The sequence below is a fragment of the Panthera tigris genome, chromosome B4, assembly GCF_018350195.1.
Source record: "Panthera tigris isolate Pti1 chromosome B4, P.tigris_Pti1_mat1.1, whole genome shotgun sequence".
NCBI lineage: Eukaryota > Metazoa > Chordata > Mammalia > Carnivora > Felidae > Panthera > Panthera tigris.
The window spans coordinates 34272392-34535317 of NC_056666.1; the positions used below are offsets into that span (position 1 = coordinate 34272392).

The window sequence follows — 262926 nt, forward strand, 5'->3', positions numbered from 1 at the left end:
GGCTTGGTCGGTACAGCGTGTGACTCCTGATCTTGGGGTTGTGAATTTGGGCCCATGTTGGGTGTAGAGATCATTTTTTAAAAAGTCTTAAAAAAAAAAGAAGAAAGTAAGTCTTAGGAAGAGCACACCTTTGGGAAGTGGAAGAAGGTCACTGGAAAGGCAGGCCGTGTCACAGCTGGGTGAGTGTGGGTCACAGCACCAGTGAGAACCAGGTCAAGAGGGGGTTGATCAAGCTGTCAGAGGCCACACAGGATGTTAAGTGCTGTGAAAGGGCTAAGGCTCTATGTAAGTCAGTAGTTGTAGAAAGGTAGGGAGGAAGCCAAATGTCAGGAAAAAAAAAGCCAGGTTCTATTAGTGAAGAGTTTGGATGAAGGTATGGGGCGCTTCGCTGGCTCAGTCAGAAGAGCATGTGACTCTTGATCTTGGGGTTGTGAGTTCCAACCCCATGTTGGGTGTAGAAATTACTAAAAAAAACCCAAAGAAAACTTAAAAAAAGCTTGCATGAAGATAAAGAGAGGTAAATATGTGATATTCAAATAGAGGGAACTGGAACAACCTTCATAGGGAGGGAAGAAAGGAGGAGAGGCTAACTGACGGCATTTGGCCAGGAGGTAGACAGGGGAGGCTGGAATGCAGCGCACAAGGGAAAGTCAGCTTTGATGAGGGGACATTACTGGCAGAAAAGAAAAAAGGTGAAGATTTGGAAAAGCACAAAGTTAGAGGACCACATGAGGGAGTCTCCCTCATTTTTTTAAATATTTATTTTTGAAGGAGAGAGAGAAACAGAGTGGAGAAGGGGCAGAGAGAGAGGGAGACAGAATCTGAAACAGGTTCCAGGCTCTGAGCTGTCAGCACAGCACCTGACATGGGGCTCAAACTCATGAACTTTGAGATCATGACCTGAGCTGAAGTCAGACACTTAACCGCCTGAGCCACCCCGGCGCCCTGGTCGTCTCCCTCTTTAAATAAAAAGGCAAGTCCAGCAGTGTTGGAAAGCATGGATGGGTTTGAGGTCGTTCTGCTCTCAAAATGCAGTGAGCAATGAGCTTGTTAAATGTGCAGAACCTCAGGACCCAGTCCAGGCCCAGTGAACCAGAATCTGATCTGAACAAGATTCTCCAGGTGATTCATGGGCTTATTCAAGTCTGCAAGCCACTGGTTTTGGAAAGTGGTTTATACAATGTTGACTGGGCAACAGAATTACCAGGAAAGCTTTGAAAAACCCTGTTGCCCAGGCTGCACCCCAGACCAATGAAAAACCCTGTGGGGTAGTGTTCAGGCACCTGATTTTTTAAGATTTTAATCTCTACATCCAACGTGGGGCTCGAACTTAACAATCCTGAGATCAAGAATCACATGCTTCACCAACTAAGCCACCCAGACTCCCCTGAAGCCCAGGTTTTTAAACCCCTAAATGGGCACTCTAGATTGGCCACCATTGGCTTACAGCATTGCAAAGCCACAGACATAAGCTCATTAAAATTTGTTAAATAAGTCACAACAGCAGACGTGGGAGATGTTGCCGGGAGTACACAGATCGTTGACCAGCAGGGAGGTCTTGACATTACTGGATGGCAAGACCCTGGACTGGCAATGGTTGGTTAGGTTTAGATCTCCCAAAACACCCAACACTGCAGATGAGACAGAGGATGTGGAAACTGGGAGTGAGACTTAAAATTTTTCTTAATGTTTATTTTTGAGAGAGAGACACAGAGGGTGAGCGGAGGCAGGGGAGGGGCAGAGAGAGAGGGAGACAGAATCCGAAGTAGGCTCCAGGCTCTGTGCTCTCAGCACAGAGCCTGATGTGGGGCTCAAACCCACGAATCATGAGATCATGACCTGAGCTGAAGTCGGACACTCAACCAACTGAGCCACCTAGGTGCCCCCAGAATTTGCATTTGTAACAAATTCCCAGGTAATGCTTTGGTCCAGAGACTACACTCAGAAGCATAATAGATGATGTGACCACAAGAAGACAGCAGACAATATGGAAGGCTGCAGTAGCGGGGCCATGCCATGGCCTCTACAAAAACACGCTTTTTTCCTCAGACCTATGTTGTTTCTAGGAAACGTCCTCCTAGTACCCCCTGGGGAGAATTACTGGTGTCAGAACCGTTTGCTCTGTCTTCATCACTACAGTGTAGCCTCACGGGAACAGAACCAGGATGAAAGGGAAGAGGAATTCAAGCTGCAGCAAGGACTCTGAGAAAACTAGGCAGAGACTGAACAGAACAAGGTGAGACAGCAGACCCAGACCGAGGAGATCCCGGCTCTGTGTTCTTCACCAGCACATCAAGTCAAATGGCTGTCCAAATCAAATGGCTAACAACACCCCACCCTCCTGCAATGATTACATTTCAGGGAGAGAATAAAAATCTTTCTACTACTTTATGCAGTGTGTTCTAACACTGTACTGTAGTCCAATTTCTTTGTATTGTTTTTCTCCCTTTACTGTGAACTCTGAGCAGAGGAAGCTATTCCCCCCCCCCCTCCCCTTTCCCACTGTTAGTAATTAGGCAAAGTAACTAGGCATACAGCTGGAATTTAATACTTACTGAGAACTTGACTGCGAGTTACTTCTTGGGGCACACACAGGCCAGGCTTCACTTGGATGTCTTTGCCTTCCTACTGTGGACTCAATTCCTCCCCAAAGCAAAAACCTTGAATCCAATCCGAGGAACTGACTCCACCTTGTTAAAAAATTCTATCTAGCTTTTCCAAACCTGAAGACTTCTCAAGGGGACCTGAATTTACATGCAGGTCATGGAAACAGAAGGGGGCTGGGATTTCAGCACACAATAGCCAAATCTGGGGATTTTCCAGCTGCCTCCTTGGCTGGTATTTCACAGTCCATCTTACACTGAAGGTTTTCGTGAAAATTGCCTAAGGAAACTAGAGTGAGCATTGGTAAGCAGAGAGGGGACTAAAACACACACACACACACACACACACACACACACACACACACACACACACACACACACACAGATGTTCTCCATTAAAAAATCCAAGGGAAAAACATGAGGCCAGGGAAACAGACCTGCATGGCCAATCTACAGAGAATCCCATGGGGGAGGGGACAGTGCAGGCTACAGCAGTCTGGACACTCAGAGCTCTGCCTCATTCCCAGTTGGTCTAGAATCCAGCCTTGGGGAGAAAAGGTCCAATGGCACTTCTTCCAAAGGCACCCCTTGCACAACAGTTTACTGACATAGGCCTTTCACCTCTAGTTAGGTTAAAGGGTGAAGGTTGACTTCCAAGAGTCCAACTGTGGGTTATTTTCTCCATTCTGTTAATACCACTCCCAGAGAGTGTAGATTATGACAAAACTGAACCCTATAGGGGCTACTTGTTTATATAATTAAGATACTTTCCTTCCCCAATGACAGGAATTGGTTTAGAGACATAAGACACTAACGTTTAACATGAGAAGCACTTTGGATGTTTCCAAATGTCAAAAAAGAAAGTTCCACAGAGTTTTGAGACTAATCCTCATGGACAATTTGTGACTTCCTTCCTTTTCCCTAAATCTTGCCCTGCCAGCTTTCTTTTCATGCTCCAATTTGAAGTAAGCAGCTCACTGATTATAACTGTTGTGTAAGTTATGTACACATAGGGTTTAATAAGCGTTAATGTCAAATCATAGTTCCAAAAATAGAACTGGATTAACACTGCCTACTGTATCAAATTTTGAAACACAGTTCACTTGTGGAAGACACTTTGTTTTGATTCCAAGGAGATAAATCTGGGAACACTCTAGGGGCACTAAGCTAACAGCTAAGTTCCTATTACAAAGTAAATTAAACCCGATCATTAGCTGAAACAAAGAATTTTACCCTTTGCTTGGTGAAGAATTCAGGTCACAGAAGTGGTTGCAGTTAGGAATCCAGAAGTCAGCAATTAGTTTTTTCATGCATCGTAAGGATGTGATACTAATACCAACTGGGAGTAGATGTAGACCATGTCAGTGTCACAGTTGCCACGACAACAAAGGAAGCCAGGCCAGAGCAGTGAGTGGCCCACCCACCCTGTCCCACCAGTGCAAAAGGAGACACTGCAAAACATCTAACCAGCATCATGTCAAATCTGGGGTTTACTAACGATTTTCACTTAAAGTTGGTGGTGTTTCTTTTTTTTTTTTGCTTCAAAAATCATATGGAAATCAGGGGCGCCTGGGTGGTTTAGTTGGTTAAGTTTCTGACTTCGGGTGAGGTCATGATCTCATGGTTTGTGAGTTTGAGCCCTGTGTCGGGCTGACAGCTCAGAACCTGAAGCCTGCTTTGGATTCTGTGTCTGTCTCTCTCAAAAATAAACATTAAAAAAAAATTATATGGCAATTCAACTAAACTAGAAAATGTGACTGATAGTTTTTAGGAAAAATATTTTTAAAGGTTTATTTATTTTTGAGAGCCAGAAAGACAAAGTGTGAGCAGGGGGGAGGGGCAGAGAGAGAGGGAGACACAGAATCCGAAGCAGGCTCCAGGCTCCGAGCCGTCAGCACAGAGCCCGACGCGGGGCTTGAACTCAAACTGAGAGATCATGACTGAGCCAAGGTCGGACGCTCAACCGACTGAACCACCCAGGCGCCCCTAGGAAAAATACTTTTTATGGAAGGTACAGTTTTAATTATTTTTTCTTTAATGTTTATTTATTTTTGAGACAGAGCATGAACGGGGGAGGGCCAGAGAGAGGGAGACACAGAATCTGAAACAGGCTCCAGGCTCTGAGCTGTCAGCACAGAGCCCGATGCGGGGCTCAAACTCATGGACCGTGAGATCATGACCTGAGCCAAAGTCGGCCGCTTAACCGACTGAGCCACCCAGGCGCCCCTGGAAAGTACAGTTTTAAAGCAGTTGACAGGATAGATAGAAGTCTCAAATATATGTTAGTCAATAATAATAGATCAACAGGGATAACTTAATACCACATAATCGGGAGGTCAAGAGAGATCTGTCACTGTCCTGGAAAGTGATAAAACTGGGTGAACAACAGAGTTGGAAACTGGTACTATTTGTGGTAGAATTTTTACTGAATGAGATTACTCACAAGGCCAAGTAAGGATAAAACAGTCCAGAAATTGTGGGGTTTTGTGATTACAGCTACTTCAAGATGGCTTCATTGTTCTTTTTTTTTCAAGCAATCTATAACCAACGTAGGGCTCAAACTCACGACCCTGAGAATGAGTCACATGTTCCATGACTGGGCCAGTCAGTTGTCCCAAGGTGGCCACTTTTTATCTATTCTCCCTCTTCCCCGTAACAAAAACCCTCCTAGGAACTGGAAATAAAACCTAAATGAACTGGGCAGGTAGAACAGGTAGAAGAGCCCCTGCTTACCTAGCCTTGCAGCTCCCACTTCTAACCACCTGTAATTCACACACAGCTGCCTGCCAGACCCCAGGCTGCCCTAGATCTTGGAAGGAGAGCAAAAGTAGTGTATACAAGTGTGTCAAAGGTACGTGTACCAAGGGCTGGGGGTCTGTGGGTGGTATTGGGAGTGGGCGCAACAAGGTGGGTGTTGATGGGGCTGGCTGGGGGGTACTGTATCCCAGACATCATGTGGAACTGCCAGTTTTCGTGCCGTTCTGAGGCTCTCCACAGAGCATGCACCGCCATCACCTGCCCAGGGCACACTCTGCTGTCTGCCCCAACACCGCCTGCCCGTCTTGATGAAGCCAGGGGAGATGGGTGGTGGCGTTGGGGCCTAGTTCAAACCTTCGTCCCGATGATAAAAGTGACACACGGACACACACAACTCACACATATCAGAGCCTTGCTATTTTAAGAATGTACTTTATACAAAATAACCAGTTCATATGGAAATAAAATCTACAGATCTCTGAGGATCAAAAAGCTTTTTAAAAAGTTCTTTTAAAAAATTATCCAACACACAATATCGAACTAACTATTGAGGTAAGTGTCGCTCTCAGTGAAACAGGGAATCAGCAGACCACGACAAAATATACACAATATAAAAATAAATAGCATTCCCCTTTCCAGTACTGGCCAGGAAAGTTCTCACGGCTTTTGCAGCAGGAGCAAAGAATCCCTGACACTGTGCCGCAGGCTGGTGGAGACTGGCCTGGGCTCCCAGGAGCTGTGTGCAAGGCAGGAGAGTGAGGTACCCAGGTCCCAGCTAGGGGAAAGGGGTCACACGGAGGACACTGAACGGGGTTCAGCACTTCAATAACTTATTATCCACGCCCCTGTTCCCAGCCCCATCCCACCCTTTTCAAAAACACATGCAGGACAATCAGCTGCTTCTCAGGTATTTCTACATAAAGGTTCAGTCAGTCCCCTGGTACACAGTGAGAGACCAAGACTAGCTGGGGAGACAGCCTCACTAATGTCTGTTTAGCAAAGGCCTTTTACAAAGCAGAGACAGATGAACATGCAACCTGGAGCTGAGGCTTGCGTCACAGCTTCATATGAGAGATGGGATGCAGAAATGTTCACTCAAGTTCCGTTTTCCCAATGGGAAAGCAGGGCAAGGCTGGGTGTCCTAAGGCTCCATGTTAGAGTCCGACCCACTAGAAAAGAAAAAGGGGTTTCTTCTCATGCAGCAAGCCTCAATCACATTCTTAGTTCCTAGACAGTGATGTGAGCCCCGGAATAAAAGCCTCTGCATGCTCAGCCAAGATTCCCAGTATCCTCACTGGAGTGTTGAACAGAGAGCTATCCACAGGGACCCTGCATCCCAGAACCCCCGACAGTGGCATAATCCTGACTCACGCACACGGAGCTGACTTCCTCAGTGGAGGCCCTTGCAGAATCTGGCAGGGGGCGAATGCACTGACACTCGGTCACAACACAGGGGGTAGCAATAATGCTAGAAAACTCTAAGCCTTTCAGTTCTTTGAAAACAGTTTCTTTGAAAGCATGACAGGATTCTGACACTATGTGACTGTCCTTGCCTTGGGACTGCTGGGTTAAGACTTCCTGTGAAATTCAGATTAGGTCTTAAGAGCAGTATATTATTTATAGATTTGAACTTCTGTTAAAAAGAAAAAAGGGAAAAATTTCAACCTAGTGGTATGGATTGAAAGCTTGTTTCTGACATCTGTGGTGACTGCAACACTGGGATTTTGCGTGTTTTGGACAGCGCTTTGTTTTGGAGTATGTGTTTTGGACATACTCTTGGACTCCATGGGAATTAGCAGGAAAAATTTCACAGTAGACAAACGCCACGGGATAACACCACCACATGCTTAGTCAAGAGAAGCATTTCCAAGGTTTGAGGGCTAAGCTACGGCACAATGACATTTCAAGCTGAGGTGTGAGTGAACTAAGGCACATACATACTACGGGTCTTGAGGTTTTCAATAAATGTAAAAATGAAGATGAGCATGAAAGAGTTTTGCCTTTGGAGTGCAGTTTGACTTGGGCTCACTGAGAAAAAAGAATCCTTAATAACAAGCTCATGTGCACTGCCAGAAGAACTAAACCAACGTGATTAAGGAGAGGTGGAGTGGCTTTAATTTTATTTTTAGAAAGTGGGATGGAAAGTTCTATGAACAAGGATCTGTGTATTTTGCCCTCATTTACTCTTCACATGCATCTACCATAATTTTAGCCAACAGCTACTTTTTAAATGAACAGACTCTGATGGAAAACAAAAACAAAAACAAACCCAAACAGAAACCTTCCAAAAGGCTTTACTTTTCTTTCTGGATCATTTATTTCTCTTGGGTCTTAGGGAAACAGATTCTAACTTATTAACAAGTCTAATAAAGGCTAGCCATGACTATCAAATCAAACAGGTGTGAGAGTATTCTCATTACCCGTGGACCCCAGCTATCCCCTTCTGCAGACTACTGAGAGCTGAGAGCCAGCACACTGACCCACCGTGTGAAAGTCCTTCTAGCCTGAGAGAGGTCATTTTTAGGACCTCCTCACACACTACTTTCTAGTTACAGCATATCACATGACCATCATCCCCATTATGGAGAAGATGGCAAATGCATCTGCATCTGCTTAAGACACTTGGGAAGAGAAGTGCCAAAGGAGAAAGACGAGGAAAGAGGTCCTGCGGATCAGTGGTTCACAGCAGCTCAACGGTCACATGTGTTCCTGCAATCTTTCAGCTCCTGACTGCTTTTAGTAGATCTGCACTTCAAAGACCAGTAAAAGCTCAGGATATACCAGACAAGGGCTGAAGTGCTGGGACCTGTAATGCATGACCCAATTCCCACATGGGATGCAACAAGGCTGACAAGTTTGCTGTTGCCCTTGTTCCCAGTGTTACGATATGAAACAGTAGTTCAATCCTTGATACTCTTCTTCCTTAATATCTTCTCACCTCTCTACATACTGAGAAGGGAGGTTAAGGATATAAGAATTTACGGATTTCTTCCTATATTGTTCACAGCTTCTAGCAACAGGGAACAGGGGGTGAGGGGCTGGGGGAGTGTGGAGAAAAGGTTAACTTGAGTGGGTGGAAGGAAAGGGAACAAATCAACCCAACTATTGCTTATGGTCCGCTCCTACCCACGCCCCAGGGTCATTCAGCACAAAGCAATGCCTCCAACTTTGGTGCCAGGGGAACAGACCCAGTGCTCACCGTGCTCCCAGTTATACAGCAGCCAGAGGCCTCTCACCCAAACCAGCTTTCATGCAAAAAGAGAAAGGCTGTCACCAGCACAAGGCTCTGGGCCTAGACCAGCTCTAAACAGACCCAAACCAGCTGTCAAGACCAGTTGGTCTTTCTCTCCTCCCTGCTTCTACACAAACACAAAAACAGAAGAGGTAATGCTTCGGCCATGCTAGCTTACGCTAGCTTAGGGGCTAACATGGAATCTGTTCTCCCTACAGGGATAAGGCTGACCTCTTCACTCCTCCAAACCAGATTATGTCAGTGATAGCTCTCTAACAAGAATTAGGATCAAATGAGAACACAGGCTCAAAACTCATTCCACATAAAAGCACATCAAATTTAAAACTGAAGTCTATTAGAGAAAAACTTGTATTTTTGTGCATTGTATCTTAAAGGCTCCCTGTGTTCCCTATGCAACTCTTAATCCTACCTGAGCTGTGAGCCACAACGCCAGGTCAAAAGCATTCCCTTATTTTTATGAGTCTCCATTACACTGGAGCTGGTATGTTGGGCTTCCATCGGTATAACATGGATTATTTCCAATTTGTTTCTCTTCCTGATAGCACACGCTTAGCAAACTTTAAACATGTTGGCTCCACGTTTCATCAATGATGCTGGAATTGGAGGGAAAGATTCTACTGGCCCCTCACAAGGCTGAATTTGTAAGAAACTAGGGCAGATTAATAATATATGGAAGCTTTTCTACTATCCCAAAGGCATGCTTAAAAATATGCTATTCTTTACAAAAACCTGTAATTTCAGGGCATTTTTCCTTAGTCTTATTTTTTTCTTTGTGGGATATTCAAAAGTTTAAAACATAGGAGTCCTAACTTTGGTGGCATCTCAGCTAAAATCAAATATAGAATGCTAACCAGGGACAATCCAGTGTAATTCACTTCTAAAACTGTAACAAAGTAATTTAATACTGTAAAATTGTTTCCTATCACAGGTATGACAAATGATTTCCAAGAACTTGTTCCTGAAAGCTATTTTAAATCACCATGACTTATCTTACTATGATTCACTTAAAATGAATAAAACCTATATATACCGAGATATTCCTAAATTCAACCTGTAAATCTATAGAATACATTTTTCCTATTCAAAACTGTGCAATTTCTTTATTGTACTAACATATACAAACCTGAGTAGTCACTTCCACAAAATGTGATTCGTGTCAGAAAGCTTTGTGTGATGCCTACCAGATCACAGTCCCAGCAGGTCTGTGACGAGGATGATTCATTTTATATTTTAATAAGCAAAACACTCTAGTGATCCCAATTCCTGATATTGGTTTACAACTATCTGGTAGGGCTGGTGGCAAATCAGGAAGGTGCGGCACTGCTCTCTGAAATCCAGGATTTAGGCCACTGGATGAGAGGGACGCCAGTCTTGTGGGCAGACGCTCCTGGTAGAACATGTGAGAGCACTCTGCCTTCCAATGGAGAAAGCCCACAACCAGGGTGTAGTGCAATGGTACCCTCTATGGCTGATCGGAAAGAAGGCCTTTAGCTAACAAAGGACTGCTAGCCACTGAGGAAATAGTGACATTTTACAAGAGTAAATTTACCCTACCCTCTTCTCCAGCTCCCGAAAGTATTCAGTGTGATATGATTGTAAACAAATGAGGATCACTCTAGTGCTGCGTGCCCACCATAGTTAGGACTTCCATTTCTTCCACACCCCCACCCACCCTTCCCACTTTATGTACAATACATTCACCACCAACAACAAAAATTATTTTTAAAAGGCAACATGAAAATTCTGTAAACTGGACCCAGCTCCAAACACATTAATACTACGAGTAGTCCCTTCCCCAAATATATACCTGAGTTTAGCTGCTCATGAAAGTTTACAAGCACCACTCCATTCATAAGTATGACCCCTCCCCAAGTTTAGGATGATCTTCCCTGAAAAAAGAGTCTCAGGACTTAGAAAAGCTGTCACTAATTTCAGTTCATCTGTTTTTAACTATCAGCCATGCAAAAGATCCCTGCCCAAGGACCGCTGCAAGCTGGTGTTAGTCTAGGACTCTGGGAATGGCTCCAGCTCTTGGATGGCACGAGTGATGCACTGTGAAGGGGTGTGGCGGGGGGACAGGAACAGAGATGAGCAGGGACCATTCCCCTAAATTCTCCATGTTCCAGTCTTCATGCGCAGCTTTCTGTTTCCTTGGGGTTTATTTCCTCCTTGGACTAGCTCTGAGAGAAGCAAATAAAGACAATTTAAACAAAATTGACAGCTGTATTGTTTAAAAAAATTAAGTAAGCTGAAGAGCTGTACACATTCCTCTCCACCTGAAAAATGGCTTGGTTTTGGTTTCAGCCATCACAGTTTACTTCTGGAGGGTGGGATCTAAAATTTTGGACCTCCTGATCCAGACCCCAACCTCGTCACTCAGGAGCTGTGGGATTTCTTGCACATTAGGGAATGGAACTGATGTCGGTGAAGATAATTAATTCATGGCAGTCAAGAAAGAGATTAAATGAGATGCTGCATGCAGAAACCCTTAGCACGGTGCCTGGCAGAAAAGCAGCACTTGAAGGTAGCTACAGTTCTTTTAAAACTGGACTAACCAGTCTCTCTCAGATGAAATTGGTAGAATAAAAAAATACAAAGCTATCTTATCAAAATAAATGCTAGTGGCCAGTTAGGAAACATGAGGCTTAAACAGCCCCAAATAGCTGGTTACCACAAGGACAGAAAAAAGGAACATACAGAGACAGCACAGGAGCTACTTCCGAGGTCATCTTCTCCTGGCTTTTCCCACCACTGAATCTACTTGGAGCACAGGGCCTGAGGGGCCCTTTTTACTTGGCTGCCAGTAGGACATGAAGCACTTCCCAGAACACCTTAAAAGATTTTTTCAGAATCACAACAAACTCACAATAAACTATTCCCTGCCACCTCGAAGAATAACAAAAATTCTAATTGCTGGTAATTTTTACCTGATCAAGAGGAAGTGTTGGGGGTTTATGTGGTGGCAGCTCTTCCTGTGACGTTGCTGGTGCTGGGGTCTTTGGGAACGAGGACTGTGACTGGACCGGATGCATTTGCATTCTGTAGCCACAAGAAAGCATAGTTAAGAATTAATGAAGACATATTAATTAAAAATGAAAAGAGACACTTTAATCACAAAAATCTGGCAGATACTGCCTTAATTATCTAGGTAATCAAACTTGAAATCAATACTGGGACAAAGTGCCATCGTGTGCCTCCAGATGAGATGCAATAAGAAGTATATGACACCGGGGCACCTGGGTGGCTCAGTCGGTTAAGCATCCCACCCTTGATCTCAGCTCAGATCTTGACCTCAGGGTTGAGTTCAAGCATGATGTTGGGCTCCATGCTGGGCGTGGAGCCAACTTAAAAAAGAAAGAAAGTACATGACACCACCTATGTAGTGTTCTTGACAAATGTTTAATTGGACTCCAAATATGAGGAAACAATGAGAAGAATCCAGAGATTGGGACAGTTTACATGAGAACTAGCCTGGAGTCTTTGAAAAACAAAAAAACCCAAAACAATGATAGCATAAATGTTTCAAACTAAGAGATTAAACAGACATAGCAACCAAACATATACATTAACCTTAAATGGATCCTGGATGGGAAAAAAAAAATAAAACAAAGAAATGTAGCTTCAATGTTTCATTTTTTGAGAATGACAGAGCGTGAGCAGGGGAGGGACAAAGAGAGAGAGAGAGAGAGAGAGAGAGAGAGAGAGAGAATGAATGAATGAATGAATGAATGAATCTGAAGCAGGCAGTAGGCTCCGAGCATCAGCACAGTGCCCGTTGTGGGGTTCGAACTCATGAACCTTGAGATCATGACCTGAGCTGAAGTAAGACACTTAACTAACTGAACAACTCAGGTGCCCCAAGAAATGTAGTTTTAAAAGATATTTTGAGGGGTGCCTAGGTGGCTCAGTCAGTTGAGCATCCAACTGCAGCTCAGGTCATGATCTCACGGTCTGTGGGTTTGAGCCCCGCACTGGGCTCTGACAGCTCAGAGCCTGGAGCCTGTTTCAGATTCTGTGTCTCCTCCTCTCTCTGCCCCTCCCCTGCTCATGCTCTGTCTCTCTCTCAATAATAAATAAACATTAAAAATTTTTTTTAAAAGATATTTTGAGGACAACTGGAGAAATTAAGTGAGAACTCTGTATTAAATACTGTTAGTGTTATTTTCCTTAGGTGTGAAAATAGTTTGAGATTGTGCTCCAGGAAAATGTCGTTATTCTTAGCAGATGCATGCTGACATATTTAGGAAGAAAGGGTCAGGATGTTTGCAATTTACTTCCCAATGGTTTAAAAGAAAAGACAAAGAAAAGAAACAATGTACTTAGTGAGGCATAAAACAAATATGGCACAACGTTAAATGGGGGAGAGGTTTTGGAGGTAAGGTCTTCTTAGGTTGGCACTGAAGAAAGGCACATTAGTTTTTAAGTTGGATGGTATTGGTTTTAAGATTAAGCTTCATAACTTCATTTTTTTTTTTAAGTTTAAGTATTTGAGAGAGAGCGAGAAAATAAGTGGGGTAGGGGCAGAGAGAGAGAGAGAATCCCAAGCAGGCTCCACCCTTCCACCCTCAGTGAGGAGCCTGACTCTGGGCTCAATCGCATGAACTGTGAAATCATGACTGACTGAAATCGAGTTGGATATTTAACCAACTGGGCCACCCAGGTGCCCCTAGGCTTTATAACTTTAATATAAACAACTTCATTTAACCACCTTTTATATATTATTAATTTGAAAATTTCATGGATCACAGGTCACCTCATCACTATTTGCAAGAACTCTAATGGGGATAGTATTTGACTTGTTTTAAGAAGAAATGACAGATAAGGGATAAAACCTGAGCATTACATGTGATCCCATAACCTCAGGATTTGAGAAAGACCCATTTTACCCTAGTCAGAGTATCTGAACTTGGCAGCATATTGACGCCTGTCTATAGCTCTCAACCGGAGCTATCAAGTTTCTAGGGTCAAAATCTGTCATTTAAATGTGAATTCACTTTCATGAGGGAAAAAAAGTGCCAAAGATGAAATCAGACTCTAAGGCTGATACACTTCCATTAAGTCTCCAATTATCAATGAGTCACATGTTTTTCTTGGACCTAGACTGCTAACATTTATCGTTATTCCTAAGATCATTTTGCTCTTCAAAACTATTTCTTTTTTCAGAAAAACAAAAAAACCCCAAAAAACAAAAAAACAACCCCAAAACCACCTAATGTAACCTTACCCTGATGATCTGTACATTTCTTGGAAAGGTCCCCTTATTCCACTTCCAGTGCCAATCTGTTCCATCATTACAGCTTGAAAGTGACCCAGGCCATCTTCCTGGCAGCGATAGATGGGGCCCTCCTGAGAGAGGCCGTTGGGCTGGGCAGCCACTGGATGGTGAGGTGGGTGAGCAGCCACAGGGGAGGAGTAAGCTCTGGGCTGGAAATGACTGGCTGGCCGCTGAGGTGTATAAGGAGGCCCTGTCTGTAGCATCACACCATGGGGTTGGAAAGTAGATGAACCAAATCCCATCCCTGAACTCAGAGGTGGAGGAGTTCCATAAAGATATTCGTTGGCTGACAATGAGCTCTGTCGCTTGGTAGCTGCATTATGGTTGTCCAGGTCTAAAAATTCTTTGGGGCTCTCTGGTCTCTCCATAGATTCATCCAGCTTTTCTTCCTCTGGAACAGGATTCTGCCCATCAGCTGAGACTACTTTAGCAGCCACTGCATCCATTTGGGTTGGGGAAGTTAAGGCAGCATTCAGTGTCTCACAGCCTTGCAGATTAGCCAAGGTGCTCTTATCTGAGAAGAGGGGCCTTGGTGGAGGAGGTGGATTAGGTGGGAGCCCACTTGGGCTTCCCGGGGGATGAAGATGTCTCTGCCAGTCAGAAAAGCCCTGTGGACACGGATAATAAGGAGTTCGCTGATAGTGATGGTAGGAAGGCTGAGGTGGTGACTGGTAGGAATACCTCATTCCTTGGTGGGGGCGATACCGGGGAAAGACTCCAGAATGAGGGTTGCTAGATTGAAAGCCCCTAGGGGGAAAATGCTGAGGATGGGATACTGAGGGTTTACTTCCCATCACAGGGCCCAAACCTTGCAGGCCTGGACTGATGTGGTAATGGGTAGCTGAATTTGGGTATTCCAGGCCGGGCATGTACAAGGGAGAAAACTGGCTTACAGTGCCTCCCATCAAACTGGGGTCTGTGTTGGGAGGTGTAGCTGGGTTCTGTCCTGCACATGGCATGGTTTCCTGTAGTGTTTTACCTCTGGGGCAGAGTGGCTTTTCTGAACCACTACCACTAAGGCCCTTCCCCTCTGATCCACAAGGGGATGCTTCAACAACTACTCCATTTTCAGGTAGAGCCCCTCTATCTGCCAGAGTGGAGAGGTCTCGCATACATCCTTGAGTGGCTGGGCTGGTATAGCCGCTCTCTGAGGGCCAGGTATTCTTGCTCTTTGTTGCTTTACAGTTGTCTCCAGAATCTGAGGAGTCGCTTTTGAGCTCTGGGCCCTCTGTTTCCCTTTCTTGTGGTGAGCTCTGCCTGGTACAGTCGGTCTGCAAGGGAGGTGTAGGGTGAGGTAGTTGTTTGAGGTACACGCCCTCTGAACCACCAATGTTTGGTGGTTTCTCCTCAAGCCCAGGCAAGGGATCTGCTGTAAGTGAAACACAGAACAAAATAGTAGTTCAGTAGCTGAAATGATGACACTGATGGAGTTAGTAGTAAAAAGAACATGAAACCTGTCAGATAAGGAGAGAGAGGGTTGGGGTAGATGTGTGGCCATTGAAGCTTCAGCTAGAAATTGAGTCCCTGGAAAGGATGATGATATTGAGGTCCTTGCAAACTCCCTCTTACAGACCAAGAGGTAAGACCTAGCACCTCTACAGCTACTCATAAAGTCTGCCAAAGAATGGAGATGTCCTTGTTTCCCTCTTCCTGTGTGGTCACAGATCACTAAGTGAGGGGGAGATAATTCATGGCTCATGGACTCCACAGAGATGCATGTCACATATGGAGATACAATAAGATACAACGAGAAGGACGAGGACATGATGGGTATGTATCAAGAGGGCTGGATCCCTGACTTGTGCCCCTTCAGAACACAAGTTCCACAGCAGCAGGGACTTTCTTTTGTTCCCTACCACTCTTAGTACTTGCACAAAACAGGGACTCAATTGATATTTGCTGAATGAATGAAAATATCTTGTCTGGATGTCTTGAGAACAAGATGTCCTACAGGATAAAACTCGAAAGGCATCTTTAACATATTACAGAAATTTAATAAACCCAAATAAATTAATTTACTAGACTCAAATGCTTAATTATAAATTCAGAACTCTTTACCTTGCTATTGTATCAAACCAAAAATATGGTCTTACTATTATAATCCTTTGAACAGGACAGGGTTGCTGCTCAGGTGGATCAGAATACAATTCTGGTAACAAATTTTAAAGACAAGATTAAGGATTCTTAACTTTTAAAGACCGACTAAAATCTCGGTCAACTAATGAACTAATAATGCTGTCTTCAAAAATCCAAGGCACGAGCTATACAATGAAAATTAAATCTACACTTATCATTATTTTATCAACATAAAACATGGCAACTAACAAATAGGCTTATCTAGTTTCACCAGAGGGACTCTACTTCTAAAGCTTCTTCCAGACTCCATGTGAAATCAGTATTAGACAGTTCTGTTAGAGCTGGTTTTCACAAAGCGGGCCCTATCTCAAAAGAAACACTTTTATTTATTTTTTTATTTTTGTTAATTCTTAAAATGTTTATTTATTTTTGGGACAGAAAAAGCACAAGCAGGGAGGGGTAGAAAGAGAGGGAGACACAGAATCTGAAGCGGGCTCCAGGCTCCAAGCTGTCAGCACAGAGCTTGATGAGGGACTTAAGCTTACGAACTATGAGATCATGACCTGAGCTAAAGTCAGATGCTCAAACGGACTGAACCACTGAGATGTTCCTCAAAAGAAACACTTTAAAATAAAAGTCTGACTTGGGGAAGATGGCAGAGTAGGAAGATTAGTATCAATAACCCAAAAAATGACTTAAAGACTGACAGAAAAGACTCTCCACAGCTAAATGTAGAGCAGGGGCCACATCAAAGAGGGTAGGAAGAACAAAGGTATTGGCAGGAATCAAATGGACTCTCGGGACTGTCCACAGGAGGGAAGGATACAGCAGATAGAAAGAGAGGAGAGAAGCAGTTCCCGAAGGCAGGCACCCCAGGCACAAGGAAATTACATGGGGAAGATGAATTCCCGTAACATTTGGCTTTGAAAACCAAAGAGGCCCAACAATCTGGGGCGGAGGGCGGGGGAGGATGACTTAAGACCTGAAACTAAAAATCAGTGGGCTTGGCTCTGGGAGAGATAGGAGGGCAGAGTCCCTGCCCTTAAAAGAGACAACACAACAAACATAAACAGCCCCACTGGGATAAAGCTTAGAAGCAGCAGTTTGAAGACCTGGTGTATATATATGGAAAGGAGATTTATTTACTAATCTTGAGTGCATGCTAGAGGGTAGGGATTTTTGGGACACCTCTCCAAGAACAAAAGAGTTGAAAGGCAACATTGTCCCCGCCCCAGGCTAGATAGATGGGCACCTGTAGGAATCAGAGCAGTGCCAATACTTGTTACCTGGGTTGCTAACAAAGAGCCCAGCCCCAGCATTCTCCTGCAGAAACACTCCATCCAAGCCCAGGTGAACTTTTCCTGGGCAGCTGCAGTTCCCTCCTGCATCGGACTGGCTTAGAGCTTCCTGGAACTGTATGGGCCCTACCCCCATTGCCCTATTGACCTGGCCCCTCCAATATGCCCTTGGCCAGAGCCCATCCAAACTGATGGCACAAGCCTGGCAAGGTGCAGGCAGCCCCAACAAGGCCAAACACTACTGCAAAGAGACTCCTCCTGCCCCAGAGAACGGGGAAGATAACTACACATACCAGTCTGACTATGGCCCTAGCAGTGGGCTGGGGGCAGACAGTTGTTTTGACTGAAGGCCAAGTCCACCACTGAAAGCTTCTCGGAGGACAATAGAGGGAAAGTGCCCAGCAGTTTCGTGCTACCGCATCTCTGGCAAATGCCTGGATTGATTCAGCTCAAGCCCAAGGCAGCCCCAGACTGGGCCACTAACAACACAGGGATCAAACCTTACCCAAGACAGACAAAGAGAGCCATTGCACACAACTGGAATGAAGGCAAATGTGGCTCAGCTACAATACCAGGGTGCACACAACACACATAGACACCCCTGAAGTGCTAGGTCGTGGTGAACAGGGGACACTGCACTGAAGGGCACTACAGGACCTCTTCTTCATAAGGCCACTATTTTCAAGAGCAGGAGACATAGCTGACTTTCCTAACACAGAGAAACAGAGTTAGACAAAACAAGGACACAGAGGACTATGTCCCAAAGAAAAGAACCAAGACATAATCACAGCAAGAGAGCTAAATGAAACAGGTAAGTAATATGCTCAATAGAGAATTTAAAGTAATGGTCATAAAGATACTCACTGAAGTTAGAAAGGAGTGGAACTCTTCAGTGAAACTCTCAACAAACAGAAAACAAAACAAATCAGAGATGAAGAACTCAATAACTGAAATTAAAAATACACTAGAGGGAATAAACAGACTAGATGAAGCAGAAGAAAGAATCAGTGACTGGGAGGACCAAGTAATGGAAAGCAATCAAGCTTCACAGGCAAAAAAAAAAAAAAAAGATTTAGGGAACTCAGTGACAACAAGTGTATGGATCTCAGAAGAGAGAGAAAAGGAGGCAGAAAATTTATTTGAAGAAATAATGGCTGAAAACTTCCTGAATCTGGGGAAGGAAGCAGAAATTTAGATCTAGGAAGCATAGCAAATCCTCAACAAAATCAACCCAAGGAGGTTCACACGAAGACACACACAGGAATTAAAATGACAAAAATGTAGTAATGAAGAGCAAGTTAAAAAAAATTTTTTTTTTAAAAATTTTAACGTTTATTTATTATTGAGAGACAGAGAATGAGTATGGGAGGGGCAGGGAGATGGGCAGACACAGAATCTGAAGCAGGCTCCAGGCTCTGAGCTGTCAGCACAGAGCCTGAAGCAGGGCTCGAACTCACAAATCGTGAGATCATGACCTGAACTGAAGTTGGATGCTTAAGCAACTGAGCCATCCAGGTGCCCCCTCCCCAAAATTTTTAGCATTTATTCATTTTTGAGAGACAGAGACAGTGTGAGTGGGGGAGGGGCAGAAAGAAAGGGAGACACAGAATCTGAATCCGGCTCTAGGCTCTGAACTGTCAGCACAGAGCCCCATGTGGGGCTTGAACTCATGGACCGTGAGATCATGACCTGAGCTCAGTCAGATGCTTAACTGACTGAGCCACCCAGGTGCCCCAAGAACAAATTTTAAAAGTAGCAAGAGAAAAGAAAACTGTTACATACAAGGGAAACCCTGTTTCAGCTCATTTTTTAGCAGAAATTTTGCAGGCCAGAGGGAGTGGTATAATGTATTCAAAGTTCTGAAAGAAAAAAAAAAACAACAAAAAACAGCAGCCAAGAATATTCAGCAAGGCTCTCATTCAGAATAGGAGAGTTTCCCAGATATATATATATATATATAAAGGGATTCATGACCACTACACCAGCCCTATGAGAAAAGTTTAAAAGGGACTGAGTGGAAAGGAAAGACCATAAGCAGGAATAAAAAAAGTAGGAAGCACAAAAGCAGTAAAATTAAGTATATCTATAAAAATCAGTCAAGTGATTTACAAATAAAAGGATAGAAAGTATGATACGATATACCTAAAACCTGGGAGTGGGATGGTGGGAGTTAAGAATAGGTTCAAATGTAAGTGACCATCAACTTACATATTATATGCAGAAGATGGCGAATGTATATGAATACACATACAAATATATATATATACATATACATACATACATAATGGTAATCACAGATCAAAAACTGGCAACTAATATGCAAAAAATAAAGAGAAAGGAATCCAACTATTATCACTACAGAAAGCCACTAAACCATGACAGAAGAGAGCAAGAGAAGGAACAGTGGAACAGGGATCTACAAAAACATTCATAAAACAAGTAACAAAATAGCAATATGTACATCTACATATTACCTTGAATGTAAATAGGCTAAACAGTCCAATCAAAAGACAGGGTGATGGAATGGATTAAAAAAACAAAAACAAAAACAAAAACAAAACCCATCGATATGCAGCCTACAAGAGACTCATTTCAGACTGAAAAACACCCACAGATTGAAAGTGAAGGGATGGAGAAGCCTTTATCATGCAAATGAATGCCAGAAGAAAGCCCAGGTAGCAATACTTGTATCAGACAAAACAGACTTTAAACAAAGACTATTAATAACAAGAGACAAAGGACACTACATAATCAGTAAGGGACAGATTCAACAAGAAACAGCAACTGTAAATATTTATGCACTTAACATGGCAGCACCCAAATACACAAAGCAACTAATAACAAACATAAGGAAGTAATCACTAGGAATAACAGGAGACTTTATTATTTTTAACATAAACTTTTTAAAGTTTATTTATTTTGAGAGAGAAGGCATGAGGAGGGGAGGGGCAGAAAGAGGGGAGAGAATCTGAAGCAGGTTCCATGCTGTCAGCGCAGAGCCCCATATGGGTCTCGAACTCATGAACCGTGAGATCATGACCCGAGCTGAAATCAAGAGTCGGACGCTTAACCAACTGAGCCACCCAGGCACCCCTACTCTATTTATTTTTAAAAGTTTATTTATTTAGGGGTACCTGGGTGGCTCAGTCAGTTGGGCAGCTGACTTTGGCTCAGGTCACGATCTCATGGCTCTTGAGTTTGAGCCCTGCGTCAGGCTCTGTGCTGACAGCTTGGAGCCTGGATTGGAGCCTGCTTCAGATTCTGTGTCTTCCTGTCTCCCTGTCCCTCCCCCGCTCACACTCTTTCAAAAATAAACATTAAAAAAAATTTATTTTGAGAGAGAGAGGGAGGGAGGGAAGTTAGGAGGGAGGGAAAGAGACAGAGCATGCACATGTGAGAGCAGGGGAAGGGCAGAGCAGGAGAAAGAGGATCCAAAGCAGGCTCTGCACTGTCAGCACAGAGCTGGATGTGGGACTTGGAACTCACGAACTGTGAGATCACGACCTGAGCTGAAACAGAGTCAGACTCTTAACTAAGTCACCCAAGTGCCCCAATAGTAGGAGACTTTAACACCACACTTACATGAACGGAAAGATCGAAACAGAAAATCAGCAAGGAAACAGTTGCTTTCTGAATGACATACTTGACCATATGGATCTACCAGATATAGTCTAAAGAATTCCATCCTAAAACGGCAGAATACACATTCTTTTCAAGTGCACATGGAACATTCTCCAGAACAGATCACATGACAGGCCACAAAACAAGTCTCAACAAATTTGAAAAGACTGAAGTTGTCCCATGCAACTTTTCTGACCATAATGGCATGAAAGTAGAAATCAACCACAAGAAATCTGGAAAGAACACATGAAAGTTAAATAACATATTACTAAAGAATGAATGGGTTAATCAAGAAATCAAAGAGGCAATCAAGAAACACATGGAGACAAACGAAAATACTACAGTCCAAAATCTTTTGGATACAGCAAAAACTATTCCAAAGAGGGATGTTTAGGGGCACACCTGGGTGGCTTAGTCGGTTAAGCATACAACTTTGGCTCAGGTCATGATCTCACAGTTTGTGAGATTGAGCCCAACACCAGGCCTCCACTCTCAGCACAGAGCCCGCTTCAGATCCTTGGTCTCCCTCTCTGGTCCTCTCCTGCTCATTTGCACATTTTCTCAAAAGTAAATAAACATTAAAAAAAAAAAAAAAAAAAAAAAAAAAGAGGGATGTTTATAGCAATGTAGGTCTACCTCAAAAAGAAAAATCTCAAATAAACAACTAGCCTCATACCTAAAGGAGCTAGAAAAAGAATAAAGCCCAAACCAGTAGAAGGAAGAAAATAATAAAGATTAAAGGAGAAACAAACAAAATAGAAACTAAAAAAACAATATAGTAGATGAAACCAGGAGCTGGTTCTTTGAAAAGATCAATGAAATTGACAAATCTTTAGCCAGACTCAAAGAGAGAGACAGAGAGAGAGAGAGAGAGAGAGAGAGAGAGAGAGAGAGAGAGAGAAATAACAACCAACACCACAGAAATACAAAGGATTATAAGAGATTATGAAAAATTATATGCCAACAAATTGAACAACCAAGAAGAAATGGATAAATTACTAGAAACATAACCTAACAAAACTGAATCAGAAAGAAATGGAAAATTTGAACAGGCCATTTCCAGCAAAGAAATAGAGTCAATAATCAAAAAACTTCCAACAAACAAAAGTCCAGGACCAGACAGCTTTACAGGTGAATTCTACCAAACATTTAAAGATGAGCTAATACCTATTATTCTCAAACTATTCTGGAAGATAGAAGACGAAGGATAGCTGCCAAATTCATTCTATAAGACCAACATTACCCTGATACCAAAACCAGATAAAGATACTACCAAAAACAAAAACAAAAACAAAAACAAAACAAACAAAAACAAGAGACTTATAGGCCAGTATCTGTGATGAACGAAGACACAAAAATGTTCAACAAACCAAACACAACAATACACTAAAAAAAATCATTCACCATGATCAAGTGGGATTTATTCCTAGGATGCAAGGGCAAATTAATCAACATGATACATCACTTCAACAAGAGAAAGGATTAAAAATATATGATCATTTCAATAGATGCAGAAAAAACATTCGACAAAGTACAAAACCCATTCATGATAAAAAACCTTCAACAAAGTAGGTTTAGAGGGAACATACCTCAATATAATAAAGGCCACATATTAAAAACTCATAGCTAACATCACACTCAATGATGAAAAATTGAGAGCTTTTTCCTAAGATAAGGAAGAAGAAAAGAATGTCCACTCTCAACAGTACCTTTATTCAACAGAGTACTGGAAGTTCTAGCCACAGCAATCAGACAACAAAAAGAAATAAAAGGCATCCAAACTGGTATGGAAAATGGAAAACTGGGGCGCCTGGGTGGCTCAGTCGGTTGAGCGGCCGACTTCGGCTTGGGTCATGATCTCACGGTCCGTGAGTTCGAGCCCCGCGTCGGGCTCTGTGCTGACAGCTCAGAGCCTGGAGCCTGTTTCAGATTCTGTGTCTCCCTCTCTGACCCTCCCCTGTTCATGCTCTGTCTCTCCCTGTCTCAAAAATAAATAAAATGTTAAAAAAAAAAATAAAAAAAAAAAAAAGGAAAACTTTTACTACTTCTAGATGACATGATACTACATATAGAAAACACTAAAGACTCCACCAAAACCTACTACAACCATAAATGACTTCAATAAAGTCACAAGATATAAAAATCAATATACAGAAATCTGTTCAATTTCTATACACTAATAGTAGAAAGAGAAAATAAGAAAAAAACTCCCATTTACAATTTCACCAAAAGTAATAAAATACCTAGGAAGAAACTTTAACCAAGGAGGTGAAAGGCCTAAACTCTGAAAACTATAAAACACTGATGAAAGAAACTGAAGATGACACAAATGGAAAGACATTCCATGCCAATGGATTAGAAGAACAGATATTGTTAAAATGTCCATGCCACCCAAAGCAATCTACACATTTAATGCAATCCCTATCAAAACACTAACAGCATTTTTCACAGAACTAGAAAAAATAATTCTAACATTTGTATGGAACCACAAAAGAACCCAAATAGCCAAAGCGATCTTGAAAAAGAAAAACAAAGCTGGAGGTGTCCCAATCCCAGGTATCAAGCTATACTACAAAGTTGTAATAATCAAAACAGAATGGTACTGGCACAAAAAAAGTCATGTAGATCGAGAACAAAACAGAGAGCCCAGAAATAAACCCACAATTATATGGCCAATTAATCTTTGACAAAGGAGGCAAGAATACACAATGGGAAAAAGTCTTGTCAACAAATGGTGTTGGGAAAACTGGACAACCACATGCAAAAGGATGAAAGTGGACCAATTTTCTCACACCTTACACAAAAAACCAACTCAAAATGGATTAAAGACCTAAATGTGAGACCAAAATCAAAACCCTGGAAGAGAGCACAAACAGTAATTTCTCTGACATTGGCCATAGCAACATTTTAAAAATAAGTCTCCTGAGGCAAGGGAAATGAAAGCAAAAATTAAGTATTGGGACTACATCAAAATAAAAAGCTTCTGCAGAGCAAAGGAAACAGTCAATAAAACTAAAAGACAACCTACGGAATGGGAGAAGATATTTGCAAATGACATGTCTGATAAAGAGTGAGTAGCCAAATATATTAAGAACTTAGCATCCAAAAAAATAAATAATCCGATTAAAAAATGGGCAGATGAAATGAACAGACAGTTCTCCAAAGAAGACATTCAGATCACTAACAGACACATGAACAGATGCTTAACATCACTTATTACCATGGAAATATAAATCAAAACAGAATGAGATATCACCTCACGTCTGTCAGAATGGCTAAAATAAGAAAAACAAGAAACAACAAATGTTGGTGAAGATGTGGAGAGAAAAAAGAACCCTCTTGCACTGTTGGTGGGAAAGCAAACTGGTACAGCCACTGTGGAAAACAGTATGAGGTTCCTCAAAAAATTAAAAATAGAATTACCACATGATCCATTAATTCCACTACTGGGTATTTACCCAAAGAATATGAAACACTAATTTGAAAAGGTGTATGCACACCTGTGTTTACTGCAGCATTATTTATAATAGCCAAGATATGGAAGCAACCCAAGTGACCATCAAGAGATGAATGGATAGGGGTGCCTGGGTGGCTCAGTTGGTTAAGCGACCGACTTCGATTCAGGTCATGATCTCACAGCTTGTGAGTTCGAGCCCCACATCAGGCTCTGTGCTGATGGCTCAGAGCCCGGATTCTGTGCTTCCCTCTCTCTCTGCCTTAACCCCCTCGCATTCTGTCTCTGTCTCTCTTCAAAAATAAATAAACATTAAAAAAAAAAAAGAGAGATGAATGGATAAAGAAGTGGTACATATGTACAATGGAGTATTACTCAGCCATCAAAAACAACAAAACATTGCCATATGCAATAACATGAAGGAATCTACAGGGTATTAATGCCAAGTGAAATATAAAAAACAAAACAAAGAAAAGAGAAACAAACTGAAAAACAAGAGAGACAAACTGAAAAACTACAGAGAACAAACTAATGGTTACCAGAGGGGAGGTGAGTGTGGGGACAGGTGAAACAGGCAAAGGAGACAAAGAGTACACTTATCATGAGCACTGTGTAATGTATAGAGCTGTTGAATCACTATATTGTATACCTGAAACTAATATAACACTATATGTTAACTATAGTGGAAGTTAAAAAAAAAAAAAGTTTCAGTAGATATCCTAGTAACTAAATACATTAATTAAAACAAAAAGTAATTGCCTAGTAATTGTTCTAGGCCTACCATCAATCTTATGTGGAATTTTCATATTTGATAAAAGTCTAGGTGTCTATTCTCCAGTCATGCATTAAGAAAATTATATACAATACGTGGTTAACCTCTATCCTAGAAAAAAGCACTAATTACACAAATTACTCTTTTAATTTTTCTTCTCAATTTTCAGGTTTACTCTCTTAAATGACATTTCTAAGACATTTCTTCAGGATTTGCTAGGTCTCACCGTTTTTCATTCTTAGTAGCTATAGCTATGTGTCCAAGGAATAGAAGGATGGAAATAATTAGGCTTTAAGTAAAGTACTAAAAAGTTATTTCATAATGATAAATTTTAAGACAGCCATTAATAATAATATTTTTTTAAAGTTTAATTATTCTGTGTGTGTGTGTGTGAGAGAGAGAGAGAGAGAGAGAGAGAGAGAGAGAGAGAGAAAGGGAGAGAGAATCCCAAGCAGGCCCTGCCTTAGAAGTGCGGAGCTCGACCTCACAAACCTTTGAGATCATGACTGAGCTGAAGTCAAGAGTCAGAGGCTTAACAGACTGAGCCACCCAGGCGCACCAAGACAGCCATTTTTAAAGGCAGTTTGATGATGCCATGGTTGAAAGCATGGGTGCTGGACTGAGTAGGTCTGGGTTCAAATGTCAGCTCCACCACTTACTAGTGAGATGAGGGCAACCAATCTAAACCTTTGTGCCTCAGATTTTCCACCTGTACAAACAAGGATCATTAAATAGTAGCTAGCTCAAAGTTTGTTTTGAGAATTGAATTACTATACATACAAGTCTCAAAAAGACTGCACATTATGGTAAGGACTACATTTGTGTAATGATCATTACCACCAGAAATCCTTTCAGATCTCTGGCCCAATCCTGAGTGAGTGGTTCAAGAAAAAGAGGCTGTAAATGAGTTTGATAGTCTTCATAAAAAAGATTCCTTATGAATTAATAGCTTAAATGTCAGAAGTCAGACAAAAGTGATGGTGTAAATTACCTCGGTCATTTTCAGGCTCTTGTGTTTCACTGTTATCCTGTGTCCTCCCAGGATTCCCCAAGGTAGGCTTGGGGGCTGACACACTTACTGATGCCGAGTGAGCTACCTGTGGAAAAGGGCCAGGTAAATGGGGAGGTGTAGGCTGTCGGGGGTGGTAAGGCACACCTGGTGGGCAAACTCGGGAAGAAAGCTGCTGCATGGCAATCATCTCTGGGCTGTCCATCATGGAGTCCCCTCCTTGCACCCCCCGCAGAGCCTGGGAGGGTGCTCCAAATAAAGAACTTGGCGTTGGGGCTGGAGGTGGCTGTAACCGAAGTCCACCAGATTTACAGGGTGGTCGCATATACCCTGAAGAAGCAACTCCATGAGGTAGAAAGCTTGATTGTTCAGTCCACTGGTTTGGGGGGAGAGGAGGTCTCATCACTCGGGAATCCATCATATGACCAAGAGTGCGAGGTTGGTGAGAGGGTCCTGGCCCCATGGGGGGCTTCTCATCTGTGCCCAAGGGTCCTGGGTTTGTAGCACCATGGTTCCCATTCCAGACAGCAGAGTGTACTCGATTCAGGTACTTGTATGATCGGTACATGTGGCTGGGAGGAATTTCTGAGCTTTCAGGAAAGTCTAGGGGTCGGGCTGGAGCCCCACCATGCCTGGGAGGAATAAATCCTGACTGGAATTGAGTTGGGGGATAAATATTTCCATCCTGACTGGGGCCACCCATCTGCCTAAGCTGCAAGGATCCAGGATGTGATCCCATGTTAGTAAGGTGTGTCAGTCCCCCACACACTTGCTTCTCTTCTGGTGTGCCTAGCCTGGGTCCTCGATGGTTGTTAATTCCAACTGGAGGCTGGCAACAAGAAAAGAGAAGAAAGCAATGTTCAACAGATGCATAGAATAAGTAATGTGCTTAATCTATAGTAACAGACCCTACAGAATAGGAGATAATGAATTAAATTTAACCTGGGAAGAGACTAGATTTCTGAAATTTATCTGTGAAATCCTGTGCATCTGCATATTCTGAGTATCAGGTTGCTTACCTGCATGGCAAAAGGCTGATGCTGCTGTACAGGCTCTCCAGGGTGTGGTTCTGGGACTCTAGAGGAGACATATAAATTGGCAGAATCTGATCCTCGAAGAGGGCCAAATGTTCCTGGTACTGCTGGCCTCTGGAGGGTGTTGAGTAAAGGCAAGTGGGGGAGAGGTTTAAAAAAAAAAAAAAAAAAAAAAAAAAGCACAGAAGACATTAAGTAGAAAACAAGGACGTTCCTGCATATGGATGTACTGCTAAAATAGCACAAAGACCTTGAACAACTCAGCATAGGGCCAAGAAAGGGAAGAACGTCAGCACATGGGCTCACCCAGATCAGGGCTAGTTCCTGGGCCGAAAGCAATCTCTCTCTGAAGGACAGACTGATGTTTCTTAATCTTTTTTTCATAACTGCTTCCTTCCCCAAGAGCCTCTTAAGCCAATTTTCCCCCAACTGCCCTGCAACATATAATTTTAATGCTACAGATATGCTGTGTATTTTAAGTACTGTATGTATTTCTGCGCTTCGTACACAAAGAGTTTTTTTAAAATCCCAATTTTGGCCCATACCGAGAGTATGTCAGATTAAGAGAGAGGAGATTTAAAATAAGAGGAAAAATGAAGAAAGAATGGACAGATGAGAGGCGAAGAAATCATCCACATACAGAAAAATTATTTTGGAAGAGGAACCGATTAAAAAGGCTTCACCTCTCTTTGAATTCACCAACTAGGAGCAATCACAACAGAATTTTAAGCTATTCCTTACCATCTGGTTTAAAAGGGGTGCCTGGTTGGGCATCCCCCCATAATGTAGGGGACGAGAAAAGCCTCGGCCGTTTGAGGTGCTCCCCTCCCGAGGGAGCTGTGTGGAACTACTGCTAGGATTATCTCCAGAGGAGGGAGCTCGGCGTGCAGGTGGCAAGGACTTTCCTCCATTCTCCACTGGTTGCTGTTTCTTGCTGGGCCCTTCGGAGTCCCTGGAGCGGGTCCAAACGTGGCTTCCGCCGCTTCTCCCAGCCCGGCTCCGTCTCTTCTCTCGCTTTTCATCCTCTCTGATCCAAAATTCTTCATCTGTGTCTCCATCTTCCCCAGGAAAATGCTTCATCATTGCCCGATGGAAACACCTCTCTAAATTATCAGACATCTTGGTATATTCTGTGGGAAGATACAAGGATTGACTTCCAGATACAGCTTTTACAGGACATAAAAAAAAAATCTCCTACCAATAAACAATAAAAGATGCTATTTGGGTAAACTCTTGAGCTTAATCTGGCTTGAGTGCATATTATGTTGTACAGCTATGGACACAAGAAGAAGGTACTGTTTTTGTCCTAAGAGGCTCTAGGCTGTATGGCTGGAATACGACTCTAGGACTATTACCTTAAATGAATACAAATAAAGGCTAAAATGCAGAATTATTAAATACAGTGACTGTATTTAGTTAGAAGCTGCTTAGTTTTTAAACTAAAGCATTTAAGCTACTAGAGCCTTTTATATTATTTATTATTGGAGATATACTCTATGGACTTCTCAAGATGACTTAAAAATCTAGGGTCAGTCTTGTCAGTGGTTAACTTGCTGAATGAAGGAAGCGCAGTACAAACTAAGCCCAGCCTGGTCTTTAAGATAATGAAAACTAACCTGAGCCCAGTTAGGCACCAGATATACTCTCTTGTCACACAGGATAGGAGTGGTTCTGGCACATATTGTGTAAGTGGTTAGAATGGCCGATCTTATGGCTTTTAATGTGCATTGTGTTCATAGCACCAAAGAAAGGTCTGATTCACTTCTGAAAGAGATGCACTTCTATTTTTGTGTATTTCTAAAAAAGAAGGCATTTTATTCTTGGTTGAAATGGTATAATAAGTGTATCCATAGCAGACTCCTTCCCCACTTACCACTACTTTCCCCATTGTATTTCCGACAATTCCTGAACATAGTCTTCATGTCATTTACAAATTCCTCCTTGGTACAGTATAAACCTCCATTCAGTTTCTTCTCCATGCTTGAGATATCCATGGGGACCTAAAATAGGACACATTAAATTATAACATGCTGGAGAAACCATCTTGTAGTCCCTGTGAGGCAAAGGAATCACGCTATTATGAGATGCTCAGGAGCATGGCATATATGCAGCAACTCTGATTCTCAAGAACAACAGGTGAACTTAAAAACAGTGACAAAAATCAAGAAAGAAACACACACCATAGAAGGTATAACTGTAAAGGCAGCCTCTACCTTAATAATCTGGTAATAGTTTGGGGCATACGATTCATCCACAGGTTCTAAAAAGGGCCAAGAATCCTTGTGAGCCTTTACCACATCGAGAACTGAAAGCCAAAGAAGAGAGCTGCATTAACTCAGTCACACAAGAGTATTTCTATCAGAAATAGTTAATAGTTGAGAATGGGAACTGACCTTTATACATGGCAGTGAAATCATCATCCAACTCAAAGCTGTGAATCACAAAATAAGAAATAGTAACTTTGACAACCTTCTCTCCTTAGCTCTCTTACTTTAATCAAAGACAGGCAGCTGATTGTACCAAGGTTTGGAAGAGTCCCAATAAACTGTTTTTAAGGTAAGTTTGTGACACTGATAATCTCCAGGAAAGAACTGTGGAGATGATGATTAGTAAACCTAAGCAAAAAAGGGAGTATCATTTTCCTCATCCATAAAATGCTGGGGTTGACTCAGATGATCCACAACTTACGATTCTATAATGTTAGTTATTTCATAGCACATTATTTCTTGGGCTATATTTTCCCTTAATGAATATTTTTGTAATCTAAATAACAGTAATACATAAAGGCATACAGAAGAATGAGAAGCTTATGAACACTGAATATTATCTACCACACAGGGTTGTTTTAAGAATTAAATGAGCAAAGTGCTTGGCACAATTCCTGAGTGCTTCCTAAATGTTACTGTTTGCTACTGTTAGTATCATTAAATACTCACAGGTCTTTAGTCTTTTTTTCTTCTCTCATGGGGGAGTTAGGGTCCAGATGGGAAAGTTCTGGGGGGAGCTCCTTCCCTTGGGCCAGCAGCCATGCCCTTTCTTCCCTGAGCTTTCTCCTCTTTGCTCGATCTACAATGAACACAGTGCATTAAGGTACAAGTGAGGTAAGTGCTTTTTAGAGGATTAGATTATATGTTAAGCATTTTGAGAAGAAACAAAGATTACCAAAACAGTATCATAAAATTATTTTTGCTTCTTCTGCCATCCTCTTTTGATAACTAGGATGATTCTATAGAAGGAATGCTTTATGAAAAATATAATCTTGTGGAACTCATTTCCTTTATGCATACTGAAATCAATGGTATGGCAGGCACTGGGATGGAGAGGGAGGAAAGAGCAAGGCTGAAGAAAAACAGAATTAGAAGAAAAAAAAAAGACTGAATGAAGATTATCCTTCTTTCAATACCTGAGGACTTTCCTACTTGTCTCAGAAAAGCAACATCCCCTTTTAAGGACCAGATTCTCAATCCAAAATATATACAAGATTTTATATGCACATGTAAGCACTCAAGGTTTTGCATTTGCAAAAATATCCTTGCACCCCAATTGTCTTTGCTCTTCAATCCACCCCCACCACTGGCAGCTGGACCCTACCAAGCCAGGGTAGTAATAAATTTGGCTGGGAAAAAGAGAAAGATGCCAGCTGGAATGGGCAAAGATCTGGAAGGCATGGATGATTTTTTTTCTGGCTCACAGCCACAGCCATGAGAAACACACTTGGCATTCCACTATTAGTCTGATGGGACACTCACTGCCAGCAGGGAACCGGAAGGTCAGGAGTAAAGAAAAGAGCCAGGAAGATAAAGAACACTGTCAGACAGAAAGACACAAAAATGGAAGGGAGAAGCCAGGACAGACCTTCTATTTTCTTACCCGAGAGACAGACTCCACATCTGCCCACTGCTATGAGTATGACATGACCCTGCTAATTTTGTTTTTGTTCTTACATTATTCCCTTATAAACTTAAATCTTTATCTGCTTTAATTAGTGAAAGGCACTTGGCTATCAATGACTTGTAATGTTACTTTTTAAAAAACGATTTCAAGATTAAAGAACAATGTAACCAAGTTAATGAATATCCATGAACCTAACAAACTGGCAGATTTTAAGATTTTTTGCTTTATTAACTTTAATACAGTACTCCACAGCTTAATAATCCACTTTCCAGTTGGTTGCAATATGTCTGCATCTTGTAAATGGTATTATAATGACAATTCTTTTGACATGTCTTCTCACGCATGCATGTGAGATTTTTAGGGTCTACAACTAGCAGCGGAACTGCCAGATAGTGAACTTCATCAGGACTGGTCAAGGTGATTCCCAAAAGGGTATAGCTATTCTCTCAACAGCAATTTGAGTGAACTCACACTCCCTTGGTAGGATAAAAGGCGCATTTTTGCCAAACTACTGAGTATTGATAAGGAATTTTGATTTTTTCATCTGCATTTTCCTGACTGGAGTGATTACTTTGCCCTATTTTCTTTGGGTTGCTACATTTCTGATTTAGAGAAATGATTTTAATAATCTGGATAATAAGACTTTGTTGTTGATTATGTGTTAAAATTATCTTCTTCCAGAGTGCCTGGTGGCTTAGTCAGTTAGGCATCTGACATCGGCTTAGGACATGATCTCACGGTTCAGGAGTCCCAGACCCACATCAGGTGAGCCCGGCTTCTCTCTTCCCCTTACTCACTTGCACCCTCTCTCTCTCTCTCAAAAAATCTTCCACTTTGACTCATCTTTTCACTTTGTTTATGTTTGTGTCATATGTAAGTTTTGAACAATTTTTGTAGCCAAACATCAATCTCGCTCCCTTTATAGCTTGTGTTTTTTGTACTTATAACATTCTTTTTTATTCTGACATCTTGAAGACATTCATCTATACTGTCTTCAATTTGGTTTGGGCCTTTAGTTCATCTGGAACATAAATGGGAAGCAGACATATAATTTCCTTCCTCTGATTAGTAAGCAATTGTACTGGCTATGTGGTACTGGAGAACCCACATTCCTTCCCAAGGCCTGTTTCTATGTAGTTTACTGGGTTCATCTCTATCTCTATGCCAATATCATTCTCTTTTTTTATGTTTTTATTTATTTTTGAGAGAGAGAGAAACAGCAGGGGAGGGGCAGAGAGAATGGGGGACAGAGGATCCAAAGCAGGCTCTGCGCTGACAGCAGCGAGCCCAGTGCAGGGCTAGAACTCACAAAACTGTGAGATCTTGACCTGTAGCTTAACTGACTGAGCCACCCAGGCACCCCAATATCATTCTTTTATTCACTGTTATTTTTATTTTGTTATCTGTAAAATAAGTGTCCCCACCATACTGTTTTTGGAAATTATCTTGGCTATTCTTAGCCCTTTGCTCTTCTGTATGAACTTTAGGAACGTAAAAGGATTTATTTAATATCAAATATTGAGTCAAGGTCAAACTTTCTCTCTAGTGCAATAATTTTTTTAAGTTGGTTTGTTCAAATCAAAACTAAAAAGGTCTATATACTGCATTTGTCTGTGTCTAAATTTAGCTGAATTTGTAATAGTGTTCCCTCCAATTTGTTGGAAAAATTGGGTCATTTTGTCTTTGTGTAATTTCCTGCGTTCTGGATTTAGCTGATGGCATCCTCACTGTGGTGTTAATGTGTTCCCATACCTCTTGGATTTCTGTAAATTGAATTATATCTAGAGACTTTGATCAGACAAACATGTTTGATTTTTTGGGCAATATTATTTCATAGATGGTGTTGTATATATCTTTTTTCATTACATCAGCAGATATAGTATCTACTTATCTGTCTTCTGTGATTTTGTATTATATCAGCGTTAACTTCATCTTTCCATTACTAAGTTCCTCATCAGTCTTTCAATTGATGATTAACTAGAGTTCCAAGATAGAATTAAGCTGCAGACAAAATTATTTGTATGATCATTTTCTCAGTAATTTCAAGGTATATACCTAGTAAAGATGCATAGGAGAAGTCAGTTCATTAAATACGATGGATGTATTAGGGCAGGGGTTTGCAAATGGCAAACTACAGAATGTAGGACGGTTAGCTGATTGTTTTTATAATGAAAGAAAGAAAAAGAAAGAAAGAAAGAAAGAAAGAAAGAAAGAAAGAAAGAAAGAAAGAAAGAAAGAAAGAAAGAAAGAAAGAAAAAGAAAGAAAAAGAAAAGAAAAAGAAAGGAAAAGAGGGAAAGAATGAAAGATTAATGTGAACACAGCCCTGTATTATCTCTAAGCTTAAAATATTTACTATCTGACCGTTTATAGAAAGTTAGCTGATTTCAGGGGTGCCTGGATGGCTCAGTCAGTGGAGCATATGACTCTGGATCTCTGGGTTGTGAGTTCAAGTTCCACACTGGGCATGGAGCCTACTTAAAATAATAAATAAATAAAAATAAAAAGCTTTATATTTTAAAACTTTAAAAAAAGTTAGCTGATCTCTACTTTAGGGTTTAATAGTCTCTTGGAAGCCTCGGTTGAGAAAAGCTCTGCCCAGGTCCATTTTTTTATTACTTGTTTTTCTATTATAATTGCCGTTATTTATTGACCAAATTATTTTCCTCATCAATTATTTGCATATTCTCAAATACAGTCTGTCAGACTTTCTATTTTACTAGGTCTGAAAATAACAAGTTGTCCCACTAAACTCCTAAGGTAATCATTGATTTTTATAAAATATCATTATGGGGGCACCTAGGTAAGTCAGTTGGTTAAGCGTCCGACCCCTGATATCAGCTCAGGTCAATGATCTCACAGTTGTTTTCTTTCTTTCTTTTTAAGTTCTTGCCACCAGTGTTATCATTCTTTTTTTTTTTTTTTTAATGTTTATTTATTTTGAGAGAGAGAGAGAGAGAGAGAGAGAGAGAATGAGCTGGGGAGGGGCAGGGAGAGGGAGACACAGAATCTGAAGCAGACTCTAGGCTCTGAGCTATCAGCACAGAGCCTGATATGGGGCTCAAACCTACAAACTGGGAGATCATGACCTGAGCCAAAGTTGGATGCTTAACCGACTGAGCCCTCCAGATCCCCTATGCATCTGGCTCCAAGCTGACAGCATGAAGGTTGCTTGGGATTCTCTCTTTCCCTCTCTATCTTGCCCTTGCCCACTCCATGGGTGCATACTCTCTCAAAAATAAACTAGATTTTAAACTTATTTCATGTTTTTTGTTCATTTTCTTTTTTTAGTGCTCAAAAATATCCAATGATTGGGTGCCTGGGTGGCTCAGTCAGTTCAGGTCTGACTTCAGCTCAGGTCATGGTCTCATGGTTCATGAGTTCGAGCCCCACATCGGGCTCTGTGCTGACAGCTCAGAGCCTGGAGCCTGCTTTGGATTCTGTGTCTCCCTCTTTTCTCTGCCCCTCTCCCACTCGCACTCTGTCTCTCTTGCTCTCAAAAATAAATAAAACAAACAAACAAACAAAAATCCAATGTTGGCCAGTGAGAATATATCTTTTGATAGAACTTTCAGGAGTCTTTGATGCTTCCTTGTTTTCTCTTATAAAATAATCTAGGCTCACACCTTATATTTTTTTTGCCCTAGTACTGAAATCAGTCATTTCTCCAAAGAATCTTGGTTCCTTCTGGAAGGAAATGATATTTAGAGGTCACTATCTGTGTAGTAAAAATTCCCATTGTTATTAAGTCATGTTTACAAATTATTCATATTAACACTTAAAATGAATCCAACTACTTGGCTTTATTCTTATTAGTTATGATAGTTTCTTGACATTTTATTGGAGTTTCAAATCATACATTCCTTAGACTATACATTTAATATGTATATAGTTCTATAATATAAATACACAAATATTCTTCCTTTGTAGAGAACACCCTGTGAAACAATACAATACAGAATAAAAGCAATGATAGAAAAAAATCTTTTCTTCTTGACTTTAAGAAGGAATACCTCTAACGTTTCCCATTAAAGTGGATATTGGTTAAGGAAGTTCCCTTCTATTCTAAGTCTATGGAGATTGCCATAATCTAGAATTCAGATTTCTAGCTTCCAGAACTATGGGAAAATTCAATTTCTGTTTTAAACTATCTAGTTATGGAGGCTTGGAAAATTAATATAAAATTCAATCCATTTTCTCCTGAATCCTATTATTACTCTTGAGAAGTCTATCACTGTTACAGAACATCCTTTAAGGTAATTTATCTTTTCCAAACTGATTACTATAAAAACATTTTCTTAACCTTTATTTTTTGAGAGACTGAGCATGAGTGGAAGAGGGGCAGAGAAAGAGGGAGTCACAGATTCTGAAGCACAGAGCCTGACATGGGGCTCAAACTCAAAACCACGAGATCATGACCTGAGCCGAAGTTGGATGCTCAACTGGCTGAGCCACCCAGGTGCCCCTCCAAACTGATTACTTCAAATATCTGTGGGTCATAGGTTCTATAATTCATTACCATGGGTCTACATGTAATTTATATCCAATTTACATTTCTTCTTCTAACTTTGAGGATTTGTGTTCTTCATCAAATCAAGAAAATTCTCAACCATTCTAAATATTTTCTCTGCCCCATTCTCTTGATTCTTTCATTTTAGAACTTACAGTAGGCACACACTGGATTTTTCATGTTAGATAACACCTAAGTTATTAAGCTATCAATATCAAGCTTGTAAGCTCTAAATCCATTATTTTTCCATTCTTTGCTAGTTTTATATTTTGCCAAAAGGGAGTACCAGAGGAAGAATGATAGGATGAGGGGAAGGGTTTTCTTTCTTCCTGTTTGTTATCGCTGTTCAACACCATGCTAGGAATGGTCCTTCATCTGGGACCAGATGAACCAATCCAGTTGGTTTTGATAAGCAGGTTCTTTTTGGTAGTCCCAGAACCAGGCTTGCTGCTTGCCTGTTCCAAATGGGCAGAGCCCCTCAACTTCTAGGTTCTGATAACCTAACTTCTCTTTGCTCTTCTTTGTGCTATCTCACAAGTCTCTTTTAACTTTTTTATTTTTCTAACTTCCATTTAACCAAAGACCCATTTGAAATTCTTTATGTTGAGGTGGTTCAGTCAATTAGCATCTGACTCTTGATTTTGGCTCAGGTCATGATCTCGTGGTTTGTGAGTCTGGAGCCCCATGCTGGGCTCTACGCTTACAGCGCAGAGCCTGCTTAGGATTCTCTCTCTCTCTCTCTCTCTCTCTCTCTCTCTCTCTCTCTCTGCCCCTCCCATGTGTGTGCAAGAGCTCTCTCTCTTTTACATTAAAAAAAAGTAAAATTCTTTGTGTTGAAATATCTAGCATAGGTTTTGTTTTCATGACTGGATACTGAAAGATTAACAAGTAACTTCTTTATCTTAGTGCTGCATTCCATGTAATATCCCAGACATACCTTCTAGTTGACTGATTCTCTTTTCACACATACCCAAAGCTGTTTAATATTCCAATAACCTATACCTTACATTTCTAGGAGTTCTATTTGTTTCCTTGAATCTACCTGTTATTTTCAACAAGGTTACTTTTTCCTTATGTTTCCAATATCTTCTTTTTTAAATATCTGATAGTACTGAGTCTATTTCTTTTTTGTCTGCTGTAACTACCAACAACTACTGCTCACAGTGGTGCTTATTTGCTTTGAAATTCTTATCACCTCTTCATCCTTGTCAGGAATTTACTGATGGTTGTCATTTCTGGGGTAGGGGTAGAGCTTCCCTAGACAGACCACTCCATACCCACAACTTATCCTGTTTTTAGTTACCATAAAAACAGTGCCTGATAACTTCCTTTACTTGGCTATCAGATATGCTTTTTTTTTTTTTTTTAAGCTTATTTATTTATTTTGAGAGAGACAGAGATAGCCTGTTGGAGGGGTGGGAGACAGAGAGAGAGGAAGACAGAGAGAATCCCAAGCAGGCTCTGTGTTGGCAGTGCAGAGCCTGACATGGGACTTGAACGCATGAAACCATGAGATCATGACCTGAGCTGAAACCAAGAGTTGGACACTTAAACAACTGAGCCACCCAAGCACCCTCAGATATGTTCTTTAAAAGGGTGTTTATACAATGTTAGACAAAATATTGTAACATATATATTAAAAATAGAATTTATATGTATTTGAGGGGCACCTGGATGGCTCAGTAGATTGAGCGTGTAACTTCAGCTCAGGTCATGATCTCATGGTTTGTGAGTCCGAACTCCACATTGAGATTGCTGCTGTCAATGTAGAGCCTGCTTCAGATCCTCTGTCCCCCTTTCTGTCCCTCCCCTGCTCATGCTTTCTCTTTCAAAAATAAGTAAACATTAAGGAAAATAAAGAATTTCTATGTATTTGAGGCAAGAAGAATTTTTACGTTACATATCAACCATACTGAGATGAGAAAGTCTCAATGATGTCCATTTCCATACTGATTTGTTCAACTTGGTATGAATATTTATGTCACAATCCAGTTTTACTTCCTATACAAGTATCATACTAATAAAAAGCAGTGCATTTATTTGGGCTTTTCTTTCTTTTGGTTTAAAAAAAAACCTTTTTTTTAACATTTATTCATTTTTGACAGAGACACAGTGCAAGCGAGGGTGGGGCAGAGAGAGAGGGAGACACAGAATCTGAGGCAGGCTCCAGGCTCTGAGCTGTCAGCGCAGGCCCAATGTGGGGTTTGAACCCACAAACCGGAGATTGTGACCAGAGCCGAAGTCAGATGCTTAAGTGACTGAGCCACCCAGGTGACCCGGCTTAAAAAACTTTTAAAAAAGAGTAAAATTTACCTTTTAAATCATTTTAAGTGTACAATTCAGTAATATTAAGTACACTCACAGTATTGTGCAACTGTTACCATTTCCAGAACTTTTACATCATCCTAAACAGAAACTCTGTACCTTTAGTAAGAACTCCCCATTTCCTTCCTCTTGGCTTACTTTATTTATTATAATATCTTCAAGGTTCATCCATGTTGTAGACTGTGTCAGAATTTCATTCCTTTTTAAGGATGAATAATAAACCATCATCGGTATAAACCTTACTTTGTTTATCCATTCATGCATTTCTGAACATTTTGGTTCTTTCCATCTTTTGGCTTCTACTTTTTCTTAATCCACTTCTCACTTTTCAAATTTCTTGAAACAAATGAAAGCTATGAGCCCTTTCTTTGGAAATATGTGTTCATGTCCTATCACATTAATTTTGCCAACAATTTCAGGGGATCCCTATTCTAGTGACTGCCTGTAAACACTGCTGGGATGACAGGGTAGAAAGAGAAGCATATAATAGACTAAAACTAACTGATAGGTTCTGTGCTCCCTTTACAGACTGATCTTAAACAGTGTAAAAATTTTTGTTTTACCATCACCACAGATAAATATTATTCGTTATGGTAAAAGGACCTACATAATGAAGTCCTCTTTGAATTTACTGTCACAAAAAGCTTGTTTCTCTGAATTAACTATTTTTTTTTTCCAACTTTTTTTTATTTTTTATTTTTGGGACAGAGAGAGACAGAGCATGAACGGGGGAGGGGCAGAGAGAGAGGGAGACACAGAATTGGAAACAGGCTCCAGGCTCTGAGCCATCAGCCCAGAGCCCGATGCGGGGCTCGAACTCACGGACCGCGAGATCGTGACCTGGCTGAAGTCGGACGCTTAACCGACTGCGCCACCCAGGCGCCCCTGAATTAACTATTTTAAACTTTAAAGTTATCAGTGAATAAATTCTCAATAAAAAAACCCATTATTCTCCCTGCCCTTTTCACTTAGCTTCTAAGAATTCAGGAAAAGTTTGTTGCTATTTTACAGCCTATAAAAACTCTCTACAGTTCCCCCATGATAACTATTACTTGTGAGCTTGTTGTGTGCTGGGGACTAACCATTTTTTAATTTAATCCTTCTAACAAGGTCTACAAAGCCATGGTCTGACCCCTGGTTACCTCTGTGAACTCATTTCCTGCCAATCTTCCCCCTGCTTTGTTCACTTTGATGTAGCCACAATGACCTTCTTCCCTGTATATTCCCTCCACAGTGCTTTTGCACTTGCTATTTCCTCTGCTTGCTATGCTCTTCTCCCATCAGATGTTCATATGGGACCTTCATTCACCTCATTACTGTATGTCACATATTCAGAAAGGGCTTTAAGTTTATTTATTTATTTTGAGAGAGAGAGAGAGCGAGCACGTGTGCAAGCAGAGGGAGAAAGAGAGGGAGGGAGGCAGTGCGAGGAGAGAGGGAGGGAGGGAGAGGAGGTGGGGGGAGAGAGGGGGAGAGAGGGGGAGAGAGGGGGAAAGAGGGAGAGAGAGGGAGAGAGAGGGAGAGAGAGGGAGAGAGAGGGAGAGAGAGGGAGAGAGAGGGAGAGAGGGAGAGAGAGGGAGAGAGGGGGAGAGACAGAGAGAGAGCACGTGTGCAAGCAGAGGGAGGGAGAGAGGGAGGGAGGCAGTGGGAGGAGAGAGGGAGGGAGTAAGAGGAGGCGGGGGGGGGGGGGGGGGGGAGGGAGAGGGAGAGGGAGAGGGAGAGGGAGAGGGAGAGGGAGAGAGAGAGAGAGAGAGAGAATGAATGAATCCCATACAGACTTGGCACTGTCAGTGCAGAGCCTGATACAGGGCTCGATCCTAAGATCATGACCTGAGTTGAAACCAAGAGTAGGGCACTTAATTGACCGATCCACATAGATGTCCACAGAGGGCTTTCTTGACAATCTTATTTAAATGCCACCTGCATCATGTCACTCTTTATCTCTAAACCTGTTTTCTTCTTTAGATCTTTCACTACTATTGATGATTCTACAATATTTGTTTCTTCCCACCACTGAAATGGAAACTCCATGAAAGGATTAATTTATTCTGTTTAATATCTATATTCCAAGAACAACACCTGGCATAGAATGGGTGATCTAAATATATTTGTTGATTTAAAGAACAATCTATAACATAGGCATTATTAATCATACAGGTATAGGCACTAAGCCATAAAAATAAATTTTAAGCCTGTTTGTATAAAAGTCAAATGACAATAGTGTAGCCAGTTAAGAGTCCCAGTGAAAATTACAGAATCCCCTTAAAAAATATAAAGGAATAAAAGCCATAGTTGCTGTCTCAAGGAATTTAAATCTAGCACTGGAAATAAAACCTATGAAACATTTTACAAGTAGGACATACTACATACTGTGACACAGGCTAAATTTGTAGATTAAATGCCCTAAGGGTTTTATAATGAAGAAATGATCAAAGTTGGAATGGGGTTAACCTATCAAGAAACAGAAGGCACCACTTCCTCTTAATGGGAGGAAGAAAAGCACTTAATAAGGCCAGAATCCACTAAATTTCACACCCAAAATTTATTTAAATTTTGCAATGAAACACTGCATTAAAGAGGAAAATACAGGCCATTAAATTTTTTTATTAAAAAATTTAAAATATTCAATACATTTACTTAAAAGAAAAGAAATACTGATCTATATTCAGCTAAGCCAAATGATCTGTTACCACATGATCAGCTTATAAATACAACTGCTATCTGACACATCTAGGGACAGTCATTATCCTTCGTATTAACTGCAAATGAAAGAAAAATCTCATTACACCAGACGAACACCTGGACGTAAGTCTGAGAAAACTATTCTGTCCTAATAAAATTAATGGTAATATTCTAAATTTGTATAGTGCCATACATGAAAAAAAATCTGTAAGACTTTTCTTTAGCACATTTCAATTGTGTTTAGTTATTTCTGTGAAACTTGTCATCAATACTTTAGTATTGTTTTCTATGAGGAATGTATATAGATGAGAGGAAGGAGCACGAGACTGAAAGGAAAACCAAGAATGACAAATACAAGTGCTGTAGAAGGAAAGCAAATGTAAGAAGACTGGATTCAAGACACAGCACAGTTAACAAGATATTTAATAGAAATTGCCAGAGGAGGGTTATTCCCATACCCCATGTACTGTGCAGAACCTACGTACCTTCCACTGCCTTGACCTTTTCCTCCAACTCTCGTTTCCTCTCTTCCTTTAACATCTGCTCCTGCTCCTTCTTCTGCACTGCTAGGAGAATCTGACGTTCTTCCTCCTCCTCTTTGCGCTTCTGTTTTTCTATTCTGGTAAGCACAGGGGTCTCCTGGAAAGAGCCAATAAAGTGTATAGATAGAGTCAATACACAATCATGTAAGATCAGTTCTCTGCTCTAAGATTCAAGTTTTACTGAATTCAATTTATTTAATAAATAATATTAGGTAGGGAGCTTATACCCACAAGTTGATCTTATCTATAGAATAAATATATGGATGAACATTAAAACACAATGGCAATTTAAACCAAGGTAAATGCGTTGGTGTCGACAATCTACATTTTAGGAGATAATGCTATGAATATGCTGGACCGGAGAAAAGAAACTGAGGCAGTTTGGAGACACCACTCTTACAGATTTACTATGTGAGAAAAGTGACATCTTAAAAAGTACTCTCATCTAAACAAACTTCAAAAAAGAAGAACATAGGGTCACGATTTCAGGGTGCATGACTTTAAAACCCTTAACTTTAATACTTTACAAACAAAACAATGAATAAAATTAAGAGTTTGGTAGAAGGAGCTACCATTTTGCCTTAAGATACCTAGAGGCAACTGTACAGAAATTCATAAAATCACTCAGATTGGCTATCATCTTCCCTTGTTTTTCATACAAACAATATAAACATTTCAGATGGTAACTGGGAAAGTGATTATCTACGAAATCTAACAAAAGATAAGGGAAAATAGGACCATTACCATCATAATGCATGAAAGTTTTACTCTGCATACTTTCCAATATAACTAGTTCCAAGCCATTCTGTAAACCAGAATAGTGAGGCTAGGGCTGAAATTGTTTATTTTCAATTCTTCCTTTGCCTTTTGTGATGTGAAAGCTAGAACTTTTAAGAAAAATTTTTATTGAAGAGTAACTGTTCCCTGTATATAGAATTGCAGAGACAGAAAAATGAATCCAGTATCAACAAAGGGAGAATTCACAATACCCTCATAGAAAAGATAACATTAACTATTCCATTTTAAGGAAACCTTAATCAGGAATGTGAAGCTTTTCATCACACATCTTTTTGGTAGTAAGAAGACCTAAGGAATCTGCTGTACTGGATGCATTTTCAAAAAGTTTTATACCATAGACCTTACACCAGTGCTCTTTTTAAAGAAGGGAGAAAAGAGACAAATGCATATTGACCTTTACAAGTCACTTATAAGTCTCCACTGAACACTGAAAGTGCTCTGATTAAAATTTTCTATTATTTTCTTTATGGTCTTTGAAACCAAGTTCAGATTCTCATTTGACTCAGAATTCAGAAGTGCTCTTGCCTAGATAGTAGACCTTCCCAAAGTCACTTGACCTTTCAAATTCTATGAGCCTAAGTTTGTTACCTACAAGGTAAAAATCTAAAATGAATGAGAAAGGAGAGATGGATATGGAAAAAAAAAAAAAAAGCCCAAAAAACAAACCCAAAACACCCAAACAAACCGAAAAACAAAATAACCATTATCACACCTAACATTGTAAAACTAAAGAAGTTTCCTAAAATCTTTATCCTATAACCAGAGCAGGTAGTTGAGATACACTAGATATTTTTTCTGAAATGGGGATGCTACTGACATTAAGGGACATTCTTCTGAAGAATGCTAATCTAGCCATTGTCTGCTAAATGCTAGTTAAGCACCTTCTCTCCATTACACAAGTAGCTGCCCCCCCCCCCCCAAGTCCTTAATTATTGCAACCCAGCTGAGAAGTTATAACGGAACAGATACCCCTAACAACTGATAGGATGGAAGAAGTGGAGGAGAGGAAAACTAAGCCTGGTCAAAGGAATTATTTCACTTGAATAAAACTGTAGTGGTTTCTATATAACGTATGTGTGTATTCTGCTTCTCCTTGCCAAAGGATAGCAGGTGAGAACATGTGAAATATTCTTCCTTCAACCAGCACAAGGGGATATTAATTAGGGTCAGCATTTTATTAGGGACTAAAGCAATTCAAGCTAATGACTTATGAATGGAAGCATTAAGTCACATAAGAATCATCTGTAAATAAACATGGGAGGTGTATCATGTTTGAAGACGATGGAAGGGGTGAAAAATAGTTAATTATTTAATTAACCAAAAGAATATCTATAAAATTCTTTTTGCAACAAATATGATTATTCTTAAAAAAAAATTTTTTTAATGTTTATTTATTTTTGAGAGAGAGAGAGAGAGACAGAGCACAAGCGAGGGAGGGGTAGAGAAAGACACAGAATCTGAAGCAGGCACCAGGCTCTGAGCTGTCAGCACAGAGCCCGACAAAGGGTTCTGAACTCACGAACTGTGAGATCATGACCTGAGCCGAAGTTGGACGCCTAACTGACTAAGCCACCCAGGTGATCGTATTATTGTTTTTTAAAAAAATATTTATTTAAATATTTTTCCTTAATGTTTATTTATTTTTGAGAGAGAGAGAGAGAGAGAGAGGGAGAGAGACAGAGAGAGTGCACAGTGGGAGGGAGGCAGACACAGAATCTGAAGCAGGCTCCAGGCTCTGAACTGTCAGCACAGAGCCTGATGCAGGGCTTGAACTCACCAACTACGAGATCGTGACCTTAACTGAAGTCAGACACCCAACCGATTGAGCCACCCAGACTCCTGTAATGTTTATTTATTTTTAAGAGAGGGGACGCACAGAGAGGGAAGCAGAGGATCCGAAGCAGACTAAGAGCTAAGAGCCTGATAGCTAAGAGCCTATGTGGGGCTAAGAGCCTGATGTGGGGCTTGAACACCTGAACAGGCAGATCATCACCTGAACTGAAGTCAGACAGACACTTAACCAACTGAGCTACCGAAGCACCCCAACAAAGTATTATTCTTACTATGTAAAGATACCTTACAAATCAATTAACAATAGCCCCCCACAAAACAAATGGAACATGAATATCAAATTCAGAAGAGATATATAAACCACATCCATGATCAAAAAGAAAAGTAAAACAGCCTTTTCTTTTTTTTTCATATTTTAATTAATTTCTTTCTCTAAATTTACATCCAAGTTAGTTAGCATATAGTACAACAATGATTTCAGAAGTAGATTCCTTAATGCCCCTTACCCATTTAGCCCACCCCCCCCCCCACACAACCCCTCCAGCAACCTGTTTGGTCTCCATAAATAAGAGTCTCTTACGTTTTGTCCCCCTCCCTGTTTTTATATTATTTTTGCTTCCCTTCACTTATGTTCATCTGTTTTGTCTCTTAAAGTCCTATGATATTTGTCCTTCTCTGACTAATTTCACTTAGCATAATACCCTCTTAGTTCCATCCACGTAGTTGTAAATGGCAAGATCTCATTATTTTTGATTGCCGAGTAATACTCCATTGTATATATATACCACATCTTCTTTATCCATTCATCCATCGATGGACATTTGGGCTCTTTCCATACTTTGGCTATTGTTGATAGTGCTGCTATAAACATCGGGGTGCATGTGCCCCTTCAAAACAGCATATCTGTATCCCTTGGATAAATACTGAGTAGTGCAATTGCTGGGCCATAGGGTAGTTCTATTTGTAATTATCTGAGGAACCTCCATACTGTCTTTCAGAGTGGCCGCACCAGTTTGCATTACCATCAGCAGGGCAGAATAGATACTTTTTCTCTGCATCCTTGCCAACATCTGTTGTTGCCTGAGTTGTTAATGTTAGCCATTCTGACAGGTGTGAGGTGGTATCTCACTCTGGTTTTGATTTGTATTTCCCTGATGATGAGTGATGTTGAGAATCTTTTCATGTGTTAGTTGGCCTTCTGGAAGTCTTCTTTGGAGAAGTGTCTATTCATGTCTTTTGCCCATTTCTTCACTGGGTTATTTATTTTCTGGGTGTTGAGTCTGATAAGTTCTTTATAGATTTTGGATGCTAAAATCCTTTATTTGATATGTTGTTTGCAAATATCTTCTCCTAAAATAGCATTTTCACTTACAAAATAGTGAAGGATGATAAAAGGTGATACATTTGTAAAAATGTGGTAAAGTGAATGCTCTCAACTTATTGGAGCACAGGTGGTTTGGAGGATAGTTTGGATATAAAAATCAAGAACGCTAGGGGTCCCTGGGTGGCTCAGTCGGTTAAGGGTGCAACTTCAGCTCAGGTCACGATGTTGCGGTTCATGAGTTTAAGTCCCTTGTTGGGCTTTGTCCTGACAGCTCAGAGCCTGGAGCCTGCTTCAGACTCTGTCTTCCTCTCTGTCTGCCCCTTCCCCACTTGAGTTCGGTTTCTCTCTCTCTCTCTCTCAAAATTAAACAAACATTAAAAAAAAAATGCCAGTTTTGTAATAAATGCCTAGAGAAAGGGCCTGAAGCAAATAGGTAAAAGTGTAGTACTGACGATTTGTGAATTGTTAGAGTACTATAGTCTTTTAATGTAGTCCCCCAAGTTTTCTAGAAGAGCAGGTAAATTCTTCTGGATTTAAAATAACTCCTTCCCAAGTAAACTGGGGGAATGAACTAGTATTACATATTCTGAAATGATCTAATTTTTATTGACTTTTTACTCCCTCTATATGATCCCTGTTAAAAGTCAAAAATTAAAATATGTTAAAGTACCCAAAGGTTAGAACATGTAGATTTTTTACTTAAGAAAAATTTTTTTTTAAATGTTTCTTTTGTAAATGAGAGCTGGTGCACAGGAGCAGGAGAGTGGTGGTGGTGGTGGGGGCGGGGGGAGATCTGAAGTGGGCTCTGCACTGACAGCAGCAAGCCAGATGTGGGGCTTGAACTCACAAAAGGCCAGATGATGACCTGAGCTGAAGTGAGATGCTTAATTGACAGAACTACACAGGTACCCCAGAACTTGTAGATTTTTTAAGATGAGGTACTAAAAATTGATTATAAATAGTTTAAGTTATTTTGGTAACAATGAAGCAGGATCCCAAAGTTTGGGATAATTACAGATGTAAAAAAATTTCTGCTAAATCAGAGGCCCTACATCATTTAAAAACTATGTAAAACTTACTCTCAATAAGTTTTTGTTAAAAATCAAAGTGAAATTCACATAAAATTAACAATTGTGAAGTGTATAACTCAGTGGTATTTAGTACATTCACTATGTTATGTAACCACTACCTACGTTAGGTTGCAAAATATTTTTAGTACCCCAAAAGAAAACACTGAACCCATCAGCCAGCCAGTCCTTACTCCCCAATCCTGCAGCACCTGGCAACCACTGATCTGCTCTGTCTCTGTGGATTTACTTGCTCTGAATATGTCATGATTGGAATTACACAGTATGTATCTCTTCAGTTGTGTTTTCAATGAATTAATATTTATGCTAAGCATGTAAGATGCAACAGTTGAGTAACTTAAATTTGTAGCATATTAAAAAAGCTTATTAGACAATTCAATAGCAAAAAAAACCCCAATCTTTTTCTTCTTAAAAAAAATGAGCAGAGGGGCGCCTGAGTGGCTCAGTCAGTTGAGCGCCTGACTTTGGCTCAGGTCATGATCTCATAGCTCTGTGGGTTCGAGCCCCACATCGGGCTCTGTGCTGACAGCTCAGAGCCTGGAGCCTGCTTCAGATTCTGTGTCTCCCTCTCTCTGCCCCTAACCCACTTGCATTCTGTCTCTGTCTCTCTCAAAAATAAATAAACATTAAAAAATTAAAAAAAAAAAAATGAGCAGAGAACCTGAACATTTTTCCAAAGAAAAGACACAGAAAGTCAACAGGTACATGAAACATTCCTAATCATCAGGGAAATGAAAATCAAAACCACAATGAGATGTTATTACTTCACGAAACCTGTTAGAATGGCTATCATTAAAAAGACAAGAAATAACAAGTGTTGGCAAGGATGCAGAGAAAAAGGAAACCCTCATGCACTGTTGGTGGGAATGTAAATTGGTGTGTGGCTTTGTTTCATCATGTGCTATAATTTCAGCAGTTCTTATCTGATATGAATTCTCAACAATTATTATTTTATACAAATTGCATCATACAAATCTGAAAAAAAAATCCATGCTATGTACCAAGAATCTGTTTTAAAACTTCTGTTCTTGGGGTGCCTGGGTGGCTCAGTTGGTTAAGTGTCTTGACTTCCGCTCAGGTCATGATCTTGCCGTTCCTGAATTTCGAGCCGGCATCAGGCACTGTGCTGACAGGTCAGAGCCTGGAGCCTGTTTTGGATTCTGTGTCTCCCTCTCTCTCTGCCCCTCCCCTGCTCACACTCCATGTCTCTCTCTCAAAAATAAATAAACATTAAAAAAATTAAAAATTTTTGTTCTCATTTCCAGCAGTACACTACCCCAAGCTAAAGCAAATATTAATGAAAATACCACTGAAGGATCGGACTCACTGCCTGGAGACACTTTTAGTAATGTTTTAATTTTTAATAGTTTAAACACTAAGAGTTTAAAGAGCAAGTACAACCAAAGGAACAAAAACAAAACAAAAAAAACCTGAACAGTTAAAAAAATTCTTATGCTGTTTGACACTGCATTAGTTTTTCCTTTGTAAGTGGTCAGTTGTATAAATGGGGGGTTATCTAAATTCTTTATTATTTTATTTTTTAAATGTTTTATAGATAAGAGACCTGCTAGAATCAAGGGGGGATTTTAATGAGAAGCTAATTAGAGACACCACTTTGAAATCCTCTAAAGTGGTATTATAAATAGAATCCGGTTGAAGCAGTGCCTAAACTCCCCTTCCGTGCTCCCCCCTCACCCAGGGCAGGTTATCAGATACCCTGGCACCCTTGCCACCTTTAGTAGCACACTTGAGACCATACCACCACAAAGAGGTCCCTAGTAAGAGTAATGTCCAGAGTGTCCTGACAAAAATAACCAATGCAGCCCTAATCTCAGAGTTTAGAAAGACTATCTCCCTTCGCTAATATTTTCCCCAGGAGTCACAATTAAAAGACTTTTTGAGGCAAAAAGATTGGACTCCTAGGTAACCAATATAGGTCAGACATGCTGCCTAAAAGGTTTTAATGGCCTGATGATTCTCTGCTGCTTAAACAAAAGCACAAAACTCATAACACATCTAACGTTTTCTCTAGGACATTGGGTACCGGAACAGATATTCAGGAGCTCTACAATTCCATGGTTAGTTACATCTAAAACTAAAGAAAACAGAAAAAAAAGAACACTACAAAAAATAACTAAAAGAAGAAATTTTAGTATCTGAAGCTAAGCTTTGCTTACAGCCATGAAAAACTTTTAGGTCTGTATTCAGATTACTATGTAATGTGAAATGTACATTAAGGCATTTAGGACTCAGTACAGGGACAATGAACAGAAAATAGGAAAGAGAACTTTCAAAGAGGTGTTAACTCTTAAGGTATTGAAGAAAGTGGAGAGGACACAACAAAACAAAAGGAGCTAGAAAACCATTTGAGAACTATGGCTGGATACCAATTACCAAAGGCCATTCCGAAACTAATGATGCTATAGGAAAGAAGAGACTGGGGAGACTGAAGTCAGTCATGACAGAATTGCCAATCATTAAAAGTTGGGCAGTTTATCAACTGGCAAGAACATGTCTATGAACTCAAAAACAGAAATAAAGGTTAAATGCAAATATATTTAAGTAAAAATTTATAAATTAATTTTTTCCTTTTTTTAGGCTCAAGGTAGAATGTATTTAGTGAATGATAAGATCTCTGTAAAACAAATTATGCTGTCACCTGAATTTAAGTCATGAAAACATTACTTTGAGGTAGTAAGAAGCTCCATACTTTCTAAGACCACTAAACTATGTGATATTCAACAAAACATAATGCTAAAAGGCATTAAAAAGTTAAAAAGTACAGAGACTGTAAGAACTGCCCAGCACAGAGTCTGGATTTGAGATTGAAATTAGCAACAAAGAAAAACCTCTGGTAAAAGAAGAGTGAGGAAATGGAGGTTTCAGAGGATTGAGGGCCGTGAGTACAAGGCACCTTCTATATAACCTTCACAGACTGGGAAGGGGGATCTAGGGAAATCACTTGCTGGGTGCTTTCATTATGACTGTCTCTCCCTGAATTCCTCTCTCCTATTGGACTTCCAGCATCAAATATATCATCACCTGCAATCAAGTTCCTTTGGCCTCACATTCCTTTACCACCTTGACAATTTTTAAATCTCAGTAAATGTAAGTATCAATTTTGTCCCTTCCTATACGTGTGCTGCTAAAGTCATTTAACTACCCTAAACTATGGTACAAAATGAAAATGCCCAAACATAGTCGGCTTCTGGATGTGGGGAAACCCTTTTTTTTTTTTTTAAATTATTTTTTTCAACGTTTTTTATTTATTTTTGGGACAGAGAGAGACAGAGCATGAACGGGGGAGGGGCAGAGAGAGAGGGAGACACAGAATCTGAAACAGGCTCCAGCTCCGAGCCATCAGCCCAGAGCCTGACGCGGGGCTCGAACTCACAGACCGCGAGATCGTGACCTGGCTGAAGTCGGACGCTTAACCGACTGCGCCACCCAGGCGCCCCGGAAACCCTTTTTTTAATACATTAGTTGTTGACCTAAATATTGTGTCTTCATTAGATCTCCACTCTCACCTTCAGAGGATAGATGAACATCCAATGTGAACTCCTAACGTTTTCCTGCCCCATCAAAGTTTGTGTTTTTAACTTAGGAGAAACGGGAGAAACTCCATGGCAAGGCCCTGCTTCGCAGGCACTTCACCTTACCAGAGTCAGTTACATGCAGTCTCTTTCTCATTCATGGACATCTTTCATGTCCATGCTACATCTCAATTTAAAAAAATGAAAACTCCACAAGCTCTCCTCAACCCTGCTTCCTCTTTATTTTTTCACAATTTGTTTTCTTTCACTGTCATATTTTTCAAAACAACAAATACCATGATACTAATGACCCTCATGCACTAATGACCCTCTCCTGCCACTCCCCGACCTCCACCATTTCCTCCATTTTATTTATTATTTTAAATGTTTATCTATTTTTGAGAGAAGAGAGAAGAGAGAGAAGGAGGGGCAGAGAGACAGGGAGACACAAAATCTGAAGCAGGCTCCAGGCTCTGAGCTGTCAGCACAAGCCCAACACAGGGCTCGAACTCACAAACTGTGAGATCACAACCTGAGCCGAAGTCAGACACTTAACCGACTGAGCCACCCAAGTACCCCTCATTTCCTCCATTTTAGACCTACATTTTCAACAGCAGGGATTCCACTATTCTTTCCTGCTGGAAGTATACTGCTAATGGATTTCTTACTTTCCAGTGTTTCCTTAAAAAATCATTTATCATGGTGTGACCAGAAAGGTAGCTTCCTAAAACAAAGCTCTAATGACATAACCTCACTAACTACTGCCTGTCTATTGAAAATATAAGCTTGAGAGTCCGGAGACTCAAAAATTTCATCGTTCTGGCATTTTCTTCCACTATATACAACAACACATCTTATATGCCAGACACATCCAAATATGTACTGTTCTTTTACCACATTTATATATCATCATGCCTCTGTGCTTTGTTTATATTACTCTTGTGTATTACTCTTCTGTCCTCACTATCCACCATCAAAATCTTAGTCATTCTCCAAGGTTCAGGTGAAGTATAGTTCTGCTTGCCTCAACTCCCCTTTCTTTGCCCACCACTAATTTTTTCCATTTTTGCAGTCATGAACTTCTACTACATAGATATCTATTATAGTGCTTATCATTCTCACCTATATTAGATACGGATATGTTTATCATCACTGGAAATTAACTGTTAAGATCCAAAAGAGTGCAATGTCATATCTTACTTTTTAATGTCTTCTTTTTCTAAAAGTGCATCTCATGTATAAGAATGCTCCATAAAAGTCTGAGATTTAGAAATTGAGGTAAAGGTAAATTAAAAAGTAGGAATAAAAGGAGTACCTGAAATAAAAATGGAACAATCTTTTTGAACACTTAAAACTCCTCTCTACTCTCATACACACTCACCTCTTGCTTGATGGATTTGACGGACAGGTGGTCAGACATCCACCTAGGTTGCAATTCTGCCTTTGTGCGCTGTGGACGCTTTCCCTATAGTTAGAAGTGAGGAAAAGAAAGGAAAAGACAGATTAGGGTGTTCTCAGCTACTGCTACTGCTGCTGCCAGGATTAGAGTGGCCTTTAAGGCACATGGGTTATGGCTTTACCTAAATAAGAGCCAAAGGTATCCTTTGGACAGTCAATAAAATGACTTTTCAATTCCATAAGGTACCAAGCCAGTTTATTTTCTTAAAAGAAAAAAAAAAGCAAAAAACTTACAGACACCAAGTGTCTCCTCTATCAATATTTATCACTGGCAAGAAACTCTTTTAACTATTTAAACACTAAAAAAATATTTTGTTGCAAATTATTAAGAGAAAGCCATGTTTAACCACTTTTCACTGAAGGGAATGGCTCTGAAAGGAGGCATTACGAGCAGATGGAGGCAGAACTCCCCTAAAAGGCAGCTCAGTGGCAGCAGTGAGAAGTGAGGGTGGCTGCCTCAGCTGAGAACCAAAGTAGCAAGACAGAAGTGGGGAAAAAGACTCAGGGACCAGAAATCAGAGAGCTTGCCTGAGAAGATTAGACTTGACAAAATTTAAAAGCTTGAAAGCAATCACTATAGGACATTTCAAGAAAGGAGTTTTGAAACTTAACTAACGCTAGGTATTTACCTAAGGTCAGCATAAGTTTTGGAATTTTTGTGGAGTGAGCCCCATAGCTTCACCAATGTAACCTATATTGAGGTGGTAAGCAAAGGCTTTGCAGTTAAGATGAGTAATTTTGTGGCTTCAGTATCAGTATCAGCATTACCCAGGTTTGGGTCCAGTACCACTTAATCCAAAGTCTTGAAACTTGAAGAATCAATGAGGTAAAGGCACAAAGGGTAGAAAAAAAGTCAGTGACAAAAAGGTGTGGTCTATACAATGCAAACATACTGCAAAGCAATTGTGGTAGATTTAAAAAGAAGCTTTAGAAAGCTTTCCTTAGGAGAATGACCAGTCCTCAGTACAAATGTAATCTAATCGTCAAAGTGTCATGACCTTCTTTTTCACAAAAGCTACCACAGCAGTTTCCTCAAATATGCCTATGAGCGACTCCTTTACGAGCTTAAAGACCCCAAGAGGAAGAGCTCTTCAATTTTAAGTAAATGTGAAAATTTACCATGGAATTCTCTTTCGAAGGGATTGTACGAGTTTACCATGCTAGTAGCAATAGCGGCTAATATCAACTTGACTCCAAACTTTGCCAAATCAGACAAAAGTTACTAATGTGGAAATGGTAGTCTTGATAAAGAAGATGAACTTGTTTTCCTACAACTTTACTCTTTTGTGTGAATTATCTATACTCTAAGTCTATTCATTTGTTAAAGACCTAATGTTTATAAGCTGTTTAAATATTACTGCCTGTAATATTAGTAACAAATACTTTTACTAGCTTAGATCTTTTATTTAAACCTTACCATAAAAGCTTAACTTTTATATGGTCAAAAAAAGCTTACTGATTCTTTTATTATTTCAACATTTAGAGAGCTATTTATTTAATCTGTTTTAACTTTCTTCACACTTGCATTTATTTTGGTAAGATTTAGTTTTCTAACAAGGTTTCTCACCAATTATCTACAACCATGAACAATGGATAGGACCAAGTACCTACTGGTAGCTGTGTACTATGCCAGGTACACTGATGTGGTTTCTTTTGCTTAATTCCCATAGAAACTTCTGTGAAGTTAGAGCTTTCATTTTACTAACAAAAAATAAAAATTTAGAGATATCAAGTAACTTATCCAAAGGGATAACTAGAAAAGGGAAGCACCATTATTCAATGAAGTTTGAAAGAAAAGCTCTTGACTCCTGCTATGCCATATTAACCCTCTGTCCACTGTCCTAGCTGTTTTGTGCTTTTACATACTGAGATGATGACCTGAGCTGAAATCAAGAGTTGGATGCTTAACCAACAGAGCTGTACCACCCAGGTGTTCCCAAACTGTATTTTATATATAATGGGTGTATCTGTGAGCACCACATTATGTTCTACTGATAATATGTTTCAAATGTCACATTTGAATCACTGGCATTTTTCATTATTACAAAAAAAAAAAAAAACTCTCTTGGCCAATATAATTAGGATGGGTAGTGGTAGGGTAACATAGTTAAAGCAAGGAATTTAAAAAATGTATATACTTCAAGCATGTATTTTACTTAATGTATAAATGTACTGCCATTCACCAATCATATGATGCAGTACCCCATTGAGAGGGTTTCCTATGAGTCAGTCATATAAATCAACCTCTTAAGCCATTATCTGCCCTACCAGTTCTGTTTAAGTGAAAGTGAGATGTTAAAGAGATTGGATTTGTAATCCAAATGCAGAAACCTTATCATTTTAATGATTTTTGTCCTATTCAATCTTTTACTGCTTTGCTCTAATTTGAGAATTAAGCTTTTTATTTTTTATTTTTAAAGTAAACTCTACACCCAACATGGGGCTTGAACTCACAGCCCCGAGATTAAGAGTCACATGCTCTCCTGATTGAGCCAGCTAGGTGCACTGCCTTGAGAGTCAACTTTTTAAAGAAATGTTTATTATTTGTTTTTTGAGAGAGAGAGAGTGAGCAGGGGAGGAGCAGAGAGAGAGAGATACAGAATCCAAAGCAGGCTTCAGGCTTTGAGCTGTCAGCACAGAGCCTGATGCGGGGCTCAAACCCACAAACTGGAGATCATGACCTGAGCTGAAGTCAGACCCTTAACTGACTGAGCCACCCAAGCACCCCTAGAGAGTCAAGTTTTTAAAGCAACTCATATTCAATGATTTTTTTTAATGGAAAATTTTCAAAGAAATTTTTATGCTCATATTTTATTGACTTCATAATATTTGTGTAATTACTGTAACAAGTACAATAAACACAAACACATTTGTAAAAATATTACACATGTTGATGAACATATGTCTTAAATGCTAAATGCCAAGGCACCTGAGTGGCTAGGTCTGTTGAGCATCCAACTTTGGCTCAGGTCATGATTTCACAGTTCATGAGTTCAAGTCCCACATAGGGCTTGCTGCTGTCAGCTCAGAGCCTGCCTCGGATCCTCTGTACCCCTCGCTCTGCCCCACCCCCATTCACTCTGTCTCTCACGCTCTCTTTCAAAACTAAATAAACGTTAAAAAAAAATTGCTAAATGCCAAGTTCAGCAAAGACCGTGAAGATTGGTACATTTGTACTGCTTTGAGTAAATCATTTATGATAAGCATGTCTGTTACATGAAGTCCCCTTCAGAATGCTTCCAATATGCTGATTTAAGTGATAATACATATGATTGTCATCTACCTCTTCTAACACTCCTATTTTACAATACTTTTTATCCACCTGTTATTTTGGAGAAAAAATTTTATTATCTTCGGATTTGGCTAAGGCTATAATAAATCTCAATTTATCTTGGTGAATACTGATATCTAAGCATCTTTCCATGGCGCCTGTGTGGCTGAGTTGGTTAAGTGTCCAACTCTCAGTTTTGGCTCAGGTCATGATCTCACGGTTTCGTGGATTCGAGCTCCATGTTGGGCTCCGTGCTGACAGTGCAGAGCCTGCATGGGATTCTCTCTCTGTCTCTTCCCCACTCGTGCTGTCTCTCTCAAAATAAATAAATAAACTTAAAAAAAAAAATCTTTCCTTCTAGGAACAGAGGTCTTAATATATTTACATGAGATTTAAAAAATATGTATCTACTAACAGTTCTGTAGCTTTTTCTTTCTTATCAACTATGTACAACTCAAGTTAGTTTCACAGCAAAATTTGTTTTGTTGCTACTGTAAATGGGATTTTTTTCAGCAATCTTTAAATATCAGTATGCCTAATAATCACCTGAGAGCTTCTACAACTGCATATTAACAGATAACACCTCTAACAATTCTGATAGGGGTTGGGAGTGGTATACTGGCAAGAATCTGAGCTTTTAATAAGTGTGCAAGGTGATTCTGATGCAGAAAGTCTAGTTACCCAGCACTATTACTAACTTCTAATTAACAGACTTCTAAGCAGATTCATCATATTCCTCCAGGCAAAATGTTTTGCCTCTGACTCTTGTTTGTATCATTATACTAGATAAAACTTCCAAGACAATGTTACCAATAATAGAACCTAGGGATTATTATTTTTTTTTTTTTCTGTGTGCCATTTATGTGTATACATTCATATAAGAATATTGTTAACATTGGATAAATGCAGAACCTAGGGATTATTAGGAACAAAAGAATTATTATTCTTTTGGTGAAGGATGGCTTTTATTTGTTAGTATTAAGGACTTGACATTTATATTACTGAATGAAGAGGGTGTGTTTATATGAAGAATAGGAATCTAAGATATCTGTATCTGAATGAACAAGGGTAGCTACCCATTTCTTTCTTCATTTTTGAAATGTTTAGAAGTTATCTTTTTTTAAGGGTTTAGAAAAATTTACCTGTGAATACATTCAAGTGATTCTGGAGTTTTTTTTGTTTTTAATTTTTAAAAATGTTTATTTACTATTGAGAAACAGAGACAGAGCACGAGCAGGGGACGGGGGCAGACAGAAGGGGAGACATAGAATCTGAAGCAGGCTCCAGGCTCTGAGCTGTCAGCACAGAGCCTGAAGCAGGGCTCGAACTCACAAACCACGAGATCATGATCTGAGCTGAAGTCGGATGCTTAACCAACTGTGCCACCCAGGCACCCCTGATTCTGGAGTTTTTGATGGGATCCCTTTGTGATTACTCTTTTCCCCTAATTACTGAACTGCTAAGATTTTTCTCTTCATTTTTAAAATTTTTAAATTTTTGAGAGAGATAAACACAGAGAGAGAGCAGGGAAGCAGGGAAGCGACAGAGAGAGAGGGAGACACAGAATCTGAAGCAGGCTCCAGGCTCTGAGCTATCAGCACAGAACCCGACATGCGGCTTGAACTCACGAACTGCAAGATCATGACCTGAGTTAAGTCGGACACTTAATAGACTGAGCCACCCAGGTGCCCCTTAGATTTTTCTACTGCACAATTTAGATTCTCTTGTTTTTGTAATTAATACCCTATTTTACTAAGGTTTGCTAATTTATAGCACTATACGCCTTTCAAAATACCAAATCTGTTGTTATTATTTGGCTTGTAATTTCATGTTTCTTGAGAATTATAATTCATGTTTATCTTATTTTAAAAATTTTTCTTCTCTTGCAAAGAATAACTTTTGAAATTTTTCCCATCAAAACCATCAGTTTTATGCTTGTAAGTTTTTTTTCTTAGTTCATCTATTCAAAAAAATCATAGGTTGAATACTGCAGTAAAAAAGCAGAAATTATAAGAGCACCTGGCTGGCTCAGTTGGTAGAACGTGTGACTGCTGATCTTGGGGTCAAGGGATTGAACACAATGGATGTAGAGATTACATTCACTTATTTTTGAAAGAGAGAGAGACAGAGCACAAGTGGGGGAAGGGCAGAGAGAGAATGAGACACAGAATCTGAAGCAGGCTCCAGACTCCAAGCTGTCAACACAGAGCCCGACGTGGGGCTCAAACTCACAAACCATGAGATCATGACCTGAGCCAAAGTCGGACGCTTAACCGACTGAGCCACCCAGGTGCCCCTAGAGATTACTTTAAAAAAAAAAAAAAAAAAAAAAAAAAAAAGGCAAAAATTACAAAAGAAGGATTAAGCAGAGTAGTCATATGCCTTATTGATGATTTAATGTGTCATCGTTATATATAAAGTCACGTAAAGTTATAAAACCATCTCCACATAATAGTTACTTTAAGAAAATTAGATTAAGGGTGCTTGGGTAGCTCAGTTGGTTAAGCTTCCCATTCTTGATTTTGGCTCAGGTCACGATTTCAAAATCGTGAGACTGAGCTCCGTGTTGGGCTCTACGCCGAGTGCAAAGCTTGCTTGGGATTCAATCTCTCTCTCTCTCTCTCTCTCTCTCTCTCTCTCTCTCTGCTCCTCGATCACTTGCTCTCACAAGTGCTCTCTCTCTCAAAAAAAAAAAAGAAACTTAAAAAAAAAAAAAAAGAAAATCAGATTATGTGTTTCAATTCCTGGAAAAATTGTCACAGTGGGTAGCAGGTCACAAACTTAAGTATAATTATAGTATATGGAATTAAGTACGGTGATGAGGAAATGGAGATTCTTCTTTTGCTCATCCATTAAAATGTAATTATTGAAGCACTCTATAAGATCTCTAATAAGAATGGTGACTTTCTACAATTTTCCTTTTAAAGCACCAACCTACTTAGAAAAGTTAGAAATACCACTGGATTCACAACAAATTAATATATTTCTCCTTCTGTTTTTCTCTGGAGGTGCTGCAGCAATTAATTTATTCTTTCTCTTCAGATTTCAGTGGCAGGTGGTCAAAATTTTCTGACTTTTATGAACATGTGCAACAGTCAGAAGTATTAGAATTACTGCAATGAAATAAGCAAAGTCAATGACTCTTGAGCATCCACCATGGAAAAGGCTTTACATTAGGTGTTATGGGGTTTAAAACAGTAAGATATGGTGCCTAATCTAAACAAAGCTTAAACAACTCAAAACAGAATTAAGTCATGACAAAATGTGTTAGGTAGGGGCGGCTGGGTGGTTCAGTCAGTTGAGCATATGACTTCAGCTCAGGTCATGATCTCATGATTTGTGGGTTCGAGCCCTGTGTCAGGCTTTGCGATGATAGCACAGAGCCTGCTTCGGATCCTCTGTCTCCCTCTCTCTCTGCCCCTCCCCCACCCCTGCTCGCTGTCTCTCAAAAATACATAAACATTAAAAGAAAAAAAAAAACATAAGGGAGAAAATCCTAAAATTGGGAGACACGGGAGATCTTACGGAGAGTAGTATTCAAATAGGCAGGGAAGGAGAAGGAGAAAGATGCTTGAGAAAAGACAGGGCACCTGGGTGGCTCAGTTGGTTGCGCGTCTTACTTTGGCTCAGGTCATGATCTCACAGTCCGTGGGTTCAAGCTCTGCATCAGGCTCTGTGCTGACAGCTCGGATCCTGGAGCCTGCTTCAGATTCTGTGTTTCCCCCTCTCTCTGCCCCTCCCCCACTCCAGTTCTGTCTCTCTTAAAAATAAACATTTAAAAAAAAGGCATACATGAGGGTGTATATGCATGGAAAATATAGAAAGTGTGATTTATGGAACTATAACATAAAACCGGAAAAAGCATCACACATGTGGAGCTGGCAGAGTGGCCCTGGAGCTACAAAGACAAATACCCTTCAGAACTTGCTGCTTACTGGAAGAGAGAGAGTTTCTGCCCAACACCCCCCCCCCCCCCCCACCAAAAAAGCAGCATATATATACAGAAGTATGCACAGGCTGATAGAAGATACACCTGGGGGCTTGGGGAACATTTTCTGAGGAATGTTACAGAAGGAAAGTTGGTTCTAAACTGTGAAAAGCCATCCTAAGTACTATGGAATGGGAGTCACTGAGGATTTTGTGGGGCTAAGGAGAATACTGGATGATCCACAGTGAAGGAGAGTGGGTGGCATGAGGTCCCTTTTTAACATTCCAGATCAAAGTGAAGGGCTTGTACCACTTCCAGGAGACACTAGAAATGTATTCAAAACTTAATGAATCATCCTTAAATAAAGCAGTTTTATAGCTACTAAAGAAGAGGAGGAACCACCGGTTTGCATACCTTTTGGGCAATCATGTTGCAGATCTCAGGCAAGAAGTCCTCGCTGAGGAGCTTATAGAGCTGCCGTTCTCGAAGAGAGGTTCTCTCCCGAAAACTCTCAGTGACCTGTCTCCATTCTTCTTCTGTTTGGCACAGGAGCCACCAGGTGCCTTGACCTGGCCCTTGGGACCCTAAAAAAGAAAGGATAGGTTCATTAGCTAGATACCACTAGGACCTTTTTTCTGTTTATTCTCAATTTCATTCTCCCCTGGGTATGAACAAAACCAGGAAATAAAAAACATTTAAAAAAAAAGGGTATTAATTTTAAAAAGTTGATAACGTATAATTTTGATTTTCATGTTACTATTTACACCTAAAAGTATTGTGACCGTCGTAATTACAGATTTTAATAGAAATGCTTAAATATACTTACTTTTCTATTCAAAAGGTTCTGATTTGATCCTCTGCAGTCTTCCTGTTTCATTTATGTTGACATACTGTATATAAATTGATATTCCTCTCCCACTCCCAGTTTTAGGCAATTTGGATTACGGAACTGAAATCTGGTTAGGAATCCAATATAATCCCTTACACAGCATTTTACATTAAAAAGATAGGTCTTTGACAAGTTGCTCATTTATCCAAATGTAATGTGCCCATTACACTGTGCCCAGGTTAGAAAGCACAAGTGAAGATCTGAAGTTATCCATCAGATGGAGAGATAGGCACAGGTAAGTGTGAGGAAGAGAGAACTGAAGAAGGGCAAAGAAACCAGTTAGAAGGCTGCTGCAATAAGCTTAATTGCTTTGCATGGCTCTGGAAAAAGAGTTGTCATCATAATATAAATCAATCATATTTACTTAATCCTTTCTAGTTATTTTTATATCTTAGCAAGAGAGCATGAGTGCGGGAGACAGGCATGCATGGGGTGGGGAGGGAAAGGGGGGGTATAGAGACAGAGACAGAGGCAGAGAGACAGAGAGAGAGACAGAGAGAGAGAGACAGAGAGAGACACTCCTAAGCAGGCTCTATGTTCAGTGTGGAGCCTGACATGGGGCTGGATCCCACAACCCTGGGATGGTGATCTGAGCTGAAATCAAGAGTCAGATGCTTAACCGAATGAGCTACCACTCAGGTGCCCCAATCTTTTCTAAACTCCAACAAAAGTCATTACCATTTCTTGTCTGTGGCTCGGATGCCAAGGAGTTTTCTTCCTGTTTTTCACTGAAACACAGGGAAAGGAGGCACCAATTAAATTGCACAATGATATGCACAGGAAAATATTAGGTTTTAAAACATTTTTTTGGAAGTCAAACAGAGGAGTTAAGTGTTACCGGTTAAATGCCTACCCATCTGCCCTGCCCTAAACAATAGGGATTCTAGTGTCTTCCTCCCTGATCAGGGCTATACTGAAGAAAAGCAAGGTAGAGATTAAGAACGCAGGCTCTAAAGTCAGACTGTCCCCATTCAAGGCTTGCCTCTTACCATGTGACCTCAGGAAAGTTAATTAACTTTCCTTAAAATAGGCTATAAATAATGCCTACATCACAGGGATGTTGGAGATTAAATTATTAAATACAGAAGCGTTCAGTGAAATAGTGTTAAGTATCATCATCATTTGTACCCCTGAATCATGTAGGTCACTCTCTGTGGCCTTCTGTTTGTTTTCAATTATCTATAGCAGTGCTGCTCTATAGAACTTTCTGTGAGGATGAAAATGTTCTGTCTTGTCACTGTCCAGTATGGTAGCCATGAGCCGTATGTGGCTACTGGGTACTTGAAATGTAGCTGGTATGACTGAGGAACTGAATTTTAAATTTTATTTAATTTAAAAATATACAAATACTATCCTGCATACAGAGCTCTAAAGAATAAAATCACCAGCAGAGGGTAGCACAAGTCCACATATGATGTTAAAATGATTCTAAAATCCTCATAGTAAGATACCTTAATTGTTGGTATTGAACAGGGAAATGGAGATAGGTATAACATAGCATCCTGAATCTATAAGAAAGTCTAGATTGCTAACAAAATTCTGAAATGGATGCCATGTGTATACAACATGATTATAAAACATCTCTCACAAAACCCATAGAGGAAAGCTATGCTTTGTAATCAAATTCCTGGAAAGTGGAACACTGATTCTTAAGTTAAAAAAAAAAAAAAAATCGAATTCTGACTGATTTATATTCATAATGATTCCTAGAAATAAATACTTCTTAGTAGTTAATAAGCAACAAAGAGAAATCTGGCCTACTTCAAGCATTTAGGTTATTTAGTAGTTCTATAATTTAGAGGAAAGAAGTGGTTTGTCCTCTGTTATTAGAATTTTTAAGAATATGACTTAACTTCCATAGGTATAGAATGATAGAGCTGATCCTTAAAGAAAGTATATTTATATAGTATAGGCCAGATTTTCAAAATTCTTACATTAAAATTCACATGGTAAAATTTCCTAAAAGATCACGATGTATAAAACAAAATTTCCCATATGTAACAGTCTGTTTCCTTGCTAAGATTAAGCTCTTACCTGTAGTTTACCATAGGAAATTGTATTCTAAACACAATAAAGCATATTTGCTACTAAAATCTCCTTATAGGGAAAGAATTAACTCTTAAACTTATATAGGATATATAAACCTATTAAATCCTGATTATTAGTCAACAGTTAACCAGAATTAACTTAGCTCTACACTCCTATGAAAAAAACGTGTGGCACAACCAATTTTCAAAGTTAATACATATTGAGCACTTTCTGTAGGTCATGCATGGTTTTCAGTCATTTATACTGTTACGTTCATTATCCTGTTCAATTTAATCCTTATTATTAGTAGTATACCTACTATCCAGTAAAAGAATAGGCTTAGAGAGGGTAGTTCATGCAGCTAGGGAAGCCCTAGTGTACACTTGGTAATTTTGTGAAGATTCTGACCCAAGCCTTCATAATCTAAGTCCTATATCCTTCCAGTGGCACGAAGGAAAATCAAGGATGAAAGAGCAAGTGAATTAAGGTCCCTTCTAGTGTGCGGGTTTATGACCCTCATAGACTAACACGAATGTCTTACCTCACTATAATCTCCTCCTGTACTTTCTTCCGTTTTGGGGGTCTTCCTCTTCTTTTTCCGGTTTTCCCAGGAACAGCTAAGACACTTTTTTGGCCTTCACTTTCCCTATGAAATAGCACATTAAATCAAAATGTTCTGTAATAGAATTGATACTCAGCTCAGTCATGATCTTGGGTTCCTGAGTTGAAGTCCTGCGTTGGGCTCTGTGCTGACAGCTTGGAGCCTGGAGCCCACTTCAGATTCTGTGTCTTCCTCTCTCTCTCTGCCCCTCCCCTGCTTTCACTCTCTCTCAAAAACAAACATTTAAAAAAATACAAAAGGGGCACCTGGGTGGCTCAATTGGTTGAGCGTCTGGCTTAGGCTCAGGTCATGATCTCACGGTTTGTGAGTTCGAGCCCCGCTCTGGGCTCTGTGCTGACAGCTCAGAGCCTGGAGCCTGTTTTGGATTCTGTGTCTCCCTCTCTCTCTCTGCCCCTCCCCTGCTCGTGCGCTCTCTCTCTCTCTCTCTCAAAAAATAAACATTAAAAAAGAATTTTTTTTTTTAATACAAAAAAAAAAGTAAGATGGTAGCATTATTTTGGGACACTATGGAAACAAGGTCCCTTCCTCATTTAGGAAGCATTTAGTAAGGCGTACATTTCAGGCATTCTTTAAGGTCTTTTCGGTCCTATGCTGATGAAGCAGATCGTTAATTCTAGTAGAAAAAAGGAGCTATCAAGAGTTGATTATGACAGGAAAACCACTGCAGTGATGTGGTGGTACTATGGGCAACCTGCTGTATAGAGCAGTCTATGTTAAGGCAGTGGGACTCCTTGGGAACCTTAAGTCCAAACAACAGTATCTTTCACCATTCTGATAGCAGAGGCTACATTATGAATTCGTTTTTATTTCTGCATGAAATAACTCTTTGCCAACTCTTTATACACATGCTGTTATATCTGACTCCTTCAGAAGAAAAAAATTTGTGCTGCAGAATTCCGATGTATTCAATTTTTATGACATTTCTGTATAGTAGCTATCCCAGCCCTGACCTCACAGATTATACCTGCTCAAAGAGAGTTCTCCATTGGATTTTCCTTGCACTGGGTCCTCCTTATACATTCGTGTTCCATAGAAATACCAATAGAGTGCCCCAGAATTGTCTTCACCCAATGGTTCCACACGGAGACTATCTGCATCCAGACCCTTGGTTGAAGAACAGAGAAAAGAGGTTTGGGGAAGTAGGAAACAAAACAAAACGGGAAAACTAAAATGAAGTTTCAAATTTATAGTCAGATAGACCTCATATTTTAAAATGCCTAAGCATCTTATGTAATGTTCAACCAGGACATCTGAAACACAGACAGAATGGGAAGATGGTACCTTCTTTGAAGAGCAGGATATGGAAATATTTCAAATGTTTCCCACCCCCATCACTGCCCCCATTTTACCAACAAAACAAAACAACAAAAAAGGAATTCTGATGAACATATATTTGGTTTGGCCTTACTGTTATTTATGTGTGTGTCCATAAAAGGAAAGACAATTATAACAGAGTAGAATCCAATGTTGTGAAAGCTTTGTCCCACGTGAGCTCTATTGCAGCTCCACCGTAACCTACAGTAACCTCTTATTCTAACTGAGATCCAGTAATACAGCTCCCAATTTACCCCAGGCTCTGACCTATTTTGGCCTCCCCACTGCTATTGAAAATCTTGAGTCCTCAGCTAAGACTGTACTTAAATTGCACAATGATTTTATACTGAGTCCATGAGCAGAGCTGAAATGAGAAGTCATCAACACATTTAATCATTTCTGACTGAACAGGATTAGAAACTGACCTCCTATGAGTGAAAAGCAATAGCTCACACTCTCCCTCTGAGATAGATTTCCAAAACAGGTAACAGTAGAATAAGGAGAAGGGAAGAGATATTATATCTTCCTTCTCCAATGCATTTTTTGTAACATGTATGAATGTATGTATATAGTAGGGATGAACCTCACTCACTTGAATATGTGGGTTATAGTCTTTGTAGTTTTCAATAAATATTTCTATTAAATAAAATCAAATTTTAAAACTTGGGAAACAAAATTCAGTAGCTAATTTAGTTGCAATTTTGGCTGATGACAGGGTGAATAAATAGGTGCCTGACTGTTCCTTTGTCAGCTGGAACTCAGCCACCTAAAGACAAAACCAAACTAGAAATTAAACCAAAATAACATACAGTCATCTAAATGTATGGCTTGGATTGCCTTGGCTACAGTGGTCATTGCATACATTGTTAGCATTAAGAGTCCCAAGACTAGGAACATAAGCCAAACTAGCTTTTCTTAACATCATCAGATTTTATATCCTGATTGCCTGCTTTTTTTGCTCTAGGAAAAGGGTTTGCCAGTTGAGCACCTTGAGAAGATCGAAGACATCATCTGCATCTAGCCGATAATCACAGAGGCGGTGTAGGATTTCCACACGAGTACGAAGGGGTAGGTCTTGGAAACTGGCTTCTCTCAGAGGGTTGGGCTTCCCTTCTTCAAGCTCCCAGCGGTAGTTGATGATGTCCTCTAGGTAGCTGTGGAATGTCTGAGGCCTAATCATATGGCCCCAAACACAAAAATACATTAGTATAAATTACAGAGGATGGGTAGGAAAGGGGGAGAGAACTGATGGTTTGATAGTTGACAAATGTTAAAAAGAAAGCAGGAAGTAAAAAGGGGTCTCAAAGCCCCTTACTGAAGTTTCATGTTATTATACCATCTACTTGGACCATATACTGTCAAATTCCAAAGAAGATAAATATGGTAAGAGGGTTTCTCACAGAATAAGTTGTTGTACTTCAAACCACAAATAGCATGTTCTGGTGAAAAGATAAAAGTTCTAATAATCAATGGTATAGATTGTGAAACAGGCAAGTCTTACCTTCACTCATGCAATTAAAAAGAGACTATACAGGGGCGCCTGGGTGGCGCAGTCGGTTAAGCGTCCGACTTCAGCCAGGTCACGATCTCGCGGTCCGTGAGTTTGAGCCCCGCGTCAGGCTCTGGGCTGATGGCTCGGAGCCTGGAGCCTGTTTCCGATTCTGTGTCTCCCTCTCTCTCTGCCCCTCCCCCGTTCATGCTCTGTCTCTCTCTGTCCCAAAAATAAATTAAAAAAAAAAATGTTGAAAAAAAAAAAAATTAAAAAAAAAAAAAGAGACTATACAGTTTGAATGGTAGCAGTCAAAATTAGATCTGTAACTGAGATGGCAAACAAAAAAAGAAATTCAGTGTTTGCCCAACCTAATTAATTCATATTTCAGGTTAAGAAATAAAGATGGAAAAAACTTCTCTAGAATACAAGCAGCTACTCCTATATGCAACTACAATTTTGTATTGTTACATAAACTTTAAAGCTTATCACAAAATACTATATTCTAAATTTTGAAGATTAATTTTTCTATAGGAAACATTTAAGACAGTTTGATGGCAACTTAAATTTTTCTTGATTAGAGTTTGGCAATTCTATAAACTGCATTTTGATTAGTACCTAAATGTGCCTTGTATTTAATATAAAATAAAGAGCTGTTTAGTTGTTGGATGGTTATTCTATCTCTCAACTATTAACAAATCTGGGCACAATTTCACCTATTGCTTGATTAAAATTTTTTTCTCACTAAGCAAGGAGCTCTAAAGAAGTTATATGTCAATGTAATTTTAAAAAGAGGCATGTACCATGTTGACTGACAATCTGTGGTAATTATGCTTGTAGAAAAAGTCAGAGGAAATATTCATGGGAAAAAAATCAAAGGGCCTTGTGCAAATAAGAAATTAAACATTTTGCTTTTTCAAAGAGAGAAGACACTACCTCCTTACTATTGATACATCAACTGGGGAAAATGTGAACAGAGTTAGCTTATTATGCAGCAAAATACTTCCACATATCAAGGCTCTTACAAATTTGATTTGACTGCAGCATTCACATTCAAAGCATAAGCACTGGCATATGAATACCTGGGCTTGAACCTTAGCGGTTATGGACTACTTCCTCTCTCTACTGCCTGTGAAGCTGGTACTGCCCCTTCAGGAGGGAGGAGCTAGACAAAGAATAGCTCAAACTGGTGGTAAAAAGCAGATACTGTGGCAATGGTGAATTAGAAAATAAAATGGGGTGTATTTTTAAAATTGTTTTTTGGTAGCAAAGTGTATGAAGATTACAATCTCTCTTTGGTACAATAGCCCTTTACTACATGCTTTCTAGAATAAAAAAAATTTTTGTTGTTTATTTTTGAGAGCACGTGAGAGAGACAGAGTGCAAGCAAGGGAGAGGCAGAGAGGGAGAGAGATACAGAATACGAAGCAGGCTCCAGGCTCTGGTTCTGAAATAGTACAGAGCCTGACGTGGGGCTTGAACCCAGGAGCCATGAGATTGTGACCTGAGCCGAAGTTGAATGCTTCACTGACTGAGCCACCCAGGCGCCCCTCTATAATTTCTAATGTACACATAGTACTCCAAGCAACAAGGCATGTTTTTCTTGCAGTAAAATAAAATATGGAATCTTTAATACTGAGATTATTTCACCAGAATGGCAGCTTCGCTGGAGGATGTGGCAGGAGTCAGGCTGGACCAGGCTAGGGAAACTTCTAATTCCAATGTGAGGCAAAGGAAGCACCAGCATACCAGTCCTGCAAACACTGAATGTGTATAAACAGTGTTGTTCTTTGTGCCTACAATCTGTCTGAAAGCCTCTACTTGTCTCAAAGAAGTGCATGTTTGAGATTCCTTTCCAATAGCCCTATTATCCTACTCAGTTTCAATTACATTGTTTTTGCTAAAGTTTTCTTAAGACATCTCCATACCTTACCAAGAGATACTTGAGGGCTTAGAATTCAAGCTAAACCTCCTCATATAAATCTATATCCCTTTCTTAAAACATCAGAAATTCAAAAGGGGGAAAAATGTTTCAAAGGCATTTAAAACAAAAAGCCTGCGGGAAGCCAAAAATCAGGCTAACACTTTCTATTTAGTGGTTCTTAATCTATAGGACATAAAACGCTTTAAGAATTTGATTAAGACCATATACTCTCTCCCCCTGAAAAAGAGCACGCCCACAATTTTGTGTGGATGATCAGATTTTGTTTCTTAAAGGAAGAAGACTATATGGGCACCATGCTGCTGAAAATTGCTGGAACATTCCTGACTTTTTCATCTATGTAGCTCAATGCAATTCTCTCTTAATGACTTAAACACCTCTCATCTTTCTGAAATATAATGAATTAAAATGAAATTCTGAATTATAATGAAATGTCTCAATAGAATATGGTTAACAGAAAAATCAAATTAACCAAAAGTTCTGAACACAACCAGTTTCACTTTTCTCTGGTCTGAAAAAGTTCCAAATGCTCTTAAACACCTCTCTTTTCTTTATTCCAAACTCGCAAAGTTAGCCATTTTTGAGAACCCCACCAATTAGCTTCAGACAGTATATGCTTCTGCGGGTGAGACCAATTTTGCAAGGATGGCATGACCAGAGTAAAGTATGTTAGCACAAATCTTGGCTGCTTGGAGCTGGCCTCTTGATGATGCAGGGCAACACATTTTAATATCTGCAATCTATATTAAATGATCACAGATGAAAAGAAGACTCTTGAGTTCTTTGAGGCATGTGTTAGTTCTCCGAGACACGAAAGGGTATCCCACAGTCTACTTGCAGAGGAACAATTAAGACATGTCATCATGGGTAGCATAATGGAGACCTAAATGAAAAAATTACATTCCTTTCATTGGCTACAAGTATTTCTGAAGCAAATGAAATACATGTGTGAATAGTTAAGCCACATTTAACACCAAGCACTGGATTAGGAGAAAGATTTTGGTTCCAAGTGAAGCAACAAGTAAAAGGCTAAGAACATCTGAGAAACTGTTTATTCTTTTTTTTTTTTTTTTAATAAACTGTTTATTAAAGATCATACAAAGACACAGAACAAAACAATTTAAATAACATATCTTTTCTAGGGCCATATAGTGGCTGCTGTACCCAAACATCCTAAAATCAACATGACAGCCAGGATAAGTTAAAAAATCATGGTAATTTTAAAGAATTTAATTAAATTAAAGAATTTAAATTTTAAATTAAAGAATTTAAATTAAAATATGAAATATATCTTTTAGCAGAGAAGCATACATATAATATAAATTTTACATGCCTTTATGATTATTTATGTTGGGTAACAAAAAAGTACTGAAAGTCAACTGGAAATCAATGTGTAATAATCTTTAAAAAGATAAAATACCTTTTTTGAATGGAAGCTGGATGGGACCTTAAATATTATTGGCATTGAGAAAACTGAAGCATCAGGTAATATGTGAAAAGGCACAATAAGAATTCTGAATATCTTCTTTTTTTAAATTGATCTATCTATCTATTGAGAGAGAGAGAGGAAGGGTCAGAAAGAGAGACTCCCAAGCAGGCTTCACATTTATAGCATGGAGCTCCAACCAGGGTTTGAACCCACTTAACTGACTGAGCCACCCGGGTACCCCTGAATAGCTTCTTATAATTTAAGGATGCATACTGCTAACTCTAGACCCACTAAAACACACAGATACTGGCACAGACACACACGCACACACACCCCCAACAGAGGAAATAAAGTAACATACTAACAAAAATAACCCAAAAAGAAAGCACTGAAGGGCCAACAGAGGAACAAAATATCAGAAAGAACAAGAAAAGATACTCAACATCATCAATCATTTGAAAATGCAAATCAAACCCACAATGAGACTAGCAGAGTGAAAATTAAAAGATGGATAATAACAAGTGCTGACTAGGATGTGGAGAAACTGGAACCCTCACATACTGTTGGTGAAATTGTAAAATGGTGCAGCCACTTTGGGAAAGTTTGGCATGGTGCTCTAAAAGTTAAACACAGGGGCACCTGGGTGGCTCAGTCAGTTGAGTGAACGACCAATTTTGTCTCAGGTCATGATCCTCACAGTTCGAGTCCCTTTGTCAGGCTCTGTGCTGACAGCTCAGAGCCTGGAGCCCGCTTTGAGTTCTGTGTCTCCCTCTCTTTCTGCTCCTCCCCCACTCATGTTCTGTCTCTCTCTCACAAAAATGAAAACACATTAAAAAAAAATTTTTTTAAGTTAAATAAAGAATTACCATATGACTCAGACCGTTCCACTCTTAGGTATACACACTCAATAGAAATGAAAACATACATCCATACAAAAACATGTACACACATGTGCATACATAGCAGCATAATTTACAATAGCCAAAAAGCTGAAGCAGTGCAAATGTCCATGAACTGAAGGATAGACAAAATGTGTATCAATACAACAGAATATGTTTCAGCCATAAAAAGGAATGAAGTACTTGATTCATGCTACAACACAGAGGAACCTTGAAAACATTGTGCTAAGTGAAAGAAGCCAAACACAAAAAGGCAAATATAATTATGCTAACCCTTATAACAAATACCTAAAACAGGAAAAAACACAGAGATAAGCAGTTTAGTGGTCGCCTGGGAATACAGATTGGAGGAAATGTGTTGTGGCTGCCAACAGGTATGAAGTGTCTTTTGGGAATGATATTACACAATTCTGTGAATTGTACACAGAATTGTACACTTGAAAAAACCAGAGGAATAAGTGGAAAACCAACCTTAACAACAATTGCATTAAATGTAAATGGAGTAAACATCCCAACTAAAAGGCAGAAATTGTCAGACGGAATGAAAAAAACCAAGACCAACTGTAGGATATCATCTATAAAACACAATTTAAATACAAAAATACAAACAGTAGAAGGATAGAAAATCATGTATCAGGCAGAATAGTTTGGAGAAAACAAAAAGCTAATGCACCAGGAATACATAACAAAGCTTTATGTATGTATCTAACAATAGAATGTCAAAATTCATGATATAAAAACTGACTGAACTAAAGGGAGAAACAGACAAATCCACAAATATAGCCAGGTATTTTTAACATTTTCCTCATTAATTGATATACTGAGAAGACAAAAGAATCACTAAGGACACAGATCTCAAAAATACAACACGATCTAATTGACATTTACAGAATACTATACACAAAAACCACAGTATTTTCTTCTCAAGTGCATATGAAATGTTCACTATGATATACCATATGCTGGGACATAAAAGAAGTCTCAATAATCTTAAAAGATTGAAATCACATAGAATATATTATCTGAACACATGGAAATTAGAAATCAACAAAACTAAGATATCCAGAAATTAAATAACACACTTGCAATTATTCACGGATCATAGAAGAAATAACAAAATAAAGTAGAACACATTTTTAATGATAGTGACTACAGTACACCAAAATTTGTGGAATGCAGCAAACTACTGGTTAGAAGGAAATTTATAGCTCTAAATACGTGTACTGAAAGGGCAAAAAATTTTAAAAACAGTACTGTGACTGAAGAAGAAAAAGAACAAGTTAAAGACAAAGTAAACAGAAGAAAATAATACAAATAAGAAATCAACAAAAACAGATGAAATCATTAAAATAGAAAAAGCAAACAGCAGGTAAAGTAAAAAGTTGGTTCCTTAATAAATATTTGAAAAGTTGATAAACCAGCAGAAAGACTAAAGAGGGAGAGGAACAACAAATTATATATCAAGGACAAAAAGTGAAGTTATCACTGTAAATCACACAGAAATTAAAAGGAGAAGAGAGTATTATTAACAGCAATATGGAAATAAATTTTAAAACTTAAAGGGGTGCTTGGGTGGCTCAGTTGGTTGAGCGTCTGACTTCAGCTCAGGACATGAACTTACATTTTGTGAGTTCAAGCCCCACGTGGGCTCGCTGCTGTCAGAGTAGAGCCCACTTTGGATGGATCCTCTGTACCCCCACCTCTCAGCCCCTCCCCTGCTCACACTCTCTCTTTCAAAAATAAATATTAAAAAAAAAAAAAACTTAGAGAAAATAGACAAATTCCTTGAAAAATGCCAAAACGACCTACCAAAAATGACTTAAGAAATAGAACATGTGGACAGCCTTAATCTATTAAAGAAAGGGAATCAATAATAATCAAATGCTTGCACAAAGAAAACTACAAACCCAAAGGTGGTCAATTCTTCCAAATACTCAAGGAAGTATAAAGAAATTATACCAACTCTTTCAGAAAAGAGAAGAGAATACTTTTTAATCCTTGTACCAAAATCGGACAAAGATAGAAAATAAAATTAGAACAATATTCCTCATGAACATACAGGTAAAATCCTCAACAGATTATCAGCAAATCAAATTCAGCAATATACAAAGGGGGCCAACACTTTATACTTAATGGTGAAAGACAGAATACTTTTCCCCTAGAATTAAAAGAATATATATTGAGTCGTCTTAGCCAGTAGAATAAGACAAGAGAGGAAGTACAAGGGACACACAGAATGGCATGGAGGAAGCAAAACTGTTTTTAATTGCAGACTAGATAAAAATCATCAGGAATCTACAACAAAACCAGTAAAACTAAAAAGTCAATTCAGGAAGACTATAAAAACATGGTCAATATATAGAAATCTATTGTTTTTTGTATATACTGGAAACAAATAACTAAAAAATAAAAATTTAAGGGGCTCCTGGATGGTTCAGTTGGTTAAGTGTCCGACTTCAGCTCAGGTCATGATCTCACAGTTCATGAGTTCGAGCCCCACGTCAGGCTCTGTGCTGACAGCTCAGAGCCTGGAGCCTACTTCAGATTCTGTGTCTCCCTCTCTCTCTGCCCCTCCCCACTCATGCTCTGTTTCTCTGTCTTAAGAAAAAATAAAAGTTTAAGTAATTCCATTTACAGTATCATCAAAAATGTAAAATACTTAAAAGCAAACAAAAAGATGTCCAATATTTTCACACTGAACACTACAAAATATTTCTGAAACTAAAGAAGAAAAACAAATGGAGAAACAAATACAGCTTTCAAGGACAGGGAAATTCAATGCTCCTCAAAATGTCTACTGCCTCTAGCAGGTTGCTGCCTTTTTATTTATTTATTTTTTTGAGAAATTAACAAGCTACTTAAAAATTTATATGGGAATGCAACAAACTTGGAACAGTCGAAACAGTGAAAAAAAAAATCCCCTCCCAATAAAATTGGAGAACTTACGCTCTGGATATTCAAGACAATCTGGTATATGTGCAAATATAAGATATATTGATTTATGGAATGAGGCAAAGTCCAGAAATGGACTGAATATATATATATATTCGTAAGTGGGAAAAAATGAAAGGGTGTCTAGGTGGCTCAGTCAGTTAAGCATCTGACTTTGGCTCAGGTCACAATCCCAGGGATCTCATGGTTTGTAAATCTGAGCCGGCATCAGGGTCTGCACGGATAGCGTAGAGCCTGTTTCGTATTCTCTGTCTCTCTCTTTCTCTGCCCTTCCCTGGCTCGTTCTCTCCTCTCTCTCTCAAAAATAAACATTAAGGGGGCACTTGGGTGGCTCAGTCAGTTAAACATCTGACTCCCGGTTTTAGCTCAGGTCATGATCTCATGGTTCATGAGTTCAAGCCCTGCATTGGGTTCCACGCTCTCAGCACGGAGCCTGCTTGGGACTCTCTCCTTCTCTCTTCACCTCCCCTGTTCATCCTCTCTTGCTCTTTCTCAAAATAAATAAATAAAATTTATATAGACAGATATAGATATATAACATTAACCTTCTACTTCACACCCAATACAAATACGAACTCAAAGTTCATCATATTCCAACTGCAAAAAGCTAAAACTAAAACTAGAAGAAAATCCTGATGTTGAGATAGGTCCTGATTTCTTTGACAGGAAAAAAAAAAATATGAAACATACTTAGAAAAAACTGATAAATTGGATTTCAACAAAATACTCTGCAAAACAAATGGAAAGGCAAGCTACATACCAGGAAAAAATATTCACAACCTATTATATATCTAGTCATCAGGGAAGTGCAAATTAAAACCACAATGAGTTATCATGTTATACCCTCTAGAATCAGTAAACTTAAAAACTGGGTAAAATTAAAAATGGCAAATGTTGGTAAAGATATGGAGCAGCTGGACTGTTTGTTATTGGTAGGAATATTCATGTTTCAACTACTTAGGAAATTGGCAGTTTCTTAACCATATTCTTTAAACATGATTCAGCAATTCCCAAGAAGAATGAAAACATATGACCACAGAAACATTTGTATGCAAATGTTTATAGTTGCTTTACTCATCATAGACCAGAAGGAACATACAAGTCCATCAACTAGTGAACAGATAAACAAATTGTGGTATTTCCTTTCACAATGGAATACAATTTAGACTCCCCCTCTTCAAAAAGGAGAAAATTACTGATAGAAACAGCAGTGTCAACAAATATCACACAGACATTATGCTGACTGAGAAATTAGACACGAGTATATACTGTATAGTCTCACTCATATAATATTCTAGAATAAGGTAAAACTTAATCTATAGTGATAAAAAATCAGATCACTGGTTGCCTGGGGTGCAACGTGGGGGAGGCGGACAGCGTAGATTTAGTGGCAAAGTGCACCTTCTGCAGAGATGGAAATGCCCTGTCATCTTGAGTAAGATGGTGAAAACATGGTGTATTCATTTGTCCACAAAAAACCTGTACACTTAAACTGTGTGAATTTTATTGTATCTAAATTATATATTAATAAAGAGGAGCTAAAATGACTCATTTCACAGAAGTATTGTAATTTCCAAAAAGATAAATAATATTTCTACAGAGGGCAGATAAGACCTCTAAATATTAAATGTTTAAGAGTCTTTAGAGAATCTATTACAGAACTTCCTTTTTCTGGCTGGAACCGTGGAGGGTGCAGAAGAGAAGAAAAAGAAGGTTCCTACTGTGCCAGAAACTCTTAAGAAAAAGCGAAGGAATTTCGCAGAGTTGAAGATCAAGCATCTGAGAAAGAAGTTTGCCCAAAAGATGCTTCAAATGGCAAGGAGGAAGGTTATTTATAAAAAAGCTAAGCATTAACCACAAGGAATACAGGCAGATATACAGAACTGAGATTCGAATGGCTAGAATGGCAAGAAAAACTGGCAACTTCTACGTACCTACGGAACCCAAATTGGCATTTGTCATTAGGATCAGAGGTATCAATGGTGTGAGCCCAAAGGTTCGAAAGGTGTTGCAGCTTCTTCGCCTTCACCAGATCTTCAATGGCACCTTTGTTAAACTCAACAAGGCTTCAGTTAACATGCTAAGGATTGTGGAACCATATATATAGCATGGGGGTACCCAAACCTGAAGTCAGTGAATGAACTGATCTACAAGTGTGGTTATGGCAAAATCAACAAGAAGCAAATTGTCCTGACAGATAACACATCGATCACTCGATCTCTTGGTAAATATGGCATCATCTGCATGGAGGATCTGATTCATGAGATCTATACCGTTGGAAAACATTTCAAAGAAGCAAACAACTTTTTTGGCCCTTCAAGTTATCTTCTCCACGAGGGGGAATGAAAAAGAAGACCACCCATTTTGTAGAAGGTGGAGATGCTGGCAACAGGGAAGATCAGATCAATAGATTATTAGAAGAATGAACTAAGGTATCTACCGTGATTATTTTTGTAATCTGGTCAGTTAATAAACGACTATTTTCAAATTAAAAAAGAGAATCTATTACATAAAATTAGGTACAGAATTAACCCCGAGAAGCAAAATGTGTAATTGTTATGAGTTTCCACTTTGAGTGGAAACCACAAGAAAGCGAAACAAAGACCACACTGAAACACAAATTAGTCTAGATTATCTAAAAAGCACTCTACTAGGGGCGCCTGGGTGGCTCAGTCGGTTAAGCGTCCGACTTCAGCCAGGTCACGATCTCGCGGTCCGGGAGTTCGAGCCCCGAGTCGGGCTCTGGGCTGATGGCTCAGAGCCTGGAGCTTGCTTCCGATTCTGTGTCTCCCTCTCTCTCTGCCCCTCCCCCGTTCATGCTGTGTCTCTGTCTCAAAAATAAATAAACGTTAAAAAAATAAATAAAAAAAATAAATAAAAAGCACTCTACTAAAGATGATAAAAGGAAAAAATCTTTTGGTGTCAAATATCATCACAATGAGCATTTGATGGGGAATATTTTTATAAAGCTTAAAGACATTGCTCAAGACACTGAAGCAATCTTATCTTCACTTTGACAGCTAGGAGCAAACCAGAAGTTCCTGATTTCCAATCCCTTGCTCAATTAGGGTAGGCTACTTCCCAATGAAGAAAAAGAACTGCTGCTTAGAGCAAGTAGTTGATGAATCACTTTAAATACCTACAGTTTTTATTGATACAGGCTCATAAAATCAACTGGCTAGAAATGCAATTCCAGGGAGACTAACAGGAGGAAAAGCACCTAGTGTTTCAAAAGCCATAACAAGTATGTTACCAACTCAAAGTATGTTACCCTGCTTTTAAGTTCATATACTGAAGGGGATAAATCGGTAGAGAAAGTGCAAAAACAAAACAAAATAAATAAGAACCCATGTGTCCACCATCAAGCTTGAGAAAAAGAAAATTAGCAGTTCCTTAGATCTGTGGCACTGCAAGGATGGTCCCGGACCAGCACGTTAGCATCATCTGGAACTTGTAAAGAATGCAAATTCTCAGCCAGATTCCAACCTACTGAATTAGGTAAAGAATGCAAATTCTCGGCCAGATTCCAACCTACTGAATTAGATAGCGGTGGGGCCAGCAATCTATCTTTTAACAAGCCCTCTAATTGATTCTGATGTTCCCTAAGGTTTAAGAATCACTACTTTAGATGTTATTAACCATTTATGCTTATCCCTAGCTACAGTATTCTCCCTTCCAACCAGGTAGAATCACTTTCCTGAATTGTGTTAATCATTCCCTTGATTTTCTTTATAAGTTTCCTACATATATTTATCCTCATTTAGTTTTTCTTGTTTGACATTTATAAAAACGTAATCACTGGTACATATGCTTCTGTGATTTATTTGCTCAACATTATTTTCTGGCCTGATTTATCCATGGTTATGTATAGAGCTGTGCTTTGGCTGCCCTTGGCTCCTAGAGGCCACTGCAGTTCTTAGTCATGTGAGCTTTCCCAACATGGTTGCTTACTTCATCAAAGCAATAAAGAGAGTCTCTAGAGCACCTGATAGCAAGATGGAGTCCTATATGGTATGAAATAATCAGGAAAGTGACATCCCATCAGTGTTGCCACATTTTATCGGTTAGGAGCAGATGCTACCCCACACTCAAAGGGAAGGAATCACACAAAGACACAGAATTTCTGAGGACCTACTCAGAGTCAAACTGCCACATCCACTACCCATTCAGATGCAGCAGTCCTGTCTTTGTGGTTTCACATTCCAGTTTCAGTAACCTGAGGTCCAAGCTGATGAAACTCCTTCTGACTTATCAACAGTAGTCTTAATGCTACATCAAAATGCCTACATCATTCACCTCATTTCATCTCATAGTTTAGGCATTTTATCACCTCACATCATCATGGTTAGTACAGAAGTATAATACACTGTAAGTACAGTACAGTGAGACACTTTGAGAGTGTGTGTGTGCATATTTATTTAACTTTTATCATAGTAGATTGTTAGAATTGTTCTATTTTATTTTTATTGTTGTCAATAAACTGTGCCTAATTTTTAGTTTTTAAGTATTTATCTAAATTTCAGTTTTTACTGTGCCTAATTTAGAAATTAAAGTTTATCATAAGTATGTATCGGAAAAAATATAGAATATTCAGGATTCAATACTAGCCAGTTTCAGGCATCCACTGGGGGTCCTGGAACGTACCCTCTGCAAATGAGGGACTACTACTTACTGTACCACTCTTCCTTGGCAACAAAGTGAACAAATTCCTTAAAAAAGTTTTGAACTGAGACTTTATTCTAAATGTCTCTCAGATACAACAAATTACTAAACACAGTTATAACTAACACAAAGCCAAACCAAAGATTTGCAAACGAATCCTGCTGTATGATGCAGAAAATATTGAGACATATATGAGAGCAAATATTACAATAGCGTACAATGGAACACATGTGAAAGTGACAGTCATGACTTGGGTACAGTTTTGCTGCTTACTTTAGTTTCCTCATGGATTAAAAAAAATTATGGGGCACCTGGGTGTCTCAGTCGGTTAAGTGTCCGACTTCGGCTCAGGTCATGACCTCACGGTTTGTGAGTTCGAGCCCCACATTGGGCTCTGTGCAGTCTGCTTCGGATTCTGTGTCTCCCTCTCTCTGTTCCTCCTCCACTCGCACTCTGTCTCTCTCTCTCTCTCAAAAATAAAGATTAAAAAAAAAAATTAAAAAAAAAAAACAAATTATACCAGATGATACGAGATTTGAAAAATCTCTTAAAGCAGAGGTCCCCAGAGACAATTCACATGGTCCATGAAGCTAAGAAAATATTTTTATTTTACTAGCCTATAACAGAAATTTTACATTCTGCTCAATTATAAATGTAGGCAAAAAATAGTAGCATGAGTATTTTTTGTCAAAAGAAATCAGGTATTTTTGTATCACATTACAGATACTGTAAATATCCCAAAATAAACATTTGTAATCATGAATACTTGGAAGATAGTAATCTTGAGAAATAAAGCCTGCTGCTAGATTATGTTAATGAGTTAACAAAAAAATACATTACTGTATCAAAAATTTGTTTCATTAAATTTTACTATCCATATTTCAGTATATTTGGATCCTATTGTAATTCTATTTATTTTATGATTTCAAATCATATTCTTAGATATAGACTTCATTAGAATGCCAAAGAAGTACATAGTTCAAAATAGTTAAAAATCCTGTTTTAGATGAAAACCTGTAATGTTTTTCTTTTAATTCCTTTATAGAATGGGGCTGTGGGTTAGAGCTGGAGGTCTGGGATCACACTAAGGGACAAATCTATCCTATATCAATTACCAGCTGTGTAACCTTGGACAAGTTATTTAACCTCTCTGTGCCTCAAACTCATCATCCTTAAGAGATGAGAAAGGAATTTATATTAGGCATCATAAGGATTCAATAAAGTTCCTGAAAAGCATTTGCAGCATTGGCTAGGACAGTAAGGATAAACAAACAAGCATTATTCTATCCTGTAAAGGCAAGAATCTCAGTTTGCAGAACGCAATGAAAAACAAATGTGGGTTCCGTATGCTAGTTTAAAGGTTAGAATGAGTTAGTAGAAACTAGAATAGTAATCATTTTTAGTTTTCTAAAAACAGGAGCTGGCAAACTATGGGTTGTGGGCCCAATCTGGCCTGCCTGTCTTTTTTGCTGCTGTTTTTTTTAAACAACCTGTAAGCTAAGAATGTAAAAAACCATCCTTTTGTAAATGCTTTGGGGGAAAAAAAAATCAAAACAGTACTATTTCATGGCATGTGAAAATGTTATAAAATTCAAATTTCAATGTGCATAAAGTTCTAAAAATGTCACAGCCCCAATCAGTCATTTAGGCACCGCTTCTGCACTACAGGGTGGAGTGGTTCCAACAGATCATGTGATATACACAAAGCCCAAAATATCTATTCTCTGGGCCTTTACAGAAAAAGTCTGCTGACCCCAGTTTCAAAACATGCAAACCATAATAGATAAGAGATGGAAAGCTGCTTGAACCAATGTCTGCTTTCTACTCAGCACGTGTAGAAACTCATGAAAATGTTTCTACATACATTGATACAATAAATTGATATTTATTAGTAGCTTGAGACTGTTTTAAGGCTTCTCATAAATTATTTCATTTAAGCCTCACAATAACTTTAGTACTGTTCTCATTCTGAGATGAGGCAAGTTATACATGAAGAGATTAAGTAGCTGTCTTACCTCCACATATCAGGTAAATCTCAGAACCAGAAAAGCCAAGACTTCATTTGTCAAACTTCCCTTCAGGATGAGATGAAAGTAAAACTTCAGAGAGCATGCATTCACTCTAATTGCTAGTGGATACCACTCGTGGGACAAAATGACCATCACTTTGGGCAATTCCTCTCAATGGAAAAAGTAAAACCCATTGTAGCATTTTTTAAAAATGTTTATTTATTTTTGAGACAGAAGAGTGTGAGCAGGGAAGGGACAGAGAGAGAAGGATACAGAGGATCAGAAGCAGGCTCTGCACTGTCAGCAGAGAACGCAATCAAGGCTTGAACTCAGGAACCGCGAGATCAGCACCTGAGGTGAAGTTGGACGCTTAACCAACTAAGCCATCCAGGTGCCCCCTAGTGTACGTTCTAGTGTGGGTGCTCATTATACAGGTGTGTTCTGTAAGTATTCACTTAACTGTAGAACTACAGAATACACATTTTTCTGTGTGTATATTATATATCAATAATAACAAGTATTTAAAAGGCTGAGGTCAGAGCCTCATTCCAGAACAATTAATTCAGAAGTCTCTGGGCTGCCAGTCCCCAAATTTATCTGGCCATCCAGAAATATTTTTATTTCATCTGTACTTAAACAGATAAAATTAACTGATTGTTTTCCACAATACTCTGACATCTTATAGGTGTGTTTAGCAGAATGTGGTTTGAAAAATGCTGGAAAACTGCTTGCCTCCCTGCCCCAGCACAGAACAGCAGGTTCTGCTTTGTCAGGAAGAACTCTTCATCACTACTGGTAAGGACCTGTGCTTCCCCCCCCCCCCCCCATACCAAAGGACAATGAATATTAAGAGGACTGAGAGCCCTGGGCTCTTTTTCCCTTCTGTCCATCTGAGACTCTCTTTCATATTTTCCTTCAGTAGCAGAAAAGTCAAAGAAGTAGCTGCTGGCAAAATGGGAGGGGAAAAACTCCTTTCTCTCTTACCCGTTACAAGTATTTGAAATTTTATGAAATCTGACTGAGGCCTTTTCTTTTTTTTTTTAAAGAAATTAATCCCTCATTTCAAAAGAAATCATTTAGGAGTAACTGATACACTGTTGTGATAAGGAGGAAAAGTACTTATAAAAGCTGCTATAATTCAGCACTGTGGAAGGGGAGCAGGCAATGCACTTTTCCCACTTCTGGCCTCTGTGCGGTCTTACAAAGGCATAAACTGTGGAGAGGACATATAAGAAACGATGACAGAATGAAACTGGGCATTTGCATGTGACTGGTGAGCCAACACAGTTTTGATGAGAAAAATACATTCTGAAATCTATAAATGCTATTTTTACCTCTAGGTATATATACTTATGTGACAAATAAAACCTAGTCTGTACAGCTCATCTTGTACCTACCCCATCTTCAGGAAGGGGATGGGGATGCCTACTCTATACTATGGTGATTTTTTTTTAATATTATATTTTTGAAATTTTATTGTTTTTTTAAAATTTGAATTCCAGTATAGTTAACATAGGGTGTCGTATTAGTTTTAGGTGTACAATATGGTGATTCAGTAATTCTAAACATTACTCAGTGCTCATCATGGTAAGTGTGCTCTTAATACTCATCACATTTTCACCCATCCCTCACTCACCTCCCATCCAGTAACCATCAGTTTGTTCTCTATAGTTAAGAGTCAGTTTGTCTCTTCTCTTTTTTTTCTTCCTTTGTTTCTTAAATTTCACATAGAAATCATAGGATATTTGTTTTCTGACTGACTTATTCCACTTAGCATTATACTCTCTAGATCCACTGAATTGTTGCAAATGGCAAGATTTCATTCTTTTTATGGCTGAATAATATTCCTGTGTGTGTGTGCGCGCGTGTGTGCACACACACACATATGTATATATATATATATACACATACTCTTCTTTATTCATTAATCAATTGATGGATTCTTTGGCTGCTTCCAATGCTGCAATTAACATAGGGGAGTATATATCCTTTCAAATTAGTGTTTTTGTATTCTGGGTAAATACCCAGTAGAGTGATTACTAGATCACAGGGTAGTTTTAATTTAATTTTTTGAGGAACCTCCATACTGTTTTCCACAATGCCTGCCCCAATTTGCATTCCCACCAATAGTTCCATTTTCTCCACATCCTCAACAACACTTGTTTCATGAAAAAAAAAAACATTTTTAATACTGCAAAAATGCATTAGTTTTATGTTAAGAAAAAATATGAAAGGGTCTGAGTTATAGGCCTAAAATTCAGATTCTAATATTCAAACTCTTGTTCTTTCAATTCTTTGTGGCAATTATTCACCTTCTAAAAAAAAATTTTTTTTTTAACATGTATTTATTTTTGAGTGAGAGATAGGCAGAACATGAGCAGGGGAGAGGCAGAGTGAGAGAGAAACACAGAATCTGAAGCAGGCTCCAGGGCTCTGAGCTGTCAGCACAGAGCCCGATGCGGGGTTCAAACTCACAGACTGTGAGATCATGACCTGAGCCAAAGTCAGATGCTTAACTGACTGGGCCACCCAGGTGCCCCGGGAATTATTCACCTTCTAAATAGCACATGACCTGATAAATAAACTGTCTGGATTATGTCTCCTTCCCTGTAAAATGGACCTTATTAATCTAGATGACTTCATACCATCTCTTCTTTACCTCACCAGAAGACTGAAAAAAATGAAATGAACCCAAGTGAAAATATAATGAATGATGAGAAAAGGTAGATTCTAAATTAAATACCATTATTTTATATATAACCATTATTTTCAAAGTAATTATGTTTATAGGAAAGTATTTACATACTTTTATCAAAGTAATTACATACTTTTCTATAATTTTTGGTGGAGACTTATGGTAAATACAGGAGGAATAAAATTAAATGAAGAACAAGTTGGTTACAGCCATTTATTTTACAAAGGGGCAAGTCAAAATCTCTCATTGATAATTCACATATATATGATTCTTATATGTTTATATATGATATGATTCATATGTATAATTCAAATGCACACACATATATATAGATCCATTAATACTAAATATGATTATGCAAAAATCAATTAATTGGTCTTGTCCACAAAAAATCCATCAAACTACCCACACAATTGATGAAATATTAATAACTAAGTAAATGTAATTAGATGCAAGCATACATACATCTTACCATTATTTTTTAAATTTTTTTTAATGTTTATTAATTTTTCAGAGAGAGAGAGAGAGAGAGAGAGAGAGCGAGCAATGGGCAGAGAGAGAGAGGGGGACACAGCATCTGAAGCAGGCTCCGGGCTCTGAGCTGGCAGCACAGAGCCTGATGCGGGGCTCGAACTCATGAACAGTGAGATCATGACCTGAGCTGAAGTCGTACACTTAACTGACTGAGTCACCCAGGTGCCCCCATCTTACCATTATTATTTAGTTTTGTTCTGGAAGATCTGGTCAATATGATAAAAACATGTATAGCAGGCAGCCTTTAAGAGGCCCAGAATGATTTCTGCCTCCTGGTATTCATCCCCTTGTACAATCCTTTCCCTTTAAGTGTAACAGACTGTCTATATCTTGCCTGTGATCGACAGAATATGGCAAAAGGATGTCACTTCCATGATTATATCAGATAAGACTCTCTCCTGACAGACAAGGGCTATTTTCCTGCTAGCCTTGAACACAAACAGCCATGAAGAGGCCACTTGGAAAAAAAACTGTGGGTGACCTATGGGAGCTGACAGCAGCTCCCAGTCAACAGCCAGCAAGAAAATGAGGACCTCAGTCCTATAACTGCAAGGAGAGGACTCTGCTGTCAACCTGACTGAACTCGGACTGCTCCCTAGGTAAGCCTCCAAATTAGAACACGGCCCGGCTGACACCCTGACTGTAGCCCTGTGAGAAACTGAGCAGACAGTCCGGGTGAGCCCCATGCAGACTTCTGACCTATAAAACTTTGAGATAATAAATGGATTTTTTAAGCTACTAAGTTTGGAGAAATTTGTTACGCAGCAACATAAAATAAATACATGGATCCTTGCTCCAGTCAAGCCTTGACAGGACTGTAGTCCTAGTCAAGGTCCTGGGTACCTGGATTGAAGTTTTGTAAGTGAGCTTATGTTAGACACACCCAGCTAAGCTGCAGCCAGATTCTTAACCCACAGAAACTGTGATATAATAATATTTTGTGGTTTTTAAGTTGGTAAATTTTAGGGTAATTTGTTACATCATAGTGGATAACTAGTACAACATAAAAGAGACAAGAAATAAAAACACCAAAAGGAAAGAGGGATGATAATCCTAGAATATCAGAAGAGAAGCAACTTAAAAAATAATCAGGATCAATAAACTGGGCAGATTCAAGATCTATTCAGAAGAATATATTTCCAAAGTACTTAACAGTGTGAATGGGATTCTACTCTCAATGGCAACAAAAATTAAGATAGCCAGGTATGTTACCTGACATAGATGAATCAGGCTATACAATTTTACTGGATAATAGAGTCTGAATAAAAAAGCAATCTCAATATTGTGAAGAGGTCAATTCTGCTTGAATTTACTCATAGGTTTATTTGACTCCAATCAATATAAGGGGATTTCTTATAGAACATGATGAGATAAAGTAATCATTTTCCAGAAGAATGAAGAAGCAAGATTAATAAAGATAAAATTTATTCTATTTTTTGTAAATAGATTTTTTAAAGTTTATTTATTTTGAGAAGAAGAGAAGAGAGAGAGAGAGAGAGAGAGAGAGAGAGAGAGAGAGAAACAAGTGGGGGAGGAGCAGAGAGAGAAGGAGAAAGAGAGGGAGAGAGAATCCCAAGCAGCCTCCACACTGTCAGCACAGAGCCCGATGTGAGGCCTGAACTCACAAACTGTGACATCATGACCTGAGTCAAAATCAAGAGTTGGACACTTAACCAACCAAGCCACCCACACGCCTCAAGACAATTTTTAAATAGAGGGATTAATTAGAGGGACTATCCTCATTGAACATTAAAATATAATATAAAGGAATAATCACTCATTGTTATTAGTTGTGTTCAGACGATATCCCTGTTTCATATACATAATGTTACTTCATCCTTAACAATAATCCAACAAGTAGATATTATCATTAAACACATTTTATTCATGAAAAAACTAAGGCAAAGCTCACAAAACTAGTGAAAATATTAGGGACACACAGTGTGGTATCAGAGCCAAAAGAGACTGACAGGTACAATTACAAAGAACCAAGAAAATTCTAACATGAGCAAAAACTTAGTAAAAGATCAAAGAGATATCACACCAACAGGGATGAGGAGATTTATTCCATAAATGATGAGATGACTTTAGCAATTTAAATGTTTAACCACAGACTGTCCCCTCTGCCTCCACTGTCACACATTGAAGACCATAGTCTCCACAAGAGATAGGACACTGTTTTATCCTACTAGCACCTAGGGGCTGGCATGTTATGGGCAATGTCCAGCACTAGCAAGGGTAAAGGAAGACTCTAGTGCAAGAGTGAAACAGAAGAGCCAAGAGGAGAAAAGCCTCACAATTTTTTTTTTAATTTATTGTTTATTATTTTTGAGAGAGAGAGAGACAGAGAGACAGCAAGCAGGGAAGGGGAAGAGAGAGAGGGAGACGCAGAATCGGAAGCGGGCTCCAGGCTCTGAGCGCTCAGGACAGAGCCTGATGCAGGGCTCGAACTCACAGACTGCGAGATCATGACCTGAGCTATCATCGACCGCCCAACCGACTGAGCCACCCAGGCCCCCCCAAGCCTCACAAATTTTAAGTGAGCATTTCTTTTGCCTGATCTTCAATCAACACACCAGTAAAATGACCCAAGCATACAACAAGAAGTTCAAGTATACAAGGATTTCAAATGTGCCAATAAACCTCAAGAAAAGATATTGAGCATGTGAAGACTGATCAATGAAATGCAAATTAAAACAACTTTATACCTATCGGACTGGTCAAGATTAGAGACATCAAGTCTAGTTAATTTTACCTTCATAACAGTCCCTCTGTCTACATCTCTCCTTTCTCCCCCGATTAATTGATTAGCCCCTAACTGGTCTTCCTGCTTACCCCCCTGCTTGCCCAGGATGCTTACCTGCTCTCCTTGCTTTTAGGATTATACCCCCAAATTCTTAACCCAGCCTACAAAGCCTAGTAGGCTCCAATTCCTGTTGTGCCATATTGGATTCCTTAAACCAAAATGTGTGCAGGGGACCGGGAGGTTTAAAAATCAATTAATCATTAAGATGAGGGGCACCTGGGTGGCTCAGTCGGTTAAATGTCTGACTTTGGCTCAGGTCATCTCACAGTCCATGAGTTCGAGCCCCATGTAGGGCTCTGTGCTGGCAGCTCAGAGCCTGGAGCCTGCTTCAGATTCTGTGTCTCCCTCTCTCTGTCCCTCCCCCACTCACAATCTTGTCTGTCTCAAAAATGAATAAATGTTAAAATAAATAAATAAAAGTAAATAAATATGGTGGGCCAAGTGAACATGACAGATGATGAGTGACAATCAGCCTCCTCAAGGGAGAGTAATCAGGAATGCTGAAGACTAAGGCAGACCAGACCCTGTTTGCCCTCTAGTTGATGGCTGTCTTCATGGTTAGCAGACCATTAGATGTTTTCTAAAAGCTATAAGCTGGAATTTGAAATGTGACATCTCATTTTAGATGTTGGCAACAAATTACAATTTAACACTGGGGGGCCAAGACTGTAAACAAATCACGCCTCTGAACCACATGAGACCTTCTAAGTCTATAATCTCTAGGCTCTGCTCTAAGGTTATCACTCCTTCTACTTGTAAATCTTTGGTCATTTCATTTGTTCATTCATTCATTTATTCATTTACTTATTTCTTGTGCTTTATAAGACATGGGCACTGGCCTAAGGAAGTCCAAATATAAAGGCTCAGTTCACATATCATTTTCTCATATGAGGTTACATGCTCTGTTAACAGTCTGTATTTTTATACTTTAGAACACTTATCACAGTGATAATATAACCATTACTGTAATTATTAGTGAACCCCTACCACCCCTGCATAATACTATAAATTCCATGAAGGCCCTGAGAGTGTCTGTCTGTTATACCAGTACATGCTGGCCAGCAAACAGTGGGCAATATCCAGATGGAGGTTTCAAGCGATCCGATGCCTTCATTCATTGAAGGTTCAAGGATAAAATGGAGCAATCCCTGTGGTGGGCAGCCTGGCAATTCATTTTAAAAATCTTAAAGGGACATTTCCTCTGAGTGGCCACAATTCCAGAAATTTATACTAAGAAGACAATTCACTAGATGAGCAAACTTTTATGTCCAAGGCTATGCATTATAGCCTGTTTACAACAGTTAAAAGCTAGACACAAATGTCCAGCTACCAAATTGAATCATTCGACAATCATGTTTAAAGGAAAGGTGGTTTAAGAAAATAAACTGTTACAATGAAAAAATTCAAGATATGAAAATGTAAAATTCTATCATGCTATGACCACAACTGTGCTTAAAAACCACATAAACTCCCAAATCTACATCCCAATAAAAGAATGGAAGAACTTAATTATCATGTTCAAGTAGTAAAACAATAGATGATTTCCCCCTTTCATCTATTCTTTGTCTAGCACAACCATCTGGGTATTCTCAGGGAAAAAAGTCATTATATTAACACAGTGAGTCCAGGAGCAATAACTCTCCCTTAAGGGATACAAACTTCTACCCTGAACAAAATGGCATTTCATCAATCTCTCACTCATCTTGTAATGACAAGTTTATTGCACCTTAATACTGGGCCTAGTTTCCCAGCCCAAGCAGACACCTAAGAGTAGATTTAATTGAACAGAAGTATTTGAGATACCATCTTTAACTGCATGAAAAATACAAACCATAACACTCCAAACCCCTGCCCTGCATGGCACCAGAGGGTAAAAACCGGGAAACCATTTTGTCTCAGCTTTTTAAGAGTTGGCTCTATACACTTCTGCTCTGTATAGAAATGTAGTAGTGAAGAAAACGTGTTATCAAGTTAGGGTCAAAACAAGGAATGAGGCCTTATCAAGAAGATCCTTTATTTATATACACAAATAAAATGTTGCTCCAAATTTCTACAAATCTCAAATGTATTGGAAAGCGGTTTACTTAGCAGTTATGGTGTGAGGGAGACTAGAAGCTCCATATTAAACATTATGTATGTTATGTAGTTATGGTTATAACTACTGGTTATATGAATAGAAGATACTCAAGTGGCAGAAATGTAAAATCTAGTTTTAATTTGTTAGGCTACCTTTTACCAGTACTGCAAGAGACTATAATTTCTATAAAACTCAGGAAGAAAGGCATATACTGACAGGAAGAAATTCTACACTTGATTATGTTAACTGGTGGATCCAAAAGTAAAGGATATAGATTTGTGAGAGTGAAATAAACTCAAGGATTATAATAAAATTAAAACTGAACTGCAAAATGAGCCAAACACAAGTCTGCGGAATCCATTTGTAAATGCCACAAACTAAGGATCAATTCTGGTTTGTTACAGGAGACCTGAAACATCATGGCACCTGGTTAATTAGTTCTTTATTCACAAAATACATAGTAAAATCAGGATTACTCACGTGATATCCCTTCGTTGATAGCAGCCCTGAAGCAGGCAGGCGATCAGGTCACTGATAAACTCTACATCATCTCTGTGAAGAGCTGCTTCTAACTCCTAAGAGGTAAGAGAGAGAAATTGAGAGATCAAACATAGAGATTCCTTAAAATCTACCTGTCCCTCCCCTCCTGCTACCCACACTATTGACATCACCCTCTAAGCCACTATACGGTCAGAGCAGCCAAACTGCTTGCCATGGATGAACTCTGCCTTTCTTCCCATAGTTACTGCTAGAAGAGCAATGAGTTCAACTTTTTGTTTTTCCATGGAATTTATTTCTCCCATTGCTCCACTACCAAGGTCCACTCCTTTTTTTCTGCATGTGAGAACACACATATCTCTTTTTATAAGTCCGTGCTAGCTAACATAATTTCAAAGACCTTAACTTCTACAAATATGCTGCAATGCCTTCTACTTTAATAAGAGGAGAATAAAGGGGCAAATACATAATTAAAAAGTATTAGTCATTCACTTAACAGTTTTAACAGGTACACCATCTGCAACTGCTTTAAAGAACCACTAATTTATTGAAAAGAAAAAGCACTGGTAATGAGCAATGTAGCGATTCTTATTTTGAGGACTGATGACAGGAGATTGCTAGAACTGAGATTAATCTTACATCATCTGGAGAGAAGTGAGGTAATGTCTATGTTAATGGTCTAATCCAAGGTGAGATATATTTTCCTTCCTTGGGATTCAAGCAGGTAATGCCAAATAGTTAGCTGGTCTTAGTACACTATTCTGACCAAAGATTGGTTGAGAGGAGCTATTTGGACAAAAAGTGACAGTGGGAAATTTTAGGAGATCCTATTTCTCTTTTCAATCTCCCATAATAAACCAGTATTTTCTAAGATGGTGGAATTTCCTCTAAGTCATCAACTCCTGGGACACAAAGTTTGCTAGCACTGTTTCAACCAGGATGATGTCTTCTGCATGCAGGCCATCTCCCAAGGGTCTGCCAAGCTTATGGTTTGACTGCTTATTGTATTGACCAGATCTATAACCACAGAAAAACCAAACTTTGAAGGCTCATATTAATGGCTGTGAAAGCCTGAGTTGTGCATAAGAAGCAATTTCTGGCCTTAACACCAATTACAGGGCAGTGCATACTTAACAGGGTAGTCTGCTTCTACTGTAAAAACAGTAAAGTTTTTGTGACAATTATAATTGTAATAAAATAATTTAAAAAAATGATTTTGTAAGTTAACTGCTCCATTTATTATTTTTTAAAATTCTCAAGTTGGTAATCACTTGTAAAACTTTCATAAAACAAAAAACTGCTAAGCATATTAACCGACACAAATAAGCAAAACAGAAACTACCCTGAGGTGGTTCACTTGAAAAGGTTCATCTGCCCTATACTGCGTTGAAAGCCTAGGTGAATGAGACTCAAAATTCAAAGACAAGGCTGAGGCTTGCAAACATTTTGCTTGCTTTAATTACAAACTTGGGAATTATAACACATCTACAGTAATGGTTCTTATTCTTATATTAGTTTATTAATTCCTGTTTGCAGAGTTCTTTTCTACATTCTAGAGATTATCCAGAAAAACATGAAACTTTACCAATCAGAGATAACAAAGATCTGAAATATAATTAGCCAGAATTCATTCACTCCACTAATATTTACTGGGCACCCACCCTATGTAAGATAATATAGTACTTCCTAAGCACTGGGGAGTTTAGTTTAGAGAGATAAGAATACAAAAAAGGTAGACATACCAACTAATTAGCACTATTAGGTACAGAAAAGGTGCTATAGGTGCTATGGGAATTGAGAAGAAAAGGATTACTTCTGGCTGCAGGAAGCCTGAGAGATTGCATCAAGACGGTGGCACCTGAGATGGGAAAACTGTGGCTGTGTGACAATGTGGGGGGAGTGCAGGGCATAACCAGGTGTAGGGAACAACGGGAGCAAGGACACCAAGAGGATACTGGCTTCAGTTTAACTGTTCTCTAGATCATATGAGGGGAGTAATGTGAGCTAAGATTGATAGCTGATACTGAATACTGAGCTAATGAGTTTGGCTTTTCTTTGGAAGACAAAGAAGACTCACTACAGTTATTTTTATTGAGAGGGCACAGCTGCTGTGTATTTAAGATGAATTCTAGCGGTGGAGGGTGGGAGGTGAGGTTAAACACAAACATAAGCCTGGGGAGAAAGATTCTGAAGGACTTCCCAAACAAGAGAAATAGCAGCAATGAGGAAACACGAACTCAAGATCTGACAGAAGTAAATGTGATGCAAAACAAGGGAAGATTTGAATGGTTCATATTTTATGCTTGGTCACTGGGCAACACTCCGAAGCAAACTGCAATTATAACAGAAGCTGAACCCTTGAAGCAAAAAATCCCAGGCCATCTCGTTTGATAGAGAAGTCAGAATTACTGAATGGTAGAGCTGGAGGGTCAATTATAGATCGTATTATTTCAACTCCCCCAATGTCAGGATAAATAAACTAGGTAGGCCCAGGAAGGTTAACTGACTCCTCCTGTTGTACTCAGCAAAAAGTGCCAGAACTCAGTGAAACCCAGACCACCCCACCCAGGCTCTTCCCACAGAGTAAACTGCTTCCTACTGGCCCATGCTCTCTATCCTAGAAAGGCTGATGGCTGTAACAGCAACAATAACCCACTTCCATCACTCCCAACCAAGCCCTCACATGTACCATTCCCCTAAGAAGAAAGAAATCCCTATCTGCTCCCCCTTCTGCCAAGGACTGTATGTCCTTCACATGAAAAACTTTTATCTATTAAAATCTTCCTAGTCAAGTTTCACTTTGCTGGTTCCTCCAGTAACTCCTTCAACACGATGTGTGTTCACATATTGTTATACGCTCCTGTTGAGGTGCTGTCCTCCTCATCAGTGTACTAAATTAAATTAAATAGCACAATGTGATTCTTGACTAAAGGTGCTATAGTCAGTACTAACTGATGCTTCTTAGTGTTTTTAAAGAACAGAAGTACCAAATTAAATGGAGGTCTGGCAGGATTCCTAGAAGCCACAGGATATATGTGGATGAATTTTATTCAGTAGTAAATAATTCAAAACATTAATTTTATAGGAGTCCTACTACAGAGAAAAATGTAAAATCTGCATTAATTTTTAAGCTGAGACTACAAAAAAAAAATCATTCATACAGGAACAGTTAAAGCTATGAATTCCGTTTCTTTTTCATCTCCTGCTTCCCACCAACAGACATTCCCCTCTGGCTTAGGTGGAAACGCTGGACAAGAATGTTTCCCTTTCTTTCAGGGTAACTTTCATTAGACCCAAGTTCTAGTTGTCCAGTTTATACCTAATGATATTGTCCTCTGAAGAGGCAACAATAAAATATAGCAATAGAGTCACTGAATGACCTTTCTGTTCCTTAATATTAACATAACAGTGTTAGTTTTACTCATCTACATAAGGTGCTTATGGAAAAGGAACATTCTTGTTTTCTTCTGTGGCCCTACCTATAACATTAGCACAGAAATTAGCAAATAGTAGGTGGTCATCAAATTAACTTTAAAAAGTTTATATACATAGGGGCTCCTGGGTGGCTCAGTCAGTTAAACATCCAACTTTGGCTCAGGTCATGGTCTCATAGCTCATGGATTTGAGCCCTGAGTCGGGCCCTGTGGTGACAGCTCAGAGCCTAGAGCCTGCTTCAGACTGCGTCTCCCTCTCTCTATGCCCCTTTCCAGCTCATACTCTATCTCAAAAATAAATAAACATCAAAAAATTTTTCAAATAAATTTTTTTTAAGTTATAATTTTCATTCACCTACTATATGCCAGATAATAGAGACACAAAAATGAATGAAGTCCCGATATATTTATAGATGGATGGATGGATGGACAGATGGATGGATGGATGGAAGGGAGGGAAGGCTAAAATGTAAGCCAGAATGGAAAATCTTATCTATCTATCTATCTATCTACCTATCATTGTGTTCAGTGCTGTCTCCCCCAGCAACCAGAAACAGTAGAAATTCAAATATTTTCTTGACTGAATTTCATTTACCTACTATATGCCAGGTAATAGAGATACAAGAGTGAATGAGGTCCTAATATGTTTATGGATGAATGGATGAATGGAAGGATGAATGGATGGATGGATGGATGGATGGAAGGGAGGGAATGAGGGAAGGCTAAAATGTAAGCCAGAATGGAAAATTTTATCTATCTATCTATCTATCTATCTATCTATCTATCTATCTATCATCTATCTGTCATTGTGTTCAGTACTGTCTCCCCCAGCAAACAGAAAACAGTAGAAATTCAAATGTTTTCTTGACTGAATGATAGCACAGAATTATGGGGACAATGTAACAAATGCTACATTAAATATACAAAGTGATAAGGGAAAATGGAGAAGACTAGAGAAACTGAGGAGTGTAGAGTAAGACTTTGTCAAAGAGGTAAGATTCGCACAGAGCCCTGAAGGGAAGACTCTTACCTGGCAAATGCACAGTAAGGAAGAGCATGCGAAAGCTGATGTCATGTGTAGAAAGTACCAAGGACCCTCCTCAAAGTGAAGAGGGCAATTAGAGAACCATAGATAGGACAGGCCTATTCCTTGAGGACCTTCTCTGAAAACCACGAAAACCACATTAAAGAATGTAGATTTTACTTCTATATGCAATCAAGTCTGAAGTAGAGTGAAATCATCAGATCTGTATCTCAGAAAAACAGTTCTGAGAGCAGAGTGCAGAATGACTGTGAGTGGTACCAGAGGTAAGGACCATGGAGGCAAGTGTCAGCATCACCTGGAAGGGTGCAGGAAGTAGGGCACCTAGGAGCCACTATGGACTTACAGAATCCAGAATGTGCATTTTAACAAGAGCCCCATGATTCATATGCATATATAGTTTGGGAAGTGCTATTCTGGAAGATAAAAGGTCGGAGTCTGTGATAAATAAAACAGCAGCTGTGGGAATAAAGAAGGGGAGGATTTGAGAACACGTGGAAGATGAATAAATCTGATTTAAAAAACAAAAGGCATAATTACCAAAAGAAATGAAATAATGCCATAGACCAAAAATGCTCTAAAACATATAAGAAAGCTCAAAATTCAACTTCTGACATAAGGACTGAATTAAATCCTTATAATGTAACCCCAAACATAGTCAAATGATTAATCTCAAGCTAAAGCCCCTTGTTTATCTAAAAGCCCTAGCATGAATGTATGATTATAATCAAACCATGCAGATAAAATGTGGTTATCAATATCTGTGGAATTTACAGTTCTGCCTCTAACTCTGAAGCCTGTTGAAAGGACTGAAGAATGAAATGTAATTCAGATATCCAGGCAAACCACTCAATAATCTCCTCTAAATACAAGATTAGTGGTGACTGGTGGAAAGAGTGGGTTATTTGGTCCCTATAGAAGAATCTCATTTCTACCAATAGATCTATTTAGAATATGAACATAACATGAAATTTCTGGTTAAAGTGTTCTACAAACACTATCAACTGCCAATATCCTTTTATCACTATTTCCAGAGAGTCATCAAGTAGAATTACAGACAAATTAGAGTGAAACAAGATGTTCAATGACAAAATAAAAGCTAAGACCTACAAAGGTTACGGGAGATATGGCCAAAAGATAAGATGTCCTTAAACCTACATTCCACTTACATGTAGATTATGAATTTTCAAGTCTGAAATTACTAACATCTTGTTAATCTGTGTTAGTTAGCAAAAATCAAAATTAGTCAAGTTATAATTAGTAAGTGTAAGAACTGTTTATCTTAAAATACACACCCAATAGTTGGATTATTAATTTGTATAACAAATCTATATTTTCTTCAATAAATCTAAGGTAACTTTTTATTCCCCATCTGCATTATTAAAAATTCCCATAGGTGCTAGGAGGCAGAAGATTGGATGGGAGAGCAGCATCGATATTGATGATCTAATTCTGATAGAGGTGATTTTCAGATGATATCACTTATAAATGAATAAAATGAAACATTCCTAGATCAATGATGAGAGTGCCATGAATCAAGAACAATGATTAATAAAATCTGTGAATCTGAAATTTACAAAAGAAAAAGAAGGAAAGACAAAATGGTTTCACTGTATTTTCTGCCTGCTTCAATAATCAGGCTTCACTGGTGATTCAACCATAGTGTTCGTAACATCATCAGCAGAAACTGAGACCCAGCATCCTTATTTTAATTCAAAAATAAAAAAATGAAATGCTCTTGTTCAATACTCAACTATGATGGACAGGCTAAAGGGGACTGGTAAAAACTTCTCCCCAGCGAAGCTAGGTTTGTTTTTTCCAGCACAACCATGACCTAATGAGGGAGCAACTAAGGAAAGTGGTTACATAGAAAGGTAGAATATCAGGGATTTGGATCCGCTCTTCCAAGGAGAAGTGAGCAGACTTGAACTGTCCCTCAAATGACACAAGTATGGAGAGGAATTCTGTTATTTACAAATAAAATTCAACCCCTCTCCCTTGTCCACCATTCTACCCATAGAATATAGTAAACTTGCAAATCAGTAAGAAAATGGGTCTCAAAATATAAAATTGCTTTTCACATGTATATCTATTTGCTTCATAAATCAGTAGCTATCTAGATAACCCACCAAAAAAGTATGCAGGGCCATGGTAACTTGTAAGGTGACAAAGTTATCAGTAAACTTTTCCCCTCTAGCTCAGCAGAACTTAAAATGCAGAATCAGTAAAGATTAGAATGAAGAATAGGTGATAAACCTTCTGGAGAGCAAAGATCCCCCCCCCCCCACTTTCCCCTTAGTTACTGTTAACCCCAGTAGTTGGGATCAAATGGATAAACCAAGGACACTATATATAGGCCTCAGTTTTCACCCTGTGGTGGAAATAAAGATTAAGAATGTTATAGGAAGACAGCAAAGAAGAAAGGTAATTTCAATCCTCCTGAACATAAGAACTGGCTCATCAATTTAAAAATGTGCACGTTAATGGGTATGGTGTCACATTTGCAGGAAGAAATGGTTCTGGAACTCTGTTTCACAACATTGCGAATATACTTAACACTACTGAATTGTGCACTTAAAAATGGTTAAGAAACCAAATTGTGTATTATGCTTCTTACCACAATTTAGACAAAAAATTGCCCACCACCAAGGGTTTTGTAATGATTAAATGAGGCAATGCTTGTAAAAGCCAGCGGAGCCTGGCACACACAGTAAATATTCTATAACATGTTAATATTACAATTATGTCATCTTCCTTACAATGAAAGTGTGTGGAAAAAGGCAAAGACTGAAGAGCTAGAAAGTGGCCTTTTCAAAATTCAGAGGTTTCTGGACAATAGAAATTAAAATCCTTTTAATACATGGCCTACCGTGTTCATAAGCCAATAAAAGCCAACAGTTCTCTAAGGAACTATTTGGAAACCCCGGTTATTCAAAGCTTTACTACTTAGGCCTTCAAACCCAGAGCTTAAGTCTTAGAGTAAGGCAATAAGGAATACACTTCTAAAATCCCCCCTATCTCCCCCCCCCCCACTTTCTCTCCTCCCCTTTTGTATTTCCTTTTCACTGTGGGCACTGAGCTGTGAGCACAGAAATCTGAACTTTGCCAAGATGCTCTGGGACAGAAGAGGCAGGGGTGGGTAGGTGGGGGTGGGGGAGCAGTAAACTCACCAATCAGCCTAGAGAAGGGAGACCCATCCCTACTGCTCCTCTGCAGCTTCAGAGAGTAGCTGGAGGGAGTAACAGGATTTGCCCTCTTTGCAGCTGGCGTCACAGCTCATTAGGGACAAGTCTGTTTAACGTTTTTCCACCTCCTCCACCCTCAAGAACAAGCAGGGGCTGCTGGGAAAAGAACTCAGGACTGAGCAAGGGGAAAGGCTTCGAATGCTGATTGGCAATGGGAGAGAAATAGGGCCTTTAACATATGTCGTGGAAAAATGTTTATTTACAATTCGTTACTTTAAAAAGTCCTGCCTGCCTGCCTGACTACAGACAGTCAAACGACACAGGAAGAATATCACCAATTCCTTTAATGGACAACAACCACCCACTCAACACCTTTTCTTAAATAATATTACAGGTAACTTTTTATTGTTTGACATACTTCTCATCTCTCGAAATTTTCTTTAATCTTTTGCTAAAGAAAAGAAGGTGGTAAAGAGAGATAAACTTTCTTTTCTTCAACTTCCAAGTAAAGGATCAAGATCATAGATCTGTACTACTGCCATTCAGGTATAATAATTTGAGTTTACTTAAGAAGGGAAAAAAGGTCTAAAGATAAAATAATCATACATACTGTATTTGATTTTAGAAGGTTTACAAATCTTCCTAATTTGCACAAGGACCAACTGAAATGCAGTGTCTCCGAAGAAGATGGGGGTTTCTGTATAGGACCCAGAACTGTGCTTACACAAAGGAGATGCAAAGCAGGGCTTCCTGAAGGACTATCCCAGCTGCTTTCCAAGAGAGAATGCCTGGAGTGTGAGCTTAGAATACATGAAGAAATAAGCACACTAGCCTCCAGAAGGCACCCCTGACTTTGGCAGCTGATGCTTTCTAACTTGGTATAAATTAATTTAATCCCAAAGGCCTGCCCCATGCCAATTTAGACTGTAAAGTATAAATCAGCTCGAGTGGGTATAATGGTGAGGGACCTGAAACTGGCTATTATAACACTTTCAGTTGGCCAAGTGGTTTATCCCAGGAGTCCCCAAAGGCCAGCAGGTCTGTATCGCTGCTTTGCTGCAACCATACCATTCCTCTCAACCATCCATGAAACAGCTGTGTCACTGGCTATGCTGCTGGGTAACAGAAAGGAAACCAAAATAGCTTCTCCCCTCAAATGACTGCTACCCTAAAATATGAGGGTAACTGGAAAATACTAATTATACCAATAAATATGGAAATTTAGAAGAATATGATTTTCTGAAAAGGCATAAATTATCAAAACTGGCTCTAGCAGTTAAAAAAAAAAAAAGGCTCAGAAGTTTCATAGATATTCTCCCATAAGGAAATGCCCATGATTATTATATAAACAATTTCTGAGCACTGAAAAACTTGGAAAGCTCCTCAATAAGTTCTATGAGGCTAGAGTACTGGACATAGTATACTGTATAGCCATGCAGACAAGAGATCTGGATAAGCAAGTTCTTGAAAGACCATATACAACCTCAGACACAAGGTCAAGTAGTCTAGACTTCACCACTTGGAACAAGGCTTTCCAACTAGGGTACGTGTGTTCCTGGGGCTCCAGTGTGTGGTCAGAATATGGGAAACCATCTGTTTAAAATGGCACAGCTTCTAGAGAGTCAGTCTTATTTTTATTTTTTTGTTTGTTTTCACTGTTTTACTTGTTGTTGAGAAGATATTTTTAACTTAAACATCTGCACGAATTGAAGACAGGAGACTTCATCAGAGAATTTGTTTGGAGCCACTTGTGGCTATAGATCTAGGCCTATAAAGTTACGCAGTCTTCATTCCCTGTCATTAGAAGCTCACTACTGGATTAGTTGGAAGTTATTTTAGGTATTTAGGGGAGCCACTAAAGAACAGGGAAAAAAAAGAATAATCAAAAGAGAAAGGCTAAAATCTGGATGTGGTTTGCAGGACGCATTGTTAGAGAGATTACAGGGTAAGAAGATTTCTGTCCTAGTCCAGGGAAGAAGTGATAGGGCCAATATGAGAAAGAGGATAGTGGAAATACACAGGATGAGATGAAAGGAGAGGATTTCAGAAGCACAATTAGTAAGACTTTGCAACTAACTGTATGTGGATAAGAAAAGGGCAAAGAAATTTTAGGTAACAATTTCTAATCCTCCCCCACCCCTGAAAAAATATTATGGTATTTTAAATTGGTAAACAGAAATTAAGGATGATTAAAGTTGAAAGGTGAATGGGAAGAAGGGGGCAGCGGGAAGAAACAACAAAGACTTGATATTCAAAATAAGGTCCTAGAAGTTTTAAAGTGGGAAACAATGTAATGTCCTAAATGCTGTTTTTCATATTTGACAGTGTCCTTGTGTCCTATGTGAGAGTGGCAAAAATGTACATACACATTTAAAATTTAAAACTTTAGGGGCACCTGGATGGCTTGGTCGGTTAAGCGTCCGACTTCGGCTCAGGTCATGATCTCACGGTCCGTGAGTTCGAGCCCCGCGTCGGGCTCTGTGCTGACAGCTCAGAGCCTGGAGCCTGTTTCGGATTCTGTGTCTCCCTCTCTCTCTGCTCTTCACCTGTTCATGCTCTGTCTCTCTCTGTCCCAAAAATGAATAAACGTTAAAAAAAAATAAAAAATAAAAAATAAAAAATAAAAAATAAAATAAAATAAAATAAAATAAAATAAAATTTAAAACTTTAGTGTGTGAAGGGAGATAGGGCTCCCTTTGAATCAATTTGATCAGTTCAATTTGATACAGTTCAACGTATTTTGGGCATGTGCCAGTGGGATACCATAAAGTGAAAAGGCATCCCTAGCATCTGAAGACACAGTATGTGCCAGAATCTGTGTTAAGCGCTGGGGATGCAAAGAGAAAAATAGTAACCCTACCTTCGGGGCACCTGGGTGGCTCAGTTGGTTAAGCTTCCAATTCTTGATATGGGCTCAGGTCATGATCCCCATATTGGGCTTGGTGATGGCAGACGGAACCTGCATGGGATTCTTTCTCTCTCTGCCCCTTCCCTGCTGGTGGCGTGTGCGCTTCCTCTCTCTCTCTCAAAATAAATAAATATGTATTTAAAAAAAAAAAGAACCCTACCTTCATGTAGCATAAGATCTAGAACTGGGGAGCTGAGGGGCAGGAAAAAAATAAGTAATTTCCATTCAATGTGATGACTGCTACAGCAGAGTGCTGTGGAGATAAGCAAGCAAAATGCTGCTATGGAGATTAATTAGCATAGGCTGAAAGATGAGCAAGATGCAACCAGTTCACACAAGGGTAGTAGGAACAGTAAGGGTCTCGATAAAATTTAGGTTACCACTAAAAATGAAAACTAAATATGACCGGTGTCAAAACCCCTGGTACTGCCCAGTGCCTCCACAGAGTAAGTGTCACAGAATGTTCAGAGAAAACTGAAAGAAATTAGCCACTGAGAACAACTAATCTAAAAGATGAATGTGTGTGGTGCCTGGATGGTTCAGTTGGTTGAGCGCCCGAATCTTGGTTTCGGCCCAGGTCATGATCTCATGGTTTGCGGGATTAAGCCCCACACTGGGCTCTGTGCTGACAGCATGGAGCTTGCTTGGAATTCTCTCTCTCTTCCCCTTCCCCACTTGCACTTGATTTTTCTCTCACCTTCTCTCAAAATAAATAAATAAACTTAAAAAAATAAAAATAAAAAGATGAATTGCGAGTGCAGAAATGCCTGAAATACAATCAAGAAATCTGGAAAGGCAGGACAAACTAGAAATGACCAGGGTGTGATTATAACTAAGAAAACAGTACTGAAATCTTGTTGGGGGGTGTGGGGGGTGTGGGGGGGGAGAGGTTACAACCAAAAGGGGATATGCTATTTATAATGGGAAAGATGTCCCAAGGTAAAGAATTTGGCAGTGTTTAACAAGCTCGATGCTGAGGGAGAGGTACTGATGATACTTGGTTATGGGGCAGGAATATTTCATCAGGCCCGTAAGAAATTATCCCCTCAAGACTAATCCATTCTCTTTTGATTCTGAGATGTTTTTTTTTTTTTTAATGTTTATTTATTTCTGAGAGAGAGGGAGGAAGGGAGGGAGAGAGAGCGAGCAGGGGAGGGGCAGAGAGAGGGAGACAAAGAATCTGAAGGAGGCTCCAGGCTCTGAGCTGTCAGCACAGAGCCTGACGTGGGGCTTGAACTCACGAACCTCAAGATCATGACCTGAGCTAAAGTTGGATGCTCAACCAAATGAGCCACCCAGGTGCCCCTCTGAGATCCTTGATTAGCATTTCCAAGTGGATCTTGGTATTAGGAAGGTGGTGTGTGTTGAATGGCAGGTGTGAATACGACAATGGAAAAGATACCTATCCAATTTTAAAGAAACAAAATGTCATTCTGCAACTGAGTCTACTGAAATTGTTTTTACCTAGAAGTAAAGCTGGCAAACAGACAGGATTCTGCTGGGCTGAGGCAAAGGTTTCTCAGCAAAATTCTCTCTTATAAAAGAGATTTACCTTGATTGTATACATTTGCCAAGTTTCTTCTATTAAAAGATACTCACTCATTTTACTTTTGGGTAACAGAAATTAGGAAAGAGACACTGGCCTGAAACAACCTCAATCAATGATAATTTTGGATCTTACAGAGGTCATTTGATTGAATTTATTTTATAAGGAGGTAAAAAACCCTTACAATGACTCAGTAACTGCTCTGGGGGGTGGGAGCTAAACTTCAGGTGTTAAATGTCATTATAAAAATCACTTTAAATAGAAATATATGTGTTTATGTTATAATGATAATGAATATACACCTACAGAGCAAGTGAAAAACCAAACTATCCTACTATTGAATGAATAAATACATGTGGCTAGGGATAAAATTTTCAGAAAACATATCAAGAACTGATTCAGAAACTTAAGATAGAAGCAAGGCTGGAGTACTTTTGAGTTCTTCAAAAGTGGTCCAACAATGATGAAGAAGTTATTTCTAGAAATAAAAATGGAAAAAGCATTTATTTCTAAATTTAAAAACTCAAATGTTCATGTAAAATTCCCAAAATAAAGATTCCAAATAGAACTTTGACTATTTCGTATGTGTTATTACAAGTTTTATATACTATGATAAGTCAATACTCCCAAAGTTTTATTGAATCATCTCATTGGGAAATGGGGCATTGCCTAAATTGAAACTTCTATGGCAACTTACACATGTTAATACTACTACGAAAATGACTGAACAAGAATCGTAACTCATACTCTTTCCACTGTATCAAAGACAATAACATCTCTCATAAAGGAAGAGACCATAAAAATCTGGAAAGGGGAACAGGCACGGAAAACAATATTTTACAATGACCCTATTTCTAATAAAACATAGCCTAACTGATTCATTATATTATATTACGTATTCAACTTCCAAACAGATAAGAATCACTACCTATACCCCATGATATTACCCATCCTCCAAAAAGTACCCCATTACAACCAATTATTTTTTATTTACTTTTTATTTTTTTAAATGTTTTATTACTTATTTCTGAGAGAGAGAGAGGCAGAGCATGAACAGGGAGGGGCTGAGAGAGAGAGACACACATACACAGAATCCGAAGCAGCTCCAGGCTCTGAACTGTCAGCACAGAGCCCGATGCGGGGCTTGAATTCACGAAGTGCGAGATCATGACCTGAGCTGAAGTCAGATGCTCAACTCACTGAGCCACCCAGGTGCCCCTACACCAATTATTAATACATATCCTTCTGGTTCTCTGGGCTCCAATCTAGAAGGAATCTTTATAATTTCCAGATCGATCCTCCCTATTTATGTTTTTCCTTCCATCTGCCCTCATTCTCCACATAACTACTGTTTTGTATTTGATCAAGTTGAATAATAAAGCAAACAATCCAATGTTTTCCAATTGGGTTTTATCAACATCTGTAGTGGGGAATGTCAACTTTATGGCAGGAAGGAGTTGAAAGGTAACAAGAAAAAACTGGTAAAGGTCCTTGAATATTAGGTAGAAGACTCTGGATTTGATTAAAGAATTTGATACAAACAGCTTGAAGGACAGAGGAAGAATATAAGTAGATTATGGATACAAGAAAAAAAAAAAAGGACAAAACCAAGAAATAGGGTTACCAAGTGGTTCTAACAAAAATATTAGATACTTTGCAGAATATTACAAATTCTGATGGCATTTAAATGGAGATGAAACTGGCATCTCTAGGACAGGCCAGAACATCAAAAAAGAAAATAAAAAAGTGTTGGAAAGCACTGGAAAGACATTTATTCCTCAAAAGTGTAATGAGCCTAAAGTACATGTGGTCACTACCAAAATTAACCAAAATTAGGCATTGTAAGTAAAAAGGAATCACAGAGCAAAGATACTCTGTCAAATCTCTCCTTTTCAAGTATGTGCAGCAGTTAACCAACTGCAATACACTCACTTGTCTGACAACTTAAGAATTGGGAAAATTTTTTTAAATCATGTAGATACCTTTTAAAACTTATTACTAGCCAAGAAATTTCATCAGCTGGCCATAAGCAATGAAGCTCCTGATTATTTGCCTCAAACCAATTAAACAGTAGTTCATTTTGGATGAAACTGTTCACTAAAATGATTGAACCTCAAGGGATGGTAAAAAGAATCTTTGTGTAAAATATTATCACCAATATTAGTGGTGCAAATCAATCTTCATTCCCAACATTCTACTGTAACCAAGTCAAAAGTAATCAATAGCGTCATCACACCGGATCTAAAACAGAAGTATGTTGGGGTGCCTGGGTGGCTCAGTCGGTTAATTATCCGACTTCAGCTCAGGTCATGATCTTGAAGTTCATGGGTTTGAGCCCCATGTCAGGCTCCGTGTTGACAGCTCAGAGCCTGGAGCCTGCTTCAGATTCTGTGTCTCCCTCTCTCTCTGCTCCTCCCCTGCTCATGCTCACTCTTGCTCTCTCTCAAAAATAAATAAACATTTTTTTAATAAAAAAATAAAAAAGAAGTATGTAAACTACTTGATTATTTCTTCCCATCTTTTTTAAAGTTTATTTTGAGAGAGAGAGAGAGGGAGGGAGAGAGAGAGAGGGAGGGAGAGAGAGAGAGGGAGGGAGAGAGAGAGAGACAGAGTGCGCGCGTGTGCACACAACCAGGGGAGGGGCAGTGGCAAGGACAGAAAGAATCCCAAGTAGGCTCCACCACACCACTAGCCCAGAGCCCGATGAGGGCTCAAACCCACAAACCATGAGATCATGACTTGACCCGAGATCAAGAGTTCAGATGCTTAACCCAAAGAGCCAGCCGGGTGCCCCTGATTATTTTCTCCGTCTTAAAACTTTCATCTCTTGGCTTCACAACACTCACCTCACTAGTATTCCTTTTCGATCTTCTTTGCTGGTTTCCGCCCTTTCTTCTCATACTCTAAAGATTGGTGAATACCTCTCGGGCTGTGTTTGAACCTCCTCTCTTTGTTATCCTTTTGGCCTACACCCATTTTGATGAGTTCATCCAACCATGACTTTAAATATCATCCATTATGCTAGTCAATCACTCTCTCTCATTTATACCTTCATACCCCATCCTCAGATTTCAAAGTTGGCTTATCCAACTGGGTACCTGTAACGAACTGTACCACTGGGAGTCAAACAGGCATAACAAACTAAACATAACCAAAACTGAATTTTTTATTTGACCTCCTTAAACCTGCTTCCACTCGGACATTTTCAACCTCCGTAAATGGAATCTTCCTACAGTTGTTCCAGCAGTAAACTTTGAGTCATCCCTGATTCTTCTCTTTTTCCTCTCATTTCACATTCAACAAATCAGGTTTAGAAACTGATCTCTCATCTCACTAGCATCTTCTCCACTACCCACTGTCTAAGCATCAACTATTTAATAACCTATAAGCGCAACTCCTGGCTTCTTTCCTTATGTGTTCCTATAATAGCCAGTGAACCTACAAAACTTAAGTCAGAACATGTCACTTCTGTGCAAATATCTTCTTCAGAATAAAATGCTAAGTTTATATTATGGCCTTCATGACCTTACCTAGTAATACCTTCCTGCTGACCCTCTATCATTTCAGTGCTACTCTCATTCTTGTTCACTCCCCTCAGCATAGCAGCCTCTTACCTTCCTCTTAGATCCTCAGAATGCTCCTGCCCCAGACCTTTGCGCTTGCTCTTCCTGTGGCTGTTAAGACCACAACCCCTAGTATCTGCATGGTTTGCCCTCTTAGTTCCTGAACATCATTCTCTAGTTCATTTACTATGCTTTATTTTTGTAATTCACTTTTCACCTATTATATGCATTTATATTCTTTCTTCCACTGCAATTATGTAAATCTCTTGCAGAACTACTCTGTGCCCATTTCCCCAAAATTGTCCCTGCCCACAGTACTTAGAAATATTTTTGAAAGAACTTAGGCAGTATCCATCAGCCAAGATTCTAACCTTAAGATTACAACCCAATAAAAGAAGCCCTAAATCCCAGCTATTACAAGGGATAATAATTAAAGGTATGAATATTGAGAAGCATGTTATGAAAATAAAGCATCTGAAATGTTTTATGACTCTCTGAAGTTTGATCTGAAGTCACTAAACAATTACCTAGTCTGTGAAAACTATTTACTCCAAAAATTAAATCTGTAGGTATTCACTAACACAGCAAATACATGTGTTGGTTTCAGGAAAAATTAACCTCACTTATGGGTTTAAGACACAAGGTATACAGAAGCACTTCTTGGGGTCTTAGTAGTGTTGGGGAGCGCTGGATACTGAATGAGAGCTCTATTTTAAGTTAACTATTAACTCCATGGATTCTTCCCCATCTCCACTGCCACTGCGTTAATACAGACAGGCTGTGCACTGTCAGTTCTCACCTGAACTTCCAGTCTCCCACTTCCAACATAGACTGATCTACTCTGCTGCCATATTAAATTGGCTCCAATTGTTGTCACATCACTTGTTTAGAAGCCTCCAAGGATTCCTCACAACTCACCAAATTGAGCATATGCACTCAAACTATTAAGCGTATCATTCAAAGCCATTTAGAAAAGACCTCAATGTACCTTTTCAATATTCTCCCATTAAGCTAGAGATCTTGTGGAGAACTAAATGGTAAGTGTTCCAGAACACTTCTCACTTACCAGATAGATCTAGAAGCTACTTGAAAGCTGTATTACATAAAGAAATATTTCAGGCAGTTAAGCACAAAGCCATCCATTCCCTGCTGCTAAATAAATACGTTATTTTTCAGAAATGACAGGCACTTCCCAATCTTTACTCTTGTCGTCTCTTGCATGTTAGAATAATTGTCCTTCATTCACTACCACCCTATCCAATCACAGGGGACAAACATGGCAAACATCTGGAAGAAAAGTTGCTTTTCTGCACACTCTGGCGCATAGAGGATCACCTGTGAGAAAGTCTGGTCTCAGTTATAAGTCGGCCTGGGTCCCTAACAGATTTCTGCTAATTGTAGACTGCTAATTGCCTTCACCTGGACAAACTGGTCTACTGATAATGAATGCAACCATAGTCTTGTACCTAGGACTTTCAAGAGAGAGAGGCTGAGTCTCTTAAATGACAGTAACTTAAAACAAGAGCCTTAACCTAAGAAAGAAAGTATGGAAGTATGGGAGGAGGTGAGGCATATAGGATGTATGCTATACTTATTTTTCTGCCTCAGACACCCATCAGCTATGATTGCTTGAAAAAGGAAAGGGGACTGAAAAATACTGTCTCAAGAGAGAATATTTAAAAGATCAGCAAGTAAATAATGTTTTTTTCAAAAACTCAACATTATTTTAAGAGATTGGTGAGAATCAAAACTAATGTCAGCAACTTATCTGGCAAGAGAAGTTGAAGAAAAGAATAAACTCTGCACCAACACAGAAAACAAGAACTTAACTCACTCATGCAAGATTAACTAAGACCTGCATAAAAACAATTTTCTGCTTCTGCAGAGGAGTAACAAGGGGTACCAGCACAGCAGCTGTTACTAGAACCACGGGGGAACACCCATCCTGGTACTCAGTGTTTCTTTGATGTTTGGAATTAGGGAAGCAACAAACAGGTCTCCAGAATGTGGCAAAAGGCCAGCTAAGACTAAACCAAACCTGTCAACCACATCCTACTAGCTTTTATGGAGACGGAAGACCAATAACACCAGAAGAGACCTAGAAATGAAATACTAGGCAGGAATATTTGGTGCAAATGTGAGAGGCTTTCTCCCCAAAATGAAGTTAGAGTTTACGGAGAAAAACATGGGATATGAAATACAGGTGTAGCAATGCATACAGTGTTTAAGATGGTTGATTTAACTACCAGGCCATAGATTAACATACTAAGAGTGACGGCATATGACTAGAGACAAGAGACGCTCCATAAAATAAATGTAAAGACTGTCTCCGTCCAGACTTGTTAACCTAAAGCTTGCAAGTTAAATGAAAGGGGGCAAAAGAACTCACTGTGCAAGAAGGTGAACCTCCAAAATCAAAACACCTGATTGGGGAATACACGAATCATGCATGAACAACCTTTAACTCCATCTCAAGGGTCCAAAACGAGGGAAGAAACATCAGAGGAGATTCCAAGTTACAAGTGTAAACAGGTCAGTGTCATAAATGAGGGGGTACTGAGGACACTAGACTGCCTTCTGTGCTGGAGGAAGAAGGAGTGTCTAAAAAATAATGAATCTATAAAATACATGCATGCTGACATAAGTGACTTTAGAAATGAGTGGGATCTGTAAGATTTAAAAGGCAAAAGACACTTTACAGAAGCACTGTATTCTAGTTGATAAAACTATTTCTCATGAGGATATGGGTTAACAATTCTTACATTGCTATACAATAATATACTAGAACTGAATAATTAAACAAATGAATGGCAAATGGTGGTTGCCAAGATTCTCATTGTTGGAGTGGGAATTTACAAATAAGCAAGGGGAAGAGACAAGGATGATCCCTGGAGTAATAGCTTAGACTTAGAGACCTTAGTGTGAACTAATGTTTAATGTTACTACAGAGATGGTCACATACAGATATATTTATACATACTTGTATTTACACAGGTGAGTATATACACATGTATCTTCTTACTCTGTCAGCTGAGAGGGCCAAGGGCAAAAATAATCCAGTAGCAAAGAGCATATCCAGCATTCAAATCTTGGTGTTTTTTTAAATTTTAGTGTTTATCTCATTTTTGATAGGGAGAAACAGAGCATGAGTGGGGGAGGGGCAGAGAGAGAGAGAGGGAAACACAGAATCTGAAGCAGGCTCCATCCAGCCTCTGAGCTGTCAGCACAGAGCCTGACGTGGGCTCTTTTTTCTTTCTTTTTTTTTTTTTTTGAAATGTAATTCAACACTACCTAGACGGATAAAACGTGCGCACAAGAAGAGTTCTTATTTCTTTGAAACCCAAGCTGATTGCTTTGCAAAGTCTTAGTGGTGGGTCAGTTGGAAATGTGACATACGAGCATTCTGCACACAGATTGGGTCCCTATGCCTTGAAGTGCTCACTCGACTCGAGAAGAATCTGAAACTGGAAATCAAAAGCCGATGCATCTGCGCTATGATGGACATGCCAAGCAAGACTTCAGTGGCATCCCCACCAGGGCTCCCATTGAAAGCAGGGGTCTTGAGTCTTATGACAAAATATTGGAGAACTCGTGTTTAAAGCAAAACAGAATGCTCAAGCCACATATGTGGCACTCTTGAGGATTCCCCACTTCGGCAGTTTCAATAAACCATCTGACTGCTTGACCCTGGAGGCAGCGGTGAAGGATCATCTCCTGGAAACCCCGGCAGGGGTCAAGTGATTTGGGCAAGAGTTTCCGCCAGAAGCCCCGTGAAGTGGGGCTCACACGGACTGTGAGATCATGAACTGAGCCGAAGTCAGATGCTTCACCGACTGAGCCACCCAGGCACCCCCAAATCTTGGTTTCTAATATTCATTATCCAACAAAAGAAATCAGAGCTCCTTGGAGAAAACAGCAGATTTTAAGACAGGGGTAGGAAATATACACAACGAGCCTGGTGCATCTTTTGGTATCTGAAAGTAATAAAGTACTCTAAACCAAACCAAATCAACCAATGGAAAGAGCTCCCACTGGTCACAGCCGAACAATTTGAATAGCGAATTACTGGATCACAATAAGTAGAAAAATACATAAAATATATAAAAGTATAAAACAAAATATGCATTCACACTAATAATAAATGTTAAAAATAATAAATGAGTCAAATAAAAACCTATACTGCTAGGACATAATTTGTGGTTTAACGGAGTATAACATGGAGGAGGAAAAGTAATTCCCTTCTGTTCTCCCTCCTCTATCCCCACTTTAGTATTCTAGAGGGTTGAATTAAAAAAGACAAATGAGCAATCCCTATAAAAATAACACCAGCATTCTTCAGAGCTAGAACAAACAATTCTAAATTTTGTATAGAACTAGAAAAAACTCCAAGTAGCCAAAGTAATGTTGAAATAGAAAACCAAAGCTGGAGGCATCATAATTCTGGACTTCGAGCTGTATTACAAAGCTGTAATCACCAAGACAGTATGGTACTAGCACAAAAACAGACAATAGAACAGAATAGAGAACCCAGAAATGGACTCAAAACATATGGCCAACAATTCTTTGACAAAGCGTGAAAGAATATCCAATGGAAAAAAGACAGTCTCTTCAGCAAAGGTGTTGGGAAAACTGGACAGCAACATGCGGAAGAATGAACCTGGACCAAAGACTTTCTTATGCCATACATAAAAATAAACTCAAAATGGATGAAAAACCTGTATGTAAGACACAAAGCCATCAAAATCCTAGAGGAGAAAGCAGGCAACAACCTCTTTGACCTTGGCCGCAGCAACTTCTTACGTGACATGTCTCCAGAGACAAGGGAAACAAAAAGCAAAAATGAACTATTGGGACCTCATCAAGATAAAGCTTCTGCACAGTGAAGGCAACAATCAGCAAAACTAAAAGGCAACTGATGAAGTGGGAGAAGATATTTGCAAATTATATACTGGATAAAGGGTTAGCATCCAAAATCTATGAAGAACTTATCAAACTCAACCCCCCAAAAACAGATAATCCAGTGAAGAAATGGGCAAAAATCATAATAGACACTTTTCCAAAGAAGACATCCAGATGGCTAACAGACACATGAAAAGATGCTCAACATCACTCTTCATCAGGGAAATACAAGTCAAAATCACAGTGACATACCACCTCACATCTGTCAGACTGGCCAAAACTAACAACTCAGGCAACAAAGATGTTGGCAAAGATGGTGGCAAAGATGTGGAGAAAGGAACCCTTTAGCACTGTTGGTGGGAATGCAAACTGGTACAGCCACTCTGGAAAACACTATGGAGCTTCCTCAAAAAGTTAAAAATAGAACTATCCAACGACCCAGCAATTGCACTACTAGGTATTTATCCAAGGGATACAGGTGTGCTGTTTTGAAGAGTCACACGCACCCCAATGTTTACAGCAGCACTATTGACAATAGCCAAAGTATGGAAAGAGCCCAAATGTCCATCGATGGAAAAATGGATAAAGAAGATGTGGTATATATAAACAATGGAGTATTACTCGGCAATCAAGAAGAATGAAATCTTGCCATTTACAACAATGTGGATGGAACTAGAGGCTATTATGCTACGTGAAATAAGTCAGTCATAGAAAGACAGATATATGACTTCACTCATGTATAAAATTTAAGGTACAAAACAGACAAACACAAGGGAAGGGAAGCAAAACTAATATAAAAACAGGGGGCTGTTAAAACATAAGAGACTCTTAAATATAGAGAACAAACTGAGGGTTGCTGGAGGGATTGCAGGTGGGGGGATGGGCTAAATGGGTAAGGGCCATTAAGGAAGACACTTATTGGGAGGAGCACTGGGTGTTATACATAGGGGATGAATCACTGGAATCTACTCCTGAAAACTTTATTGCACTATATGCTAACTAAATTGGATATAAATTAAAAATAAAATAACATATTAAAAAAAAAAAGATTAGATGGGACAAAGAAAAGCAAGGAGATCAATTAGAACAGAACTATGATAATCCAGTTATGGTATGATGGTGGTTTAGAATAAAGTCAAAGCAGGACAAGTAATGAACAGAAGTGGACAAATTCGAGATTTATGCTGACAGCAAAACCAACATAATTGCTGGTCGGTAGAAAGGTGTGAGGCAAAGGGAAAGAAGGAAGCTAAAGAGACTCAGTATTTTGGTGTGGGCAAAAATTCAGTGAATAATGATGCAATTCATTATAATCAATAAACCTGGATTAGAGATTGGGGAAATCAAGTTGACATCAAGTAATTAACTAGGAAAAAGGAAATGTATACATGCAGGTGATGGTTATATATGCACAAAGTATTTTTGGAAAGATACATATGACCAGTGGTTAATGAGGAGTTCTTTTCATTACACAGGATTTTGTACCATTTCAATGTTTTAAGAAATTCATTAATGTATCATTTTTTATTACAAACTATTTTTTCAGGGGCCCCTGGGGGGTTCGGTCAGTTAAGTGTCCGACTTCAGCTCAGGTCATAATCTCACGGTTCCTGAATTCAAGCCCCACACCGGGCTCTGTGCTGACAGCTCAGATCCTCAGATCCTGGAGCCTGCTTTGGATTCTGTGTCTCCCTCTCTCTCTCTCTGTTCCTCCCCCACTCGCATGCTCTCTCAAAAATAAACATTAAAAAATTTTTTTAATGATTTTTTCAGCTTTATTGAGATACAACTGACAAAACTAAGGTATTTAAAGTATACAATGTGATGATTTGATACACATACACTGTGAAAGGATTCTCCCCACTAACTCCATTAACACACCCATCACCGCATTTGGGGGTATGTGAGAACATTTAAAAGTTCTACTCTTAGCAAATTTCAATAAAGTGTTACCAACTATAGACATTGTGTAATATACAATATATCCTCAGAACTTATCTTACTATTAAAAGTTGATTACCCTTTTAACAAACTCTCCCTATTCTCCCCATCTCTCAGCAACTGCTTTTCTACTGTTTCTGTGAGTTCGTGTGTGTTTTAAGACTCCACAGTATAAGTGATACCATACAGTATTTCTCTTTGCTTAATTTCACTTTGCATAATGCCTTCCAGTTCCATCCAGACTGTTGCAAATGACAGGATTTTCTTCTTTTTAAAGGCTGAATAATATTCCTGTGTGAGTGTGTGTGTGTGCGTGTATGTGCATGTGTGTGCGTGAGAGAGAGACAGATTCATTTGCTTGATCCATCCATCCGCTGACAGACACTTAGGTTGTTTTCATAGCTTGGCTATTGTGATAATGCTGCAAGAAACATGGGCATGCACGCAGGTATCCCTTCCAGATAATGCTTTTGCTTCCTCCAGATATACACCCAGAAGTTGGACTGCTGGGTCACATGGTAGCTCTATTTTTAATTTCTTGAGGAACTTCTATACTGTTTTCCATAGAGGTTGTATCAGTTTACATTCCCACCAACAGTGCACCAAGGTTCCCTATTCTTTACATCCTTGCCAGCACTTGTTTGTTATTCATTGACTCTTTGAGAACAGCCATCCTAACAGGGGTGAGGAAATACCTCAATGTGCTTTTGATTTGCACATTTGCATGATGATGAGTGATGCTGAGCATCTTTTCATGTACCATGAAAATGGCCATTTTTATGTCTTTGGAAAAATATGTATTCAGGTCTTTCGCCCATTTTTTATTATTTAGATTTTTTTTCCCTATGGAGTTGTACCAGTTCCTTAGATATTTTGAATATTAACCCCTTATCAGATACGATGTTTGCAAATATTTTCTCCCATTCAATAGGCTGCCTTTTCATTTTGTTGATGATTTCTTTGCTGAGCACAGCATTTTAGTTTGATATAGTCCCACATGTATATTTTTGTTTTTGTTGTCTTTTCCATTGGTGTCAAATCCAAAAGAGCATTGCCAAGGCTAATGTCAAGGAGCTTACCTCTTACATTTTCTTCTAGGAATTTTACGGTTTCAGGTTTTATGTTCAAGTGTTAAATCCATTTTTAGTTGATTTTTGTGTATGGTGTTTAAAATAGGCATCCAGTTTCATTCTTTTGCTTATGCCAATACTGTTTTCCCCAAATCATTTATTGATGAGACTATCCTTTGCCCAGTGTATATTCTAAGCTCCTTTGTTGAAAATAAATTAACCATATATGCGTGAGCTTATTTCTGGGTTCTCTATTCTGTTCCATTGACTTATACGTCTGCTTTTATGCCAATAGCAGACCATTTTGATTACTATAGCTTTGTAATATAATTTGAAATCAAGGAGTGTGATGTCTCCAGCTTTGTTCTTTTTCAAAACTGCTTTGGATATTCAGGGTATTTTGTGGTTCCCTACAACTTTTAGGATTGTTTGTTCAACTCCTGTGAAAAATGCCATTGGAATTTTGACAGGGATTGTATTGAATCTATAGTTCTCTTTGGTTAGTATGGACATTTTATCAATATTAATTTTTCCAATACATGGGCATGGAATTATCTTCCCATTTACTTGTGTCTTCAGTTTCTTTCATCACTGTCTTATAGTTTCAGTGTATACATCTTTCACATCCTTCGTTAAATTTATTCTTAAGGATCTTATTCTTTTTGATGCTATTATAAATGGAATTGTTTTCCAAACTTCTCTTCCTGATAGTTCACTGTTAATGTACAGAAATGCAGTTCACTGTTAACGTACAGAAATGCAGTTCACTGTTAACATACAGAAATGCAGCTGATTTTTGTATATTGACTTTGCATCCTGGAACTTCACTGAATTCACTTATTAGTTCAAACAGTTTTCCGGTTGAGTCTTTAGGGGTTTCTGTTATTTGGTATCACGCCATTTACAAACAGAGACAATTTTACTTCTTCCTTTCCAATCTGGATGTCTTTTATTTCTTTTTCTTGCCTAAATGCTCTGGGTAGGACTTATAGTACTGTGTTGAAATTTTTTTTAATTGTATTTAAATACTTTATACTTTTTTTTCAAGTTTATTTATTTGGAGGGAGCGTGAGAGTGGGGAGGGGCAGAGAGAGGAAGAGAGAGTGAGAATCCCAAACTGGCTCTGCACTGCCAGCACAGAGCTGGAGACGGGGCTGGAACTTATGAACTGCAAGATCATGAGCTGAGCTAAAGTCAGAGACACTTAACTGAACCACCCAGATGCGCCTAAATATATTTTAAATAAAAAAGATTATACCATTCTTTTCCTAAAGGACTCTAAACTGTTTGCACATACATTTAAAACTTAAGACTATTCAAATTTCATGTAAGAAAACAACAGAAAATTCAGGCCACTAAGAGAGCGAGTTCAAAGAATCCTGCTTCGTATTATTCTCAATCCTTACAAATAGAATGAGGTTTCTCACACAAGTCCCTGCATTTGAGGGACCATCAGTTTATTCACGTTCATTTACTGTACATGGTGTTGAAGACGCAGTGCTGAGACATCTTTGTCTTCAAGGAACCTGGTCTAATAGCAATGTGGCTATGTGCACATGAATAACTTAAATGAGGTATGTTTGAGAGAAGTGTCTCTCTAGATTGTTGTGACGGACATGCTGCAGGCAGGGAAAACTTACCAGACCACCACAACTGTTCAGACAAAAGATGCTGAAGTACTGAAGAAGGAAAGATCGAATAATGTTAGGAAGAACTGGTTACCGACTAAATGTGTGCAACTATGAAAAACGGGAGAACTGAGAAACCTTCTAAAATTCTGTCTTAACTAGATAGATGGTGGTACCAGTTCAATCCAGGGGAGACAGGTAGAATAATTGGTTTGAGAGTTTCAGGGGAAATGAATTCACTGCTTAAGCTTGTTGGGTCCGAAGTATCTGAAGAACAAACAGGTGAGGGTATCAGTAAGGAGTGTAGAGCACAGGAGATGAGTTTGTTTTCAAACAATGGTCTCTTCCTATAGTTTCAGGGATTTTACCACCCAGGGCAGAAAAGAGAATATTAACATTTAAATGGTGGGTAAAAGAAAAGGAATTTGAAAAGAAGAAAAGGCAGGGTGAAAGAGTGTTAGTAGAGTGGCATCTGGAAAGCCATGATGGAGGGAATGAAAGTTTTACAGAGTTCAAAATAAGAAGCAATTGATTTGGCATTAGGAGTCAATAGCCCTAGAAAAGACCCTGGACTCCTGCTGGAGGAAGACAACAATAGATAGATGCAGAAGATCAACACTAGAACTATTTAGCACCAGAGTATAGATATACTATTAATAATGTTAGCTGTCCCTTATTGAAAACCTAGTATATACAAGGCAGTGTTTGGAGCTTTACATTGACTATTTCATTTAATCCTCAGCAATACTATTAGTAGGTAACTTTATCAATCATATTTTATATATATGCAAAAAAAAGACATTCATCAGGGAAAACCAAAGGTCACACAGCTAGTAAATGGAGAAACTGCTGTTTGACAACAAGGTTACCTTCCTTTGTACCACTTTCTTAAATGCATTATACACAATAAATTGTATTAATTACATTTAAAAATTTTAACTTAAAAATTATAACAAAACAGGGGCGCTTGTGTGGCTCCGTTGGTTAAGCATCTGACTTCAGCTCAGATTATGACCTCATGGTTCATGGGTTCAAGACACAGCATCAGGCTCTGGGCTGACAATGCAGAGCCTGGAGCTTGTTTCAGATTCTCTGTCTCCCTCTCTCTTTCCCCCTCCCCCCGACTCGTTCTCAGTCTCTTTCTCTCTCTCAAAAAGTGAATAAACATTTAAAAAATTTAAAAAATTGTAATAAAACAAAGCTGGATATTACATTAACTAGTTACACAAATAATCTAACTTCATTTTTCATATTAGTACATCAAGTGTTTATTTGCCAAAAGTAGTCAGGTCTAACCAGTTTTTTAACTCATGAACATGCACTATCAATCTCTCATTTGTCTTTTGAACTAATTACATATAGCAAAAGCATAACTGGTTATTGTGAACTGATGTGAAAAGAAAGTTTCAACCAAAATATAGATGTTTTTTCACAGCCTACTCATTTCCTAGTCTTTGAATGCCTTTGAATGCCTATTTTTGCATTCTTCCCCAGGAAACAATTTATAAGAATAGTATAAATCAACTCCCTAAAATTAAAACTCTCTGAAAATAAGTTATCTAGAATGCTGTCAAAATGTTAAGATATAACTTTTTCTGATGATGGATCTCTATGTGTTCTCAATATGCACTATTCAATATAGCAGCCATTAGCCACATGGCTAATTAAACACTTGAAATGTGGTTATTGTGACTGAGGCACGAATTTAAAAATTGTATTTGATTTTAAGTAATGTAAATTTACACAGCCACATGTGGACAGTGGTTACTACACTGCAGTGTAGCTCTGGAACAATGGTTGTCAACCTTGCCTATGTGATAAAACCACATAGGAGAAGTTTCTAAATCCCAATGCCTAGTCAAAAGCCTTTTTTTTTTTTAAGTCTCCAGAAATGAGATTTAGGCAAAATATTTTTTTAAACTAGGCTGATTTTTTTTTTTTAATTTTTTTTTCAACGTTTTTTATTTATTTTTGGGACAGAGAGAGACAGAGCATGAACGGGGGAGGGGCAGAGAGAGAGGGAGACACAGAATCGGAAACAGGCTCCAGGCTCCGAGCCATCAGCCCAGAGCCTGACGCGGGGCTCGAACTCACGGACCGCGAGATCGTGACCTGGCTGAAGTCGGACGCCTAACCGACTGCGCCACCCAGGCGCCCCTAAACTAGGCTGATTTTTAAATGCAGTCAAAGTACAAAACCACTGCTCTAGGAAAGTGCTTCTCAAACTTGAGTGCACACAGAAATCATGGGAAAACTTAAAATGTAGATTTTGATTCATCTAGGTCTGGAGTAAGGCATTAATAACGAGCTCCGAGGTCATGCTAATGCTGTTGATGCAAGGCTTTAGAACTAATTTAACTGCTATGAATCAATTCTGCTGCTGAAAGGGAAATCTATAGATCTTAGGGCATAAAATATGTTTCCCTTATATAGGACATTAAAGACTTGTAACTGAATTGTCCAACAGATCCAAGTTACTAATATGTAGAGTTCAAAAGCATTTAAGAACATTAAAGTAACAAGAGAAAAATTAAATCTTACCTATTTGGGAAATTAACAAATCACTTTTTCAACAGGAAATCATGATATATATATTTTTTCATCTAAAGTAAGAATACTTGGGTATATTTGTTGAATATTCTTTTTAGTGTAGCTATCAGGTTACTGTCTGTATCACCTTCCTAGGAAGTTTTGCTACTATTCTGACATTATTAACACAGTACATTCAAGTTCCTTCTTAGTAAGTTTTCGCTAACTCTTTAATTCTGTGTAGAAGGATAACTTCTCTTTCTAGTTAAACTATTTCAGAGAGTAATTCTAGGCAGGGTTTAGAGGACTTTATTACTATTTCTCATTTTATATAACTTCTCCTATAGGAAATCTTATGGTAGTGATGGTGGTAATTCAAAGCTATTTGTAGGTAACTCCTTACCAGCCTGACAACCTAAAAGACTTGGTTGTTCATGTATCATTTGGTGCTTTAGGTGCCACCTAAGAAATTAACATTATCTATATTAGCCAGCAACAATTTCACACCTGCAATCAACTATGGAAGAAACAACCACCCGGGCCGAGGAGAGTGATAAGAAACAGGGGGCGCCTGGGTGGCTGAGTTGGTTGAGTGTCTGACCCTTGATTTCAGCTCAGGTAATGATCTCAGGGTTCATGAGTTCGAGCCCTGCACTGGGCTCTATGCCGACAGTTATGGAGCCTGTTTGGAAGTCTCACTCTCCCTCTCTCTCTGCCCTTCCCCCACTAATGCTGTCTCTTTTTCTCTCCCTCTCTCTGCCTCTCCCCTACTCATGCTGTCTCCCTCTCTCTCTCACACACACAAAATAAATAAACAAACTTGAAAGAAAGTGAAGAGGGGAGGGGAGGGGAGGGGAGGGGAGGGGAGGGGAGGGGAGGGGAGGGGAGGGGAGGGGAGGGGAGGGGAGGGGAGGGGAGGGGAGGAAAGAAAGACAGACACTGGACTCAGTTCCATGGGAGAGGATCTCTCCAGAGATGGGGTGCACTGTTAGTCCTTATGAGAATACCAGCAGAGTGTGTGTATGTGTAGGCAGGTACCTAGATGATTTTGAAGCATAAAAGGGTTTAACCAATCTTCTAGTAGACAAGAGAAGCAGGTGAACAATCTAAAAATCACCTTGCTTTTAATCATCAAATTTGACTTCTTTACATTATGGCTTTTTGTTCTCTTTGTTCTACATTTCAAAATGTTTTTCTAGTTTAAATCTTTGTGTTTCAATAGACTCTTAACACATCTGCTCCTGTAGTCAGCTGGTTAGCCAAGAGCCTCTTATTTTAGGGGTATATACTTAAATGACACCAAGAGTGGGGCAGGAACCCTAAAAACGTGAAGCAGGCTAAAGCAGAAAGGACACTGGGAGAACGGGAAGTGAAGCATAGTCTCCACAGAGAAGAGCTGAGCTGCTGGGAGAAGACCTCCCTCACTGCTAAGCCAGGGAATGGAGCTGCTGAAGTCACCTCAGCTAGGACCTTTTTCCTCTCTCTTCTGTTGGGTCAAAATTAGAAATGAGTAAACATTCAGGATTGAATATGATCTTCTCTCCTCCCCACTGGTGCCTTTCTACCACATGCACTAAGGCTCTCAGGGAATCTTTAGAAGATTCCTGTTGGTTAAAGGAACTTGTTCCTTTCTTCTTTTTTGAATCTTCCAAGATTAATTTCATATGGTTAAAGGAACTTGTTCCTTTCTTCTTTTTTGAATCTTCCAAGATTAATTTCAAAGATAATAAACTGTTTAAAATAGGATTACGGGGGCTCCTGGCTGGCTCAGCTGGTAGAGAGTGCGACTCTTGATCTTGGGGTTGTGAGTTCGAGCCCCATATTGTGTGTAGAGATTACTTAAAAATAAAATCTTTAAAAATAAATAAATAAAATAGATTACAATTGCTAACAACTTATAGCTGAGCAGAATGATAATAATAGGGCTATTACCCTGTGAAATATTACCAAATGGTAAGATTAAGCATGTAAGACTAACCCTAAAAGCATGCCCTTAGTTCTAAGGTAATGTTCAACTTTCTACCTGCTTCATTTTTTCATACATTATAGATACCAGGATTTGTAGAATGGCTGGTGGGACGTTTTGTTTATTTTTTAAGAAAACAAGCTAGAGAAGAGCTCAGAGGCAGACAGTATGAAGAAATACACAGCACTGAGCAAGACTGGACAGCAATTAAAAAGAAACCAATTAAATGCAAAATAAGTTCTTTAAGTGAGAAAAAAAGGGGTTTTTCAAGTTAGAAACACACACACACACACACACACACACACACACACCCCTCAACAAATACAGTAAACCTTGGATTGCGAGTAACTTGTTCTGAGAGAGTTCTGCAAGATGAGCAAACATTTCTAATGAATTTAAACTTGATAAACTAGTGATGTTTTATAATACATGATGCCAAATGTCACATGATTACAACTGAGCCAATGGTTCTTGAAATTTGGTTTGATAAGCTCTCTAGATTACATGCATGTTTCCAGAATGAATTATGCTTGCAAACCAAGGTCTTACTATACCAGCAAAAATCCCATATACAACTATGATTCATTAACTCATTAAACAAAAATTGCTAATGATTCTATGGAATCATGTGAATCACTATTATTATCCAGTGATATTTTAAACACACTGTTTCTAACTTGTATAAGCAAAGTCACACATAAAAATGTTAAGTATCCTATGCAAAGAATAAAATAAGGGAAATACCACATGATATTAAAATCTCTTATCTAAAGTTACAAAATCAGGGGCGCCTGGGTGGCTCAGTTGGTTAAGCGTCTGACTTTGGCTCAGGTCACAGTCTCAGAGTCCATGAGTTTGAGCCCCATGTCCAGCTGAGTGCTGACAGCTTGGAGCCTAAAACCTGCTTCAGATTCTGTGTTTCCCTTTCTCTCTGCCCCTCCCCCACTCATAATGCTCTCTCTCCAAAATAAACAAATGTTAAAAAAAAATTTTTTTAAGACCTGATAACCTTCAAAATAACTGGAAATAGAAACAAATTTATCAACATAGATATAAAGTATTTATCTTTTGGACATTAAGTTACTGAATAAATATGCCAGAAAACATTAAGCCTACAATGACTGTACAATTATCATGTTGGATAGTGTTGTTTTTTCAAGGTTTATCCAAAATAAAAACATAGCAGACAGTGACCAAAGAAGACAAGAAGTGCGTAAAACCTACCTGCTAAATCACCTAGCCCTGGAAATTAATATTTGAGGAATAAGAGTGTCTACAGCCACCCCTAGCTTCTCAATCGCAGACTGAGTGGGAGTGGAGGGGGTGGTGAAGAAATGGTATTACTCCATTCTTATTAAATCTGTTAAGAGATAACTGAAATAAAATTTTTCTTATAAATCCGCTATACAACGTTACTTTTCACTGATCCCAAGGAAAGCAACATTCTGTACAGGATCAGGTACCAGGTGAATCATCAACAAAGAAGCTCGAAGGAAATCATGAGACAAAGATTATCAGCATGGTATATAGTACAAAGTATAAGGATAGGTCTGGATTCAATTCAAACATCAGTTACTAGCTGTATGACCTAGAGTCTTCATTTCTCTAAGGCACTTTTCAATCTTTTAACGTTTTTGTGCCATAAAAACAGGGAAAAAGACTTCAATTTTGTAGCCACAGGGCAAATTGGACAAGTAATCAAAGATGCACAATAAAGGCAAGTGTATCTTATGACATCAAGTTTGGGAGCTAGCAAGCCCACTGACAAGTTGCTAGAATTGTAAAGACTGAGTAACAGTGTCTGTTTTTCCTTAAAAAAAAAAAAAAAGTTGTAAATAAATATATACACATATAGATACACAGACACAATCTACATAAATTCAGAAAGCCATCATGCTATTAATTCTGGGAACTTTCCCCTCTTTTCTCTACCTTTAACATCAATAACTGATGTATCCATGTTAACAATTAAGTATATATCCCTTTTCACTTTTGTCAATTCACATAAAATCACACATGTAAGATTTACACACACATACATGGAGATATACACATAAATATGATAAGCTTTATTTTAATAGATTAATATTAACCATACCTATCTGCATATTGCTTTTCTCATTATCTTGCACAAATCCCTCCAAGTCAAGGGATATAGCTCCAACTTACTCTTTTAAAGGCTACCTAATAGTCCATGGTGTGAAGATACCATATTCTATTCATCTACTCCCTGACAGGCAGCCTCTCATTTTGTTTTCCATTTTTTGCCACTTAGAACCATATCAAAATGAGCTTCCATGTGCATATGCCCTTGGTGTTGTTTTGCATTTATGGGCTAAAATTCCAGGAGTGGTAAAAGACAAAGTTTTCCTCTAAGATCAAGAACAAGGCAAGTATGCCTACGTTTACCACTTTTATTCAACACAGTACTGGAAGTTCTAGTCACAGCAATTAGACAAAAATAGATAAATAAATAAACAAAAGGCATTCAAATTGTAAAGGAAGAAACAAAATTACCTCTGTTTATGGACATTATCTTCTATGGAGAAAACTCTAAAGATAGCATTTAAAACAAAAAAATGCAACAAAGTAGCATGACACAAAGTCAACACAAAATTCAGTTACATTTCTATACATAATGAACAATTAAAAAGGAAATTGTGAAAATAATTCCATTTACAATAGCATCAAAAAGAATAAAATACTTAGGAATTAACTCAATCTAGAAAATAAAAGACTTTTATAAATAAACTACAAATAAAACTACCAAACTTTGCTGAAATAAATTAAAGACATAAATAAAATATATTCCATGTTCATGAACTGGAAGACTTAATATTAAGATGTTAAAACCACCCAAAGCAATCCACAAAGTAAATGTAATCCCTATCAAAATCCCCATGTTTTTCTGCAGAAACAGAAAAGCCCTAAATTAATCCTAAAAATCCTAAAATTCATATGGAATCTGAAGGGATCTGAAATAACAAGACAATCTTGAAAAAAGAACAAACCTGGAGGACTAACACTTCCTTATATCAAAATTTACAAAGCTATAGTAATCAAAATAGCGTGGTACTGGGGCACCTGAGTGGCTCAGTGGGTTAAGCATCCAACATCAGCTCAGGTCACGATCTCACAGTTTGTGGGTTCAAGCCCTGTGTCAGGCTGTGTGCTGACAGTTCATAGCCTGGAGCCTGCTTTGCACTCTGTATCGTCCTCTCTCTCTCTGTCCTGCCCTCATTCACGTTCTGTCTCTCAAAAATGAATAAACGTTAAAAAAATTTTTTAAAAAACAATGTGGTACTACCATAAAGAAAGACATCATATGATCATCTGAATAGAGGCAGAAAAGGCATGACAAAATACAACATCCATTCATGATTTTAAAACTCTCAACAAAGTAGATTTAAAGGAACTATACCTCAACATAACAAAGGATATATACATATATAAAACCCACAGCTAACAGCTAACATATTCACTGGTAAAAAAAAAATGAGAACATTTCCTCTAAGAACAGGAACAAAAGAAGGATGTCCACCATTCTAACCACTTTTACTCAACACAATACTAGAGGTCTTAGCCAAAGCAGTGCAACAAGAAAGAAAATAAAAAGAATCCAAATTGTGAGGAAGAAGTAAAATTTTCACTGATGATATGTCATATATAGAAAACACTAGGGGTGCATTGTGGCTCAGTTGGTTAAGCATCTAACTCTTGATTTAGGCTCAGGTCATGATCTCACAGTTGGTGGGTTTGAGCCCACATCACAGAGCCCGCTTGGGATTCCCTCTCCCTCTCTCTCTGCCCCTACCCCGCACTCTCAAAATAAATTAAAAACATTAAAAAAAAAACAAAACAAACAAAAAAAAAAAAAACCACTGAGGACTCCACCCAAAAACTACTAGAACTGATAAATAACTCTAGTAATGTCTCAAGATACAAAAATACAGAAATCTGTTGCATTTCTCTACACTCACTAATAATGAAGCAGCATAAAGAAAAATTAAGAAAATAAATCCCATTTACAATTGCACCAAGAATAATAAAGTTCCTAGGAATAAACTTAATCATGTTTGTGAAAGACCTGTACCCTGAAAACTATAAAACATGTGATGAAAGGAAATGAGGATGACACAAACAAATGGAAAAATGGAGCCATGCTTACTGACTGGAGTACCAATATTGTTAAAATGTCCATACTACCCAAAGCAATCTACAGATTTAATATAATCCCTATCAAAACACCAACAACATTTTTCACAGAACTAGAATAAATAATACTAACATTTGTATGGAACCACAAAAGATCCTGAATAGTCAGGGGCACCTGGGTGGATGAGTTGGTTGAGCATCTGACTCTTGATTTCAGATCAGGTCATGATCTCACAGTTTGTCAGTTCAAGACCCACGGGTGGCTCTGCACTGGCAGCACAGAGACTGCTCGGGATTCTCTTCCCCCCAACCCCTTCCCTCCCCCAAATAACTAAATAACTTGATAAATAAATTTTAAAGAAGATCCTGAATAATCAAAGGAATCTTGAGAAAGAAGAAAACTGGAGGCATCACAATCCCAGATTGCAAGATAGCCTACAAAGCTGTAGTAACTGAAATAGTATAATACTGGCCCAAGAACAGACATATAAATCAATGAAACAGAATAGAGAGCCCAGAAATAAAACCCACGTTGAAATGGTCAACTTATCTATGACAAAAGGGCAAGAACACACAATGGGAAAAAGGCAGTCTCTGCTGGGAAAACTAGACAGTTACCTGCAGAAAAGAATGAACCCAGATCACTTCTTACACCTTACACAAAAATAAACTGAAAATAGAATCAAGACCTAAATGTGAGATCTGCAACCATGATAATCCTAGGTGAAAAAAATAGGCAGTAATATCTTTAACATTTGCTGTACAAATATTTTTCTAAATAGGTCTCCTCAAGCAAGGGAAACAAAAGTACAATTATTGGGACTACACCAAAATAAAAAGCTTTTGCAGAGCAAAGGAAACCATCAACAAAAAAGGACAACATACTGAATGGGAGAAGATATTTGTAAATGACCTATCAGATAAGGGGTTAATATCCAAAATATATAAAAGAACTTACACAAATCAACACCAAAAAACCACAAATAGTCCATTTTAAAAATGGGCAGAGGATCTGAATAGGGATTTTTGAAAAGAAGACACAAATAGACAACAGACAGATGACATGACACAATGCTCAACATCACTTATCAAGAGGGAAATGCAAATCAAAACCACAATGAGGTATCACCTCACACCCACCAAAAACACAAGAAATAACAAATGGTGGTGAGGATGGGGAGAAAAGGGAAACTTTGTGTGCTTTTGGTGAGGATGAAAACTGGTGCAGCCACTGTGGCCAACAGTATGGAGGTTCCTCAAAAACTTAAAAATAGTATTACTCATATGATCCAGCAATTCCACTACCGGGTATCTACCCAAATAAAATTAAAACAGTACTTTGAGAAGATATATGCACCCTTATGTTTACTGCAGCATTACTTATAATAGCCAAGATATGGAAGTAACCTAAGAGCCTGTCCACAGATGAATGTTTAAAGAAGATGTAGTATATATACACATCAAATGTTACTCAACCATAAAAAAGAATGGAACCCAGAGGTTATAATGCTAAGTCAGGCAAATATACAATTTCACTCATATGTTGAATTTAAGAAACAAATGAGTAAAAGGGACAAACAAAAAAAAAAACAACCCCAAACTCTTAAATACAAAGAACTGGTGGTTGCCAAAGGAGTGATGTGTGGGAGGATGGTAGAATAAAGGGGATTGACACTACACTTATTGTGATGAGCCCTGAGTGATGAACAGAATCACTGAATTATTATATTGTATACCTGAATCTAGTAACACGGTATGTGTGCATTATACTTAAAACAAAAAACTATAGACCGATGGATTGGAATAGAAAATCCAGAAATAAATCTTTGCACATACAGTCAAATAATTTTTGACAAGGGTGCCAAAACCACTCACTAGGAAAAGGAGTCTTCTCAATCAATGGTGCTGGGAAAACTGAATATCCACATGCAAAACAATGAATTTGAACCCTTACTTCACACCATATACAAAAATTAACTGAAAATGGATCAAAGATCTAAATGTAAAACCTGAAAGTATAAAACTCCTAAAAGTTAAATAGGGCAAAAATCTTCATGATGCTTTCTTGCATGTGACACCAAAGGTACAGGCAACAAAAGAAAAAACTGACAACATAAACTTAATGAAAATTAAAATTTTTTATGCATCAGGGGTGCCTGGATGGCTCAGTCGGTTAAGTGTCCAGCTTCAGGTTAGGTCATGATCATGCAGTTCGTGGATTCAAGCCCCGTGTCAGGCTCTGTGAGAACAGCTTGGAGCCGGGAGTCTGCTTTGGATTCTGTGTCTCCCTCTCTGCATCTCCCCTGCTCACGCTCTCTCTTTCAAAAATAAACATTTAAAAAAATTAAAAAAAAATTTATGCATCAAAACACACTAATCAACAGGGTAAAAAGCAACTCACAAATGTGAGAAAACATCTGTAAATCATGTATCTGATAAGGGATTAAAATTCAAAATATATAAGAGAACTCCTACAACTCAACCAACCAAAAACCCAAGAACCTGTTTTAAAACTGGGCAAAAGAGGGGCACCTGGGTGGCTCAACTGGTTGAGTGTCTGACTTTGGCTCAGGTCATGATCTTGCAGTTTGTGGGTTCTATGCTCTGTCGGCCTCTGTGCTGTCAGCAGGGAGCCTGGAGCCTGCTTCAGATTCTGTATCTCTCTCTCTCTCTCTCTCTCTCTCTCTCTCTCTCTCTGCCCCCTCCCCCACTTGTGCTGTGTCTCTGTGTCTCAAAAATAAATAATCATTAAAAAAAAATTTTTAAGGGGGGTGAAAGAAGGGTGCCTGGGTAGCTCAGTTGGTAGAGTATGCAACTCTGGATCCTGGAGTTCTGAGTTGGAGCCCCACACTGGATGGAGAGATTAAAAATAAAATCTTTAAAAATAAATAAATGGGCAAAAGGCTTCAAAAGACATTTCTCCAAAAAAGACAAATGACCAATAAACACATGAAAAACTGCCTAGTATCACTAATCATTAGAGAAATGCAAATCCAAACTACGATGGGATATAACTTCACACCCATTAGAATGACCACTGTAAAAAAAAGAAAAAAATGAAAGAACATGTTGGTAAAGATGCGAAGAAACTGGAACCCAGTACACTGCTGATGGGAATATACTATCAAAGAGATACTGAGAAAGAAATACAGTGTGGTGGGTCATCAAAAAATGAAAAATAGAATCACCCTATGATCCTGCAATTCCACTTCTGGGTATAAACCCCAAAGAACTGAAAGCAGGGTCTCAAAGAGATATTTGTACACTCCTGTTCACAGCAGCATTATTCACAAAAGCTGATATGTGGAAGCAACCCAAGTGGCCATCAATGGATGAATGGATAAGCAAAATGTGATATATACATACAACAGAATATTATTTAGCCTTAAAAGTGAAATAAATTCTGACATATGCTACAATATGGATGAAATAGGAGATTACACTAAATGAAATAAGCCAGTCACAAAAGGCCAAAGACTGTATGATTCCACTTATATGAAGTATTTAGAGTCGTCAAAATCTTAGAAGGTAGAATGGTGGGGCTCCTGGGTGGCTCAGTCGGTTGAGCCTCCACTCAGGTCATGATCTCACAATTCCTGAATTCGAGCCCCGCATGGGGCTCTATGTTGACAGCTCTAGCCTGAAGCCTGCTTCAGATTCTATGTCTCCTTCTCTCTCTGCCCCTCCCCTGCTCACACAGTCTCTCTCTCTCCAAAATAATAAAGAAACATTAAAAAAAAAAAAAAAAAGGTAGAATGGTAGTTGCCAGGGGCAGGGGGGTTTGAGGGGGAATGGACAGTTACTGTTTAATAGGTATGAGGTTTTAATTTAGTAAGATAAAAAAAGTTCTGGAGATGGATATGGTAGTGATGACTGTAAAATATTACAAATGTATTTAATACCAATGAGCTATATACTTGTTATATATATTCTACTACAATCTAAAAAAAGTAGAAAAAATAAAATAAAAACACAATGAAATACCACCATACACACAACCCATCCCAGGAGCTGCATTTCTGAGACAAAGAAAGTAGTTTTACTATTAACAGAGGTCAGATTATTTTTCACAATGGCAGCATCAATTTCATTTTACATTAGCAATGTATAAGAGTACCCTTTAATCTTCCAATACAGTACTTCCCACTTATCTGAGGGGTATACATTACGACCCCCAGGGGATGCCCGAAACTGCAGACAGTACCGAACTCTGTATATACTATATTTTTTCCTACATGCCTATAATAATGTTTAATTTAGAAATTAAGCACGGTAGGGGCACCTGGGTGGCTCAGTCAGTTGAGTGTCCGACTTTGGCTCAGGTCATGATCTCACAGTTTGTGCGTTCGAGCCCCACGTTGCGTTCTGTGCTTACAGCTTGGGGCCTGGGGCCTGCTTTGGATTCTGTGTCCCTGTTTCACTCTGTTCCTCCCCCGCTCATTCTCTATCTCTCTCTCAATAAATAAAACATTTTTAAAAATTTAGAAATTAAGCATAATAAACAATTAATAATAAAAAATCAAGTGGAGGGGCACCTGGGTGGCTCAATCAGTTGAGCATCTGACTTTGGCCAGGTCATGGTCTCATGTTCAAGCTGAGTCCTGCTCTGTGCTGACAGCTCAGAGCCTGGAGCCTGCTTTGGATTCTGCGTCTCCCTCTCTCTCTGCCCTTCCCCCACCCACGCTCTGTCTTTCTCTCAAAAAATGAATAAACATTAAAAAAAATAGTAATAAAATAAAATGGAAAAATTATAATAAAAATTATAACAAAAGTTATAACATTATAACAAAGCTACGTGAATGTGGTCTCTCAATGTCTCTCAAAATATCCTACCATGCTGTACATACTCTTCTTGTGATGATGTGAGATGATAAAATGCCTAACATGATGACATGAAGGGAGGTGAACTATGTAGGCACTGTATCACAGCATTAGTCTACTACCAACCTTTTTTTAAAAAAATTGAATGTATCTAAATAATCTCTACAACCAACATAGGGCTCAAACTCAAGATCAAGACTCCAAGATCAAGAGTTGCAGACTCTTTGGACTGGGCCAGCCACACCCCAACCTTCTGAAGTTAGGAGGAGGATCATTTGCTTCCAGACATCTGATTTGACTGTGGGCAACTGAAACCACTGAAGATGAACATGAGGATAAGGGGAGCCTACTTTGATACATATTACCTACCATCCTTGTATGTTTTGCCAATCAGATGAGCATCTTTTAAGATATTTGTTGGCCATTTAGATTTGTTCTTCTAAGACCTGTTTCTTCATATCCTTTGCCCATGTTCCCTTGGGATGTATGTGTATTAACAGTATTTGACACCTTGCCATCTGCTTTGCCAATTTTTTTCTTAAACCTCATCTATGTCCACTGACTTAACGGTATCTATTGTTATACAAATACACTTTTTAAAAATTTTATGATCTACTAGTTGTCCTTCTTCTACAGTTTAGAACTGAGGTTGGCAAACTATGGTCTGCTCCTTGTTTTTATAAATAAAGTTTTACTGAAACACAGCCTTACCCAATCATTTCTATAGCAAAGTCAAGTAACTATAAAAAAAAAAATGGTCTGGCCCTTTACAGAAAAATAACTCACCAACCTTGCCACTGAATGTGAAGAAGATGAAGTACCTGATATGTCTCCCTCCATAGAATATAAGCTCCAAGAGGATTTTTGTGTATTTTATTTATTGCTATACTCTGTTTAAAACAGTATCTGATAAACAACACATATTAATTTTCAGAATATAAGGTCGCCATGCTTTCATATTCTTAACTTGAAATATAGCTGAATATTATTGATATTTGGATAGTACTATTACATATGAAAAAATCCTTTTTATTAGCAATTGCAATTTTATAGTTTTATTGTGAAAATCAATGAGAAATAATGCACTACAGTTTCACAGCTGAAAAATATTCCAATAATAAGAATATACCCTAAGGGAAATCATCGGGCTCACTTTGATGTTAAAGTCACAGCACTCAAGACAATTTAGTTTTCATTATAAACTATTTTTCAGCTGACAAATCTAATCACGGTGGCTATATTTACAACATAAAATACCTGAAGAGGAGGGAAAACACAAGTTTTCCCCACTAAACTTGATGATTAGTGATACTCTACAACTTTAGGTTCTAGGCTCAGCTTGTCTACAGTAAATAGGCTCATTGCAGAATTCAGGCTTTTTAACACATATCATCTGGGGTATTTTCTTTCTCATTACTTTGCTTCCAAGAGTAACTTTACAATACATTATGAGATTACTGCATGTTTTATTCAGCTTGGCAAATAAAAACACAAATTTAAGCCCAAAATATAACATACAATCCTTTCAACCTTTCTGTTCATTTGGCAGTTTTATAATAAAGTACTAGGAAGAAATGTTCCAGAATCACCAAAAAATTCTCGTAAGCCTTATTACAGTCTGACTTCCAGTACCCCACAAAGAAACACTGTTCTTTTAAACTATTAAGTTACAGTAAACAATATCCATCTTTCAAATTCATGGTAACTGGTTAACATTCATACATGTCTAATTATATTTTTCCTTTTACTTTTTTAGACACTTTAGATAACCTGCATAACCCCTAGTAACAAACAGTAACATTCACCTTGCACTAAAATTTCACTAACTTTAAAATCTTTTTATTCCTATACTGTTTAGATATTTCTATTGATAATGAAATGTCATCAGGAAAAAAGGACACCTTGATAAATTACAGCATATCCAAAAGAAGGTGTCTTATAAAAAAACAAACTCCCACTTAATAAATCTATCTATAATAATCTATCACTTGGAAAAAGGCAGTGTAGTAATGAAGGAAGAACAGAAAATGTACAAGAAACAACAAAGAAAAGAAGACAGACTAAAAATCTATTTCCATATCTTCAATGACTGGAATAAGGGGGGGAAACCCTCTCAGGATTACATACATGTCTAGAAACTGTATGTGTGATTACAGTTGCAATAAGCTGGAATTTAAAATAAAAGATTGAAGTAGCAGCAAGTAGATGAAAGGGGGCCCCTTTAACATTTGCTCCTGGAGTCCGGCAACTCTCAGCAGTTGGCTGGAGACTAAGCTGGACGATCCTGTGGAGCTCCAACAAAGGGACGAAACAAACTCGAGTCCCCAGGGCCCCCCTCCCGACAACGCGTGAAACAACTTGATAAATGATTGCTGTGTCAGGGGACGAAGAGATGGAGACGTCTGGGAGCAGAAGGGGGAATGTATCTAATTTAGAAGGCCAAGGGAGGCAGAATGGCAGACAGGAACAAGACCACCTTATAACACAAATATTCAGAGAACCCAGAAGCAAACACCACAAAACCCAACATGATCTTTAAGAATCGGAGTCACAATAGCGTAACAAGACACTGCTTACAGTCTAATCCCTCCCAAGTCCCTATGATTCTAGGGTGACAGTTTTCACCTTCATATAGCCAATTTTCTAGCCTCAAGTCCAAGCTTAAAAAAGCATGGCTCTCATGTTACTTCATTCATTTGGGGATGACATGAAATACAAACTCCATTTCCCCCACCCCCAACCTATGCCTAAAGGATGCTGATTCAGAACTGAAAGTCAGAAACCCAAGAGCCCAAAGTTTAGCTCAATCTAAGGAAACATTAATTATCCTAAAACAAAAACAGGAGGAGTTCACAGCTGAGGACAGACACTTAAATTCTCCTCCTTCCCCTCCTCTAGAGTGTGTGCACAGCTATTTATACAACCTCTTCCTGACCGAGGACTGATATTGGTCCCATAGGCCTTCCCTGTTTGGGAAAAACTCAGTGGTGACAAACTCAGTCAACAATGAGTAGGCATAGAAGGCATCTCAATTTGAGAAAAGGGTTGTCGGAATCAGTAGCAATACACATATAGGTTTTTCAAAATCAGTTACCCAAAGAGTAATTAATTAATTCAAAAGGGACATTAATTATTCAAAAGGGACATAGCTTACACATTTGATGAAAGACCACTAAGCAAGTTTACTAAAACACATGTCAAAGGTAGGAACAAATAAGCAGCATGTAAAGAATTCTTAATTGACTCAAGTCTTAAGCCACTCCAACTTTTTATGTGATAAACTAAACATAGGTGATGTTACTATAATCAAAATACTGTACATTTTTGTACATAAAATGTTACCTAAAGACCAAATTCAGCTGACTGTAATTAAGCATAATTAAAATTAACAGCAAATTGTGATCCAACGAAGTGAGGAAGTTGGGGAATTCAACTTTCCTGATGACCAATACCTGTAGAGAATTCATATTCTATGGCCCCAAACAGAATTACAGTGTATTTCAGAACATCTTGACATACTAATTAATGGCCAGAGAGACGCTGGATAGTCTAAGGGGATAGGACAACCATGAGAAAATAATCATTTACGTGAGTTAAGTCCCACTCCTATTAATTTTTCTTAGGGAGAACAAGGAGATTCAGTGGGCCTATTCTATGCTAAATGTACATATGGCCTGTCCAGAATTTTCATTGGATTAAACAAAAAGGGATGTTCTGTGACCAATCTCACTTGCTAATTCCCCAAAAACCTGCCTCCATCAGGATACATAACTCTAATTGGGGTCCTCTAAATTTAGAGAAGAGAGATGAAGAGACAGTGCGCCATAAATCTCACTTTGAGATGACCTAATTTCAATCAACAATTCATAGAAGTATGCTCTTGATGTTACACAACCCTCTCCAAACTCTACTTTGCTTTACAATCTTGCTGCCAGGGTCTGGGTCTTACAAATACGCAAATCCCTATTTTGGGCTATCTACCTTAATCACAGAATTTGAAAAGACTCATGGGTCAAAATTCATCTGATATATAAGAATGCAAACTATAGAATGGAGAAATGTTTTGGTCTGTAGTTTTGTTTTTATTTATTTGGTCGTGTAATGTTAAAAAAATCTGGGAGAGTTTACATAAAAGTCTGGATATCTCACTTCTCCTGAAAAAGGGGATCTGATTCCGACTCATGGTCCTTCATGACAAGATTCAGCTGAAGCTAATGAGTGGGGCTGCCCCCTTTGAGGATGGACATGCACCCTCCAGTTTATCGACTGTACATCAGGCCCACCCCCCTTGTCTAGCCCTGCAGGTATCTGAATTTGATGTCCAGGTCTACAACTTCAGTGAGCAGGTTTAGGCCCTGTATGTGTACTTTCCCAGGTTAAATATTCATGGTTCCTTTTTTCCATCAGTTCCAGATAATGTTCATCTCCTCTCCTCTTCAAGTCACCCTCGATCGGACACTATCCTTTCACCTGCAGCATCTAGAATTTAACACATATTCTTCAACTAGTTAAGAAAAGAGGGCTAACACTGTCTTTATTCTGAACAGGAGTAAGTGAAGGATTCCATCAGCCTAAATGGCTACAAAAGATACTGCTAAAGAAAATATATACAAACAAAACATAATCAAGAAACAGTGACAGCTTTGCCAGGAATAAAAAGTCCTAATACAGGGTTGGGGGGCATTTATTTCTAGGCTGCTGGAAAAGCGATGAAAGGTGACAGCCTAATAGGTGAAGTTCCCATAAAACAAAATTAGACCGGTGTTTGTCCCTGAAAAATTTCTACTGCCACCATTTAAGACAGGTCCCAACCCCTAGGGAAAAAAAAAAATAATAATAATAAAATTTTTAAAAATAATAAAAAAAAAAGGTCCTTAGGCTACCCATATCACAATCTCTAGGACCCAATCCCAAATCATATTACATAAGGTGGGACTTCGAAAGCTGCATTTTAATTTTTTTTTTACTGTTTATTTTTGAGAGAGATAAACAGAGCATGAGCAGGGGAGGGGGAGACACAGAATCCAAGGCAGGCTACAGGCTCTGAGCCTGGCGTGTGGCTTGAACTCACAAATTACAACATCATGACCTGAGTTGAAGTCGGACGCTTAACAGATTGAGCCACCCAGGTGCCCCCCAGAAGCTGCATTTTAAACAATAATCCAGTGGTTCTAAAAGTTTGAAAAATAAATTCTACTACAGAGGCCTAGAAGTCAAGACTCAGAGCTTACACACCATACTCATTCTGGACCCTTCTTCCCTGTCTCTCTCAATCTAACTTATATGGCCTTCTCACCTTGAGTATACCTCCTTAAACTAAAGCAATAATCATCCCATGTTAACTAATATATAAGACTTCCCCCAAAAGAAGCAAAGGGTCTTTTCATTTTTTACCCTCCTGGATAATAGAGTGCTTAGCACATATGAGGCGCTCATTTTATTCTAGGAAGTAATCTGGTTAAATGATCTCTAATGATTGCATATTCTAGCATCTCTGTTTTATGCAGTAGAGAAGTGTCTCTCAACCTGTTTTTCATTACCACCCCCTTAAGAAACTTTTTTAGATATTATTTTCCTAATCATCCCCAAACCATAAAATTTTAGTCTTATAGATACACTATGTATCAGTTTACGTACTGTGGTCCTTTTAAGGGTCACAAATCACTGTAATAACTAAGGGTTTTTTTCACTCCATACCCCACCAAAACAGTTTTTAACCCCTCTGGGGAATACCACCCCCTTGAGAATGCATTTAATAGTGTTTGGATATTAACAATGTGGGGCGCCTGGCTGGCTCAATCGGAAGAGTTTACAACTCTTGATCTCAGGGCCCTGAGTTTGAGTCCCATGTTGGGTGTAGAGATTACTTAAGTAAACAAACAAGCTTAAAACAACAACAACAACAAAAAACAAAACACCAATGGAGTCACAAGGGGGAAATAGCAATCTAATTAATGCTTAACAATAGTTAATTTTAACTTCTTTGACCAGATCACCACATGATTTGAATTGATATGTTACCAACAAAGTTTAAAATACTCTAATCAGTTCCACATAAACTTTGCTCAAACTGAAGAACAGCATTCCCATTAAAATCTATTATTGAAATAAACTACTTATGAAAAATATCTCTGAAGATTTTTAAGATACAGCAATACTAGGCCTTCGCACACATCTTAACCAGTAAGTGGTATCATTCATATTAAGTCAAAGAATTTACTCCTCCAGTTTGCCAATGTCAGAAGTGTTCCACCCCAAAGTCAGTGCAGCACTTTGACGATCAGAAGCACCAGGAAAACACGATGCAGAGTATGTTACATGTACAGGTATCATTAAAGCATCTGTCATCAAGGTCAATATGTGAAAGTCTATGAAAGTTATAATAAAAAATACAGATAAAAACGTGTTGGTAAGGATATGGACTGGAACCCTCATACACTACTGGTGGGAATATTAAATGTGCAGTCACTATGGAACAGTCTGGCAGTTCTTCAAGAGAAATGAAAACCTTTGTTCACGCAAAAACTTATATATGAATGTTCATAGCAGCATATTCGTAACAGCCAAAAGTGGAAACACAAATGTTCATCAGTTGATGAATGGATAAACAAAATGTGGCAAATCCATACAAGAGAATACTACTTCGCAATCAAGGAATGAAGTACTAATTCCTGTACAACATGGATAAACCTTAAAAACATGTTAAGTGAAAGAAGTCAGAAGACTGTATTTTGAATGATTCCACTTACAGGAAATGCCCAGAACAAGCAAAAATCCAGAGACAGAAGATAGATTGGTGGTTTCCAGATAGCGGGGTGGGGAGGAGAGGAGAGTGACTACCAAGAGTCTGTTTTTTTTTTTTTTAAGGGGTGATGAAAAATGTTCTAAAATTGATTGTGGTGATTAAAGGTTGGCTCTGTCAATATACAAAAACCACTAAATTGTATGGGGTATGAATATCTCAATGAACTGTTACGAGCAAGGTGGAGGGCAGTCTGAAAAAATACCAGGAAATGGGTTGTGGTTGTGGCTGTGGTTGTTTTTCATTTTAAAGTAATGCTCCACTGATACCATTCAAATGGATATGTGGTTTTTTAATGCTTATATTTTAATTATATTGAATTCAAATTGAACAGTAGTATATAAAAGCAAAGTACTGATGGTAGTTATTCAAGACCTTTATACAAATAATTTTATGCAGTGGTTCAAGATGAAACGAACTACCTTTGAAGATGAATAAATTCTACCAAGTGCTAGTATGTTTTAGAAAATGTTCTAGACCATAAATTTACCAGAGAACAGGAAACATGTCTGTGTAAGTTTCAGTGTCAGGCACTATGCTTGATGCTTTACATATATAGTATTTGTAATCTTCCCAACAACCTTGCAAGGAAGGTATTACAGTCTTCATTTAAAACAGTTCAAAAAACTGGGGCGCCTGGTGGCTTACTCAGTAAAGCATCCAAGTTCAACTCGGGTCATGATCTCGCGATTTGTGAGTTCAAGCCCCGTGTCATGCTCTGTGCTGACACCTCAGAGCGCAGAGCATGCTTCAGTTTCTGTGTCTCCCTCTCTCAAAAATACTTAAAAAAATAATAAAATAAAATAACATAGTTCAAAAACCCAACATCCTCAAGACGAGAGGAGAACAGTTCAATAACAATGCTATTTGGGGCGCCTGGGTGGCTCAGTCGTTCAGCGTCCGACTTCAGCTCAGGACACGATCTCACGGTCCATGAGTTCGAGCCCCGCGTCGGGCTCTGGGCTGATGGCTCAGAGCCTGGAGCCTGCTTCCGATTCTGTGTCTCCCTCTCTCTCTGCCCCTCCCCCGTTCATGCTCTGTCTCTCTCTGTCTCAAAAATAAACATTAAAAAAAATTTTTTTAAAATAAAAGAAAACAAACAATGCTATCTACATCAGAGTTATTATAAAAGCTAAATGAAAGAAGGTATATTAAGAGCCTGACATTAAAGTCACTCAAATTTCTGTTTCTTTTACCCTAACTTCAGCAAAAACAGGTACGGCATTCAGAAAGCTAGCAACACGTGTATAAATGATCAGGGTTATGATCAATATTCAAAGATCAATATTGTCATGTCCACCAGGGTTCTCTTTAAGTTAGTTGTAAGCACTTAACCATGCAACATAAGGAACAAACGATGAAAACAAAGCATTTACAGACAAAGATCACTGTATTAGTCAAATAAACTAACAGAGGCAATCTGGCATATATTTAATGTGTGTTATCATAATTCTGCTAAGTAATAATTAAATAATGGGTAGTAATGGTGTATTAACTACTGCAACTTATACAGACAAAGTAATTGTTTATAGGATCATCTGAGAGCCAAGCAGGTAGCTGTTTTTAAAACCAGCCAAAGATACTGCAGCCACAACCCACAGAAATGATGCAAGCTTGTTCTTCTCCCCCCCCACTGGATGTTTTCAAAGAAGCCTTGGCTGGATGTTGAGAAACAAGTCAGACTGCACAAAGTACAATTTAGTCTTAGGGTGGAACACTTCTTTCCCCAGTATTAAAATCTGACAGGGCAGCCTAGACTAGAGAGAAAGCTGGCAGGAGAGGAAATCAATCACAGCGTGAGAGACAGGAGCACTGGGGTGTGTGTTTGGGGGTAGAAGGGGAGAGGGTTAGAGATAATTGAGTGTGATGAATTACAAAAGCTGATGGAAGATAAATTGGCTGATATAACAACTTAGAGAATTAGGAGACAAAATAAGAGTGACACATGGAATGATGGCCAAAGGACATGTGGAAAGAAAGGCAGGGATAAGGGTGCAGAAAGGTAAGTCACTCCTGCAGACTCACATTTGCAATGCTTATCAGGAACCCATGTTCACCATTTCGCTAAACAAATATAAGTATAGATTATGTGCATTTATCATGTATCACCATAGTGGAAAGTTTGAAAGTTTAATAGACCTGGCCTATGAAAGATAAAAATGCAGAAAAAATGGCAAGAAACATAGTGGTATCTAGTAGTCAGTTGTCTGATGAAGTGAAGAGCCAGAAACAATCTTCTAAAAAGCTAGCACAGAACCCTAACACCCAAACCTAAGTGTGGAGCTACCGAAGTGGGCGAGGACATACACAGGTCAACAGAAATAAAGTAAATCAATGCAGTGCAGGCATTAGAACGCAGTTACTGGGACTAGATAAAAGTATATCCCATACACTGTATTAGGATGGGAAGGACATAAAAGAACACATACTGTATGATTCTATTTATTTTCTAAGAAACAAATCTAATCTGTAGTGACAGAAATCAGATCAGTGACTGCATAGGGCAGGGTGTGCATTGTACGTATGGGGGGTCAATATGACTCAAAGAGGCACGAATGACTCTAAGGGAATGAAAATGATCTGTATTTTGTTTGGGGTGGTGGTTATATAGGTGTGTAGTTTTTGAAACTCAACTGTATACTTGAAATTTGTGTAATGTAAGTATATTATACTTCAATAAATTTGATTTTTGTTTTTAAAGAGTGGGAAGTACAATACTTTCTATCAAGATTTCTTTTCAAAATTCATAAATTAAAAATTTAGGCCAGAAAGTGATAAACAGTAGTAAATTCCACAATATATAGATACCTCAGCTACCCCCAAGAAAGCTCTGCTTCCTTGGAAATTCCAGAGAGACACAATTTTACCATTCACCCTAAGCAGAGACTGTAGCAATAACACTCTGCATCCTAACATTTTTTTCCCCTTACTTTTTGCAAAACTTGGTCAGCAAATTCACCAATAATATTACTTTCACTAACTACAACTTGTTAACCCACTATAAAACTTTTCCTTCTATAAAAATAAAAGTAATTACTGCCTAAGAAGCAAGTAAAGTACAGAAAATTTCCCATTTTATAAAGTAAAACTGAATGATCAAGAGGTGACCCTCGGGGCACCTGACTGGCTCAGTCAGTAGAGCATGCGACTCCTGATTTCAGGGCTGTGAGTTCAAGTCCCACAATGGGTGTACTTCAAGAAAAATCTTTAAAAACAAAACAAAAAAAAAGACGTGGGGTGCCTGGGTGGATCAGTAAGTTAAGCGGCTGACGATGGCTCACGTCATGATCTCACAGTTCATTGAGTTTGAGCCCTGTGTCCGGCTCTAGGCTGACAGCTGAGAGCCTGGAGCCTGCTTCAGATTCTGTCTCTCCGAGGCTCTCTGCCCCTCCCCTGCTCACACACTGTCTCTGTCTCTCAAAACTGAATAAACGTTATTGGGGGGGGGAAAAAAAGATGTGACCCTCAAAGAATCCATAATGCCAGTCAATGACTGCTGCTAGGCTTATATTAAAATTATGTAAGTGCTATTTCTACTAAAACCTGAATACAGGTTTTAGTACATACAACACATGCAACACATACTTGAATGTATTTAATAAAGCCCATCAAAAATTAAGTCTATTCTTTGATAATTACCAAGAGGAAAACACCAAACTGCTAGGTCTGTGATAAAATGATTTTAAAATTCTTAAAGAATGTTACTCTGTCGTGAGAGAACATATCTGACAACAATGTCAATATGACATAGGTACTTAAAACTTTAGGGGCACCTGGGTGGCTCAGTCAGCTGAGCATCTGACTTCAGTTCAGGTCATGATCTCGGGGTTTCCTGGGTCTGAGCCCCGCACTGGGCTCTCTGCTGTCAGCCCAGGAACCGACTTAGGTTCCAATCGCCCTCTCTCACCCTCCCCAACCAGTGTTTTCTGTCTCAAAAATAAATAAAAACATCAAAAATATTTTTTTAAAAAAACCTTAAAAAGATTCATACCTTTCATACTTTTAGGAATTTATCATATGGAAATAATTATAAATGTGCACATACATGTGATATCCACCGGTACTTTATTTTTTTTTAAAGGCACTGAAACAATCTAAGGGTCCAAACTGTGGAGGAATAATTGGATAAGTCCCAGTGCATTCAATCTACTTAGCTGTTGGCAGGTTGAGCTTTTTAAAAAAATATATATATATAGATATATATACATATATCTATAGATATATAGGTGCGCCTGGGTGGCTCAGTCAGTTAAGCAGCCGACTTCAGCTCAGGTCATGATCTCACGGTCCGGTCCGTGGGTCTGAGCCCCACATTGGGCTCTGCGTTGACAGCTGACAGCTGACAGCCTGGAGCCTGCTTTGGATTCTGTGTCTCCCTTGCTCTCTGCCCCTCCCCTGCTCACACTCTGTCTCTCTCTCTCTCAAAAATAAACATTAAAAAAAAACTTAAATAAATAAAAATAAAGCCAAAGAAACAAACACAAAAAATGGTTAAGAGACAATAAATATCTAGGAAAAGAAAACAATAAAAAGGATACATATTACACCTTCCTGACTAACAAAATTTTTTTTAAAAATCTAAATTCAGTATTAGTCATCATTTTGAAACGTAACTAAGCATAAAAAAAAAATCACTACCCCTTTCTTTGTGTCTCTAGCTTACTTTGACTCTACACAAACACTTAGCTGCCTAGGTTCAAGTATTTTCATTTGAAATTAACTATGATTAAGAGAGCCACATTCAAAGGTATTTCAGTAAATATGCCATCCAACTCCCTTAGTGCTAACTACTGGCTTCATAATTCCACCACTTCAACCTCTCCCACACAGAATGCAAAGAGCCTGGAAATAAGAAAAGCAATCCTAAAAACAATTTCTTCCCAGAAATCATCAATATATTGGAAAACCTGGACCTCGAGAAGTGGTGAGGACTTGAATCTCCAGTGAATGCTACCGATGGGATGGAATGATGGATGATGAATTAATTGTTTGAATGATAAAAAGCTTCAAATTATTTGCAGAATAAAGCAAAGAATAATTAGATAAACTGAAATTGCTAAGGCCAACATTTTCAAACTCCAAATTCTGACTCACTTAGAAATACAACCCTCCATCTCAAAAGATATGCTATCAGGTTATTTACTTCCCACAAATAAGGCAGGCCAAAAGAAGAAGTCAGAATAATTGCTAATCTCCCACAGCCCAGCATCAGATTTTCCAGACTGTTGGAGTCTATTCTACATTACCTTAAGATATCTCCTCAATATCCCACATATGGTGCACATTTTGACTATATAAGGTATAGTAATTTAAATGAACTATCATAGAACAATAGAACTCAGGTACTCTTTATTGAGTACCTCAATCATTGACTAAATCATCTTATACGAAAAAATACCCACTAAGATCCAAATACCAAGTGTCCACTGATTCGCTTAGCATTATGCTCTCTAGTTCTGTCCACGCTGCTGCATGGCAAGATTTCATTTTTTTCATGGCTGAGTAATTTTCCGGTGTGGGTGGGTGTGGGTGGGTGTGTGTGCGCACACGCATGCTATCTTCTTTACCCCATTCATCTGAGAAAGACAAATACCATATGATTTCACTCATGTGGAATTTAAAAAACTAAACAAATGAGCAAAGGGGGAAAACAAGAGACAGAGACAAATCAAGAAACAGACTCTTGGGGCACCTGGATGGCTCAGTTGGTTAAGCAGCCAACTTCGGCTCAGGTCTTGATCTCCCGGTTTGTGAGTTTGAGCCCCGTGTCAGACTCTGTGCTGACAGTTCAGAGCCTGGAGCCTGCTTCGGATTCTGTTGTCTCCCTCTCTCGTTGCCCCTCCCCATCTCATGCTCTGCCTCTCTCTCTCAGAAATAAATGATACACATTATAAAAAAGAAAGACAGAAAGAAAGAAAAGAAAAAAACTTATGGAGAACGAACTGATGGTTACCAGAGGGGGGCTGGATGGGTTAAATAGGTGATGGCGATTAAGCAGTGTACTCTTGTCATGAGCCCCGGATGATGTATAGAATTGTTGAATCACAATATTGTATACCTAAAACGGATATAACACTGTGTAGTAACTTACTAGAATTAAAACTTAAAAAGCCCCAATAAAATCCACAAATACAAAGAAAAGTATAATTCTTCAATGCCACAGAAATGATTTGTAAAAGAGAATTTATTGATAGAATTAATGTATTAGTGCTGCATACTAATGGGGACTGCAAACACTGAAAGAGTATAACAAATTTGAAGTGTAAGTTTCTTCTCCTATTTAAATAAACTTTAACTTACGGGGTGTCTGGGTGGCTCAGTCGGTTAAGGGTCTGACTTTGGCTCAGGTCACGATCTCCCAGTTTGTGAATTTGAGCACCGCGTCGGGCTCTGTGCTGACCGCTCAGAGCCTGAAGCCTGCTTTGAATTCTGTGTCCCCCTCTCTCTCTACTCTTCCTCTGTTCACGTTCTCTCTCTCATAAATAAATAAACATTGGGGCATCTGGGTGGTTCAGTCGGTTAAGCGTCCGACTTCGACTCAGGTCACGATCTCACGGTCCGTGAGTTGGAGCCCCGCGTCGGGCTCTGGGCTGATGGCTCGGAGCCTGGAGCCTACTTCCGATTCTGTGTCTCCTTCTCTCTCTGCCCCTCCCCCGTTCATGCTCTGTCTCTCTCTGTCTCAAAAATAAATAAAAGTTAAAAAAATAAAATAAAAATAAACATTAAAAAAATTTAAAATAAATAAACTTTAACTTTACATATGAAAATTATTATAGGCAATGTAGATAACCTATAATGAAATTCTGAATGGTCACATTTCTGTTTTCATCTTGTTCAAGTCACTTTACTAGTGCTATTTTCTGATGGGATGACTAAAATTAATCCATACCACCATTACTACACCTTTGCTATTCGGGGCCTTCATAAACTATATACAAAATAAAAAGTCAAAATATGTTGAGATAATCACAACTAAATATAGCATTTGACTTCCAAACTGCATTACATAAAATGGCAAATATATCAAGAATGTAAGATATACTCTTCCATTCAGTTAAGATGTACCACAATTTGGGGCACCTGGTTGACTCAGTCAGCAGAGCATGTAACTCTTGATCTCAGGGTTCAAGCCCACACTGATTATAGAGCTTACTTATTAAAAAAAAAAAAGATTTGCCACATTTTTGTTATCACCAGCAAGCCAAATAGTTCTAATAAATGCACTCTACCAATCCACAAATTATAATAAAATCTCTGTATGCCTAATGGTTTAGCACATAGATGCCATACCACCAGGATTTTCCAGAATATGAAATACTGGATTTTCAGACTTTACAATATTTAGGTATGTCGACATTGTTTTCCAAGAATTCATATGCTTCTGGCCTCTATCTCATTTCTTTTTTAGAATTTACATCCAAATTAGTTAGCATATAGTGCAACAATGATTTCAGGAGTAGAGTCCTTAGTGCCCCTTACCCATACCCATTTAGCCGATCCCCCCTCCCACTACCCCTCCAGCAGCCCTCAGTTTGTTCTCCATATTTATGAGTCTCTTCTGTTTTGTCCCCCTACCTATTTTTATATTATTTTCATTTCCCTTCCCTTATGTTCATCTGTTTTGTCTCTTAAAGTCCTCATATGAATGAAGTCATATGATTTTTGTCTTTCTCTGACTAATTTCACTTAGCATAATACCCTCCAGTTCCATCCACATAGTTGCAAATAGCAAGATTTCATTCTTTTTGATTGTCGAGTAATACTCCATTGAATACATATACCACATCTTTATCCATTCATCCATCAATAGACATTTGGGTTCTTTCCATACTTTGGCTATTGTTGATAGTGCTGCTATAAACATAGGGGTGCATGTGTCCCTTTGAAACAGCACACCTGGGGGCGCCTGGGTGGCGCAGTCGGTTAAGCGTCCGACTTCAGCCAGGTCACCATCTCGCGGTCCGTGAGTTCGAGCCCCGCATCGGGCTCTGGGCTGATGGCTCGGAGCCTGGAGCCTGTTTCCGATTCTGTGTCTCCCTCTCTCTCTGCCCCTCCCCCGTTCATGCTCTCTCTCTGTCCCCAAAAAATAAATAAAAAACGTTGAAAAAAAAAAAATTTAAAAAAAAAGAAACAGCACACCTGTATCCCATAGATAAATGCCTAGTAGTGCAATTGCTGGGTCGTAGGGTAGTTCTATTTTTAGTTTTTTGAGGAACCTCCATACTGTTTTCCAGAGTGCCTACACCAGCTTGCATTCCCAGACCTCTATCTCATTTCAACTGCAGGCCCAGATATTTCATACATGGTACTAAATGATAATACTATTAAATACTAGCACATTTTTAATTTATTTTTATTTTTATACCAGCACATTTTAAAGAGAAGACAAGACAATCTGACTCATCTTCTGTAAGTACAAACAATTCACTTTCCCTTCTCTCTAGTTCACAGTGAAAGGAGTGATTTCAGATTTCAGATATTGTACAATACTTTAGCTTTGTACCTTCCATCTTTTTTTAACAGTTTATTTCTTTATTTTGAGAGAGAGAGAGACAGGGACAGACCACGAGCAGGAAAGGCGCAGAGAGAGGAACCCAAGCAGGCTCTGCACTGTCAGCATAGAGTGCGATGTGGGGCTTGAACCCATAAACTGCAAGATCTTGACCTGAGCTGAAACCAAGTGTCAGATGCTTAACCGACTGGGCCACCCAGGCAGCCTTGTACCTTACATCTTTTTATATGGACTTACATCTTAGGGTGAATTAAAATTTTATCTTGAGTGCCTTGAGTTTCAAAACACTGTGAAGTAACCAGAGAAACCGAGGATTTTGTAAAACTAGGAACTGTTAATTACTACCCTGGAGTCATCTAGAGAATGTTGTTTGTCTATCAGCATTTCTCTGAAGGAACATATAAAATATGAAGGAAACTATGGGCCATGTCATACTGCCAGTGCTCTAAATGAATGAATTACATGCAAAATGCCAGTCATGAACCAATTTACATCTGAATTATTCTGTTAAGTTATAAAAGTCTTTATTTAAGGGGCACCTGGGTGGCTCAGTAAGTTAAGCATCGGACTCCTGATTTTGGCTCAGGTCATGATCTCCTGATTCCTGAGTTTGAGCCCCGCATCAAGCTCTGCACTGATAGTGCAGAGCCTGCTTGGGATTCTCTCTCTCCCCCTCTCTCTGCCTCTCCCAGGCTCACGCATGCACTCCCTCTCTCTCAAGAATATTAATTAAAAAACAAACAGTCTTTATTTGAAATACATAGCAGAAAGCAGTTCACCTAATGTTCTACCTTAGTAGCATACTGAATGAAAAAACTGGGCCAAAATGGCAAGGTAGAATGTTGAATAAAGAAGGTAAGAAAATAATACTAATATAATATTAAAGTCAAAGACTAAAAGCCAAATACACATCTGTTAATAAGATTCCACAGTAAAAAGAAAATAATTCTCATTTATTCAAATACTGAAGCACTGTAGGCACCAACACAAATGGCTTCTAGGTGAATTAAGTCACTGCCTTACACACATTTTTACTCTCCAAATAAGAGACAATTTAATAAAAAAAATATTTTAACATTGTGAACAAGCAGCTCTTATTTTATAAACCACACCTCAGGAATTAATTCTTGGTTAGAAATAGATGCCTTAAACATGTAAGCACTCCACAATAGGTATGTTAATTAAAGAAAGGCTAAAGATAAGGGGCACCTGGGTGGCTCAGTCAGCTCAGTTTGCTCAGTGTCTGACTTCGAATCAGGTCATGATCTCGACTCAGGTCATGATCTCGCAGTTTGTGGGTTCAAGCCCTGCGTCAGGCTGTGTGCTGACAGCTGAGAGCCTGGAACCTGCTTTGGATTCTCTCTCCCTCTCTCTCTCTCAACAATAAAATAAACATCAAAAAAAGTTTTTTAAAAAAAGAAAGGTAAATTACATACAGTCTCTGGCCCATACTAGCTATAATCCACTCCAACAATTTTTCTCCCTAGAAAGCATGTGAAAATAGTCCAAAAATAACCTTCTATCTACTCAAATTAATTTTTCAGGTGTGTCATTTGCCAACTAAGGTAATTCACAAAGTACTTGCAATACACTTCACAATCCTGTCATTGAGAACCTCTGTCTTTCTAGAGATCTACAGTGATTCTAGAATCTGTCTTCCAAATTCACATGACATCTGGACTAGATTTAAACCATATATCTAGCTTACAGAATTGTTTGGATATCCAAAATGTCAGGCTAAATGCCAGATGAAAATCCTCTGACATCAAACATTTTGTTTTTCCGGTTGCTCAGATCTGCGGATCTGAAAAATGCTAAAGGAGTAAGCAAGCTAAGCAAGCATAGCAAGCTTGACCAAATGGGGCAATCACAGCCAAGAGCCAACATAGGCCAACACATTAAGACCATGTGTTAAGAACAGTTATAAGCAAAATACAAACAAAAATAGACCCATGGCCTCTCCAAAGTGTGGTGCTAGATTATAAAGAGTATTTGCCGGGAAACAAAAAAATCTTGCAAAGGAGTAACTCCTATCCTCTGCCGCTATGAGTATACAACTTATCCCTGTTTTCCTTCACACTTTAGCTCCCAAGGTCACAAGAATATTTTTATTCTTTATTCTCACAAGAATAATTTTCTGATTCTAATTCCTTTATAGGAGGTTCCACAATAATCACAGATATCCCTCATCTAAAGCCAGCCTCAAAACTAACTGCAAAGGCTGCAAAAGTTCTAAGGCTCTGCAAAAAGTATATTTCCGACAAGGTCAAAGAAAGTTTGTTGCTCCAAGAGAGGGTATGGAGGTTGAGGCCAGACAATCTCCGCCTCAGAGCAGTTTTGAAGGGGGTGTCAGGCATTTCCTGAAGAAAATTCTAACAATGGTAACCACAAGTCAGAATGGAGCCTATCTGCAAAAGGAGAACATCTTCCTCAAAAGAGAATGTAAATGCACACATAAATAGACGTGCACCAAGGAAGCCCACCGTCTCCTCATAAAGACACAACATACCACTAATGGAGACTCAAATCATATTTAATCTTCATCATTTACTTCAAAAAGTTTTTATAGACATACTGAGGGACTCCTAGACACAATTTTCCCAACCTCAGAAGTCCTAATTTACCTTTAGCAGAGCCTCCAAAGAAAAGGATTTTCCCACCTTTTCTCTGATCCCACAACAGTATCCTTCCAACAATTACTTGTGCTGAAGGTCGGACAGAATGGAAATAGCCCTCATATCCCTCCACCTGTGAATGCCACAGGATTTTGAACTGGGAGCCAAAGGCTTCTTCAGTACTATGAATGGGAACCAAGCCAAACCCAAGGCTGCTTCAGGCATGCGTGCGTGCGCACACACACACACACACAAAAGTAGCTGAAGAATAAGTGTGAGGGGTGGGGTAGAAAATTAAAATGGAAAGAAAAGCTAGAAACAAAAAATGAAGAGTAGTCAAAAGAAATAATAGAATGACTTTATTAATTGGACTTAATCAATCACATTATTAAGACTCAGTGGTGACAAATGCCTATTAGCTTATTTGGGGAAGCTTCTATTTGAGTAAATAGGAAATACACTTTCCCAATCATAGCTACTCATAATAGAACACCAGAACTACAACCACAATTATGGGTCATCATTTATTTGACATGCAGAAGAAATGAAGCAAGTTATCAGAGTATTAGCTGTAACAACTGACAATCGAAAATATCACTAAAAAAAAACCACACACACAAAAAACTGGTACATAACTTTGAGCACAAAAACTCCACTATCAATTTTATCATAAGGAAAAGCCATGTACATACATATAAACAAAGATGTCATCTTAGCACTGTTAGTTTAAGACTGGGAAAATCCTAGATGCCCAACAACAGGGGAATGATTATAAATGATGGCATAGCCATATCTGATTATGACAGTATTACAAATCTGAATATGAAAAAAAACTTTGTATATTACTTTTATTTACTTATTTTTAAACTGAAGCATAATTGACACACCTCAGGTGTACAACATAGTGATTCAACAACTCTATAGTTATGCTATGCTCACAAGTATAGGTATCACCTATCACCATACAATGCTATTACAATACCACAACTATATTATATGTTACTTTTAAAAGGACATAAAATGGACTCCTGGGTGGCTCAGTCGGTGGAGCATCATCCAGCTCTTGGTTTCAGCTCAAGATCATGATCCCATGGTTAATGAGTTGAACGCCGCATCAGGCTCTATGCCTGGTGCAAGAGCCTGCTTGGGATTCTCTCTCTCTCCCTCTCTCTCTGTCCCTCCCCTGCTATGTGAGCTCTCTCTCTCAAAATAAATAAATAAATAATTTGAAAGGACATAAAACATTATATCATAAAATGATGCCATATATTGAAAAATGATGTGTCTGCCTATATATAGATCTATATAGGCTCAAAAGAACTAATTATAATCATTTTATTTTCTTCTTTTTGCTTACCTCAATTTTCTAAAGTTTTTCCAATAAAATTTTTGCAAAAAAAGGGTACTATTTTAAAATTGGACATTTACTTAAGTTTACTTTTTGATAAAGACTTAAACTAGAAACCAAAGTGCCAATGGTCTGGATTTTACTAGATGAATGGAAAGAGAACTCTATCATGACCTACATTGCGTAGGTCTTCAGTTCTTTGTATCTCATCTCTGTATCTAGCATTTCCAAGTCTATTCAACCTGACAATTTCAATAAAACCCAGATTTTACATCCTAAGTCCATTACATCACATTCTTGTACTCAAGGGAGGCGCAGATGGATCTTTCACACTGGATTGGACAGCAGGAACTGATGGCCTCGTTCCAAAATGCTAAGCCACCATCTGCAGCCTTCTGTTAATCCTCTCCATCTCATCTGTCCCATTCCCAATTCTTTTTATATACCCATTGCACAAGTAATCAAGATTTGCCCTCCAGGTGGCTCTTCCCATAAGGCAGGTAGAAATATAATATTAAATTAAATTAATTCTCAAAGCAATACCTTCACATTATTTTCTTAAATCCAAAAATATTACTCTGTGCCTAGTGCTAAAAGCTATAGAAGGTATTAAAAGGGTATAATACAAAGAATGTAAGAGTCCACCTGATAAAACAGATCTCATAAATACAAAACAATGAGAAAATGTTTTAAGTCTTTGCCTCCTATTAACTGCTAGGCTTGGCCATCTTGGTTCTAACCCCAACTCAACCCACTACTTTATTGTATGACCTTGGCCAATGTCCTCATCTGTAAAACTGTGAGTTTAAGCTAAATTATCTCTAACATCCTTTCCAGCTCTTAACCTTCCATAGCTCTAGAAACAATAGATCAGGAAAGGAAAGATAAATGGTCTTGCAACAAATCCTTCCAGAATGTTACAAATCACCTATAAGCAGACAAGGAAGATTAAAAACCAAGTGAACCTGGCAAGGGAAAAAAATCTCCAGTCAATAAGAAATCTGTTCTCATTAAATAAGCAGGGTGATCAGAAAGTAAACAAAAATATACTCTTCTCCCTTCTATTAGAAAAATCCTGAAGACCACTGTCAGTAAAAGGGAACAAGAGCTTAGAAAAAGAAAAATCCTAGGGGTGTCTGGGTGGTTCAGTTGGTTAAGTGGCCAACTTCAGCTCAGGTCATGATCTCAGAGTTCGTGGGTTCGAGCCCTGCATCCGGCTCTATGCTGACAGCTCAGAGCCTGGACCCTGCTTCAGATTCTGGATCTCCCTCTCTCTCTGCCCCTCCCCACTCCTATTTTGTCTCTCTCTCTCTCAAAATTAAACATTAAAATTAAAAAAAAAAAATTAGAATATTTACTGAATATCTACTATACGTAAAGAACCTCTTTACTAGGCACAGTTAAGAATACAAATATGCATAAAACACAGTCCCTGCTTTTAAGGAAGTTTATTTCATTATTTCATTTGGTAAATATTTACTGAGCACCTACTGTATACAGAGACAATTCCAGTATTTGGGACTTAAGAGTAAAAAGAATAGACAAGATCCTTGTCCAAATGAACTCACACTCTTGGGGAGGGGGGGGGGGACACAGTCAATAAAGTAAACAAAAAAACATAACTGCAGAAAAAGAAAAATGAAAAGAGCAGTATGACAGAGAGTGACAGGGTTAGGAGGAGATGCAGAGATACTACTTTAAATTGAGAGATCACGAACAACAGAATGTTAACAATTACTGAAGCCTGATGATGGGAATTCACTGTATTAGTCTCTCTACAATATTGACTTTAAATGTCTAAAGCCATAGATTGGTAGGATAATCATGGAAGGTTTCAATGAAATGACGTCCGAGCTAAGATTTAAAAAGTAGTAACAGGCTATGTTCCCCCATGACTTCCAGATAGAGGAAACAGCTGGTGCAAAGGGCCTAAGAAGCTCAGAGCCTTTATGAGGAAAAAAAAAAGCTGATGTGACAAGCGCATGCACTAGGTAGAGAATGGCACAAAGCTTTCTGTGAAAGCAGAAAGATTCTGTGGGGACCCCACTAAGCAATGGTAAGGAATTCAGAATTTACTCTAAATGCATGAAGCTATTGGAGGATTTTAAACAGGAATGGGAATATAGAATATCCTTAATTTTGGTTTTCCAAATTATAAAACAAGGTAATTAGGAACTAAACCAGGTAACCCAAAATATATTTATTTAATAATTGGATGAATTTAAACTTGAAGCATCTTTACCTCCCTAATCACTTTATTTAAGCTGAAACTGAAATTAGTTTGTAAGTCCAAGCATATCAATCTAAGGACACGTAATTCAGTCCCTGGAAAAGGTAGCTCAGAAGCACCCTGGGTGAGAAAGAAGTTAGTGTAGAATTGAAAATTTGTCACAGATGTCCAACAAAACTTCCGATCAAACAAAATGTGGGCTAGAATTTCAGACTTTAAAGGTTTCGTTTAAAGCTGTCACATAAAGTGGAAACGGAGGCTTATTAGGACAGATGAATGACTTGCCCAAATCATACAGATAAGAGGAAAACAGGGAAGTTGGTATGTGAAGTTCACTTCTTGATTTCTTGTCCAATGTTCTTTCCAAAGCATCATAAAAAAGCAAACATAAAAGTAACTTAGAACCTACACAGACAGGAGATAAAGTCACAGGTTTCCTTTTGGGGTGATGAAAATGTCTTGGAACTAGATAGAGATGATAGATGCACAACATTTCAAATCTGCTAAATGCCATTTAATTGTACACTTGAAAATACTTAACGGTTGGGGCGCCTGGTGGCTCAGTCGGTTGAGCGTCCGACTTCAGCTCAGGTCGTGATCTCACAGCTCGTGAGTTCGGGCCCCGTGTCGGGCTCTGTGCTGACAGCTTGGAACCTGGAGCCTGCTTCAGATTCTGTGTCTCAGGCTCTCTCTGTCCCTTCCCACCATGTGCTCTGTCTCTGTCTCTCTCTCAAAAACAAATAAAAACATTTAAAAAATTAAAAAAAGAAAAGAATCACTATCATTATAAAAAAATAGTTAATGGTTAATTTTATGTTAATTTTACCTTGCAATATAATGATTTATAAGCAATATGTATTTGGTTACTCAGATAACCAAAATATATTTCTCAAACATATTTGTTCTTCATTCACATTCCTGAAAAAATGCAGAGCCATTAAGGGGGCATGGGTGTCTTGTTACTAATAAAGGGCTATAAAACAAGTCTCAATAAATTTAAAAGGATGTCAATCATATAAAGTTATCTTGTCTGACAAAAATGGAATTAAATCAGAAATCAATACAAAGCTCTCTGAAAAAAAGCCTCAAATATCTGAAACTAAATAACATACTTCTAAATAATCCATGGGAAGGATTATCAAAGGGAAACAATGAAGGAAGAAATCAAAGGGCAACAGTGAAAACAACAGAAGGCTTTGCCCTAAAATGAGGAGCAAGACAAGGATGTCTGATCTGACCACTTCTATTAGACATTTTATGGGAAGTTCTAGACAGTGCATAAAAAAAAAAAAAAAAAAAAAAAAGAGGTATTCAGATTAGGAAACAAGAAGGAAAAGTATCTTATTCACAGGTCATATGATCACCTATGTAAAAAATTCAATGGAATCTACAAAAAGGCTTCCAAAAGATTTGAGTATAGAAAGGTTACAGGATATAAAACCAATATACAAAACTCAATAGTATTTTTACATACTAGCAAATAACAAATGGAGTCTTTAAAATAATTAGTTTTTCCGTGAGAAATTAAAGAAAACCTGAATAAATGGAGATACATTTTTATTGGCCAGAAAACTAAATACTGTTACTGCACCACTTCTACAAATTGATACATACATTCAACACAATCTCACAGGCTTTTTTAATAGAAACTGATAAACTAATTCTAAAATTCATATGTAAATGAATATGTAAAAAAGGACAAAAAATAGCCATAACTGAAAATGAACATCAGAGTGAAAATTACTAACATTACTTAATATTAAGACTTATTACAAAGCTATAGTAATTAAGACAATGTGGTATGGCCTACAAACAAATTGAATAACATAGACTACACAGTCCAGAAAAAAGCTCATAAGCAACTGATTTTCAACAAAAGTAGAAAGACAATTCAGTCAAGAATGGCCTTTTCAACAAAATAGTGCTAGAGCACATGCAAAAACAACAACAACAACAACAAAAAAAAACTACCCCCCCCCCCACACACAAAACAAAAAACAAAAAATAAATAACCTCCCCCCAGGGACGCCTGGGTGGCTCAGGTGATTAAGCATCTCACTTCAGCTCAGGTCATGATCTCACAGTTTGTGGGTTCCAGCCCCTCATCAGGCTCTGTGCTGACAGCTCAGGGCCTAGAGCCCTGCTTTGAGTTCTGTGTCTACGTCTCTCTCTGCCCCTCCCCTACTCTTCACACTCTCTCTCAAAAATAAACATTAAAAAAAATTTTTAATGTATTAAAAAAAAAAAAAACCTGCCCCCAAAACAAAAACTTTGATCAATACCTCACGCAATATGCAAAAACTAACTCAAAATGGTTCATAGACAGGGGCACCTGGGTGGCTTAGTTGGTTAAGCAACCTACTCTTGGTTTCGGCTCAGGTCATGATCTCACAGTTCATGAGATCAAGTCCTGTGTTGGGCTATGCACTGATAGCACAGAGCCTGCTTGGGATTCTCTCTCCCTCTATGCCCCTCAAAAAAAAAGAAAAAAAAAAAGGTTCATAGACCTAGATATAAACTCTAAAACAATAAAACTTCTAAAAATTAACTTAAGAGAAAACCTCTGTGACCCTGAATAAGGACAATTTCTTAGATATGATAATAAAAGCACACCTACAAAATAATTGATAAATTAGAATTCATCAAAATTTTAAATTCTGAAAAGAAAACCTACAGACTAAGAAAAAATGTATTATCTTATTTCTGAAAAAGAATATTTCTGATAAAAGACTTATACCCAGGATATATAAATAACTTATACTGACAGCCCAATCTTTAAATAATTTTATGTTTATTTTGAGAGAGAGGGAGAGTTCAGGCATGCGTGCAAGAGGAGAGAGAGAGAGAGAGAGAGAGAGACAGAGAGACAGAGAGACAGAGAGAATGAATGAGAATATGAGTATCTTAACCAGGCTCCATAGTGTCAGCACAGAGCCCAACATGGGGCTCAATCTCATGAACCATGAGATCATGACCTGAACAAAAAACAAGAGTCAGATGCTTAATCGACAGAGCCACCTAGGTGTTACCCTCCCCAATTTTTTAAATGAGTAAGAGATCTTAGAAATTTCACAAAAAATATGTGAATAGTTACTAAATACATAAAAAGTTGCTGGACGTTATTAGCATTAGAGAGATACCAATCAAAGCAACAATGAAATACGACTTCACACCTACTAGATGTCTATAATCAAAACGACAGCCAATAAGAGATATTGATGATAATGTGGAGAAATTCGAACTCTTATACATTGCTGTTGAGAATATAAACTGATGCAGCCACTTGGTAAACAAGTTTGGCAGTTTATTAAAAAGTTAAATGTAACTAATCCTACTCCTAGGTCCCCACCCCAGAGAAAAGAAAATACACAACCACACAAACACCTATTAGCAAATGCATACAGACAGCTATTATTCATAAAAGCCAAAAAGGAGAAACAACAAATGTTGTGGACAGTGGAAACCCAAATGTCCACCATCTGATGAATGGATAAACAAAAAGGAGTACATTCATACAAGGGAATGCTATTCAGCCAGAAAGTAAGTATTCAAACAAGAAAAAATGAAGACATGTCTATAGCACAGTCAACCTAAAAAACCTCCCAATGGTCAAACCAAGAACAATATGAGCAAGAAAAAAAATGTATTAGATTAAAACCCACAATAAAATGAACATCCACGAATCTATACAGGTAACAACAGACTAAGCAGACATGCTTAGTTTATATGCTATATTTATAACTAAATATAATGTGGTATGCAGAATTTAAACCAGAAACAAAAAGACACTGAAGGAAAACCACTGGTGTCCAAAAAAATTTGGAGTTAATAATACTGTAGCAAAGTTAGTATCTTAGTTTTTGACAAAAGTACCACAGCTGTATCTGATTAAACGTTAGGGAAGTTGGATAAAGGGTATATAGCGGGGGTCAGCAAGCTATAGCCCACAGGCCAAATCCAATCTGCCAACTGTTTTTATAAATAAAGTTTTACTGGAACACAGTCATGCTCATTCACTTACTGTCTATGGCTGGTTTTGCCCTATGTTGGCAGAGTTGAGTACTTCTAAGAAAGATCACTGGGTCCACAAAGTCTAAAATATTTACTATCTCATTTTTTACAGGAGAAGTTTCCTGACTCCTAATACACATGAACTCTTTGTATTGTCACTGTAAATTCTTTGTAAATCTAAAATGATTCTAAAATTAAAAGTTGGTTTTTGTTTTTTAAGTAGGCTTCACACCCAGTGCAGAGCCCAACACCGGGCTTGAACTCACGACCCTGAGATCAAGACCTGAGCTGAGATCAAGACCTGAGCTGAGATCAAGAGTCAGACACTAGCTGACTGAGCCACCCAGGCACCCCTTAAAAGTTTTTATTTATTTTTTTTTAAGTTAAAAGTTCACCTACCATATTATCTAGTCACTCTACTTCTAGGTATTTACTCAAGAAAAATGAAAGCACTTGTTCACAGAATGGCACACAAATGTTTGCCAATAGGTGAACTAGATAAATAATGGTACATCCACAAAGTGGAACAGTATTCAGCAATAAAAAGAAATGAGATATTAACACATTCTACAACATGGGTGAATCTCAAAGTAATTATGTTGAGTAGATGAAGAGCAGCCCTCCAAAAAAATATGTACTGTAGGATTCCACTTATATCAAATTCTGGGAAATACAAACTAATATATAGTGACAGAAACAGATCTAGTGTTACCTAGGAAAAGGGAAGCAGGGAAGGACAGTAAGTAAGGATTATAAAGGGGCTCAAGAGAACTCTTGGGGATCATGGGTATGTTCACTATCTTGACTGTGATGATGATATACAAGTGTCTACATGTCAAAACTTATCATATTGTACATATATGTGTACATATACACAATTTATTGTATGTCAATTATATGTCAATAAACCTGTTTTTTTAACAAATTACTTTGATTAAAAAAAAAAATCTAGTCTTCTAATCTCAAGCAGTTGTATGGAGAAACAGACTAACCCATCAACAAAATCTCTTCAGCTGTCAATTGCTGTAATCCACTTCTTCCTTCCTCTAGAATATTTATTGTTTGGAGGAGGGTTTTAAATCACAGCCACACTTGTTCTAGAAGAAGTCTAAAGACAATCCTGCAAGCACAAGACTCTCTTGAGGTCCTGCCAACAAATGCTACAGAGGCAAATGAGATCACACTTACCCAGATAAGCATGTTACTTACAGAACAAACTTCCTCCCCCTATCATCCACCTTTAGAACAACCTCTCTTCTATCTCTGGCCTTCCCAGACTTGCTGTCTTTCTTTATGTTCCTAAACCTGGGAGAAAAGAAAATGGTAGCCAGCACAGGAGTTAGAACACAGCTTTTTACCCTAGAGGATAAAAGAAGAGTTTGGAGATGATACAGGCATAGTTCTGAAACACTGCAGGTTCAATCCCAAGCTATCACAATAAAGCACATATTGTAATAAAGTGTGTCAAATGAAATTTTTTATTTCCCAGTGCATAAAAAAGTTATGTTTACACTATCTAATCTATTAGTATGCAATAGCATGTCTTATAAAACAATGTACATACCATATTTTTTTTTATTTTTTTAAAAATGTTTTATTTATTCTTGAGAGAGAGAGAGACAGAGCATGAACAGGGGAGGCGCAGAGCAAGAGAGGGACACAGAATCCAAAGCAGGCTCCAGGCTCTGAACTGTCAGCACAGAGCCCGATGCGGGGCTCCAACTCACAGACCATGAGAGATCATGGCCTAAACTGCAGTCAGATGCTCAACCAACTGAGCCACCCAGGCACCCCTACATACCATAATTTAATTTATAAATACTTTATTACTAAAAGATGCTAAACTAACCATCATCTGAGATTTCAGTGAGTTGTCATCTTTTTGCTTGTAGAGGGTCTTGTCTCCACATTGATCAGGCTGCTAACTAATCAGGGTGGTGGCTGCTGAAGGCTGGGGTGACAGTGGCAATTTCTTAAAATAAGACAATGAAGGGGCGCCTGGGCGGTTCAGTCGGTTGAGCGTCTGACTTCAGGTCATGATCTCAAAGCTCATGGGTCTGAGCCCCATGTCACGTTCTGTGCTAACAGCTCAGAGCCTGGAGCCTGCTTCAGATTCTATGTCCCCCTCTCTCTGCCCCTCCCACGCTTGTGCCCTGTCTCAAAAATAAACATTAAAAAAAAAAAAGACAATGAAGTCTGTCACACTGACTCTTCCTTTCACAAACTTATTTCTCTGTAGCTTGAAATGCTGTTTGATAGCATTTTACCCAGAGAACTTCTTTCTAAATTAGATCCTTCTGCTGCTTTATCAACTAAATTTATGTCATAGTCTAAACCCTTGTTGTCATTTCAACAGTCTTCACAGCATCATCACCAAGATTAGATTCCATCTCAAGAAACCACTTTCGTTGTTCATCCACAAGAAGCAACTCCTCATCCATTCCGGTTTTATCATGAGACTGCAGGAATTCAGTGATGTCTTCAGGCTCCACTTCTAATTCTGGTTCTCTTGCTGTTTTCATCACATGTGCATTTACCTCCTCCACTGAAAGTCATCCACCAGCGCTGGAATCAACTTCTTCCAAACTCCTGCTCATGTTGATATTCTGACCTCTTCTTGTGACTCACAGATGTTCTTAATGGCATCTAGAATGGTGAATCCTTTCCAGAAGTTTTCAACTTATTTTGCCCAGATGCATGAGAGGAATCACTATCTATGGCAGCTATATACCCTTATGAAATGTATTTCTTAAATAATAAGACTTAAAAATTGAATTACTCCTTGATCCATGGGCTGTGGAATGAATGTTGTTAACAAACAGGAAAACAACACTATCAGAGCTCTTAGGTCACTGAGAAGAATATTCTGAAAGGAATATTTTTTTCTGAGCAGATCTCAACAGCGGGCTTAAAATAGTTAGTAAGCCATGTTGTACACAGATGTGCTGTCATCCAGGCTTTGTTGTTCCATTTGTAGAACACAGGTAGAGTAGATTTAGCATAATTCTTAAGGGCCCTGGAATTTTCAGGATGGGAAATGAGCATCAAAATTTAAAGTCATCAGCTCCATTAGCCCCTACCCAAGAGACTCAGCCTGTCCTTTGAAGTTTTGGGCCAGGGGAAGCCTGGGTGGCTCAGTCAGTTAAGCATCTGACTCTTGATTTCAGCTCAGGTCATGATCTCATGGTTCCTGAGTTGAAGCCCCATGTCAGGCTCTGTGCTGACAGTGCAGAGCCTGTTTGGGATTCTCTCTCTCCCTCTCTCTCTGTCTGCCCCTCCTCCACTTGCACACATGCTCTCTTTCTCAAAATAAACAAACAAACAAACATTTAAATAAATAAAATGAAGTTTTGAGTCAGGCACTGCCTCGCCTCTCTAGTTATGAAAGGCCTAGATGGCATCTTCTTCCAACAGAAGGCTGTTTTGTCCGCACTGAAAAGCTGTTTAGTGTAGTCACATTTGTTAATGATCTCAGCTAGATAAGATTCTGAATAACTGGCTGCAGCTTCGACATCGGCACTTGCTCCTTCACCTTGCACTTTTATATCATGGAGATGGCTTTTTTCCTTAAACCTCATACACCAACCTCTGCTGGCTTCAAACTCTTCTTCTGCAGCTTCCTCTCCTCGCCTCTTTCAGCCTTCACAGAATTGAAAGGTGGGCTGTGCCCAGGATTAGGCAGTGGCTTAAGGGATCGTTGTGGCAGGTTTGATCTCCTATGCAGACCACTACAACACTCTCCCTATCAGCAACAGGGCTGTTTTGCTTTCTTAATCATTCTTGAGTTCACTGGAGTAGCACTTTTAATTTCCTTCAAGAAGGTTTCTTTTGCATTCACAACTTGACTAACTAGAAGAGGCTTAGTTTTCAGCCTATCTTGGCTTTCAACACGATTCCTCACTAAGCTTAATCATTTCTAGCTTTTGATTTAAAGGGAGAGACATGAGATTCTTCCTTTCACTTAGGGACCATTGCAGGGTTATTAATTGGCCTAACTTAAACATTGTTGAGTCTCAGGGAATAGGGAGGCCAGAGGAGAAGCAGAGATGAGGGAACAACAAAGTCAGTGAAGCAGTCAGAACACACACATTTATCCATTAAGTCTGCCATCTTATATGGGTGTGGTTCATAGAACCCCAAAACAATTACAAAACCAACATCTAAGATCACCGATCACAGATTGCTGTAACAAATAAAATAATGAAAAAGTGTGGAGTATTGTGCAATTACAAAAATATGACATTGAGACACAAAGTGAGCAAATGCTGTTGGAAAAATGGAGCGGTCTTGCTCAACCCAGGGTTACCACAAACCTTCAATCTGTAAAAAACACAGTATCTGCAAAGTGTAATAAAACAAGGTATACTTATAGTCTCTAGCTTCTAATTTAACCTCACTCAGCTCTCTCACAAGCACCTATACCACTAAGTTACTCTCTACCTTACTATACATCAGATACACCTGTCACTAAGTTCTCCACTTCCCACATACCTTTCTTTACTTTTATATATACCATCCCTCTTCCTCAGTCACTCAACCTGAGTTTGACATTAAAATTAAGGGTAATCCTAAAGAACACTTTGAAACTATGTTCAAGGGGGAAAGATCTGGATTTTTTCATCTGCAAAGAAATTAATTACATTTTTATGGAAAAGTATGTAAATAAAACACTCACAAATTAAACATTATTATCTGATTACCAAAGTCACACTAAAATGTGTTTATTTTAGACAATTCCCTGCATGTTCAAAGAAATAGACACTGTTAATGCCTTCAGAAAGTCTAAAGGAAAGTGACAAAACTCTGGCAAATATGGAAACAAAATTTGAATTTTAGATTAAAAAATAATACCATTTTAGAACTTAATATAAAATGTATCCAACTATGACATGTTAACTTAAGAATTACAATAAGCCTAATAATGAAAAAATAATTGCCACATTAGCATGCCAGCATTAAATGTGGGGCCCAAAATTTAAAGACATGCTGAAAGGATGTATTTCCTAAATTTTAAGATTCTGGAGAAATTTTCCCTTAAATTCAAACACAAAATTCAGAAAGGATAAAATTATATGGAAATTCATAAATCCACAATTGGCAAAATCCACAATTTTCCATTCATGGCATACTCAGGAATTCCTAAGTGTACTTATGTTGATCCTCCTACCCCAAACCACCATTTACCTCCTCCATTATCCAAACCCTAAACATCCTTCAGAAGCACCTTCCCAGTAGAAGACCTGGGACTTAGAACCGTAAAATGTTAGAGCTAAAAGACAACTTGCCTCACCTAAAGATGAGAAAATTGAGGTCCACAGGAAGAAACAGACCTGCCAAGGTCACAAAGCTAAAACCTAGAGCTAGGCCCATCCGAATCTGGTGTTCTACATCCTGGGCCTTTTAACTACACCATTTAATGAGGCCTCCACATTTTCTGAACTGGAAACTTCATTTAAATGTAGAGTCTGATTCAGCACATCTAGCGTGAAGTCTGAGGTCCTGCATTTCTAACAAGTTCCCAGATGATGCTGAAGCTGGTCTTAGAATAGAGATGGAGATGGAGTACAACCGTCTGATAGCATTTGATTCAATCCTATCCAATCTAAGCTTATTATTTATGACTGTTATTTATGACTCTCAAAACTGTATTAAATCTCCCTAAGCTCCAGTTTTTTCATTAAAATATTGCTCAGTAAGGACCAAATGAGATAATTCACATATTAACCCGTAATTCTTGGCACTTAACTCAATGTTTGGTAAATAATGGCTAATTTGAGTACAGCTTTTAAGTTGGCACTACAGGAGTATTTTACATGTTTTACGGCATTTATTTCTCACATTAACTCAATGGATAGGTACTCTCATCCCCATTTTTAAAGATGAGGAAACCGGGTGTAAGAGCAGTTAAGTAATTTGTAAAATTGACAGGTACTGAGTTTGGCAATGGGAAACAAACTCAATCAGGTCTCACATTCTGTATTCTTAACTCCATAACTTTCAATAAATGTTAATCATTCTTGGGGAGCCTGGGTGGCTCAGTCGGTTAAGCGTCTGACTCAGGTCATGATCTCACAGTTCGTGAGTTCAAGCCCCACGTCGGGCGCTGTGCTGACAGCTCAGAGCCTGGAGCCTGCTTCAGATTCTGTGTCTCCCTCTCTCTCTCCCCTCCCCTGCTCATGCTCTGTCTTTCTCTCTCAAAAATAAACACTAAAAATTAAATAAATAAATAAATGTTAACCATTCTCAATAAATGTTAACTTACTTTTTCCCCAGCCAAGAACTCTCTCCTGAACTCCAAATCCCCATTCATAATACTTTAATGTCCCACACAGACTTCAAACTAACATTCCCAATCTTACTACCTTCACCCCAGCCTCAAACCTCTTTCCATTTTCCCCATCTCGATGAAGAGTAACAACATCTAGGCAGTCACCAAGCCAGAAACCTGGGACTTACCAGACCAGTGATTCTTCAATTGTGTCAGACCCAATGCTCCCTTCTTTGTAATGCAAATTCTGTAACACCCCCCTTTTATTATCCTGATGTGAAATTCATAGGTAATAAAACCTTCCTACATCCATATATATATAAACAATCAGTATATTACCACAACTGTAATCAAAGGAGACATAAAATAAAATATATAATAAAATGAATACTCTTGAGTATGACCTAACAGGTTTTTGGGTTTTTTTTTTTTTTTTTTTTTTTGGTAAGCTCTACACTCAATGTGGGAGCTTGAACTCATGATCCCAAGATGAAGAGTCACATGCTCTATCAACTGAACTAGCCAGGTGCCCCAAATGTATGTTCTTTTTTTTTTTCCTCAATGTTTATTTATTTTTGAGAGAGAGAGAAATTGCATACATGAGCACATGAGAGAGGAGGGGAGGGGCAGATAGAGCAAGGGACAGAGGATCTGAAGGGGGCTCCAGGCTGACAGGACAGAGTTCGATGAAGGGCTCACACCCACGAACCGTGAGATCATAACCTGAGCCAAAGTCAGGTGCTTAACCAACTAAGCCACCCAGGTGCCCCCCAAATGTCTATTCTTAAACACAGAACCTAAAAGTACAAATGCAGACTGAGTTTTCTAGTATAAGTAAACCAAATATAGCCAGTAATAAACAAGATGATATAGATACAGAATTTTCCAAAATGGCAAAAAACTCTTAGCAATATTCCAAACAAAACAGTATACTCTCTTGGTTCACGCAAGAGTGACACTCCTAAATCTTTTAATATATGTTAAAACAGTGAAAAACTACTTTGTGTTTATATGTAAAATACAAATTTGGATTTAGATTCAAATGTAAATTTTTCCCTATCTAAGAGACACTTCGTAGGATGAGGTGATTTCTTCATTGTTGGGAATGTCTTGTGCATTGTATAACATCCAGTATGCCTGCCCTGCCCACTAAATGCCAGTACTGTCTTCCAATCTCTGTGACCAAAACTGGCTCCATAAATTCTCAGACCACTCCTTGGGGATGATTTGGCCCTGTGGATGGTACAACTGAGCTGGACTATTCCTCTCTTACAAGCTACTGTCCAACCATGTACAGCTAATTCTATCTCCTATTCTCACATCTGGCCTCTCCTCAATCTCTGTCATCCTTTCTCTAGTTCAGGTCCTGTCATTTCTCACCTAGGGTATTATAACAGCCTTGCTACTTGTCTTTCTGTTTCCAGCCTGCTCTACTAACATTGAACTGTCTACTCTCCAAAGATTATTTATCTATTCAATCAACAAATATTTATTGCACACAGATTACACACCAGACCCATTCTAAATACTCAGTCACGTCACTCTCCCCTGCTCACTTTTACAGCTCATCATCTACAGCACTGTTCAAACAATGCTTCACTTTTATCTGTTTCATATATTGATTCCTTTTAGCAAAGGAAACTTGATTCATAACTTTAATAAAATAATTCACAGCTTTAAAAGAAGTCTGAAAACCCCAATCATCAGAATAAAATCTAAATTAATCAAGTAGTCTTCATATCTTACCATCACCTCACTACTGACATATTTCTCTTCTCTTCTTCCCACTCCCATCAACCTTGCAAATATGCTCCTCCAAAACCTGATATTCCCTAGTCTGTCTTTCCGGTACACTTGCTCTCTTCCATGTTTCCACAGACATTGTTACCTCTGCTAAGTGACCCTTTCTTTCCACCTGTCCAACTGTGGATTCATACTTAGCCCTCTAGGCTCTGTTCAAGCCGTGAAACCTTGACAGGCCTCACCATTTCTTCCACTGTAGTTTGCACGCTTCCTTTAGAACAAACATCTTATTGTCCTACTACTACTGTTTGAACATTGATCTCTTAAATTTTACAGGCAGTAACCATGTCTTTTCACCTCACTTTCTGGCACTGGTTAGTGTACAGAACTATCCTCTCAGGGATAACCTTATTGAAAAGAAAAGAAACCTCACTCAATACCACTCACTCAAAAAGATAAATGTCCTTACTCAAGTGATGAAAATAAGCATCACTAACAGTAAGTAGCTTGAAATTATGGAGCTTCCTATGTGAAACAATAAGTAACAACCACCACCTACAAAGTAGTTTACCAAAAATGTTTAACTTGAACCTATGTAATCTAAGGAATCAGAAAAATCCAAAGTGTAGAATATTCTATAAGATAACTGGCCCAGACTCCTCAAAGGGTTATAAAAAGCAAACAGTGAAAGGGACTACTCTCGATAAAAAGAAATTTAGTAGTATCAAACTGCAAAACATGACACCCTGATCAGATCCTTGACAAAAAACCAACAAATACAATGATGAAAGGTATTTTTGTAATGCAGGGTTGGGGGATTTGAATGTTAGATTAAATAATATTATGAAATATTTTTAGATAATACTATAAAAACTCATTACATTATGAAAGTTTTTAAAAAAAATTTTTTTTAGCGTTTACTTATGAGAGACAGAGCATGAGCAGCAGAGGGGCAGAGAGAGAGGAGACACAGAATCTGAAGCAGGCTCCAGGCTCTGAGCTGTCAGCACAGAACCCGATGAAGGGTTCGAATCCGCTGACCCGGGAGATCATGACCTGAGCCGGAAGTCAGACACTCAATGGACTGAGCCACCCAGGCGCCCAATATATTATGAAACTTTTTAATTTTCTTTAGAAGCATTAATGATATTGTGGTTGTATGGGAGAATGTTATTTTTTTATTGCTTAGGCAATGTACACTAAAGTTTTTAAGAGTGAAATGTCATGATGCATGCATGAAGAAAAATGAGTAATTGTGTTTAATATACAAATGTTTATATACACATGCACACACATACACAAATTTACTACAAATGTAGTAAAATGATAACTACTGAATCTAAATGGAGAGTATGTGGGTGTTCGTTGCACCACACTTTCAGATTTTCTTCTGTAGGTTTGAAATCTTTAAGGAAAATAAAATAAAAACTAAGTAAATAATTCATATAATCAAATGATCTATAAAGTATCAAGGTAACAGATTAGTTCCTCTTCTCCACTTAACAGATTTTTCTAACATTTATTTATGTTTGAAAGAGAGAGAGAGAGACAGAACTCGAGTGGGGGAGGGACAGAGAGAGAGAGAGAGAGAGAGAGAGAGAGAGAGAGACAGGATCTGACAGCAGAGCACAATGCGGGGCTCAAACTCACAAAACCGAGATCATGACCTAAGCTGAAGTCGGAAGCTTAACCGAGTGACCCACCCAGATTTACTGTCTTAATTGAATTTTTCACTAATTGTAGATTCATATGCAGGTCTAAGAAATAACAGAGAGAGATATTTGTATACTTTGCTCAGTTCCCCCAAAGGTAACATTTTACAAAACTATAACATTACAACCAAGACATTGACATTGATATCATCTATAAATTTTATTCACATTTTTCCAGTTTTTACTTATACTACTTTATATTTGAGTGTTCATTCATAACTTTTTATCCCATTAATCTACAGAGTATAAGCCATTAAGTACTAGAGGAATCAAAGATAAACAAGAAACTAATTGTGTTGGCTTTTTAAATTATCCTGTACCAACTATTTTGATAATCTATTCTTTATTTTCACCATCAAATTCCAGTTTGCAAAACTAACACACTGTTAATATTGATGCTTCTACAGTACCACTGCAACCAACTTTGGAGGAAAATCCCCTTCGATCAACCTAAAAGGAAGATTGGTCTTTTTCAATGTGGAATGATTCTCTATGCTCCAGAATTAAGCTGGAAAAAGAAATGAGAACTTTGTCTCTAAGAGCCCAGTAGGCTGTCCTAGACAAAACTGTTCCATCCAAATACAGAAATACCGCCCATTTCTTAGAAATTAAATGAGGAACAATAAAAATACTTTTTATACACTATCAACAAAAACACTTGAAAAGCAACCCTCAAATTTCTAGAAGAAAACATGGAAGAAATTGTTGCAATCTTAAATTAGCCAAAGATTTCTTAAAAACAATGCCAAAAATATAATCCAGAAGAGAAAAACTGGACAAAATGAACTTCTCTAACTTGAAAATTTCTGCTCTTAAAGAGACACTGGTTTTGTTTTTTTTATTTTGAGAAAGAGAGAGCAGGAGCGGGGGCGGGGGGAGAAGAGACGACAGAATCCCAAGCAGGCTGCATGCTATCAGCAGCAGAGCCTGATCAGCCCAATGTGGGACTCAAACTCATGAACCTCGAGATCATGACCTAAGCTGAAGTCAGATGCTTAACCAACTGAGCCAACCAGGTGCTCCTTTTTAAATTTTTTTAATGTTTATATTTTAGAAAGAAAGAGACAGAGACTGCGAGCATGAGTGGGGGAGTGGCAGAGAGAGAGGGAGAAAGAATCTAGAGCAGGGGAGGGGCAGAGAGAGATGGAGACAGAATCTGAAGCAGGCTCTAGGCTCTGAGCTGTTAGCACAGAAGTTGGACACTTAACGGACTGAGCCACCCGGGCTCCCCAACAACTCAACTTTTTAAATGGGCGTTAAGATTTTAAGAGATACTTCACCAAGTGTATGGATGGCAAATAAACATATGAAAAGATATTCAGTATAATTAGTCGTTAGGTAAACATAAAAATCAAACCACAATATCATCACACAAATTAGGATAGATTAAAAAACAGTAACACTGACAGTAACACTGGATGCAGAGGAACCAAAACACAGTGCTAGTGGGAATACCACAAACTACCAAAGTGTTTCCCAAAGGTAAACATACACTTACCTACCATATGACTCAACAATCCTATTCCTAGGTATTCACACAAACATCTGTATGCAAATGCTTAAGGAACTTTATTCATGATCAACAAAACTAGAAACAACTCAAACATTCTTCCACTAAAACCAACTTGTCTCCCCAAAGTGGAATTATTTGGCAATTAAAAGGAATGAAGTGCTGACAACATACAACAACACGGATGAATCTCAAATGCATTATGCCACATAAAAGACACCACACTCAACAGGCTACATATTGTAGGATGCCACTTCTATGACAATAGCCAAAATTACAAGGGAAAAAACCAAGTGATTGCCAAGGACTAGAGGAAAGGAGCATACGGTAAATTTCTTGGGTGATGTAGCTATTCTACACCTTGATTGTGGTAGTGGTTATACAACTATGAAAAGTCACAGAAATGTTCACTAACAGCTGAAGGGGGAGGATTTTAATATACCTAAACTATACATCAATCAAAATAATAAAAAAAGCAGTTTGTTTGGAAAATAATTTGGTGTTTTATAGAGTTAAACATACACTTACATATGATCTAGCAATTCTGCTAGATATTTACTCAAGACAATTAAAAACAAGTCCACACAAAGACTTACCTGTATGTAAATATACTCAGCACTTTTATTTACAACTGCCAAAACCTGGAAATAACCCATATGTCCATCAGTAAGAAAATGGATAAACTGAGGTACAGCCACATAATGAAATATGTATTAGAAATGTTTGCTCTTTGCGGTGTCTGGGTGGGTCAGTTGGTTAAGCATCGGATGGACTTCAGCTCAGGTCATGATCTCATGGTTCGTAAGTTTGAGTCCCACATCAGGCTCTGTGTTGACAGCTCAGAGCCTGGAGTGTGCTTCGGATTCTGTGTCTCTCTCTGCCCCTCCCCTGCTCGTGCTCTGTTCTGTCTCTCAAAAATAAATATTTAAAAATTTTTTTATAAATGTTTGCTCGTCTTGCAGAACAAGTTACTCACAACCCAAGGTTTTACTTGTACTACTTTACAATTAAAAAAACTAACCACTGAAGGGCACCTGGGTGGCTCTGTCAGTTAAGCATTGGACTTTGTCTCAGTTTGAGCCTCTCTGGTGAGAATGAGCCCTGTGTCTGATGAGAAGGAGCCCTGCTTCTCTCTCTCCCTCTATGCCCCTCCCTCATTTGTGCCCACTCTCTCTCAAAAAGAAAAGATTAACCACTGATACACACAATATGGCTACATCTTAAAATCATTATGTTAAAGGAAGCCAGATATAAAAAACACACTCTATATTTACAGGAAATAAAAGGTAAGCTAATCTATAGTGAGAGAAAGCAGATCAGTAATCCACCAGAGTGGAAGTCAGGGTCAACTGCCAAGGGATAAAACAAATATATGTATATTTGGAAATGATAAAAAATGTTCAACATCTTGATTTAAATGGTGGTAATTACAAGTTGGATGCATTTACCAAAACTCAAACTACATACTTAAAAAAGGATGTCCTTGATTGTATTTAAATTATAGTTCAATAAAATTGATTTTAAAAATTTGTCAATGACCAATCTGAATATAAAACAATTTCATTCACAACAGCATCAAAAAACCCCAAAATATTTCTGAACAGATTTAACAAAAGAAGCACCAAACTTGTATTTAGAAAATTACAGGGGCGCCTGGGTCACTCTATTGGTTGAGCGTTCCATTCTTGGCTTCAGCTCAGGTCATGGTCTCACAGTTTGTGGGACTGAGCCCCAGTTTGTGCTCTGTGCTGACAGCATGGAACCGGCTTAGGATTCTCTCTCCCTCTCTCTTTCTACCCCTCCTCCCCCCATCAAAATAAATAAACTTAAAAAAAATTACAAAACATTTGTCAAATAAAAGATCTAAATAAAAGGGAAAACATCCCATGTTCATGGGTTAGAAGACTCAACATTGTTAAAACTGATCTACAGATGCAAAGCAATCCCTATCAGAACCTGACACAACTATCCTAGCTGACCTCTTAGTAGAAATTGACAACCTGACCCTCAAGGGACCCAGCATAGCCAAAACAAACCTGAAAGAGAACAAAAGAAGAGGGCTCACAGCTCCAGATTTCAAAACCCACTACAAAACATCATTAATCAACACAATGGAATATGGGCACAAGGACACACATACAGTTCATTGACAAAGAATTAAAAGTTTAGAAATAAACCCACATATGCATGGTCAACTTATTTTCGCCAAGGGTGTCAAGGCAATTCAATACAGAAAGAAAAAAACAATAGTCTTTTCCAGAAATTGTGCTGGGACAACTGGACAGCTACATGAAAAAGAATGAAGTTGGACCCTTAACCTCACATTGTATATAAAATAATACAAAATGGATCAAAGACCCAAATACTATAAAACTTGTAGAAGAAAGCACAAGGGTAAATCTTCATGACCTTGGATTTGGCAAAGGATTCTTAGCTATGACACCAATAGCATGAGCAATAAAAGAAAAAATAAATTTCAAACTTGTTTTTCAAAGGACCTCGTCAAAAAAGTGATGAAAAGGCAGTCCTACAGAATGGGAGAAAATATTTTCATCTCATATAACTGATAAAGAACTTATATCTAAGATATATAAAGAACTCTTATAATTCAGGGTGCCTGGCTGGCTCGGCCAGTAGAGTATGCAACTCATGATTTCAGGATTATGAATTCAAGCCCCACACTGGGAGTAGCTTTTACATTAAAAAAGAAGGAAAGAAGGAAAGAAAGAAAGAAAGAAAGAAAGAAAGAAAGAAAGAAAGGGAGAGAAAGAACTCCCGACTCAATAATAAAAAAGGCAACCCGATTTTAAAATGAGTAAAGAATGTGATTTGCTATTTCTCCAAGATATACAAAAATGGCCAATAAGCAAATAAAAAGATGACAACAGCATTAGTTCATCAGGGAAATGCAAATCAAGACCACACTGAGATACTACTTCACACCAACTAGATGGCTAGACTACAGTCAGATAACAAGATAACAAGATAACAAGTGTTGGCAAGGATGTGGAAAAATCAGAACCTTCATATACTGCTGGTGGGAAAGACAATGGATGCAGCCTCTTTGGTAAACAGGCAGTTTCTCAAATGCTCAAATACAGTTACCATATGACCCAGCAATCCCACTCCTGGGTATATACCCAAGAAAAATGAAGACATATGACCACACAAAAACTTTACACCACTGTTCATAGCAGTATTTTCATAACTGCCAAAAGGTAGAAATAACCTAAATACCCATCAACAGGTAAATAAAATATAGTATGTCCACACAATGGAATATCATTATTCAGCCATAAAAAGGAATGAAGTACTGGTATTTGCTGCAACTTGGATGAACCTTGAAAAAATACACTAAGTGAAAAAAGAAACCAGTCACATTAGGCCATATATTATATGATTTTTTTTCATTATGAAAACTTAGAAAAAGGGTATCTATAGAAACAGAAGGCAGATTAGTGGTTGCTTAAGGCTGGGGGAGAAGTAACTACGAAGGCAGAAGGAGTAATAGCAAAAGAGGGATCTTTTATAGGCAAAGAAAATGTTTTAAAATTGACCGTGGTGATAGTTGCACCTATCTGTTAACACACTAAAACTCACTAAATTTCACAATTCGCATGTGTGAATTATATGGTATTGAATTCTATCTCAATAAAACTATTCAATTTTACTCTGTGATCACGTTAATACACATAAGCACAATACACCGCACTGATTTGTTTTAACAATTTTACTGCATTATAATTTGATTTCAAAATACAGGAAGTCAAAAAACATCTTTATTATAAAATGCCTTTCTCCCAAATGATTCACAGTTATAGTATCATTATCATAATTCAAAAATCCGTATTAAGAAAAAAATTAGTAATAATAACCAGTTGTTGAAATCCACTTATGAAATCCCTCATATGCTTTAGCTCATTCAAATTTCCTAATAACCCTAAGGACTAAGTGAGGAACTTGCCAATGATGAAACTGAGGCTCAGACAAGTTAAGTAGCTAGCTGTCCAGACCTTGAGTACAGCCTGGACTGGAGCCAGTGTTATTCCAATAAACTGTCTCTTTTTTCCTTATTATTTCACCTAATTAACTTTCAGCTTGAAATTTAAATCATTTTACCAAACTTTCCCTTAAAAACTATTCCCTTAACAGCCAAACACAATGTTAGAACCAGTATAGAGATTGGAACAACATCTGTAAAAGTCACTGTGGGGACAACTGAGGATATCTGAATATATTATTATAGAATTATTAACTTTCTTGGGGGCGCCTAGGTGGCTCAGTCAGTTGGGCATCCGACTCTTGGTTTTGGCTCAGGTCATGGTCTTGCAGTTAGTTTGGGCCCCACGTTGGGCCTGTGCTGGCAGTGCAGGGTTGGCTTGGGATGGTCTCTCTGCCCCTCCCCCACTCTCTCTCTCAAAATAAATAAATAAACTTAAAAAAAAGAATTTTCTAAAATGTGAACACACTATTGCGGTCACTTAGAGGAAGGTCCCTATTCTTCAGAAGTGCATACCAAAATATTTTCTAGATAAAGTATCATCACAATGCCAACTTACTTTCTAATGGTTCAGCGCAAAAGAAAACAAAAAGCTGATGTGGTGAAATGTTAACAATTGGTGAATCTAAAGTCAAGTACTTACAGGGGTTCACTTATACTTAGGTCTCTGAACTTCACTAGAGGTTGAATTTTTTCAAAGTAAAAAAAAAAAATGAGATCTGAATCTTTGAAAAATGACTTCTCTCTTAATATTGTTATATCAATGTACATTCACTTTAGAAATTTCCAAGAAAACAAAAAAAATTTTATAAAATTATATTCTTATAAGACACTAAAAACAGTTTTGAATCAAATACTTAGAATTGATGAATGAAAATTGTGAATGCTGACTTAATATAAAAGGAATGATGGAGGGGCACATGGCAGGCTCAGTAAGTACAACATACAACTCCTGAACTCAGAGTCTTGGGTTCCAGCCCCACATTGGGTGTACAGCCTACTTTAAAAAAGCAAAAAAGGAATGATGGAACTTGAAATCACCTATTTGGCAACTATGACGTAATGAATAAGGCAAAGAATCACACACAGATTAAAATTACTAATGGGTAAAATTTCGATGAGAAATAGGATGTTTGTATAGTATTCCCCCACCAGACATGTATTAATTATAAGGGAAAAACAGTAACTTCACATTGGTGAGACCTAGCAGATACCATCTTAAACCAAGTGACCAAAATTAATAACAACCAGCAACGATAAAGTGACCAACTGGCATCAATGTAACTCCTGATATGATGCACAAAGGACACTACACCACTTCTTTAGCATTCCTGCCAAAACACAGGAACTGAATCTAATCATGAGGGTATATTCAACAAACCCAAATTAAGTGGCAATCAATAAAATGTACTCTTCCCAAAAGGTCAAGGTCATGAAAGACTAGCTTAAACATCATTCCAGATTAAAGGAGACTAAAGACGGGCACTTGGGTGGCTCATTCGGCTAAACATCTAACTCTTGGCTTTAGGTCAGGTCACGATTTCAACAGTTTCAGTGAGTTCGAGCCCCACATCAGGCTCCATACTGACAGTGTGGAGCCTGCTTGGGATTCTCTGTCTCCCTCTCTCTGCCACTCCCCCACTTGTTCTGGCTCTGTCTCTCTCAAAATAAATAAACTTAAAAAAAAACAACAAAAAAGGAGCCTTCAGAGACCCAATAACTAAATGCAATGCATGATCCTAGATTAAAAATCTGACCCACAAAAATAATTTCTAAAATAATACATTAAAAATTTATAATATATAAATCACATGTATATTAGTATGGGGTAGGTTGGTAATATTCAATGTATTATCTATAGATCTTATTTAGTATTAATTTCCTGATTTTGATAACTGTACTATGGTCATGTGAGAAAATGTCAAGAGATAACATGTCTGAAACTTACTCTCAGTGCAGGGGGGAAAAATTATTATATAGGTATAAACAGTGGATGAACGAATGGATGATGGATAGAGGAGGAATGATGGGAAGAGGGAGGTAATGATAGAGCAAACGTGGAACCTGGGTGAAGGGATTCAGGACTTCTGCACTAGTCTTACAGCTTTTCTGTAAGTCTGACATTATTTAAAAATTAAATAATGTTTAAAGAGCACTAGCCAGTGTTACAGTAGAATGGGAAAATAACAAAAGTAAGTAATTCTTAAAAGATATTGATACACTCTGCACACAATTTAAGTATTAAGGGAAAAAAATGGATTTCTCTCAATTCTAAAATGTCATTTTTGAGGCACCTGGGTGGCTCAGTCGGTTGAGCATCCGACTCTTGACATCGGCTTAGGTCATGATCTCATGGTTCATGAAATCGAGCCTCACGTTGGGCTGTATGCTGATAGCGCTGGGCCTGTATGGGATTCTGTCTTTCTCTCATTCAAAATAAATAATACACTTTAAAAAAAAAAAATAGTAAAATAAAACGTTGTTTTTCCTGGGGAGCCTGGCAGGTTCAGTTGGTAGAGCATGCAACTCTTGATCTCAGGGTTTTGAGTTCGAGCCCCATGTTGGGTTTAGGGATTACTTAAAAATAAAAATCTTTTTTAATGTCCTTTTTTCTCTGACAGTTTTGCTTAAAAGTTCTTTTCAATGCCACAATATTAAAGAAAATTTACTTTTACCTACCTTCCAACAAGCCCATAAAAAACCTGCACTGGATATCAATTTTCCTCTCTTAGAAACACTAACATTCAGTTCCTTTACCAATAAAGGTCTTGGCATTCTACTGAGAACTTTCTGGGTTCGTGTCTGGGCTCTGCCACCTGCTGGCTATGTGACCTTGGACAAATCATTTCGCCTGTATGCCTCCATTTCTTCATCTGCAGGGTGAGATAAAGGTGACGTTTACCTCATGGGGGAATTAAAAATAGATAAATACAACTCAGTAGCAAAAAAAAAAGAACAATCTGATTTAAAAATGGGCAGAAAGGGGCACCTGGGTGGTTCAGTTGGTTACGCGTCTGACTCTTGATTTCGGCTCACGTCATGATCTTACAGTTTGGTTCATGGGTTCAAGCCCCACATTGGGCTCTGTGCTGACAGAGTGGAGCCTACCTGGGATTCTTGGTCTCCTCTCTCTTCCCCTCCCTACTTGCGCACATGCTCTCTTTCTCTCTCTCAAAACAAACTTAAAAATAAATAAATAAATAAATAAATAAATAAATAAATAAATAAAATTTTAAAAAAGAAGTAAAAATGGGCAGAAGATGTGAGTGGACATATTTCCAAAGACACACAAGTGGCCAACAGGAACATGAAAAGGTGCTCAACATCACTAATCATCAGGGAAATGCAAATCAAAACTACAGTAAGATATTACTGGACACCTGTTAGAATGGCTATCATCAAAAAGACAAAAAATAACAAGCATTTAGTGAGGATGTGGAAAAAAGAAAACCCTTTTGCACTATTGGTGAGAATGTAAATTGGTGCAGCCAATTATGTAATACAGTATAGAGGTTCTTCAAAAAATTAAAAATGGAACTACCCCATAATCCGATAATTCCACCTCTGGGTGTATACAAAAGAAGTGAAAACACTACATTGAAAAAGATACCTGCACACCATGTTCACTGAAGCATTATTCACAACAGCCAAGGTATGGAAGCATCTAAGTGTCCACCAATGAATCAATAAAGAAAATGTGGTATACACACATTAATGGATATTATTCAGCAATAAAAACAAAAAAAAACAACAAAAAAAAAGAAGGATCTTCCCATTTGCAAGAACATGGATACAGCCTGAGGGCATTATGCTCAGTGAAATAAGTCAGATAGTGAACAAATAGTGTATGACCTCATTTATATGTAAAACCTTAAGATTTAAAAAAAAAAAAGAAAAACAAAAATTCCACCAAACTCATAGATAGGGAGAACAGACTGGTGGTTGCCAGAGGCAGAGTAGGGGGTGGGCAATATGGTAGTCAAAAGTTACAAAATAAATAGGTCCTGGGGATGTTATGTATAGCATGGTGACCGTAGTATACAGTACTATATATTTGAAGGTTGCTAAGAGTAGATCTTTTTTTTTTTTTTTTTTTAAATAGGCTCCACGTCCAATATGGGGCTTGAACTCACAACCATGATGAGATCAAGAGTTACATGCTGTACTGACTGAGCCAGCAAGGTGCCCCTAAGACAGTAAGTCTTTAAAGTTCTCATCACAAGAAAAAAAGTCTGCAATTATGTCTGGTGATGGACGTAGTTGGTTGTTTTTTTTTCAACATCTTTTTTTTTATTTATTTTTGGGACAGAGAGAGACAGAGCATGAACGGGGAAGGGGCAGAGAGAGAGGGAGACACAGAATCGGAAACAGGCTCCAGGCTCCGAGCCATCAGCCCAGAGCCCGACGCGGAGCTCGAACTCACAGACCGCGAGATCGTGACCTGGCTGAAGTCGGACGCTTAACCGACTGCGCCACCCAGGCGCCCCTGGTGGTGGACGTAGTTTTAACTAGACTTACCGTGGTTGTCACATCACAGTATATAATATCAAATCGTTATGTTGTGCACCTGAAACATTAACATAATGCTGTATGTCAATTATATCACAATTTTAAAAAAGAATAGATAGGGGCGCCTGGGTGGCTCAGATGATTAAGAGTCCAACTCTGGATCTCAGCTCAGGTCATGATCTCACAGTTTGTGAGCTTGAAGTCCTGTGTCTAGCTCTGTGCTGACAGCACAGAGTCTGCTTGGGATTCTGTCTCTCTCTGCCCCTCCCCTGCTCGTGGCTTGTTCTTTCAAAATAAATAAACAAATTTTTAAAAAAAGAAAAAGAATAGATAAGTTCATGCATAAGAAACACTTGAAGTAGTGCCTGGAGCACCCACCATGGGCACCAAATTCATATTAGCTTATATCATGAAACAGAGTATTTAAAAATGACTGAAAAAAACTCAAAACTTAAGACTTCAAACATAAGGTGGGCACCTGGGTGGTTCAATTGGTTTAAGCTTCTGACTCTTGATTTAGGCTCAGGTCATGATCTCAGGGTTCGTGAGTTTGAGCCCTGTGTCAGGCTCTGGGCTGACAGTGCGGAACCAAATTGGGATTCTCTCTCCCTCTCTCTCTGACCCCCCCACCCCCACCCCTCAAAACAAATAAATAAAACATTTTTTAAAACAGTAGGTTATAAGAAAAGTCTAATGATTTAAAACACTAATCCCAGGGTGTCTGGCTGGCTCAGTTGGAAGAGTTTGTGACTCTTGAACTTGGGGTCATGTGTTTGAGCCCCAAGTTTGGTGTAAGAGATTGCTAAAAAAATAAATAAACTTAAGAAAAATAAAAACACTAATCTCATCATGGAGAAAAAAGATTTCTGTTCATGGCTGTTAAGATAGAAAACAACTAAGAATAACCTCAATGTCCCAAAGAGGACTAGTTAAATAAGAGTGACAATAATGTGAAACTATTAAAAGTCATAATGTAGGAGATAAAAGGGCAGTCTATATCATGTAATATTGTTAACTAAATAAAACAAAATGCTGTAAAGTATGTAAAAGTATGATCCTACCTTTATAAACATTTAATGTATGCACATAAAGAAAAGAAAGTAAGTGTTAGGCTCTTTTTTTTTTTTTTAATGTTTTATTTATTTTTGAGAGAGAGAGAGAGAAAGAGAGAGAGAATCCAAAGCAAGCTCCAGGCTGAGCTGTCAGCACAGAGCCCAATGTGGGGCTTGAACTCAGAAGCCATGAGATCATGACCCGAAGTTGGACGCTTAACTGACTGAATCAACCAGGTGACCCCAAAGTGTTAGGCTCTTGATGCCTCAGATGCTTGGGGGTTCCTACAGGATATAAACCAATGGATTGGAGCTGGAGGCTTCCTAGAAATTGCTCTAATGCTGGGTCTCTGTCGGTTTCTGCTCTCTCACATGCAACATTTTGGCTCGTTTCATGGCTTCTCACCTTTTAGCTTCTTTTCCACACTAATTCAATAATCCTTACATTTCCTACGTTACACTCTCAAGAACAGGAATTTGATTGACCCAGTTCATCTTTACTTGCAAGATGTGTTAAGATTACTAGGCAGGCTATAGATTTACTTGACCCAGGAGAAGGGGAAAAAGGGTAAGGCGCTGCAAGAACTACCAGATAACTTCCAAAAATTTTTGTAGAGCCAGTGGGGAGATAAGACAAACAAAAAAAGCCTTCTGTTGAACTGTAACTTCCCTGGGCATGCAAACCATGGTATTAGAACACTTATTATTAATACCCAACTATCTTATTTGTACACAAATGCCCATTACAAAAGGATCACAGAATTGCATTAAGTAGCAGTCTTACAGATCATTAAATACTTAACAGAGAGAAACTAAAATCTGAAGTATTCCGAACATTCAATAGTTAAGCAAAAACAAATCTAAAATTCTAATGATAAAAAGGGTACATTTCTTAATCCAGATTTTCATTTTACTAAATAGGAAGTGTTTAAAACACTAAGCAACAAGGTGGGGGGACGTCTGGGTGGCTCAGTCAGTTGGTATCTGACTTCGACTCAGGTCATGATCTCACAGCTCGTGGGTTCAAGCACCAAGTCAGGCTCTGTGCTGACAGCTTGGAGCCTGGAATCTGCTTCAGATTCTCTGTCTCTCTGTCCTTCTCTCTCCCTGCCCTTCACCTGCTAGCACCCTGTCTCTCCCTCTCTCAAAAATAAACAAACTTAAAAAAAAAAATCTTTAAAACACTAAGCAACTAACAATCTTGGGGTAGGGTAACTACCAGCCCCCTCCCAACAATCAGAGGGAGAAAGAAAAGAGGATTAGGATTGCTAGTATAAAAAATTAAGAATTTGGTTGGGGCACCTGGGTGGCTCAGTCGGTTAAGCGTCCAACTTCGGCTCAGGTCATGATCTCACAGCTCATGAGTTCAAGCCCCACGTCAGGCCCTGTGCTGACAGCTCAGAGCCTGGAGCCTGCTTCAAATTCTGTGTCTCTTTCTCTCTCTGCCCCTCCCCCACTCATGCGCACGCTCTCTCTCTCTCTCTCTCTCTCTCTCTCTCTCTCAAAAATGAAGAAATGTTAAAGAAAAAAATTTTTTAAAAAAATGAAGAATTTGGAAACAGCATGGCCTAAAAAAAAAAGGCAGGGGTGGGGAGGAATTACAATGGACTCCCTCAGTACATTAAAATGTTAACCATGTAAGAACTGAGATTTTGTGATGGCTATAGGTTATTTTCGAAAAAACATTACTTGAAGTTCTTTCTTTTCCACCATTCCTAAAGAGCTCTTTTCCTCTCTCATTCCAGAAGTATGCAGTTTTAGCCTCTCTCTCTCCTCTTTCAAACAGGCTTCTCTGAAGTCATCTCAGACCTCTTCAAATCACCAATTCAATGGCTGTTTTCCATGGTAATTTTCCTGTACTTCTCTGCATCACTCAGCAATGCAGACCTTGGCGCTGCAGAATCCAACCTGTGACCATGAGGAACACCACTGGCGGAATGCTGTATTCTTTACAGAGCTGCCACACCTGCCAGGAACCATGTCCTCCAGATTACGTTACAGGCTGCGCCAGTGTTTAAGTTGCTGCTAGTACAGCATTCTTTCCTTGCAGCCAAAAACATTCTTAATGGATACAACCTTCTTTATGCACCCAACATTGTTGATCACACAGTCCTACTTATTCTTCAGTAATGCCAGTGATGAGTGTCCTTTCCTATTATTGCTACCTTTGGCATTTTATGCTCCTTTCACTCCCAATAATTAAACCAGCCTCTCTTCCTCCACTCTGTTCTGTCCCAGCTTCCAATACCAGATTTAATCTAAAACATTTAGCACACAGGACATTCTTAGTCTGAAACATTGTCGTCATTCTTGTCTAACACTTCAATGCCTGAATAAAAAATGTTTAACACCAGTGAACCTACCATTCAAGGCTTGCTGTAATGTCTGGCCTACTATTTCTCAACCTCGTTTAAAAAAAAATTTTTTTTTAGGTTTCTTTCGAGAGAGAGAGAGAGAGAGAGAGAGAAAGAGAGAGACAGAAAGGGGCAGAGAAAGAGGGAGAGAATTCCAAGCAGATTCTGTGCTGTCAGCGCAGAGCCTAACATGGGGCTCAATCCCATGTACTGTGAGATTATGACCTGAGCTGAAATCAAGAGTTGGGCGCTTAACAGACTGAGCTGCCCAGGAACTCCTCAACCTCATTTTCATTAGCCCTCTATAAAAAAAGAACTCTCTGACATGGCTAGCTCTATGCTGACTTACTCACTATGAACCTCCAAATCCTGCCTTCTCCAGGAAGCATTTCATTCATGATCACTGCCGGCCCCTGCACTCCTATAGCAGTCATATACTCTATAACTCGTTTGGCACATAGTCATATACTCTATAACTCAATTTTACACTATTACTGCCACCCACTCACCTGCTTTTTCTTAACATACTATAATTTCCTAGGGCAGGTGGAAAATAGCAACCTTTGTCACATACATCTGCAACCTTAATATTAATAACAATGATAATAAACAGAAGACTGAGATTTGAGATTTTCCTTTTCTTTTTAATTCCACTATTAAAGAGTTGCAGATTACAGAAATCCAAGTACAGCAATTAGTACAGTTATGAAGATGAGCTCCATCACTTAAAGTGATGAAAATATAGTGTTATGAGGACAGACGTATCCCCAATATCAATTAGAACATTCCACTCCCAATCCCAATGTCCTGTAAGGAGGCCTGCTTTAACCACACAATGGAAAATGAGGAGAGAAAAGTCTTTGAGAAACAATGTGGAAAAAAAATAGATTTTGTAGGATATTAACCCAAATCAATACCAGTCTAAGAGTGTAAAAACATCCAAAGTTAAATCCCTTAATTATGTCAACAGGTGAAATTTTTCTTTAAATCACCTTTCTCCCATAAAACAGTGTACCCTGAACAAAGAACTTCAGGACACTGACCATAGAAATTGTCTCCCACACCTAAAAGAATCTGCAAACACAACCTTTCAGGGAGACAGAAGAGACACAATGGGGAAGGAGGGAGAGAAAAGATTTGCTAAAGAAGTAGATCTGTTAATTTAACACATTTTCTGTCAAGCAAATCAACTGTCCTTAGTGCCATTGTTGCTGAAACAATGAACACTCAGGGAAGGGGTGTTCATTAAGAGGAACAGGTCAGAAGAAAAAAACAGTCTTGCGGCCAACCAAACTGCTTAACAGCCTCTTAATTGTAAGAACTTATTCCATTCTTAGGAATTATTAATTAGAGGGGACTTAAATGTTCAACATTAAAAACATGAAGTGGTTAGTGTAATTGTGACCCTAACACTTCCTCTATTTTCACTTATCTTTAGAGGTTATGGGTGGGGGGAGGGGCACTGAAAGATGCACACAGTCTGCTATGACAACCATTCACACATTTAATTCAGGTGGCCACATGCCTCAGTGACATATTGCCAAGTCAGGCAGTTACTCTAGCAAACCCACCCTAGGGAAAAAGTAGAACAGCACTGCTCCTAAAGAGTCTGGGCTGTAGAATCAAAGCTAAAAGCTGACGATTAGAAGAACATGACATCATTTAAGCCAACCAAATCATAAACATCACATGAGGTCAGGGGCTTTAAAAAGGAGAATGAAATACTGTATTTCATATACTTTTACATAAACAATATTCCATTTTATAAAGGGTACATGAGTAATTAAGTGCAAAACAGTGCACATAACAGAATTATTCAGAAGAGTCACTCACCCTCCTAAAGAAGAAAACTGCTTTTGGCTGCAGCATGACCGACTTCACACCAACTTATTTATACAGATTCTGGAATTTAATATCCTGATTTGGACCAGAAATTCTACCTAACTCCACCACAGCCCAAAACAAACCTAGGACATCAGTAGATTAGCACAACAATGTGGAGTAAGAGAGAAAAAATAATATGGTCAGGACTTACTTCATTCCCAATCAAGAGATAAAAACAAAAATTAAGGTGCTGGATCCCTGTGGGGACCAAATACCCCAAGATGGCAAAGATGGAGTCTGAGACGGATGCTCTATGTGAAAGACACCTTTGGAAGCCACAGATAGATGTTACCATCTCCCTGGAAGTTCTACAGTATCTTTCTGCAGCTTACTGCTATCTTAGCTTACTGCTAAGTCACCATCATAATACATTTTTTTTCTCCAAACCAAAATGAAAATCTACTTGATCCATAAAATATTTTGCCATACTTGCCTACAAGGAAAATCCAATGGGCGAAATCAAGAAAAATATTTAGAGTGACCTCAAGAAAGAATCTGTGATTGGTGTGTTCTAAGTTGAAGACTCTGGTAGAATAAACTTTGTATAACAATATACACATCCGTCTCAGGCATGTAAGCATATAGGAACATGCACACACACACCCCTTCAACTTAGGTTTCGCTGAACTTTTGACCTGGTCATAACTGGCTACCCCCACTCCCCATAGTCCACCACTACGCAAGGCTCAAGAGATTTGTCAAGAAGAGCCTGTGCCCTGACAGGCAATGGCAGTGTGGAAGCCAGCCTGAGGCTATATAGCTCAACACCCAGCTTCCCCAACAGTGCCAGGCAGCCAGGCTTTGCAAAAGGGAGGCCTTTCTTTAAGGACCCAGTTAGCCCCACAATGCCCTCTCTATTGCCCCCAAACCACTTCTTCCCTTAAATGACTCCAGGAAAGAAAAAATAATAGTAACAAAACATCTGCTTCCCAGTTTTCTGACAAGTGCAATTACTACTGACATGCATATCTGAAAACAACTTTAACTTCCTTCAATTTTTATATACAAATATACTGAAGATTTGCGTTTAGGGGAAAAAATTAGCATCAGAAAGAAAAACTTACCCTCTTCACAGTGTACCTTTTATACAATGACCTACACTGAACAAGTCTTCCCTCATTATACCTTAAAGCAGTAAATCACAAATGTGGTGATTTGGGCCCGCAGGAGATAGTTGGCAATGTCTGGAGAACAATTTTGTCATGACTGGGGATGCAACTGGCACCTAGAGGGTAGAGGCCAGAGATGCCTCTAAACAGCTTAAAATGCAAATGACAGCTTTCCACAACAAAGACTTATCTAGCCCAAAATATCAAGAGTGCTGAGCTGAGAAACCTCAAGCATTAAAGAAACCCACGGAATGCTGAGCTCAATACTAACAATTCTTTTCTCAATTGTAAGAATTACTGAAAGACTTCTCCCAAGCTTTCCAATATAAATTAATATTGGTTAGAGGCTAATGTAAAGAAGGTATAATAAAAGCATCCAAGGAACAATATCTACTGAAATATGAACATAGAGGAGGACGACACAGTTATCTAGAAAGATTTCAGTATCAAATGAAAAGCGAGCTACACGCCTAAAAGCTCTAACTGGATCTCATTCAAAGTTCAAAGTATGAATGCTGTTAAACATAACAAAAATGAAGGGAAAATAACATAACTGAAGATCTTCATCCTCCAGAATTCCTTCTGGTCTCAAAATACAAAATCTTAACTACTCATCAAGCCCTAAAAGCTACTTTCAAAGTAACATGACTGCAGACAAGATTTCCACAGAAAAAGAAGTTCATATAATTCACAAACACATGAAGTACAGGTTTGCGGCTTTCATCTGGGACAAAATTAATTTGTAAAACATGGATCCTAACACAGGTCACAACCCTGATCCTAACAAGTGAGGTCGGTGATTTTCTGGATCAATTAATAGTGCTATGCATGTGAGAAACACTCCTAGAATGACAGAACTTAAGACCTAGGAAAAACCTAAGAATCATCTAGTCTAAAATTCCCATTTTATGTATGGAGCATCTGAAACCAAAAATCTGCCTGAGATCCTAACTCAAGTTAATGACAGAGACAGGCCCACGATCCAGGTTTCTGACTTTCTGCTTGATCCCTTCTGAGACTATGTTCGATCACATCGACTAGCTATAAAACCACATAGTTTGGAAGCTGTGTGGTTCTGTCCCCCTCGGCTCTGTCCACACTTGAATTTGTACCAAAATCAGCCTCTGCACTTGCAGTTTCTCAGCACTGTGCCAGTGCTCTTCTTTCTGACTCCTAACACACAGCAAGACTCCAGCCCAGCCTCTCCTGATCAAAGGGCAGACTGTCCGCTGTACCAAATGGTGCCAAAGTGTATTTTCGGCTATCCTAACTATGTTCCAGAAAATTAAGCAACACCGTACTGAACTTCCGTCATAAAGCCAGCCAGATGGTAACACAGGCTGTCCTTCAGAGATGAGAGGGTATTGCCCTTTCTGCAACTGCAGAAGCTCCCAACTACCCCTTTGAAGCTTCACATGGTTGGCAAAAAAAGACGCCCCCCACCCCCCTCAAAATAAGCAGAAAGGGAATCTCTTTCACTTCTGGAAAGAGATAAATTTTTAAGTAATCTCCACATTCAATGTGGGACTGGAACTCACAACCCCAAGACCAAGAGTCGCATGCTCTACTGAATGAGCCAGCCAGGCGTCCTTCACTTTTGGAGACAGACCTGCTCTGACAGAACATTCTCCTCTTTCAGGATTTCAAACTGCATAAAGATTTGCCACTCTGTAATTCACATCTGTTTTTGGGCTTTATTCCTCAGAGGAGGAACAGATTTTGAATCTTCAGAAAATATTTATCATCTGGTATCTTACGTTAAATAGAACAGTGTCACAAAATACTAATTTTTAAAGCATTTTAAATCACTTATCTCCTTCAGTTCTGCTCATATGTCATCTTCTTGAGTGAGGCCATACTAACCAACCTATTTTAAATTACAACCCACTCCCTCAATTGGGCCTCCCTATACCTCCATACTGCTTTGTTTCTTAACTAACCTCTGACATACTATACCAATTCATTTACTGTCTGTCTCCTTCTAATGAAAAGAGGATAGGTATTTTTGTGTTATGTTCAGATCTGTACCTCCATTATCTAATACACTGTGCCTAGCACACAGATGCTCAATAAATACCTGCTGAAAGAAATGAAATCACGAACTTGACTCTGTACTTACTTGAGCAGAAGTTTTAAAAGTATCTTCTGTACCCCACATTATTAACAATCAAAGAACTCAAGATTTGTACTATGGAAGCCCAGCCATCACTTACAGGTATAGCCCTTCATTTTACATAATGAAATATAAAGAATGATGTAGCAACAGCACAGAACTTGTTATGAAAGAACCTAATCCAGGTGAGAGTCAGTCTGCAAGCAACTCAGCCTCTCATCTATAAAAGGTGGATAACGGGACACTTGGGTGGCTCAGTTGGTTAAGTGTCTGACTCTTGATCTCTCCCCTCAGGTCATGATCTGATGGCTCCTGAGATGGAGCCCTACATCAGGCTCTGTGCTTACAGACAGGAGCCTGCTTGCGATTCTCTCTCTCCCTCTCTGCCCCTTTCCAGCTCATATGCATGCCCTCTCTCTCTCTCAAAATAAATAAACTTTAAAAATAAAATAAGGCTAACTCCTATCTCATAGTGATGGTTAAAGATAGCCAAGGAAGGAGGCACCTGGGTGGCTTAGTCCATTAAACCTCCCACTCTGGATTTTGGCTCAGGTCATGATCTCACAGTTCACAACTTCGAGTCCCACACTGGGCTCCCTGATGTCGGCATACAACCTGCTTGAGATTCTCTCTCCTTCTCTCTCTGCCCCTCCTCTGCTCATGAGCACACTCTCTTTCAGAATAAGCAAAACTTTAAAAAATTTATAAAATATATTTATAAACATTTTATAAAGAAAGCAAGCAAGCCGGGGCGCCTGGGTGGCTCAGTCGGTTAAGCATCTGACTTCGGCTCAGGTCACGATCTCGCGGTTCACAAGTTCGAGCCCCGCATCGGGCTCTGTGCTGACAGCTCAGAGTCTGGAGCCTGCTTTGGATTCTGTGTCTCCCTCTCTCTCTGCCCCTCCCTTGCTCATGCTCAGTCTCTCTCTCAAAAATAAATGAAAACATTAAAAAAAAGTTGTTGGTTTTTTTTTTTAATAAAAAAAGCAAGCAAGCAAGCAAGCCAAGGATTAAATGAGAGAACATTTGGGGCACCTGGGTGGCTCAGTTGGTTAAGTGTCTGACTTCCGCTCAGGTCATGATCTCACGGTCCATGAGTTCGAGCCCCGCATCGGGCTCTGTGCTGACAGCTCAGAGCCTGGAGCCTGCTTCCGATTCTGAGTCTCCCTCTCTCTCTCTGACCCTCCCCCGTTCATGCTCTGTTTCTCTCTGTCTCAAAAATAAATAAACATTAAAAAAAATTTTTTAAATGAGAGAACATTTGAAGGCAGCTGGCTGACTCAGTTGGTAAAGCATGTGACTTCTGATTTCAGGGTTGTGAGTCCAAACTATAGGTTGGGTGTAGAGCTTACTAAAATAAATAAGTGAAAAAACATTTAGAAAATGTACCAAGTAGCATATAAGTGTCATTTATCATTAAGCTATTCTGACCTGCCCAAGGTCAAAAAGGTAGTAAGTGGCACAATTAGAGTAAGAATTCAAGTTTCTAACTCCTAGTGCAAGGCATCTTATGTCCTAAAACTAGGTTTCCGGCTCCCCTATTCAAGGTTTACTTATTCTTTCATCTGGTTCAGGGCTTTTCAACCTTTGTATGGTTGGGGACCTCTTTCAGAATTTGATGAAAGTGACAGGCCTTCTCCTCCAGCAAAGTACACATATGTATACCAACACAAAATCTCCTGTAGCCCAATGATGGGCCCAGGCTTAAGGAACTGCTGATATGACTGGTTTATACTAATAAGTTACTCTCAGCAATTCTAATTATTTATTTTCTATGCCTAATAATAATTTATGCCTTGGGGAGACTGCCTGGCTCAGTAGAGCACGCGACTCTCGTTTTTTGACAGTCCCAAGTTCAAGCCCCTCGTTGGGTATAGAGATAACTTAAAAATATAAGAAATTTTAAAAAATAAAAATAATTCATGCCATGGTGCCCTTGATTAAGGAAACACGAAGACTGGAACTCAGGAATCTGAATTAAAGATAGTGAGCCCAGGTCATCATGCCCATTAGGTGAGGGACTTTATCTATCATACAACCAAAGAAGGCAAAGGATTCTGTACTCAACAGCAAGCATCTCAGGGAAAAAGTAGATGGGACAAAGATTATTTTTACCATGTTGCTAATATACAAACCATTCAGATAATTCTACATGCCCATTTTCAAAGAGCCACCTAGAGGCACCATGCTCTCTTCTCTAGAAGAAAATATTCCCAAAATGTTTGTGATGGGATTTTTGCCCCCAACCCCACACCCATCACGATTAACTCCAGACCAAACTGTTGAAAATGATTCTATATTCCCTTCCCTTACTTTGATCAAGACCCCTATAGTCACCATAAAGAACACCTGGTAGGGAAGAAAAAAATTAGCATTAAATTATCATTAAATGGTCAAGTCACAATTCTTCATTTCTCAAATCAAGACAAAACTTAACCAACCTAACCCACTGGAATGCTAAACAATTGTAAAATACTTGATTTAAATGAAGTGGTTCTGAACTATTAACAGATAATCTTCTGATGCAAAGGAGGGGAGTTAGGAGCTTCTTTGGCAATCTCCCAGTTCTAAGTTAAGCACCTAGTAGTAAGTGTGCTTCCGTAACACCAACTACAGAATTCAGTGTCATTAACCTATTGTTGCCCAGCTATACCTCAATCTCTTCATCTGAAAAATAAAAATACCTAATCTAAGGCACAAATACATTGTGAGCATATTTGGGAATTTCTAAATATGTTAACAATTAATAGCATTTATCCCTGAGTGGAGGGATACAAAGTTAACAGTTAACAGCTTTTATCTCTGAGTGGAGGAATTATGGATGATTTTAATTCTCTTACCTACAGTGTGCTATAATTTTCAAGTTTTATATAATATCTGCATTATTTTTAACACCAGAAATTTTGAACTTGAAACATTATCCATACATTCACAGATTTTCCATCTGATGATTACAGAATCCCTGTACATTCAAGGTTGATTAACAGAGTAAAAGGACTTTTTTATAAGCAAAAATAAAACTATCCATGTTTTGGGGACCAGTTCTATGAGTGGGAGGTTGCAGAATTGCATCATGAATCCTCCCAGCCCTTCACCTATCTAAGAGATTACTTCACTCTAGGTAAATAGAAGCCAAGTCCTTGAGGATTCTAATTCTACTACCTAAAGTTTCTATAAATCTAGTTCAGCTTGGTGGTCAAGGGTAAAACAAGATCTTTCCCCATAGCTGAAAACTGATTTCCTAAAAAAGCTGATATACAATTTCTACCACTTGGTATTGTTCATCATTTTTACCTTTTAAAGCTACAGTAAATTAAAGATGGTAGGGCCTTTTCAGTTGGCCTAACAGGTACAACTCAGCATCAGAATTGGTTTTTTGTTTGCTTGTTTTAAGGGCCTTCCATTACATCATACACTCTAACCAAGGGGTTGTTTCTTAAACTGTCAGGACAGTCAACTGTTAAATTAAAAAATCATCTAAGAAAAATAATAAATTTGCTTTACACTTGAACTAAAATTGATGTTTTCAGTGAGTTCTGCACCATCACTGAGTCAAATTTGTTAGAAGCCAAAAAAAAAAAAAAAAGGCTAATTTTATTTCTGGTAACTGCTGAAAACTTTAAATCACCATTTGCATTAACTGTATCAAAACATACCTTACATGTGAGAATTACACAACTGCAGAGGTTAAAAGTCCCTATCATTTGTTATCCATCTACTGAACATCTAATAAAAACAAATATGGATAGTTCTAAAAAACGTGTATATAGATTTCAAACATTCATTCGTGTTGCATGTATTTCACACAGCATGCACTTCAAAAACAATAGTGTCACTTCCAAGAACCTCTCCAATCAAAAGAAAAGACAGTCATTTAAAAGAGCCCAAATTATTCCCCTATAACAATGATTTTTCATTTCTATTAAACACACAAATTTGACCTCTTTGGTCAGCTTACATTTCCTTTACGAATTATACCAGCTAATACTTAGAATCCGTAAGTTTATTTCTTAGAATATAAAACAAGTTATTTATAGATTACTCTAGATATCCACAACAATTTAAGGCAAAATTAGTTACCTCTATTTTTCCATCAACAAAATGGGACTATATGGATTCTGAAAGATGAATTTTCCCACACTAGTTTTAGACTGGGCCCTTAAGCTTTAGACTTGTAATTCAACATCACCTCAATTTTATTATCTTGCAAGGAAGAAAATGGTCTATGGGGCAAGTTTGCCTGCACCCAAGATGGCACAGTCGGTCACAAGCAACACCTTCCACAACAGCCACCATTTTGAGCAGCAGGATGTAATTAAACTACTCACGATTTTATGCCAACTAAAAGAAAACATGATTATCAGAATAACTGTTAAACATCTCTTGACTTTAAGCATTCCCAAATCCTTCATTTTTGTGGCCTTGTTTCTCTTCTTCAAACACTTAACCTACTAAAATTTTTAGTGAAAGTCATGCTTGCTACAATAACGTTCAAACTTTGAAAACAAACGCTATGATGCTATCTAAAATGCCCAAGTTATTACATCTTCCTAAAAACAGAAGCCTACGATTTAATCACATTGTTTTAATTAGCTTCGGGAACTAAGAATCGCCAAAAGCCAGTGAGCGGTCCTAGTTTATCAGCCTACATTCCGCTTCATTCTCCCACCGTACCCCTTTTGATCTTTTTATTTTCCAATTTCATTAACTCTGCAACAAGAGCAAGTCCCAACACTTCATTCATATGAGAAGCAAATGATATTTCCGCAAATACACTGAATCTAAAAATAAAGGTAAGGCAAAAATCCTCAAAAATAAACGAATTAAAACCAATCTGAAAATGGCAGAAAGTAGGATAGGTGGGGGTGGGGAGGCAACAACAACGATTTGCTCTTCCTAAAGAGTTAATTCTTATTTTGATTACTCCATTGGCGAACTCATTGGCAGAGCTGAAAAGAAAAACTGACCAACAGTTTCCATTTAGCTTTGTCCAAGGCTAAAGGTGATTAAGTGAATACATATATACTGCCATAGGAGGACAGGCAATTCAACCTGCTAACCAATCAAATATTCACACCCCCTTCCAAAAATAAAAATAAAAGAAAGGATGGATGCTGCTAGGGCTAGCTGCTCGTCGGGGCCATCGAATACATTCCATTCCTCACACTCCCGCCACCATCCCTGCTACTAGGACCCCCTGATTTTAGTCCGGTTATCACAAAGCCTCGGGTTTGAAAGCACCTTCGGCCTGGCCAGAAAAGCCATCCCTTTACTCCACGCCCGCCTGGAGGGATAATGGTGGCGAAATCAACTCAAAGAGCTCCCGAGGTCCGCGAATAAAGAGGGCTGTATGCTCCGAAAGGAAAGGCGCTGTTAAAGAATAACGGAGTCCTAAACTTTCTCTCCGCAGCCTCGGAGCTCTGAGCAAGGGCTGAGCGCCGGGCGGCTCCCCGGAGGAGAGCGCGCCCCCGAGCCCGGGCCCCCATCTCCGCCTGCCCGAAGTTAACCCAAAGCGCCCCCGAGAGTCGCGGGCCTCCGGCAGTCTGCAAAGTGCGACTGCCCCTCCACGCGCCCGCCGAAGTGAGGGCGAGCCTCTCCCCGGCACGACAGACCCCTCCCCCAACCGACCGCAGGCCGCCTCCCCGCCCGGTCGGAGTTAATCCAGCCCGCAACCCCGTCCCCGCCCGGAGCAGCTGGCTCGCCGCTTCAATGGCACCGGGCAGGGAGCGCGCGCACGCACTCTCCCCACACACTCAGCCTCCAGCCCGAGAAGTCCCGGGAGAGCCGACCGGGTCCCGCTCCCACAAAAGCGCACTCCGCCCCCGCCCCCTCGCCGCCCGCTTCGCCAAGTCCCGGAAGGCGCGGGTGGGCACGGCGGCCACGAGCGAACGTCCCGAGCCCGGACGCCGGCACTTGGCGTCCCCTGGGGAGCCTGGCGCGGCCCCCGGCCGCGCTCCGGCCCTGGCGCGCCTCGTGCCCCCACCTCCGAGCCCTTCCTCCGGTTGCGGACTACCGGCCAAAGTCTCCGCGTGCCCCGCTCCCTCCCGCACGGTGTTTCGGGACTCCCGAGGGGGCAGGGGAGAAAGGGACGCGGGGTGCGCCACCTCGCCCGCTCCTCGCGGCCACTCACCTCGATCTCGAAGTCAGGCAGGCGGAACGCGGTGCGAAAGAGCGAGCAGAAGTGCGCGATGGCCGGGACTTCCCACCAGGAGCGGAGCTCGCCCAGCCCGGCCGCGCCGCCCTCCTCCGGGCACATCTCCCAGGCGCGGCGGTGGCTGCGGCCCCGAACCCCAAGCGCGCCTCGGCGGCCCCACGCTGCCCGCGCACCGCTCGCCCGCCCGCCTCGGACTCCCGCCGCGGCGCAGCGCCTTAGCTCCTCGGGCGGGGGTGGCGGCGGCGGCGGCTGCTACTCCCGCTGCTGCCGCCGCTCGGCGAGTGCATGAGCTGAGGGCGGGCGACCCGGGCGGGGGGCGGCGGCTCGAGGGCCCGAGTTACTGAGGTGGCTGCTGCTCCGGCTGCCGACGGGGTCCGCGCGCTCGCCCCATCCTGCGGCTGCGGCTGCGGCCGCCCCCAGTACCATACAATATAATCATCTCACCGCTGGGGAAAACAGATGGGGCTGGGGGGGCGGGGGGAGGGGGCCGAACAGAGGGCCTGGGGGAGGGGCCGCCCACGAGGAGGGGGCGGGGCTGCCCTCACCACAACAACAACCCCCGCCCCCACTCCCCACCCCCAGTCCGGACAGCTGCACTGGAAGAGAGGGGGAGGGGAGAGGGAACTGAGCACCCCAAGAAAAAAGAGGAGTGTGACTTGAAGGGAGCATGGTGCACCTCATGAACTGCCATGATACTCACTCCGTTTTCCAGGTGTTTGGGACTGAGAAGTTTAATGACTTTGATCAATGAGGACAATAAGGGTCTTTCCCACCCCCCCACATGGCCTTAGTGGTCGCGTCCTTTTAAAGGGCCCGCTGGGTGGTGCTTTCGGTAGGGGCTAGATCCAGAAATACGCACGTGTGAGAGTTCAGTTATTATTGGTGCTGGTAATAGCACCAGAGAACCAGTGGGTTGTGCACTCCAGAAATATGAGGCCTAGAGAAATAAAGTGATTTCCACCTGTTCTCACTTTTATTCCATCCAAGAACGGTGTTTCAAGGAGCTCTGAAGTGGCTCTTTTCTCCAAGAAAAGAAGGTGGTGGGGCTGGTTAAGCTGGAACCAAGTATGATGGAGGCAGGAGTGCGGCGGGAAGGGTGGGGTAGGGGGAGGCACCAATCAGCGACCGTGAGCGGAGAGCCACAACCCCCCCCCCCCCCGGCCGCCCACCCCAGGGAATGGACACGTGTGACCGCCCTAGAGAAGACAATCTTGGAGCTCAGCAATTGCCCTGGCTGCGGAATAGCTGCCTGGAAGAGTGAGCACAATGTAGTTAGAAAGCTGGGGGGCCGGGGGGGTGGGGGTGGGGGGCGGGGTTGGGAAATGGGAGATAGTCTGAGTGTACTCTGGTGGGTTGGAGATCTGCACAACAAGGCTAAGGGAATGTACTTAGGGAGGAGGGTGTTGAGGCATGTGCTTCAGAGATACTAAATTCCATAGTACATTAGAATTCTGCTAAGCCCGAAGGAAGAAAAAACAAAAACAAAAAAACACCTCACAAACAGACCGGAAGTGTGGAAAAACTACAGTGAATGCCTATATATTTGTATTGGTCATTGCAATTTACGTATTTTAGTACGGCATTCTCCTCGGTCTGAGAGGGCCTTAGCTGGGTTCTGTATCCACCTCTCAGTTAGGAAACACTAGCCCTGATGCTTCCCCAAAAGTAGTCAAGTATATCTTGAATGACAGGCACAGTCATACAGTGTACGGTGGTTAAATCAAAGATTCTCCTCCATCTTGAGCAGTGTAAAACCTGGAGAAAAATGATGAACACTTGATGTAATAGAATTTGGTGTGGGCTATCTGGAGTCTCTCCTCCACTTCTCCCTCACTTTTCCTGGTCAGTTTAATAACCTGCTGTGTTTTTATCAGGAAGCATTAAGAAAAAACCCCCAAATTCTTAGAATATATTTCATTGTATCTTTTATGAGTCAAAATACTTCTAACACTGGCTCCCCCACTCCCTCTCTTGGCATAGAAACAGCCCAAAAGTTACATAGGTTTGTTCTTTTATTACCTGGGACTACCTAATGATTTAAAATTCCCACCCAAATTCTACTATATGCTTTCATCTTTGACAAAAATGAGCATATATCTAAGTGCTCCCTAAAAGCAAAGGCTACATTTTAGTGTGTTTATAAAGCACAGCTCCTCTGTAGATATCCTATTAATAGATGAAATGTGAAAAGGGTGACAAGCCACTGTGGAATTAATCACATAACCTGAATTAGAGGTTTTCAGGACTTTCTTCTGCAGTCTTTCTTCATTTCCTCAGATCTGTTTGACTTTCCACACTTTTTCTTCTGTCTTTTTTTAAACGGTTACCACTTTTCTTCATGTTCATTTCCAATCCATTATATCCTGACTCTTCTTTCCCCAACTTCTTTTTCCTGGTTCTCCATCTGTCTTCTCATTTTTGCCTGTATCTTTTATCATTATTTAACCTTTTACCTTGCCTCACTACTAGCCGGCCAAGTAATAATAGTGCCTAGAACGTTAACAATACCAGGAAGCAGAAAGGTGAGATGATGTGGTTACTCTAGTATGTTTGAGTACTGGTTACAACCCCCCCCCCCTCAAGTAGAAGTTAGTCTATTGTCCTCTTCCCTCCCCCCCACACCACTGCCCAGTCCTGTGAATCAACAAAACTGTCGTGGAACTGGAGGTGCCCCCTGGTGGTGGTTAGAGAGTCGTCTTTCTATCTCTCAGCACCTTTTTCTTACTAGCGTTTATTTCCCTGTGCTGCCTTTTTTTCTTCTGAGGATCCCCTCTCAGTGTTCATAGGGACCCGCACACCAACTTTAACGCCCTCCCCTTTCTTCCTTCCTTCCTTCCTTCCTTCCTTCCTTCCTTCCTTCCTTCCTGACCTGTTTTTTTCTGTCCTCTAACTCTGGTTCAGTTTCTGTACTTTTTGCTTCGTTCCTCCCCTCACTGTGCTCTTTGCCCACCCCAAATTTCACCAACAGTCTGGAACCAATTCTGGCCCTGGGGCTAAGCATTCTTCTATGTCTCTGATCTGATGGAAAGTGTGGCCTCTGAGTTCCTTGAGTTTGGACTCCAACTAGAGCTTCACATTTGGAGGCCAAGGCCTCTGCCTCTGCCTCTGTTGGAATTGATAGGCGGAGTCTTTGACCCTGCTTTGAACATTTGTCTCACCTTTCCCCTGGGACTTCACTACCTCAGACTTACTTTCTGGACCCACTTTTGACCTAATCTCCTACAGTCTAGATTAAGACCTCTATACCTATATGTTGGTCACTGACCCTCCATCAGTTCTCCCTTAGTTTCAGAGTGGCGTCTCATTCCTGGCTTTTTCCAGCCTGGCCCATTCATTCACCCTCTAAACACTGTTTGTACCATCTTCCTTAAAAACACACACAGCTCATACTTTCTTTCCCTTTCTCTCTCTTGCATCTTTTCTGTTTGTGAGCTGGTGCCATTAACCTCAGATTACCTTGAAAGTGCCAAGAAGTAATAGTCTTTTACATTTGCCACAGCCTTCAGTTCCATATCCTCTTCTAATTAAATGTTTTCCATTTTAAAAATCCCACAATAATTAGTTTGGCTAATCTGTTTTGCTAATTCATTAATGTTGCAAAAAAAAAAAAACATTTATATTTCTCATTGCAAATATGCACTAATTTCAGTTTTGATGGAATCTTTATAGATTCCTGGAGGATAATCTGGGAAACTAACCACTGTTTCATAACCACTTCTTTGGGAAATATGTTGTAAGTTCCAAATGATCGGCTAAAAACATTTATTTGAATCTGGAAGGGATGTGACAAATAAAAGTGTGGCTTCTCCCATAACCACTGCTAACCAGAACTAGAACCCCAATTTCTAGTTAGTCATCCAGTTTTCTCTCTAATGGGTTATACTGCTTCTCTTTTCTACTTGAATTGCCCTTTCTTTTTTTGGGGGGGGTAACCAACTTGACCTGGATACTCCTTGTTTCAGTCCCAGAATCCAGCTGGAGTGAGAATGCAGTATAACCATTATTTTGTCACTTTAGTTGCCTGTGTATAACTGATGTCCAAGTACCTCACAAATTCTTGACACACCCTCACATACAACCTTCCTTTCTCATTAGAGAGCTACATTCTATAATGGACCTATTCCCAAAGAGTGCTGCAAGCCAGACAAATTTTAAAAATTAAAAGTTGTAGAAAGTAAATTAGATTAGAGGTCAGAAAACATGGGTTCTCTCTTAAAAAAGGCTCTTAATCTCTTTGTATTTCCTCTGTGAGAAAAAGGTCTTGAGCTAAATGGTCCCTGAGTTCTGTTGGCTTTGCCTTTAAAATAGAACCAAGCTGGGGGGACGGGCGGTGACCAGAACCTTATAAAACAAATGTCTGTGCCTTATGCCCAAAATAACCTATTATTGGAAGATAAACCTGACTGTGAGGAGGAGAGCCAACACTTGCTGAACACGTTTGAGCAAGACCTCAAAAATAAAGGAACTATGGGGTGCCTGGGTGGCTCAGTCAGTTAAATGTCCAGGTTAAGTGTCTTAATTCACCTTAGACCATGATCTACCAGTTCGTGAGTTCAAGCCCCCCCAATTAGAGCCCGGAGACTGCTTCAGAGTCTGTGTCTCCCTCTCTCTGCCCCTCCCCCACTTGCTCTCTGTCTCAAAATTAGACATTTAAAAAAAAAGTAAGTAAATAAATAAAAAAGGAAATATAAATAAAAATTAAAAAAAATAAAGCCAACTTAATTTTCTTAAAATTTAAATTCAATCATACCATTCACTTACTCAAAATTCAATGAGTCTCCCTTGACCATGAGAGAAAGTCCCAATTCTGATAGATTCTTATTCAAGACCTGCCACAATCTGGCTTCAACCTGCCTTCTCAGATTTATCTGCTATCCCCACCCCATCCCCATCCATCCAATGACTTCTCCTGCCAAACTGGTTCACTCACCCACCTGGATATCCTTGCCTCCTCCTTTTTGATCATGCCTTTTCAATTGCTTGGAAAGACAACTCAACCTCTCAGATCATGACCCACTGAAAACTCACCTCCTCCCTAAAGCTTTCCTGAAAAACTCCAGCTTGGGTGTCTCTCTATGTACTCTTATACAAGAAATTATAGTTTGTATAATTCACTTATCAAACACTCCTTTGGATCATCTTTTACTATTTATTTTGAAGTGCTCTTAAATATTTTACTATAATGGGGGTTGTCCTCTCCTCAACCAGGTTATTAGACTTTTGGCGGGGGGGGGGGGGGGAACTCTCCCTAACATGCAGCAATTAAATGATTAATTTGATTACATAATGATGATGTAGGTGATGGCATAAAAAACAAGAAATTAAGAACTTCCTTAAATTAAAATAATAATAATATAAATAAATAAGTTAAAAAAAAGAAATTCAGAACTTCTTTAAATGCCTATTGTGGATTCATTTATTTTCCCTCATTCCTTCCTCTGCCTTTCTGCTTTCTCATCATGAAACTTATTCTTTCAGCATTAAACATCATGTTTTTCTCAGTACACATCTTCAGTCTCACTTTTCTCCTGAGTTCCAGTGTCATTTCCTCACATGCCAATTGCATGCCTCCCATTACCTTAAACTCAATACTTTGAAAGGAAGGAGAATAACAACAACAACAAGTAGCTTAAATTTTTCTATCCACCTCACACACCCTTACTGACTTCCTAATTCCTTTAATGGAACAACTGTATTCCTAGACTCCTGGGTTCACTTTTTTTCTGCCACTTTCTTCTCCCTTTTCTCTTAGTTAATAATCACTGTCTTATTAGTTCTTCCTTCATGATGTCTCTTGCATCCCTTTTCCTTTTGATAACCTCAGTTTCCACCCTAATCCAAGTCCTTTTCATCTATTTTGCAAGCTTCCTCACTAGCTTTCTTTCCATGTTGCCTCTGACCTACTCTGTCTTGCCCAGTATAGTCCTATTTATCTTAAAACAGTGCATTAATTTGAAGAAGGTGAATTTATTTTTTTAAGTGTATTTATTTATTTTGAGAGACAGAGAGAGAGCATGAGTGGGGGAGGGACAAAGAGAGAGAGGGAGAGATAGAATGCCAAGTAGGCTCCACACTGTCAGCACAGAGCCCACGGTGGGGCTTGAACTCACGAACCATGAGATCGTGGATGAAATCAAGAGTCAGATGCTTAACCAACGGAATCATCCGTGTGCCCCAAGAAGGAGAATGTAATCTTAATAATATATTTTCTTAAGCCCAGTATATCCAAAATATTATAATTTCAACACATAATCAATACAAAAACTATCAATGAAATATTTTATGTTCATTTTTTTATACCAACTCTTTGAAATCTGGTGTGTATTTTATACTTAAATGCACATCTCAGTCAGGACTAGCCACATTTCAGTGCTCAACCTGCCACACATGGCTTAGTGACTGTTGTATTGGGTCTTACAGATCTACAGTAACAAAAATGATCAGTACTCACTGTGCGCCTCTAAATCATTCGTTCTTGTCCTATCCAAACTCTGCCTCTCCTCCTTATAGACCCCAGGGAGGCATCCCTAACCACCCTGGCCTACTGCTGCATCTCCCATTTTACCTCTTTCATGAATACTTAATTTCACTAAGTAAATCTCAGCTCTTCCACAGGGAACAGCCCATAGAGCTCCTTTATTTCTGTCCTCCACCTGCTCCCTTAAAGCAGTCTACAGATAATTGATCATAAATGAATGTTTGTGAAATAAGTGTATTGTGCATTGCTAATAAGTTCTTAGAAAACATTAGTTACTCTATCTCACTATTTTTTTTTAATCATAAAGGTCTGTGATAAAACACAGATTATAACTTTTAAAGTGTCAACACGCTTTCTATTACTATGAAATCTAGTTAACCACCTAATTTTAAGATTACTTTCAAGCCTTTCATATAAACTTAATTTTCTTTTATGTAAACAATTTATAATGACTTTGTTAAACTTTTTAAAGTTTATTTTACTACTTATTTTGAGAGAGAGTGAGAGAGCAGGGGGGGGGGGCAGAGGGAGTGGGAAGGAGAGAGAGAGAGCATCCCAAGCAGGCTTGAGTCAGACACAGGGCTTGAACCCATGAACTGTGAGATCATGACCTGAGCCGAAACCAAGAATCGGATGCTTAAACCATGGAGCCACCCAGGCGCCCCAGGAATTCTTTAGCTAACCAGCACTTGTGATAAGCACCGGGTATTATATGGAAGTGTTGAATCACTATAGTGTATGCCTGAAAATAATATTATGCTGTATGTTAATGAATTGGAATTTCAATAAAAACTTAAAAAAAAAAAAGAAAAGAAAAAGGAATTCTCTCAAAAAATAAATAAACTTTTTTTAAAGGAAAAAAAAATTCTTTGACTAACCATATTGTGCCCTGTGTAAATGTCTCCCCCCGGCGCCCCCCACATTTCCAGCAATTTCTTTCGGCATTTCTGTAGTTAATTGCCCTCCCTAAAGCCCAGATTGAAGTACAAACACACTCAAAGTAATATGGTTCTCCTTTCCACCTGTCCACACCTTTCCTCAGAGCTTCTTAGGATGGGGACTCTCATTACTGTGAACTGTGATGCTTGCAAGCCTCCGTGTCCTTCTACAGCACTTTAATAACAGCCGCAAGGCTGCCTGGGACCAGGGCTACGGGAGCAGCTCTCTTTATTTTTGACCTTAAGACTGGTAATTTGTTATTGCCATGAAACTGAGGTGTCAGGTTTGAAACCCTCCTGACCCTGGTTGAGAAAGCCTGCTGGCACTCTTGGAGGCTCAGCCCTGAGCATGGAGGCTGTGGCTCTCCTGTGCATTGCTTCTGTCTGTTCCGGCTTAAACCAGCTTGGACCAGAGCTGAGGTCTAACAAATACTGTTTTAATACCACATGTAGCCATAAAGGAGATATTACAAATGTCAGTACTCAGTGGGTGAGAATAGAAAGGGGGCTGAGGGTCCTTTCTACCATGGGCCCCCCCTCTTTGATTCAGGGCTCAGAACTTCATCAGATTTTATTGCCTGCCAAAGAACTCTTCTTCAGTTCTATTCTAGAAACTATATCTAAGAATCAGCTCTCTTGCCCTGGTGGCTTAGTCCACGTTTATGCTGTTCTGTTCCAAAATTCCTCTCTGAATTCCTGGAGTGTCCATCCCTGGCCTATCTTATTGTGGCATCTCCCCTTGTTCTTGACACTAGGTCAAATAGCTTTGTAGCATCTCAATTCTCAGTGCCATTCAGAAGCTGACGAATCTTAATGAGTTCTTCCCTTAATCTCTTTTCAAAGGGACTACAATCCTTAATTTCTTTAACTTTCTTTTTAATTATTTTAGCTCCTTGTGTTGTTCCTTTGGCCTCAAACCGTCCCTACTCAGTTTAAAGGTCACATTATTTTGGTTGACAAAGTGCCCAGGGTTGTGTACAATCTGGCCTCAAACTCCTTAGCTGGGCCAGAGTTGTCTCTCCAATTTGATTCATCCTATATAGAAATATACATTTAGGTAGAAAATTCAGTCTCTAGCCTTAAGGAGTTTGTAATGCAATTGATAAGATTATCCATGTTGTATAGAATGTGAGTATACTATATAATGTTAAAGTCATAAAGGTTGTAAGAAATAATCTAGTTCATTTGGCTTCTTTTAGAGAGGAGTTCAGGGAAGAAAATATTTAGTGTGAGACTGAGTGTTTGGGGAGGCTTCACAAGGATGATGGATCTTGAATTGGTGAGAAACCCTATTAGCTATCTTCATTCAGAGCTTAACATCTTGAATAAAATTCTACTGAATTCAAAACTGATTAAATTAGAATAAATTTTTTAACTTAAAGTAACATTTAGTAGAGAAACAAGCATAGTGCAAAGGCAAGAGTAATGTTTTTTAGGATTCAAAAAGACCTAGCCTTCTCATTATAACTTTAGTTCCCGGCATCTATGTGAGCTTGAGTATTACATTGCATTTTCTCAAATCATAAATAATAATAGCACACACTCTCACGCCATTTACCTCCATGATTGATATGTGGAGCAAAGGAGATAATTACTTAAACAATAAACTGCCATATACATATGAAGAATTTTAGGGGTGTCTGGGTGGCTCTGTTTGTTAAGAATCTGACTCTTCATTTTGGCTTAGGTAATGATCTCACAGTTTATGAGGTCAAGCCCCACGTCAGGCTCTGCACTGACAGCATGAAGTCTGCTTGGGATTCTCTTTCTCCCTTTCTCTCTCTCAAAATACATAAACTTAAAAAAAAAATTTTTTTTTAAACCTACTCAATTCAAAAGTGATATATTTCCATAAAAACATGAGCTTTTCACTTTATCCAGACAGGTCTCAAGTGAGATATTTTCTCTGTTGATTTATATTCCACGCCCATATATTTAAGATGAAGGTGGGAAGGACCATAAAATATATATTTTAGGAGTGCCTGGGCAGCTCAGTTGGTTGAAGCATCCGACTCTGGCTCAGGTCAAGATCTCACTGTTTGTGAGTTTAAGCCCTGTGTCAGGCTCTGTGCTGACAGCTTGGAGCCTGCTTCAGATTCTGTCTCCCTCTCTCTGCCCCTCCCCCACTCACATACTGTCTCTACGTGTCTCTCTCTCAAAAAAATAAATAAGCATTTAAAAAAATTTTGATACAAATAAATAAATAATATATTTTACATTTGAACAAACATAATCTTTTTGAAGGTGGGAGCTATGTCCTCTCTGGGGTCTCTAATTAAGCACCAAGTATCTATTTTACTGTTTCATTGATTTGATTGTTAAATATCAGTTAAGTCTGCAAAGTTGAGCTCAGAAAATTAAATAAACTGAGAGGTGTTCCATAACAGTAATGAAATCTCCCTCTGGTAGAGTATGGCTTAACCGATTAATTTAATTCATACAGCATTTTTTGAGTACCTATCACCATTTTTTTTTAAGATTTTATTTTTTTAGGTAATCTCTACACCCAATGTGGGGCTCAATGTGGGGCTTGAACTTAACAACCCTGAGGTCAAGAGTCACATGCTCTACCGACTAAGAATGCCAGGCACCCCAAGTACCTATCACCTTTAATAAGAAAATAGAAAGTAAAAGGATGATGTGTTTCAGGTGCCATCACTGTAAAAACCATGTACGTTTTTGGGTTTCCTAGGTGGCTCAGTCAGTTAAGCGTCTGACTTAGGCTTGGGTCATGATCTGACAGTCCATGGGTTCAAGCCTACATCAGGCTCTGTGCTGTCAACTCAGAGCCTGGAGCCTGCTTCACATTCTGTATTTCCCTCTCTCTCTGCCCCTCCCCTGCTTGCTCTCTCTCTCTCTCTCTCAAAAACAAATAAAAAACATCTTTAAAAATTAAAAAAAAAAATGTAAGCTCTTGATTTCTTGAAATGAGTATATGTGTATATTTTTAAATTTTTATTTTTAAGTAATCTCTACATCCATCATGAGGCTTGAACTTATAACCTCAAGATCAAGAGTTGCATGCTGTACCAACTGAGCCAGCCAGATGTCCCAATAAGAGTATATTTTTAAAAGCAGAACACGAAGGGGTGCCTGGCTGCCTCAGTCAGAAGAGTATGTGACTCTTGATCTTGGAGTTGCGAGTTCAAGTCCCATGTTGGGTATAGAAATTACTTAAATAAATATACTTTCAAAATAGATAAATAAAAGCATAACATTGAAATTAACTTTCTTTGCTTATTATCTTCATCTTTGAACTTAGAATAAAGAGCAAACATTTTTAATAGTCTAGAGTAACTTTCAATAACTACAGTAAATACTATTCATTTTATTACAATATAAGATCACACTATTCCCTTGTTTAAGCTTACCTCATTCTTTTATCAACCTCCCCCCCAAAGTTTCTACTTTTCATGAATAAAACTGTGAAATTAACATTGTTTTCTAATTTCATTCCTCCAGGTACTGACATTGCAGAGCCTGCTGTGGGGCTCGAACTCACAAACCTTGAGATCATGAACTGAGCCAAAATTGGACATTTAACCACCTGAGCCACCCAGGTGCCCCCAACCAAGCTTTTAACTAAAGGCTGGATGGTGAACTGTGAAAAATAAATTGATGTCATCAATCCATTTTCAGGGGTACAAGTGTCTGTCTGTACCTCAAAACCCATAACACATGACAAAGAATGATATTTCTTGTTGGCAATTCTCACTGAGGCCAACAATGGAGGTGAAAGAACCATCCACAGCTAATAGGGGAGTACTGGTGGGATGGTTAATGATGGCCAGCAGTGGTGGAAGAGTGAAAGATCATATAAGTGAAAAACATTATTATTTCCCCTAAGTGTGGATTGAAGCCCAGTGATGAGGCAAGTGAAAAAGGCCTGCGCTAAGATTGAGCATCTCTTGCTCTTTTCATGGGGAAGAGCGAGGACTTGGACACAGAATCTCCATGTCTCTCATTCTATTTCCTTCATGCATAAGAGTTCTTTGATTCTAACAAATAGAAAGAAACCTTGCAACAACTGTTCACTTGACGCTGCCCCTGGTACCTGGCCATTGGTGTTAAGTAAACCTCAGTCTGCAGGTTAGTCACTGAAGTACTGAGCGAGCAGCTGCTCTTTTTTGTGCTCCCTATAGGTAACTATGGGAGCTACAAACATAATACTATAGGATACAAGATTACTTTCTTCCCCATTGGCTTTCCAATCCAGTTGACTCTGTTTGATATAAAAGAATAATTCCCAGCTGCTAGCAACCCTGTCCACCCAAATGGGATATGAAATAATCCAGCCATGTTCTTTCAGGTCTTCCCACATTATCATCTGAAATAAAGACTCCTCCCCGCCATTACTGAGGAGCCAAGAACAGAAGCAGATAAGCTGGGTATGGGTGTAAAGAGTACAAATGAGCTTCTAGATATGCGTATGCATAATAAGGATAGGCTATGAGAAAAATAAAGTGGAAAGTAAAAATGGAATACATTAAATCATTGAACTTAAAGTGTGGGTGAGATTATGACTGCCACCATGCAAAGGTGAGGTGGGGCAGTGGAAGGAACACAAGTTAGAAGTGCATCATGGTTTCATGCTCCAGACATGCCTTAAAGGTGCTCTGGGTTAGCTTACCACCCACCCACTGAGGAGTGCTGTCAGCCTTTACCTGATCACTTTCCACTTACGGGGATGGGGAGTCACTACATCATCAGCCAGACAGGTCCAGTTTTTATCATTTCTAATTACTCAAAGAAATGAAATCTACCTCTCTGTAGATTTTACTCAAGGATTTTTTTTTAACGTTTTTTTTTTTAATTGTTTTTGTTTTTTTTTATTTTTGAGACAGAGAGAGACAGAGCATGAACGGGGAGAGGGAGGGAAACACAGAACCTGAAACAGGCTCCAGACTCTGAGCTGTCAGCACAGAGCCCGACGCGGGGCTCAAACTCACAGACCATGAGATCATGACCTGAGCTGAAGTCGGCCGCTCAACCGACTGAGCCACCCAGGCGCCCCCTCAAGGATTTTTAATTTAAGAGCAAGATAAAAATACATTAGTCTCTCTTGTACCTAAGAGAAAGCTAGTCATTGTCACTCTTAGATTTCTCCTTTCTCCAAGTCATTTAGTTCATTTAGTTAGTATTTATTTGTTCAGTTATTTAGAGTAGGGCTCAGACCTGGGTTGTTCATTATTGTATTCCTAGCACCTAGAGCAGTGCTCCGGTGTAGTAAAGTAAAACCAAACAAAAACAAAAACAAAAATCACTTACTGAGGGCCTTTTCCTTGCCATGCGTGGTATTTGACTTCAGGTTTAGATTTATGAAGTTCAATAAACCAGGGTCTGTGCACTTTGGCAGTTAAAGTCTAGAGAGGAAGGCAAACAAATAAATCAAGTATTACGGTTTTAAGTGTAGGCACAATGTGGTATGGAGCACACGAGAAGGATATCCAAACTGAAGTGGGACTCCAGAGAATTCTTCCTGGACAAGGAGCTACTTGGGTGGAGCTTGAAGGGTAGAGTGACAGCTGGATAGAGGAGGGGAAGCAAAGAGCCACAGTGGCTCAGAGTGGCTGGAGTGGAGCATTTTGGTTGGTTGTGCTAAGAGGGTAGAAACATAACCTGGGCCTTTAGTGCTACATTCAGAGTGAAAGCTTTATGCTAAAATATTTGGAGAAGCTACTAAAAGATCGTAAGTAAGAGAATAACATAAGTGGGTTTTTATTTTTAGAAAATTGGCAAGTTATGGCTTGAAGCAGCAAAGGGAGGAAAGAGAGATTGAAGTCAAAAAGAATAGGTAGAAAACAGACTGAAGTCACAAATGCAGAATTCAGTGATTCAGGCCAAAATGCTGTGAGATCCTAACTGAAGGCAGTAGCAGAAGAAATGGAGAACAAGGAAAGCAGGGATAGTACTGCAGAGTTAGAATCTGTAGGCTTTGCTGACTGATGTGTGTGGCTTAAGAAATAGGTGTCCTAGATGACTTCAGTGGCTAAGCAAATGATGACATCACTACCTGAAATTATGAATGTCATTTCTGAGAGATATGGATGCAAGCAGGTTTATACATAGTGACCTTGAGGCACTGTGGGCATTCAAGGGTGGACAGCCAGCAGGCAGCTGGATACATAAGGCCAGCAGAGAGGTCTTGGTAGAGATACAGCTGAGGGAACCATCAACATGTGTACAAGACTTTGGTGTGGCTCCCCCGAGGGGACGTACAAAGGGCGAAGGGCAGAGGACTTTCCTTACTCCTTCCTCACATAATGTAGATTTAAGACTTCTTAAAGTCCTGTAAAAACTCTTTGCCAAGGTTCTTCTTGGAATTGCACATAACTAAACAAATAAACAAATACAGAAGTGATTTCACCAATGCATGTATAATAGTGTTGCTTTCCCTGATCTGGTAAGCGTATTGGTATGATAACAACCAACATGGCATTAGCTTTTCTGCAGCTCATCACCTTGTTGGTTCATATTGAGCTAATGGACAACTGAAACCTCCAAATTTTGGAATAAATGCTGAGGTCAAGGGCTTCTCCAACTATTTTTTGATAATTGATATTTGGAAACTGATTACACAATTTCACAATTACCTACTAGAAGACAACCTCCTCAACCCTCATTAAACAGGCCTTTTCCTGCTGTCAAAATAAAGGTGCCACATGTTAGTATCATGTAGAGAAGGTAAAGAAGTTTCAGAAAAGCAATTTTTAAAATTCTTAATTGAAGTATAGTTCACATACAATATTGTATTAGTTTCAAGTGTACAACATAGTGATTTAACATTTTATACATTACAAAATTCTCACCACAGTAACTAGGGCTACCATCTGCAACCATGCAAAGTTATTACAAGATCATTGACTATATTCCCTATGCTGTACTTATAGAAAAGCATTTTAAAATAGGACCTAGAGGAAGAAGCTAATGAGATTATGTTGTATTGTTGCTGGAGGAAAAAAAATTATGTCACATGTGCTAATTGGCTTTGCCAAAAACAGTTATGATTTTCTGTCTCATCTGGGTCCTGAGGATGCTTAGGATCCTTTCCTGAGTCCCAAGTTAGCAAACCTTTCCTAGTCGTATAACAGCTGTTCTAACCTATTCCCACCTCGCCTCATGACCCTAATCCAAGCCTCGTCTGGCTCTCTGTCTCATTGTCAGCAGACACCCTCATCTATTGTTGAGAAAAGAGAGGCTTCAGATATCACCTCCCTGACTTCTTTTTTCTTGTCCTTAAATTATGGTCACATCTTCTGTTCCTCCTTCCCCCTACTCCTGTGCTAGCCCCCTCTGTGTTTCTGAGTCCATCCTTCTCGCTGTCTTCACGGCATGGATCTGATCCTGTTCCTTTCTCTGAGGCCTGGGAAGGGGAGATCTCAGTGACAGAAGGTCACATTCACAGAAGGGGGATGAATATCAAAATGTCAACAGTGATTTTTTCCCCCTGGGAACTGGAGTGTTCTGTGATTTTTAAATAAATAAATGTATTTTGTTCCATTTAAAATTAATATATGATGATATGTAAATTTTCTTAATAAAGCTGTTGTTTTTTTTTTAAAAGTAATAATACATGGTCCCAGATCCACTATTCACGATTTTTCTCTTCTTGGACTAATTTCTTAATTTCTCTATCCCTCAAGTTTTATGGTGAGGGCTGAGTGAAGTATTCCTGATATACAGTAAGTGCTTCTTAAAAATAACTGTAAGGGCACCTGGCTGGCTCACTCAGCAGAGTGTGAGATTGATCTTGGGATTGTGAGTTGGAGCCCCATGTTGGGTGTAGAGATTACTTAAAAATAAAATCTTTTGGGGCATCTGGGTGGCTTAGGATTTTGTGTCTCCTTCTTTCTCTGCTCCTCCCCTGCTCATGTTCTCTCTCTCTCTCTCTCAAAAAAGGAAAAAATGTTTATTTTTAATTTTTTTTATTTTTTAAATAAATAAATTTTTAAATACATTTTTAAATACATTTTACATAATTTTTTTTTATTTTTAAAAATTTAAATAATAAGGGACACCTGGGTGGCTCACTCGGTTAACTGTGTGACTTCGGCTCATGTCATGATCTCACAGTTCGTGAGTTTGAGCCCCAAGTCAGTCTCTGTGCTGACAGCTCAGACATGGAGCCTGCTTCAGATTCTGTGTCTCCCTCTCTCTCTGCTCCTCCCCTGCTCACATGCTATCTCTCTCTCAAAAATAAATAAAGATTAAAAAAATTTTTAAATAAATAAAACTTCAAAAAAAAGTTTGCTGACTCCCATTGCCTTCAGGATAAAGTCCAAGCTCTTTAGTCCTGCTCGAAAGGTTCTTTACAAGCTGATGCCATCCACCTGTCTAAACTCACCTTCTCTAAGAGTTCTTCTCTTCTTCACTGTCCCTTGACAATGCACACTTGCCTGCCTCTGTGTGTCTGCTGACCCTGATTCTAGGAATTCCTCTTCTTTTTCTATACTTAGATTTTATTCCTCCAAAACTTAACTCAAAAGATAAGTCTTTGTGTTTCCCTCCCCACACCCCTGCGATACTTATCCCCTCCCTGTGCACACCTCTAGTAGGTTCTTATTTTATTTTATGGTCATGATGTATTACATATTCATTTTGCCTGACACACTGCATACCCCTCATGCATGTCATAATCTGTGTACTAGCAGCTAGATGGTGCTTGATACATAATATCTTCGTAACTGAATGAATGAAGGAATGAGAGTATATGTTCATCTTTCACTCAGCTAGTCAATCAACTGGTATTGTTGAAATATCTATTATGTGCTCACCATGTGCACAACAGATCTGTCGAAAGACTTTAAAATTTTGAATTTCAGTACTACAAAGATTTTTTCTGAGTGCCCATTATTTGCTGTGGGAATATCAAGAAGTAAAAGACATGGTTTCTAATCTCAAGAGAGACTTTCATAGTGCCTGAGTGGCGCAGTCAGTTAAGTGTCTGACTCTTGACCTTGGCTCAGGTCATGATCTCACAGTTCGTGAGTGCACTGGTGGCACGGAGCCTGCTTGGGATTCCATCTCTCCTTCTCTGCCCCTCTGCTTCCCACTCTCTAAATGAATAAATAAATAAATAAATAAATAAATAAACATTTTTAAAAATTAAAAAAATAAAAAATAATTAAAAATAATTAAAAATAAAAAATAAAAATTAAAAAGTAAATAAATAATAAGGATTTTAAATAAATAAATAATAAAATTTATATAAATAAATAAACATTTTTATAAATAAAATAAATAAGTAAATAAACATTTTTAAAAATTAATAAAAGAGAGACTTTCAATCTTTGTAGGGAGATACAACTTTGTTCCACAAAACAATGTGAATGATACAAGCAAATTCCTATTAGATATAAAGACAAGTGGAAGAGAAACGCCATAGCACTAAACTAAGATTGGGGGTCTTAGTTGTTTCCCCCCATCTGTCATTTAACAGCTATATAACCCTGGATAGGTCACTTCGTTATCTCCTTGACTCTGTTTTCTCATTTGGTAAAATGATATTTGATTTTTTTTATTACTAAGTTTCCTCCTAACTCTTTGATTTTGTAACTAAGTGCTATGGGATGACTGGAAAAGGAGCATTTATTGCGATTTAGAGCTGCTGGAAGGAAGGTGAAATCTAAGCTGAACTTGAACTTTGGGTGAGATTTTGGATAGCCAGAGAAGAGGCAGAAAGGCATTTAAGATATGGGGAACAACATAAACAAAGGGACAGGCAGAGACAGGATTGAGCAAGCATGCTTGTGAGGTGGACTAGACCAGGCTCTCTGGTGGAGAGTGTTTGTTAGAGAGGATTGAGAAACAGCTTGGGTAGGTTGCCTAGGGCCAGGAAGGACTTATGAGAGAAGCATTGGAATCAGTGCAGCTATTTTAGGATAGTTGCAAAAGGCAGAACAGAGGTAATAGGGACCAAGATTAGCTTTGCAGCAGTGAGAGGGCAGAGCAATGGTTGAAGAGAAGTTTCGAAGATAAAAATCAGAAAGCTGGCTTGGCTATCTAGTCTAAAGGAAATGGATGAGTCAAAGATACCTTTTACATTTTAAACCAGAGAAAGTGAATAAATCAGGTTCTAATCCAGGTTCCAACACCTCTAGGAAGAGGATAGCATGCCCCAACAGCCTGTTCTGTCTGCTTCCTCTAGTGACATAGGCTTGAGGGCTGCTCTAGCTCTTCTACACACCAAACTCCTGAGGACTTTTGCTAAGAACAACTCAGACACATTTTTTCTTTTTTAATAAATCTTTTAGTATCCTTGGAAGTCCTTTGAGCCTATAATGTTTTGAAACTTCCAAATTTTATCTTAATCAAGAAATTACAGGGGTATCTGACTAGCTTAATCTGTAGAGCATGCAACTCTTGATCTCTGGGTCATGAGTTCAAGCCCCATGTTGGGCATAGAGCCTATGAAAGAGAAAGAAAGAAAGAAAGAAAGAAAGAAAGAAAGAAAGAAAGAAAGAAAGAAAGAAAGAAAGAAACTGCAAAGACTTCCACTTTCTTAAGAAATTAAAAAGTAGGGTATTGAGGAGGGCACCTTTTGGGATGAGCACTGGGTGTTGTATGGAAACCAATTTGACAATAGACTTCATATATTGAAAAAACAAGAAATTAAAAAGTATATTAAATCAGTGGTAACTAAATTTAAAGATCTGGCTGAACATTGATTTTATATAGAGAGATTTTATTCAAATGGTATTGCAAACATTGTTTGCCTCAGGAAAGGGATCTAATTGTGAAAGGAAGACATAATTTACTCCAGATAAAATACCTAAAATTCAAGGTCTAAATTAGTGCTGGCTCAGTCAGTAGAATGTGTGACTCTTGATCTTGGGGTTGTTAGTTTGAGCCCCACATTGGGTGTAGATATTATTTAAAAATAAAATCTTTTTGGGAGCACCTGGGTGGTTCAGTCGGTCAAGCATCTTGATTTTAGCTCAGGTCATGATCCCATAGTTTGTGAGATGGAGCCCCACATTGGGCTCTTCTATGCTGATAGCATGGAGCCTGCTTGGGATTCTCTTTCTCCCTCTGTCTTTGCCTCTCCCCTGCCTGTGCATGTGTGCATGCTCTCTCTCTCTCTCTCTCTCTCTCTCTCTCTCTCTCTCTCTCAAAATAAATAAACTTTTAAAAATAAAATAAAATATTTTTAAAAAATTAATTTATTTATTTTGAGAGAAAGAAACAGATGACATGAGTGGGGTAGGGACAAAGAGAGAGAGGGAGAGAGAGAATACCAAGCAGGTTCTGCAGTGTCAGTAAGGAGCCTGATGTGGGGCTCAAACCCATGAACTGTGAGATCATGACCTGAGCCGAAATCAGGAGTCAGACGCTTAACTGACTGAGCCACTGAGGTGACCCTAAAATAAAGTAATTTTTTTTAGGTCTAAATAAAAGTACACTGAAGGGAGATACTTTATTGTTTTTAAAAGAAATATTTTTTAATAATGTTTATTTATTTTTGAGAAAGAGAAAGAGAGCCAGGGAGAAGCAGAAAGAGAGGGATACACAGAATCTGAAGCAGGCTCCAGGCTCTGAGCTGTCAGCACAGAGCCTGATGCGGGGCTCGAACTCACAAGCTGCAAGATCATGACCTGAGCTGAAGTTGATGCTTAACTGACTGAGCCACCCAGGCACCCCTCATTCTTCAACTAATACTCATGTGCCAAAAATCATGTTATGATACTATAAGCTGTGAAAAGAGAGATGAAGCTCCCTACCTTCAGGAAACTTCCAGTCAAGGAGAGGAGAGAAGAAGTGAGCAAACGATCATACTGTAATTTTATTAGTCTTGATTGCTGCAGGTTGCAGAGGTACCTTCAGATGGAATTCAGAATGAAATTCTTCAGGAAATGAAAAACTTTTTCAGAGGGGTAGACAAGCTGAGGGGGATCAACAGGGGATGCTGAGGCATTCAGGAATGAGCAGTGGCAGGCAGCCATCACCATCGGTAGCCTGAAAGGGCAAGGGGTGGCAACAGTGTCAATGAGGCCCCAGAGAGAAACAGAGTCAGGAGGAGGGACCTCTTGTCAGAGTGATAGTCATAGAAAAACATGGCCAGAGCTAAGGTACCACAGCAGGGAAAGGGCAGAGTAAGAAATGTTCCCATATCTCTCTGCTTCTGGTCCTTGGCGGTACTTCTCAGGGGTGGAAGCTCAAATGATAAGGTCTGTAGAACTCAGCCTGTTGGATCATTAAACAGGCTGGAGAAGAGTCAGAAGATGAATGGCGGGGGGAAGGTGTTAGAGAATAACCAGCCCGACAATGTCCTAGTCTGTAATAGAGGTATAGAGGATTAGAAATCAAGAGAGGCAGGGCTCAAGTATCCCGGCAGAGAGGGACTTCTTAGCCAAGATATAGAACTTAGGCACAGAGCAGGAAACAGGGCCTTTGTGAACAGAGATGTGAGTTGGCATGATGGTGCATCTGTGACAGTTAGATTCAGGAGTAATTTGGCTGCAGGTAACAACAACAACAACAATTACTTAAACAACATAAGGTGTATTTCTCAAAAAGGAAGATAGTCCAAAGGAAGCTAGATACAGAGGCTTTACAGTCATCAGGGACTCAGGTTTTTTCTATGGACTCTATCATCCTCAGCACATAGTTTCTATCTCATGATCCCCACAGCCATACCTCTGTGTTCCAATCAGCAGGAAGGAGAAGGGGTGAAAATGATTATGCTCCCTCCTTGGCTTACACCCAATTGGCCAGAAATGAATCATGTGGCCATACCCAGCTACAAGGAAGGATGGGAATAACCTCTTTATTCTGAGTATTCCTGGGTCCAGCTAAAAATCAGGGGTTTCATTTTAAGGGAAGAAGGAAAGAATGAATGTTGGGAGACAATTTGCAATATCTGTCAAAGGAAGGGATGGAAATACAGCGACTCCAAATGCTCAGCCTTGCCTGGGATGGTAAACGATTTAATTTTTTTTAATTGTTTTTTAATTTTTTTAATTTAAAAAAATTTTTAATTTTATTTTTGAGGGGGGTGGATACAGAGGATCTGAAGCAGGCTCCTTGCTGACAACAGAGAACCTGACTCAGAGCTTGAACACAGGAACCGTGAGATCATTATCTGAGCCAAAACCAAGAGCTGGATGCTTAACTGACTGAGCCACCCAGGTGCCCTGATAAATAATTTTAAATAAGCTGGAAGATGTATTTATAAAAACAGAAAATTAGTATTTTGTTCATAAGGCAACAAGGTATTTTAGGAAAGTCCAAGAACTGGGAATTAGGAATGAGTACTAGTTCTCCACTAGTTATTAACTAAGCAAGGGACCTTAGGCAAATCAGCTTACTTTCTGAATCTTGGTTTCCTTATGTGCAAAATGAGAGGGTTGGAATATATTCCATTTAAAGGTTTCCCTTCCTATAGACTCCAGAAAGTTGTTTTCTGTATGTTGTTCCTAAGATTAGCAGAGACTGAAAAATAATAGAAATGCAGTTAGGTTAGGGTGAAGGACTTTAATGGTTGCTCTGTTAACTTTAATTGATTTAAACAATACATATTCAAATTGTTTTTCTTGGTTATTTGCTCTTCAAACATTCTAGAAATATTCCATTCATTATATTTTGGAAATGTATATATCCAGATGAAATTATGTGTATATGTATTGTCAAAATATTACTCAAAGGAACATTCTGAAAATCATACTGAATTTTTCAGATACTACATTGATTCCTTAACAAAAGATCCCTCTTTAATATGAATTCACTAACACATCTGACTCTAGAGGTGCCTGGGTGGCTCAGTCGGTTGAGCGTCTGACTCTTGATGTTGGCTCAGGTCATGATCTCATGGCTCCTGGGATCAAGCCCTGCGTGGGGCTCTATGCCCACAGTGGAGAGCCTACTTAGGATTCTCTCTCCCCTCTCTCTGCCCCTCCCCTGCTCATGCTGTCTCCCTTTCTCTTTCTCTCTCTCAAAATAAATGAACAAACATTTAAAAAAGCAAAAAGAAAGTGTCCAACTCTTGGTCTCAGCCCAGGTCTTGATCTCAGAGTCATGAGTTCCAAGCACTACGTTGGTGTCCACACTGGCATGAAGCCTACTTAAAAAAAAAAACAAAACAAAAAACCCAAAAAAACCCCAGGTAAAATGAATTAATTAAAATGAGAGAATAGAGATTTGTAAAAGCATCTGTTAGATATTATTTTCTTTTCAGACTGGATTCCTTCTATTTACAACCAGAGTAGATCTGAGGCAAACTTTCAAAGTAGGTACGTATATTTCTGGCACATCTCATTGTTCTTTTTTTTTTTTTTAATGTTTTATTTTTGAGAGAGAGAGAGAGATACATAGTGTGAGCATGGGAGGGGCAGAGAGAGAGGGAGACACAAAATCTGAAACAAGCTCCAGGCTCTGAGCTGTCAGCGTAGAGCTTGATGTGGGACTCGACCTCACAAACTGTGAGATCATGACCTGAACTGAAGTCAGATACTTATCTGACTGAGCCACCCAGGTGCCCCTCACTGTTCTACTTTCTTTTAAACACTCTTTCCCATCCTCCAAGCCCACAATATTCTCATATTGTTCTATTTCCACCCTGGGAGAGAGAAACACTATATTACAAGGCAATTCATACCATGATAGTAGTAACTTCTTATATTTTCCCTTCATTTCCATTTTAAAAGTGTAGCTCCTTGAAAGGACAATGCTTAACCTTCAAAATGGGTTTCTCACTGTAGAATTGCCGGCTTCTTTACACTCAGAAGTATCTGAAAATTGTTTGTCTGTCTGTCTGTTTGTAGAGGAAAGGAAAGTGCTGGTATCTCTCAAATCCAACTATTCTGGTCACCCCCAGTTACCCATCAGAAACCCAGCATTTTTTAGACTTTTGGGCTAGATCTAGGAACAGTTTTGCTATTTTAGACTGAGGGTGTTTGTTAGGCTATTACAAGCTTTTTGTACATATACTTTGCATATTATTGTTTTTGTATCTCAGTTATATCTGAAAGAGTAAAATAGGTAATCAAAATGAAACAACAGGCCATAAGGGATCAATCCTCTTTTATGAAGGAGCAAGGAAAAATTACACGGTTTAGACAATTCTAAGAATAAATTACTTTACATTAGTAAATTCCTAATATGTAGGGAATGCACACCCTCCCACCCACATGCACATGCAGTATTCATAAACCTAGAATAGTAAGTATGCCAAAGGAAGGTAGACTTGATGTTTGGTCTAACAGAAAGCAATTGAAATAGAACTTCCTTGGTCTGTTGCATAAAATCAAGTCAGGAAGATGCTAGAAACTAAAGGAAAGTCTACTTACAAGTTGGGCACATGTCATTGGTGAGGAAAAGAAAATATGAAATAGTCATGAATATTTGGCTTTCTTGGACCAATTCTGAGCAGTCATGTTCTAGAGGATGTAAAAGCATGGCTGGGAGACCAACTGCCCAGGACAAGCAGCCAGAGTTCACACACAAGACTTTGTGGTCAATAAACTTAGGAACTGGGCACAGTGAAGGAAGGGGTGCCCCCTCTCTTTCCTCACAACGTGCAGGAGACTCCCTTTTTCTTCCTGCTTTACTCTGTATTTCTTACTAAGGCCAGATCTAAAAGGGAAGCCTAAATTTTCATTTTGACTGATTTTCTGTTCCTACAGGACTCAAAACCACATGCTGAAACCTGACTTTCTGGTCCCCAGAGAACAACCATCAAGCAGGAGAGAATTATGGTAGTAGACTTTAGGAATTTGCCTCTGCCAAAATATGAAGAGAACTGAAGTTATGTTAAGAATTTGGAGATATCTTTCAGGAATAAATGGTTAGGTCCATGAGGCCTAGGGAAATTTGATTCAGTTCACTTTAATTCAATTAAGTCTCCTCAAAAAAACATAAGCATCTATTATGTGCTAGGAACTGTACTAATTTAAGAAACACAGACATAGATCTGTTATGGACACTGTCCTCATACAGCTTGGAAAATCAAGAGAAGACAGATACATAATTTAAATGAACTATAAAGGGTTGTCAGTACTAAGACAAGTAGAGGGTATGAAATCAGTCTATTAAGCAATAATAAAGGCATTCACTGAGGGTCAAAGTTTACTGCCAGTTCAGCACAGTTGCACACTATTTGGAAATAATAGGATCTTCCCATCCTAGAGTGGTTTTGTGCTTAGTGATATGTTATAGAAACAAATACCTTCATATCTCCCTGATTTGAATTCATAGACTGCCTTCTGAGTTCCCCAAAATCACTCAGACTCATGCACTGTATAGTCTAGAAACAAATGTTTTCCGGGTGATCTAGGCTATTGCTGTGGAATAGAAATGTTTTATTAAAGAATAGCTGTGAGGGGCGCCTGGGTGGCTCAGTCAGTTGAGAATCTGACCCTTGGTTTTGGTTCAGGTCATGATCCCAGGGTCGTGGGATCGAGCCCTGAGTTGGGCTCTAAACTGAGTGTGGAGCCTGCTTGGGATCTCTCTCTTTCTCTCCCTCTCTGCCCCTCTCCCCCACTCATGCTCTCTCTCTTAAAAAAAAAAAAAAAAAAAAAAAAAAAAGAATGGTTCTGAAACGGACAAATTCTTTGAGCTGCAACAGACTTTCTGTCGGTGACCATGGTGGACAATGAGTGGCAGGCACAGGGTGGTTTGTACTGGAGAGGTACAGTGTGACCCCATCCAGTACTGCAGGCTCTGGAACAGCTTGCCTGGGTCGAAACATGGCTCCACCACTTACCTACCTGCTGTATAACTGGGGCAAGTAATTTAACTCCTCTGGGCTTCAAATTCCTCCAGGCCCATGAGGAGTATCTCAAGTATCTTAAGGCCCATGATGAAAGGGGAGGAAAGAACATTTTTTTTAATGTTTATTTATTTTAGAGACAGAGACAGAGAGAGAGAGAGAGAGAGAGAGAGAGAGAGAAAGAGGGAGAGAGAAATACATAGTGTGAGAGAGGGAGACAGAATCTAAAGCAGGCTCCAGCTCTGAGCTGTCAGCACAGAGCCTGAGTGGGTTTCAAACCTGTGAACCGTGAGATCATGACCTGAGCTGAAGTCGCACACTTAACTGACTGAGCCACCCAGGTGCCCTGGAAAGAGCATTTTTAAATGCCTCCTATGTCCTGCAGCTATGAAATTCCATTTTACAGAAGAAGAAATTAGGGGTCAAAGAGGTTAAATACTGCTTTCAAGAGTACACAACTGGCAGAATAGACAAAACTGTAGAGACAGAAAGATGAGTGGTTGCTTAGGGTAGGGGTAGGCGGGTGAGGGGATAGGTTTGGGGGAAATGGGAGTGACTGCTAATGGATATGACACTTCTCAGAGAGGTGATCAAAATGCTCTAAAATTGATTATGGTGATGGTTACACAACTCTGTGACTATAATACAACCATTTAATTGTACACTTTACGTGAATTGTATGGCATGTAAATTATGTCTCAATAAAGTGGTTAAAAAAAAAAAGAGTACACAGCCAAGAAGCATCCAAGTCTGATCCAGACTTGGGCCAGGAGGATGACTTCAGGGCCAGCTCTTGTTATTACATCATCATACCATCTCTCAAACAGAACTTGGTGCACAGACATTCTCCTCACACAGGACACTATACACACCAGAAAATACCTAGAAGATTGGGTCCCACTCTAGTTCCACCTCCAAACCCTGAGAGGCCCCTGGAAAACAGGAAATGGGCATGTAAGTGAGTTAGCTATTGTAAGCTCAGAACCTGTATGCTGTCTGTTGACTTTGTTATTTTTGAGTTTCCCTTGTTTATTTTCCTTTTGGCTTCCCTGAATTTTTAGGAATGTTCCTTTGGCAAATCCTCACTAGTCCCAAACTGTGTTAGGAAGAGAAAGGAAGAAGCCTTGGTGTTTTTCCACACTCGGACCAGAGGGAAAAGGCGAGGAGGCCTGCTACCACCGCCTGAGGTCTTTGCAGACAACCCAGGCCACCAGAGTCAGCACAACCCGGACCCACCCCCTCAGGTGTACCAATGAAGAGCAAGCGAAGTTCAAGTACACTGGGGATGCTTCTGTGGCCTCACCACCATGTCTGCTCTGTGAAGAGGGCGGAAATCTTCATATTGCTCCCTTAATGACAGGGGCCGCACAGCAGAATAGAGGTCATCATCGTTGCAGCAAATTCATTTTCTTAGCATGGGAGAGTGAAGTAGAGTCCAGTTTTATTCAATTTATTTGATTAGGGAGGTGGAATTTGTAAGTTAGTATTATGTTGAAACCAGAACTAACAATACCAGTATTTTAAATGTTACTTAGTAATGATTTTGATTATACCCTGCTTCTTAAAAAAAAAAAAGGCTTATAACAGACATATTCTTGAAAGAGTTGTGTAAGTCAATCATATATTAAACATTTGAGAAAAAGAGATGCTGAAATGTTAAGAAATGTTACAGTTAATTGTTTTGATGAAAATAATCACCACTTAAAATTTTTTCTCTACACTTCTATTTCCCAAATATGTCATAATAAGTATAACTCTTAACTCTTATAATAGGGAAATATTATTTGTAAACTTAAAAATTAAAATAGCTCTCATTTTTCAATTTTCTTCTCCTCTCTCCTTCTCTCTCCTCTCTCCTTCTCTCTCCTTCTCTCTCCTCTCTCCTTCTCTCTCCTCTCTCCTCTCTTCCTCTCTCCCCTCACTCCTCCTTCTTCAAGTAGGCTTCACACCCAGCACAGAGCCCAATGTTCAAGGGGCTTGAACTCACCACCCTGAGATCAAGATCTAAGCTGAGATCAAGAATCAGATGCTTAACAGACTGAACCACCCAGGTGCCCCTCAATTTTCCACTTTTCTAATTCTTTTATATAAGCATGTATTATTTTTACAATAAAATATTTTAAAAAATCATCCCTAACTAAAGTCCTTGGTAAACTTGAATTTTTACAAACAAATTAAGGCTTAAACCAGTATTAAATGCCCCTGTTTACTTCTGTATATCCTTAATATTCAAAGTTGACACTGTCAGTAAGTACCATCCAGATGTCTGAGTGGTCAATGAGGCTTGACCATCCTTTTGAGGCTAGAAACAAGTCAAGATTGGCTGCCCTTTGGTTTTTGGATTCAGCCATTATTGAAGCCTGAATCAATATTGGTAGCTATTCATAGCCTAGCCTTTTCACCTCTGGAGAAGTCCTACAGTGCTGGCCAAAGATGTCCTCTATTATTGTGTTACTTGTGCCAAACAGGATTGTGTGCTGATTCTGTGACTCAGTGTTACAGAATGTTGCTTAAAGCTGAGCTTCTGTGGATAGCTCACTCCACTGTGGTCCTGTTTACTACACAGCAGTTGTTCATAGGTATTCCTCTTAGTCATCCTCTTGAGTCTTGCTCAGCGAATGGAGTTGCAAAATACCTTGCTCTTATGCAAGTTATGTCCTTGCACCTTTCTTGCTGGTGATCTTGTCTTGTTCGTGATGTAAGTTTGACTCAAGAATGAAGTTGATGAAAGTGTTAAGAAATTAGATATGAAGTCCAAGGAAGGCAGAAGTCATACAAACATAAAGCCTAATAAAACCTCATCTTGGCAATGTAAGTCTTTAACATATTTTGAAATTCTATGTCAGCTATGGTGACGTCATTTATACTGTACTTGCCAGTTCCCCAAAAGGCAACATAGGCCTTCCTTGGGATGTTTTCTCTTAGATTTTTCGTGCATTCTTAGGCCTTAATTAAGTTGGAGGACTGTTTTTCAGATCTGAATTGCTTACAAATCTCCTTGGCTTTATGGAGGATTTTCCTGGCGTATCTTGTCATGTCTCCTTTATATGTTATTGTTAGTCTGGCCTGACTTTTCAAAAAGGATTGCTAATGTCTGATGATTAGACATTGAAAGCTTGATAACTATGATATAATGGAAAGAACAAAATGGGGATTGGAGTCCAGGATTTTGGGCTCAACTTTCCCCCAATATTTTATTATGAAAAATTTCAAACATACGGAAAAAACAGTTGAAAGAAGGGGTGCCTGGGTGGCTCAGTCGGTTAAGCGGCCGACTTCGGCTCAGGTCATGATCTCACAGTCCGTGAGTTCGAGCCCCACATTGGGCTCTGTGCTGACAGCTCAGAGACTGGAGCCTGCTTCAGATTCTGTGTCTCCCTCTCTCTCTGACCCTCCCTCGTTCATGCTCTGTCTCTCTCTGTCTCAAAAATAAATAAACATTAAAAAAATTAAAAAAAAAACAGTTGAAAGAATTGTATGTGTATATACCTATTACACACACACACACACACACACACATTCTACAGTTAACATTCTGCTTTATTTGCTTTATCATTTACCAGTCCATCTAACCATGTGTCAGTTGATCTTATTTTTTGATCCATTTCAAAATAAGTTGCAGATATCAGGATACCAAACCCCTAAACACTTCAACCTGCATATTAATAACTAGAGCTCAATAGCTGTTTATGATTCTTTTTATTGAGGTAACATTTATATATAGTGAAATAAAAAAATCTATTGTATCCAATGAACTTTGGCAGATGACATCTCCGTAACCCAAACTTCCAACAAGAATATAGAATATTACCTCTATCCCAGAAAGTTCCCTCATAGCCTTTCTAGTCAATTCTAGTGTCTACATTTCCCAGAAGCAACTGCTATTCTGATTTCTTTTCAAAATAGATAAATTTTGCCTGTTCCAGAACTTTTTTCTAAGTGGACTCAGACTGTACGTAATGTTTCTATAAGTCTTCTTTCATTCGGCATGATGTTTTTGAGATTCATCTATGTTGTTACATATTTGTTTCAATACACTACAGTTTCTATATTCATTCTCCTGTTGATGGGTATTCAGGTTGTTTCCAGGTTTGGACCGTTATGAATAAAGCTTCTATGAGCATTCTGGTACACATTAAAAAAATTTTTTTTAATGTTTATTTATTTTGAGAGAGAGAGAGAGTGAAAAAGTGGGGTGAGAGGGCAGAAAGAGAGGGGAGAGAATCCCAAGCAGGCTCCGTGCTGTCAGCACAGAGCCTGACACAGGGCTCCATCTCATGAACCATGAGATCATGACCTGAGCTGAAATCAAGAGTTGGACACTTAACTGACTGAGCCACCCAGGCCCCACTCAAAAGTTTCTTATAAAACTAAACAACACCTCTTTTATAATCCCAAAAGGAATAAAAGCACATGTCCACAAAAAAATGTGTACCATGTGAAGCCTGATCTCACAGTTCATTGATAGAATCCCACATCAGGCTCTTTGCTGAAAGCGTGGAATTGTGATTCAAATTCTCTCCCTCCCTCTTGCTCTGTCCCTCCCCTGCTCTCTTTGTCTCAAAAGTAAATAAATAAACTTAAAAAAGAGTAAGATTTATAAGACACTGTAAAACTTTTCTCAATGTAATTATACCACTGAACACTCCACTAGCAGTATTTGAAAGTTCCAGTTGCTCCATGTCTTCATCAACATTTAGTGTTGTCAACCTTTTTAATTTGATAGGTGTACAGTGGTATTGTGTCGTGGCTTTAATTTGCATTGCCCTAATGATGAATGATTTTAAGCATCTTTTCCTGTGTATTTATCTCTCTCTCTCTCTATATATATATATATATATCTTTCTTTGTGAAGTGTCCCTCAACTGTTTTGTCCAGTTTTTAATTGGGTTGTCTGTTGTTTCATAGGTATTCTTTATATTCAAGTCTTTTGTCATATATATTATATATTACATATTATATTATATTAATTTATTATTTATGTTATTATTTAATAATATTATTTATTATTTATATTATATTATAATTGATATTATATTATTTTTTATTTTGCATTAAGTTCAGACTTCCAAAATGTCACAAAAATGGCATGGAGAATTCCCGTATACATTTTACCCATATTCCTCACATGTTAACAGTTTACCTTACTTGCTATATCAATTATTCTCTTTCAGTGTATATATGTATGTGTACATATAATATGTGTATAAGTATAGGTAGATGGATAGATATAACAATTTCTGATATATTTGAGAGTAAATTGCAGACATGATGATTTTTACTTCTAAATTCTTCAGTGTGCATTTACTTTTTTTCTTTAAAGAATATTCTCTTGGGGCACCTGGGTGGCTCAGTTGGTTAAACACCATGCTCTCACAGTTGGTGAGTTTGAGCCCCATGTTGGGCTCTGTGCTGACAGCTTGCAGCCTGCTTGAGATTTTCTGTCTCTCTCTCTCTCTCTCTCTCTCTCTCTCTCTCTTGCCCCTCTCCTGGTCTCTCTCTCTCTCTCTCCCTCTTAAAAATAAATAAATAAACCTTTTTAAAAAATAAAGAAAGAACATTATCTTACATAAAAACAGTACAATGATCAAATTTAGGAAATGAATATTGGTATAATACTATTACCTAAACTTTAACCATACTCAAAATTTATCAGTCATCCCATTAATACCCTTTATTATATCTGGGATCACATATTTCATTCAGTTATGATGTTTCTTTAGTCTCTGGTAGTCTGGAACACTTTCTCAGTATTTCTTTGCCTTTTATAACCTTGACACTTTTAGGATTACAGACTAGGTATTTTATAGAATTTTCCTCATTTTGGGTTTGTTTGATGTTTCCTCATGTTTAGATTGAGGTTATGTATTTTTTGGCAGGAATACCACAGAAGGAAAGTTGAGTCCTCCTCAGTGCATCCTATCAGGAGGTAAATGATGTCCATTTGTACCATTACTGGTACTGTTAACTTTAATCATTTGGTTAGGGTAAAATCTGCTCTATTTCTGCACTGAAAAGTTACTGTTTTTTCCTTTGTAGCTAATAGGTATCTATTAGATATATCTTTTGCAAATTCTTTTCTCACTATGTGGCTTGCTTATTCTATTCTTTTTTTAAAATTTTTAAATATTTATTTATTTTTGAGAGAGAGAGAGAGAGCACGAGCAGGGGAGGGGCAGAGAGAGGGGGAGACACAGAATCTGAAGAAGGCTCCAGACTCTGAGCTGTCAGCACAGAGCCCAATGTGGGGCTTGAACTCATAAACTGTGAGATCATGACCTGAGCCAAAGTCGGAGGGCTAATCGACTGAGCTACCCAGGCTCCCCCTGCTTGCTTATTCTATTCTTAACAATATCTTTCGAAGAGTAGAAATTTTAAATTTTGATGAAGTTGAATTCATCAACTTTTTATTGCTTTTTGTGTCCTCTGTAAGAAATATTTACCTACCCTCAAGTCATAAAGATATCCTCCCGTGGTTTTTTTTTTCTAGAAGCTATAATTATAGTTTTATTTTTTGTATTTTAGTCTCTAATCCATCTCAAATTAGTCTTTGTGAATGGTGTGAGGTAGGGGGTCAAGGTTCATTTTTTTTTTTTTCTCATATGGATATTTAGTTGTTCCAGCACCATTTGGTTGAAAATACTTTAGTTTCCCCATTGGATTGCCTTGGTACCTTCACTGAAAATCAAATAGCTGCATATATGTGGGTGTAGTTTTGAATTCTGTATTTTCTTTCTTTGTTATATTTGATTATCCTTATGTTTAGGCCCCATTTTTACACTAACTTTATAACTGGTCAATTCAACATAATCTCTCTGGGCCTCAGTTCCTTATTTACATAATGAATTATTGTAGCTACCTAATTTGTGAGGCCTCATATCTATAATATCCTATAGTTGTTGGTTCTTAGATTCTTAGCACTGCACCATTCTATTTGTGTCAATCATTTTTCAAACTGATTTTATAGCTTGCTGGTTTTGAAAGAAGTTTTATCAATGTGAGGATCTGCATGAATTCCCTCTCTTTCCCATAACTCTGGGGTCTCATTTCTGTCTCATAATTTCAGAAAAGTGGTTCCAATTATTTAATGTTGACTAGAACTAGTAACAGACCCTACTCTGTCTTCTGGTTTCTCTGGTAGAAATGTCTTATAAACAGAGACACTTGCCAAAAGTTAAGAGCAGCTATGACAATCGGGTATTCTATAAATAGGGTAACCATATATTTTATCTTTCAAATAAGTGCACTTTTGAGATTGAAAAGGATAATAATAATAATAATAACATTATTATTATTTTTTGTCCCTGAGGGAGTGGACTGTTCCTGAAATATCACAATACCTGTTTTATGTGAAGAGTAATGGGGCAAGCTGCTATTCCATCTCCCTTCTCCAAAAATCCATTTAATATATTGTTCTTGGATAGAAGGCATATCAGGTATTAAACTGATAAGAACAGATACTACACTTGATCTTGGCCAAAAGGTCAAGAAGTGATGAAAATGGGTAATTATTAATAACAGTGTCAGGACAACAAGTGTAAACCAAGAGTGCCCTGGAATGTATAGCAGCCCTGTTAATAAACCTCTTAGAACTCAATCAAAGTCATTCATTCAACAGCCATTTTTCAAAAGCCTAAGTACCAAGCTCTGTATTAGGTGTGGAGAGTCTAAGATAACTAACTGATTCCTGCACTGAAGAGCTTTCAGTATAGTTGGGGAAGCAGACAAAAAACCCAGACAACTATAGTGAGATATTTAAGTTCTATGACAGATATTTGCCCAGGGTTCCCTGTAAGGCAGGCAGGAAATATACTTGAGCTGAGGTGTTTTTTTTTTGTTTTTTTTTTTAATTTACATCCAAATTAATTAGCATATAGTGCAACAATGATTTCAGGAGTGGATTCCTTAATGCCCCTTAACCATTTAGCCCATTCCCCCTCCCACAACCCCTCCAGTAATCCTCTGCTCTCCATATTTAAGAGTCTCTTATGTTTTGTCCCCTCCCTGTTTTTATATTATTTTTGCTTCCTGTCCCTTATGTTTGTCTGTTTTGTCTCATAAAGTCCTCATATGAGTGAAGTCATGTGATATTTGCCTTTCTCTGAGTGACTAATTTCGCTTAACATAATACCCTCTAGTTCCATCCACGTAGTTGCAAATGGCAAGATTTCATTCTTTTTGATTGCTGAGTAATATTAAGCTGAGTTTTTAAAGAACAAAGTGTTGCCAAAGGATTTGCAGGAGGTGGCAGAAGGTATGTTGTAGAAGGTTTTCAGGTACCAGATGAACAATTGGGATAGTGAAAATAATAGCATTAGTAGAAAGTTAGATTTGCATAGCCTTTTAAAGAGTTGTCAAAAATTGGGATGCTTGCTTGGAGGAGAATAGAGAAACAGCAGTGTCAACATAGCCAGAGGAAATGAGAATAGCAATCCGTAAAAGAGATGAGCATTCAGCTCCTCAAACAATTTTCATGGAGGCCAATCAACAGCTGCTCCCAAGAGTGGCTTTCCACCCACTTCTCTTTTTGCATTCCCCTTGGATGACCTCATCCACTCCCAAAGTTTCAAAGGACAGTTCTTTGTTGATGCCTCTTAAATGGGTATGCTAGTCCTGGACTTTCTGCTGAACTGCATGTCTGAATATTCCCTGCTCATTGACTCAAATTCAACACGTCTATTAACATTTCTCTCCCTCCCCAGATCTGCTCTTCTTTGGTATTCTGTATTCTACAGAATGACCTCTCTGTCCACCCTATTGCTTACATATCAGAAACCCAGGAATCGTCCTATAAGTTCCCTTCTTAGTTCCATGTCCTTCTGAGTCTACCTTCCTTTGTATCACCTGAACCCCTCCCCTCCATTTCCACCTTGGTTGTGGCTCTTGTCACTTCCAATCTAGATTACTGCCAAGCCTCCTAACTCTTCTGCTTGTCACCAATCTGGTCTCCACTCAAACTATCCTCCCTCCTGCAGCCAAGGCAAGTTTCTAAAATGCACATCCAAGCACCCCCACTTCTCTGCTTAAAACCTTTAAGTGACTCTCCACATTGCTTAAAGATCACATCCTTTAGCCTAGCAACTAAGGCCCTTGACAGTGAGATCCATGACGATTTCTCTGGCCTTACTGTGCATGCCTCACTCACACAGCTTTCACTAGGCTAGCCACTCAAGGCCACTTACACACCTCCATGCCCTCACACTGGCTATTCTCTTTTCCTTCTCTCCCATCCCTGCTTCTCTGATTGGCCTTCAAAAGCCTCTCCTCTAAGTTTCAAGAACACAACTTTTCTACATTTCAATGTCTGTCACTCCCACCAGACCAGGGTTTCTCAGTCTTAGCACTGTTGACACTTTGGACCACATACTTCTTTGTTGTGTCCCCAGACATTGTCAAATGTCCCCTTGAGAGTAAAATTGCCCCCATTAAGCACTACTGTCCCAGACTATGAGCTCCTTCAGGGCAGAAACCATGTCTTAGTTACATCCCTAATATTTCCCATGCTGCCTAAGAGGCAATGGATATTCAGTAAATATTTATGTAATGAATGAAGGCAAGAAGAAATGAATGTCCTTCTCATTGATGTTGGTGGGACAGTTAAATAGTACAAGCTCCAGGGAATACAACTTAGCAATATCTATAGCAGTTACAAATAATTTTTCTTGGGGAGCCTGGGTGGGTCAGTTGGTTGAGCGACTGACTTCGGCTCAGGTCATAATCTCACAGTTTGTGAATTTGAGCCCCGCGTCAGGCTCTGTGCTGACAGCTCGGAACCTGGAGCCTGCTTCAGATTCTGTGTCTCCCCTTCTCTCTGCCCCTCCCCTGCTCATGCTCTGTGTGTGTGTGTCTCTCTCTCAATAATAAATAAACGTTAAAAAAAAGTTTTAATGTGGCCTCACTTTATAAAAAGCAAAAAACAAGTAACTTTTCTTGTAGGGATTTTATAGCTATAGTCATACATATGTAAAATGATAAATGTTCCACATTATTTATTGAAGCTTTGTTTTAATAACAAAAGCCTAATCATCCATTAGCGAGACACTCTTTAAATAAATCATGGTCCTTTATACAATGGAACATTATGCAACAGTAAAATAGAATGAAAAATCTTACATGCATTTATATGGAAAGATCTCCAAGATGCAGCAAAAGTGCAGAATGGGTTATTTGTGTTAAAAGGGAGAATAAGAGTACATATTTGTACTTACTTATATATGCATGAAGAAACTGTGGAAGGATACACAAGATAATAGTAATAGCTCTGTGTGTGTGTGTGTGTGTGTGTGTGTGTGTATTAAGGGTGAGGTTGGGAACTGGGCAGTGAAAGGGCAAAAGGTAGGAGGAAGATTTTTCATTGTGTACCTATTTATACTTTCTAATTTTTAAGTCTTATAAATGTATTGCCTACTTGAAATAATTATTTTTATAGGAAAGGCAGAAAATTGTAATGGAATTTACAGGTAATGAAGTGTACAAAACTTGAACTAATAATTGGTTAATTCATTATAATAATTATTGCTACAAAGCAGAGTTCTATATAAAAATATAATAAAACCTTTTTTAGGGGCGCCTGGCTGGCTCATTCAGTGACTCTGGATCTTAGGGTTGTGAGTTTGAGCCCCATGTTCACTGTAGAGCTTACTTAAAAATAAAACCTTTAATTCTTTCTCTTTTTTTTAAGAGAGAGAGAAAGTCCTCTCATGTGAGTGGGGGAGGGGCAAAGGAAGAGGGAGGAAGAGCTTCTTAAGCAGGATCCATGCCCAGCTGAAGAGTCATATGCAGGCTCTTTCCCAAGACCCTGAGATCATGACCTGAGCCCAAATCAAGAGTCAGACTCTTAACGGACTGAGCCACCCAGGTGCCCCAAAATAAAATCTTAAAACAAAACAAACAAACAAAAGGAACCCTTTTCAAATCCATGATCATTTATGTCCCATGTAAAAATATTGTGTTCATCTAGTTACAAAAACTTCCCTCTAAAGAAAGCTTTTGTGCAATAAATGTTTTCTCTAGTCTAATGTAACAGTCAGTAGGTTGCTTTTTTTTCTTTTTCCCTATACATTCAAGTAGCCATTCCCCTGGTATTTCCTGAGATACCAACAGTAGATGCACAGCAGTAGATGTTTAGAGGGATATGAAATGAACAAGACGCACTCCCTGTTTTTGAGTGGTTTATAAACTAATCAGAACTCTTTATGTCTGGAGCCTTCTCTTTGCTCAAGCCTTTGCTCAAATGTCACCTCATACTCTGATCCCACTTTTTAAAATAGCCACCATTGCCGCACCTAACTCTTCATTCCCTTACACTTACTTATTTTCCTTCATATTGCTTACCACCATTTGCCAAATTACAAATTCATTTGATTATTTTTCATATTATCCAATTAGAACAGCACCTGATCCATAATAGGCTCTCAGATGGATAAATGAATGAATGAAGAAGAAAGGAATGGCTGCAGCATCCCATATTATAGGGTGTGGTATGAACAATACAGAAGGTCAAATAGGATATGTGGGCCTGAAGAATCAGAAATTCTACAACATGAATTTGAGATGGGGAAGTTTGAAAAGTTGTCATAATGAAGTATAGACCAGAGGCCTCATGTGCTTTACATTGGTCAGAAATCATCCTTAACCAGCTTATAGAAGACTAAGTGGGGTTTGCCCAACAACCTGAAGGTATACTTGAATTCTACACAAAGATAATTGACTAGGATCAAAACCCAAGCCAGTGCCCCAATATAAGGTTACCTAAAAACTCAATAGTCCTCAATTGTTTTTGTAGGATAATGTTCAGAACTCTCAGTGGTACTTAAGCGCTATTTAAATTCTCTTGATTGTAAGGTCCCTTTCCCCACCTTTCTTTGGCCTCAACCACTGAGGAGAGCTGAAGCTTTCATTAAGTTACTCTGGCCTTTTATTAGAGGGTGCTTGGTGGACAATTGGGGTGTGGTTTGCATTCTTTTCCAGCCACCTGAATGGCAGGTTATATGGGCTTAATGGATCTAAGATGATGACAGAGAAGGCTGGTGACTAATGCATTTAGCCACCTTGTTTCCAGAACAATCACCTGAGTGAAAACCTTCTTGTCATCCTTGATCAATCTTGTTAAAGGGAGCTGGACTGGTATCAGTCCAGTGTGGAGTATGTGCTTGTACATACATGAAATTGTGAAATCAGTGTCTCATTTTAGAATACCCCTTCCAGGTCTTGCTTCATGGTAATGACTCTCATTCTCCATGACCTGTCATCAGCACTGGCACTTTTGACCAACCCCTTCCCTGAAACTCCTATATCCCTTGATTTCAGTGACACAACCCTGTACCACTACTTTCAAAGCAAAATCAATTGAAGTTAAGAACCCGCACTGTGGAGGGGGCAGCATTGACTGGCTCAGTCTGATGAGCATGTGACTTTTGATCTCAGGTTTATGAGTTCGAGCTCTACTTTGGGTGTAGAGATTATTTTTAAAATTTTTTGTAATGGGGGTGCATGGGTGGCTCAGTTGGTTAAGCATCCGACTTCAACTCAGGTCATGATCTCACAGCTCATGAGTTCAAGCCCCTCATCGGGCTCTGTGCTGACAGCTCAGAGCCTGGAGCCTGCTTCCAATTTTGTGTCTCCCTCTCTCTCTGTCCCTTCCCTGCTTGTGCTCTGTCTCTCTCTGTCTCAGACATAAATAAACATTAAAAAAGAAGTTTAAAAAAATAAAAACTAAATAAAAATTTTTGTAATGAAAAAAATAAAAAACACACACTGAAGAAAATAAAAAAGAACACACATGCTGAAGTCACACTGCTGGGGTTTGACTCTGGGTTCTGAGCCTTGCTAGGTGAGCTCAGGCAAGTTGCTTAAGCTCTCTGACTCTCGGTATCTTTAAGTGATAGTTCTTACATTATGAAATCATCATCAAAATTAAATGGGTGAATAAATTTTAAATACTGACAATAGTGCCTGGAACATAATAAGCATTTGATTAGTTGTCATTACTTTATATTTGAATTCTCTCTGGCTCCTTCTCTGGCTCCTCTTCCAGTTCTCTGAATATGATTCAAAATTTGCCTCTTTGTCTTTTCTTCTCTACACATTTTCTTTCTTTTAGGTATGTAATCCTTCCTCTGGGAATGATTGTATGGAAAGGATGGTGAACTCTGTGATGGTTCTGATTTCCCTCCTGAACTCCAGCCATACTCCCAGTGCCAACCAGACATTTACTTGGTTGTCTCGATAGTACCAAAATTGACATCCCGATATCCCAGACTCATCATCTCAGGAAAACATATTCTTTGATGTCTTCCCAGACTTCCATGTTCAAACAATTAATGAGCCCTTTATAATCCTTTGTTATCTATATCCCTTCCATTTCCAGTGCTACCCCCTAATATCAGCCTTTCTGACCTCACACCTGCATTGTTCCAATTGCTTTGAGTTTCTTTTACCTGCGCATCAATTAATCACAGAGCGTACAAAAAATTTCCCAAGATTCTTCTACTCAGGAAACTTTAGGACCTATCTCTTGTCTAGCATATAAAATCTAAATCCATAACTTAGCATTTAAGGTCTTCCTGGCTCTGGCTCCCAACTGTCTCCCCCTTCTTCCCCATACGTCTGCATGGACCCCACGTTCTAGCCACCTTGACTTCTTCAGTCTCTGTGTCTTTAATCACATTGCTCAGCTTATGATGGCTCTTCACCCAACTCCAGCTATTGAAATCCTAAGTCCTACTTACCCTTCAGAGCCTAGTGTACAGACCACTTCTTCCAGGAGGTCTTTCCTAACTTCTCAGTTCCCTTAAGCTCTTTCAAGCTTTCTACCTTATATATAAGTACATTATAGTTACCACATATTGCCCTGTATTGTAATTATTTATTTCCATGGCTTGACTCCCCTGATAGACTGCAAACATTTTGTGGGTGGGATCCTCTTCTGTATATATCTTTGCATCAGACTTCCTTGGTTTAATACTGTTCACAGAGTAGATTCTTAATGTGAATGAATGAATGAAATCATATGCCTACTTTTATCTGTGTATAATTTTTCCCAGAGATTTGGTGATAACAACTGCTGCCACCGAGTCATAATCTAAAACAGAAAATACACTTCAGAGGATAATTAAATTTCCTTGGCTCATTAAATCTTGTAATTTGGGAAGTGGCTTCAGTGATGTGGTCATTTTTCTGCTAAGCCCCAAACACAGACCATCAGTTCATGAAGAGGCAACATGTGGAAATGTTTATCAGCCACTAAATGCCAGAACAGAGTGGTTTGGCTGCTGCCAACAAGCAATCAATCACAGTATTTAGCTCTTCATACTCTGGGTCCAGAAGCTCATATAGGAATTATGAGAAATATAAAAACAGTTTAAGATGTTATTATTTCATGGAGGCCTTTGATCTGATTATGAGACAAAATCAGCATACTTGAAATAATTTAAAAATAAATAAGGCTAATGTGCATAGTATTGGTAATAAGTGTCACAGGAATTTAGAGAAAGAAAAGATAAAAATAATACTAGTCACCATTTGCATGCATAGCATTTGACAATTTATTATAATTTATTTCATATAATTTCTCCCCAAGTCTTTTGAGCCAAGCATTAGTATTCTCATTTTACAAATGCAGAAACCAAGGTTAAGAGATTAGGTAATTTGCCCAAGGTCTAGAAACATAGCTAGAAAATATTGTCATTTACCAGCTGGGCAAATCCACGTACCACTGCTTCCATCTGGACTTTTTAAAGTCTACCTCTGAAACTGTGTATTATTCTTCTACACAAAACCTCAGTAGTTCTTAAGCAATATGATGTCAACTTCTAAATATGGCATTCAAAGCCCTCCACATGGTGTCTACAATAACCTACCCTTCCAGCCCCATGGCCAGGTACTCCTCACCTTGTATTCTGGTGGAAGAGGACATCTCAGACTCCACCTCTTTTTATAAAACCCAATGTTCAGGCCTCCGTGTCTTAGACATTTTTGGTTGTAGGCCAACTGCAACATATAAACAAGCAAAAATGGTGAAAGCTTGGTGCGGGGGCTGGCTGTCTCAGTCAGTGGTGCATGCGACTCTTGATCTCAGAGTTGTGAATTCGAGATCCACACTGGATATAGAAATTACCTAAACAAATAATTTTTTTAAAGGTGAAAGCTTATTATAAGGATATAAAGAAATCTCATTTAACCTCACAGCCTAACATCTCTTCAAAAGAGATTGGCACGTGGACCTGGGAAATGCAGGCCCTCCCTGAACCCTTATGGTCCCAACTCCTGTCTGAATATTTATTTCCTTCGTCCTCTTCTCCTGGGTACATGGTAGAGGATTGCTGTGCTACTTTTCTAAGTTCAAAATCTTCAATTGCAAGGGTAGAGACTAACCAATACCAATGGACATTGATTTCAAATTCACGAATAAGAAAACTGAATGGTAGCTTGTGTCAAGTGTCATCTATGGCCAGGGAGGGTAGGGTCTCATCACACAAACATGGCCTTTACAACCCTTCCTTATGTGTGGGACATTTGGTGATGGGAGGAGAATTTCTTGAAAAAATAAATCCAACCAAACAGATCCACTGCATTCTACCTTACTTAACCTCATCCTAGAAAAATCCTGACCCTCCTTCCAATCCCAGATTAAATGCCACTTAAAAATTTTTTTTCCTTAGAAAGACACATGTTATGTATTTTATCTAGCTGTATGACCTCTCCTATCACAGTTCTTTGCACATAACAGTTGCTCAATAAATAGAGGTTGAATTGGGTTAAGGTAGGGTAATAGAAGAAGACTTTGTGGCAAGTGGTATTTGGCCTGGACATTAAAATAGGGACATGATTTTCATCAATGTGGGGAGGGGTCATTGTGGCCTGGGGAAACAATGAGCAAGAGTTCAGGAGTGGAAGAGCAGTGAAGAGGCAACCCTGAATGGAGAATGGTGTGGGCCCCAGGGATCATCAAGGAGGAGACTGAGGCCTGTGGGAAGGCTTGACAGGTGGGTAGGCAGAGAAATTATACTTAAGGCCACAGGCAACTGGGAGGCAGTATAAGAACAGAAAATGTCTTGGAGAAAGGAGAAAGTAGCAAAGGAACATGAACCTCATGGCACACAGCAAAGCTGAAAGAAAGGAGAAGGTAATACAGAGACGGAAAGAGAAAGAAAAAGGATAAGGGTGCAGAGCCAACACAAGGCCAGCAGGTCACTTGGAAGACTGTTGGGAACTTGGGCATGAGCTGGTGAGGACCAGACTACTAGAGTGTCCACGGCTGAAAGAACAGGAAGAACAAATCTGAAAGAGATTTTCAAGAAAGAAACTGTAGAACTGGGTCTGATATTTACTGCCACTATTATGGATCTCATTTATACATGTCAACAGCACTATAAGGTAGTTTCTTATGTATAAGTGAGGTAACTATGGTCACATAGGAAAGTGGTAGAGCCTGGATTTGAACCCATTCCTATCTGAGTCTAAAGCACCACTCTTTCCACCATGCCACACTGCTTGGTTATATTTACTGCACTTTCTTAGCACTGTTGACTTAAGCCAGCATGTCTGAGCACCGGGAATCTATGTCAATCTCCTGAAACCTTACCTCTACCCTGCAGGACACTCTCCAAAAAATTGTCAGGCTAAATCTGTAAGAACAAGATGGAGACAATTAGGTAAATTTACTTTCCCTTTCTGGGCTTTCAATTCTTCATCCACAAGAGGGGCAAAAATGGTGGGATATCACTTCTAAAACTAGATTACAAGCCCAGCTCACATTCTGACTAAAACTAATGAGCAACGCTGAGCCAGAATCACCACTTAGGCCACGCCTGGGGTTCCTGACTCTTAGAAACAGTGAGAAAATAAATATTTGTTGCTCTATGCAGCTAAGTTTTGGGTAATTTGTTACACAGCAATAGATAGCTGATGCATCCCATAAGCTGACAAGTTTGACAAGAGAGTGATTTAATGGCATGGGCTATGAAAAATTCCCTGTTGGTCTCATCTGTCAGTGCAATCTATTGTAAATGTTGGCACATGATAGAGGAAATAGGCTGAAAGAATAAGTCACCACCCAGGGTGGACCCAGGACTCAAACCAGGCAGTCTGACTCCAGAGAAAAAGGCAAGGTTGGTTAATGCTAGTGAACAGCCATAGCCATGTCTTTGTGGCTGACTGTAGAGGAAAGAAGCCAGGAAAAAATCCTTAAGAAACCATTTTGGGTTTTGTTCATCAGCAAACATTAGGGCTCCTTACTTCTGAAGGGCTTCACAGGATACCAATATTTTTTCCAGTGCTGGTTTCTGGAACACCACAGACAAAGCATTAGGAAAGCACCCACTTTATCCTCTATTAATTCTGATATATTTTCCAGGTCAACAAAGACAGTTTATCTCAAATCAGCTTCCTATGCTATGTGAGTTTGGTGGCTCCTTTGCTTTTTAAGGTAACTCTTAAAAGGGAGTAATGGGACTGTCACCTGGGAATTGCTCTTTGGTTTAAAAATAAAACAAGTTAAGGGGTGCCTAGGCAGTTCAGTTGGTTGAGCGTCTGGCTCTTGATTTTGGCTCAGGTCATAATCCCACGGTTTGTGGGATGGAGCCTTGAGTTGGGCTCTGTGCTGACAGTGCCGAGCCTGCTTGAGATTCTCTCTCTCCCTTTGTCTCTGCCCCTCCCCCACTTGCACTCTCTCTCAAAAATAAATAAATAAACTTTTTTTAAAAATTAAAAAAAATAGGGGTGCCTCGGTGGCTCAGTCGGTTGAACGTCTGACTTCAGCTCAGGTCATGATCCTGCAGTTTGTGGGTTCGAGCCCCCCGTTGGACTATGTGCTGACAACTTAGAGCCTGAAGCCTGCTTCAGATTCTGTGTCTCCCTCTCTCTCTGTCCCTTCCCTGCTCACGTTCTGTCTGTCTGTCTCTCTCTCAAAACTAAAAAACATTAAAAAAATAAATCTCTAAAAATAAAGCAACTTAAAATACAAACAAATACCCACTGGGTCAGACACTTCTTGATTATTTTTATTTATATTTTCTTTCCTTATACATTAGAGTGTTCCCAGAAAAAATTCAGAGTAACTACTAACCCCTTCTTAATACACAAATCTCCTTGCCCTTTCTAATTAAAACTTTGAGCTTCCTAATAACAGAGCTTATAGGTTAAAGCATCCAAAATTATTAATCAGAAGCAGAGGCCAGTAAATTTTTACTACCAGACATTTTGGTCTTTGAAGATGATACCAGAGTGTTATCTGAGCAAGCAAAAAAAAAAAAAAAAAAGAAAGAAAGAAAGAAAGAAGGAAAGAAGGAAAGAAAGAAAGAAAGAAAGAAAAGGGAAAGAAAGAGCAATTAACCAGATTCCAAAGGGATGATTGAATGGTAGGAACAGGAAAGAGATCAACCTGCCAGGGGAGAGGAGACTTAAATCAAAATAAAGGGGAATTTTCTCTTCACTTTATTCTCCCTAGCTATTTCTAGTTTCTCCAAGTAGCATGTCAGTGCTCAGCTGCAGCATGGTTTGGGAGAACAAGTAAGCCATGCGCTTGAAAGCAGGGATTCAAGGCAGGTGCTGGAAAAGCCTCCCAGTAACCAAGGTGCACTGTTGCCTTTGGGATAATTCAGTAAGAGCTCTTTTTTGAACTGAACTTAAACCTAAAAATCAATTTAATCATAAAAATTATTATTGGTATGGCATGGGGACTAAAAAATAAAATACTGTGTTGTACACTTGAAGTTTGCTAAAAAAGTAGATCTTAAGTGTTTTCACTACACACAAGAAAAGATAACTATGTGAAGTGATGGATGTGTTAATGAAAATGTGTAATCATTTCATATGTATATGTATGGCAACCGCTAAGTATATACAAGTTTTATGTGTCAATTATACCTCAATAAAGCTGGGGGGGGGAGTTTTACAGACTCGATAAATTATAGAATCAGATGATTTTTAAAGTTTTTTTATTTTGTATTTTTTTTTTAGTAATCTCTACACACAACGTGGGGCTCAAACTCATGACCCCAAGATTAAGAGTCGCATGCTGTTCTGACTGAGCCAGCCAGGTGCCCCAGAATCAGATTTCTAGATCTGAAACTGATTTTTAAGGTATTTGGTTCAATTCCTTCATTTTATAAAAATGGACAAATAGAGGTAAATGACTCACTAAAGGTTGTCAGCAGGTCAAGAAAAGGATTTCCCTATCAGAGGTGAGTTCTCTTGGCTGAATTACTCTGTGTTCTAGCTACAATGGCCTGAGCACTTCAGCAAACTTAACCTTCCTTTTTGAACCCTCAGTTACTAAGGCACGGAGTCAGATTTTCCCTGAGCTGGAAAATGGGTGAGATTCTTTCTGTCAGGTAAAGGTGTGATTTTTAATTTGCTAGAATAGAAGCAGGGAAGAGCAATAGAACTGAAAATAGAGGATCTGCTTCAGGTAAAAATTAACTCCGTAGTCACCAATAAGTTATTGTGAAGCCTGCAGCCACCCAGCACCGTGGCAGTACATTTGACACTCTGGTCTTTATAGCTTGGCACAAGGGTATGGGGAAATGACCTTGACTTAGTCTCTTCAGGCTGCTCTAATAAAAGTATCACAGACTGTGTGGCTTATAAACAACAAATATTTATTTCTCACAGTTTTGGAGTTTGAAGTTTAAGATCAAGCTGCCAGTGGATTTGGTATCTGGTGAGAGTCCATTTCCTGGTTCACAGATAGTTATCTCCCTGTGTCCTCACTTGGCAGGAAGGAGAGAGAGCTCTCTGGGGTCTCTTTTTGTAAGTGCAATAATTCTATTCATGAAGGCTCCACCCTCATGACCCAATTACCTCTCCAAGGCTTCACCTTCTGATACCATCACATCGGAGGTTAGGATGTCAACATAGATTTTTGGTGGGCTACATTCAGTTTATAACAGTCCCCGTCCTTTAAAATCATACAAAATTCTCCCTGATTTAATTCCAATAGACAAAATTAAGTGCTAGTGTGAGGCACTGCTCCAAGCACTGCTAAGGTGACAAAGATGAAAAAACAGGGTCCTTGCCTTCCAGGGTTTTCCAGTCCAGTTACAGATAGCCTTGTCAGCAACAGTAAAAAAAAAAAAAAAAAAAAAAAAAGGTGAAAGTAAGGGCCATGCAGAGGGAAAATCAACATGCTGAAGAAGCCCAGAGGAAGAAAGGGTTCACATTCACCCTTGGGAAAGGTGTTTGCCAGGGCCTCAATGAATAGGTGGGATTTGGACAGGCAGGAGCAGCTGAGGCACCAGCAGGAGAAAAACCATGGAGGCTCAACATGCCAGAAAAACCTAGGAGACTCCAGGAGTTAGCAAATGCCTTTTCAATGCCCTGATCTGTTTTGTGACATAGGATAATTAGAACATTTGACTGCATGGACATTCCCAAGGAACTGAAGTTGCCCTTGTTCTGCCCTGACTCGAGAGGATGGGAACTGGGAACCGGCACAGAGAGGCCAAGCTTTTGTGTGAACCCAGAGGTGGTAGGTTGATCATGACATCAAGCACACACACAACTTCTAGAGAGATTCACCAGTTAAAGTTTCTGCATGTCAAAGGTAAATGAGGCTGAAGAAGTACCCCAACTGGCAGATGATGAAATGACCCTCATCCTTTCCCTAGGCTGGAGGGTGGAAAGAAGGAAGAAGCCAGAATGCTTCTCTTTCTCTTCCTACAAAGTCCCAATGTGCTGCAAAGGCAGAGTCTCCTCCATATTCCATCTCTATCTGGACATGCCTCCTTTCACGGTCAGAGTATCCCTCTCACCTAAACACCAGCAACCATCCCTGGGAATATCACCTGGTCCCTGTGTACTTCTAACTCTAGTGGGGGCAATGTTTTCTGCTAATCTCTCAATTGACTCATTATCCCTTGTTCAACTCCTTGGTCTTCCAACACCCATGTAACCAGTTTCTTGCATGGAATGTCTATTTTCTTGACTGGATTCAGACGGATACAGCAGAGACACTGCTGAAGGGGCAATTCCTTTGCTACATCATGATCTGCTTAAAAAACCAAGTGAATTTTGCTTATATCTGTGTTTGTTTTAATAGGAAAATAATTTTCCCAGAAATTTTTTTAATGTTTATTTATTTATTTTTGAGAGAGAGAGAGTGCAAGCAGGGGAGGGACAGAGAGAGAGGGAGATCAAGATCCTTGCTATCAGCACAGAGAGTGATATGGGGCTTGAATTCAGGAACTGTGAGATCATGACCTGAGCTGAAGTCAGACGCTTAACGAACTGAACCACCCAGGCACCCCTGTTTCCCAGAAATTATAGTGTGAATTTGAAGCTCCAGAAAGATGCTTCACCTTTGTTCTGTGGCACTGTTTTTCCTATTCCTTAGTGTACTGATAGGGATCTCCCCATGTAGTCACTGACCATCTATATTAGTCAGTGGTACTTAAGCTACCACAACAAAATACCACCGATTGAGTAGCTTTAATAAAAGAAATTTATTTTCTCACAGTTCTGGAGGCTGAAAGTCCAAGATCAAGGTGCCAGCAGAGTTAGTTTCTGTGAGACCTCTCCTCTTGGCTTGCAGACAGCCACCTTTTCTCTGTCTTCCCATGGCCTTTTCTCTGTGCACACGTACTCCTGGTGTCCCTTCCTCTTCTTATAAGGACATGACTCCTGTTGGATTAGGGCCCCACTCCTATGGCTTTATTTAACCTTAATTACTTCTTTAAAGGCCCAAAAACAGCCACATTGGAGGCTTAGGGCTTTGACATGTGAATTTCAGAAAATTCACTCTACAACACCAGCCTTGTAACCTTTTGGCAGAACTGCAAAGAATTTGTCTCCATTATGAAGATGATTATTCCAACATTTCCAGTATTTTCACAATTCCAGTAGCAGAGGCATTGTCTCCCCAAAAACCACTACTAAAAATGAAATTGCTACCTAGGAGCCTAAGAATATCACCTCTAGTGTTCTATTAGCCATTAGCAAATTACCACACCAAGAGAGTCATCCTGGGAAGAGAAAGGTTCATGGGGCTGGGGGTGGGGAGAATGGGAGTATTTGGGCCACAGAGGGCAGGCTGGCTCAGTTGGGAGTAGGACCGTGAAATATTCTTTTCTCTTTTTTCTCTACCCTTCTTCTTTGCCTCAGTTAACTCCTGCTGTAAGGAGTACTACACATAAACTGAGAGAAACCCTCACAGGTACTACTCCGCACGGGGAAGGACCCATGTCTGCTTGCTGTGGGCAATTGGTTGCTGCCACACCCGAGGCTGGGTCCATCTCTTTCCACCCAACAAAGAGTTGCAGGTTAAGAGAATGACTATGTGCAGGCTCAGCACTGGGCTCTGGGAGTCCAATGAACAAGAGCTTACATCTTGTAGAGGAACTCAGCTCTCTCCTTAATTATTCTAATAGGGTTCAGTTTGCAGCAGTGGCGGGGGCAGGGCAGTTTGTTTAATTCAGAGCTTTAGAAAGCCAATGGGAAGTTATGTTGAAGCCTTACCATGAAATTAACCATATTCACTTTTTTTTGGGGAAAATAAGCCAAATTGAAAATAATAGAAAGTAAAAAAGGCAATGTTCCCTTCTCACTGGGATGTTATTTAAAACCCTTTCTCAGAGGCGACTAGGACCAAGTTTCTGGCCCAATGTAGTTTGCTTGCCCAAGTCAGCTGTCCCTTCAGCCTTTGTTGTTTGTGCTGGCCGCAAGCACTACTGGGCTGGTTAATTCTCAGTATTCATATTAATTGCAGAAACATCATTGTTTATGGACTTTCTTGCCTTCATCAATTATTTTTCTATTTCTAGCTGTTCCTGTTCCTAATTTCTATTAGAAATGCTAGAGAATTCTCTAATGCAAATGCATTTGAGATGAAGCTGTGGAGTGCAAGGGTTTTTAAGGCCACTCAGCTTTCAGGAGGATCTTCTCAAATCACATAAGAGCTTCCCCCTCATTCCCTTGTCTAGTTGCAGCAACAAGGGTCAAATGCTGTGTTTTTTGTTTTTGTTTTGCAGCACAATGTCTCCACTGCTTAACTGTTTTTGTTTGTGTCCTAATGTTGGAGCCAGGTCATCTGGGCTCTACTGGATTCACTAGCAATAATTCCCTAGAAGGAGCTGCTGAAGCAAGAATCCCCTGGGTGCCAGGTCTGAATTATATTCCCTGTGTCTCCCTGATTTATTCCTGAAGTCTTGTCTTGTATAGATTTATTTCTTTTGTATTTTTAAATCAAGTTGCATGAAGTAAAACATGCGGATTTCAAATTTTAACCAAAAAATGAAAAGGGAAAGGAACTAGCATTTATTAAGCATGAACACCACGCTAGGTGCCTTAATTATTTAATAATCCCAACAATGCTAGGAGGTATTACCTCCCCACCTGACAGCTGAAGACACTGAGATCCCAGAAGGTGAAAAGCAAGCAGGGAGCAGAGTCAGGACATGCAGACAGTCTGACTCAGGGCGCATGTTCTTACACTGCAGCACCAGCGCAAACCTGAATCCACACATCGCTTCTGTTTGCTGGTTGGGCATAAAGAGGTTTAGTACCATCATCAAGGGTTCCCAGCTAGTAAATAGTAGCATATAAACAGGGGAAAAAAAAAATCAGTTCTTATGATTCCCAACTTGCCATCAAACTTTAAAATGCAGCTCATCTCTGGGACCCCTGGGTGGCTCAGTCAGTTGAGTATCCAAATTCAGCTCAGGTCATGATCTCGCAGTTCATGAGTTTGAGCCCTGTGTTGGGCTCTGTGCTGATAGCTCTGAGCCTGGAGCTTGCTTCAGATTCTGGGTCTCCCCCTCTCTCTGCCCCTCCCCTGCTGGCTATCTCTCTCCCCCTCTCTCTCTCAAACATAAATAAAGATTAAAAAAAATTTTTTTAGGGGCGCCTGGGTGGCTCAGTCGGTTAGGTGTCCGACTTCTGCTCAGGTCGTGATCTCATGGTTCCTGGGTTTGAGCCCCGCATCAGGCTCTGTGCTGATAGCTCAGAGCCTGGAGCCTGCTTCAGATTCTGTGTTTCCCTTTCTCTATCTGCCCCTTCCCCTCTCATGCTCTGTCTCCCTCTGCCTCTCAAAAATAAATTTTAAAACATTAAAAAATTAAAAAAAAATTTTTTAAATGCCTCTCATCTCCTTATGGTTAAATCCACTTTCTGGTCTTCTGTGTGAAAGTTAATTGTACAGTCAAGTGGTCTACCTCTCCTACATTGTTAGCTGTTGTGATACCATGTGCTTCCATACTTGAGAAAGGTTATTATCCTCTTAGATTCTCTTAGATTTTTTTGTTGTTTTTATGTCATTGACCAAAATATCACAGACCAAAATTTATATAGATACATATTTCTACAAAGTAATGTGTAGTATCCAATTATTGACATAATATTCTCCCTTTCTTCTGTTCTTTACAAATATCCTATGTATAAATATTCAAAAATATATTTATGTATACTTAAAACATAGGGGAGTGGGTTAAATAAACAGAATTTTAATTTGTGTAATCCTTCATCATACTCTCAATTAAATGTGTAACACTCAAGATAAAGAGTGTTATTTACCTTTTCCTAGCTCAGGAAATGCACTACCTCTGAAGCAACACTAATCCATGCATTCCCAGGGATTACATCACACAATGATTTGGAACACAAAGAATATTCTTTTTTTTTTTTTTTTTAAGATTTTATCTTTAAGTAATCTCTACAGCCAATGTGGGGCTTGAACCCACAACCCTGAGATGAAGAGTCGTACATTCCATCGAAGAAGCCAGCCAGGCTCCCTAAGAATATTCTTGCATGGTATTTTTATTCTACAAGTATGTTATTCACCTCATCATACATTTGTTTTTGCTGAAGCTGTCTGAATAAAGTATTTAGAATTCAGTCCCTCAATGGGAAGAAGAAGAGCTGATGAACACCAAGAGCAAGCTGCTGTAGGAAGTGGTCTGAAGGGCAGCCTCCCCACCAGAGGCTGAGGCCCACTTCATTTCAGTATCCCTCTGGCCACTTGGCTGCTAAGCCCGGAGGTGGCAGGTGGTGTGATTTCACCTGGATACATACTGATTTTAGAGTATGGTGAGACATAAGAAACTTCCAATGATCCTTGTTTCAAAAAATAAAACCAAACAAACCTAGTTGCAAAACTCAAAAAGCTTATATTTAGCATAGTTTAGAAAGGGAAATTATACATGCATATACATGCATATATATGACAGAAGTCAAATATATATGTATATATTCTGTATTTACTTTTAGCTTTTTTTGCAGAACTACAGTTAAAATTTTCTATCAGGGGGCACCTGGGTGGCTCAGTTAGTTAAGCCTCTGACTCTTGATCTCGGCCCTGGTCATGGTCTCATAGTTCGTGACACGGAGCCCTGAGTCAGACTCTGTGCTGCCAGTAAGAGCCTGATTAGAATTCTCTCTCTCTCTCTCTCTCTCTCTCTCTCACTCTCTCTCCCCTCCACCTGCCCCTCCCCCCTCAAAATAAACTTCAAAAAAAAATTTTTTTTTAATTTTTTATCAGGCTTCTTTGGTTATAAGCAACAGAAATGGATTCTGGCTAATGTGAAGTAGAGAAAAAAGGAAGGAGAGAAGACAGAGATGTTGGGAAGATAGCTCACAGAATCAAAGGAAGAATTAAACTACCAGGTTTTGAAAGGACAGGAATCAGTCACTTGGTTAGATTGTAGGCTCTGGTTCCAACTTGCCTTCTGCCCCTCTGTTTCTGCTTAATATTTAAATTTCTTTTTTTAATGTATTTTAAAAAATTTTTTAGTTTATTTTATTTTGGGAGAGAGAGAAAGAGAGGGAAAGTGCACAGGGGAAGGACAAAGATAGAAGGAGAGAATCTTAACCAGGCTCCACACCCAGAGAGGGAGCCTTACTCAGGACTCCATCCCATGACTGTGAGATCATGACCTGAGCCGAAACCAAGAGTCCAATGTTTAACTGAGTGAGCCACCCAGGTGCCCCTGTATTTAAATTTCAAGGAGAGAATATCTTACTGTCTGAGGATGTGTTAAGGGCCCATCTGCATGGTAGGAGTAGGAAAAGGCCCCTGAGATTGACCACCCACTAAAATGAGATGAAATGGGGGTAGTGCAGTAGGGCTGTTCCCCAAAAGAAAGGACGCTGGGCAAATAAAAAGAAAACCCCAGAGGTCCAGGACTGTGAGTAAATACAGTGGTGGTGAGGAGCAGAGGGTGGCCAGCCAATGAGACCAGAGGAGGCCTGAAAACAATCTCACAGCTGCAAGCCGTTTGTAACTGAACTTGCAAGGCATGGAACAAACAGCCTCACCACTTGTGGTGACTACATGGGCCCCAAGAAGAAAGACATACTATCTTTGCTTTTGTCCCCTGGGGAGGAAGTTTGGTTCAGTGATTGCTTGTTGAGATTGGACAGCTTTTTTTTTTTTTTTTTTTTTTTTTTTTTTTTTTTTGAGATTGGACAGCTTAATGCTATGGCTTTGCCTCTGGCTGCAGAAGGGGATCAAGGTGACTGGAGAATGAGGTAAAGATGAAGCCAGTCTTCCTCCTTGGTCGTGAGTAGCTCAGAACAAACACATGACTGCTAGGCATACCCCTGATTTATCCAGCCTCTGACAGGCACCAAGGGTATGGGGGTGACCCAGAAGCCCCCTTCGACATTCACCTTAAAACTTAGGGATGCCGAAACTGTGCTGTCAATAGAGTAGCCAGGAGCCACTTGCAACTTGGCTAGAACAAATTGAGATGTGTTGTAGGGGTAAAATACATCAAGATTTCAGGGCTGTAAAAAAAAGAACATTGAATAACTATTAATAATTTTAAAATATTTACTATATGTGGAAATGATAACATTTTGGATATACTGGGTTTCAGAAAACATTAGAATTTCAACTGATTCTTTTTTTAACATAGCTAGTAGAAAACTTTAAATTGCATATGTGGGGGCACCTGGCTGGCTCAGTCAGTAGAGCATGCAACTCTTGATCTCGGGGTTGTAAGTTTGAGCCCCACATTGGGTGTAGAGATTACTTAAAAATAAAATATCGCATAAAAATAAATAAATAAATGAATTGCATATGTGGTTTACAGTCTATTTCTACTGAACAGTGCTCTACTCTAATATTCTAGCTTGGCTTGGTAATGCAGGTTGGTTTTTTATTCATCTCTGTAGGCTCCTTGCCTTGCACAGAGCAGGTGCTCAATAAATTTTTGTTGGGCAAATTAATAAATTATTCAATTTAGTCAAAGCAGTTTTACACCACATGTAGAGTTCCTTATTAGAGAGATGAGAAGAATGAATAACTCATATAGTCAGTACTTACCTTCTGATCACTCAATGCTATACACCAGTATGAGGGTTAAACCCTTCTCTGAATATCAGGGCTAGAGACTAGCAAATTTCTTATTTTCCTCCCCCTGTGGCCCTGTTTTATTGTCCCTTTGAACTCACTCTGCTTCAACAAAAAGGCAATTCCTTCAAGGTTTAGACAGTTTAGCTCAAATGTGTGTTGTGTGGCAAATAAATGTTTTTATGGAAACGAAGTGTCTCCATAAAGGAGGCTGTTGAATCATCAGGATAGATGGGGTTGTTTTCAAATCACTATGAGGCCTGGGGAGATTGATTCCATGAACAGCCCAAGGCCACATGGCTATTCCTGATAGGGCTAGAACTAAACTCTCAGACTCTTATCTGAGATAATCTTCAATTTCACAGAGAAAAGAGAGGTGGTCTGGCAGGAACTCCCTCGGCTTTCCTCCCTGCAACATCCGTGATATCTTTGTCTTCATTGGTTCCTTCTCTCTGCCTTGCTCAGAGAAAGAAGGGGCATCCTTACTCCTTTCCAGAGCTAATTTTGCCCCCAATGCCCTGCACCCAGCCCCTCCCCCCTCCCCCCCACCCCCAGGGTCTTGCTCCTACACTCATCCTGTCCCTGAGGTTTGTACTCTCCACCGTGGCTTTCCTATCAACTTGCCCCCAAACCTCACTGCCCTGAAATTACCCTTCCTGACTGCTGTGATCCTTCTCCCTCTCTCCCTCCTTCACGCTTGCCCCTCCCATCCCCTCTTGGGCAGGGTCCACCCTTACTCTGCATATCCTCACTTCATCTTCTGCTCCTAAGACTCTTAAGGTCCTAGTTTCACCTTGTCCCCTCTCTTGATGCTGATCTCCAACTTCCTATTAGTTATTTCTACTTGGATATGCCACAGGGACCTAAAGTTCAACGTTGCCTAAACAAACTCAGAATTCTCCCTCAGACCTGCTGCCTTTCACCTGTACCCCCATTTCATTTACTCATGGACTCTAGATTATATCCTTGTATTTCTCTTTTGTTCTTACATTTACCCCTCCTCCTTCAATTCCTTTTCTGCTGGCAGCTTTCACTTTCTTTTGCGTCTTCCAGAATCCATTTGTTTATTGCACAGTTAGTACACTGAGTGCCAGGCATTGTGCTAGGCTCTGGGGCTATCATGGCAAACAAGACAGACAAGTTCCCAGCTCCTGCAGGCTCTACAGCTGAATAGAGGACACGGATGAGTCAGCAGGCAGTTGTAATCCAGAGAGACAAGTGCTTTGTTAGGGGACCCACAGAGCACTGTGAAAACTGAGTAGAGGGTATCTAACCTTCTCTAGGGAGTTTAGTGAAGGCAATAGGAAGAAAGTGAGTTAGGCCTGTAGGAATTTTCTAGGGGGAGGAGAATTTAAGGATGTTGCCAGCATATGTGAAGGACCAGAGACAATAAAGACAGCAGGACACACTGGTGACCTAAAGGTGTTCACTAGGACCAGGTGGGGAGTGGGTCTGACAGAAAAGCTGGCCAGATCACATTGGGCTTGTTGGGTGGGTTGTGAACATTCAAAGGGTTTGGGGCAGGGGAGGGGAGGGAAGGAGTGGGATAGGATTTGTGTATTAGAAAGGCCACTCTGGTCTCTTTTTCATGTGGCAAGCAGCAGGGAGGGAGGCCAGAGCAGAGATGAGCTCCTGATCGAGGTTGTTGCCTTAATCTAGGGAAGAGGCAATGGTGGCTGGAACTAGGGCAGGCAGTACACATTCATTCATTTCTAATCTTGATCGACTGTCTTAGCACATGCTGGGTTGCAGGCACTGGAGGAGATGCCAGGATGACTAAGTCTATTTCTGTAAGGAGGAAGCTCCTTGTCTGGTAAGGAAGACAAATTATTTGTCAAGTAAATAAAGGATTACAATGCAGTGCGATAGGTGCACCTGACAGGTGAGGACAAATGGCTGTCGAAGTCAGAGGTGGGCGGCCCAGGAGGCCTTCCAGGGGTGGCTTCTCACTGAGAGCCACAAGTCTTCCCCTCCAAGAGAGGTGAGCTTTGCCTCCCAACCCTGGAAGAGGGTGTTCTTACCTCACCCAGAGTGAAGTATGGTTAAAACTAGGCATTCTTTCCCCAGTTCTCTGGGGATGGGATTCTGTGAGGTGCAGGAGCCCAGGAGTCTCACCTGAAAGGCCACACTTGAGACTCCTAGCACAGGCTCCAACAGAAACCACGCTGTGAAGCCAGTCTTGAGTCTAGAACTTTCCCCCCACTGACCCAGCATGAATTTGTTCAAAAAAGTTTTAGTCCCAAAGGGTTTGTTAATATGAGTTTTACAGGGATCATTTCTCTCTTCTGCCTACCTAGCTCCTATGCATTATTCAAAACCATGTTCAAATTCTGCTCCACTGGTTCTCCCCTTTCAGCACACAACCACACCTAAGCCTTCACCATCCCTTAAAAATCCCCTTTCACGAATCTGCATCACCACAAACTGCTCTGTGCTCTAGTAGTTGCCGAGTGAGCAATACGCATGTGAATCGATCGGCCTTTTCTCTCCTATTATTCCAATCCTCCATGACTTCTACCTCATCATTTCCCCGGTGTTATTTCCTTTCGTGTGGAGGTTAACCACAGCTCTGACATCTCCCATGTTGGTTCATTTGTGCACAGATATGGTTTGCTTAATAGCAGTTACTGCCCCCCTTTTATGGCGTCTCTTCCATCTACATGTTATAAGGGTCTTTCAAAAATGCACATCTGACACCATTACCCGCCTTGTTTAAAATCTTGCATGATTGCCTGTCTCCCAAGAGAGAAACCTAAGCCCCCACCCATGGTACAGAAGAGGCTCCCTGTCAGCTTGTCTGCCCTTATCCCACTGCTTTCCACAAGACTGAGCACTTCCACAATAGACTGTGTCCTTGCCTTGGATGTTCTGCCTTGAAAGCTCTCCCCCATCACCTTGTCCAACCGACCTCTTATCTGCCATTCAGCATTCTACTTCAAATGCCTTAGTTAGGGGCTTCCCTTGACTCACTGACCCTCAGGAGTGATACCCTCTCCATTGTGAAAAATTATACCATTAGACATATACTACCATATTGTTACTGTTTGTGTTTCTTTTCTCCATTAAATAGTAAACTCTCTGAGGCCAGGGGCTGTGTCTTTGAGACCCCAGGATTTAGCTCAGTGCCTGGTTGGATGTGCTTAGGAAGGTCTCAATAAACAGAAGGATCTGTGAAGCAATCTTTTTGGTGGGCTGGTAGGGAGTTCAGATATGTTCCTGGGTTCTGGAACTGAGGCTCAAAATCATCCTGTGTTCAATGTCCATGTTTACTTTCCAATGCCCCATTTTATTTTTACTGCCTCCTCCTCCCCTCTCTGCCTTCCTGCCCCTACTGCTCTTCTTTTCTCTAAAATCTCTGGTTGCAGGGTGCCTGCGTGGCTCAGTTGGTTAAGCATCCGACTTTGGCTCAGGTCATGTTCTTGCAGTTCACGAGTTTGAGCCCTGCGTCTGGCTCTGTGCTGACAGCTCAGAGCCTGGAGCTGCTTCAGTTTCTGTGTCTCCCTCTCTCTCTGCCCCTCTGCTGCTTGTGCTCTGTCTCTGTCTCTATCTTTCAAAAATAAATAAACATTAAAAATTAAAAAAAATAAAATCTCTGGTTGCAAATTGCCTGATAAATGCACATGTATTAAGGTGTGGGGAACTATGGTATAAGGTGTATTTCAACAATGAGGATAACTTTTAAATTTTATTATTTCATTGTATTCTTATAAAAACCTCTGTAGCTCAAAAATAAGCCTTCCCTTTTTCTTCTTGCAGATAGCAGCCACCATGGAGAAGGAAGGCTCTTGGCTAAGAATTTATTGGAGTCTGAGGAGAGCCATAGTCTGTAAGCATTTTTTTCTTTCTTTCTTTCTTTTTTTTTGCACAGCTAAGGGAGGTGTATCTGGGATGTGTGGCCTAGCCCAGGGCCTGTGTCTTGCTACCAGATGGTCTGAAGGGGAAAGGGCAAGGAGGTGTGTGGGTGATGAAGGAAAGGAACTAAACCCTGTCTGGCATGATAATGTGACTGGGCTGGCTCTGAGGAGAGATGTGCCACCTGACATTTAAACTAAATTGCCTCTATGAAGTGCTTGTCCTCAAGCAGTGTAACTGTGTGTTTGGTACATCAGTAACCTGCTGGCAAGTGGGGAGAGCCGCGTGTACTCACACTGAAAGCAGGATTCGAAAGGGACCTTCTGACTCATAGGCTGACACCATCCTCCCTCCTTGGACCTCACTGCAAGACTTAGAGCTCAGAATAGACTCCAACAGATGAGTAGGACTTGTGGGATGAAGTCATTGATTATCACATGACATCACATGAACACAAGTTGGTGTCAACTTGTACTCAGGAGGGAGGGGCATGTTCCTTCCTGGAGAAGGAGATCAAGACTCTGGTCAGGGGTGGGGTTTTCTACGAGGTAGGATAGGGGAGTGGGGAGGTGGAATACACAGATACTTTGGCAAGGAGGAGCAATCCTTGGGGTAAGGAGCCAGTCAAGACTGGGGGTGTGCATATGAGGCATATTTCTTATTGCGAGTTGAGATTTAGAATGCTTGAAAGCCATAATGCTGAGAGAACCTGACCCTGAAGGGGGACAGGCATGGAGGCAGATTCTTAGGTCATCTGTGTGAGGTAGGCAAGTATACGCTCCATTTTATAGATGACAAACTGAGGAAGTTATGAAGAAAGCAATTGCTACTGGAGCCTTGACTTTGTGCCAAGCACTGTGCCAACTACTTTCCTGACTTATTTCACCTGCTTCTCAGGTAGTTTTGCGTGGCTGGGGTGGTATCCTGTGTTCAGAGCAGAAGAGTTTGGGTGACTTGCCCAAGGCCTCACAGATCTCAAGGCTTCCTGAAGGACTCATCCGGCTTCCTCACGCAGTGTTCTTTGCTGCTCAGGGAAAAGCCTGAACAAAGGGTATCGGGAAAATGACATACTGAATGCAGGTGAATAATCTCTCATGGTTACATTTTAGGCATCAGTGGAGGGAGGCAGAAATGCCTAGCCTCTCAAATCACACTTCAAAGGCAGCAACAAACTCTTAGAAGTCAAACTTGCGCTGCATGGCTGGTTTGTGTGGGAGACAACTCATGGACTCTTTCTAGACTGAACAGAAAATACTGGGAACATTAACACGAGAGCAAGGGATTTCACTGAAGGTCACTTACAAATAGAGAACAAAGGAATAACACCAAAAGGGTATCTTCACCCATAAATTTTTCCCAGATGATGAGCTAGTGTTTTTTGGGAACCAGTTTTGTGGCTGCTACCATGATAATGGATGTGGGGGAGTTAAAACTACAAACCTTGAGCGTTCAAGGCAAATGTAGTGCATGCACACACGCATGTGCATACACGCTCACACACATGCGTGCAGAGTGTGGAAAGGGACCGGGCCTGAAGTGGCCATCCAGCGTTAGGATGAAGGGGTAAAGGTTGGGATGTCTCTGGGTGGGGGCAGATCCGTAATGCTGAAGACGAGCACTGCAGACTATCATAGCGTTTCCAACTGACAACGTTTCATCTGGTTGTAGTTAGTGAGCGTCCGTCAGGTTGCCACCTCTCAAATCTGTGATAAGGCTAGAAACTCTGGGAAAACATGCCAGGTTAGTGGTAGCCCCAAAAGAGGGAATTACATGAGTTTATTTATCTGGAAACTGTGATTTATGAGATATCAAGGAAGCTGGGTCTCCCAGTAATGTTAGGAGCCTGGGAGTGTTGACTTCTAGTTTTCTTGACCAGCTCTGTCCTTGACATATAGTATGACCTTAAGACCTTCATCCTGCCTCATTCCCTTCATTTCCTGCTACTGCCCTGGCAGCTCAATCAACCCTCTCCTTCAGTCTGGCCTGCTCCCCACCTCCAGTGAGCTATGCTGTGTAAAGGGCTCAGCCTCCACCACACTTCCCTCCCCCTTCACACACAGGCTATTTCCCAAAGGCTAAGGAGAAGGATATCGTGGACACTCACCCATCATATAACGTGTATTGGGTATCCCGGTGCTCTTTATTTTATTGTATTATTCTGTATAGGTTCCACTGTCAACATCACATTGTGTCTCATCCACATTGGACTGCAGCTGTCCAGCAGCTGGAGCAAACTTCTCTTCTGGCCTGGGCTCACAACCCACATAATGTCCTGGGAAATAAATATCAATTGGATTATTAATGAAATTTATTGCCTTTTTTGTAAAGTGGTGACCACAGTTGCCCACCAAGCAGTTCTAGATCATTAGGGGCAAAAGAGTCATATAAAAGTAAATTATTAACTTACAAAACAATTTCCTTTAAACAAAATCTGTTAATAGTTTCCTCTTTGTGGTTTTCTGTATCACATGAATAAGCCTTACTATAATTTACATATACTCATGAATATAATACAATCAGAAAGTTCTGAGCAGGGGCACCTGGGTGGCTCAATAGGTTAAGTATCTGACTCTGGATTTCGGTTCAGCTCGCGATCTCCCGGTTTGTGATATCAGGCCGGCATCGGGCTCTGTGCTGTTGGCCCAATGACTGTTGGGGATTCTCTCTCCCTCTCTCTCTCTCTGCCCCTCCCTCCACTCTCTCTGTCTCAAAACGAAAAAAAAACTTTTTTTTTTTTTTTTTAATTCTGAGCAACCACAGCACCTAAACTTGACATTTGGATTTTGTTTTCAAAATGAAAATACTTTTTTTAAAAATTAAAGTAACTGCTATTGGATTGGATCAAAGTTAGTAGAAATTTTCCCAGAAAAGAAACACAGTTTCTTTATGTTCTAGAGCCTGTCGTGAGTGCTGTTTTATGCACTATATAAATGGTATACTTTATATTTTCTCTCTACTATATTCTTTCAACCTAGTTACAGGGAGTATTTATACAATTTACATATTCTGTTTTTTAGCGGTAATAAGTGCCATTTATCGAGCACAAACCATGTGCCATGCATTTGACATTTATTGGCTCATTGATCCCTTCCAATAACCCAGGGAGGGGGGTGTTTCTGGGTGGTAGGTTGGTGTCCCATTGTGAATTCTTATCAAAAGGCTTCCATTTCACAAAAGGTTTTTAATCAGGTGGGTGAGATAATGAGATGACCACCAGGTGGATGTCAGGGAGCTTCCTTCTCCATCACCCCAGGGCTCAGGAATAAAGGTCATGGTGGCAGGAAAATGAAGATCATGTATGAATGGTCTCAATAACATGAACTTCTTCTTACCAAGGCTGACCTGCCCCCCACCACTGCTGTAAGACCAACTTTTAGCACACCAACTCTTTGCTATGGTTCTGTTCACTGGGAAGACCAGCCAGCTACCTGGTGACAGCTTTATTACATTGGACCCCTTCTGTCATCAAAAGGGTGCCTCTATTTTGTCCTTATCAGAATAAATGCTTAGCCTGGATTGTTTTTGCTTTCCTTGATTCTGCTAACATAAAAATTGTGAAGTTAGGGGCTCTTGGCTGGTTCAGTTGGTAGAGCATGTAACTCTTGATTGAGGTTGTAAGTTTGAGCCCCATGTTGGTTGGGTGTAGAGATTACTTAAAAATAAAATAATAAAGAGGGGCACCTGGATGGCTCAATCTATTAAGCATCTAACTCTTGATTTTGGCTCAGGTCATGATTTCATGGTTCATGGGTTTGAGACGCATGTCAGGCTCCACACTGACCTGGGATTCTCTCTCTCTCTCTCTCTCTCTCTCTCTCTCTCTGCTCCCTCCCTCTTCCTCTCCCCCCCCTTCTGTGTAATTCTCTGTCTCTCAAAAATAAATACTTAAAAATTTTTTTAATTAAATTTTAATTTAAAAAATTGTGAATATAATGAATGCCCCTAAACATCCCCAAGTTGTCCCACAGACATTGTTTTACAGTGAAAGAAACAAGTGATGCACTGATGTCATAAGATTCAGTAGTCTTATCATGTACCCCATTGTCAAGAAGTCAGAGAACACTGGTTTGCACGTGCTACCAAAGACATAGCACTTTCAGAGATTGGTGTGCAATACTGCAGGATGTAGCTTATGCTTGGAACCAATGACCAAAGAACACAGAGCTAGGGCACCTGGTTGGCTCAGTTGGTAAAGCATGTGACTTCTTGATCTCAGGGTCATGAGTTCAAGCCCCATGGTGGGTATAGAGATTACCTTAAAAAATATACAGAGATAAGAATCAGGAAATGAAAGTGGGCAAAATTGTACTCAGTGACCCATTTACAAATGTTTTTGTTTCCTATTCCCATGTACCTGTTCTTTGCTGGTTTAGAGGTTTTAGTGCCCATGAGAAGAAAGCTTCCACCAGGAGACATATTGAAATGTAAGCTAATATAGCTACCTAATGTTTTGTCTCCTTGTGTCATCAAGCAAAGAGGAAAAAAGGGGAGTTGGAGTATTGGCTAGGTCACTGACCCTTCCTTCAAGGGAAGTAGGATTGCTGCTAGACAACATAGATCCAGAGGTGTGGGTCTCCCACCTCCTGAGAAGTATTAAGTATGGGAAGTACTTGTGGATATTGGGCTATAAAAAAGGTAGGTTATAATGAACATGGGTCATTGCTTTGGTTGTCCACTTCCAAATCTCCATTCCACTTATGAGTCTTTCCCAGTGAAGGAGTCCTAGTGAGATGAAAGATCCTGTCTTCCACCTGGAAGGCTGACCTAGTATTCCCTCTTCCCACAGAGAAAAATAATCTGGTTTAGCCCATTTCTTTGAAGGAGTGTCACAGAGATGTGGAAATGGTTACCAATACTATTTCTTCACAAAAATGGAGCCAAGTGTCCCCTAGAGGCCTAACAGGGGTTTATCAGCCGGACTGTTTCTGAGGCAGGTTCTGGCTAGGGTTCATGGGTAGATTTGGATTTTGCCCATTTTCCAGGCCTGGTTCTCCAGTTTTCCTGGAGATCACCTTCAGTCAATTTCTGATCTTCCTGAGTTATCCATAGTTGGTTGTTGTTTGCAGCCAACAGCTCTGAGAGGTACAGAGGAGAAGCAAGCACAAACATGAATCTACATTTGTATTGTGATTCAGACTACACGTGTTTTTTCCCTCCCTTCCTAGGCACTAAGTTTTGTTTACTTCAGTTTTGAATAGATAAAAGATTGAATAAATTCTTTAAAAGTAAGACAGAGGAGAAGCAAAACTTCAAGTCACAATAAAGAAACCATATCAATCACCAGCAATTTAAGACATGTCTAGTTACATCTTTCACTCAAACTGAGCTATAAATCTTAAACACCTCAAGACAACAGCAAAAACAACAAAAAGAAAAAAAGGAAGGAATTATAGGCTAAGAACTGAATTTCTTTTACCTCACTGGAAAATGGGGTCAGACTTTGGTTGTTGGTTCAACTTGAAAGGAGCCTAGGAGTTGCCCCTTTATCCTAGCAGCAAGTAAGAAGCTGAACAGACTGAAAAATCAACAATTCTTTTTTTTTTTTTTTTTGGATCTGTAAGAGAGGAAGGACATAGGGTAAACTGCTGCCCCCAAGATTGGAAAGACAGACAGACAGACAAGTACAGGAAGTCATGTCTTCCCAAAGCAGAGACTCAAAGCAGAAACTGGAAACCAGGGCCAGGGTAGGAAAACCTGAACTATAATTGACAAATTGCTGGAGGCTCCTGTGGACAAGTCTGAGGGTCAAAAACTCCAGGGGGACCCAGTAATAGAGGGTCCCTGACAATATGGTGAGATTTGCCTCAGGAGCTCTTCCAGATTCCATAGTAAAGGAAGAAAAATCCCCTTGGGCTTCCAGAAGGGGGAGGATGAAAGAAACCATTTTGAAATAGCCAGAACTTTCTGTTCTTAATGAGGCCCACCCTCAGGGGACACTAGTTAACCTAAACCTAACTTGCTATGGTGTTATCAGAGCCTAAGTGACCTGGGGAAGGGAAATACCCAATTTCAGCTCCTCTAGCTGTCCTGTCCCACTCACGGGGTGGGGCAGGGGAAGAAAAAGAACTGAGAAATTTGTGAAGTTCACAGTGCAGGCCCAGGCTCAGTAAAAGACTGACCTAATCATAGGACTGTAGAATGCTTTCCCTCCCTCCCCGCCTCACCAACACATTACCACAGGCCTATTTAGAGCAGTTCCTTGTACCCAGTATGTGCCCGGCTAACAAGAAAAAATTACAAGGCATACCAAAAAGCAAAAAACACAATTTGAAGAGCAAGCATCAGAACCAGATATGGCAAGGATGTTGGAATTATCAGATTAAGAATTTAAAACAATGATCATTATGTGAAGAGCGTTAATGGATAAAGTAAGCAGAGACAGAGATCCAAAGAACCTCCGCCCCAACCAAAATGCTCCAGGTAAACAACAACAGCACCACTGTAACAGAAATGAAGAATGTCTGTGGATGTGGCTGAAGCAAGAATCTCTGAGTTAGGGAATATATCAATAGAGTCTTGAAAACTGAAAAGCAGGGGTGCCTGTGTGGCTCAGTTGGTTAATTGTCCAACTTTGGCTCAGGTCATGATCTCATGGTTCACGGGTTCAAGCTCTGCATTTGGCTCTGTGCTGACAGTGCAGAACCTGCTTTGGATTCTCTCTCTCTCTCTCAAAATAAATAAATAAATAAACTTAAAAAAAAAAAAAGATTCTTTCTGCCCCTCCCCTGCTCAGAAGTGTGTGTGTGCGCACGTGCCCTCTCACTCTCCAAAAAATAAAAAAATAATAAAAAATTCAATTATTGTACTACACTAAGTCAAACTAATAATAAATTTGTCTGTCATGGGTCACCTGGCTGGCCCAGTCAGTAGAGCGTAGGACTCTCAAACCCCATGTTAGGTGTAGAGATTACTTAAAAGTAAAATAAATAAATAAATCTTAAAAAAATCTATCATGATAATAATGGCTTATAGTGTAGAGTAGTATATAATATATAGACTGTTTTCAATTATGCATTTTTATCTACTCTTCACACATTTCCTACAACGGTAGTATCATGATCTTCATTTCATAGTTTTAGGAAGCTGAGGCCCAAATGCTTTGAGACTCATCTAAGCTCTCCTAACTTATAAGCCACTGATGATTTTGTTCTGTCCCGTCACACAGCATTGCCTCTCCAGTGGGTGCAGATTGTGCCATAGACATTTCTCACCTTACAGTAAAAGAAGAACCATAGAAGAGGGACCCTGGGCAGAAACAAAAAGGAAAGGTGACTGTCCTCAAGTCCAGGTGTCTGAAGGGACATCTTTGTTCCTCTGGGTGATGCTCTCATAAAGGGTGTTTCTGTAGGAATGTGCCCTGGTTTGTTCTCCTAACTTTGGGTTTCTTTGCTAATCCTGAAGATCCGTGAAACTAGATAAATCCTAGATTTTATTCTTCACAAGGGAGAAATATGAAGATGGCATTTTTGAAAGTTTGCTGAAGCCTTCCCTAACTTGGAAAATCTAGTGTTTTTGTGATATTTTTCTTAATTTATTTAATAAGTCATGGAGGTTTAAATCTGACCCTCCCCATATCTTTGAGTATTTCTCACACAATTAAACAAAGAATACTTGTAATTTTATCCACATTAGAATACTTGTACTTGTAATTTTATCCACATTAGAACCAATCAGGGACGTCCTGTGTTTTATTTTATGCCCTAGAGCATCTTCTTCTTCTTTTTTTTTTTTTTTAAGTAAGTTCTACACCCAATGTGGGGCTTGAACTCACAACCCTGGGCTCAAGAGTCATATGCTCTACCAACTGAGCCAGCCAGGCACCCCAATCCAGAGCTCCTGTGTTTTATTTTATTTTATTTTATTTAAAAAAAAATTTTTTTTTTAAATGTTTATTTTTGAGACAGAGAGAGACAGAGATAGAGCAGGAACGGGGGAGGGTCAGAGAGAGAGGGAGACACAGAATCTGAAGCAGGCTCCAGGCTCTGAGCTGTCAGCACAGAGCCCGATGCGGGGCTCCAACTCAGGGACCGTGAGATCACGACCTGAGCCAAAGTCCGACTCTCAACCGACTGAGCCACCCAGGTGCCCCTCCTGTGTTTTATTTTAAAGCACTTTTACAAATATGGTGTCTCAGTTATGTCTTACCACAACCCTGGGAGGTTGTTCTTATGTTTCCTGTAATATAGGTGAGAAAACTGAGGCTCACAGAGGGACAGTTACTTGCCCAAAGACACACAGTGGTTGAATCACTTAGTGGTTGGCCTGAGACCAACCCATAGATCTCCAAATCTAGGAGATTACAGCTCACATTTAGAGAGATGCCTCAGTAGGTAGGTTAAGGGAGGTGGGGGCAGAGAGTATTTGCTTTGGTATAGGGATGCTTTTACTAAATCCCATTTTCAAGGCTGATAGCCTAGAATAGGTGTAAAGATGGGAAGAAAGAGGATTCTGTTTTATTTCATTTTATATTTTAAGTTTATTTGTTTTGAAAGCAAGGGAGAGAGAACGGGGGTGGGGGTGGGGGGAGGGAAAGGGAGACAGAGAGAATCCTAAGAAGGCTTCACACTGTCAGCACAGAGCCTGATGTGGGGCTGGAACTCAGGAATCATGAGATCATGACCTGAGCCAAAACCAAGAGTCGGATGCTTAAGTGACTGAGCCACCCAGGTGCCCCAAGAGGATGCTGTTTTAGAGAATGTGCTTCAGAAAAACTTCACATCTATTTTTGTTTTACTTATTCAAAAAGGCATGCTCCATGTTTTAAATTAATATTTTCCCCAAAGCTATTTTAAATCCAGTTCAATATTAATAATCAAATCTTTTTAAATTGATAAAAGACCCTGATTATTGATTTATTTTCAAAAACAAAATAAAATAGTATCTCTGTCAGCTCAGGAAAACGACTGAAATCATTTAAGTGTTTACTAAAACTATTGAGATAGAATATTAAATATTCTATGATTGCTATTTTCAAGTAGAAACTAAATGTACTGAAATTAGAGAAGTGGTTCTGTCCTTAACCAGCCCCTAGCACCTAAACCAATGCTAACTAACTGGGTTTCATTCCATAGCATTCTTCTGGTGTGTGCCTCTGTGACAAGGCAAGAGGGAGGAACGTTAAGGTCTTTGGAGCCAAAAAGCTGCTGCTCTCAGTTTTGCTCTGTATTTTGCAAAAGGACATATCTATGAATAAAATGCTGGAATTTAAATTACCATGCAAACAACACTTTCTCTTTTTTTTAAATTTTATTTTAAGTTTATTTATTTTGAGAGAGATAGAGTGAACGGGGAAGAGAGAGAGAGAGGGAGAGAGAGAATCCCAAGCAGGATCCGCGCTGTCAGCACAGAGCCCAATGCGGGGCTTGAGCTCCTGACCCTTGAGAGCACAACCTGAGCCAAAACCAAGAGTTGAACACTTAACCGACTGAGCCACCCAGGTGCCCCCCAAACAGCACTTTCCACAGAAATTTCCTGTTTTGAGGATGCATTTCAGTTCACGGTTATACACCAACTCTAAGAAAGTAGTTTCTTGTGTGTTTCATTCTTTTTGTTTTTATTTGCAGTGTATTTAAATACCCTTTACTCTGGGGAGATGGCAGCCAGACAGAGAGGTCCTGAAATTTTTACTTGATGGTGAGATAAACATGAGTTAATGTCACCCAGATCATCTGGATGGTGTGGCAGACTTTGTGAAGGGCAGACCTCACTGGAGCTCAGCCTTATGCTCAGTGAAGGGGAATCAATGTGTCGATGATATTTTAATTGGCTGTCTGCATTGTGTGGGCTCATTAGATGATTGCCAACCTTCTTCTTCACTTTGTGCCACACAGACCTGGCCACCGAAGACGTGTTGAAGAAAGAGAAGCTGGGAGCAGAGGCTGTTGGACAAGAGACCACAGGGGAAAGAGGAGGGGGCAAAACCTGGAAAGTATAGTGGGGGGGAACGAAAGGTCCCGAGGTGGGAGAAAAGAAAGGCAGCAGAGTGGAGAGCCCAGGAGGGGTTCAGGCTAGAGGGGGAAACTCCAGACACCAAGGCGCTGAGAAGACAGAGAGGAAATATAGATGGACAAATGATATCAGGACAGGCAGAGAAAAGCTTCAATAGAGAAAGATAGCCACAGAGGACAGCCTGCCAGGAAAGGGGAGCTGCGGGACGGGGTGCGGGTTGAGGTAAGAGATGACTCTGGTCCAAAGGGCTCCATTGAAGGGCAGGGGTGAGGGCCCCAATTTCCTCCCACTGTGGGAGGGAGACACACACAAGCTGGAAATGATGAGCCTAGTCCATCAGAGATGGGGCAGGGTATCAGACAAACTGAGGGAAATGACTGGTCACCACCTTATACCAGGGTGAGGACGATCACTGATGGGGAGCTGGGGGGTGGCACTGGACAATGAGGTTAAGGTCATCGTAGAGTGAGCTTGCCGGGCCCTTGAGCAAATGGGCGTGATTCCAAAGACAGCACTTAACTAAAAGAAAAACAAAAATAGCATTATCAGTGGTGGATTTCTCACCTCATCTTGCCCTGTTGAAGAAAGTTTTCTAGAAAATAAAAATATCTGGGGCTCCTGGGTGGCTCAGTCGGTTAAGCGTCTGACTTCATCTCAGGTCATGATCTCGCGGTCCGTGAGTTCGAGCCCCGCGTCCAGCTCTGTGCTGACAGCTCAGAGCCTGGAGCCTGTTTCAGATTCTGTGTCTCCCTCTCTCTCTGACCCTCCCCCGTTCATGCTCTGTCTCTCCCTGTCTCAAAAATAAATAAACGTTAAAAAAAGTTTTTTTTAAGAAAATAAAAATATCTGAAATCCAACCCTCCTTGTAAAGAAGTCACCCATATGCAATAGCAAAAAAAAGGGCAGGGGAGGCAAATATCCATCAATAAGAAACAAGTAATTTGTCTCTTAGTTGCAAGTTTGTACCATAAAAAAAAAAAAAAAATCATTCCTACTTTCCCACCACCCAGCCTCTGATAATCACCATTTGACACTCTGTTTTTATGAGTTTGGCTTTTTAGATAGAACATAAAGGTGATATCATACAGTATTTATCTTTATGGATTCATCCATTGACTGGCACTTATGTTGTTTCCATATCTTGTCTATTGTCAATAATGTAGCAGTACACATGGGAGTGCATACAAATAAATAAGAAACAAGTAATAATACCCAGACTAAGTCATACTATGCAGTAACTAAAAACAAGAGATGAGGACATACACTGGAAGATAAACCATAAACCCAGAGTTTGATTCCAGTGGATCTGCGTGTATGTCCAAATGAGGTCACCATGGGAAATGCCCTGAATTGTAGACAGTGGTAATGCCCTGGGTGGGTGGGGGGGGAGGCAGTGACTTGACTCACTCCAAATACTTTGGGTCCTTGAAAAAAAAGTCACCAAAAGTCACGATAAAGATGACATGGAAGGAGAGACAGCAGAAACAGGAATCTCTCTACATTTGCAAGAACATCCACCAGGAAGGAGGGAATAAAGGTATCTGGAACCATTTGCATGATCTATATTAACCTTAAGGGGAAGTGCTTGGCTGAGGCTGGGAAGGGATGGGGCACCACTCTGAGAAGGCTCTTATTTTTGTGGAGTGGGTAGAAACTAGAAATAACATGTTGCCACTGATAATAACAATATGTTGGGTCTTGCCTGGAGATCTCAGAACACTTTTAAGGCACACATTTCTTATCCTTGGGAGACAGTCTGATAGCATCGTCCATAGGGTAATTAAGGGCTGCTAGTCTGACCACACAATGAATCATTAGAAAGCCCAGAATCAGAACTCTGACTTGGAGCCTGCCTGGGTTCTGGAATGTGTTGCCTCATACTGTCTTAGAACTTTAACTCTGGCAGCCACCTGCCAGACTAGCCAAGCCTGCCTACCCTCTGCTCACCTCAGCTTAAACGTCACTTCCTCAGAGATACCTTCCCTTCACCTGCTGCAGCTCTCACTTGCCTCCCGGGCTCCCCACGGTCTGTCCTTCTATCTGCATTGGGGCTTACCACCTGTGGCGCTTACCCCTCCAGCAGACTGCAGGGCGTCCCCTGAGCAGGGGCCTGCTTCATCCTCTCTGTTTACCACTACATCCCTAACACCAATACTTCCAGAATCACTTCACGGTGGTTCCCTCTATCTCAAACCTGGCATTTGAAACTTGGTGTTAGGTAGGTGGGGTTGCCAAGGAAGATGCTGGAACAAATCCCTGCATTTCCTGAGCGGGTTAGCTGGTGACTGTGTGAACCTACAGTCCCTGTGGTATGTGTGATTCAGTGCCCTCAGCCTGGCATTCGGCCGTTTGGTGAGATGAACGCCTGCCTACACCCAAGACTCCAGGTGCTCAGCTGCAAGCCTGGTGGTTAGAAGTGGCACAGGGGCAGACCCAGAGGGGAGGGAGGACACAGGTGACTGTATCCCTCAGCCACGTGGCCTTGCCAGGCACCAGGGAGCCAAGGAACAAATGAGGGGTGTTGCCAAGGAGGGTGAGTATCACCCTTCCTCCAACTCCTCCGCCAGCAGCAGCCCCCGCCCTGTGGGAAAGACAGGCTGAAAATCCCTCCTCTGAGACCCAGGGGAATTTTCAGCTTTTCCCTGCTCCCTTGGAGGAGGAGACACTGAAGTGCAGCTCTTGTGTGTGGTTCTGTTGAGCTCCACCAGATCCCTCCCAGTCCCTAAGTAGCGAGAAACAATGACAGTGAGCAGATGTTTGCCCCCAAGCTGCTCAGGGCGGAGGCAGCATCTCCCACTCCTGCCTTGGTGTGGGAGCTCCCCCCCACCCCTCCCTGGAGGAAGAGGATGCCTCCCAGTGGGTGGGAAGAGGGAGGGGTGGGGCGTAGATTGAAGGAAGAAGAGCCAGGCCTAAAAGGTGCGGCAGATGGTGCCGAAAGGGAAATTCCTGTGTGCCAGAGCTGGTGTCCTGGTTCTGTGTCCCAGCAGCTCTCTCCCCCACCCTCACCCTTCTGAGCTCATACTTCATGACACCCTCGTAAACGGAGTCCTGGGGTGGAAGGCCCCGCACCTTGCCCAGTGCACAGGCCATCCTACGCCTTCCTAAACCTTCATCCCCCACCTGCATGGGCCTTGCCTCCTTGGCCAGTCAGAATGACTTGCCAACAGCTTAGGGCCTTCTGTGCCTAAAGCCCACACTGCTTCCCCGGAACTTTACTCAAGTCTTATTCCCTAGAGCTGCAGAACATTTCTAGCATCCTGGGAAATCGCTGAGTTGTTTGCGTTATCCTGTCTTCACTCACCTCAGATCACGAGTAGAGAGCAACAAAGCCGGAGACCCTCAAGGTTTAGGATTCCAAGGTTCAGTGTGCGCCTGACTGCTCAGCTGGGAGTTTCCTTTGCTTTTATGGATTTCAAGTGAGAACCACTTTACCAGTCAAGTAAATGGACCCCTAAAAACAGTGGACCCCCAAAACCACTGGACAGGAGTTTAGGGAGGTAGGGGTGCCATTCCTCAGGTGGATCAAAAGCAGACGAAGATTCCCTTGGGGTGGGGGAGGACCTAGGTCCCCAGGTGTTCTCTGTGGGGAAACAGACTACTGCCCTCCTCTGAATAGAATTGGAGGTCCCCATCCTCCTCAACACCCCCACCTCATCTCTACTATGGAACATTTTCATTTTTTCTTGGTAGAATGGGAAGCACTTTTCAAAGTTACGAGAACCTTCTGATCATGGCACTATTGGATATCCGAGAGCCGAGAATCATTTTTGTCTTCCTACAGGTGAGGGAAATGAGGTCACTTGTCAAGAAATGTACATTTTCTCAGAAAACATTGTTGCAATGGAAGCAGCAAGGCATAAAACAGAACCCAGGAACTGTTGAAAAGGTTGGTGGGTGTGTGTTCCTTGGGACTAGAGAGCCACCACAGACAGACTCATTCTTGGATGACATTCTGACTCTAAGCCTTCAAAATCCCTCTTGGAGAGTGACGATCTGCTGGTTGGTGCTGGGATTCAGGTCACCCTCCTCACTGTAGGTTGGTGGCCTGACATTTCCAGGCCATGGCACAGTCTCAGACTTACCAGATCCTGTAACCCATGATCTGCTCTGCCTTTCAGCTATCACCCACCCTGTCTGAGCCTCAGTTCACTCACTTGTATCCAGAAGCCTCAACAGATAATTGAATAATTAAGTGAAATCACGTAAGTATGAATGGCTCTGATAGATCATAAGAACTCCAATATTACTTTCCCCTTTTCTTAGGTTTCCCTTAAAGAGAAGTGGGGGTGGGGCATCCCTAAACGCAGACCTCCTCACTGCTCAGAGGCAAAGCCCACTGGCCAAAGTCCTGACAAGGTAACACCCGCTAGTTCCTCCTGAACGTTCTCTGCCATGAGGATATAGTAGATAGTCTCAGCCTCGCAGGACGTCGGTAGCACTCTCTCTGTTTTCACAGCTAAGGAAATTGAGGCTCAGAAAGATGAAACAGTTTATCCAAGGTCACAGAATTACAGAGGACAGCAAGGCTGGACTTCAGACTCTCAATCCCCTGTATTAACCACCAGACAGTGTTACCTGCCTCTTGCCCACCACTGCAGCAGAAAGGCAAACTCATTCCTGCATTCACCTCATAAGAACCTTGGCGTTATCTTCCTGGGGAGGCCTAGCCAGCCACACAAACAACCAAAGCAGTTTAGGGTGAAGGTCAGGGGCTGGCCGAACACGGGAGGCAGTCTCAGGCTGTGTCTGGCTGTGATTATGTCAGAGACTGGGCTGAAATACTGTAAGTGGTTAGGAGGGTGAAAGCGTGGGGTTGGGGGGGTGGGGCTGGTTAATTGAGATGGGAGGGGAAGGTGGGGGGGAGTAGGCACATCCAAGCTTTCAGATCCGGTGCTGTTCCTGTAAACAAGTACAACCCTCAGCTCCCTGGAGGGCCTGAGGAGCAAATGTGCGCATCTCTGCCTCCTTCCCAGCAGCTGTTCGCTGGAGGACACAGCCCTGCCATCTCCACAGTCCTTCACCAGGCTTTCCCCAGCCCCCAGCTCCAGCCTCAGGAAGTGGAGCTGCTGAGAATCTCTCCTCCAGCCTTGCCTCCTGCCGAGAGTGTCCTCTGCGTGAGCATTTCCTGGCCTAATTAAGCTGGGTAATGAGTAGCTAAGAGGGAGGGGATAAAAGCCCTAGGCGGCTTAGAGCTGGGACAGTTTATGACAGGGGCGTCTGCAGCTGGTGACACTCTTAGGAAAGTTATTTCTCATAACCTGGGAAGTTGCATGCTGTTTCCATAGCACAGTGAGCCCCAAGGTAAGCACAGGGAGTATTGCACTTAAGAGGGACCAGCTGGAGGGTCCTGAGAGGGTCCTGAGAGGGTCCTGAGTGGGGTGGTACTGGGGGGGTCTGAGAAAAGGTCTGATCCCAGCTGCGGAGCAGTCCTGAGCCGCCCAGGCTAATGCCCTTGGCTTAGCCCCAGGCCGGGGTGTCCTTGGTGACCACGTGTGACTCCCCAGGGCTGGGGTTTTATGTTTCATTTGAATGATAGGACTGTGCACTGTGGGCAGTTTCCTAAGACCGTGTCCACCCCGAGTAAGGAAATCTGAGCCAGACGCTGATCCTGACTCCCCTCAGTCCTCTTTTAAGGTGCCCAATATTGTGTCCTGGAAAATACCAAGCGCCCAGCAGCCAAGCAGGAGCCCTGGGGGACTGGGGAAGGCTGACAGCAGCCTGGCCTTTCAGAGACCTTCAAAGGCCAAAAGTTGACTGTTTCCACTTCCAACCTCTGCCTCAAGAACCCAACTCCACAACCACAGCCTGCATACCTTGGCACCGTGTCTATTTCATTTGTTTAAATCACTTTGCACTCAGGCATTAGTTGGCCACCCCCCACCCCGCACCCCCTGCTCTGGTGTGTGAGGGGGAGGCAGTGTGTTGGGGCCTGGGTCTTGGAGTAGGTTTCATCACTAGAACAGGGGTTTCCCCTGTACAATCAGGGCTTTGGCGATGCCTAGCCTCCAATGTGCTATGAGCGCACAACCTCCACTGTCCATGAGTGGGGGGAATGGCCAAAACGTGGCCATATTTCCCAGGCCTTTCAAACTAGGGGACAATATGTGCACTTTTACACCCAGGAGCAACTTGCTCTGATTATCAGTGTAGAGAAGAGCTGTACCCAGTGAATGTTACTGATGATGGAAGAGCTCAGCCTTCCTCCTGCACTCCAAAATCGCTATTTTGAACTTTTCTAATTTTCTTTCTTTTTTTTTAAGTAGGCTCCATGCCCAATGTGGGCCTTGAACTCAAGATCAAGAGTCATATGCTCTACCAACTAAGCCAGCCAGGTGCCCCTTGATCCTTTCTAATTTTCTGAAGAAGACTGCTTCAGGCCATGTCCTCAGAACCCCACTTCCTCTTGGTGGCCAGAGCTCAGGGCCCACGGCTACAGGAAATTTGCAGAGTCCCTCCTTTTTTTTGTCTCTCTTCACTCTCTCCCCTTTGCTGTTCTCATAATCTTATCTACCCTCTTGGCCTGCTTCTCTTTCTTTTTAACCCATTTTTTATTGAGATATAATTAACATATAATTTGTACGAGTTTAAGATATAAAAAAACGGTTTGCTCCATGTATATATTGTGAAATGCTTCTCTTTCTAAAGGAGAATGGTCAGATCACAAATAACCTGGTGTCTCCCATCTTTCCCTCCTGCTGTAGTTGTCCTTGGAATGGAAGGAGACTTGGTGGCCAGACGCCTGACTGGGGAGGGCAGGTCTGAGCTGCACCCCCCTCGTCTGCAAGGACGCCTGGGACTCTCAGAATTCTGAAAGGGGGGTTCTGGAGTTCAGAAGAGGGGAGAGCAGGCCTGGTGGCTTTCACTGTGACCTGACCACCCTGCACTGGGTGGCCAAGCCCAGAAGTCGCTGGCATCCTCCAGCCCTGCAGCAGCTGGGCAGGCCCTGGGAGCCAACTTACTCTGAATGTGTAATCCTGGTTAAAAAGAGAAAGGGGGAAAGATCTTGTAATTTCCCAGGACACAGACAATTGAAACCTTATACTCTTGTCAAGGGAGTCCTTTCACTAAGAGAGGCAGGGAGAGACAGGGAGAGGGAGGAAGAAGGCGAAGGAGGAAGGAAGGAAGGTGTGAGAGAGGCCATTCGGGACCCAGCACTGGGCCCAGCTAGGCCATGAGTGCTCCGTGTGTCACCTACCCCAGTCATTGGCCTGATGCTGACTCTTGAGGAGAGCTGAGAGAAGAGGTCTACCGGGTGTGAGAGCAGCAGTGCCCGTGGCTTTTACACACCTGCCATCCCCCTCTGTCCTCTCTCCTTTGGAGCCTCTGTCCCTTCTCCAGAGGACCAGCAGCTCTTCCTTGCCTTCCCTGCCTTTTGTGGGAGGGGGATCAATGCAGTTGATAAAAATGCACAAAGGCCTTCAACACACCAATAAGAAGCAGTTCTTTCCTTCTTTCATCCAGCAAATAGTCACTGATCAATTGGATGAATGAAAGAAATACTATTCCATGCAGTCAAATGCATGGTCAGGGAGGAAAACCAGTCCAGCCTGACTTGGAAGGGTCCTGGTTGCTCACCCTTTTTCAACTACAAAGGATTGCAGGTGTTTATCAGGCTAAAACCACAGAAATTTAGGGAGGCTGCTTTAGGACAAGCTCTGTGCTAAGTGTGGTTTGGGAGACACTGACATATATGGCAAAGCATCTGTCCGTGAGGTATAGCATGCCATCTGGCTGAAACAGCAAGCCCATGAGCCCAAACAAGTGGGGAACAATATACAAGGAAGTCCAATATGGAGCCCAAAGGTGTGATAGGGCCAGGGAATGGCCCCACAGGTCAGTTCTTTTGTATCTTACAGAGAAGGCTTTTTTTAGGTGAAAATTCCTAATGTCACTCTCTGAGTCAGCAGTGGTTTGTTGAGCTCCCATGGTGTGCCCGGTACTGGCCCAGGCACTGGTGATACAGCTGCGAACACAACAAACTCACCACCCTGGGGGAACTCACCCTACAAGACTTGACTTCATTCTCATCCATGCACTTTTGTATTTCACAGTTCATTCATTCATTTACTCATGTGCCATCCTTACTCAAAAAGGAATTAAGGTAGTTTATAATTAATGGATAAAACCAAAAACCAAAAACCAGATTAATAGTTGAGGTCCAGGCTGTAAAGGAAGCTAGGGCAAGAGAATAGTTATACCAGACAACCTAGATTCAGGGAAGTGTGTAACACTGAGCCTAAAAATCAGCTCTGAGCTGCCTGGTGGTTGTGTCAAAAAGGGAAATAGTGTGTCTGATAAAAGAAGTATTTCTTGTGCAGGTCCCTTTGGGGAACTAACATCCAGGCTCACTTATGACCACTATCCCATACGTACTCAACCATGATCAAGTGCACGCAGTTTCCGCAGAAGCACAGGGCATTTGTCTCCTTGGCACATGTGTTCTCTCATCTGGAATGTTCTGCCTCCTTAATCTGAGTGAAGACCATTGGCCGTGCTTCAAGACCCAGCGCAGACATTATTTCCGCTCCGTGTCCTGTGATCAGGGCTGGATGTTTCCCTGTGTCCACAGTCCTCCTACCCTGCTCCGTCATAGCCCTCTCAGGGCACTGTAGCTGGTCCTTGTTTCTTTCCCCACCATCAGGTGAGCTTCTCCAGAGGTAGAGCCCTGTCTCCCATCTCCATGTTCCCAGGGCCTAGCACAGTGCCTGGTTCAGAGTATCCAACAAGTGTTTGCTACAAACAAAAAAAATTTTTTTGCACTTATTTACATGCCAAGCACCATGCTAATTTTCTTGCAAGTATTTAACACTTACAATTTTACCCTGTAACATTGGTGCTATTATTATGCCAGTTTCACAGATGAAGAAACAGATTCAGTGGATTGCCTGAGGAATCCTAGTACGGAGCTAGCCTTCTAACGCAGGTTGGCCTCACTTTGAAGCCATTGGGGGGTATGAGGCATTTTTAATTCATGGCCTTTAATTAGAATTATTTTTTTCTTTAATTAGATTGCGAAGGAAGGAGTGAAAGTCTTCTCTCTCCCACAGTGGCTAGCACAGTGCTTTCTAGTAGGAATTTGCAAAAGCTTTTCTGGCAGCAATAGGTCTTAACAAAGACAAGTGGAGAATTACACTGCTGGCTTGCAGTGCAGTAAGACGGAACTTTACGTTGCCCTAATTAGCCAGTTGGTTTAATCACATTTGTGGTGCTCACAGGCCTTAGAACTTCCAGCTGGAAGGGACCTTAGCTCTCATCAACTCTTAACTCCCACATTTCACAGCCAAAGAAACAGTTGCAGAGAGATGAAATGGCTTGTCGAAGGGCACACGTCTCATTAGTTACAAAGCAAGGGCAGAAACAGATCTGACTGCTACCACTCTGAATCATTCTCCACTTTGATGCACAAATTCAACTCCATTCTTCAAATAAGGTGAGAGGAAAGTCCAGAAGTGGGGAATTCCCTCTAAGACAGTGAGTGCCTCCTGGAGGGAGGGTGGGGGAGGTCAGTGGTGGGCACTGGCCAGCCTCTCCTTCCAGCCTGTTCAATAGCAGCCACTGCTTCTCCTTCCCCCTCCCACACCCACCATATTTCTTAGAATGGTCACTCATTGCCTTTTCCATGACTACATCTTCCTTCTCGGGTTGTGAGAGCCTCTCTCGCTTAAAAGAAAGGTATCAGCAAGCATCTATCCTAACATTTACTGACTCCGTACTATGAGCACAGCCTTGGTTCAGACTCCTAAAAGGAGGCCTGTTCTCCTAGCTCCTGACACCAGTTCTCAGTCAAGTCCTCTTTTGGCCCCAGGGGACACCCAGCTAGTGTCTGGAGACATTTCGATTGTCATAAGGAGGGGTTGGTGGTACCAGCATCTAGTGGGTGGAGGCCAGGGATGCTACTGAAAATCGTGTAAGGCACCAGACAGGTCCCCGCAGCAAAGAATTCCTTGACCCAAAACGTCAGTAGTGCTGAGGCTGGGAAACCCTCCTCTCTAAGGAGAAGGAGGGAAGAAGTGTTCACTTACTTCTACCTGGAATATTTCACCTGCCTCCTCCCACCTCATGCAGTGGTTCTACATGGACCTTTTCAGAGTCTCTGGCTTTGCACCCGCCTTTCCACTGTCCATTTTCCGTTTGGTGTTTCCATTTTGTCTCCCACAGAATATAAACAATTTTACCGAGCACCAGGTGGGGCCTCAGCAGAATGCTTGGTGTTGCAGGCATGTTTCATTAACTTTGCCTTGTCACTTCACCTGAAAAATATGGAGTGGTGATAGTATTTCCATTTTACCGATGAGAGAACAGGCTCAGAGAGGTAATGTAACTTGTCCAGGGTCACTCCACCATTCACTGTTTCAAACCCAGCTCCTTGCTATCCAGTCTAATGTTGCTGCTACTTTCCACAAAATAGCATTGGTTTATGCAAACAGATTTGAAACATTTAGCAAATGGAAGCCAGGTTTATTTTCCTCAAACAAATCCACTCCCTGCTTGTCCATAAAACAGTAAAGAGAGAGCTCTGAGTTGTATGTCAAGTATACTTCAATTACAATTTTTACAATTTATTTATTTATAATGTTTATTCATTTCTGAGAGACAGAGACAGAGTGTGAGCACGGGAGGGGCAGAGAGAGAGGGAGACACAGAATCCGAAGCAGTCTCCAGGCTCTGAGCTGTCAGCACAGAGCCCACTGTAGGGCTTGAACCCATGAACCATGAGATCATGACCTGAGCCAAAGTCAAATGCTTAACTGACTGAGCCACCCAGGTGCCCCTACAATTTTTTTTTTTTTTTAAGAGCTCCGAGGAACTAGGGAAGCCTGAGGGTGAAGACAGGCTAGTACACTGTCTTCCCAGTTACATTGGCTTCAGCTTCTGAGAACTCAGGTGAACCAGTAGTAACCCAAATTTAAACTCTAAATTGCCAAGGAGTCCTCTGGGGGATCCTCCTGACACACACCTCCCCTCCCTGGGAGGCACTCACCCACCCACTGAGGTCTTCAGTAATGCCTACCATTGGCACTGGGGACTTATTAAACAGCACCAACTCAGAGCTTCTGCCTACCAGAGTCTGTTGTGACAACCTTTATTTTGGTAATAAGAATATACCGTGTGTGTGTGTGTGTGTGTGTGTGTGAGAGAGAGAGAGAGAGAGAGAGCATGCATGCAGGCTACCAAAAAGATGGCCTTTATTCAGGGTTTAAACTGGGCCTTGGCCTCCTGGCCTCTCTGAGCTGTTTCCTGCTGCCCTCCATCCCAGGGATCTGCCTCCCATGCAGTCTGGATTGGAGCTGGGCCCCTCCTGGCTTCTGCTCAGGTTAACCCCTTCCTTCTAGCTTTCCTGTGCTTGGCAGAGGGGCTCTGGGCCAAGTGGCCAGACACTCACTGGCTCCAGGGCTGTGGATGCCATAAACTCATTTTCCTTGGGGACCCAGAGCTCCACGAATTACTTTCAGAAAGCACAACTGTTTTGTTTGAAATGGCTCTGGGAAGGGGGAGAGCCCAGGGCTCTGTACACATGTTCCTCATTTGCCATTGGTGGGGAGCAAGGGGCAGAGGGGGGCTGCGGAGGGGCGAGCTGAGGGTGTGCTGGGGAGGCAGGCACAGGAGGGGAGAGCCGGCGGCAGCTGCTGCTGCTGGGAAGTTTGGCTTCAGGGAGGAATGGAGGGAGAGAATGCTAGGAAGAAGGGGTGGGACTTGGGGACAGGGGCGGTGTCATGGGGGAGGAGGGAGCAGGTGGTGACTTGTTTATCTGCTCAGCTGTTTTGTGTCCAGGAGCCTGAGAGAGAGACAGAAGCAGCTGGGAGAAGAGAAAGCAACCCGGCCAGGGGCCCTCGTGGTCCCTCTGCCCTAGCCACGGGTTCTGAAACCACAGCAAAACCACCAGAGAGTGATTCACAGGGGTATAGGCTGCCCTCCGCCTACTCTGAAAGGTTTCTTTGGGGCCCATATGCTAGTTTCTGCTGGGCA

At 39.8% G+C, this 262926-nt stretch overlaps 1 protein-coding gene and 2 pseudogenes across 4 annotated transcripts; 1 reads left to right on the plus strand and 2 right to left on the minus strand.

Annotated features, from left to right (window-relative positions):
* Positions 1-5776: 5776 nt before the first annotated feature.
* On the minus strand, positions 5777-186005 carry LOC102954411 (cat eye syndrome critical region protein 2). 4 transcript variants are annotated; one of them, XM_042991485.1, is made up of 20 exons: positions 185729-186005; positions 87122-87216; positions 64136-64319; positions 62798-62937; positions 61753-61857; positions 59862-59911; positions 58709-58878; positions 51019-51102; positions 41047-41200; positions 30089-30218; positions 29546-29583; positions 29366-29457; positions 29026-29152; positions 27894-28282; positions 27138-27266; positions 26888-26947; positions 26101-26206; positions 13838-15257; positions 11541-11652; positions 5777-10793 (listed from the first exon to the last, which is right to left on the minus strand). In XM_042991485.1, the coding sequence occupies exons 1-20, from the start codon at positions 185852-185854 to the stop codon at positions 10788-10790; spliced, it is 3717 nt and encodes a 1238-aa protein (XP_042847419.1). In that variant the 5' UTR covers positions 185855-186005; the 3' UTR covers positions 5777-10787. The 4 variants fall into 4 exon arrangements, with proteins under 4 accessions (XP_042847419.1, XP_042847417.1, XP_042847416.1 ...); XM_042991483.1 differs by having other exon boundaries at positions 13838-15254; positions 26101-26947; XM_042991482.1 differs by having other exon boundaries at positions 26101-26947.
* On the plus strand, positions 73548-74284 carry LOC102950225 (annotated as a pseudogene).
* Positions 186006-217199: 31194 nt separating the features above from the next.
* Positions 217200-217369, minus strand: LOC122240699 (annotated as a pseudogene).
* Positions 217370-262926: the final 45557 nt, after the last annotated feature.

Excerpts from the sequence above, each read along its gene's own strand:
- LOC102954411 (XM_042991482.1), bottom strand. The coding sequence starts at position 185,854 with ATGTGCCCGGAGGAGGGCGGCGCGGCCGGGCTGGGCGAGCTCCGCTCC. Across the intron at positions 62,938-64,135 it reads ATGTCTTCGATCTTCTCAAG|GGTCTGGATGCAGATAGTCT; the intron begins GTGCTCAACTGG and ends TCTTCAACCAAG. Across the intron at positions 28,283-29,025 it reads ATACAATGGGGAAAGTAGTG|AATATACCAAGATGTCTGAT; the intron begins GTAAGTGGGGAA and ends ATCTTCCCACAG.